Raw genomic sequence first — 270,726 nt, 5'->3', positions numbered from 1 at the left:
AGGAAGACGAAGTGGGGCAGGTCTAGCCAGGGTGCAGCCCAAGGGGAGACAGGAGGGCTGGGAGGCTTTAACCCAGAAACAAGCTTGGTCACAAAACGTCTGAGACCGGTCCTGGTTTTAGCGTAATTTTTATAAGGATGTAAGCTGAGCCACAGGCATGGCCCTCATGTCCTGCACATGAACCAAGAACTTCAGGCTATGTAAGGCTGACACCACGTACTTTTTAGAACCATTAAATTCACTTAAACTGCCCACATTATTTACATTTAATCTTTATTGAGGAAATCTAAAGAGAATTACTAGAAATGGGGATCGGCTTCAGCAAGTGCCAAAATAACAGAACAAAACTCTTTACCACGTTCAGATACTTCGCAAAATTTATACGAGTAATTAAAATGTAAAAGGCAAGAAGAGTTTCAGACAAGAATAACGTTGACATTTTCAGACGCGCAGCCGAAGCGAAGCTCCTCACCTGGCACCGAGCAGGCTGGCTTGCATGATCAGCAGTGAGGGGTGAGCTGTTGAGGACGGCCTGCCAGGCCCCCCCGCCCCACCTGCCAGGCCCCTCCGCTGCAGGCCCGCAGGCAGGCCTTGTCTCCACTCGGGTCGGGTCACCGAAAAGATGCTTCGGCGTGAAATGTCATAGCTGTTTCAGTCATTGAAATGCGAGATAGTTCCCGCTTTTCTTCACAGTGGACATACTAGATAAATCTTTCAGGGCACACTCAGAACCAGTTCAACACCTACATATCATGGTTTAATTTAAGCCCTCTCCTGAAATTTGCTTTTCCCCGGTCTTTCCCCACTACACTCTCCGATACTCCTCACATTCGAGTCACTCCCGAAGGCCCCCACGGTCCTTACTGGTCACAGTTGAAGGTATTAAGGGGCGAGTTAGCATGTGTAGCTCATTAGAAGGTGTTAATTATTTTTAAAAATTTATTTATTTTGGGGCTGTGTTGGGTCTTTGTTGCTGCGCGCGGGCTTCTCATTGTGGTGGCTTCTCTTGTTGTGGAGCACGGGCTCTAGGCACAGGGGCTGCAGTAGTTGTGGCGCGTGGGCTCTAGAGCGCAGGCTTAGTAGCTGTGGTGCATGGGCTTAGTGGCTCTACGGCATGTGGGATCTTCCCGGACCAGGGCTCGAACCCATGTTTCTTTCATTGGCAGGCGGATTTTTAACCACTGCACCACCAGGGAAGTCTCGGTGTTACTTACTTTTCATGCATTCATTGCTACTGGGTATTAAGCAGTCCCCTGTGGGAAGTGACCAGACATGTGATCTTTGTTATTGTTGCTTAAGCTCTTATTTGGAAGTTTTCAAAATACACAAAAGTAGAAAGAATAATACAGTGTGTCCCCCCATGTACCCATCGCTCAAGTTTAACAGTTATTGATATTTATCAGCAGCTATTAATTTTGTTTCATTATCCCCTTACACTTTTTCTCCCCTCTGAGATATTTTATGGCAGACAACTTCAGACTGAATGTGTAGTTTTTATATAGAGGAGTTAAGCAGGTTTCAGAGGATTTCAGAGAATGGGTCCCTGGCTGAGCAGCCAGTCTAGCTGGGGGGTGACACGGGTATATCAACGTGAAGGAGGCATGAGCCCAGGGCTAGGGTAGCAAAAAATCGATGGATGTTTTAAAATATATCTTTTCTGAGAAAGAAACAATTGATCTTGACTGCAAACCAAAAAAACGGTCTTGTTCTTTTAAGGTTTTGTTTCACCTACAGTATAGGAAGATTGTGCTTATATTCACTTCAAGATATTTATTTTAGACGTAACATACTTACAGTTACACTGGGTTTAAACATCCCGTTGTAAGCACGATGGTAGCCCATTGGCTCTCTGTTTTATAGCCTGCTCTTAAAGACCATGACATGATTTCGAAAATTTTAGAAAATACATTAAAAAGTTTCATCATCGCTTACATTCAGGAAAATCATTATTATGGGTTCAGTTCTCTTTGATTATATAGTATATTTCCATCTCTTTTCCTTTGGGAAAGTGGCAGTTAAAGTCTTTGGGGCTGTTGTGTTACTTACGGGAGGCTCTGTTTCCAAATCCTCAGCACGCGTCGTTCAGGATAGTCCCCCGTCTGCCTTTGAATGTGAATGTAACCCGGCGAATGCGTCCCTCTCGCGCGGGCGTGTCCGGCAGAGGGGGTGTGTCCAGCGCCCTGTGTGGCTCAGCCCTCGGTGCAGAAGCGTCCTCCCTGCTGTGGCTCACAGCCCGTCCGCGCCTCCGGCGCCCGCCGCCCCCTGGGGGTTAGTGAGGGCGCGGCCGGGGAGCGCCGACCTCCTCCTGCACCTCGGCGTCCTTAGCCCTCCTTGGCTCGAGCCGGCCTCTCCCGAGGGCGCGGGTGACTGAGGCTGTGGTCGGGATGGCCCAGGACGGGGAGCAGCGGCACGCTGACGACATCAGTTGCTCAGGAAAAAATCCACTGGGCTTTGTTCTCAGGTTACTATTTCCCCTTCATTGTGGTGGCCTCGGCAGTCCAGTAAGGCGAGGCCAGGATTGTGTTCTTAGGGTCTTTTTCTGCTCTTTGAGGGGGACTCAACCCGACCACCTCTGAAGGAGAGGGGAGGAGCGCGCAGGCTTTGTCTTCAGTTAGTACATTCCGGTGCCCAGCTCCAAGCTGCGGCCCGGAGGAAACCCCCCGGGGGGATGCAGGGAGGATACCGGACGAAATGCCGAGCCCACCGTCTGGAAAGCTGCGTTTGTTTCCTCGGGCGGCCATAACAAGCAGCACAGACTGGCTTAAAACAATCGGATTTTTTTTTTGACGGGGGGGGTTGGGGGGGAGGGGGAGGGTACGCTGGGAACACAGTAGGATTTATGCTCTCCAGTTCTGCGGGCTGGAAGCCTGAAGTCCAGATGTCAGCAGAGCCACCCTCCCTCTGAGACGCAGGCGCGCACCCTCCCTTGCCTCTTCCCAACTGCTGCTGGCACGCCGGCAGCCTCTGCCTTCGTGGTCACCTAGCGCTCTCCTCGTGTGTCTCTGGTTTCACAAGGCCATCTTCTTGTAAGGACACCAGTCATGTTGGATTAGGGGCCCACCCTCCTCCGGTACGACCTCATCTGGACAAATGACACCTTTTTTCCAAATAAGCGCACATTCTGAGGTATCAGGGGTTAGGACGTCACCATGTCATTTTAGGGGAAACACATTTCACCCGTAAGAAGAGCACAAGGTGCCGGTACCGACCTGGTGCGAAGGAGGTGCCAGCGGCCTTGGACTAGGCCCGGCAAGCCGGCGGCACGCGGACTAGCCTCGGTATCAGCCGGCTGAGGACCGGAGGCTCTGCCCGACTGCCTAGGCTGTACGCGTCTAGAGACACTCACAAAGCTCAGGACACTTGCACAACCCCACTGCACACCTCCCACGGTAGAGGACTGTGCTAGCGTTTCCGGGGAGGGGGGGACGTGGAGCGCCCTCGAGCGCCGGGGAGCGGGGGGCGGTCCGGACTCTCGCACTGGACGTGCGCGTTCTCAGCGCTCCCCGGGCCGTCCCCACCTCCCGCCACTTCCTGCCACCGCCTGCTTCTCTCCAGGTGCCTCATTGTCTCACTCGCTGTCCACGGTTGCTGCTACTCTCCTTTGATTTTGCCGTTCGAAACTTTTATGGGTTGTGTACACATAGACAAAAAAAACAGAGTCTCTTCCTGGTCAAAGGTGCCACCTCTTCCTGGTCGGCAGGCTTAGTGATAAAACATGTTGCAGTGACGGTTTTTCTTTAATACACCCTATATAAAATGTGTAGGAAAGAGCCCGCTCCCCTGCCAGACGCTATAAGCAGCAGGGGAGGGGTAGAAAAACACTCCTCAGTCAGCCCCTGGGGGTTGAGAATATGGGAGGTTGGATGTTTTTTCTTCCAGTTACAAAAAATCACAGAAATGAGATATCACCGCTCTGACTTTTCCTTAGTTGAAAAACTAATATCTGTCTGCAGTTTTTTAAATCGCATAAATAGCAACCTCCCACTCAGAGACAAACTGGAAACCTCTGTACACTGTTCTCTAATCAAAGCATCTTCACCCCAGTGGCACAGAGGGGGAAAAAATCCAAGAAATAAGGTACATCGGGCAAACTATGAAATCATAAAAATATTATGTAAAAGCATTTTGGTTATATTTGATAATAGAACTAATTTAGCAATAAAATTGCAAAACCACTTGATTTATTGAATACTTTAAAAAAGTTCTCCTTTAAAACAATGGGAAAAAAAAAAAGAAAAAAAAAAGAAGAAGAAAAAAAAATAAAAATAAATAAATAAATAAATAAATAAAACAATGGGAAGGTATGGCTGTAGGAAATTGCCCTGCACCTTCCCTTAGTAGAAATCATTAAGGCGGTTTTAACCATCTGAATGCAGGATCATTTTACAAAGAGGAAGTCTATTTTATAGTTATAAAATTTCACATAGGTAAAATTTGTCTTCAGGGCTGTGCGTGTTTGTGATCCATTGCCTGAATTTCACCTGCAGCAGCCCAGGGAAAATGACTGATTCACCGACTCATTCCTCTAAAGCTTTATCAGCCATAGCCTATTAAAATGTAAACGAGGCCGCTGGGAACCAGAGGACAGATTCTGTTGAACTGGGAGCAGTGCCTTGAGTCTGCTGTCGCAGGTGGACCAGCAAGGCGCAGATGGCATCTCTTGGGAATGGGACTCTGGGTCTGAGGAAGGGTGTGGGTGAAAGTAAGATGCTTATCTTGGAATCACGGCTGTTAGATCCTGACCACAGGCTGTCGATCTCGAAAGTGCTCAGAGCTGGTCTCAGGTGCAGCCTTGTCAGCAGAGGTGCAGAGCCTAGTGAGAGCACGGGCTGAGGTCGCCCTGCTGCTCAGAAGCTCCAGGGCCAGGACTGAGGTGTCCTCACCCCCCAGTCAGTGCTCAGAACCTCCTCCCACCCCGACCCCATTGCCGCTCTTGAAACTAACTTTCAAATGTCACTAACTTAGAAGAGCAGGTTTCCGGTTTGAATTTGTTTTATTGGAGGAGTCTACGGTAGATCGTTAATGTAATACTTTCGTCCACGTTTAGCCATTTCAAAGATTAACACATGGCATAGCTGAAACTGACAGTCAAGCAGATACCTTCTTAACTTTAGAAATGAGTTGCTAACCTCCATTCCAAAATTCTCAGGAAACCTACTTGCTTTCTTAACTGCTTAGAGGACTTTAAAGAGAGGCCCTCAAGCACAGTGTTCTCTGCCTACCTGCCTGAGTCTGCTGTCCTGGCCTTCAGCATCTGGGTGACACTGTCAGCACTTCCGCTGCCCTTTGCAGCAGCAGCGGTGGCTGTCAGCCTGAATTCACCCCCCGCACACCCATCACCCTCAGAAAAGCTGGGAGTGTGTGTCACTCTAAGACCAGGGAGCACAGGCATCGACACTCTAGTGGCCTAGTTACATGTCATTTCCATCTAGTTTATCAGTTACTTCTTGGTTTTAAAAGTATGGATACAAACTAAATTACATTTTGGTAATTGTTTTTTATGAAACCATCCATTTTCCTTTATTTATTTAACTGTCATTACTACTAAGCAAAACAAAAACAAAAAACGCAGTACTCGTTACATTTTGTTAGGTCAAACCAAGTTGTTAACAGGGTGAAGAGTCAGTGTACAGAATATTCAGTGAAAATCACACGAAGCCACTCTAAAAAATGTCATTGCTTTTATGTGGAATCTAGAAAAATGGTACAGATGAACTTATTTGCAAAGCAGAAACAGAGACACAGATGTAGAGAACAAACTTACAGATAGCAAGCAAGGTGGGGGGGGCGGGGGGTAGGATGCACTGGGAGATTGGGACTGACACATATACACTACTATATATAAAATAGACAACTAATGAGAACCTACTGTACAGCACAGGGAACTTTACTCAGTGCTCTGTGGTGACCTAAATGGGAAGGAAATCCAAAATAGAGGGGACGTATGGATACGTAGAGCCGGTCCACTTTGTTATACAGCAGAAGCTAACACACCATTGTAAAGCAACCGTTCTCCAATAAAAATTTTAGAAAATGTCATCGCTGCCAAGCCACGTGTGGTTCGCATTCCTGAGAACAGGTAGCTGGTGAGAGTGGAGGACGAGCCCTCATTCACCCTGGTGATTTTGACGGTGACTGAGCAGTTGCAAACCTTTCCACTCCTCCCTTCGGCCTCTGGGCGGCCATCCCAAGGGAGGAAGGACCGGGACAGGTGAGGGTCGCGGGGTGGCCTGAGACGCTGCGGTGGGGACAGCACGTTCGAGCTTCCCCACGACGGCCGCCCGTCCCGAGGTGGTGACCGTGAGGGTGGACAGACTCTCCGTGGCGCGCGCGCACGGAGGCCCTCGGCCCTCGTGCTCAACGTCCGCGGGAACCTCCACCTCGTCCGCGTCGCAGGTGCCACGCGCTGTCCCGGGCGCAGGCTGGAGGGGGCGGCACGGGTGCCGGACGGTGGGGAGCTCGCCCTGTGGCCCGGCCCGCGGCTGCCTGCCCTCCTTCCCCAGGGGCACCCCAGCTCTCATCGGAAGTCAGAACAGGACCCTGCCCGTGCATGATACACCCGAGACAGCCAAAGCCCACAAGGACCGTTAGCAGATTAAATCGTTTATATTCATACTGATGATGTTCCGGAAGCTCTCTGCCTCAGAGGCGCTTGCAAAGCAGCTGTGACTAAAGGCGAACAGGCGCGACACGTGAGTCCTCCCTCCGGTTCCTGCAGCCAGGAGCCCAGGCTCATCACATCCCTGGGAGATGAGATTTCTGATCGAGGTGGACCGTCTGTCTTAAGGAAATAAGTAACCTCATGTAGAAGGATCGTAGAGCTTGGCACCTGGCTCAGAGAGGGTGAGCGTGGGAGGCACAGGATCTCGGCAGTCTCCCACCCTCCAGCGAGAGGATAAAGGGACACAACCCACCAAAGCAACCTCCCTCCACTCAGCCGTCCTTCCTCAGGGGTCCATGGCCGGGTCAGAGGGCTGACCTCTACCAGGCGGGGAAGACTTGTCCACCAGGAAGCTGCTGGCCTGTCCACATCCCAGGGGGGCTTTCAGACATTTGGCCTGGGTTCTAGTTTACGGATTTTTTCCTGTGATTGTGAAATAGCCCTTTCCAAATGAAAGATTGACATATTTATTTATCTGCAGAACTGATACGAAGAGCGCCTTGCTGTTTCTGCACACGGTTTGGAAACTATGCTTTCACTAGCGTTCGTTAAGATGTTTTGAAGGATCTCAAATTTGAACAGCAAATTACCAGTCCAAACCAGCACATTCATTAACTCCAAGCAGAATTAAATCTCAGTTTGTGAGAGTGGTAACATTAGCTTGAAAACAGGATACGCTAAAATTATAAAAATCAAAATAGACTGTCACTTTTACTTGGTTTGTACACATTTTCTTAAAATTACGAAAAGGAATCCATAGGATAATTCTCTCTACTAGCAATATACATATGTATGCATATGTAATGCTCTCAAGCCAGCTTGGATAGATTTTAAAACGTTGTATATATTCATATATATGTGTGTGTGTGTTACATGTTATTTTCCTAAACCTGAGCAGGGAGTTATTCTTAGAGAATAGGCTGGGGCAGGGAAAGAACAAGACGAGCCTGGAAAATCTACTTTTGTCAGAAAGTAAGGCTGTGTCCAAAGACTAATAAAGAGAAGAACACAGGCGCCAGCTTCGAAACAAAGGTCTCCCGCTGGCCAGATGGAAACATTTTGAGGATAAATGGTGATCCGTGTTATGCTGTGGCAAAATACACTGTTGCCTCGGAGAACTCGGAAGGCAGATGCTGTGTCTCTGGACTTGCGACTTTAGGGGAAGGGATTGGTTAATATTTGCCGCATTTCACAAATTACCACAAAATGGATGGGTTCAGAGACGACTGGCTGCTTCATAAGCAGGAAGAAAAGGGAATAGACAATCCAGAAATTCAGAACTTGTAGCATTGAGAGAGGCAGCTGCTACTCAACTGCAAATAATAAAAGATGAAAATAAGAGAAGTACTAAGTTTGCAGCAAGGATTAGACCAAGGATATGGCTGTCAAACCCATGGTTTACATCTCTAGACGGATAAAATGGCACCCAGTAATTTCTTTCATTTGGAAAGAAGGGCTCAAGAAAAACAGACTGAAGAGAGTGGCTCTCTAGAACTCCCCAGTGTTAACATCGTACCACAGCGACCTTATCATATTCACTCTCTGCTATCTCTCTCTTTCCCCATAAGTGCATGCACACACACGTATCACTATTGCACTTTCTGTACCCTTTGAGAGAGTAAATTGCAGATATGATGCCTGTTATCCCTAATACTTTAGCATTAATCTATGAAAACCCACAGCTAACATCATACTCATGGTCAAAGGCTGAGTGCTTTCCCCCTAAGATCAGGAGTAAGACCAGCATGTCAGCTCTGCCCCTTCTATTCTGCATCGCCCCGGAAGTTCTAGACAGGGCAACTAAGCAAGAAAAAGAGATAAAAGTCATCCAACTTGGAAAGTAAGACAGTTATCTCTGTTTGCTGATGATATGATCATGTACATGGAAAATCTAAAGGAATCTACTAAAAAACGATGAGAACTAATGAACAAGTCCAGCAAGGTTGAAGGCTACAGGATCAAAATACAAAAAACAATTGTATTTTTATGTTAGCAATGAACAAACCAAAGTGACATCAAGGAAACACTTTTATTTACAATAGCATCAAAGAGAAGAGAGTACTTATGAATAAATTTTCGAAAGGAAGTGAAAACTGCTCTGAGAACTGCAAAACATTGTTGATAGAAACTAAGAAAGACGTCAACAAATGGAAAGACATCCCCATTCGTGCACTGGAAGACTTAATGCTTTCAATGTGGCAATACCCCCCAAATTGATCTATAGGTTCAATACAAACTCTCTTAAAATATCATCGGTCTTTTTTTAATAAGTTGACAAGCTGATTGCAAAATCCCAGTGGAAATGCAAGAGACCCAGACAAGCCAAAGCAACTAAAAATAAGACAAAACAAAGTCGGAGGATCCATGCTTCCTGATTTCAAAACTTACTAAAAGCTGCAGTAATCAAGACTGTGGTACTGGCATAAGGATAGACATATAGATCAAAGGGATAGAATTGAGAGTTCAGAAATAATCCTCACATGGTCAACTGATTTCTGACAATGATAGCAAGACAATTCAGTGGAGAAAGAATCATCTTTTCAAGAAGTGGTGCTGGAACAACTGGATATCCACACGCGAAAGAATAAAGTTGTACCTGTTCCTTATAACGTATACAAAAAATTAACTCAAAATTGATCACAGACCTAAATGTAAGAGCTAAAACCATTAAGCTCTTAGAAGAAAGCCTAGGAGTGCATCTTCACGACCTTGGGTTAGGCAATGAATGGTTTCTTAGATATGACACCAAAAGAAAAGCTGGACTTCATCAAAATTTAAAACTTTTGTGTTTCAAAGGAAAACATCGTGAAAGTAAATGACACCCCACAGAATGGGAAAAAATATTCGGAATGCATATATCTGGCAAAGGACTTATGTCCAAAATATATAAAAAACAACTTAACTCAATAATAAAAATACAGGGAGCCCTGGTCCGGGAAGATCGCACATGCTGCGGAGCAACTCAGCCCGTGTGCCGCAACTACTGAGCCTGCGCTCTAGAGCCCGTGAGTCACGACTACTGAGCCCACGTGCCACAACTACTGAAACCCGCACGTGCTCCGCAACGAGAGCCCATGCTCCGCAACGAGAGAAGCCACCACAGTGAGAAGCCCGCGTGCCGCAACAAAGAGTAGCCCCCGCTCGACGCAACTAGAGAAAGCCCACATGCAACAATGAAGACCCGACGCAGCCAAAAATAATAAATAAATCAATTAATTAATTTAAAAAAACTCACCATTAGAAAAATTTACAATAATAATAAAAATACAAATAGGCAAAGGATCTTAATGCACGTTTCTCCAAAGAACATATACAAATGACCGATGAGGATGTGGAGAGATGCTCAACATCATTGACCATTACGGAAATGCAAATCAAAACCACAGTGAGACGCCACTTCGCATATACTGTGATGGCTATAGTAAAAAGTAGATAATAGCAAGTGTTGGAGAGGATGTGGAGAAATTGCAAACCTCATACACTGCTGTAGGAACGTAAAATGGTGGAGCTGCTTTGAAAAAATGTTCCTCAAAATAGTAAACAGTTTAGCATAATTACCGTATGACCCAGCAACTGAAATGAAAGCATGTCACACAAAAACTCTAAATAAATAGCCATAGCAGCGTTCTTCATAACATAATTGTTGTATTTTAGATCTCTGCTAACTAGGCTAGCAAGTGTGGCACTTTGGTGTACTCTTAACTGATTTCTAAGCAGGTAGAGCATTTCTGTGTTTATCACTTTTATTTGTTTTGTTTTGTTTTCTCCATGTCTTTTGCCCAGGCTTTCATTTCATTTCTGTTGAGGTGTCTTTTTCTTATTGATCTGTATGTGAAGCAGATCTTACTAAAAAAATGAGCTGCGTTTGACATGATGGGTGGGGAGGTCTGAGATTCAGGGATCCACTTCAGTACTTGGCCCAGAGTTAATGGTGAAAAATCATGAACAAATGAGGATATCTGCTCTCACCACTTCTATTTAACAATTTAAATAGTGGGCACAACTGCCCCCCAAAGTGGGAGCAACCCAAATGTCCGATTTGATGAATGGATAGATATACTGTGGCATATACAGAAATACTGATACCTGCTACAGCGTGGATGAGTCCTGAAAACACTATCGTACAAGAAAGAAGCCAGTAACAGAAGGTCACGTTGTAGAGTTCCATTTATATGAAATGTCCAGAATAAAATCTACAGAGACAAACATCAGCGTTGAAGGCTAGAAGGGAGATTGGGGTGGTGGGGAGGATGAGGGGTATGTGCTCTTGGGTCTCTTCTTGGGGCGATTGAAAGGTTCTAAGTTGATTCTGATGATGGTGGTACAACTCTGTGACTATACTGAACACCATTTAATTGTTTACGTTAACGGGTAAATTATATGGTCGTGGGTTTTTTAAAAATATGTGTTTATTAAAGTGAAAAAAAAATTTTAACACTGAAATGTCCAACCAATTACAGAGTTTAAGATCTGTTGGCATTTCTTTTTTATTTTTACACTGAGGGTAAAAGACTGTGTTCAAAATTACCTGGATTCATTTATTTTTTTCTCTGAAGTTATGTTTATTTGAAATACAACAAGGTTAATTTGTTTCTGTTTATATTCAATTTTAGAGTTGTATCTGCATCCTTACTGATGTAATTTTAGTTTTGAATATTTAAAACTTCTGTGTTTCCAGAATAAAAACTGTACATGTTATACCCAGAAAAGTGTTGCTCCCTCTCTTATTCTTTCAACTTTGTTCCCACCCAAGTTCCATGTATCATTATGATCAATGTCATTAGTTTCTTGTTATCTTTCCTAAGTTTCTTTTTGGGAGAAGATTTTTGAGAAGCAACGAAGTAAAACACGAAGCAGTAAAAACTGAAAACATAATAAAATTGGATGATAGAACTAAGGTAAAATGGATAGACTCACTTATTAAAGGATAATAATATCAATTTCGAACTTCCCTGGTGGCACAGTGGTTAAGAATCACCTGCCAATGCAGGAACATGGGTTCAAGCCCTGGTCCGGGGAGATCCCACGTGCAGCAGGGAAACTAGGCCCATGCGCCACAACTACTGAGCTTGCACTCTAGAGCCCGTGAGCCACAACTACGGAAGCCTGCACGCCTAGAGCTGGTGCTCCGCAACAAGAGAAGCCACCGCAACGAGAAGCCCGCGCACCGCAACGAAGACCCAAGGCAGCCAAAATTAATAAGTAAATAAATTAAATTTTTAAAAAATCAATTTAGATTACAAAGCAAAACCTGAAACTAAGCACCGAGTAGGACACACACATTAAAAAAGTGACTCAATTTGAAAGTAAAAGAATGGTCAAAGATATATCAAACAAATTCACACAAAAAGAAAATAGAGACCCCAATACTATTATCAGACAAGATCGAATCTATAGAAAAAAACTTTAAACTAGACAAAGAAGGTGACGTTACAATGATAAAAGGGTCCCCTGAAAATGCATGCACATTGGCCCAGCAATTCCGCCTTTATTTAAGATGTATGTAAGGTTATGACTGTGTTATTGTTATAATAGCAAAAGGCTGAATATAGTCCGCTACCCCCAAATTTTGTCATTAGGACTGGTTGAATGAATTGTAGTGTGGAATACTGTGTAGCCCTGGAAGATGATGCCCTGCTAAGTGACAGCCTCCAGGATATGCTGTTAAGTGAAAAACGCAGGACACAGGACAGTGTGTGCAGCTCGCTCGCTCCTGTCTGCGGTCATGGTCTGTGCCTGGACAGCCTCGGCCTGGGCTGCGGGGTGTCTGTCATTTCTCTGCAGAGGAGGAGTGGGGAACGGAGCTCGAGGGGAGGAGGTATTAAAAATGGGGTTTTTTTTCAAATATTGAAATAGGGTAAGAAAATGCAAATGGGCTAAGAAAGTGTACAGGTATACCCATAAATAAGAAGGCATATATACCTTCTTACCATATTTGAATTCTTACCGTATATGCATGTATTGCCTTTTCAATTAAAAATAGCCCATTTTAAAAGGCTTAAAAGGTGAAAATCCCTTCCAGACCCAAAATTCTATTATATCATCATTATACATTACACTGTTCAGTAAAGAATCTTCAGGAATCCACTGTGAATTGAGGTGTGACCATTAGAAAACGGTTGTTCATGTGATTTGAGACTTAGGTACTGCTGCGTATTTTGTAAACCACGTGTTTAATTTCGTCGCCAGAGGTTTGGATGTCAGAATGTACCACAGGGTAAGTCTGGTTATTTCTTTCCAAGATGAAGTGGATTGTCTGCCAAGGCCAGCATCTCGAAGCCCGTGGGAAAGTTTTAGAGGAACGCCCCCTTCCTCCACGCAGGGAAGGCATCGAGGTGGAGTAGAAAGTCCCTTGCTGTGTGTTTCAGGCTGTTTGAATCCTGGCTGACCGCTTCCTTTCCGTGTGTTCTTGAGCAATTCACCTTGTCTCCTGCAATCTAAGATTCCTCCTACGGAATGGGGGGCGGCTACTTCTGCCCCACTGGTCTCCTGGGGGGTTGCAGGGAACCAGTGAGGGATGGATAAGGAGAGACTGATCACGTCTAAGGGGTTATTTATCATGTCACTACTCAGCACCTGGAGGTCACATTGGAAACACCCCCAAAAGGAATAGCCCGATACCCAGCTGTCAGCTTTCTGGAGTCAAGAAGACAGCCACCGTGGACCGGCTGGCTCAGAACACGTGGGGACAGCTGCTCACTGACGTGTGCACGTTGAAACTGTCCTGACACGTGCGAGGCGACTTCAGGGCCACGGGGCAGAAACACTCAGGCTAAGATCGGAGGAACAGAAAGGACGGTGACCTCAGAGACTCACAGCTGTCGTGGCAAACCTCCCATGCCATCTTGCTTTGGGGAAATTGCCATTTCAAAGGCGGGTAAAGACGAGTGGGGATCAAAAGGCAATGTTAATAACTCAGAACCCAGATTAACGGTCGGGAGGGCCCTTTCCACACGTGAGTCCAAAGGAGAGGAATGAAGGGAAGTTTTCCTCCATCAGGTAAGGACTGCGGGTGGATCAGAGTCGGCCCGGCCCAGTTCCGAGGGCCCCGCTCAGAGGCAGGAAGGGGGACACACATGTGCCTTCCTGTGCAGTTGGCAGGTGGGCACTCACACACACACCCGTGTCTCCAAAAAGGACCCAAAGCTGTTATGTATTACTGAGGTATTAGTATGGCAAAAGGTATTGCTTAATAAGTCAGCACATGCATTTAGAACGGTCTAAAAGTCATTTATTGGAAAGGACAAGCCCAGTTTCAAACGGTCATTTTATTACCATTTTATGCCGAAGGTTATCATTTGTCTTTTTTATATTTTCTTTTATATCCAATTTAATATTTTTATGAGACAACTTGAATAATAAATCATAAGATATGTCTTTATTATTATTATTTTTGCGGTACGCGGGCCTCTTACTGCTGTGGCCTCTATCATTGCGGAGCACAGGCTCCGGACGCGCAGGCTCAGCGGCCATGGCTCACGGGCCCAGCCGCTCCTCGGCATGTGGGATCTTCCCGGACCGGGGCACGAACACGCGTCCCCCTGCATCAGCAGGCGGACTCTCAACCACTGCACCCCCAGGGAAGCCCATGTCTTAATTATTTTTGACCTTTCTGAGTTTTCTCACTTCTCTGCTGTTCCTATAACAGAATTTCATCAGCAAGAAGAAATTAAACAGAGGTTTTAAAAGAGATGTTTCTGTGTGATGCAGGCTCAGGAAGACTTACTAGAAAAGGAACTTGTGTTAAAAAGAAAGTGGGGACTGGATATTAGTGGCTGATGAGCTTAGTACGCACCACAGAATGATAGATGCTTAAAAAAAAAAGGCAAAATAAACTTAGGTTCCATTTATGGAAATAAAGCGCTCAGAGCACAGGAAAGTAGCAGTTCTGTTTTCTGCTGATCAAACCACAACCGAGATAAAGAGCTCAATTTGGGGGAACACCATCTAGGAGTGATACGGACGAGGGCCTCCAGAACAGGGAGAATCTGGCAACAGCCACGGGAGGGAACACAGAAGGCACTGGGAGGATTAGCCTGAGAAGAGAACAAGAGAGGGACACAGGACAATAGTCTGAACTTAGACAGGGAGCCACCAAGTGGAAGAAAGTGTAAACTTGGGTTCTGTTCATCCACAGAACTAGGGTCCCTATGCAGAAATCAGAGGGAGGCACGTTAATGGGGTAAATTACCTAAAATTATGTTCTCGCAAGTAGATCTCTCTGAAAATGGAACGTGCTGTCTTGGAGAGTAGATGGTTCCCAACACTGAGGTGCAAGGTGAAGGGACATCTGGGGCTTCCCTGGTGGCACAGTGGTTAAGAATCCGCCTGCCAATGCAGGGGACCCGGGTTTGAGCCTTGGTCCGGGAAGATCCCACATGCCACAGAGCAACTAAGCCCATGCGCCACAACTACTGAGCCTGTGCTCTAGAGCCCGCGAGCCACAACTACTGAGCCCGCGTGCCTAGAGGCCATGCTCCGCAACAAGAGAAGCCACCACAGTGAGAAGCCCATGCACCGCAACGAAGAGTAGCCCCCGCTCGCCACAACTAGAGAAAGCCCGCGCACAGCAACAAAGACCCAACGCAGCCAAAAATAAATAAATTAAAAAAAAAAAAAGATGAAGGACGTCTGTCAGGCGCACGAGGAGACTCGTGCAGGCTGGAAACGTCCTGGTCCATCCTGCCGAGACCCGAGCCCCTACCACAGGGCAAGAGCCCTAGAAACAGACTGGTGGGACTGAGGGACTGAATTATTTTGTTGTAAGTAACTGTAATGTAACAATCCTATGAGGGTAGAGGGGACAACATTGGAAAGTGCAGCCGGAGAGTCTAGAAGAAATCCCTGCGTTGAGCTGGAGTGTGGACTAAACCACCCTAAGGGTTCCAATCTGACCTCCTAATGCTTCCCTCAGCCCACTCCACTAACACGAACTGGCTCGTGTCTCCTTGAACCCGCCGTGCTATTTCATGTTGGTGAAGGTTTTGTCTGCGTGGAACGCCCTCCTCCAGCGAGGCCTGCTTTTCCTCATCCTTCCTCACATTCTCAGTGACTCTTCTTCTGGAAGACCTTTCCCCCTACCCCCAACACCTAACGTCTCCTGTGTCTGGGAAGTGTAACTCTTAGTGAGGGCATCATGCAATGTTCCAACCATCCGTTGACATCTCCCGCTCACCCCCTAGCTTGAGACTCCTAAGGGAAGGGCAGCTTCGTGTCTGCAGCATCTTGGGCTCCCATAGCTATGCTGCTGAGCAGAGACTGTGCGTGAACATGCCTGACACTCCACCAAACACACGTATTTACAAAATGACACCCAGAAATCTCCATATAAGGGGGGATGTTACAACTTATCAATTACAGGTAAGGATAAAGAAGTCGAGTTAGTAAAATAATTTGTCCAAGAGAGAACAAACTGGTGGTTGCCAAGGGGGAGGGGGTGGCGGAGGGATGAAGCAGGAGGCTGGGGTCAGCAGATGTGAGCTTTTATGTATAGAAGGCAACAAGGTCCTACTGTACAGCACAGGGAACTACATTCAATGTCCTATGACAACCCATAATGGAATAGAATGTTTTAAAAAATGTATATATATATGTATAGCTGAATCACTTTGCAGTACAGCAGAAATTAACACAACCTTGTAAATCAACTCTACTTCAAAAAATATTGATCAAATAATATGTCCAATATCATGCAAAGAAAAGTAAGTAGAAGACATTGGCACATGATCGTAGTTTAGCCCTCATCTCACTCCCTCATTCCTGAATATCGCCGTGTCAAGTTAAATACAGTTACTTTGGAAGAATTTTAATTAAAACTCTTAGAGCCACGAGGGATCTCAAAGATAGTTCTTGTCTTTTAGCAGTGAGATCCAAAAAGGCTAAATAAATTTCCCAAGTTTATTCAGCTAGGAAGTGTCAGAATTGGCTTTAAAAGCAGATCTCCTATCTGTTAAGAAGGTATGCCTCTGATATACTAGCTGTTATTTTAAAATTGAATGTGTTCAAATTTTCCTGATTCCAAAAGACTACCTGTTTTTTTACAGAAACATTGGAAAATACAGGGGAAAAAATAGAAAAGTAAGAGAATAATGATCATCTATAATTTCCAAATGCAAAGGTTCAATCATTCCTTCCTTCTGTCAACACCCACCACCAAAGACCACCAGGAACACAGCTGACGTTGAAATAAGTTGAGCTTATGACTCATGGCAGTGAGCGGGGCCATACGCCATGGAGAATCACGGGGTTTCTCAGTAAGAGTGTTAGAGAGAATGTATAGCGCCTTGGTTGAGTGATGCAGGGGACAGTCTAAGGACGGGGAGAAGGGGTTTCGCTCCAGACTGGTTCCTGTCGGAAAGCAAGACAGTTCTGTGATTGGGTATCTCAAGTCTTTATCTATAAGGAGGGCAGGCTAGAAGGAGGATAAAGCTGTAATTTGTAAAGAAGCAGTCACTCACTTTGTCCAAGAGAGGGGCATTTGGGGCAGTCCATTGATCTTGCTTCTGTCTGTCCTTAGACACAACTATGAAGTGGCCTTACTTGTCCCATTTCGTCGTGATGTCAGAGTAAGCTTGCCTGAGGCTGGTGTTCTCTGAGATGCTTTTTGTCTGATTGGAGTATAACACAGCCCAACCCTGTCAGGCGAGCTCTGAATGTCAGGGTGCTGATTTGTGTCTTTCTTTCTCAATTCCACTCTTCATTCAATAGATATTGATTGAGTATTTACTTCTAACTCAGATAAATGAGTCAGAATGTAGAGAATAGAGCCTGGTCCGTGTTCTCCTGGGGATTATATTCTAATGTGGGGACTTAACTAAGCAAACAAATAAATACATAAACCAAGGTCAGGTCGTGCTGACCTTCAGGGTCAAATGCCAGGAAGAAACCTAAAGCAAGGGAGGAAGACCCAGTGGTAGAGGTTCTGTTTTGGGGAAGCCCCACTTTGGGGCTGATCTGAGCAGAGATCTGAATGAAAGGAGGGAGTAAACCCTGAAAGGTCTGAGGGAAAAGAATTCCAAGCAGAAGAGCATCAATTGAAAGTCCCTGGTGGGGAGAGTATGGGTGTTTATGTCTGAAGAACAGCCAGGGGGCCAGCGGGGTGGCAAAGAGTGACGAGGGGTCTGTGGTAGGAGAGAAGGTCCCAAGGAGGGGCCGGGAAGGAGGTCCGATCATGCGGGGCTTTAAAGCAATGATGATGCGTTTGGACATTATTCTAAGTGCGATGGAACTCACTGGAGGGTTCCGGGCAGGCCACGGATGTGACCTTGCTTACATTTTTAAAGGATCGTTCTCGTTGCTGATAAGGGGAGAATACCTGTGGGAGGGCAGCGGAGGAGAGGTGTGATGTAAGCTGGGAGACCAATTAAAATACAACCAGTGCGTCCTGATGGGAGATGACGCACCGGTCAATAGGGCAGCCGCGCGCGTTACATGTAGTGACTGAGCGCCTGAACTGTGGTTGGTCCGAAGTGAGATGTGCTTTAAGCATAAAACACATGCGCGATCTGGAAGACAGCTGAAAAATGATGTAAAGCATCTCTTTTATAATGTTTATGTTTATTACGCGTTGAAATGATAAAAATTTGTATATGTATGGTTAAATAAAATATATAAATAAAATTGATTTCACTCGCTTCTTTTTTTATCGTGTTGATATGTATTGCAAAAATGAGTTTTCTACTTTTTCATTTTTTATTTTTTTATCTTTTAAATTTTTGTCGTCATATAGTTGATTTATAATGTTGTTAGTTTCTGCTGTACAGCAAAGGGACTCAGCCATACATATACATATATCCACCTGTTTCAGATTCTTTTCCATACAGGCCATTACAGAGTATTGAGTAGAGTTCGCTGTGCTATACAGTAGGTCCTTATTAGTTATCTGTTTTATGTATAGCAGTGTGTGTACGTCAATCCCAGTCTCCCAATTTATCCCTTTCCCCTTCCCCCCCTGGTAACCATAAGTTTGTTTTCCACATTTGTGATCACTTGCTGCTTTTTTAGCTTCTTTATATGACTGCTAGGAAATGCAGAAATGTACCTGAGGCTCGCATTATCTTTCTACTGGAGAGCACTGGTCTGGAGTGATGGGGTGAAGGTGCTGAGGAAAGGTCAGATACGTGATGTATTCCCAGGGTAACGTTGGCCTTGTTTGCTGATAAACTGGGTGTGAGAGAAAGAAGGGAATCCAGGATGAGTCCAACGTCTGACCCTGAGCAGCCGGGTGAATGAAGGTGCCACTTACCCATCGAGGGGGTGTTGGAGCACGAGCAGGTTTGGGGGGCAGGAAATCAGGGTTCCACGGTGGACATAACTGAGTTTGAGGCGTCTACTAGAACCCCCAGTGGAGATGTGTAGCAGGCAGTCCAAGGGGAGGATGCAGATGGGGTACAAGCTTGCAAGTCGTAGGCCTAGAGATGCTACTTAAGTCAGGCGCCAGGTGAGGTCACCACAGAAATGAGGATGATGGCGGCAAGGAGCCGTCTAAGGGCTGCGTCTAGAGGATCCGTGGGGAAAAGTCCACGGGAGCCAAGAAGGTGTTTGAAGACAGTGGACGCGATGCGCTCTATCACACGCCGCGGGGAGACTCAGTACGAGGCGGGCTGGCTTCGAACACGTGGAGGAGACCACCGCCAGTTCTTTGGGGGGCGAGTCCGGGCGTGGGCGAGTGCAGAGAGGGTGGCGGTGAGTAGGGGCGCGCGGTGGGGCCAGGACATCATGGAGTTCTGGGCGGAGGAGTTCGCGGCGGCCGGAGGGCGGCCAGGAGGCCGGGAGCGGAGGGTGGGTCCGGCGCCCCGTGCGAAGGCTGCGTTGGGGAGCAGCGTGCTGTCCTTCCTGCCAGCGCCAGGGCGGGCGGAGGGCGCGGCGCCGGGCAGGGGCGCGGGGCAGCGAGAAGCGAGCCATCTGCTGAGCTAACACGGGAGCTGACAGCCCGAGAAACAGTCCTCTCCCTTGGAGAGTGGGAGAGAGATGTTCTGAGGGACACTGTCACGCTGTCCCCAACGAGTCCTTCCACGAAAGGCAGAGACCCCAGCACCCTTCCGAGGCTCTGGCCTCCCGGTCGTTGCTCTCCTCCGGTCCAGCGGTCTTTTCCTCCGCTTTACCCCCTGACACCCCAGACCCTACATACCCCGGGTCGTCATGTACGTGGTAACATTTACATCAAGCTGCCGCGCCGCCGGGACTTCCATTTCAAGCCCTCCACTTTCCAGCCTCCGCCTTCCAGCTTCAGCTCATCTCCGCTCGTGCCCGAGTCCCGGCCGGCCTTCACTCGGCCCCTGCCACCCCTTCACTGGCCCTCACTCCGCTCCTGTGTCAGCCCCCGCCTTTCATTCTCCTTCCCTTCTTTTCTTCCATTATACAATACATGCTGTACTTCCTCCCATCTTAATGAACACCATTTTTTATCCAGCTGCCTCCACTGCTGTGCTTCCTCTCTTTCCCTGTGTAGGAAAAAAAAAAAAAAATCTTAAAAGGGTTGCCCTGCATTCACTGCGGCCAAGTCCTTTGCTCGCATTTTCCCTGGAACGCTCTCTACTCAGTCTTCCCTTACCACCCGCTATAATTCCATCCTGCACCGTCTAATGATTTATTCTCAGTCCCCATTTCACTCCATCTATCGGGGTTTCATCTTATCTCATCCTTGTCTCCACTCGACTTCCAGGACGTTCGAGCTTTCTGATTTTCTTCTATCTCACTGGCCGTTCCTCTGGGCATCAGAGAGCTCAGGCCTTGAACTTCTCCTTTTTAATCTCCACTCATTCCCTCGGTGATCTGATTCAGCCTGGTGGCCTTAAATGCTTCTGACTGCCAGGTTTTGTCTTTGACCCCCAGCTCTGCCTTCTGAATTCCGAGCTTACCTCTAACTTCCTGCCCCACGCCCCGCTGGCGTGTCTGATTGCATCTCGGATGCGGCCCATCCCAGACCATCCAGGCTTCCTCAGCCAGGTTGATGGCAGCTGCACCTTCCCAGCTGTTCAGGCCAGAAGCCTCAAGTCATCCTTGAGTGCTCTAGGTCTCATGTCTCACATCCGATGTGTCAGAAAACCTGCCCATCTCTACCATCCTGGGCCACCCCCCGGTCTTCCCTGACTGCCCCAAAGTGCGTGGCTTCATATCTCGTGCCTTGTTGGTCTGTGATACACTATTGGATAAGCCCTGAAGGTGTGGAGGAAAATAAGGGTGTAAGGGTGTAAGAGAAGCTTTCTAAGCAAAAGAAGATAAAAGTGGGAAAGAATAAAGAGACCTATTTGGAGGACCGCTAGGAGTTCAACACAGCCAGAGCACAGAATGTACAGGACGAGGCTGGAGCAACGCACAGCGGCCAGACCACGGAAGGCCTCCTGTTATTAGCGAGGGAGTGTGACCTGAGTTTTGCAGGCAATGAGGTATCCTTGAAAGATCGTCAGTAAGGGAGACGTAGGCAGATGTGTGTTGGAAAAATCACTCTGACAGCAAAGTGTAAGGTAAGGAAGGCAGGACACACACCTGGAACAGGGGTCGGGCGAAAGGAGGACCAGGGCCCGGAGTAAGGCAGGCCCTGCGAGACAGAGAAAGAGGAGATAAAGCCAAGAAACTGGAGAAGTGCAGCATCAATTAGGTGCAGCGTTGAGCCTGGGGAAAGGGGAGTCCGGGCGAGTCAGTTTCCTGCTGTGGGCGGGTTTGGATGGTGGATGGGGCAGCAGTGGGAAGCGTAGGGCAGGGACGATGAGTTTCTGCCGGGCAGACTGTTCCAGGTGCAGGGACACCCCGCTGAAGACGGCCAGGAAGTTGTGCATTTTATGGGTCAGGAGGGCTGGAGAGAGGCTTGGGCTGAGGTGTGAGCTTAGGAGTTATTTGAACACACACCCCTTTGTTCCGGCCTGAGTGCTGGAATTGCTCAGCAGTAGTGCCTAAGGGAGAAGAAAAACCCTCCCAGGTGATATTAGGGACGTGTGGAGGGAAGGAACCCCTGGGGGGTCAGAGGGCTGGAGGCAAGATGAGAACCTGGGCGGGGTGGTGTCTCGGAAATTAGGGGAGGACCTTCCAGAAGGGGAGTGATCATCAATAAGGCGAGGGTTGTCTCAGTCAGCTCAGGCTGCTGTAACTAACACCACGGACTGGGGGCTTTGTCAACAGACATCTAGTCCTCTCAGTTCTGGAGGCTGGGAAGGCCAAGATCAAGGTGCTGGCGGACTTGGTTCCTGATGAGAGACCTCCTACTGGCCTGCAAACAGCTGCCTTCTCCATTTGTCCTCACATGGCAGAGACAGACAGAGACAGAGTGCAAGCGAGCTCTGGTTTCTCTTCTGCTTCTTAGGAGAACTCTAACCCCATCATCGAAACCCAATCACCTCCCAAAGGCCTCACCTCTGAACACCATCCCATTGGGGGGTGCAGCTCGAACATAAGAATTTGTGGGAGACAACATTCAGTCCATCAGAAAGATTAAAGGGTTTTTTTATGGCAGTCAAGAAGCATTTGGTGGCCTTGGTCGCAACAAACTTTGGTGAAGTTGTGAGTGTAGAAATCTGATGGCAGATCAAGGCAAAGGTCAGAGGACCAAGACACCGATCTCGGTCCAGTGTTCCGGTACCTGCAGAGAAGGAGAAATGTGGGCATGTATTTCTCCACAGAGCTGTCTGGAGATGGGGAGATTTGAGCATGCTCACAGGCATCTAGGAGGTCTCAGCAAAGAACAATATTTAAATTTAAAATATTTAAATTTATTTAAATTTAATTTAAATATTAAAAATTAAATTTAAAAGTGTTGGAGAGAAAGGAGATGCCTAATGGAGAAGGTCTTTCAGTAACAGGAGAGAGGAAGAAGAGCTGGACAGAAAACAGGTTGCTTCTGCTGGGATTAGAGAGGAAGGAAGGCCAGACAGACAGTAGACATGGAGGTGTGAGCACAGCCAGCTTCAGGGGCCTGCGACCTTGCAGTGGCCAGCCTCACTCTCACCAGGAGCCCTAGGCTTGTCCACTTTCACATTCTTATTTTTTTTTCTTTTTTTATGTTTGGAAGAATCATTAATATTCAGATTTTTGAGTTCAAAGCCATTTATAGTGAGAATAGAGAAGAGTTTTTGCTTTTCCAAAGTCAGAAGATTAAACCACATCGTTGATGGATTTATTTATTTATTTTTATGATTAATTTTTACTGGAGTATGGTTGCTTTACAATGTTGTGTTAGTTTCTGCTGTACAACAAAGTGAATCAGCCATACGTATATATGTATCCCCTCTTTTTTCGGATTTCCTTCCCATTTAGGTCACCACAGAGCACTGAGTAGAGTTCCCTGTGCTGTACCGTAGGTTCTCATTAGTCAAATTCTTAATAATGTTCTCTTTGAACTTGCGTCTCGTGCGTGGAGTCCAGCAGGACCGTGAAGCACGCACGTGAACAGAGAAGGTATGCCTGGCGGCCGTGTGCACACACTCAAGTTCAAGCCCACAGACATGGCAGGTAGCAGCAATCCACTGATTTGCATTAAAGCATATTGGGGAGTTATTAGAATATTTCTAAGAGTTCAGAATTTCTGGGTTTGGAAACTACTGCAGCACTGCCAAGCACACTTCCATGGTATACGTTTACATTTACGATTCAATTCAGACTTAACACAGAACTGATTTGTATGCAGGGTTAAAGCTTTTTAGAAAAATTGTCCCACAAGAATCACCAGCTCTAGATGTACTAAAATTTACATTTCAAAATAATTTGTCAGAAATGTATCTCAATGTTGTCATAGCTTAGAAAATACTTTTTTAAATTGAGGTATAGTTGATTTACAATGTTGTGTTAATTACTGCTGTACAGCAAAGTGATTCAGTCATATATATATATATATATATATATATATATATATATATATATATATATATACACACACACACACACACATTCTTTTTTTATATTCTTTTCCATTACGGTTTATCACAGGGTATTGAATAGAGTTCAATACCCTGTGATAAACCTTGTTTTCTATCCATTCTATATATAAAAGCTGTACAGCAAAGTGATTCAGTCATATATATATATATATATATATATATATATATATATATATATATATATATACACACACACACACACACATTCTTTTTTTATATTCTTTTCCATTACGGTTTATCACAGGGTATTGAATAGAGTTCAATACCCTGTGATAAACCTTGTTTTCTATCCATTCTATATATAAAAGCTTACATCTGCTCACCCCAGCCTCCCAATCCATCCGTCCCCCAACGCCCTCCCCATTGCCAACCACAAGTCTGTTCTCTACGTCCATGAGTCTGTTACTGTTTTGTAGATAAGTTTATTTGTGTCATATTTTAGATTCCACATATAAGTGATATCATATGGTATTTGTCTTTCTCTTTCTGACTTACTTCACTTAGTATGATAATCTCTAGGTCCATCCATGTTGCTGCAAATGGCATTATTTCATTCTTTTTTGAGGCTGAGTAGTATTCTGTTGTATATATGTACCACATCTTCTTGTTTCCATGTCTTGGCTATTGTGAATAGTGCTGCTATGAACATAGGGGTGCACGTATCTTTTTGAATTATAGTTTTGTCTGGTTATATGCCCAGGAGTGGGATTGTTGGATCGTATGGTAATTCTGTTTTTAGTTTTCTGAGGAATCTCCATACTGTTCTCCATAGTGACTGTATCAACTTACCTTCCCACCAACAGTGCAAGAGGGTTCCCTTTTCTCCACACCCTCTCCAGCATTTGTTATTTGTAGACTTTTTAATGATGGCCATTCTGACTGGTATGAGGTGGTGCCTCATTGCAGTTTTGCTTTGCATTTCTCTAATAATTAGTGATGTTGAGCATCTTTTCATGTGCCTATTGACCATCTGTTAAAATGCTCTTAAGAGCTAATAGTTGCATCAGCAGAAGGATCCTTCTCAAAATGAAGAATTAGCAAAAATTATTTGCCATCTTGCATTTGAAAAGAGCAACTGATGTTCTTTCAATTATATGAATTGGAAATGAAGCTGCTGAGGGCAGAAACAGAGACACAAACTAGAGAAGAAACGTATGGACACCAAGGGGGGAAAGCAGCGGGGTGGTGGTGGTGGTGGTGGTGGTGGTGGTGGTGGGATGAATTGGGTGAGTGGGATTGACATGTATACACTGATGTGTATAAAATTGATGACTAATAAGAACCTGCTGTATAAAAAATAAATAGAAGAAAATTCAAAAAAAGAAAATGAAGCTGCTGAAAGTAAAAATTGTGCCAGCCTAATAAATGCACTTGTAGAAAAGTGAGCCGGAATAATCTTGTGATTAGAACGTCACGTTAATAAAATATTGTCATGTATTATATACAATTATGATACCAAAGATACTATTTTTTGCAATTTAAGTTTATGTTTTTATTCACCTGTCGCTATTACTCCTAATATATATTGTCATTCATAAAATATTTTTAAAGGAAAAAGCTTTATATTTTAGTGCCTGTAACTGCACTTCTTTCCTTGCTTTCTAAAATTAGGGGCCCTGCATTTTCATTTTGTATTGAATCTTACAAATCATGTTGCTGAACCTGGGTATAAGGATGGGATGATGAGGGGGTCCAGGCCTCATATACTTGGTTTCTTTTTTTCCTTCTGAAAAGTTAGAGGCAAGAAAATGGGGGTCGTGGGGGAATAGAAGCAGGGTGGATTCTGAGTGTTGGCGCCAGGGAGAGTTTTAAAGGTTTAAAATGTCAGGTGGGGAATCAGTAAGTCCAAGGGCTTTAAAATACTTTCAATATGATAATTTCTGTAAGGTGTTTTTTTTTTTTTTTTTTTTTACTACAGCTATACTATTCATTTTACGGCCATCCTATTTCTGCCAAAACATTTGCTGGGTTTCATATCATGTTGTAAAAAGTGGAATACAATTAGCTTGACTCGATATGAAATCCGTGGTATGCTGGGATCTCATCTGCTGTAGATGACAGAGAATCAGTGTAAAAGTGTGCTGTAATCTGTAAAGCCTTTTAGGTACTATACTCATTACATTTAGTTTTAGTAAATGATCTATAAAATGTGAATTTTAAAAATGTAGTTTTGTTTGTAAAAGTAGAATTTTCCAAATTATAAAATTGGCATATGCTCTTTGTTGAAAATTTGAAAATTTTGTCACATAGAGAAAAAGATTACTCAGAGGTCCTTCTTTCAAAGCTTACTACTCTTATCATTTTGATATGTTTTCTTACAGATATTTCCTAGCAAATGAATTAGAATGCAATTGTGATCATATATTTACGTGTTATATGAATTCTTCATAAAAATCATTTTAATATTTATATGACTGCCCCTTGTGTTGCTCTGTCACACATGATTGATCCATTCATCTATTGTGGGCCATTTGGGTTGTTTTCAACTTTGTTTTGTAATTTTATATAACTACCTGAAGATCCCTCATTAAATTTCATTGCAATTAAAATATTTCTAAAATTAAACTAAATTTAATCATATTCCATTTCTCCGCCTGTCGCTCCTTTTTCCCCCTTTTTAACAAGCACAGAAAAATGTGACCCACTGATCTATTTGAATCTTAGTTACTAAGACCATTGTGCGTAAAAAAAGAATTATTCTTGGAAGGTGAAAAAACACTAAGGCTAACCTCACAGGAAATTACCTTTATGAACTTAGTTTCTGTTATACGGCCTCTCAATTGAAATGCCTGAGAATTTCTTAGCAGGGAAGAAAGGCAAAGATTCAGGTATTGCATGATAGATGAATTAATTAATCAGAGGGTCCCTGACAGATATAATAAGCTGTTTCTGTCACCTCCAAACTATTTAAATGTAAGTAGGTTATTTGGAAGCACATTTAGAGTTTCCCAAATGACCACTCTAACTAGGAATGTCTCTGTCTCTGTCTCTGTCTCTGTCTCTCTGTCTCTCTCTCTCTCTCTATTCAGCTCAGTCTAACCATACTGGCTGTTCCAGGAAATTTATTTTGTGGTCAGCAGACTTGAAAGAGTTAAAGCTCTTTGCAAACGCCCTGCTCGTATTTGGGATTCGTTTACTGTACAACAGGTTAGATTAGAGCTGTTAACAGGTTAACAGCTTAACAACAGGTTCATCAGAGCTGAAGCTCTGATTAGAGCTTCAGATCGGTCTGAAGAAAATTCTATGTTGCGTGCATCCCTGAGATGCCTGCTGTCTCACCAGGAGCCCGCGTGAAAATAGCTTGGTGGAGTAAACTTGTTTTTGTCTTTTTCTTGCCATGAGTTTCCCACAGAAGAGCCGGCCTTTTCGAAACTGAGGTCGACTAGCCATTTATGAGATTTGACAAGGGACTAATTGGTACTGTAAGTTGATTGGGAGCGTATCTATTCTTATTTAAAAAATCACCTATCAAGAAGCACTTGTTTGGCGGCTGGCTCGTCAAACGACTTTCCCCAGCCATGGCGTTACCTTGTGGCTGCTGCGTGGGGACACGAGTCTTTATCGCTGCTGGAAATCGGGCCCATCGCCGTCAGTGTCACTCCGCTACATGATCGGACACGGTTTTACAGGCTGAGGCAAGAGAGCACGGAAACCCTGGCCTCTTGTTTTCACAGATGTGCCTTCCTTAATGTTTCAAGTTAGAGGCTAGGACTAAAATGCATTTGCAGGCCTTTCCTTTGAGGGTTGACCACCATGAAGCCAGGAGCCACCTAAGGAGGCTTCATGGGGAAACCCAGGTGAGGATTAGATGTCGCTGTAGGACTGCAGGAGGGGGAGGGGGAGTGTTACAGGCCGAGAGACCAAAACGAACTAACACGTGACAGCTGGAAAGAGCCTGAAAGACGGGTGAAATCAGCCAGACAGAGAAGGCTGGGAGGAGTCTCCGGCAGAGGTCGTGGCAAGAGTGAAGCCCAAGTCGTATCCCGGGTGAGAACTCCTTTAGACTGGCCTTGGTGGGAAAGACGGCATCGTTCTAGGTTCCTCAGGATAATACCGTGAATCTAGCTGCTCAAGGCAGAAATCTCAGTCATTCTCCCCCTCTGCCCAGCTTTGAGATATAATTAACAATTTAAAATTGTATATATTTACGGGTCCAACTAGATGATTTGCTATATGAAATACGCGCCATAATCTCATTAACCTATCCATCGCCTCACGGAGTTCCCAATTTCTCTCTTCCTCTCTTTCGTTTTTGTGCTGATCGCATTTAAGTTCTACCCGCTTAGCAAATTTCAAACAGACAACACAGTATCCTTGGCTAGAATCTCGTTGTTGCATGTTACATCTCCAGAACGTACTCACTTCAGGGTCGTTCCTGATCCCTCCTTCTCCCTTCCTGCCCCTGTTGTGCGTCGCTAGGTCTCATTGATTTCACCTTCTCAATGCTTCTCCAGTCCACCCACCGCTGACCACCTGCGTAACCACCAGTCATCACCACCCCATCCACACCTCTGCCAAGGATGCGGACTGCTGCCCCCGTGCCTCCAGTCTACTCCCTCCCCTGCTGCCAGGAATGGTTGCTTCTCAGACATGAATCCGATCGCGTCAGTCCTGGGTTTGAAACACTCCGATAACTTCCTATAGCTCTTGGGATGAAGACTGAAATGACAGTCGCGGCCAGAAAGGCTGTGTCAATCTGAGCTCTCCAAGAAGCAGCTGCTAAAATGGGATTAGACGTGAAAGACGTTTACTGGGGAGAATGCCTGTGAAGAGTAAAGGGGACGGGGCTTCCCTGGTGGCGCAGTGGTTGAGAGTCCGCCTGCCAATGCAGGGGACACGGGTTCATGCCGCGGAGCGTCTGGGCCCGTGAGCCATGGCCGCTGAGCCTGCGCGTCCGGAGCCTGTGCTCCGCAACGGGAGAGGCCACAGCAGTGAGAGGCCCGCGTACCGCAAAAAAAAAAAAAAAAAAAAAAAAAAGAGTAAAGGGGAGGGTGATAGGGAAGATGGGGTGCGCGGCTAACCCCCCCGACAGAGTGGGGTGAGGGCGCTCACAGTGGCGCCCTCCGCTCCTCTGTCCAGGGCAGCAGCCCGGGGGAAGCCTGGCCTCGGAGACCACAGCGGTGGGTCGGGAACAGCAACGGCTCACTTTGTGAGTCAGCTCTGCTCTCCCGTGGCCGGAGCCCTGAGTCCTGCACTTTCACGACCACCCCCAAGGCTCCCTGGCTGGTTCCCCAGCCTTGCTTGGCACCATGCTGCCACGTATGGTCTCATACTCTCCACATGTCTTTTGTCACTTCCCGGAACAATGGCTGTTACGTGTTTCCAACCCCTCCCCAACACAGACACCCGTCTATGCCTATTAATCTTTTCTAAAAATTTATTTTATTCAAGTAGAGTGGATTTACAATGATCCGCCGATTTCTGCTGCACAGCAAAGTGACTCAGTTATACATGCATACATTCTGTTCTCAAATATTCCTTTCCATTGTGGTTTATCACAGGGCGTTGAATAGAGCTCCCTGTGCTCTACAGCAGGACCTTGCTGTTTGTGCATCCTGTGGATACTAGCTTACATCCGCTCCCCCCAAACTCCCAGGCCCTCCCTCCCCCACCCCCTCCCCCTTGGCAACCGCAAGTCTGTTCTCTAGTCTGTGAGTCTGTTTTCTGCTTCATAGATAAGTTCACTTGTGTCCTGTTTTAGATTCCATGTGTAAGGGACACCGCATGGTGTCTGTCTCTCTCTGTCTGACTTCCTTCGCTGAGTATGATCACCTCTGGGTCCACCCATGTTGCTGCGAATGTGTGCCTGTTAACCTTTTAGTTGTCAGCTCAGTTCTCTCTTTGCTTGGAGATTTCCACGACGGGGGCCAAATCTCCCTTTTTCATGCCCTCACGGCACTATGCTCCTTTCCTTCATAGCATCATTTGTGTCATTATTTGATTATTGTCTGTCCTCTCCACTAGACTGTGAGGTACTTAAGAAGAGAAAGCGTATCTTTTTTACTCGGGGATATGTCTCTAGTGGCTAGCGTATAGTTGATGCTCAAAATAGTTCTGTGGAATGAGTGAATAATGAATGGATGGGTGGAAGAAAGGATGCTCAATATACCTGCTGGTACCTTGGGCACTTTTGGTCTTTAAGGCTACTTTATCTGCCTGGAGCTGATGAAAAGTTGATGACCCTGCTCTTTGATGTGACGTCTACAGAGTCTAAGAAAATGGCCTTGGGTGAATTAGGGTCAGGGAAAGAATGGAAACAAAGAGGCCCATGTGAGTGCGAGGGGCTGATGAACCGAATCACGGGAGACATTTTTAAAAAGAAATGAAGTGCATAGGTCATTCATTGGACATTTCCTTTCCCTGGAATGGATCAAAGGTGACTCTGAGGTCTGAAGTTGGGTGACTGGGCTCATGGAGACACCAGTTCAGAGGCAGGGAGGCGGAAGGCAGGGCCCGAATTTGAAGACACGGATTTCTGCACGCAGCCAGGCTCTCCCAGGGGACGTGCTCAGTGGGCACTTGGAGATGTAGAATGCGGCTGGTGGGAGAGGCCTGAAGCCCACGGAGGGTCCCCTCTTCCGAGAAGCCAGCCAGGGCCGCTGGGTTGCAGAGTCTGGGGGGTCTGGGTTGGGCGAGGGGGTAGGGCAGCTCGCCCACACCTGCACCTGGGGTGGCGGGGAACAGGGAGATGCCCGAGAGGCAGCACCATGGAGAGAAAGAAAGGTTGTTTGGGCGTCTAACGAGCGGAGCAAACAGTCAGAGGAGCTCCCAGTGCAAAGTGGCCAGGCCGAGATGTAAATTCTGGGTGGGAGCTGATTGGCTGGAAGCTAGGGCTCCAGAGGAGATGGAAGGTGTGAAGAGGGTGATGGAAAAGAGACCCTGGAAAATTCTCTGAGCCCCTCAGGAGTGGCTTTCAAGGTCTGTAGCTCTGGCCACGAGCCAGGCTAGGACCTTGTGCTAGTTCCTCAGAGTAGAAGTGCTGAGAGCAGTTTCAAGGAAGGAGAGGGGGAAATTCTCAGCACAGAATCAAGAATAATGGGAACAAATGAAACCAAATTATGCTCCGTATGGTATAAAGTCCCCCAATACCCTTTTTTCAATAGTCTTTCTATTGAGATATAATTTATGTATAATAAAATGTAGAGCTCTTAGGGATATAGTTGAATGAGCGCTGACAACACCTGTGTATATAACTACCTACACCACCACCCTGATTAAGATACAAAACATTTACATCACCCCAGAGACCCCCACCTGTGCACCCCACCCCTGCTCCCTCCCCAGACCACTATGGTTCTGATTTCTATTGCCCTATATTCATTTTGTATACCTATATACATGTATCTTTTCTCTGCCATACACCAAGTGGTCTTTCCTCTCTTTGTGGGTGTCTATGTTGTGTTTATGTGTTGCCGTGTGTGTGCGTGTGCATGTGCGTGTGTGCGTGTGTTCCTCTGGCCTCAGTACACTTGGCCTCTCTTTAACTCTCATCGTTGCTGGATCTAACTTTGTTCTACTGGTTTCCATCCTGGGGGTGGGTAGGGGAGTGTGTTGCACAGCTTATGAAGAGAGCAGGGCCTTAATGCCAGAAAGGACTGGAACACACATGCCAGTTATGCTACTTAATAGCTAGGCGACTTTCAACAAAGTACTCAACATCTCTGAGCCCCATTTTCTGGGCTGGTCGGTGAGAATTCCATTCTTCCTTCTAGGTGCATGGTAGGCTTGCCCTGTTGGTCCCCCTGGGATTAGGAGGGCTCACGCGCTTGTGCTGGCCAGTGAGTTGAGAGTGGGAGCAGACATGTCATTCCTGGGGAGAAGCCTGTAAGACAGTTGCCGTCTTGCCTTTTCCCTGAAAGATGACAGAGTCGTCTGGTCCCTGAGTGAGGAGCACAGTTCCCGCCAACCCGAGTCACACGTGGCATCACCATGTTGTTTGCAGTCATTAGGATTTGGGGGTTATTTATTGCTCGGCGTGAATTCGCCCATCCTGGCTGATGCTTCCCAGTACGCATAGTGAGATGGTAGGATTTACCGCCACGGTTGGTGTGGGGATTATCAGTGCCCAGTGGCTCTTACTACTCTCATCCCGTCCTCACGGCTCATAGCAGACCCTCCACCCGCACCTCACACGCGGCTCCCTCTCGCCCATGGTGCTCCAGCCAGATTCACTTCCCCACCCTGCCACTTTCCCTCTTTTACTGTGGAACACTGGCTCCATGGTGTTCAGACTCTCTAGATTGTTCCGCATTTTTTTCCTCCAACTGGAAACAGAATTTTAGAGCTGAAAGGGACCTCCCTCTAAGTATCTGCAGAAACAAACCTTCACCTCACTCCCCAGCCACCAAGCATCCACAGACACCGTGACGTCCTAGACGCCATCAGTACCAGTTCTGTTCCTCCCTGAGAGCTGTCATAGACACTGTCTCCTCCGGCTGTCAGCGTCCATCTCCTAAGGACGCCTGATCACCTCTGGCCCCAAGGAGCCTGTGGTCACTCGGCTGCCCCCACATTCAGCTCGGACACCTCACTTCCTGCACCCTCCACGGTTCATGCTAGCACTGCTTCCTACCCATGAACCTACATCTTCTTCTCCTTTCTTTTCCCTTCTAACCATCTCCATCCCTACCTCAACAGTTTGTGGAAACACCAGGCAGTCACAGCCCCCTGGGGAGCCTCAGCAGACCACTTGTCTTCTCTTGTTCCTGGCTAACGGCCAGTTATGCAGGAAAACAGTGAACGGTACAGACCTGCGACTCCATGCTGTGTGTGTTGCCTGAAACTGAAATAAGTGACTTTTTCGGAGCAGCTGGCATTCGTGTGCACCCTTACTTCTCAGAAACTCCTCCTCCCATGGCCTCTGGTCCTTCTCCTGGCCGCACTTCACCTCTCTCTTCAACGGTTCACCGTTCTCTGTCCACTCATTTAGCTGGCCATCCCCAGCGTTTTGTCCTTGGGACTCTTTTTTTAAAAAATAAAATTATTATTATTTTTAAATTTATTTTTGGCTGTGTTGGGTCTTCGTTGCTGCACACGGACTTTCTCCAGTTGCAGCGAGCGGGGGCTACTCTTTGTTGCAGTGCGCAGGCTTCTCATTGCGGTGGCTTCTCTTGTTGCAGAGCACGGGCTCTAGGCGTGCGGGCTTCAGTAGTTGTGGCACACGGGCTCAGTAGTTGTGGCTCACGGGCTCCAGAGCGCAGGCTCAGCAGTTGTGGCACATGTGCTTAGTTGCTCCGCGGCATGTGGGATCCTCCTGGGCCAGGGCTCGAACCCACGTCCCCTGCATTGGCAGGCGGACTCTCAACCACTGCGCCACCAGGGAAGCCCTGGCAGGTAGATTCTTAAACACTGCGCCACAAGGGAAGTCCCGGGACTCTTTTGTCTACACTCTTTCTCCCAAGGAATCTCATCTACCCTACGGCTCCTACTACCATTTAAGTACAGATGACACCCAATGACCAGCGCCAGCTTCTCTTTAGACAGAGCTCTAGAAGTAGCTATGCGGAGTCCCATTAGACCTAGGGACACCTTAAACTGAACACAGCCTCAAGCAAATAACTTTTCTCCTCCGACCCCAAATCTGTGCCGTCCCTTCTATTTTGAGCTGGCTTAACGGCACTACCGTGTACCTGTCTCCTGACTTAGAAACCTCAGTGTTTTTCTCACCTGCTTCCTCTCGACCCCTACAAACAGGTGCCAAATGTTGATGCTTCTAATTTTAAAGCAACATTTTATTCTGTCTCTCCCAAACTCTATGCTACTTAAAATAGGCTCAGCATATCTTCTTTGGACTGTTTTTGCAACCCGGTCTGTAATCTGTTGTCCTGATAACATTTTCCCTCATCCACGTTCTCTAGCTTGCTTGCCACTGTCGTTACAGAAAACAAAGCTAGTCAGGTCTCAGTGTAAATGCTTCTGGAGGCTCTGTAAGCCCAGAGGGAAAAATTCCAACTATGTTGTTTGGCTACAAAGCTCTTAACCTCCTGGCCCATCTTCACCTTGATTCGTTTCGTGCATTCACATGCTAGGTTCCTGTCCCTCCCAGGCCCACTGCTTCCAGCACAGACGGTGCACTTTCCATATATATTTTGTTTCGAACTGTCCCCTTTCCTCCTCTCTACGCCTATTCACTTGAAAACTTCCTATAACTGTTAAAACCAAGTTTAAGCATCACGTACTTGGCGAAGCCTTCCCCAATTCTTCCAATTCCTCCACTGCTGTTCTGCTCCTTTGGCTCCCAGGGCACTTTAGATTTGCTGCAGACTACAATGTGCTTCTTCATTCTTCTATTCACATGTTTGTCTCTCACCCTAGATAGACTGTAAGCATCTGATGGTCAGAGAACTGCATAAAAGTTGTTTAATAAATGTTGATATGTGAACGCAAAGTTGTTTTTGGTACCAGTCTCTTCTTTTCTTTTCTGTTCTTCTTACTACATCTGTAAAAGGCAATCAACCTGAAGTTAGATTTTTCATGCCTCTGGGCTCACCGGCTAGAGCAGGGCTGTTCAATCATATAGCCACCAGCCACATGTGGCCACTGAACCCCTGAAGTACAGCTAGTCCAAGTTGAAAGGAGCTGTAAGTGTAGAATACACACTGGATTTTGAAGACAATATGAAAAAGAGAATGTAAAAATATCTCACTAATAATTTTTTAAATTACTCACATGTTGAAATGATAGTATTTTGGATACACTGGAATAGATAAAATGTACTATTAAAGTTAATGTCACCTGTTCCTCTATCTTTAAAGTGGCTACTAGAATATTTGAAAATACATATGTGGCATGCATCATATTTCTATTAGACATTTCTGTACCCCTTCAATCCATCATGTAGATCATTTCTTGGTGGTAAGCCTGTCTTTTTTTTCTTCTTTCTTTTCTGAATCCTTGCAGTGGGGGAATTTTCTGGGGGAAAAGACACTAAAAAATAATGTTTGTTAACTGGTTACTGCTGGACTCACTTTCCCAAAACACCCTCCCCCCTTTTCCTCCATGCTACTCTCCTAGTTGAAGAATCTATAGGTTTTCTATTGTGAGGCCAGATTGCTTTGTCTGGTGTGGTAAGCCTCCTTCAATCCTGCTGCACTTGACTTAGCCGGCCTCATCTCTCACTTATCCTAAGTAGCACCCTGTCCTCGCATCTGTTTTCCAAGCTACTTGAAGTCTTCGTGTTTCTGCGTCTGCTGGTCTTGCACAGAATCTCCCTCCCTGGCCCCCTTCTAAATCAAGCCAGCCTTCAAGACATGGCTCCTAACTTCCACCTCCCACATGAGTGTTTTTCTGTTTATTGGCACTCACCCTGATGTCCTCCTAGTTACTATTTGTTAGAGCCATGCAGTTTAAGCTGTAATTTGTTCATTTACTCGGCATCCGCACTGCCATCACCATTCAATGTAATTCCACAAACATTTTTCTGTGCCAGAAATGGGGCTAGGTGAGCACTGGGGCGGGGTGGGGGGAGGTGGTGTCACCTTTCTGCAGGGCCTGGGCTAGGAATTGGCCCTATAATGCACAGATTCCTGCCCAGGGCCTTTCTTAGCGTCTGCCCCACCACAGGCAAGACCCATGTTTATTCTGATTCCATAAGCCCCATGTTAGAAATTGCTAATAAGCCACAACACGCCAAAACATTCACCCTCCCTCACCCAGGGTCCATATCCCACGGGCCTGAACTGGGCAGCTATGGGCTCCAATCAAGAGTGTCTTCTTTCTCTAGTGTTCTTCTTCTTGCACTAAAGGTCACTGTTGATCCAGCTTCTCCTTAAAGCGACACGGCCCAGGGCCCTTGGTTCCACGGCCACGCTCCCTCCCCTCCTTGTGGGAGGAAGGCCTTACTGCTTTGGGTCTGAACCTCAGCTCCTGCAAGCAGCAGCTGGTAACCTGGCCACGTGCCCTCACTCCTCCGGGCCTCACGGTCCTCCTCTGCACCACGAGGAAAACACTATCAAGAGGGCTGTTAAAAGGATTAGAGGACGTAACAGTTCGCGGTGTGGGACTCGAGGGACATTGTTCCAGCTAATGGTTAAGAACTCTCCAGACAATAGGGGCTTCTTAGACAATGGGTAAATTTCCAGGATGTCCGGCCCCCTTCCGAGAAGGAGGGAAATAAACAAAATGTAAAAAAGGTATCTGTCAAAGAACCAATCAGGAAGCCTGGGACAGGTTCCCTCTCTGGTCCGAACAGAAGCTAAGAACCTATCATTAAAAATCACAATTGAATCCACACTTTGCATAACAGGAAATTGAGACCTATAAAAATGCATGTTCACGCCCTGGGGGAGTTCCTTCTTCGGCCTCCTGCGTGAGGACCAAGGAACCCCGGTGCACCGGCTTTCAATAAACCTCTTGCGTTTTGCATCGGCTTCCGACTCTTGTTGTTTCCTGGGCGAGTCGAAACTCCTAGGAGACCGCGAAGGTCTAACATTGGCACAGAATGATCATCAATCAACGCTGGCCCTCAATACACGTCACATCCCCTACAATGTAAGAGGCGGTTTTGTCTATTTGATTCCATGCGGGTCTCTAGCTTCTAGGCCGGTGCCTGTTTCCAAAGTGCCCGTGAAGAAACGTTGAATGCATGAAAGAATCCACCCGATCACTTATTATTTCTGCCTTTCCAATGTCGTGCCGCAAGAGCAGAGGCAAGGAAGCACATGGAAAGGTCTTCCTTTAGCGGGTCGGACCCGAGGCCCCCAGCGATAACCGTATCTGCAAAGCGGGGAAGCCCATCGCGGGCAGCGCGCCGCGTGTTCCCGGAACAACGTGGGCGCAGGCCCGGAACGAAAGCACCCGTCTGGCCCGTTTCCCGGGAGGCCCGGCGCATGCGCAGAGCGCCGGCGCCCGTTCCTTCCTTCCGGCGGCGCCGCCCGGAAGCCTCGGCCCCGACTCCTCCCCCTCGCCGGCTCGGCTGTGGGTGCGGAGCCGGCCGGGTGAGGAGGCGGGTTAACGTCGGCGCTGTCGCCGCTGCTGCCGCCCCTCCTCCTGTTCCAGCCGCCGCCGCCGCTTCACGGCCGAGTTCTCGCGGCCTCGGCGGCGCCCGGCGTGTCCAGCTGCGCGGCCCGCACCCGCGTCCGACCCGCCGCCGCGATGGCGACTCGCTCGTGCCGGGAGAAGGCGCAGAAGCTGAACGAGCAGCACCAGCTCATCCTGTCCAAGCTGCTGAGGGAGGAAGACAACAAGTACTGCGCCGACTGCGAGGCTAAAGGTAGCGCGGCGTGGCCTTCGGGGCGGGGTCGGGGCCCCTCAGCGACGCCCCGGCGACCCGGGCACGGCCGGAGCGGGCGGCCGGGCAGGTGCCTCCGCGGGTGGGGCCGCCGGGCGGGCCGCGTCCTGCGCTCGGGCTGCGGCGCTGGGCGCCCGGGGCAGGGCTGACGGTGCGGTGGTCGGAGCGCACCGAGTACGGCAGCCTGGGCGGGCGATGAGGGTCGGAATTCATCCGTAGTGTGTTCTAGTCTGGCTTTTAGCCGGAACCAGGAGGAATTTCATTATGTGAGTCTCTTGGACGCTGGGCTTCTGTTCCTGAAGCCTTTAATTCGATTCTCTCCGACCACCTAGCTGGGGGGAGTATATATGTGGACACTGGTTTGTATGCCCCTTAAACGTTAAAGGTGCAGTTTCAAGATGCAGAGACGAGAAGAACCTAATTTTAGTTTGTTCAGTTGGAGGGCTTTTGCCTCAGCCTTTGAAATAGAGGCGCTATTTTTAGCCTGTATGTTTTGGCTTTGGAAATGTGATGTATATTTAATGTCTTATAAGTAATCTCACGGGAAAAATGTTTCAGAGTTTTTTAAAAACAAACCTGTCCTACGGCTTGGCAGTAAAATCTTGCTTATATGTAGGTTTGGTTGGTTTGGTGATAGATCGGGGGTTCTCCAGAGCAGCAGTCAGCCTTTGGGAACGTCATTGAAGATTTCTGCACTGTTTGGCCTAGACCTTTCCTGAAGCTTTCCTGTTCTTCCTCGATAGTGTACAAACAAGTCACGTCTCAGTGGGCAGGTAATGTTTGATGAGACAGCCACACAGCATCGGCAGGTTCCTCTACTACAGCTCCTGGGCTACTGGGAGGTCCCGTGGCCAGACTGCAACTGGACCATTTGATGAGCACTTTTCAATATCCTAGTAGGTCGGTTGGACCAACCTTATATTTACCTTTCAGGTGGTGAGTTGGAAACGCCTGACTATTGCACTAATATTTGTTTACCTGATATTGATTATGTGTGTGGTTTTTGGGGAATACTGTTCGGTACTGAGGCTCAGTTGCTCACTTACCACTGCACTAGTAAAACCCTGGAAAATGGGCCTTCGAAAGGCCCGAAAAAGGAAGGAGCTGAGGTTTTATAGTATGCATTTTGAGTAATAAGTAGGATAGTTAGATAGAGATGCTAGTAAGCATTACATCTCTTCATTAAAAGTTGAATAAGTTTCAGCAGTTACTTTCCTTTATGTATAGAAATCATTCAAAAATAATTTTTGTTCGAGTTTCTTTCCGCCAAAAGGTAGTTTGTAAAATCAGATTTTAACTAATGCTTCCTAAAATAATTTATAGGTTTAAAAAAAGCCATTATTTACCACATGTTGACATTTCCATTTATTCTTTTTGGGGTGGGAGAAGGAGAATCAGGTACTTCTCAAATTAGGACCAAAACGTTACTTCTTCTGACCGGAGGCATAGGGAGCGTTAGTTTTGCTCACTAGTTGGATTGCCACTGAGGTCAGCAGATATGTATTGAATAGATGTCTTTTTTATTTAGTTTTGTTTGGTCTTGTGTTTGTGGGTTTGTTTGTGTTTGAGAAGTGGAGAAGGTGGGAGAGAAGAGAGTAGTACCAAGTGCTCAAGGATGTGCTGTGAAAGGCGTGACCACCACAGTCATGATTTAGAAAGGTTACCACTTTTTCCTGTTGCTGATAAATCTAGAATAGTTTTAAAATGATCTAAATTATTTCACTGTTTTATCTTGATCCTTCAGGGGAAAACATTACGGTTCAAACTACTTGTTGGTTGAATGAGACTTGATTTCATAGTTGTCATAATTGAAAAAAATGACATGATTGGGCAGTTGCTATGAGTAAATGTATTTTGTAAAGTTTTTGAGTCTTTGGTGTGATCCAGCTCCATTAGGGAGCTCTCTTAGTGGAATTCTTGGCTTATTACATGATTTTGGATCCATTACTATGTATGCCAGGTGACACAGTACATGTAGATAGTGGAATTCTGATTATATGTACTATTGTTGTTGTTTTTTTTTTTTTTGCGGTACACGGGCCTCTCACCGTTGTGGCCTCTCCCACTGTGGAGCACAGGCTCTGGACGCGCAGGCTCAGCGGCCACGGCTCATGGGCCCAGCTGCTCTGCGGCATGTGGGATCTTCCCGGACCGGGGCCCGAACCCACGTCCCCTGCATTGGCAGGCGGACTCTCAACCACTGTGCCACCAGGGAAGCCCATATATGTACTTTTAAAAGACATGCTAAAGGTCTTATTTTACAGCTCAGTTATTGTAAAGCAGTTCCATATTGTATATATGAATTGATGTTCTCCTCACTGCCTAATAAACTATATCAAGCTTTTCATATACTTTGAAGCCACTTCCCAGTTAATTCAATTTTCTTTCTTAAAAAGAATGCTTCCTCCACAGTTCTTTGTACCAGAGCTAAAGTTTAGGGCTAGAGATCGCCCTATTCTGTTGCCTTTTACTAACCAGCAGAAGTCTGTCATTTGGGTTGTGGAATTTTCTTACTGAGTCACCAGTGTGTGCTTTGATAGTATTTGGGAGGTAAGGAAGGAGAAAAGGATGGCATAGGTGCCAGTTTCCTGCTCTTGGTCCTACTCTTAGAAAATCTGTTGAGAGACTGGAGAATAGGACAGGTAGATGGTACTGCCCTTCCTCTCCCTGGCCTCGTTTGGGGCTCCGTGGGAGTTTGAAAGCAGTTCTGTTGCTTGCCGGTTGGTGGCGCTTCACGGAGCCGTGAGGATTTGGAGCCAGACCCTTGCCGACTTAAAAGTTTACTTTTCAGCGTTTAAAGTTTCGTTTGTGGTTAATGCTAGCTTTGATTCTGAGCACTTACGGGTTGGCATGAAAATGTGTCTAAGTTTTGGGGGGTCAGAAGCAGAAGGTGTTTGAACCCTAGAGACTGCCTGGTGTGGAGAGGTTAAGCTCTTGGCCCAGATCACCCACTCATTTCTTCACTCCAGACATCTTGACTTGAGGACACACTGCTGCGCGCTGTATTGGATTAGAGGACTGAACATGTTCCTAAGACCTGAAGGAGCTTGTTTAGTAGGGGCTGCATTTTTGCGCATGAATAATTCCAAACCAGTGTGCCCAGTGTTAGAATAGTGGTTGTGAGGAGTGCCGCCCTTGCCACTTTGGGCTGCTCTTCTCCTTGCACCCTGACTTTTGTGCCTTGGTTGTCTTCACAACTCCTAGAATGCTGTGTCAGGGCCTTTGCACATGATGTTTCTTCTGCCTAGGAAGCTCTCTAACAAGTTTTTACCTGGTCAGTTTACCTATCTTCCAGTTTCTGCTTAAGTGTCTCTTTAAGGGAAAGGATTCTCCTTGATCTTCCCAGGTTAGGCGAGCCTTCCGCTTATACATGTGAGACGCACCCTGAGTCCTTTATTACACTTACCACAATTGTAATCAAACATTATTTGGGTAGTTATTGGGAAATGAGGGGTTGGGTTGTAGCTTAAGAGGGAAGAGACCTCGTCTGGCTTGTTTTGCCTTGTAGGCCCAGCCCTTGGCACAGTGGGTGACATATAGTAGTTCATGCGACTCAGCAAATATCATTTGAAAGAGTGGATGTGAATGAGCACGGAGCTGAGGGCAGGCGGCAGGTGTGCGGACGTGAGCGCACATTTGGGCATGAAGACCAACCCGTTGGGAAAGACTCCCAGAAGCAGTCTCCTTTGATCTGGCTCTGAACGTGGGTGGGACTTCATCTACCAGGTGGAGAAGGAATTAAAGGGCACAGTCAGGTATATAAAACCACATGAGAGTTTTCCGTACAACCCTTTTTTAGGTAAAGTGTTTTTAAGTATGCTCAGCTTTGGTGGTGGCAGGTCAGAGGAAGAGCTGGAGTGGTGAGAGTTGGCTGGCAAGTCACCTGGTTGTAACAGTGGTCCCGGCAAGAGTGTAAGAGGACCTGAACTCTCTTAATGTGAATGTACCGTAAGTCAGACCATAGGGCAGGAAACAGAACCACCGTAGCTGTCATATAATTTCTATTAAGAGGCCGCTCACGGCATCGTTGAAAGGGCTGGAGGAACAAAAGTCAGGGAGCCACTACTGGACTTCTGGTTTCAAGGGCACACGCTGTTGCCCCTGCCACCACTGCCGTGCTTCTTCTCCCCACGAACTGATCGGAGAACCGGGACTGAGGCTGCTGCAGCCAGTATCTGTTAGATGTTTTTGTCGGTTGCCCTGACTGTAGAAAGATGGCCTCTGCTGCGCTGTGCCTTCCACGTGCAGACCACTGGCCGACCTCATTGATATCCAGTCCCTTGCCTTCAAGGGAGCCTTTTAGCTTTCTAGCCTCTTCACAAATTAGAAACGTGAAATGGAGATTGTGAGGCCCAGTCCTAGAGTCCACTGTGGGTAGCTGAGGACGGGGAACATTTTTCATTAAGTGTTTGATACTTAAGAGTTCTTATATAAACCTATTTTAAAGCAATTCTCGGGCTTCCCTGGTGGCGCAGTGGTTGAGAGTCTGCCTGCCGATGCAGGGGACACGGGTTCGTGCCCCGGTCCGGGAAGATCCCACATGCCGCGGAGCGGCTGGGCCCGTGAGCCATGGCCGCTGAGCCTGTGCGTCCGGAGGCTGTGCTCCGCAACGGGAGAGGCCACGACAGTGAGAGGCCCGCGTACCGCAAAAAAAAAAAAAAAAAGTAATTCTTATTAAAAAGTAAAGTTCACCTTGAGGTGTTTATGATGATGTTGATGCTTGTAGGATAAATTCATGTAAACAGAAGTCTGTGATTATAATTCATCTAAAGAGACCTGCCAATCTAAAAGTTCCCCCAGAATGCTAAACTTCAGCCTTACGGGTCTGTTCGTTTAATTTTGTGGATCCCGAGGTTTTCCTTGATGATGTGCAGAGTTCTGGTGTTGGAGCTGCGATGGAAACCACGGGTCTCTCTGACTCATCAGTTTATAACTTTGGCTGCATGTGGTCCCCTGCTTTTCTCCTCCCAATACTACTTCTTTGTCTTTTTTAAAGATTAAAATGTTCTTTCACTACTTGATTTCAGTAATTAAGTAAATTTACATCTCCTTAATTCTTGCTGTACAAGATACGTATATTGCCCTTACTGACCTGTACAGACTTGAACCCATGCTTTCTATAAGGCAAAGTCAGATATTTGATATTGTAATTATACATTGACACATTATAAACTCAAGCCTTTTCCTCCTGCTGCTACTGCTAGTGTTTTCCCTGGATAGGATCAACTCATTTTTCTCTCCATTTCTCAATAGGAGAAGATCAAAGAAACTTGGAGGCCATTTTGTTTAATTTGTAGTTATTATCGAAAGTGTTGCCTGCCTTACATTCTGACCACTTTACAGAGTTGATTTAACAGACTTAAATTTTGTTGGTAAGTCAGTATTTTCTGGTCACTGCAAAGATTAAGCATCATGTCAGGTTCTGTCACGCATGCTAAAAGGTTTTGCATGTGGCACACAAAGTAGCTAGGGATCTCAATAGATATGAAACAATGATCAGTTAAATACGAATCTATTTGTAGATTATAGGTTCATTAAAAATTTAATATGGGGAGAACTCACTGTGACTTGGAGAAGGTAAAACTGTAAGGTTGGAAGTTCAAATAAAAACAAATAATATTACATATATACAAATAAATTATATAGTGCTTCCTTCTTGCCAGGTACTGGTGTGATCATATATCTTACACGTATTAATTAACATGTATAATAAATCCTCAAAACAATCTTTTGAGGTAGGTAATATTATTCTGTCTTACAAGTGAGGAAACTGAGGCACACAGAACTTAAGTAACTTTCCCAAGGTCATACAGCTCGGAAGTGGTAGAGCCAGGAAGTTTTTTTTTTTTGGCTGCACCGTGTAGCATGTGGGGTCTTAGTTCCCCGAACAAGGATCAAACCCGTGCCCCCTGCAGTGGAAGCGTGGAGTCCTAATCACTGGACTGCCAGGGAAGTCCCAGGAATTTTTTCATTAAAATTTTTTTGGTGGCTACCATGTATTTCAAGCACTTTTCTAGGAGCTGGGAATGAATCAAAGAGCAGGTAGGTGAGGTCCATTTTAAAGGATCTGTTGGTCTGTTGGAAGCAGGACTGATTGCAAGGCTGGCATCGGGCCGGGGGGTGGGGGGCGTTGGATTTGGGAAGGGTCTCACCACCCTAAGTGATAAGCCAGTCACTGTGGCTAAACTCTTCATACAAATAGTGTGGTTTATGCTGAACACCTGCCTTCCTTTTGGGAGTCTGGAAATGGCATGTGTGGTAGGCAAGCCCCTGGGCAAAATCCCTCGGCATGGAGTCTCTAGTGAGCTTCCCTGGTTGGTGACACTTCACACCTGTTGTGAGAACTCATTGCTGAGAAGCATATTCAGTGCAGCTCCACTGGAAGGGGACACCTGCACGTCTGTGCCCGATTTCTCCGCGACTTCGCTCCTTGTACCTTTTCCTTTTGCCAGCACGCTTGGTGGCCTTCTGCTGTAATAAATCACAGCCATGAATACAACTGTACGTAGAGTCTTGTGAGTCCTCTTAGTGAATTACCAAACCTGAGGGTGGTCTTGGGAACCTCCCAACATAGTTGATAGTGTGTATTTTCCTCCAGTATGTTAAGAGACCATGTCGGTGTCTCAGCTTATCTCAGTTTGGTCTAGAGCCCAGCCTGGGGGTGCAGCCCAGAGGAGCAGGTGTGAGCGTCAGGGGAAATTCCGACTTTACTGGGATGAGATAGAGGTGGGAATCTGGACTGTAGAGTCAAGATTTTGAACCCGGGAGATCTAGCTCCAGAGTGTATGTTGTTAACTGCATGTTCCCTGCTTGAAAGAAAACATATGCTTTTGCAGTTGAAATTCTTGATAGAAGAGGTTATTTTGGGGAAGAGATTACCACCTTCAAGCTGACTTAAGGTATTTCTCAGAGAGATTATTGCCAAATGTATGCAAATGTGGACAGTGTTTAGTAAAGCCAGGTGTGAGTCTTAACAAGCTTTGCCTCTAACTTGCTTGGTGAACCTGTCCTTGTTAAGCCTTACTGCAAAGATTTATTTCATCTCCCTCATGGTCTGTGTTATTTCTTGAATTCCCTACCTGTGGTCACTTCTATGTCAGTATTTACTATTATTGTTAATTTAAAAAAATTATATTATTGAGGGTGTATAATTATTATTGAGGGCATGAAATAGTTTGGGGTCTTATTGAACTTTGGATCATGATCAAACCTTTATACTGTTTAAAAACTTTTCACCGATGACTTAGGTCTTGCTGAGCAAATTTACTTGGTTATTAGTTTTAATTATTTCAAGGCATATCATGTAACTAACAGGAATATTCCTCACTGGTTGAGAGGTCCTGTTGTGTGGAACGTTTTCATTTTAATGCTTTCTTGGAGTAGAATAAAATCAAAGAAATACCCCCTCTTCCAGTCATTTACTAAAGCCAAGACATGCTTTCATTCATCATTTTAAAGAAAAAACCTATAGGTGTATTACATTTTCAATTACTTGTGTACATTTATCAATGTCAGTATTTTTTGCCTAAGGTGTTAGGTGGAGTTTTGTTAACTCTGAATGGCATTTAGCTATAGTATCATATAGAAATGATTTTTTTGAAAATATTTTACTTAAAACAGAGCTTTAGATGAGGTGCTGTTGGAAATATGTGCTATTTCTTGTTCACATGTATTTTGAGTGGTAAACGTGAGGACTCTGAGGGTCCAGAGGGGAGAGAATTATAAGCTTTCTAGTAATCTTCTATTCTCTTCGACATCCTCCTCTCCCCAACAGCTTTTGGTCTTCGTTTTATAAGAGATCCAAGTGATTGCTTCTAAGAGTGATTGATGACAGACTGTCAGATGTCTGCCGTTGATCTTTTGTAAAGAGTGCATTTCAAGGACCAATGATCATCTTGAACTCAAATTTAAAAAGAAAATAAAAGGAATTTTTTAAATTGTGTAGCAGATCGTATTTAGGATAGCTTTATCTTCCAATATAAGAAAATCTATTAAAAAATTGTGGTTTAGTCTGGACTTTTTCTTAAAAAATTGAAGTATAGTTGGTTTACAGTATTGTGTCAGTTTCAGGTGTACAGCAGAGTGATTCAGTTATACATATGTATATTTTTTCAGATTATTTTCCATTATAGGTTATTACAAGGTGTTGAATTTAATTCTTGTGCTACACAGTAAATCCTTGTTTTTTATCCATTTTATATAAAGTGGTTTGTATCTGTTAATCCCATAATTCTAACTTGTCCCTCCCCCACTCTTCAGTGACCATATGCTTGTTTTCTGTGTTTCTGAGTCTGTTTCTGATATAGATTCATTTGTGCTACTTTTTATTTTTTAGTTATTATTTTATTTTTTGGCCGCACCGCACAGCTTGTTGGATCTTAGTTCCCCAACCAGGGATTGAAACTGTGTCCTCGGCACTGAAAGCGCGAGTCCTAACCACTGGACCACCAGGAAATTCCCAATTTGTGTTTTTTATTTTTCAGATTCCCCATATAAGTGATGTTATATATTTGTCCTTGTCTGACTCACTTCACTAAGTGTAATCTCTAGGTCCATCCACGTTGCTGCAAGTGGCAATATTTCATTCTTTTTTTGGCTGAGTAATACGGTCTAGATTTTTTTTTAGTTCATGCATTTCTACTCTTGAAAGTTGCTTTTAGTGTAGGGTGGTGATGGTGCACGGTGCCAAAAAACTAGCAGAAGTGTGTTTATTGAAGTGAAATGATCATTCCTGGTATATTAATTTCCTGTTGCTGATATTAGAAATTATCACAAACTTAGTGTCTTAAAGCAACACAAATTTATCATCTTATAGTTCTGGAGGTTAGAGTCCAGAATGAGTCTTACTGAGCTAAAATTAAAGCTGTTTCTTCTGGAGTTTGTAGGGGAGAATCTGTTTTCCTATCTTTTCCAGCTTCTAGAGGCCACCTGAGATGTTTGCCTCCTCACGCCTTTCCTCCATCTTCAGCGTGTCATCTTCAGATCCTTTCTCTCTGCCTCTCTGCTTCTGTCATTGCTGTGATTACATTGACTTTACCTAGATAATTCAGGAGAACACTATCGCATGACTTTACCTAGATAATTTAGGAGAACACCAGTGTCCTTAATTATTCCTCCAAAGTTTCTTTTGCCGTGGAAGGTGACATATTTACAGATCCAGGTATTGGACATCTTTGGGGCCATTATTCTGCTTACCACAAGTGAATTTGTGATAAACTTGTATATTGAACCTAGATTTTTGTAATAGGTACTGCTCTGGATGTACTTAAGAGGGCATAGGGTGGTGAAGTGAGTACAGTTTAAATTAGCCATTCTCACAGAAATTATTCTTAAACTCTCATATGCACACAAGAGTCATTTAACGAACTCTTTGCAACATGACCATTTATGTAGAAAATCCTTAGAAATTTATAAAAAAGGTATTAGAACCAGTACTTGAGTTTTCAACGTTGCAGGAATCAAGGTGATTATAGAAAAATTAACTATTTCTATATACCAGCAACAAACAGTTGGTAAGTTGAAATAAAACTTACCATTTGCAATTGTAAAAAAATATGAAAACTTAGTGATAAATTTAACAAAATATATGCAAGACTTGTATGCTGAAAACTACCACAGATTGCTGAGAGAAATTAAAGAATACCTAAAGAAATGGAGAGATGTACCATGTTTATGGATTAGAAGACACAGTCTTTTTAAGATTTTAGTTCTCTCCACATTAATCTGTAGATTCAGTATGATCCCAGTAAAAATCTTAGACGGCTTTTTTGGTAGAAATTGATAAGTTGATTCTAAAATTTATAATGAAATGCAAAGGAGACCCCCAAATCTGAACAATTTTGAAAAAGCGAAAGAACATTGGGTTTCTTACACAACCTGTCTTCAACAATTAATATAAAGCTACTGGGCTTCCGTGGTGGCACAGTTGGTAAGAATCTGCCTGCCAATGCAGGGGACACGGGTTCGAGCCCTGGTCTGGGAAGATCCCACATGCCATGGAGCAACTAAGCCCATGCGCCACAACTACTGAGCCTGCGCTCTAGAGCCCGTGAGCCACAACTACTGAACTCACACGCCACAACTACTGAAGCCTGCGCACCTAGAGCCCGTGCTCTGCAACAAGAGAAGCCACTGCAGTGAGAAGCCGGCACACCTCAACGAAGAGTTGCCCCCGCTCGCCGCAACTAGGGAAAGCCCGCACGCAGCAACAAAGACCCAACACAGCCAAAAATAAATAAATAAAATTAAAAAATATATATATAAAACTACTGTAATCAAGACAGTGGTATTGGTCTAAGGAGAGACATAGATCAATGGAACACAATAGTCAAGAAATAGAGTCACATATAAGGTCAGCTGATTTTTAACAGAATTGCCAAGGTAAATTCAGTAGGGAGAGGATAATCTTTTATACAACGACAGAATACTCCTCGACCTTTAACTCATACTGTGCTTGAAAATTAACTTGAAAGGAGTAATAAAAGTTGCTGAGATCTTGGGTTAAGCAAAGATCTCTTGGATAGGATACAAAAGCACAATCCATAAAGATAGAATTGAGAAAATGAACTTCATAAAAATTAAAAACTTTTGCTTTTCAAAGACACTGTTAGGGGCTTCCCTGGTGGCGCAGTGGTTGAGAATCTGCCTGCCAATGCAGGGGACACGGGTTCGAGCCCTGCTCTGGGAAGATCCCACATGCCGCCGAGCGACTAGGCCCGTGAGCCACAGCTACCGAGCCTGCGCGTCTGGAGCCTGTGCTCCGCAACAAGAGAGGCTGCGATAGTGAGAGGCCTGCGTACCACGATGAAGAGTGGCCCCTGCTTGCCGCAACTGGAGAAAGCCCTCGGACAGAAACAAAGACCCAACACAGCCAAAAATAAATAAATAAATAAATAAATAATAAAAATAAAGGAATTCCCTTAAAAAAAAGGACATTTTTAAAATGAAAGAGAAAATCATGAACTGCAGAAAATATTATATCTGATAAGGACTCTTATTTAGAATAAGAAAAAATTTGTACTAGAATGTTAATAGCAGCTTTAATTCATAATAGCCAAACACTGGAAACAATCCAAATGTCCATCAGTTGATAAATGCATAAACATACTATGGTACCTCCATACAATGAAATAATACTTTGCAATATAAAGAAACAAACTAGTGATACAGTCAGTAATGTGGATTGATCTTAAAAACGCTATGCTTAGTGAGGAATCCATACACAAAAGACTCCATGATATATGATTCCAATTATATGGACTTCTAGAAAGGTAAAACTTATAGAAAATAGATCAGGGCTTGCCAGGGATTGGGGGTGAGGGAGGGTAGCTCATTTTACTTTTCAAAAGTAAAATGCTGTACCAGTATGTTGTTTTATTCATTTGGCGGTATAACAATTGCTGTAGATTATATAGCAGATTCTAAATTACTTTAAAAGTCTGTACAACATATACACTCTTGAAGTAATTTTCCTCTTCCATGGTCTGAGTAAAGATTTTGCAAAAGTAGTACTCTTTCTTTTTTTTGCGGTACGTGGGCCTCTCACTGTTGTGGCTTCTCCCATTGCGGAGCACAGGCTCCGTGGCCTTGGCTCACGGCATGTGGGATCTTCCCGGACCGCGGACTCTCAACCACTGCGCCACCAGGGAAGCCCAGTAGTAGTCTTCTTGATCCTGGCTTAAAGGGTAAAGGATCCTTGATTGGTGTCCCTCCCCCTCCCCCTCCCCTCCCCTCCCCCTCCCCCTCCCCTCCCCTCCCCCTCCCCCTCCCCCCCATTTTCAAGTCTATCAGAATACTAATGAGTACTTAAAAATAGTTTGGAAATTATTGGTTTAACCTTTTTTTTCTTGGGAAGTCGTGTTATTCATACAAGGCTCTGAAGTTCCTTATGGCGCCTTTAGAATGTCAGTTTTTTGGTGCCCCTAGGGTGCAGGATTTTCTATTAGGCACTATGATGATCTGTAGGGATGTAATGCAAATACAGTGTATAGATAAGATCGCCATAATATTCACCAAAAGAATGCCACTTAGTACTGTGAACTCTGAGGAGCTCTACGGTGTTTTCATTCTGTGATGTTGGAATTTATCTGTTGTGAGACCAGTGGCCCGCTTCCTAAGACTTGGAAATCATTATTTGAAGGAAATTCAAATCATAATAAGCAACCTGGGACCCTTGGAAGTCTTCAGTTGCTTAGGTTCCCTCCCAGCTTAGTAAAGCACTTGAAGGCAGGTCTATGCCTACGTATCTTTTCCTTCTCCAGAAGGTAGTTAAGTTGGATTGTGTCTTTATTAGTTGTGTGTCTGCTGCAGTTTCTTGAAATTTGTTGAAAAAATTAAAATTTACTTGTTATGTGGTTGTACATATAAGGAATTCCCCTGTCATAGATTCCCTGATTTTAATGGCTTTCTGTTGTACTCTGCAAAGATAAGTTATTGCTCTATTAATATGCCCTTTCAGCATCTAGAGTTTGTAATCACAGAGGGGTTTTCCTTAAGTTTATGGCTTTTCTTAATAATTCTTTGCTGCTGTTGAGTAAAATTCTATTTTTTGGCTCAGTGGAGATAGCGTACTCCACTCCAGTATCGGGGCTCATGATAGTAAGACATAAATTTAAATAGATATCTCCGAACAGAATTGTGCATTACATTTGATGGCAGACCATGGGGCATGACCTTGATAATAGGGAGCTGTACCTGCCAGTCTTAAGAGTGTGAAGAAGTCACGTCTTACATAGGTGGTTAGATTCCAAAATCAGCTTTAACTGTGCTTTACACCCCCTCAAAGAACAGTGCGTATGATTTTATGTCTGTAACCCTGGATAGTTATTCTTATGAAAACTAAAATCTCAGTATGTTAGAAGAGTTAGACTTTCATTAAAGGAAAGAAGAGGGAAAATTTCTGCATTTTAAACTGTTCTACTTAAAGTTAAATATCACGTTCCTAATGGTGAGTGGGGCATAGGTGGATATTCCTCAATTGTTTCTCCTTGATGGTGATGTTTCCTGTATACCATTTTCATATTAAGCTTGTATAATCTTAATAAACATGTTGATAAGTTGATAGGATTATCCATGATGGTTTTTGCATGATATAATGCATATGAAGCATTTATACAGAGTCTGATATATGTAAGTAGTCAGTAAATGTTGGATGTGAATCCACAAACAACCTTGCTTTTTGAACAGCAGAGAAAGGAGTGTGATTGGAGATAAACTGAAATGTGTGTAATTAAAGTCAGGTTCCTGAAATCTCTTAATTCTTAAGAGATTAAGAGATGTGTTGTCTGCCAGAGTGAGTTTTGAAGATAAAGAGAAAGCAGGTGCAGTCCTGTGTACAACTTCACTGAACACTTCAACCACATCCATTTTACTAGGTACTTAAAGAGGAATCAAACACGGTACCTTCTCTCGAGGTGCAAAATTGTGCTGTTACTCTGCTTGACCAGAGCACTTAGCCATGTCAGTTCTCTCTCCCATGAACAGAGTCTTTTCCTGCTTTCATATAAGTACTTTGTGAGATTCCACAGCAATCCCAAGGGCATAAGAATTCCCACATTAGAGATGGGAACCCTGAGACTTTAACTTGGTCAGAGTTGCTTTGGTGCCAGGATTCTGACTGAACTCCGACGATACCCTCCAGGCCATTGTGCTGCTTCTCATGTGAGGTGTTTGTCTTGGTGTGCTGGAGTAGACCATGAGGGACTTTAAGAAACTGCTTTAACCACTTCAGATGCCCTGCTGGAGCACGGCATCTCCATGTCTGCTTCCTGCCGACTTCTTGTGCCCACCTGCTGGATCCTTCCTAGGACCTGCAGGAGGAAGGAAGGTGGGCTAAGCTTCCTTGGAGCCCCCTGAGGCGAGGCTTAAAGGGCTCCTGGTTTCCAGGGGAAGGAGTGTTGGGGGGGGATTGTAATCTAGTGGTAGGAAAGTTGACAATCTGTATTTGTTTTATTTCATATTTTGTTTTATTGTATCTCATTTCATCGTATTTTATTTCATAATTCAGTAAGAAAACTGTACTGATGCTCTCTGTTCCCACCTGGAAGGATTTCAGAGTAATTCAGATGTGGGAATGAAAGCTTGGGTGCCAGAGGGAGACATTTTGCAACACACATTTAAAGACATGGCAATCTTGTTAACATATTGATATAAATGCTGAAGAGATTGTCATAGACGCACAGTTTTAAAGTGCCCTTTATAGCTGAATTATAAAAATAAAGCAAAAAATACTTTTTGCTTTCTTTTTCCTCCCAATTACTTTTTAAGAGAATTGTCCAAGGTTTCAGATGTAAGAAAATTGCTTCTTCCTCCTGATTTTGGCTAAGTTTTATTGTTGTGAAAATTTTCTGAATTGTATTTAACATGTTTATAGATGTAATTGATTATTTCAGAAGGGTTAACTTTTTGATGTGGTTATTATAGGAAGTAAAAGAAAAAGATAAATTCTATTGAAATATTTGATACAGATACTTTCTCTTCTTTGTAACGTGGTTTCCTCTTCTGTTTCCATTAAATTATTATTTTTTATGTAAAGGTCACAAGTCTGTTGCTGCTATTACTTCCCCCGTATTGTCACATTCAAATAAATAATTTTTCCCTGTGGAAATTGTGCTCAACTATTGTACAGAAGCAGTTTTCCCTCTCATTATTGACTGAAAATTAGTTATTTGGAATTTTTTAGTGGAGACAGCGGTTTCACTTCCGTAGATAAGACAAGGCTATCAGGTGGTTGCCTTCTTTATTGGGCTTTTATCTCTTGTCCCACATTTAGGCAGTTACACTTCTGATTGTTTTTAACTTATTTGTTAAAGTATGCCTGTAAACAACAGGAAACAGTGAGTGATTTTTACCTAAAATGTTTTTCTAGTTTTCAAAAAATAGTGGAGGGGACTTCCGGATTTGGATGTGGCTTCGAGACTGGAAGGAGGTTCAGGTGTCGCTCCGTCCTAACAACAAGGAAAAGCTGAGCAGGCTGAACAATCAACAGCTCTTCTTAGGTCTATCAGAAAAATGAGGTCGTAGGGCAAGCTGCTGTCCCCCAGATTGCAGAGACAGGTGAATACAGAGAATCACAACTTCCATCACAACTCTGGGAACCAGTACTGAGCTGGGAAAACGCAAACTGCAATAGATGAATTGCTGGAGGCTCCCCCTGGGGGTACTCAGAAGGGCCAAATATGTCTGTGAGCTCAACCTCAAGGGGCTCAGCGCAGTGCATGCCGGAGAAAAGCTCCTAGTGCTTCTGGCAGGAGGAGGGGAGAAGGAACCATTTTGAAATTCACCACAGCATTCTGTTCTTTTTAGCAAGGTAGGCCCTCGGGAGAAACTATTTAAATAGAGCTTAACTGACCCCGGGAAGGAAGTACCTAACTCCAGGCAGCTCTAGCCTTTCGAGTGATAGAAGGGAAATCCCAACTCCTGCCTAATCTAGCCGTCCTGTCCACCCGAAGGAAGGGGGCGGGGCGGGGGTGGGGGTGGGGGAAGAAACGGAGAAGGTTTGTGACGTTCCCAGTACAGAGGCAGAGACTCACTGGCAAACTGAAACCTAGTCACAGGGCTATATAGCACGCTCCACTCGCCAGCCCCTCACCACCACATTGCTGAGGCCTATTTACAGCAGTTTCTTTTACCCGGGAGGGCATGTCCGGCCGTCAGGTAAAAGCTACAAGGCATACTAGAAGGCAAAAAAATCGTTGAGGTTCTTAAATTTCATAGTGAAACTGTTATCAGGTATTCGAAGTATGGTGATAGTCTGCAGCCCACACCTCGTGAGATATAAATGTAATTGGAAAAACCTGGAAAAATATTTTCATATGTTTAAACGAAGGTATGAAACATGTATATATTACTTAGTATGTAACGGCTAAAGTTACTATATGTTCAGATTGAATAAGCTTATTTATTCACATCAGATCTATACTAAATTCCTTTAGTCTAAAAGTTTTTATAGAGGGAGAGTATCAGTCCCAAACAATACTTACTGATCCGCCATAGCTGAGTAACAGATCTTTAGACCAGTACCACTCAGCTGAGCTTTAATCTTTATGGTACACCTTGAATATTTATTTTCAAGTTACTTTTAGAATTCACACAAAGTAAGGAGCATTATACTGATCAGAAGACATTTCATATATGTATGTGTCCCCTGAAAATACTTAAAGTAGAGGTTGTAATTATTATTTATGTTAAGCCTGGGTTTAACATCTCTTTACCAAGTCAGTGGTAAGGAAAAAGCTGGGAGTGGGGCTCTTCAAAGTTAAAAGGCACTATACTTTTTGAAAAAGTCCTTTACAAAAAAAATTGTTTGGAGGCATATTTTTGGGAAGTAGAATATGTACTGAGTATTAGAGGACATTGAGAACTTACTGTTAATTTGGTAGGTGTGGTAATTGTGGTTATGGGGAAAAACATATTTTTTAAAGCTTCATACTGAAGTATTTAGGGGGGTGATGTCTTTTGCCTGAAATTACTTTAAGAATCTTCAACACACACAAAAGATGAAGATGGCAAAATATTAACAATTATTGACTCTGGGCAGTGGGTATGTGGGTGTTCACTATACTATTCTTTATGTATTTCTGTATTTGAAAAATTTTGATAATAAAAATTAGGAAAAATTTCTAGTTTTTGTGCCTAAGGAATAAACTCAAACAAGCCGTCAGCAAATAAGGAGGACCCTTCTGGACTTAAAAAATGTTCAGTTCACCTTGCTGTGCAATTTTTTTCTCTTCAGTTAGAAGACTACATTAGTCATCTAGTCTTGACTGACAGTATGTGTCTGGACATTTATGTAATCTCATACCGAATGACTGTTTTTCAACATCCTATCAGCTATTCTGAACATGCTGGGAGTCTGTGTAAACATACCAAGAGAACAAAAGAAGTTAAAAAAAACCCTTCAAATAAACTATTATTACAAAGACAGTGATTAGGGAGTAAATAAATTAGCTGTTGGCTCTTTATGGTAGGCCCTACTCATTTAAGGATGCTGGATCAGAAAAAGGATTATCATGGAGCTGTTTGCGTACTGACTAGCTGTTAAGAAAGTGTTTGAAAATGTAGTGATGAGTGTGGTACTAATTTCTCTTCTTCCTTATCCTGTTTTTTAAGAACACAATGAATGGCAACAAACCATGAAAATACACCAGAACCTCTAATGCTGATCCCTAACTTATATTTTATCCAGGGGTTACTTAAAGAAGTATTGGGAAGCAGCCGCATAGCACAGGGAGATCAACTCAGTGCTTTGTGACCACCTAGAGGGGTGGGATAGGGAGGGTGGGAGGGAGACGCAAGAGGGAGGGGATATGGGGATATATGTATGCATATGGCTGGTTCTCTTTGTTGCACAACAGAAACTAACACAGTATTGTGACGCAATTATACTCCAATAGAGATGTATTAAAAAAAGTATTCATTTCACATGTATTTTCTGAGCACCTCTTGTGCTTAAGGCATGGCTGCTCATTGCCATACAAATTGACGTTGTATAAGGCGCTAATGAATCCTGACCCCAGAGCTGTCTGTATTTAAGACTTTCCATCGTAGGGGATAGAAAAGGAACTAGAGTTAACCTAAGTAAATCAGCATTGAGCGTTGTTGTTTGTTTGATCAGAAGAAGAGGGAGGCTTGCCCCCCCCACAGGACTCAGTTCTTGAATCTCTTTGCTTCCGTTTGTATTCTCTTCCTTGCCGGTCTCATACAGTCTCTTGCTTTTAATTATTGACTGTGAGTGGATGACTTCCTGATACATATCTTCAGACTAAAAACTTGATGTCATCCGAGAACTCCATACTCATATATCCAACTGCGTGCGTTGTTCATCCAGCGGCTCGAAATTAACATGGCTTAACTTAATTCTTCATCTTCCTCCTCCAGGCCTGCTCCTCGGACAGTCTTCCCCATCTTACTGTGCCCTTTTGCTCAGCCCCCAAACTTTGGAATTTTCCCCATGTGAACTGCAGTAGTCTCCCAGTTGGTCTCCCAGCTTTATTCTTGCCTCTGTGGCCGGTTCTAACCCAGCTGCCAGAATGATCTTTAAAAAGTCAGGTTAGGTAGTCAGATCATGTCATTGCTGTACCGGAAACCCTCCATTATTTTTGTCTGTCAGAGTGAAAAGCCAAAGCCCTTAGAGCAGTCCACACCGCCCTCCCTGCCCCTGAACTTACTAACCAGGCTTCTGTCGCAGCGCCTTCACACTTGATGTTCTCTCTGCCTGGAGTGTGCTTCCAGATGTGCATATGGCCTGGCCTCCGCTTCTAGGTTAGGTTAGGTCCTCACTCATTGTGTACTTAATTTTGTTTAATATTTGTCTCCCTTTCTAGGGTGTAGGAAGTCAGGGATTTTTGTCGTGCTTGGTAAATATTTGTTGAATGAATAAATGTCCGATGAGGGGGAGAAGCATGTTCGGCACGAGAACGACGTGTGCTGCCAGTTTAAGACGTTATTTATGAAAACTGAATAACCACGATACAAGCAGTATCTGAAAAGCTGATTTATCTCAGTGGTTCTTGGAAGTATTTCATGCAGTATATTAAGTGTTTGATGAGGGTCTCTGTGACTTTGGTGATTCTCTTTCTGGAAAATAAGACCTCACTCAATATTTTTCTTTTTCTAACTTTCTTTTTTAGCTGATGTAAAACTTTGTGTAGTCAGATTTATAAAAGCCACTGTTTTTTTTTTTTTTTTTTTTGTGGTATGCAGGCCTCTCACTGTTGTGGCCTCTCCCGTTGCGGAGCACAGGCTCCGGACGCGCAGGCTCAGCCGCCATGGCTCACGGGCCCAGCCACTCCGCGGCATGTGGGATCTTCCCGGACCGGGGCACGAACCCGTGTCCCCTGCATCGGCAGGCGGACTCTCAACCACTGCGCCACCAGGGAAGCCCAAGCCACTGGTTTTGAATACTAGAATCATATATTCTTTTCGTATGTAAACAAGTTGAGGTTGTTTTAGTAGGGCTTCAGCTCTGAAAACAGAACACTCCGGGTGTGTTGGCAGAAATGCTTTACTATAGGAAATTAGGTGCTTGTGAAAGGCCTAGGAGGGGTGGAAGAGCCAGTCCCAGATCACAGAAGGGCTGACCTGCCAGGGAGCCGCCAGCCCAAAGGCTGTCCCTGGACTGCTCAGTGTGAGAAAGCCCCAAGTTAGCTGTGACCCTGGGACTAGAAAGCTGCAGCTGCCCTGGTACCCCTACAAGCCGTTAGTGGAATGGGGGGTGTTCCCGTCATCCGTCAGAACCGCTGCTTCTCACCCAAGACTCAGCTGGAGACTAGACATTCTACCTTCTGGTTTTCTTGAAAGGCAGAAAGACAGCCAGAAAGGCAGGAAGATAGTCTCTACCTCACTTTTGCTTTCAAGTACTGCATGACTGCATCCAGTTGGTAGAAACTAATTCTCGTTTGGAAGTCTAACTACAAAGGAATCTGAGCAGTAGAGCTTTTTGAGCTTTCCGTCCTCTGGCACCCCAGAAATCGGGAGGGGTTGGGCGGTTGTGTGAACAGATCAATATTGTCCCCATGGCCCTGTCTTAGCTGGTTTCAGAGTGAGCAGAAGAACCTCCACAGCCTGACCTGGGAAGCTAGAAGGTCTCCGGGCAGCCAGTTTTGTGGCTCTGCACCTCTGGGCCCCTGGGGCGTGGCTCCCCTTGCCTGCTTCTGCTTTCCTCACCACTTGCCTGCCTTGCTCGTTTGTTTGCCTGCGCCTCAGCAGCTCCTGAGTCTGTCTGACCTGCCCTTTGGCTTCCTGCAGGCGGTTGTCTCTTTCTTTGGGTCATAAGGGGGGCTGCAGGAACAGCAGGTGGTGTTCCTTCTCCAAGGCCAAGAGCGGGCAAGCTCTCCAAGAAGGAAGCGTGGCGTATATAGTTAACACGTGAACACAAGACTAGTTGCCGACGGGATGTGGTTAGCTCTGGACGGGAGAAGAAGGTCGGGACGGATGTGGAAGGGTTGGGGAGGAGCGAGAGTGAGGGGGTCTGCAGGGTGAGGGGTCAGCTAGGTGAAGTCTCGCCGAGAGTGACGGCGGGGGGTGCTGAAGGAGGTTTGAGGGTGTCCTCCGCACAGAATACTTGCTAATAGTAAGTGTCTTAAGAGTATCGATAATTCAAAAGTAGTTTAAACTGATCTGTTCCCTCAGGGACTGGTACTTACTTTCTAACTCCTGTGGCTGCAGACAGCCCTGCTGCCAGAGAGATCTCGGCTGTGGAAGGCGCCCCTGGGAGCGCTGCAGGGGAAGCCTGCCCGCCAGCGGGCCCCCAGCCTGTCCCTGGGCATTCGTGTTCTTGAGAAGTTTCAGTAAATGGGGTTGATGCAGGCGGTGTCACACTTTTATATTGCATTTTTTGACACTCTTAAATCGAACATTTTTAATACGCTATTGGTCATTTCTAGTCTTTTATGATTTGCTCCTTCATTTGGAGGTGGGGATGGCTGTCATTTTCACATTTTTCTCATGACCAGTTGTTGGGTCATTCCAGGAACATTCATTCCTCTGAGTTTGGTGCCAGCCACACCATTTACCCCTAGATCAGCGGTCCCCAACCTTTTCGGTACCAGGGACCGGTTTCGTGGAAGACAACTTTTCCACTGCCGGTGGCCGGGGGCAGAGGGGAGGGATGGTTCAGGCCGTACTGCGAGCGACGTGGGGAGCGCCGGGGGGAGCGCCGGCGGGGGGGGAAGCGCCGGGGAGCGGCAGGTGAAGCTTCATTTGCCTGCCTGCCGCTCACCTCCTGCTCTGCAGCCCGGTTCCTTAACAGGCTGCGGACCGGTATGGCCTGCGGCCCAGGGGTTGGGGACCCCTGCCCTAGATGCTCTCAGCCTGTGAATAAGTGACAGTCGAGCACTTTGCACGGATTTTCAGTCGCTGAAAAGTCTACTCTTTTTGTAACTATGAAATTGTTAGAAGAAGAGACCTGTCAGGTACCTGGTCTGATCTCCTATTAGAGATTAATTAACTAATTAATAGGTTAAATGCCTTGCTCCAAGCTGTGACAGTGAGAGGATGTGGCAGTGAACCACATTTTCTGCTTTGTGAGGCCAAAGCAGCAGATGGTCTTCCAGACAACTGGAATGTGTTACTACCCTTGACCTTCACAGAAGGTATCGCTCAGCTTTTCAATTTTTAAATTCTCCTTAAATTCAGCCATTGTACAAAATGAGAAGGGAGGTAAATTCTGGGTTTTTGTGCTTAACCAAACTGTATCTGTGTAATGGCAGAATATTAAGAAAAAAATTGAATGAGGAATGATTACATGTTAAGTATTTACTTACCCGTTTATTTAAACATAGATTTGGCAATAGCTGTGATACAAACATGCTTTAAAACTTGGAATGCTGTTTGTTGGTGTCTGCTGTGTTCACCGAAAGCACATGTCATCTCATGAAATAGTGTCAAGAATAGTTTAAAAAAGAGATAGTTGTAAATACTGAATACCTTTCTGCTTGAGAGAGAAATTTTGCAAAGAAAAAGTACTAGAATATTTATTAAAGTAAACAAAATAAAGGAAAACTGTAATATGCTTTCTCAAACTTCTGAACTTTTAAGCTGAATTTCTGAATGATAATCACCTGAACAAAGTGAGAAATAGGTTTGACAAGGCTTAAACTTCAGGACAGTCAGGTGAAACAAAGATCATTGATTCTTAAAATTAAGCTTCATTTTATTTTCTCCTTTTATCTTATATCACCCTGATGACCAGCGGACTCTTAAATGATTACCACAGTTTAACTTCTTTGCCAAAGTAAATCAACATTTGGAAAATGGCACAGGAATGCTGTATTTGTAGATTTTGTTAGTTCTCTAAAGAATCTTCTTAGTTTTATAGAGTCTTTATAGATGTTTTGAATTTATTTACATATTTATTCTTTCTTCCCAAGTTTAAGGAGGTAAATATAATAAAAAATGATGTAGTTATATATTTCATAACTTTTGCTCTGCTGTTACCCTTGAGAGGCATCCTAGTTCAGTAGCTCAAAGCTTGGGCTTTGAAGGCGGAAGCTCTGTGTTGAAATCAGCTCTCCCATTGTTGCCTCTGGAGCTCCTTTTCTTTTTTCTCCCCTCCTCTCCCCTTCCCTTTTCCTCCCTCCCTCCCTCTCTCCCTTCCTCGCCTCTTCCCCTCCCCTTCCTCCTTCCTTCCTTGTGGTGGGAGTGTGGTATTTAAACTTTTAAGCCTCAGTGTCACTACATGTAAAACGGTGATCCCTGTGTCACAGGATTGTGAGGGTTAACTGAGCTGTGAAGTGGTGCCCTGGCACAAAGTAAGGGTTTGATAATTTAGTCAGGTCTTTGTTTTGGTTTTGGTTTTTTAGCACTCATAGTTATTTTACTACTTTGAAGGAAGCATTTGTGAATTATGTTTTGTCTGGTAAACAATGAAATTGAGCAAATCCTGAGATTGCTCCCACTCTAGAGTACTTTATGGAAGGCTCAGGAAAAGAAGGCAGCTACCTCTCTCTCTCTCTCTTTTTTTCCCCCCTTTATCTGCTGGTCCCTTAGAGCAGACAGGAGCTAGAGGCGTAGGACAGAAGCCCTCCTTGCCCTGCCTTGCCCCGCCTTGCCCCGCAGGAGCCTTCGCTCCAAGAGGACAGGCAGGCCGAAAGCACAGCGAGTAGGGCCAGCCTTGCAGGGGGAGCTGGGGAAAGAAGGGGGGAGCAGGCTTGGAGGAGGAGAGCGGCCGTCACTCTGGGGAGGAGGGGCTGGGAGCGGCTCGGGCGTCCACCGAGTGCACCGACCTTTCCCGTTCCAGGCGCCAGGCGGAAGGCTAGGGAGGGGCTCGGGGGTCGTTGGCCCCGGAGGCCTGCCCTGGTGTTCCCGGCCGAGGGCCTTGCATGGCAGAAGCGGGGGCGGGGTCGGGGGCGGGGCCGGAGGGAGGAGGCGGGAGGGAGGTGGAGTCGCCGGGAGCTGGGGGCTGCTCGGGCTGCTGGGAGAAGCCTTGGGAGAGGGGCGGGCCTCGGGTGGTGCGGAGGGGAGGGCGGGGCTGCGAGGGGCCCTGGGCCGGTGGACGGGAAGCCTCTCCGGCTCTCTGCGGGAGTGTGATGGAGCGAAGCCCAGCCGCCCTGGAGTCGGCAGTGACAGGGTGGGTCTCAGCGTGCCGGCGTCTCTCTGGTGGTCCTCATGCACACCTGGGCCGCTTCTTAGCACCTTTGCCAGATGCCATTGTTTGTTTTGTTTTCCGCGTTTAGTTTATTTTTGAATGGAATGCTTTATTTTCCTACGGATTCTGACAGCTTTTACACTGTGAGGAAAATTGTTTAGAATTTATTTTGCAACCCATGGAAAAGTGTTAATATGTAAGTAAATGACCTTGAAATTAAGGCTTGGTTGACATTTTATTTGCCAGGGTTATTTTGTTTTGTTTAAGGAATTACAGTTAACTCTTAAATAAACTGATAAAATTGACAAAACTTTTCTGGGGAGACCTGCTAGTTTATTTTTGAAAAATATACGTTTCTTTTAGCACATTTCCTCTTTTACTTCAGTAGGTACAGTCCCTTTTGTGTAAGTGAATATAGTAGTGTCTTTGGATGCAATACATTTGGACTTCTCAGACATCTGAAATTGGCATATAAAGTGTGGTGTTTGTGACGTCTCTCTGCCCTCTGCTGGTCAAAATGTACTATTGCTCTTAACTCTGTAGCTTCAGTCATTCGTTTGAATGAACTAATACCCTACATCAAGAGTGGCCAAAAAAACAAATTTGCGGGAAAAAAACCTTTATTGTTTGAAAGGACTGTATTCTTCTTAGGGAAATCCTGCACGATGAATTGTTCTTCCCCAGAGGCCGATAGTGCTGTGGGTGAGAAATATGACTGTCTCTACCACACTGATGATCATTTTTATATTGTGTGTGTTCGTATTCTTTTCTGAACTTTTCTGTAAGTTCTAGATCTGCTCTGTCCAGTGTGGTTGGCCACTAGCCATATGCTGTTTAAGCGAACTTAAATATTCACTTCCTTACTCCCACTAGCCACATATCAAGGCCTGAAAGCCACACAAATGGCTAATAGCTACTGTGTTGGACAGTGCAGATTAAAGAATGTTTTCATATCTCAGAAAGTTCAGTTGACAGTGCTGTTCTGAGTTTTAAATAACAAGGATTATCATTGTCATGAAGTAATCATTGTTTTTACATTTACAACGAATTTCTTTCTTTGGCATGTACCCTTTTCATATGAAAACAGTTTTAACTGAGGGAATATGTTTAGTAGGATTTTAGTTTATTAAGATTTTTTTGTACCATGTAATTTACTGCAATTTTTTTTTTTTTTTTTGCGGTACGCGGGCCTCTCACTGTTGTGGCCTCTCCCGTTGCGGGGCACAGGCTCCGGACGTGCAGGCTCAGTGGCCATGGCTCATGGGACCAGCCCTCCGGGGCATGCGGGATCTTCCTGGACTGGGGCACGAACCCGCGTCCCCTGCATCCGCAGGCGGACTCTCAACCACTGCGCCACCAGGGAAGCCCTGTAATTTACTGCTTTTATTGCCAAATGATTACGGTACAGTTTTCTCAATGTAGAGCATTGAGCATTTCTAGTGTTTTCTTTCTCTGTTTTGAAGATTAAAGTTAAAGTTAAAAATATTGGCCATCTTTCTCTGTGCCATTTAATTGAGGTGATAGCTGCTTTCTCCTTTTGGTGTGTGTTTGGGATGGAATGAAAGATATAAATCAGAGCATATGTAGAGAAACTAAGACTTTGTGACATTGTGAATCATACTTAATATATGTTGATTGTTTAAAAAGAATACATTTTACCCAGATTTCTCTAATGGCAACATTTTGCAAAACTACAGTATCACAACTAGGATATTGACATTGATACAATTTCCAATTTTACAGTGATTTCTGCAGTTTTACTTGCATTCGTGTGTGCGTGAGGGCATGTTTTCTGTACAGTTCCAGCACCACCAGGATCTCTCGTGTTGCTCTTTTATAGCCACACACGCCTTCCTCCCATCCCCCGTGCCCCCTCCCATCCCTGCTTCTGGCAACCACGAATCTGTTTTCCATTTGTAAAATTTTCTTTTTTTAATTTCAACTGTTATGAATCTTTAATGATTATAAAAATGGCTTTAATTTTTTTTTGACAAAGGAAGGTACCTTTTTTTTAAACATCTTTTTTGGAGTATAATTGCTTTACAATGGTGTGTTAGTTTCTGCTTTATAACAAAGTGAATCAGCTATACATATACATATATCACCATATCTCCTCCCTCTTGCGTCTCCCTCCCTCCCACCCTCCCTATCCCACCCCTCTAGGTGGTCACAAAGCACTGAGCTGATCTCCCTGTGTTATGTGGCTGCTTCCCACTAGCTGTCTATTTTACATTTGGTTCCACTTGTAAAATTTTGTCATTTAAAAAATGTTATATGAATGGGAATGTCTGATACTTTGGGATTGGCTTTATTTGCTCAGTGTAATTCTTGGGAGATTCACCCAGGTTGTTACATGTATTAATAGTTTTCTGTTTTATTAAGCAGTAGAATTGGGACTTCCTTGGTGGCTCAGTGGTTAAGAGTCCGCCTGCCAATGCAGGGGACACAGGTTTGAGCCCTGGTCCGGGAAGATCCCACATGCCACGGAGTAACTAAGCCCGTGTGCCACAATTACCGAGCCTGCGCTCTAGAGTCCACAAGCCACAACTCCTGAGCCCGCGTGCCTAGAACCCGTGCTCTGCAACAAGAGAAGCCACCGCAATGAGAAGCCCACACACCGCAACGAAGAGTAGCCCCCGCTTGCTGCAACTAGAGAAAGCCTGAGCACAGCAACGAAGACCCAACGCAGCCAAAAATAAACAAATAAATAAAATTTTTAAAAAAGGAGTGGAATCTTATGGTATGTATGTCCTACAGTTTGTATAATCATTCACTCGTTGAAGGAACTCTGGGCTGTTTCTAGTTTTTGACTGTTAGAAATAATGCTGTACATTTGTGTAAGTTTCCGTTTATTTGGTGAGTGCCCAGTAGTGTAGTTGCTTTGTTGTGGTGCAAGGGCTTCTCATTGCGGTGGCTTCTCTTGTTGCAGAGCACGGGCTCTAGGTGCGCGGGCTCAGTAGTCGTGGCTCACAGGCTTAGTTGCTCTGCGGCATGTGGGATCTTCCTGGACCAGGGCTCGAACCTGTGTCCCCTGCATTGGCAGGCGGATTCTTAACCACTGCACCACCAGGGAAGTCCTCTTTAATATATTTTTATGTGTTGTCTAATCTCCTCTTAATTCTCCCCAGTGTGTTTTTTATCTCAGGCATTGTAGTTTGCATCTGTAGTAGTCACAAATACATACGTATACACACATATATATATACACACACACATATATATACATATATATACATTCCCCCCCATCCCATTCCATGCCTCTACTTGTTCAGTCTTTTCTTTCTTTCTTTTTTTATTTATTTTTGCTGTGTTGCGTCTTCGTTTCTGTGCGAGGGCTTTCTCTAGTTGCGGCAGGCGGGGGCCACTCTTCATCGCGGTGCGTGGGCCTCTGACTATGGGGGCCTCTCTTGTTGCGGAGCACAGGCTCCAGACGCGCAGGTTCAGTAGTTGTGGCTCACGGGCCTAGTTGCTCTGCGGCATGTGGGATCCTCCCAGACCACGGCTTGAACCCGTGTCCCCTGCGTTAGCAGGCAGATTCTCAACCACCGTGCCACCAGGGAAGCCCTTGTTCAGTCTTTTCTGTAACTTCTTGGACATATGGAAGTCACAGGTGATAATAATGTCTTTGTCTCCTAATCTTATCATTTATGTTATTTTGGGGCCAGTTTCAATTGATTGACTTTTCTCCTCTCTATAGATAGTATTTTCCCGCTTCTAGCATGCCTGGTAATGTTTTATTGGATGCTAGATATTGTGAATTTTGCTTGTTGGTTCTGGATTTTTTTGTGTTTCTATAAATATGCTTGAGGGTTTTTTTTCTTTTGATGCAGTTATTTGGAAATAGTCTGACCCTTTCAGATCTTGCTTGTAAGCTTTGTTAGGTGAAACTAGAGCAGCATTTACTCTAGAGTTAGTTTTCCCTGCTAATAGGCAAGATTCTTCTGAATTCCCCATCTGATGCTCCATGAGTGATGAGGTTCTCTGGTCTGGCTGATGGGCACAGACATGATCCTTGACTGTTTTGAGCTTTGGATGGTAGTTTCCCTGTCTTCTGTGGGTTCCTCATACTTGCAGATTAGTAGTACTTGGTTGTGTACCTGAAGGTGATCTTTCACAGAACAGGCGTTCTCTGTGTGCCTCCCTCCTCTCCTGTACTCTGCCTTAGGGAATCTAGCCATTTGATCTCTGTGGTCCTGGCTCCATTGTAGGGAGACCACCGGGCTGCTCCTCGATTTATCTTCCCGGTGCATGGCGAGGACTTCCCCCAGGCAGGAAGTGCTTCCTCTTCCGTCTCTTCGTTCCCAGTCTCTTCAGGAATATTGTCTTATATAGTTTGTTTGGTTTTTAAGGTTTTTTAAGTCAATAGGGTAAACTCAGTGTCTGTTCCTTCATGTTGGCTAGAAACCTGGAACTCAGTATAATATTTGAGTAGAAAAGGGGCACAAAAAGAAAATTAATTTTAAAACTTCTGTTTCTTTTTACTGAAACCTTAACTTTCCCTAGGCTCCCTGGAGAGAATAGTTACATTGAATTTTCTCAGAACATTTGTTTTCATGTAATGCTTAGAGCCACTGGCACAACACAGGAGGACGTGGCAGGACTACTGATGCTGCTGCTGCCCTGCCGCCCCATTTCAGTTCCAGGCCTGCCTCTGCCGACTTGCTGGATGCAGCAGGGGCCAGCCACCAAGTCCGTCCTCCCCGTCCTCTACAGGCTGACTTTGTTTGTAGAGGAAGTCTCTTATGATAAGCTCTTCAGATATAAATTTGATGTTACTTTGCTGACTGATGTCACAGAGTTTTTTCAAGTCAAAACATTTGATTATGGTCTGCAGCATATTATTACATATTTCATGTTTCAGAGATCATCGCATTCTTTTTTGTACTATTGAAAACATCTGTTTATGTAATTATAGCTTGCTGTTCTCAAACAGGTACAGAATTTGGCTTAGTCTTTGCACTGAGTCCTCACGCTAAAAATGCAAACAAGACTGGTATGTTCCACAGTGATGTTTGTTGAAGTCGTGATTTATCAGTGTTTCATTGATTTATTACTGATGCCGAAGACATGAAGTGGGCTTAATTATTATCCATTATTCGTGAACGTGAAAGACAAAAAAGTAGTTGAACTTTGTAGCTAATTCAGAATATCATGTTAGCCACAGTTTCTGCTTTCCCCATATCAAGGCTTTTTTTTAAAGCCATAGTTTTAATATATAAAATGTATATGTCAAAAATATAAAGACGCTAATTATTTAAATTCATTTTTTCACTTAATGTTGAAAGTTTGTGTTAATTGAGCCAGCATCTGAAGAAGGCGAAGAAAAAGCAAGTTACTTTTTGTTACTGTGTAGTTAACAGATAATTGTAAACTCTGAATAATCGAGCATTCATTACGCTTTTTCTTAAGCTGTGGTTTCATTCATTTCACTGGCCTGTTCATAACTGTTCAGTGAGTCCTTGTTCCTAATAGCATAAAATCAAATTTGGGAGTCCAGACTCTTTGCAGTGTCTTCCGCCTGTATTTTCACTTATGCTCTTATCCTTCATGTTTTGTTAGAAGCTATTGACCAGAGGTGCTATGTGCCTTCACTCTACGTGTGTGTGTGTGTGTGGTTTTTAATCCTACTGGAATTACCTCAGGGTCTATGTGCTTGTTATTCTCTCCGTCTGGAACCCTTTCCCCAGATATCTGCCTGTTTCCTTGCTTTGGGGCTCTGCTCAAATGCCACTTCATCAGTGTTGTGTTCCCTGACCGTTGTATTTAAAATTGCATCCCAGCTTTTTTTCTAAGCACTTGCTATTCTCCGTACCCACTTAATTTTCTTTTCTCCATAACCCTTATCACAATCTGAGATCCTAAACATTTTATAGCTTGTTTGTGTCTCTCTCTTGCTCCACTGGAACACGTAGCTCATGAGGGCAGGGACTTTCATGTGTTCTATTTCCCTTCTGGATCCCCACCATCTAGAAAGTTCTTGGCACATAATAAGCATTCAGCACATTTTTGATGACGGCGAGTCAATGAATGAGTGAATGAACGATTAACCTTCTAAGTTTTCTCTGCTCATCTGACCCTCATCCGTCTCCCCTGGCCCACTTCAGGTCCCACTGCATTCCAGAAGCTGCCTTTGAATGAAACTGCGTCCTGCTGCTTCAGCTTATCCTGATCTGTTCCTCCTTTGAACTCGTGGCATTTTCATATTAGTATAAGAGAGAATTTTCTGATAGATGTAATTGAGTGTGGTTCGTGTAGGCTGCAAGATGGTAACACTCTATTACTTGAAATGTTTAAGGAGTGACAGGATGGCCTTGTCAGTAAAGGGGACTAGACTTGACATGTATAGTTCCCTCTGTGCTAGGTGCTGTAATTTCAAGGGACCCTAAAAGGTGTAGATGAAGTCGCCCTGTTTGATAGTTTTGGAAACTGACGTTTAGAGGGGTCACATAATTTGTCTGTAGTTCATAGCCGTTTAAGTGTCTTGGCTGTTCAGACGCGGGTCTTTCTCTGTAGAAGAGCTGTTATGCTGCCTTCATTGAGTAACTACTTCATGAACCTAAGGTCCACTACGATTGTGTGAAGTGTGGCAGTTTGGCATGTTTACCAAGGAATGAAGGCCTGAATGGGGACGAGTGGTGACGCTTGGTTAGGGAGAGAAAAAAATTAAAAAGTTTTGGATAATGGTGTAATTAGAAACACCCAAAGGGAAACAGAGGCGCCAAACCTTACCATTCTGTTCAAATCTTGGCCTGGTGATAGATCAAGATTTTGACGGCAAAGTTGGTGGATCTTATTTTGATTTCTTTAAGAAAACATTTACTGTTGGGGTTTATTGCTTTGGTTTTTATCTTTATATGATCCAAGTGATCTTACTTAAAAATTAAAATGAAAAATCTTAACAAGCCAATCTTCAGAGGGGTAATACCTAGCATGCTTAATTGGGTTATATATTAATGAAAAATTAATACTTTTCAAGAGCTTACTTTGTGTCAGATACTGTGTTTCATGAAGATTATCTCATTTGATGTTTTCCACAACCATTATTGTCAGCTTTCTATTTTCAGCACCATTTCACAGATAGGGAAACCAAAGCTTAGGGAGGGGTCCAAACTCACACAATAAAATGGTGGAGTCAGCAGTGGCTCAAATTTTGTCTTGGAGACACATTGAGAAAAAAACATTTCACATGGTGAGTCAGTACATACGTACGTATGACTGAAAGAACTGTTTCGTGGATAGTGACTCTTACTGTAATGTCGCACACTCTGTTCTGTTCTGTATTGTTATGTTTAACCCAGAATAGATATAACACATAATGGGCTGTTACCTGCAGTCTGAAAAATCTGTTCTTCACAACTATGCTGTGTATACTCCCTGACTTTATAAAATAGTAACTCACTTTTATCTTCTTTACTTTGTTCTTTCATGCCTGCACCCTCTTCCTTATAATTACCAACATGTATTCTGGCAGCAGAAACAAAAAAATTAAGTCTTGTAGTACTAAAAAAAAGTATTTTTCCCAAGTGGATTTTTATTTTAAGTTAAAACTAGTGAGCTAATTCCTTGTTTTTAGTGAAGATCATGTTTACTGATAGCACATTTTGAACTTGCCTTTCCTCACGGTTTCACGTGGACCAGGCAGACCATGTTAAACTATTTATTTATTTATAAGTTATTTTATTTTTGGCTGTGTTGGGTCTTCGTTGCTGCGCACGGGCTTTCTCTAGTTGTGTCGAGTGGGGGCTGTTCTTTGTTGCAGTGCGCGGGCTTCTCATTGCGCTGGCTTCTCTTGTCACGGAGCACGGGCTATAGGAGTGTGGGCTTCAGTAGTTGTGGCACTTGGGCTCAGTAGTTGTGACTCGCAGGCTCTAGAGTGCAGGCTCAGTAGTTGCGGCACACGGGCTTAGTTATTCAGCAGCATGTGGGATCTTCCCGGACCAGGGCTCGAACCCGTGTCCCCTGCATTGGTAGGCGGATTCTTAACCATTGCTCCACCAGGGAAGCCCAGGTCATTTCTTTTTTCTGAAAAAAATAAAACAAAAATCCCCCCCCCTTTTAAACTATTTAATGTCAGTCCTGTTTCAGACAAATTTTAGGAGAAGAAATTAACTACCTAAGGTAGAAAGTTGCTGTGAGCTCATTTTTGAGTGTTCACACTCACTTGGCCTATATTAATGCTTCATATTCTAGCCTCCAGAAAATGATTGATTAAAATAGCACGTGGAACCTGTCTTGTAATCAGCATTGTAGTGACTCTTTTTGAATCTTGAAAAGTCGTGCACAAACTGTCAGATGTTATCCCTACTTGTCATGTTGTTGCATTACTGATGCCACTTTACAGAAAAATGTGAATATGAGGTAGATCAACCGTAGACAAGTAGGTCATACCAAAATGTTACTTTCAGATTTTTTAAAAAAGGATATTTTATTTAGTTAGTTTTTAATTTAATTTTTTTTTTTTTGCGCTACGCGGGCCTCTCACCGTTGTGGCCTCTCCCGTTGCGGAGCACAGGCTCCAGATGCACAGGCTCAGCGGCCATGGCTCACGGGCCCAGCCGCTCCGCGGCATGTGGGATCTTCCCGGACCGGGGTACAAACCCGTGTCCCCTGCATCGGCAGGCGGACTCTCAACCACTGCGCCACCAGGGAAGCCCAAAAAAGGATATTTTAAAGAACATTTTATTTCCTTCCTAGTAAAATATTGTATGTTAAAATATTTAGTGTTTTAAAAAATAAACTAAAAAGGAAAACATAGGCAGAACACTCTTTGACATAGATCATGGCAGTATATGTTTTAGATCTGTCTCCTAAAAAAGTAAAGGGAATAAAAGCAAAAATAAACAATTGGGACCTAATTAGAGTTAAAAGCTTTTGCATAGCAAAGGAAACCATCTACAAAAAGAAAAGACAATCTATTGAAAGGGAGAAGATATTTGCAAATGATATGACTGATAAGGGGTTAATATCCAACATATGTAAACAATTCGTACAATTCCACATTAGAAAAACAAACAACCCAATTAGAAAATGGGCAGAAGAACTGAACAGACATTCTTCTAAAGAGGAAATGCAGATGGGACTTCCCTGGTGCAGTGGTTAAGAATCTGCCTGCCAACAAAGGGGACATGGGTTCGATCCTTGGTCCGGGAAGATCCCACATGCCGTAGAGAAACTAAGCCCTTGCGCTACAACTGCTGAGCCTGCGCTCTAGAGCCCGCGAGCCACAACTGCTGAAGCCCGCGCACCCTAGAGCCCATGTGCCACAACTACTGAAGCCTGCATGCCTAGAGCCTGTGCTCCACAAGAGAAGCCACCGCAATGAGAAGCCCGTGCACTGCAATGAAGAGTAGCCCCTGCTCGCTGCAACTAGAGAAAGCCTGCGCGCAGTAACGAAGACCCAAAACAGCCAAAATTAAATAAGTAGATTAATAATAAAAAAAAAAGAAATGCAGATGGCCAGCAGACACATGAAAAGATGCTCAACATCGCTAATCAGCAGAGAAGTGCAAATCAAAACCACAATGAAGTATCACCTCACACCTGTCAGAATGGCCATCATCAAAAAGAACACAAATCACAAATGTTGGTGAGGATGTGGAGAAAAGGGAACCCTTGTGCACTGTTGGCAGGAATGTATTGGGTTGGCCAAAAAGTGCCTTCGGTTTTTAAGTAAAAATAAAAGACACATTTCTCATTTTCACCAAGAATTGTATTGAACAACATATTCACCCATTTTCCACTACCTTCTGTCAGTTTTCAGACAACTTCGTAATTCCATCTTCCCAAAACTTTTTAAATTTTTGAGCAAAGAACTGTTCCAGGTGCCTTTTACAGTCTTCTAGGGAATTGAAAATTTTCCATTAAGAGAATTTTGTAAAGACTGAAATAAATGGAAGTCCAAAGGTGCAATGTCCGGTGACTATGGCAGATGAATCAGAACTTCCCAGCCAAGCTGTAACAGTTTTTGCCTGGTTATCAAAGAAACTTGGAGTCTTGCATTATCCTGATGGAAGATTATGCGTTTTCTGTTGAGTAATTCTGGATGCTTTTTGTCGAGTGCTGCTTTCAGTTGGTCTAATTGGGATCAGTACTTGTTGGAATTAATCATTTGGTTTTCTGAAAGGAGTTCATAATAGGGGACTCCCTTCCAGTTCCACCATATACACAACATCACCTTCTTTGGATGAAGACTGGCCTTTGATGTGGTTGTTGGTGGTTCATTTCCCTTGCCCCATGATCTCTTCCGTTCCACATTGTTGTACAGTATCCACTTTTCATCACCTGTCACAGTTTGTTTTAAAAATGGAACGTTTTCATTACGTTTAAGTAGAGAATTGGACACAGAAATACGGTCATGAAGGTTTTTTACGCTTAACTTACGTGGAACCCAAACATCAAAGCGATTAATATACCCAAGCTGGTGCAAATGATTTTCAGTGCTTGATTTGGATATTTTGAGTATGTCAGCTATCTCCCGCGTGGTATAACGTTCCTTGTTCTCAGTTAATGTCTCCATTTGATTGCTGTCAACTTCAACTGGTCTACCCGACCGTGAAGCATCGTCCAGCGAGAAATCTCCAGCATAAAACTTTGCAGGCCACATTTTTTTTTTTTTTGCGGTACGCGGGCCTCTCACTGTCGTGGCCTCTCCCGCTACGGAGCACAGGCTCCGGATGCGCAGGCTCAGCGGCCATGGCTCACAGGCCTAGCTGCTCCGTGGCATGTGGGATCCTCCTGGACCGGGGCACGAACCCGTGTCCCCTGCGTCGGCAGGTGGACTCTCAACCACTGCGCCACCAGGGAAGCCCCCGCAGGCCACTTTTGACACGTTCAGTCATCATAGCACCTTTTCCATACACTGCACAAATTTTTTTGTGTGTTTTGGTTGCGTTTTTACCTTTCTTGAAATAATAAAGCATAATATGCTGAAAATGTTGCTTTTTTTCTTCCATCTTCAATATTAAAATGGTTCCACAATAATTCACCAACTTTGATAAGTCTTTTTAAATGCACGCTGATATGAAAGCTGTCTCATACAATCTAACAGAATTGTTTCGAATGACGTTAAAGACAACTAAGTGCTACTAGAGCCATCTTATGGAAAAAAATGAACAAAACTTTCGGCCAGCCCAATAAGTTGGTGCAGCCATAGTGGAAAACAGTATGGAGGCTTCTCAAAAAACTAAAAATAGAACTACCATATGACCCAGCAGTTCCACCCTTGGGTATGTATCTAAAAAAACCAAAAACACTAATTTGAAAGGATACGTGCACCCCAGTGTTCATAGCAGCATTATTTACCTTTGCCAAGATGTGGAAGCAACCTGAGTGTCCATTGACAGATGAATGGATAAAGAAGGTGTGGTACATATATACAATGGAATATTACTCAGCCATAAAAAGAATGAAATAGTGCCATTTGCAGCAACATGGATGGACTTGGAGGGTATTACGCTTAGTGAAGTAAGTCAGACAAAGACAAATACTTATATGTGGAATCTAAGAAATACAACAAAGTAGTGAATAAAACAAAAAAGAATGAAGACTCACAGATATAGAGAACAAATTGGTGTTTACCAGTGGGGAGAGGGAAAGGGGGGAGGGGCAAGATAGGGGGAGGGGGAGGTACAAACTATTGGGTGTAAGATGGGCTACAAGGATGTAGTGTACAACATGGGGATTATAGCCAATATTTTGTAATAACTGTAAATGGAGTGCAACCTTTAAAAATTGTATAGAAATAATTTTTTTAAAAAGTGAACTACACATTCTGTTGAGTATGTTTGCTGGAAGAAGCTGTTTGGCACTTTAAAATAACTGCTGTTGAAATAGTGTTAATGGAACTACTGTTTAAACTTATGGGTTTAATTATGAAACCGTTTTAACACGATCTGTGTCCGTGTCTTCCTGGCCGACGCTTCTGTGTATCTGCCAGACCTTACGTCCTGAGATCACCCTGTAACGTCTTCTCAACTTCAGCCTACTGGTTCCCCTACTGGCTGCCATTCTTCCTTTTTTGGTAAATTAAAGAAAAAGTAGTAAAAGGAATGTATGATATTTCATTCCCACATTTAAAGACACGTATAAAGTTGTTTTTTTTTAAGCAGCCTTACTGAGATGATAATTTACATGCTTTAAAATTCACTTCTTTTAAGTGTACACTTCAGTGATTCTTCATGTATTAGCAGAGTTTTGTAACTGGCACCGCTAGCACATTAGCACATTCCTGTCGTTCCAGAAAGATCCTTCATGCTTACCCGCAGGCTTGCGCCCCCCCACCCCTACCTCCACACTGGTTCTTTTGCAGGTTAGTGGTTTAGCTGTTTACATGTGGAAAACATGTCTTATGGGCTGTTGCTGGCTCTCTTGGTCGTCCTTAAGCAGACCTGGCCTGAAACTTAGCCGACTGTGAGCCCTGAAAGGCAGTCAGTGCTCCTGGGTGAGGAATGAAGCGCCTCGTGGCAGCAAAACAAAAAGGCCGTCGTCCTCGGCTCAGCCTTGGCCCTGGCCGCGTTTTGGTGTAGGTGGCTCCTCTTCAGGACCCCTCTACTGCTTGGTGTGTCTCCCTTTCCCTAGAAACCCAGCCACCACTCATAGGGTGCTGCCGTGTGGATTACCTTTCCCGTCCCAGGTGATTTTGCCCTCCTCCCCTCTGTTCCCCTTGGTCAAAATTCTCTATCCTTGGCAATTTCCTTCTCCAACAAATAAAACCAGACCAAATACAGTTCTTACTGCCTCTAATCTTGGGTATTATGAGGAAAGAATTAAATGAACTTATAATAATGTGGGAAGAATTGATACTTCTACAGAGATAAAGAGATTATTTGCATCTTTAAATCTGTATTACTAGCTTCAACAATAAGTGACTTGGCATTTCAAACCAGTCATCCAGTGGAAGGGAATTTTGTTTGGAAGGATGGAATTATCATCGTAGGAGATGCAGCGGATTCACAAGTGCAGTTTGGCATCTGCCCATGGCATTCTCCTAGCTCTCTGTCCCGCTTTCTAGCATTTTTCCTTTGTTTTGGCCCAAAACTTCTCAGTCCTAAAAATGGTGTGGTAATATTATCTACCTCATAGGTTTATTAGGATTAAATCAGGCAGGGTTCCTAGAAATACAATGAATAATGTCTTGCATGTTCAGTAAGATGTTAGTTTCCTCTAAAAATACTTTCCTGCATGTTTTGGCAGCAGTACCTCCGGTGGTACAAGGTCTTAGGTATCATTTGTAAGCTAGAGACTGCCTACGGTTTTGTACCAGACGTTGTGCTGGGTACAGAGCATGCAAAGATCAAAAAAATGAAGTCTCTGTGCTCAAAGAGATCACTGTGTCACAGAAAAGACAGCTAAAACAGTTAACTGTAAATCACTGTGATAAATGTTATGTAAAAAGTTTTAGGGGAATTGGAGAAGGCTTTATGGAAGGATTAAGTCTTGACAGGAAGTTACGTTAGCAGTTAGTGATATGTTCATTGTTCCTCATAAAAAATTCAAAGAAGCTTTTCTGTTTGCTGGTCTGTCATGGTAATCAGAAACTTGAGAAGTTTCTTCTCAGAAGAGCATACGATTTCATCTTATTTCTCAAATGGTATGAGATCTATAAGGAAAGTATAATGAATTCTCAGTAAAATGCCTGTTCTTTTTTTTTAGATATATAGTATGTTTTTACATTATTTAGATATATAATGGTTTCTCATTCAGGAAACCTCAGTCTTTCTACTTTCTGTGCTTTAAAACTGTCTTTAATCTCTATCTGAAAGCTAGTAGTCACTTGTACTATACAAATTTTAGGTGCATATATATATCACAACCTAAAAAAAAATCAAATCAGTATTTAAATAAAGAAACTTAGCAGAAATCGGGTGCTGTGGTATTGTATTTTTTGGCTGCAGCATTACAGCACAGCTGAAGCTCTTCAAGGTGGAAGGGCCACTGTGCATTTTACGTAGAATGTACCTTGTCCTTATACCTTGTCCAGACCTTACCTGCTGTAACTGGACTTACGTTTTAGTGACCACCTGAATTGCCACTGTCTCTGCAAAGGCTGTACTAATATCCCCGCCCTACATTCATCTTTTCCTCTCTTGTGTTTCCACATCCTTTGCACTTACACTGTAACCACTGAATGACTTATTAGAGTGCAAGCTCCCTGAAGGCAGGAACTGTGTTTTGTTTCCTTCATTTAATACTTTGGTGAAACTAGACACTTAGTACATATTTGGTGATTTAAATTGAGTCTAGAAAACTAAGGTTTGATGAAAATGTGCTTTATTATTCGTAAACACCTCTTCTTACAATTTTGGCTCTGAAGTAAGGAATAAATCTCTGGTACGTTCTTATGACTGCTGCCAACATGCAAATATACTGCACATTGAATTAGGTAGATTACAGGCTTAGCTGTTGTAACAAAAAGACCCCCAAATACTGTGGCTTCAACAGGATAGAAGTTTGTTTCTTCACATTAGTCTGGAGATGAGCTAGTAGTTCTGTCCTCTTCACCATGAGGCTTGCATATCTGGATCCAAGGTAGCAGGTTGTTCACTTCTTCCCATCTTCTCAGCACATGGGGAAGGGGAAGAGGCAAGGGGAACAGGCCCAGTATGGATAATGTCAGCACACATCATTTCAGCTCACATTCCACTGGCCAGGACTTGGTCATGGGACCACACTTTGCTGCAGGGGGAGCTGAGAAATGGAGTCTCTGTCTGGGCAGCCATGACTGTAGTTAAAACTTGGGGGCTTTTTTTTTTAATTAAAAGGAAGAATGGCAAAAGGATATTAAAAAGAACAGTTTGTGCCTCATAGGTTTTGCCTGTGCTTCCATTTTTAAATAAACAGATGGATTGCTTCAGGTATTAAAGAACTTGTGTATTTGACCAAGTCATCAGACTTGGCAGAGTTTTTACCGCGCTGCCTGCTGCTTTATCTGGACCTTACGCTAGGTGATGCAGGCCATGGAGAGCCTTCCTGGTGAGAACTTTACCATTTACTCTAGTAGACATGACTAAGTACAAGTGAAGAAACAGCAGGTACTTGCTGTGTATTGTGTGAGAGAAGCTGTCATGGGCTATAGACATTTATAGGAAGGTGGAATGGAGGTATGGAGTCATACGGAAAGGCTTTTTGGAGAATATGGGACTCTGGTTAGGCCTTGAAGATGAGGTAGGATTTGTGTGGTCACAAGCAGAACATCCTAGGCAAGGGAAATGGTGTGCAGGAAAGTTTTAAGACTGGATAACTGAGTTGTATTCTAGGGAAAGCAATGAGTCTTCTGATTTCTGACTAACCAGTTGGCTCCCCGAGTGTGTAATTTGGAGTAGTGCAAAATAAAGTTGATTTATGAAGGATCAAGATTATAGATGTGGTAGAGGTTTGGAGTTGGACACTGAAATGGAGAAAGAGTTTAATTGGGTAATGGGATTCAGATTAGGTAAATTCCTGCCCCCCTCCACCTGGTATTGGAATTCAGAATGAATGAATTCAGTCCCTCTTTCCCTGCCTACTCTCCATGAGGTCACGTATGCCTTCTCAGTTAACACATCCACACATTCTGTCCGGGCTTCCCTGGTGGCACAGTGGTTGAGAATCTGCCTGCCAATGCAGAGGACACGGGTTCGAGCCCTGGTCTGGGAGGATCCCACATGCTGCGGAGCAACTAGGCCCGTGAGCCACAACTGCTGAGCCTGCGCGTCTGGAGCCTGTGCTCCGCAACAAGAGAGGCCCCCATAGTGAGAGGCCCGCACACCGCGATGAAGAGTGGCCCCCACTTGCCACAACTAGAGAAAGCCCTCGTACAGAAACGAAGACCCACACGTTCTGTCCTAGCCCCATTCTTCTGGACTTCTCTGAAATTTTTGACACTTCGACCATCTTTTTTTTAAATTTTAACTCGGGCCTTCTCTGGTTTTGCACTGCTCTTCATTTTCTCCATAAGACTTAGCGTTCTTCTTTTTTTGCTCTTTTTGTTCTTGAGACTGCAGGTGTCCTCTTGAAGGCAGTGCTTTTACACCTCCAGTTTGAGCTTTAGTCTTCTGTTCCTGATTGCTTGCTGGACATTTTCATCTCGATGCGTCACTGTTATTTAAAGCATTCAACAGATTTCCTGCAAAGCTTTGTGACTCTGCAAGGACCTGTATGCTTTAGATCCCTTTATGCTTTAAAGCAGAACTTGCAGGCATCTGGGTCTGTGCCCTCTGCCTGTCACTGTGTCACTAAGTCTTGTCAGTTCTTCCTGGTGATTCTCACGTTCGTTCATTTCCATTCTTACTGTTGCCACGTTTATCAGTCTTTGAACAGGGTGTGTTTGGATTGTGAGTGGTCCTTGAGGATTCACTGATGATGAATATGAATCAAGGTGCCATAACATCAGTGAGGCCAGATAGTACCTTCTGTTCTGTTACTGGAGCTTTGCTTTCGTGTGGTTGAGATTATCAGCTGACTCATATGAGTTGAGTTGGTGCTAGCTTATTTGTGTTGTGTTTAGTGAGATGGTGATATGGATAATTTAATATTACCCAATATTTGAATTCTCAATAAACTTTTGACTTCTTTTCCTCAGCAGATTTGATTCTTAGTTTGTTAAAATAAATTTTCACAGCTTAAGTCACACACTCAATAAGAATAATGAAAGCAGATCAGGAAGTATGCAGAGTGCTTGAGATTAAGACTTTGTCAAGCATAATCTAGAGTCGGAGGGTGAGGTCCGCATCGTGGCAGCATGAGACACCCCCTTTGTCTTCCCCGCTCCGTCTACAACCAGTAAAACGCCTATAACTCAACATAGGTCCACCGCCTAGCACCCCAGATGCGGGGGGTTCCACACATCTGTCCATGTAAAGGCGAGTGGACTGGAACACACAGAGGAGGCTGAACTGGGGAACAGCCGAGGCAGTGCTTGCGAGCCCGGACCTGTAGCCGTGGCGGCTGAGCCTGCAGCCCCAGAGAACCCAGTAGAAGCAGAGAAGGCCGTGCACACGCCTGGCCACTCGGCTGCAGCAGTGCCCATGGTCACAGGGAGCCGGGCAGCAGTGGAGGGGGATTGCGGCCCTGGTCCTCCAGTCATGGTGGCGCCCCTGACTCGGCGGCCTGTGCATACCTGACAACCCCATGGCCCTGGCTGCCCCCTAAACCCTCCCCTGTGGCAGCAGAGCTTGCAAGCCAGGAGACTCTGGACAAGGTGGGGATGCCGCCATCCCAGTGCCGTAGGTGGCAGCCCAGTACAGCAGCACCGGGAGCATGAGGGCACCAGCGACCCTGGAGTCATGAGCAGCGTCACGGAGGGCACCAGGGACACCTCTGACGGGCGTGGTGGAGGGTGGAAAGTGCAGAGCCTCCTATGTGATCAGAGGCAGTGCAGGTAAGAGAAACCAAACACTGGGGCCCTAGCGCCACCTTCTGGAAAACAAAAGAAAGGCCTCTAATTACCAACCAGTTGAATCATTAGAATCAAGTTGGAGAAAAGCTTTACTTAAAGAAGAGAGGTGTTCACTGCTTCAGATGCACTGGCAGAGGAACACCTCATCAGGTGACATGAAAAACCATGGTAACACGGCATCACAAAAAGAAAACGACGGATCTTCAGAAACCAAACTTAAAGTCGTGGAATATTGCAGTCTGACTGATAGAGAATTCAGAATAGCTGTCATGAAGAAACTCAACAAGCTATAAGAAAAGTCAGAAAGGCAGTTCAGTGAGCTCAGGAATAAAATTAATGAACAGAAGGATTACTTTACCGCAGAGAGTGAAACACTAAAAAAAGAACCAAACAGAAATTCTGGAGCTGAAGAGCTCAATAAAGGAGATGAAGAACACATTAGAAGGCACTGGAAACAGAGCAGAGCAGATGGAAGAGAGAATTAGCAAACTCGAAGACAGAGAGATAGAAATGATACAGGTGGAAGAGGACAGAGAAATAAGATCTAAACAAAATGAAGAAATTCTGAGAGTACTGTCCAAGTCATTCAGGAAGGGCAATGTTAGGGTGATGGGTGTCCCAGAGGGAGAGGAGCGGGTGAGGGGAGCAGAGAGCTTATTTAAAGAAATAATAGCTGTGGGGCTTCCCTGGTGGTCTGGTGGCTAAGACTCCGCGCTCCCAGTGCAGGGGACCCAGGTTCGATCCCTGGTCAGGGAACTAGATCCCACACGCCACAACTAAGAGCCCACATGCTGCAACTAAGAGTTCGTATGCCGCAACTAAAAGATCCTGCATGCTGCAACGAAAATCCTATGTGCTGCAACTGGCGCAGCCAAATAAATAAATAAATATATTTTTTTTAAAGAAATAATAGCCGAGAACGTCCCAAACCTGGGGAGGGAACTGGATATACAAGCTCGGAAAGCTAACAGAACCCTAATTGTCTCAATGCAAAAAGACCTTTTCCAAGACACATCATATTAAAACTATCAAAAGTCAATGACAAAGAAAGAATTTTAAAGCAGCCAGGAAAAAAGGATGGTCACCTGTAAAGGAACCCCCATTAGGCTACCAGCAGATTTCTCAGCAGAAACTCTACAGGCCAAGAGAGGGGAGAGATATTTTGAGAACACCGAAAGAGAAGAACTGTCAGCTGAGAATACTCTGCCAAGTAAAGTTCCCCTTCAGATATGAAGGGGAAATAAAGGCTCTGCCAGACAAATAGAAGCTGAGGGAGTTCATCACCACCAGACCTGCCTTACAAGACATGTTCTACCTGAAATGAAAAGGCAAAAGTACACAAACTTTGAGTAAGGTGGTAAATAGAATCAGAAAATTGTGACTGTATCAGAATAGGTTGTTAAACATTTAATTACAGCATAAAGGCTAAAGGAAAAGAAAGCAGTGAAAATAACTATAGCTACTTCAATTTGGTAACAAAATCATAACACAAAAAGGGATAATTTGAGGTAACAAACAACATAAAATGGGAAGAGGAAAAGGACAGAAACCACACAGGCAAATGAAGATAGATGCTGTCAGCAGAAAATGGACTATTTTATCTATGAGACATTTTATACAAAAAGTAATCTGGAATCTTGCTATTCTAAATGTGGTCTGTGATGGCAGCATGGGCATCTTGGGTTGCTTGTCAGGATTGCAGAGTCTCAGGCACCGTCCAGGGCTACCAGATTAGAATCCGCATTTTCATCACATCCCCAGGGATGTGCATGTGCTGGGAGACACCGATCTAGAACTGACCGTGCAGTTCTTTTCTTTTTCTTAGTGGGAGACTTAGCTGCTAAAATAGTTAAACCCTCCAGCTGTTTATCTATTTGTGTTTTTCTGTATTTGTCTTTTTGTTCACCTTAGACTTTTAGGTGAACTTCAGAGGAGTTGTTGTAAGTCTTGTGAACGATGGAGAGTAGCTGGGAGAGGTAGCTGGGGGAGGCAGCTGGAGCTGCAGGGTCACCGAAGTCACCTGGAGGAGGCAGTGTGTGGCCGAGTGAGCCCGGCCTGCCGCGGCCTGGAGAGAACATTCAGAGCGGAGGGGCAACACGTGCAGAGGCAGGAAGGCAGGAAAGGGCATGTGTGAGTGGGAGTGCCGTGGTGAACTTGCAAGAGGACAGCGGGCCTTGCCACGGGGTCTGGGCCTGTCCCTTTGTTGCTGTGTGAGGTGTTCCGCTGTGCTGCCTCCGCTGTCAGCTCCTGAAAGTTTCCTGTTACTCTAATGCCCTGCCCTTCAGCTCTCCCAGACTCCCCTACCATCCTCACCTTGTTTAGCCTTTGCCAAGATGTGTTTTGGTATATTCTGTGCCAGGGGCCTCCTAGACAGCCTTTAAACTTCATTTCAAGCTCTCTGTGAGACCTGCACGCCTTCCAGCAGACTTGTCTCCGTAGCTCGGGTCCTCCTTGCCCCTTACGTATATCTTACATTGTGCTAAAATTGATTACAAACGTAACGTTCAACCATGTTGATGTGTGCAGCCTATTCATTTTCACTGTTGTGTAATATTCCATGTATGGAGATAATCATAGGGTTGAACGTTTTTAAGGTATTGTCAATCTTTTTAGAAATCATGCTGCTAAAAATATTCTGGTTACATGGCTTCTTGAGTATATATATATGAGTGTTTTTTTATAACTTTATTTATTTTTGGCTGTGTTGGGTCTTTGTTGCTGCGCACGGGCTTTCTGTAGTTGTGGCGAGCGGGGGCTACTCTTCAATGTGGTGCGTGGGCTTCTCATTGTGGTGGCTTCCCTTGTTGCAGAGCACAGGCTCTAGGTGCGTGAGTTTCAATAGTTGTAGCACGCGGGCTCAGTAGCAGCACGCGGGCCTCAGAGCATGAGGGCTTCAGTAGTTGCGGCGCGTGGGCTCAGTAGTTGTGGCGCACAGACTCAGTAGTTGTGGCTCGCAGGCTCAGTAGTGTGGCTCGCGGGCTCTAGAGTTGTGGCGCATGGACTTAGTTGCTCCGTGGCATGTGGGATCTTCCCGGACCAGGGCTGAAACCCGTGTTCCCTGCATTGGCAGGTGGATTCTTAACTGCTGTGCCACCAGGGAGGTCCCGAATATATGTATGAGTTTGTTTGTAGTGTTTTCAGTCTTATTTGACTGTGATCCAGAGAAACAACACTTTATAACGTGACCTGATTTCTGTATATATATATATATATATATATGTATGTCAACTGATTTTTTTTAAAAAGTTTAACAAAGTTATATTTACCCTTTGTGTGATGCACTCATATCTTTTTTCCTTTTAAAAGTGAATACTTGTTGAGATTAAATAAATGAATTATGACCGGCTGTTTAAAATACTGCTGTAGGGTGTGTTGTGTATGTGTGAATGTATATGTGTACATAGGTATGTCATATCATGACTATAAATTGATAAACATATATGTATGTGTGTCAGCACGTGTGTGTGTGTATGTGAGAGAGAGAGAGAACAGATCGTCTGGTGGAAGGGTTTATTCATCTAGAACTTGATTACATTTCACCAAATTGTTTTTTAAATGGTTATACCTGTTTATATTGGTGTGGCCTCCCGAGTCTGGGAACTTAGCTTTTTATCATGTGTCCATGGTCTTCTAAAGCATTTACTTGGCACAGAATTGGTAAGTACTCATTGAGTAGTTTGGTGAAAGAAAATGAGGATTTCATACCTGTAACTGCATGACTACCATGTTAAGCAACTACTATTTTATCAAGCCAGCTTTTTAGTTAAGCTCACAAGGCTAATTTTATAGAGTGGATAACCCATTTGTAATTTCGGTTAGGCTTTTAAAAGTCTATTTTTAGGGGTTCTTGACTATATTGTTCAGTTATGATAGTTATGTTCCAAAGAAAGATACATTGACAAAATTACATTATTATTTCAATTGCTAAAAAGTGATTGGGGCTAAAGTTTCCCATAAGTGATAACAAGTTTTTTTTTTTCTCTTGCAGGAATCAATAAAATGGTTTTCATAGCCTTAAATTCGTAAGACCTAAACATCATCTAACATTTCATGATATCTAGCTTTTGCTCAATAGTAATATAGCCATTTAAAAATTTTTGCTAGCGTTATTCTTGTGCCAGGTTTTTTTACATTAAAGTCCCTTTCTTTCGTTGTTATAAAAATGCACCACTGTATTGGGTGCTACAGCTTTTTACCTGCATGGACAGTCATATTCCATTATGCGAGTTTATTCAGCCATAGCCTTCACATCAGCAAAATCGTGCTGTATAGAAACGTCTCCATTTGTATTTGGCTGAGGTTGTAGCAGATTATTCTGAGGGGAATCATTCTATTTTAGTAACAATGAAGCCCCACTTGGAGTGTGTTGAAAATCTTTGTTTTCTCCTCATGCTCTGGACCCACTGCCTGAGAGGGAAAGTTGAGATACAGTTGTTTTACAGACCAATGTAGGAACTTCTCTAGAGAAAGAAAGGTATTGTATTTTGATTATCGAAATTTCTTAACATGACAGTAACTTGCACTTAAGTAGTGCTTTAAAACTTCAAAAATGTTTTCCATACGTGTCTCACCTAAGTACTGAGGGCAGCCATTCTAACTCCATCTAACAGATGGGAACCTGGTAGCTCAGTTTGTTACTAGTCCAGGGTAAGTTATGCAGCTCAGAGGTGGCCGAGTACATGGGCCGTGCTGGTCTGTTGACCACTAACTCATTTTGACACTCTCGACAGTCAAACATATTTAAATAGAGCGTGTCCCAGATGTTTGTCAGCTTATAGGTGTCACTTCTCAAATTTAAAAGCAGGATATTGTGGCATAAATTGTATATGCGTAACCTCCCTCCTAAGGAATTTTGGGGGAATGTGTTTAGTTTTACTGGGTTGAAATTATTGGACTCAGTGGTATTTTGTAGATTCACTCTCACCTTTAGATAAAAAGTATGTACTTAAACAGAAACCTGAATTTTTAAAGAAGCTTGTTTTTTTTTTTTGTTTTTGAATGTATTTATTTATTTATGGCTGTGTTGGGTCTTCGTTTCTGTGCATGGGCTTTCTCTAGTTGTAGCAAGCGGGGGCCACTCTTCATCGCGGTGCGCAGGCCTCTCAATATCGCGGCCTCTGTTGCGGAGCACAGGCTTCAGACGCGCAGGCTCAGTAATTGTGGCTCACAGGCCCAGTTGCTTCGTGGCATGTGGGATCTTCCCAGACCAGGGCTCGAACACGTGTCCCCTGCATTGGCAGGCAGATTCTGAACCACTGCGCCACCAGGGAAGCCCCCAAAAAGCTTGGTTTTTATTGATACCTCTTACTGTATTTTTTTTCATAATCAAGTGATTTATAGAAATCTGTTATATATAAGCTTCTGAATATTTGATATAATTTCCAGATAGTACTTTTATTTTCCATTTTACTTTAATTGTACAAGCAATATGTGAAGATAATCATAAGAGCATTTAAAATTATCAAGAAATAATACATTCAAAGATATGAAGAATAGTACAGCTGAGGCTTGTATTCTTGTATACTTAGGTGAGTTTCCCTACGGTGTTTTTCAGAGTTTTTTGACCATGATCCAAAGAGCTAACATTTTATAACACACCTTAGTTCATCTATAAGTTTTCTTAATCTCAGGGTTCTATCTGAGATTTATTCATGTTGATACAAGGCTTCTTGAGGCAGTCCTTGCTGTTTCTCATCCTACAATTAGTATTAATGGATTAAAAAATCCCCCCCCCCAGTGTGTTGATTGAAAAATGGAAGTTGTTGTAGTTTTCAAGGGCATTTCCTCCTAATTACCAGTGAGGGTTTTTATGTGTTTATTGGCTGTACATTTCTTCTGAATTACTCATTTGTATCTTTTTGTCCATTTTTCTGTTTAGGTTGGTTGTCTGTTTCCTACTAATTTCTGTTTCATTTTTTAAAACCTCTTTGATTTTTACTTGTTGGTAATCTTTTAAGCAATACCCTACACATTTAATAAAGGACTTTTTACTGTGGGATATTACTACTCCTGGTTCAAATATGGTGAGTGAGTAAACTGTTCACATAAAGTAGTTTTAAATTCTTAGACAGATTTGTGGGGAAGCTGTTAGGAAAAGAAAATTAGTAAACTCATTAAGGTTCTTGAAGGTTGATTTATAACCTTTCAGCACAGCCAAGACACACATCTTCTTAGCAAGCTGCTGCTGTGCCATTTGAAAATTTGAACGTGTGAATTCTGTAACCCTCCATTAATTACGATTGTATAAAGAACCAGAATGCTGCTTATATGCTGTTATATTTAATTTAATTTAATTTATTTATTTATTTTTTGCAGTACGCAGGCCTCTCACTGTTGTGGCCTCTCCCGTTGCGGAGCACAGGCTCCGGACACGCAGGCTCAGAGGCCGTGGCTCACGGGCCCAGCCGCTCCGTGGCATGTGGGATCTTCCCGGACTGGGGCACGAACCCGCGTCCCCTGCATCGGCAGCTGGACTTCCAACCACTGCGCCACCAGGGAAGCCCTATTTTATTTTTTAATACTAGCTTTTCTCTGTTTCTTCTCTGTAATTAGGTCCTCGATGGGCTTCCTGGAATATTGGTGTGTTTATTTGCATCAGATGTGCTGGCATCCATAGGAATCTTGGGGTTCATATATCCAGGGTCAAGTCAGTCAACCTAGACCAATGGACACCGGAACAGATCCAGGTAAACATTTCCCTACCGAGAAATTATTGAAAATATTTAAAATGGATTTATAATCTTTAATCCTTCTTGTACCTAAGGATTAACATTGAAAAGTAGTATATTGAAATATGGATATGCCACATACAAAATTCGAGTGTTATCTGAATTGTCAGTTCACAGATGTGTATTTTTTCTTGGTTCTATAGTAAAGTCAGTTTTTAATCTATTTTTACCTAAAATGTTGATTTTGAAGTATTTAAAAAATAAATTTATTTTCCTTGTGCTGATGAAATTTGCAGGTATAATTCCATAGTCTGTTTTGCTTTGCTGTCAGTAGAGGGCGCCTGGGTAAAGACAAAGAACAGACCACCTCTTCCTGAGCGCTAACTGGAAGGCCTTCCCTTCTGTGCAGGGGTGGGTGTTCTCCATAGGCAGATAGGGCCGAGGGGTTGGAAGACAGCCCAGTTAGCAAATGTTCTCGTGACTGATTTGGGCTTGTTTCGAGCGGTTTAGCTTTTTAGAGAGAAATTTGTAATTTTAAGGGCTTGCCCTTTTTCCAGTGTGACAGTATTGAATCCTCAGAATCATACTTGCTAGTTCTTAAGGTTAATTGCTAATGTAAAAATGATTATTTCTACTGGTTTTATTTTATAGTTCACAGTGAAATTACACAACTTTTTCTTACGACCTTTTCAAATTACTTTTAGTCAGCATGAAGCCTAAATATACAGATATATGTAGTTGAACTTCAGTGATACACACACAAACCTCACAATCATAAAAGAAAAGTAACACAAAAATTGGCATGGGTTGGGTGGGGTGGGGTGGGGGTGGAAAGAATAGAATAGAATGCTGGGACGGTGTGGTCATTAAAAAACGATACATAGACTTGGTTAAAGGAAGTGAAATTTCTATATTGAAGACATATTTATGCCAAAGTAAGTTCCAGATGTAGCAAACATTTAAATATTAAAAAAAATTAAACCTCAAAAATACTCAAAGGAAAAAAAATAGAACAGATTTTTCAGGCCATAAAGTCAAGCATAATTTACTTAGTTTAGTCTTAGACTAGTTTTTGAACATTTTGCTGGCTAGAGCATAAAAGGAAATATGAAACCTTGTGTATTTTCGAGATCCTTGAGGAGAAATTTTACTTGTTAATCAAGGAAGCAGAGCTTTTTGAACATTTTATATGAAGCAGTGTTCTTAGTAACATCTCTGTAGTAACTGTGGTGACAGATTTCATGACATTGTTTAAGTTGTTTTTAAGAAAACATGTAGCTTGAAAATGTAGCTTGGTGTTTGTAATGGATTATAGAGGTACAAAACATTCAAGACCCAGTGTATTGCCTTTTTAATGGTTCATTTCAGACTAAGGAGAAAACGTGAAATCCCTGGACAATTAAATTCTCCAGAAATATTATTTTTCTCGATTAGGCTGCTGAAAGGAGTTGAGTAGCAGGTTATTTGAAGTAGGCAGCTGTTCTTTTTTAATAGTTTAGAGCATAACTTCCCAAACAGAGGGCTGTAGTTCACTGGTTTTCTGTGGGATTGGTTATAGGTACAAAGTAAGATCCTATATTATTAAATGTGTAAGGATTTTGAAAGCAATTATTAAGTAACATACAGTCTTTGAAATGGTATTTGAACACATTTGCATGGTTCCAACTGTCAGCTTCTTCAGATAAGAATTACTGTTTTCGAATGCAAGATTTTTGATGAGTACTTCTCACAGAGGATGCTCTGTGGGCTCCGTAAGCTGTGGGGCTGCTCCTGCAGGTGAGGAGGGTAAAGGTAGGTGCACTCCTGCAAAATCAAATTGAGGAGACAATGAAGTTTCACTTTAAAGAAGAGCAGGGAAGCCTAACCACACGGACAAATCTTGTGGGGGCCTTGTCGGCGCTTGCAGGCAAAGCCAGAGTTGTTCTTCGGAAACTGGCCCTGGACTGCTGTGCGGTGAAGAGGAAGAAGTGGTTGGCCAAGACCCCAGGCTCCACACTGCAGAGCACAGGGGTTGTTTTAAGGCCGCTGGTTCTAGAGAGGCCGCAGAGCAAAGTGATTGAGAAAGTTGTCTCTGGAGCCAGATGGCCAGGTAGGCCTGGGCGGTGCTGACAGGACGCCCGAGCGCAGGTGCCTGAGCGCCCTTGTCTGCGAGGTGGGGTGGCAACTGTCCCCCTGCAGGGGCCGTGAGGACCAGCTAAGTTAGCGCAGGTAAAGCATTTACAACGGTGCCTGGCACGCTTTTTATTGAGGTATAGTTGATTTACAGTGTTGTGCTCTTTTTAGACGGGCACGTCTTGAACACTCAGTAACGCCGACTTGTCAGTTACCAGTAGGATTAGGCCATCTGTTCACTGTGCAGACCCTCGCTGTTGCTGCTCTGAGTATCTTTCTGATCTTAAGCTTCCCTAGTGAATCCGCTGTGATGAACTGGTTGCTAAACGTACTACTGAGTAAACAAACAAATGGACCCATTGTGTGGTATTACTGAGTATAGAAGAATTACTTTTTGAGAATATTTGTGAGAAGTAATTCACGTTTAGTGGTATTGGATGGTAAGGCATTCAGAGATGAGTGGTGAGGTAGTGGCATCCATTGTCTGTCGAGGTCACTCCTTATTCAGCTTTAAGCAGATCCTATTTCCTGTGGTGGTAGGTGTGTTCCTTACAATCCAATTCTATCCACCCTTGGCATTATTTATTTATTTACGTAAGAAAAAAAAAGAGGTATAATTACAGAGAGAATCCAGATAAAAGTGAGTTTTACGTACCTTGGCAGATGTCTTTATAGTCGTCCACCTGTATCCTCGGGAGGTTGGTGCCAGGACCCCCACGGACACTGAAATCCGTGGACGCTCAAGTCCTTTACCTGAAATGGAGTTCCTGGACACGGGGCCGCGCATGGGCAGAGCTGACTGTGTGCGTCAGCAGAATCCCGGTACAGATACTCTGAGCGCGTCCATCACTAGGGAGAGGTTCCTTGTGTCCATATCTAGTCAGGACCCCCCCAGGGGCAGCCGCTGCACTGATTTCTGTTCCCTTAGGTTGCTGTGCATTGGAACTTTTGTCTTTTGGAGTCTGTTCTTATTAACTCTGAGTCTAGGTTCAGATTGGGGAAAGTGAAGATCGCAGTGTGATTTAGTGTTCCATATCTTTACGGTGTAAGAATTTATTTAGCATAGAAACTGCTTGGGCGATACTTGCTCACAGAGTAAGAGAAATGCTTTCACTGCGTGTCGTCAGTTCTGCTCTGGGTCTTCCCCACCACCTGGACATGTCATGGGGATCGTGTCTCTCATTTTCAGAGATGATACTCCGTTTTGGTTTTATTTATTTATTTTCTGTATTTTATAAGTAAATGTGGAAACATCTAATCTCTGAGCCCCGTCACCCTGTTGAATAAAAGTGGTTTTTGTTAACATACTAAGTTTTGCCTCAGGACTTCTTATCAACTGATATTATATATACATACATCATATTTATGTCAGTTATTTATATGTTTGTGCGGCAGTCAGTGTTTAGGGCATCTGTCATGTTATAGCTGTGTTAGTATTGCTGTATGCTTACTTTTAAAAGAAAATAATTTATCTACCAAAACTTATTTGTATTTTGATAGAATGGAAATAGAGTTATTCACCTTAAATTTTAATAAAACAGGTTTTTTAATAGTGGTTCATAGATTAAATGTCTTTGATCTTGGGTTTATTGTTGGGTACTTCTCAAATTTTTGGAAAGGATCAATGTTTCAATACTTTTATAAATACTATAGCTTTTCTTTTAAATTTTGTACTGGTTCATCAACTCCACGTCTTGATTACCATTTTTCCCCATTATTTAAAAATTATTATTCATTTTCCAGTGTCTGTATTGAATGAGTTAAAATAAAGAATACAGTAAACAACAAGGTCATACTGCATAGCACAGGGAACTATATTCAATATCCTGCAAGAGACCATAGTGGAAAAGAACATGAAAAAAATTACATATATATATATGTATAACTGAGTCACTCACTTTGCTGTGCTGAGTGACACAACAGTGTAAATCAGCTGTACTTCAATAAAAAAGGTAAATTAAAAAAAAAGAAATGGGGATTAAAAACAATGAAGAGTAAAGTTTCTTAGCTCACTTTGTAGATAGTCGTGTAAATTGTGTTGTCCAATAAAACACCTTAGTGAGACTTTGTCCATAGTGGAAAGTATACTACGTATATTTGGTGTTTAAATTGATAACTTTTGGACCACTTTTAATATTTTATGTATCTATAAATCTTTTAGTAATTGTCTTTCACATGCTCTTTGTTTTACTACTTACTAGTGTCATTTATTGATATGGTACTTGGTATTTGTTTGGAAACACCAAGATAACACAACTAAAATGTATTCATGTATAAAATATATCCAGTCTCCCTAGGCATAGTGGACTTGCCTTCAACATTTTGTAGGCATTTTCCCTTCCGTGTCTTTATAGCTTTACCATTTGTGCTTTAGCTCTGGACTACACTTTGGACTAGAGGGAGGGGTCTTTGAACCCAGCTCACCTCACATCATCGTTTACTGTTACAACAGAAGAACAGAAGCTCTCCTCTCATTTTCTGTCCACCCATCCTCTGAATGTTTCCGATCTGACTTCCAGCTATTTGTTCTCTTGTTCTAGGGGCAGGGTGGAGGAAGGTGGTGGGTGCTGGTTTCCCTGCCTTTATTTTCATTCTCAGCCTTCCTTCCTGCTTTTCCAACTAATTAAAAAAATTATGTTCATTTGGGGACATCTTTTTTTTTTTTTTTTTTTGCAGTACGTGGGCCTCTCACTGTTGTGGCCTCTCCCGTCGCGGAGCACAGGCTCCGGACGCGCAGGATCAGCGGCCATGGCTCACGGGCCCAGCCGCTCTGCGGCATGTGGGATCTTCCCGGACCGGGGCACGAACCCGTGTCCCCTGCATCGGCAGGCGGACTCTCAACCACTGCGCCACCAGGGAAGCCCCTGGAGACATGTTTAAACTCTTTCCTCCTCTTTGAAACATGCTGCCTCACTCCCGCCTTTCATAAAAGTTTCGCCTTGTACCCTCTGACCCCCACAAACAACCCTCAACTCTGTTGTGCTCCTTTACTCGCTGGTTTGCTTGTTCACCAGTTAGCGTTTACCAGGTACTAGCTCTTACCTTCCTTTAGCAGCCGAATTTCTTGAGTAAGGTCTTTACCTGCTATTTCATTTCTTTACCTGACTTTTGCCTCTGCTAGCTCATTTTTATTCCCGTCACTCTGATGAGTTTGCGCTCACAAAGAGCACAGTCACTCCTGTGGCCACGCCCAGCTCTCCGCCCACCTCCGCCTTGGACTCCCTGCTTCCCTGACACTCATTGCTGCCTCCTTGAAGCTTTTTCTTTAAAGTTACTATCCTCATCTTTTGTTTTGTTTTATTATTTAGGCGCTGTATTTTTTTTTCCTGTTTCTTTTTCTGCTTTTCCCTCCTGCTGGAGACTTGATACAGTTTTGTCTTTAGCCTTTTTGCTCTTCTGTCTTTCTCCATGTGGAAAACTCAGTTACTCTCATGGGTTCAGCCGGTATTTTTCAGTGTAGATGATTTTTCCCTCTCTTTCCAGTAGTGACTTCTATAGAGTTTCAGTTCTTCTTTTAGATTGTCTGTTCGACACTTTGGTATTCATGGATTCATCATGCCTTAAGAAACCTTGGATATCCTTGGCATGAAGTAATTGGTAATTTTCCCAAGTGTGTTTGGTAAGGCTGGAGTTAGCCCATTAGGTTGATTCCAAGGCACTGGAATTTCAACATGGTTTTACATTATCTACTCATATTTGTATATTGAAGAACTCTTGTGAAGTAATTAAAAACCTTGTTGCTGTGTGAAAAATGTTTTGCATAAAACATAGAAAGCCGACTGCTAATGCAATGATAGAAGTTAAGAGAAAGGAATAGATGTTACCCGGCATGGATTTTTTTTTTTTTTTTTTGCTAGATAACATGATGCATTTGAGTAGAATAAAGAACAGAATATCAGAATTAACAGCTGCTCTTTAACAATATAAACAGAACCTCTAGCTGTTTCATATGGAAACAGGAAAAAAGGATTTATGAAATTGTTTCAGTGTTTCATTATGGAAAATCTTGCCCACAGTCATAGTAATTAATGTGTATGTTTGTAAATGTTAAGATTGGTAGATGTCTATTTACCTGTAGCTTGGTACATCGAAAATTTAAATAATCATCTGGTTATCCAGACTGGCTTTCTTTTCTGTGCCTTTGTATTCCATCAGTTCTTAATTTTTTCGTTGTTTCTATTGCTTTCCATTTTCCCCCCTTTTCTCCGCATGTTCTAATATACTTGTAAAATTCCAAAAATACGGCAGCCATAGGGAGTCTAACTTAAGCTAGTGTGTGGAAGTTCCAAGGTAACATATGCAGGTACTAGAAGGCAGTGCTTTTCAGCATTTCAAGCCGCCCCAAACTGAAATTGATTGCCTTGGAGAGTAGTCAGTTTACCATCACCGGGTGGTTTGTGCCAAGGCTGGACGAGCACCTGGAGGTGTGTAGCTGGGCTTCAGGCATTGGGTGGCAGGTGGGGAGAAGTTTGGACGACTGAAGTCTCTTCCATGCTTGAGATTCTTTGATTGTATGCCCGGTCCTCTTTGGTTACCACAGCAGTTCAAAATACATTTTCATTATCTGTGTTAGAATAAAGACGGTGAATCACAGTTAGAGATGTGATTCAACTTTTTCCAAAAGTCAAATTCCACCCCAGAGGATAAAAATGTTCTGAACTCTTCGGTAATTCAAAAGAATGTGACAAGATTATTGGGTTAAGTCTGAAAGACGGGTTCTAAAAATGTTTTGGACGAACTTTTTTGCCCTTCATATTTTCTTTCATAAAGAGAAAATCACTAGCTAAATAAATAGGTATAGATTTCTATGATAACCTTGTCATTCCCGGAAAAACCTACTGTAAGGTAACTTGGTGTAGCCTTTAGTTTAATTTGGCAATAGATGTGTCATAGCGTTGACCTGCTTGTCTTAATTTAAACTTTTGATTTTTCTTAGAAAAGGGTTTTTCCTAAGGAAGCTACTAACATCATGGATTTCTGGCTAATCTTCCTCAGTAAGCTTTGCTGTATTCTGTCACCTCAGCTTGAATTCCTGATCAGGCCAAATCAGGGAGGATAGGCAAAAGGGACTTGATAGTTACTTTACTCTGTAGGTAGAAAAGCAACTAAAATGACAGGTACTTTTTATGTTGTGGTCATGTTGTGTGCATCCTCAGTGGTAAAATTTGGGTGTAAAAGATTTAAGAGTTGGGGATGAAAGTGCCTGAATACACTGAAGTTTTCTCCTCTTTCACTTTCTGACATAGTACGTTTTGGATGGAGTTATGATAAACTTTATTCTCTAGAAGCGTATTAATTTTGTGAAATGAAACGACTTGTAGTTGATGTTAAGTTCAGCCTCCTGTGAGCTCCCTCTGCCGTCTTTAAAAAAATGGAAACTGGGAACTAGAGTGTTGTTAGGCGATCAGAACTGAAATTTTCCTCGAATCATGCGGTTGTGCAGGTTTGTTTTACTTGGAGCAGGATCCAAGGATGTATCACATTGATCCTTTCTCCGGGCCTGGTGTTAGCTCTTGGTGAGTAATTAAATTGTCAGTTCCTTGCAAAAAATGGCATTATGGCACCGTCTTAAGTCTTCAGGTGCAGGTGAGATAAGGTATTATGTTTTCCTGGGAGTTCTGCAGAGGAGAAGGATGCATTAAATAAAACATATTATTAACAGTAATCTTACCTGTGTTTTTAAATGAGGCTACTAGCACATGTAAAACACTAACTGGCTCATTATCTTTCTGTTTCCCAGCGGTGGTGTAGATGTGTCGCGGCTGTTATGCGGTCGTCTGGAGCCACTGCAGCCCTCTTTTGCTTGATGTTTGCATGATCTGTCTTCTTTCGTGCTTTTATGTTTGACCTGTCTCAGTCTTGAAATATAAGAGGTTTCTTTTAGACAGGAAATGCCTGTATGTGGTATGCTCTTCCAATATGTAGTTTCAAATTTTTTGTTTCAGTGACTTTTTAAAAACTAGTTTTTTAGTATCGTGTTTCCTTGTTTGAATTTCCTTTTTCAGTGACTCTTACCTGCCTGTTGGGTCTTCATTGCCTGACTCTATTACTTGTCACTTTCTCTTCGATCCTTTTCATTACTTTTTTTTTTTTATTAAAATTTTTTTCTTCTTTTGCTTCTCCAGTTTTCTTAGACCGTTGTTTGCTGTGTTTATTTGTTCTGGTCATCTATTTGATTTCATATTCATTTCTGAAATATTTTTTTCTTTTATTTCTAATTCTTTTCCTGAGTTCTCGTTTTAATTCTGCATGTTTCTAATTTCTGATTTAGTTGTTCTTTCATAACACCACGTCCTTAAACTCATTTTACATATTCTTTCGTATTTTGTATTTATGTCCTTTAGCTTTAGCTTAGAATTAGTAGGCTACCGTTTTGATCTGTTTCCTGGGTGTATTTGTTCTCGTGTGGCTTCACTGTCAGAGACATTGTTCCACGTCTTATTCTTCTTTTCTGATAACTTTAATGAGACTTGACCTTGATTTGTTTTCCGTTGATCATCTTTATATGACATGGGTTTTTCATTACCTTTAAAAGGAACTCATATTCAAGATAGCTTTTCTAACCTCACAGACCTCTCTCCTCTGTTGTTTTCACATGATGTTTAAAAAGTAAAACCACTTGTTTTCTGAGATGATCGCTCTGTTCCCTTCTCCCACTTTTATCTGGACCTTCTCGTCCTTTATCTCCATTATTTCTGTCCTGCTCCGTTTTGAATTACTCAGTGTAGGGCCCTGTCCTGGAAGGGAGATCTGATGGTTCCTCATGGGAGCGCCTCCCCATTCCCAGCTTCTTGCACTTCCTTGCTCTTCGGGTGGGTAAAATCCCTTTCAGCTTCATCTGCTTTCTTCACGTTGGTTCACAGCAGTTTCCAGTTTGTATTTCTCCACTGTCTTAGTGTTCTGTTCTCAGATCCATCTGACACCTCATTAGCTGCAGGCAGGTCTAGTGGTCATTATGCCTCGTCCTTACCTGATGGCATCTCGGGATTTGTGGGGATCCTCCATCACCAAATTTCAGTGTGAATATTGTGCATGGGTTTTGGTGTTTTTAATCTAGTACTTCTTTTTCTTTTTTTTGTAAGAGCTTCAGAAACTGTCACTGCTGTTACAGAAGTGTAATAATAAAACTGTCACTGCTGTTACAGAAGTGTAATAATAATAATGACAAATAATAAATATTATTTGTCATTCCCATGACAAATAATATTTAATAGAATAAAATTGTCATTAAAAAAGCTAATTTGAAGCTCTCCATGATTTAACCACATTTGACCTGTATATGTTAGAACATTGTTTAACCTCTCAAGGTTTTGACCCTTAGATAAATTTACATAGGGCTTTATATAAACAGACACATAATAAACTTTCAGTTCACAATTCTTGGTATACACTTATTCAGGAGACCCCTGGTCAAACAACTTTTTTCTTATTTTGTGGGAGGACTCATTATAATTCCATCAAACTGATGAAATTTCTCAAATTGTGGCCTCATGTACACATTTAACTTTTTTTTTTTAATTGTGTATCCATTTTACAGATTTTCTGCAATGGCCCATATTCTCATTGTATTTTTTAATTTTATTTATTTATTTATTTATACAGCAGGTTCTTATGAGTCATCAGTTGTATACACATCAGTGTATACATGTCAATCACAGTCGCCCAGTTCAGCACACCACCACCCTGCCGCTTTCCCCGCTTAGTGTCCGTACGTTTGTTCTCTACATCTGTGTCTCAGTTTCTGCCCTGCAGACCATTTGACTGAGATTCAACTTATGCCACCTCCTTGCCAGGATCGTTAAATGTGTCTTCAAAGAAGCAGAGTAAGGTGGCAGCACAGTGCTGGGTTTATCTATTACCTGATGTGCAGAGTGAGGTGAAGAAAGAAATGTGATACTGTCTATAGCAAAATTTAATCTGTGAAGTTTAATAGGATGTTTGCATTTTAAACAATCCACTGGGGGAAAGGTCACATTTATTTTGAATCTGAATGTGCACGATTGTGATTTTTCTCTTGATTTTATTGTTTTTGAGGTTAAACTTTTAAAAATATCAGTAATGCTTTTTAGAGTTCCCTTTTCCTAGTGACTGGCTATAGTTCTTGGCTCAAGTCACTCATTAACCCTATTAATTCCGTACTATCTAGGTGGGACTGAGTGTAACCAAAGAAATCACAAGCTACTTGAAGATAAGGGCTTCTATCCCATAGGCAGTGCTCTACTGGGTAGGAAGTTGTTGAGTGGCAGTGAATGTAGAATACCTGTGTGAGTGGATCATGTGGGAACAATTATTGTTAATTTCATTGCACACAGTATTTTAGAGGCGAGGTTGCTTCTCTTCCTGCTTTGTGTGAATGTAAGATGATCGAGAATAGCAGGTGCGGTCAGGGCGCTGGCCTGGGACTCTGTAGACCTGGGCTTGGGGTTAGGCTTTGTTGGCTAAATGACGGGCCATCTTCAGCAAGTTACTTAGTAGTGGCTCCTTTTTTTCCCTTAAAAAAAAAAATACCCTCAGTGTCTAGTGATATCATAAGTTCTAAACATATCTTTTAAATGTCTCATTACCTTTTTGACAGTGACCTTTATGCATTAATTTCTAAAAGCATGCAGCAGTGTGCAGAGGGCCTTCTAGGCAGAAAGATAGAAAACGTGTCATATTTGAGAAAGTAAGGTAGTTATCGGGTGCAGTTGTTGTATGTGCATAGGGGGTGAAGGTGGAAGTTGTAGGCAGGGGCTGGTTTGGCCTTGATCCTGTGAGGGATGGGGGATGGGGAGAGGGACAGCCTACGAGCTCTTAACGTGTTCTCAGTTGAAGAGCGACACCTAACGTTATGTTTCTTTTAAGAACATAAATCCGAGGGGCTTGTTCCTGCAGTGGCCTAGGCAGTGGGTGACTAGATCTTCAGCTGAAGTAGTGGCAATGAGGTTGATTAACGGGATAAATCTACAAAAATATTAAAGTTAGAATCACAAAGACTTCTGACAGAAGGGGCAAGAGTCCAGATGACTCCTGAGCTGGGCCTTAAGCACCTAGGACGAAAGTAGTGGTTTATCCCTGGACTTCAAATCGTATGATTTCATAGTAAGTAGAGATGACAGAAGACTGTAATGTGAAACTTCTCCAGTTTTGTCATAACAATGTTTAATTTTATTGCTTAAAAAAAAATTCATTCTCTGAATTTGTAGCAACTTAGCCAATGCTGCAACTTATGAATCAAGATCTGAGAATATCTAGAAACTGTGAAAAATAGGAAAACTGGTACCTCTGATTCCACATCATCATTTAACAATTTTAATGTTTAAATACGTGTGGTTTACTTACTTTGTTCTTAAAAACAATTAAAACAGAAAGAGATCAACTCCCCTAAAACGCAATTTCATGAAAACTGAAGGAATGGACTCTATTAAATATTTCCAAAGAGCTCCTGAGACCAAAAACAGTGGCCCTTCTTTTCCAGCAGCTGGAACCCAAAAGATCTTGAAACCAGTCCTGAAAAGCTTGCTCCTATGCAAGAAATCCTGGTGGCTTTTGAGAGGAAGATAGAGAACTATTCTGGGAAATTTCAAGTGGTAGTAGAGGTGAGTCACTGACGTGAAGAATTGCCAGGGACTACAATTTCTCTGTTTAATTATGAGGTTTTAAAATATATACATACACACACACACACACACACACACACGCACGCACGCATGCACGCACGTTCAGCTAAGGCAGTTTGAAATGTTAGTCTTTGTGTTCTACAAATTTTAATGAATAGAAAATAGAGCAAGTGGTGCTCCCTCTCCCGCACAAAACCACATACATGGAAATCTTAAGAAGCAAAAACTAATAGTTGAAAGTTTAATGATGTCATCTTCAGCAACAGTAATGAAGGTAATGATACTGGGAAAACACCTGGCATGTAAATGCCATATTTATATTTTGAATGTATTCTGACTGTGAGATATTCTTGGATGGGATTTGTTAAATGTATTAATTTTATTCGATCATAACGTCTCGGATTGTCAGGAGACCCTGTTCTCTTAGTGGAGGTGGAGGGCCCTAGTGAGAGGAGGTCTCCTTGCTCTGAGTCACATGCTGCTTGGATCCCTGGCTAAGCTCCCTCTGGATGTATTTTATTTAGGAACAGTGTAGGATTAATGAAGCCCCCCTCTAACTCTTTTATTGTGTTGGGGAGTGGGAAACATATGGACACGGTACAAACATCAAAGGGTACAGAAGGTGTAAAATGGGTGGTCTCCCTCCCATTTTTGTCCCTCAGTCATCCAGTGTCCCTCTGTAGGAACAAGCCTGTTTTTCAGTTTCTTGTATATTCTTCCTGAGATGTTTTATGCATATATACAGACATACAGGTGATACACATTTTTAGCTATTTTCATATCCTTACACAACAATCTTTTGACCTGGGAGTAAGAGTCTTCTCTCTCCCACCCCCGTCTATTTCTCAGAAAATGGGTAGAAGTGTTTTAATTTACATAGTTTTTTACCTTTTTTTCCTCCAGATTTAGCATAGACCTGTAGCGTATTTCCATGACATGCTAATGTGTAAGATTCTATTGATTATTTTGACGTTTTGCATTTTTGCCATTGGGAATTTAGAAGATCTAATTGCCACATTGTAACCTAGTCATTTGCAAAAAAGCAATTAGTAATCTCAGTCCTTTGTTTTGTAGCTGTTATTCTTTTTTTCCACTTATTCCATTTTTAAAAATAGCCAGTAAACCCCAAAGGGCAAGTCAGTATACACATAAAAATTTATGAAAACTATGCAGATAGCTTCCTGAAACAGTCCATTAATGTGGGTTTCAGTTTGCTCATAAATGGTTGTTGCTGAGAGAGAGAAAGTACAGGAGACGCTCCAGGGACACTTGGGGTAGGTGCTGAGCAAAGGGGAGGGCGCACAAGGTGAAGGAGAGGGGAGGCCCAGGTGCCTGGCTCCTAAACACAGACCCAGGCCCTGGGCTGGACTGCGCTCGGTGTGCGGGCTAGGGCAAATAGGAGCAGCCTGCCCTGGAGTAGTGGCTTCACGTAGTTACATTCCACACCCCAGGAGTTTGGAAGGTTAAAGAAAAGAAAAAATGTGACAGATTTTATTCTCAGGAGAATGAATCATTGAGTTGGAACTTCTGGTGGCCTGTTACTTATCTTGTCTTTTATTATTTCCTGATATTGACAGTGACAAACTTGGGCACACTTTGTTTCTGTATGTTCCTGTTGCCTTTTATCTTTGCATTCATTTCATGGCCCTTTTTGCAGTAAAACTGTTTTTGTGTGCTGCTTAATTACCATGTTTTTCCACTGGAGATGCCCCATTGACATAAAACAATGCCTTTTTTTTTTTTAAACATACACAGTAGTGTTACATAAAAATAAAATTTCCTATTACATTTGTTTGCTTATTGATTATGCCTTTTAAAAATCTATTCCCACTTTTTTTTTTTTTTTTTAGTTTTTGGGTATGTTTATTAAATTACACAATCCAATAACTAAATGCCAATTAAAACTTTAAATTGACAACCTCAGTTCTCTTTAGTCTCTGTAAAACGTTAAAAAGTTTAGAACTCTTTTAGAATATAAGATTTATTGTTTTCTTTGTTTTTTTTTTTTTTTGTGGTATGCGGGCCTCTCACTGTTGTGGCCTCTCCCGTTGCGGAGCATAGGCTCCGGACGCGCAGGCTCAGCAGCCATGGCTCACGGGCCCAGCCGCTCCGCGGCATGTGGGATCTTCCCAGACCGGGTCACGAACCCGTGTCCCCTGCATTGGTAGGCGGACTCTCAACCGCTGCACTACCAGGGAAGCCCAGTTTTATTGTTTTTTAGTGCAAAAACTGAGACTGGGTGATATGTTGTCTACTTAGAAAGTTTCAGAAATAGAAATGCTTCATCTTCATTAGATTGTGATGACAATGTGTTTAGCCCATAGAGGCTTTTCAGCATTTTGATTCAAACAGTATTTTTAAAAATTGAATCTCAAGTGATGTGTGAGGCTTTGGGCAACTGTTGTTCTGTGTACTGGATTGTGGGGGAGAAACTGAAAGCACTCAGATTATGAGGACAAGTGCTTTTAATAGTGGGCTTTGGGATTCTTAAGTGTGTCCTATTATACCATTTCCAGGTGAAGCCTTGCTTTGCGGTTATAATGGTGGTGGTTTTGGATGAAGATCGTTCATTTATATACAATATAAAATTCATCTTTCTAGGACCATATAAAGTATAAAAGGAGGACAGATTGAATTTAATAGGCATAGTAAATAACAATTTTTAAATATGTCCTGCCTAAATGGCATTTATCATAACTGCGGAGTACACATTTCACTTATTCTTCAATATATTAATATATTTTTTCTTAAAGTAAAAATGAATGTTGACTTTGTATTTCATCTATTCTTACAATGGTTTGTCAAGAATATCAATACATTTCTGCTCACTGGGTGCTTGCCTTGTTTTTAAAAAATCAGTTTTGAGATGAAGTATAGTTTACTATGTAAATAAATATCTCTTTTAAAATATTTTTAAAACTCTGTAACTGATTCCTTGAATTACCCAGCAGGGAACCTCTTTGTGCTTGTTTCCTCATCTGTAAAATGAAAACTGAGCCGCTAAAGCAAAGAGCCTGGTGTTCATGAGCCCTGCGTGACATGGTCCCTAGTTCCATTGGCTGCAGCCTGAGGTGTCTAGACTGCCAGTGGCCGATGTTGGTTCTGTCGAGTTTAATTCTAATGGAGACTCCTGGGCCTGTTACTTAACATCTTGCAGCTTCAGTTTCCTTTCCTGTCAAATTAGGGTAATAATACCTAAATCAGGATTTTAAAAACTTTGAAATGGCATATATATAAGCAATTTATGTATTATAATATATATGCAATTTATATATTATATATAATACATCTAATTTATAATACTATATTATTTATATATATTAATAAGATATTGAGGCTAATGCTTGTTATTGTAGCTGTTAGGCTGTTTCATTATTTTCTTCTGCCAATTACCAGAATTTGCTCTTAAGTCCAATAGAAAAAATTTTCACGTGTTCTGTAGGGCCCTTGCCTGTAGTGTCTTGACACTCTGAGGACAGGTAGTTTGTACCACACTCCTATCACCTTCCAGGAATGCCAGCTCCTGTTGTTTTTTTCTCTTCACTCTAACCATCTCCAGTGGCTGAACCAGTTTCATCTCCACTAATCCTTTCATTGCAGACTTTCCTTCCACCCTACTCTGTTCTACTTTTTAGAAACTTAGAAATTATTTGAGCTTACTAGTGTCTTCCTTCTCCTTACAAAATGATCTCTCTACATCCGTGATGTTATTGAATCCTTGTTTCCCCCAGTCCCAGCTAACAGAGACACGCACACACACACGAGCACCTGCGTCAGGTCACTTTTTGGCAGTGGTCTGCTGTAGAAATGGCTCATAATTTCACATCACTTCTCCCTTTCAGATTTTATACCTTTTTTTCCTCCTGTCTAACTGTGATGGATAGCATCCGTAAAACAAAATTAAATAATTTGGTACAATGTACATGTATGCCTTGTTCTTAATTTTTTATTTTGCCAAAATAAAATATTAATGACCTATATTAAAGAGAATATTTATATAAAATGTATAGAGTCATATTTATTGAAATAAAATAATATCACTGATTGTAAGAAACAACTACATTTTATGGACTAATTAGAAAAAAATGATCACTTACAAGACACAATCAGTTGTAAGATGCATTTCTACTTCATGAATGTTATAATATGAAGAAAAATGTAACTTTGGATCAATGAGATATGGCAGGTATAGCAGATACTGTTTTTAGTCTTACTAAATTTTCTGTTAAAATTTTTATGTACTCTTGTTTGTGTGTTAGAAACTTCAGGTTTTCTTATTTTTGTAGTTTCTGTGAGCTGTATCTAAGTTACTTTTTGCTTCATTGCATATATTATGCACACTTTCTCTTGGTCTCGTTCTTTCCAAATATTTGATGCCTTTATGATGACGTGAGTTGGTCGTCTCTACTACTGAATTCCCATGTGCCCCTGCACAAAGAGGCGGCGTCATTGAATGCTTGCGATGGAAAACAGTCTTCCTTTTTTCAGGAAGGGTTAGCAGTCCTGAAAGTCTCTCCGCTCTTCTCCCCACTCAGAGGATTGTTCCCTAGCCCTCCTCACACTGACTGACTCCATGCTACTGTGCCTCATGACACGGGGGAGCCCTTGGCCTACTCTCTTCTCTCCAGAGCTAAATAGCAAAACATTTTCTTGTTTTTCAGCTTACTATCCCTTAATGTTTCCCAGCCCTTTATTACTTCACTTTCTCATCATCTCTAGAGGAATGACTTAGAAATCTCGTTTACCCTGAAAGAATTCTTATGTTGAGGTTGGGTGGTGTAGGTATCCAGAAATGGGTTTACATTAGTAGCTTGCATGACTTAGAACTCTCAGTTGGGAGAAAAGTCACTGTATTTTTTTATCTGAAGGAAGGTGGTTCTGTATCCCCTTGAGGGCTACAACCCAAGGATGACATCTAGTGATCTGTTAAGCCTGGATTGTCTTCTTAGGGACACGAGGTGGGGGGTGTGTGTTTAGGAAATCAGGGGAAAAAGGAATTTTAAAAGCAGATCTTTCAACCAGTTAAAACATTTTAGGGAACTTAAGCTCCCTGAAAATGATGTAAAATAGTGATAGAGTAATGTTTTGTTTGTAAATGTTAGTTCAGTTTCTAATGTAATAGAACATCCTGGAAGTACTCTTTGGTTAGTCCTTACTCATAGGTGATCCAGAAACTTAAGTTAATAATCATTTCAACCAGTTTAATTATCTTATGCCTCCTTAGCAATGTTTCTTACTCTTGGGGTTGATAGATTTTAGGGAGAGTCCTGTGAACTCCTGAACTTGTATGTAAAATTTGGCCATTAGGCACAGTTTTTTGGTAGCGAGAGGAGGATCCATAGCTTTTGGCAGAATCTTAAAGAGATTAATAACCCCAAAGAAGTGAATCCACTTCTGTTGTGTTCTAGGGCGGCCCTATTTCTGCCTCACTGCTCTCCATTGTGGCCTTGGTTGTAAATCATGAAAACCTCAGAGTATTTTGAAGCCTAAAACAAAGAAAATTTGATCTTGACTTATTTGCCTTAGAAATGGCAGTGTTGTTCAAGTGGTACATTTAAAACAATAGTAATACCACGAACTGCCAGGGAATCCACTTTTAGGAAGTAGTGAGTGTAAATGAAGGTGGTATTGTAGTCACGGAAAAAGACATTCAAAAACTGCAGATCCACGTATGTTGAAGACGTGTGAAGGATTAAAACTATGCTTCTGTTTTGAACTTGAGTAATTAATTTCATAGTTGTGATTTAAATTATTTTTCTAAAGGATATGTATTGGAAATGATAAATGTCTGGTGTTTGTATGTATGTGTGTATAGGAATTACTTTTTAATGTTTATATGAGTAATGAAAATATGTGATTTTTTTATTATAGTGCATGCAAGATATGGGAAATACTAAAGCAAGACTACTATATGAAGCCAATCTTCCAGAGAACTTTCGAAGACCACAGACAGATCAGTATCCTTTAACATTTCTTTATTGTGGGGTTTAAAAGAATCAGCTCATTTTTATAGTTCATATTTTAACTTTGTATTGAATATTTAGGAAGATATGACCTTTATCATACTGTTGGTCATGAAAAATAGAAATTGATTTGCCCTGAGCTATGCTTTGTATATGGTAAGTTTTTAATAGGAATCTGGTAATACATGATCTATATAGTATTTTTATGTAATTATTATTAAGTATAAAATATTATAACTGATTCCTCTTTTTTTTTTTTTTTTTTGCGGTATGTGGGCCTCTCACTGTTGTGGCCTCTCCTGTTGCGGAGCACAGGCTCCGGACGTGCAGGCTCAGCGGCCATGGCTCACGGGCCCAGCCGCTCCACGGCATGTGGGATCTTCCCGGACCAGGGCACGAACCCGCGTCCCCTGCATCGGCAGGCGGACTCTCAACCACTGTGCCACCAGGGAAGCCCCAAACTGATTCCTCTTGATTGATCTCCAACTCTTGATTGGAGCATATAGGTTGTTTATTACTTCAGACTATTATTAGAGGTTTGATTTGCGAGCATCTTGAGTACTTTTTGAAAAATCATTTCCAGAGAAGTTTCCTTTGAATATTTATTTATTTATTTGGCTGCATCAGGTCTTGGCTGCATCGGGTCTTCGTTGCGGCACTTGGGCTTCTCTCTAGTTTTGGCATGTGAGCTCTAGAGTGCACAGGCTCAGTAGTTGCAGCGCATGGGCTCTCTAGTTGTGGCGCATGGGCTTAGTGGCCCCATAGCATGTGGGATCTTAGTTCCCCGACCCTGGAGGAAGTCCCTGGAGGAATTTCCTTTGATCACCTTTATGTGGTAATTATGTTTATGTGAAGCAGTTGACAGACAAATCCCATACTTGGTGGACGTGGATGGTGGCAGGGATGTGGGGTCATTGTCACTGCTGACCTTCCGTGGGTCACAGGCTGCATGGCTCTCTCTGCTTTCACATCTGACCTAATGAATGAGGGGAATATTTTCTCACAGGCATTTTAGTGAGGATTTTTTTTTTCACATGTTAAAGAGAAATCGTTTGATTTTATAGAGTTCCTCGAACTCATATTGAAGTTTGAGAAAAAGCTCATCAGAATAAGATTATCTAATTGACTGTAGGTATATGTGATTTTATCCAAAGGTGATTTTTGTGATTTTGGCAATATAATGTAGTTTCTTAAAGATCAGTTGTATACTGGACTCTCCTGGTGATCCAGTGGTTAAGAATCTGCCTTCCAATGCAGGGGACACGGGTTCGATCCCTGGTCGGAGAACCAGGATACCACGTGCCGGGGTGGGGGGGCAACTAGGCCCGCGTGCCGCAACTACCAAGCCCGCGCACCACAACTAGAGAGCCTTGCGCCACAACTACCGAGCCCACGCGCCACAACTAGAGAGCCTGTGCACCACAACTACCAAGCCCGCGCTCCACAACTAGAGAGCCTGTGCGCCACAACTAGAGAGCCTTGCGCCACAAGTACCGAGCCCGTGTGCCACAACTAGAGAGCCCACGCACTATGCAGCTCTCACGCCACAACTAGAGAGCCCGCACACCACAACTACTGAGCCCGTGTGCCACAACTTGATAGAAACCCCCATGCTGCAAGGAAGAGCAGAGCCCATGCACCACAACGAAAGATCCCACATGCCTCAACTAAGACCTGACGCAGTCAAGTAAATAAATATTTAAAAAAAAATTATGTGTAGCTTAAAAAAAACAAAAAAAGAACAGGTACTACCCATGTGTATACTAAAACAGTTTGTGTGACCAAACAATGAAAAAAATTGATCTTTTCTCAGAGATACAGGCCATTATATATATATTTTTTCATATTTGTATAGAAACCTTTTGGGTTATACTCAAGAAGTTAGTATTTGTCCTGTTCTGTTTCTGCTTCCTCCACCTCCTTCCCACACATTTAGCAGTCTGATATCCCAGGCTATTTTTATTATAGCAAGATCCTGGGGTAGGAGTGGGTGGTACATTTCAGGCATAAAAAATTGTGTGAGCAGAAGTATGAAGGTGTGAGGACACTTGACATTTTAAAGTTTTGATATGACAAGATTTAAGTTTCGTGGGCCAGTGGCAGAAGAAGCTCATTTTTCCAGATTGTGAAGGGTTTTCAGTACCATATAGAGCAGCATATAGGTAGCATATAGAGCAGTACCTCATTTCATTGGCCCAAAGGATTGAAGGATTTGAAAAGCCATGAAGAATTTTGAGGCAGGAGAAACATTAGAAATATTAGCTTCTCCCACAAGGAAGATGAGTTGGAGGAGGTCGTGGAGTCACAGAGGGCATGTAGAATACTAGTACAGCCCTGAGGGGAGCAGTGATGAAGAGATGAATTACGTGGGAGACTTGAGAACAGGCAGGAGGGAATTGGGGAGACTGGAAGGGAACTGGGAAGGCAGGGGCAGTTGGATTAGGTTAAGATTGCCTGGGCTTCCCTGGTGGTGCAGTGGTTGAGAGTCCGCCTGCCGATGCAGGGGACGCGGGTTCGTGCCCCAGTCTGGGAAGATCCCACATGCCACGGAGTGGCTGGGCCCGTGAGCCATGGCCGCTGAGCCTGCGCGTCCAGAGCCTGTGCTCCGCAACGGGAGAGGCCACAACAGTGAGAGGCCCGCGTACCGCAAAAAAAAATTTTAAAAAAGAAAAAGATTGCCTTTGTTTCCAGGGAAGACACTGCAAGGACCCCAAGTTTCCTAGCTTGGCTAAGGTTCTGTGAGTGAGGTAAACTTCTTCATCGGGGAAGGAATTCAGTACCAGATGAAGGTGTAAGGGTTACAAATTGAAGACAGTGAGCCATCACTTTGGGCAGGATAAGGTGTCTGTGGGACGCATGCATGGAGATGCCCATCTAGAAGCTGGAAACAGGAGTCTGGACCCTAAAAGAAAGCAGGAAATGCAGTGTAGACAGGAGAGTCACTTAGCACGTAGGTGATAGAAAAATGCTTGCTAAAGTTGTGTTTACCTAGGGCAGTGGTCCTGTATTCTTTTTTAAATAAATATATTTATTTATTTATTTTTGGCCTCGGGTCTTCGTTGCTGCACGCGGGCTTTCTCATTGCGGAGAGAGGGGGCTACTTTCCGCTTCAGTGCGTGGGCACTTTTCTCATTGCGGGGGCTTCTCGTTGCGGAGCACGGGCTCTAGGCGTACGGGCTTCAGTAGTTGTGGCACGCGGGCTCAGGAGTTGGGGCTTGCGGGCTCTGGAGCACAGGCTCAGTAGTTGTGGCGCACGGGCTGAGTTGCTCTGTGGCATGTGGGATCTTCCAGGACTCGGGCTCGAACCAGTGTCCCCTGCATTGGCAGGCAAATTCTTAACCACTGCACCACCAGAGAAGTCCCTGGTCCTGTATTCTTTTTTGCGGTTTTATTGAGACTCTTGGGAATGCTGTTTTCCTTCTCCTCTGGAAAGTGAGGGCATAGGGCAGAATCCTGAGTAAGAGAGCATGGTGGAAGGAGATACCACAGAGCAAATAAACTGTGTTCCAGGTGGTTGTTACCACTGCTTGCAGGTTGTATTAGGTTATTCCTTTCTCTGCTTCTCACCCCCAAGCCTGAGTTAATGTATAAAATCCCTCAAATTGAAGAATCTCCCTTGTCTGGAAGTTTGTGTGTTGTGTGTGTGTGTGTGTTGGGGGTTGGTTTGGTTTGAATTGGGTTTTTGGACTTCTCTTGAACGTTAAGAGGGTAAATTACTTGAGGTTCTTGAGATTTGGGGTAGTGTCCTTTATGTGGTATCTGGTGGATGAATGTGGCTTCCAAGTTACTTAGTTCATCCCCATGATGCCGTGTTGCTTTGACAAAGCCCTGAAGGTATTCAGGGGAGGACAGGACCTCTGTGTCCCCTTACACTGCCCTCTTCTGTGTACCATTTGGTACACATTCGTAGGAATTCTGTTAAGTAATTACTATCCGTTTTATGGTGAACCTAATAGAAGTAAAGGATTAGTGAGATGGTGAGTTCTTTTTTCTGGTGTTTTTTGCTATGTCCTTAAATGTGTGGTCCTTATCTAAACATTTCAGGAGAGATGAGATTTTTGTAGTGAATTGATTGGTGTCTGGCATCAGTAAGTCCTTGACCTTTGACAAAGTGAGGGTGTGGCATTGGAAACAACTGCAGTAGCTTTCCTGCTCAGCGAGGGTTCACTGTGTGCCAAGCCCTGAGTTTGGCACTTTATGTACATTAGCTTTCTAAATTTTCAGAGCAACTCAGATAGAGCATAATATTTTTATCCTTGGCAGGCAAGGGGGTAGGGTTCTCAAAGAGCTGTTAAGAAACTTCCCAAAGCCTCCAGACTTTCCCTCGTGTGTAAGGACACTTGGATATTATTATACTTAATGATGATAGTCTGAGTAAAATCAGTGTTGTCACATTTGAGTCCTGGTGGGTGGCTTTTAAAAATAGATAGGCTTATAGTTTGGGACTCTTTGCAGCTAAGACCATAAGGTCTAGGTGAAAATGTCAGTTTTTGAGTACCTGGTATGATTCAGGTCAGGCTCTTAGATAATGTGTGTCTTTGCTACTGTTAGTTCAAGCATGTGTGTTTGATTTTTCAAACTAAATGTTACTTGTAAAGCATTTGCAAATTATGGTCATGTTCATATGAGGTGTTGACCTCTTGCTGTTTACAGAAAGATAATCTAAGGTTGTCAGAAACTAAAGAGGGATTTTGTCTAAAGACATTTGAGATAGATGACTACTAATGATAAGAGTATAAGATGACATCTCTTGGACCATGAGACCAGCTTCTATATCTAATGTAATACTATAGTCTTCAAAAATGTTTTTTACCAAAAAAACAAATGGTTCTGAAGAACCTAGGGGCAGGACAGGAATAAAGATGCAGACGTGGAGAATGGACTTGAGGACACAGGGAGGGGGAATGGTAAGCTGGGACAAAGTGAGAGAGTGGCATGGACTTACATGTACTACCAAATGTAAAACGGATAGCTAGTGGGAAGCAGCCGCATAACACAGGGAGATCAGCTCAGTGCTTTGTGACCACCTAGAGGGGTGGGATAGGGAGGGTGGGAGGGAGACGCAAGAGGGAGGAGATATGGGGATATATGTATACGTATAGCTGATTCACTTTGTTATACAACAGAAACTTAACACAACATTGTAAAGCAATTATACTCCAACAAAGGTGTTAAAAATGTTTTTTACCTTAGTTATTACAGCTACGTCACTTTTATCCCTTCTTTTAATTATGAAACACTGTGATTTGGAGCTATTATTAGGGAGACGAGTAAAACCAGTCCCCTTTTTTTCTTTATTTCATCAATCATTCTAAAGCTCAGTGCTCTTTGAGAAGCCTAACATCTCTGCACTTTTACTGATTTAAATATAGTTGTCTCATCCTTAGAGGCAAGTAAAACTCACATAATATGGGACCTCACTGCATTCTTAACAAGATTTGTTACTTTTTAAAAGCTTTGCAATTTACAAAAGTTAGGCAGAAGCTGCTGTGAAAGTGTAATTTCTCATGTGGCCTGTGGTTAATTCTACGCGGCATGTACGAGTGCATGACAGGCGATAAAGCTTTACATTAAAGATTTTCATTAGGATCTTTCGTCTTATCTGATAACTTTAATTACCTCAGTTCCATGAGTTCTGGTGTGCACCAGAGCTCATCAGCGGTGATTCTCCGTGGAGCTTTTGAAAATTCTACTGCTATCCGTGTTGTGTGTCTGGAACTGGAACATTTTGTTCTTGGGAATAGATATTAATTTGTATTTTAAGTGACATCTTTAAAGAAAGGAAAAATCTTAAAATACAAATAAATACATGTGAAAAGATAAAACACATAGTGATGTGAACATTTTTCTGGACTTCTGTAGTGCTTGCTGTCTGTTAGTTTTGAGGATTGGGACAGTGAAGGGTGCCGTGCTGAGTGTTTTGTGACCAAAGGCGTGGCGGGTATTCTGGGGTATTTCGTTGTTTGTGTACTAAGTCCCAAATCAGCCACCTAAACTTGCGTTGTCGTTGGTATATTCCTTACCTTGATTTGCTGAAAATATTACTGTTCTATTTCTTTTTGTGGGGGAGGAGTTGTATTATTGATCTCTGTCAGTAATAAGTCCTTTTGTCTCAAATGGCAGCTGGATGCTGGAAAATGAAGATAAGTATTCCCTGATCTTCAAATTTATTGGTTCTTTTGTTGCTGCTTCTCATTTGCTCATCTGTTTAAAGTTGATGATAGGCACGCCATCTTAGCCTTGGCTCAGCAGTTTTCTGTTTCCCCCTCTGCTGTGGGCCCTGTGTTTAAAAGAGCTGCCTGTCAGAGCATGGTGATTGATAATAAGAGCTGAGGGTTAAACAGTAGTCACTCTGTCCCCCACTGCTCTTAGGTCTTTCCACACACTAGCGTGTTTAATCCTGCGAGGTGAGTCTTGGTGTTATCGCCATTTTAAAGGTGAGGAAACTGACACCAAGTTATACAAAAATAAAAGCTAACTTCATTTATGCTTACTGTTTGTTAGGTACTATGCTGAGGGCTTTATCTATATTATCCACAAAACCGTCAACAACTTGGTAAGATATGGAGTATTATTGTCATTTTCACTACTGGTACCAGAAATGAGGGTATGCATTGGAGACCATCTTCCTTGAGAATTAGTGCTATAGTCAGCATATAATGCAAAATTATTGTCAAATTTCCCTTGAAAATCCCTTACATTGTCTACAGTGGCAGTTTGCAGACACAGAGATCCTCTATAAATCCAACTGGGCTGTTCTTGGCCCACTAGAGTTGGAATAGAATTCAAGCATCAGCGACTACAGGCCCATGAGCCAACTCCTGTTTTTGTAAATAAAGTTTTATTAGAACATATCCATACCCATCCATTTATCAGTTTTCTGTGGCTACTTTGGAGCTACAAATGCAGAAGTGAGTAGTTGCAGCATAGACCAACTGACCCACAGAACCTAAAATATTTACTATATGGCCCTTTAAGAAAAAGTTTGCTGACCCCGGGAATAAATCAGCGTTTCTTTAGGTGAATTAACAGTGAAGAATTGGCTTGCTTTTGGGAAGTTTTACAAAAATACATGAGGACCATGTGATACATTCTTGGCCTAAGAGGCCATGTAGGGCCTGAGAGCATCCAAGGATGTGGCATGTGCCCGGAATCACAGTTCTTCTCAGGTGACTCCACTGAGTTTTAAAAGTTCACTTTGTGGTGTGCTTTGTTTTTTAAAAAGCAATGTTTTATGTTAATAATGAGGAATATCCTAGTACATCGTCCTATCTTGATGCTTTAATTTTTTTATGTCCTTGAAAAACAGATCAGCTTTCATCTCACATTAAGTTTTTAAAATTACTTACTGCTTAGATAATTTCTGATAGGGTTTCTTTTTTAATATCATAAACAGTAACCAGACTCAGCTATATTTGAATTATTTATTTAAAATACACTAAGTATAAATTAAGATTTCACGGATATCTGTCATTTCTGAAAATTCACACAACATATCATTTCATCAGATGTTAGTATTGTTTTTCACTACAAAAGATTGTATACTTAAAATGTTTGCCTTTTTCAAATCGATATTTATAAAACCATCATAGTTTTCAATATTTTAGTTTTACAGTGGTTAAATTATTTTATATACTTTATTTTTAATCTTAATGATTAGTTTCCTAAAACTAAATTTTGGTCATAAACAACAATCTTTCCTTTGTCATAAACATTTCATAAATGAGAGTATTAAAATCTTTCCAGGCTTTAATATGTACTACACTTGAGGGACTTCCCTGGTGGTCCAGTGGCTAAGACTCCGTGCTCCCAATGCAGGGGACCCGGGTTCGATCTCTGGTCCGGGAACTGGATCCCACGTGCATGCCGCAACTAAGAGTCCACATGCCACAACTAAGATCCTGCATGCTGCAACTAAGACCCAGTGCAGCCAAAATAAATGAATAAATATTAAAAAAATATGTAGTACACTTTAAACAATATCCAAAATAGACTGTTGTTTCTATCTTTAAGGAGGAAAAATATCAGTGTTGTTCACCTCCCAGATATTTAAACATAAAAATTATACTTTAAGAATTTAGGGGCTTCCCTGCTGGCACAGTGGTTGAGAATCCACCTGCCAATGCAGGGGACACGGGTTTGAGCCCTGGTCCGGGAAGATCCCACATGCTGCGGAGCAAGTAGGCCCGTGAGCCACAACTACTGAGCCTGCGCATCTGGAGCCTGTGCTCCGCAACAAGAGAGGCCGCGATAGTGAGAGGCCTGCACACCGTGATGAAGAGTGGCCCTCACTTGCCACAACTAGAGGAAGCCCTTGTACCGAAATGAAGACCCAACACAGCCAAAAATATATAAATAAATAAATTTAAAAAAATAAAGAATTTAGATTTCCAAAATTTTCTTAGTTAAGAAATAACTATATGCATATTATATGTAATATTTATATCTAGAAATAAATATAATTACTGTTTTTAAAATAGTATACAGTTTTTAAAAACAGTAAACATATTTCCTATCATCTAGAGTGGAAATGACATCAGTCTAAGTAAATTCTATTTTCTCTTCCCTGTTGTGGTGGTAAATAGTTGTCTCTGCAGTGAAAGTTGCTCAATACACCACATTCACACACCTCATCCAAAGGGCCTCTCTTTTTGATTGTTTCGTTTTTTCCTGTTAGAAAACTAGAATAATGTAATATTGAACATGGATTTACAGTCATGTGCGAACTTAACATTTAGCTTATTTACATGTGAAATAGTTGGAATAAATAACATTCTTGCATTTTATGAAAATCTTGGGGTGTTTTGGTAATTTTTTGGTACTGGCTGCCAAAATGTTCACATATCTAAATAAATAATCAGCCTCTGACAGCTCTGGGGCCTTTCACTTGAAAGGGTCTCCAAGGCTACCTTGAAAATAAAAGGCACTCTCCACATTTGACCTTCTTCTCTAGATTTGAAAGCATTTGTTATCATTAGCAGAAATAAATGACTGATTCACAAATGAACTTGTGATGACCAGTAACATTCTGAAAAAAGTGGAAGTCAGACATTCTGGTTTCGAATCATCACAACTCTCCCTTCCTTGTACTGTAGAATCCCAGAGAACTTCTTAAACTTTCTGTGCCTGGTTTTAGTTGTAAAATGGCACCTACCTCATAGTTTACGAGGACAAAAGGAGATAAAGTACCTTTCACATACTCAGTTTATAAAAATCCATCTTTAAAAATGGCTTTCAATTATTCAGCTTACTTAATAAATTGAACGTTTAGATTTTCTGTCTTACTTGCCCTCCCTGGCCCCCTTGGAGTGCTTTCTTTTAATACCCACTGTATAGTTGTCTGTCAACTCTTTCTATTACCTATGGCCTCAACTGTCAATTTAAAGAGCTTTTATTAATTTCTAATAAGGAGCTTTTGACTGAAAATATATTGTTTTACTGCTTCAGGTAACTTCTCTTTGAACAGGATGTCTTAACCTGGGGATCCACAGAGAGATTGTATTTCAGTGTAATTCATTTCCTTTGTAATTCTATGTATTTTATTTTATGCATTTTTTTAAGGTTTTTTTTTTAAGTGCATTCTTTTTAAAAAAATTAATTTATATTTTGGCTGCGTTGGGTCTTCGTTGCTATACGTGAGCTTTCTCTAGTTGTGGCGAGCGGGGGCTACTCTTCGTTGTGGTGTGTGGGCTTCTCATTGCGGTGGCTTCTCTTGTTGCGGAGCATGGGCTCTAGGCGTGCTGGCTTCAGTATTTGTGGCACGTGGGCTCAGTAGTTGTGGCTCAGGGGCTCTAGAGCACAGGCTCAGTAGTTGCGGCACACGGACATAGTTGCTCCGTGGCATGTGGGATCTTCCCGGAGCAGGGCTTGAACCCGTGTCCCCCTGCATTGGCAGGCGGATTCTTAACCACTGCGCCACCAGGGAAGTCCCTTTTTTTAAGGCTTTTGTTTTTATTAAGTCAGTGCCCAATTTACACTATTTTATGCATTTAAAAGCACTATCTCCACAGGCTTTACTGGACTATCAAAGAGGTTCATGGTACTAAAAAATTAAAAAGTTACAAATCCCTGATGGAAGAAGTTCCATTTTAGTAGAATATGGTAAAGACATGGTTGTTGGACTGCTAAGAGAAGTCATCTCTGTAAGATAACTCAGGGCTATTGGATCCCACTAGAAATGACTCATCTATCAACAGGTAGGGCTGGTCCCCCCAACTTCAGAAAATTGAATAGTTCTCACCTTGGTTTTAGCTTCTTGACTTCTCCGTATCTAGAACCTTTGCAGGAAAAAAAATAGCCACCGTTTTTCTAATATACAGAGAATCTTCTCTGATACAATCAGAGGCAGCCATGTATGGTGGAAGGGACATAAGTATTGAAATCACAATTGTTTAGTCTTTCCAAGTTGCTGATTCTTCATCTATGATGTGGAAATTATAATATGCACATTACTGTGTTGAGGAAGGATTAAAGGAAAAAACTATGGACAGGGACTTCCCTGGGCACAGTGGTTAAGAATCCACCTGCCAATGCAGGGGACACGGGTTTGAGCCCTGGTCCGGGAAGATCCCACATGCTGTGGAGCAGTTAAGCCCGTGTGCCACAGCTACTGAAGCCCACGCACCTAGAGCCCGTTTTCCACAATGAAGAGAAACCCCCACTTGCTGCAACTAGAGAAAGCCCGCATGCAGCAACGAAGACCCAACACAGCCAAAAAAAAAAAAAAAAAAAACAGAAAAAAACTATGGACAGCACACAGTGTCTGGTGCGCTGTGGTTGCTGCATGGGCGTTAGTTTCTTTACTTACACTGAGAATCCAAAATGAACATGAAGTGAATTTAGAGCTGAGTCAGGGTAGAGGGCTGTGGAGCGTGATGGAATTGAGAAATGTGGTTACTTTTCTTTTTAGAATCGGGTTGAGTGGGGAAAATTTCCTGAAAGAGATAGACTCTTTGGCAGAAAGAAAAGTAGGTTGCAGAATTTAGTTGCAGAAATAGTGTGTGAGTAAAATACAGCCCGGAGAGTAGGAAAATTGAATTTAAAGTCCAGGCTTTGTGGAGACGAATGAATAAAGGGGAGTGTACATGTCACTGAACTCATGCTTTTCCTTAAGTTATCTGTTTTCAGAGCAGTGGAATTTTTCATCAGAGATAAATATGAAAAGAAGAAATACTACGATAAAAATGCTATAGCTATTACAAATGTAAGTAAAATCTTCATCTCTATTGCCAATTGATGCTTGTTGAGTAGATGTGGAACTTTTAACATACGATACAGCTCTGTTTATTTATTGTGAAAATGTGCTAGTTACATACTTAAAAAATTTGAATATTGGAAGTTTTTGTCATATAATGTTAATGAGCTTTCACAAAGCAGGACCCTTGATTCAGAAAGGAGCGTATTCTATGTAAGAGTCTGATAACTGCTTAAATGGCATTTAATTAATTTTTTTTTTGAAATTTGCAAAAAGATAAAGTCACTAATTGAAAAATGGAGGAGAGAGAATTGTTTTTACTAGATTCGGGAAATGAACAAAAAAGGAAAATCTGTCTTCTTTTAAGGGCTTTGGTGGATCTGTCCAGATATAAGTTTATTAAAACATGGCATTTTCATTGGTTATTATCAAGTATTATCAAGTAATAGTTGAGACCTTACTGTAGTGATCCAAATATGTTATATCACTGATCCTTTTTAAGTTTTTCTTTCTGATTAAATTTTCCTATCCCAGTTAAATGCTGTTTAAGGCTAATTATCTTTAGGGCTGTAGTCATTTTTTAAGTCTTTGATTCCTAGATTAATAATAAAGCTATAAGCCAGTTAATTGTGTGGCTAATTCATCTGTCACGCAATTTAGAGACAATAATTTCCTCTCATTTTGCATATAAGCTGGTTTTCCTTTTCAGTCCGTATGGAGAAGCAGTATACTAAAAAATTCAACCAAATACTAACAAAGTAAGGATATTGTAATACATGGTCTCTGACCATTAAAAAAAATCTTCTAAAACAATGTTTAAAGTATGATTAATGTATATTTTGGAGCAAAGGTACCCTTGATAGAGTTTAGGCTGCATTTACAGTGGGTGTAGGAGAGGAAATCTCTTGAAAAATCAGTAAAAATTGACAATATTGAGAGTGATGCTTATCACATCCATGAAATTAAGTTTACTTACAGCATTGTGGGGAAAAAAGGACAAACTTTAAAGCATAAGTAATATATTTTTATATGGAATTCTAAGAAATCATTTTAAAATACAGGGTGTGTAAACCAGGGGTGGGAATTTTGGTGGCCACCTTAGAATTCTCCCGCCACGGGGACGCAGAATGAGTCTGCCCTCCTTGGTATTCCTTAATGAATGAGTGATAGGGGACATTTGAAAAACTGAGTACAGAAATTGTCCTGTCTGTCCGCCCCTCACTCCCCGTAAGTAGTGGTGCAGCATAGCTGGCAACACTGATCAGGTGAGTTCTTAGGAGATCTAGCAGGTATCGAGCAGATGAGGTTGAGCTCTGCCATGTTGTTTGCCCTTTTCCAGCAGCAACTTTTCTCTGTTCCCCTCTCCCCCCTCGCTCTTCCTCTTCTCCCCTCTCCCCCGCCTCTTCTTTCCCTCCCCACCACCCCCTCGCTTCCCCCACCACATACTTCCATCCTCACGTGATTCATTTGCTATTATAGTCATCAAAAAGAAAATCTGTTGCACCAGGAAAATGTATAGGTAACTCTAACTATTTAATCCTTACCCCTGACTGGCTCAGTTTTGTCTTGGAAAAACAGCTAATAGTTGCTGGGAGTTGGTAGCTTTAAAATGAGCACTCACTTGTTCTTGTTTCAGTTTATCTTACATATTTCTTGCCTCCTTTGCCACTTCTCATCCCTCACAAGTAGCCTCTTGAATGCAGTTAGAGTACATGCTTGAGTTTGCATCACACAAAGGTTTTAATTCTCCAGTCTGAATTTCACATGAAATTACTATTCCAATCAGTTGCCATATAATTGAGTATTATATAAAAGTTTAAAAACAGGAAAACTTTCACTTATTTTGTTTTCTATGTGTGTATCTATATATGTATAAAGACTAGTATTTAGCACAACAAAAGTAAAATTAAATCCGTTATTTCAACTTAGAAATTGTGGAAACAATGTTTCTGTACTGTATTATAATAAAAGAGCTAGCACTAGTAATTTCATTAAGCTCTGTTTACAGTTAACTGGTGATTATATAATTCATTAATATAAATGAGCAATAATTTTAAGACAGTGTGAATTGCAATAAATTTTAAGATGTCCTTCCTGATAGGGATGAGAAACTTAGATGATGAATGATCAGGTGGTGATTTAAGATTACCCTGAAATAGCAGTTTCAAGTTGGGCTTTTGTTGTTGTTGTTACTTCTTCTTGTTACAGTTTTAGTTTCCTCTTCTGTGGAATAGGGATGATCACGGCATCCACTTTTGACAGTATTCTTATGGGAGTTAAATAAGGTAGGGCCCACTGCATTTCTGTTGTGTGCCTGGCACAGGAGCGCTTAACACATCGGAGCTCCTGGGAGGAGCGCCTGGCGGGGAGGGAGGGGGGCAGGAGCAAAGGGGCCCAAGCGCAGGGGCGGGTGGGGCTAGAAACCGCCGGGCTCACACGCTGCCCAGAGGCTGTATCTCATTGGCACCACTGACTTGAGTTCTGTCGGATTAATACTGCCACGTTTCAGTCAGCCCTTTTTAAATTGTGGGCTGCCAGGCGACTGATGTGGCATTTACAGGACTTCTATTTGAAATTTCTCCAGAATTCTGCATTTCTTAGTGACTTATCCAATGATTTTAAAGTTAGCGTATTAAAATTCAGGCTTCCTCTACATATCTGGTGGCTATGGTTACTGAGTTAAGCTTGTCAAAAGTCTTTTAACTCTCCTACTGACGCGTTTAATCGATGGTTTCTTTTGTATGACTTTAGTTCAGTAAATGTATTTTCAGCTTTTGTACCTAACACATACCATGGAAGGTAATTTGCTTTGGAAACTATATTTTTTAAATGATTTCTCAACTCCTGAAAAAGTAAAGCTTCACAGTGTATTGAAAGGTCATGAGACAGCCCATTTGAGAACTGCCGTGATCAAATCTTCACTTGGAAAATATATTCAAGAATTTCCAAAATGGGTTTGAAGTGATGTATTGCTTACAGTTAATCCATAAGGTATTTTTTAGCATTTTGAGGCACCAGATTTTTATTATATAACATTATTCTGTCAAAAAGGGTGAGAGAGTAAGAAGAAAAAATCATCAAGAAAATAATGTGATCTTTTCTTGAAAAGATAGATGAGCATTTTGCCTTACCACCTTCAACTAATTGTACTGGTATTTTTAGAATACTTGATACTTTTTCACCTTATCCTGGAACGTGGTAGTTGGAAACCTGTTTTACCAGGTCAGTTTTCCTTCTGCAGTAGGTGCGTTTGTACACTTGGATTACTCTGGGAGTTTCTTCGGTGGTGGCCTAGAGAAGAACCTCTGGTCTTAAGAATAATTGAAGGGAGGACGTTAGCTCCTATTCCCGAAGGAGATCTTTACTGAGTTCCCACTTCGTGTTCTCTCATGGCTGGGGGTGGGGGAGAGAAGGGTGGGGAATAGAGGGACAGTAAAGCATGACGATTGCCTTTGCCAGCGCCATTTTCAAGGTCAAAGTCTTGTCCCCTCTCTCTATAAAAGTACTGGAATCCAGTGAAATGGAATTATCATCTAGTTACAAAATAAATTCTGAATTTGACAATGAGTGTATTGGGTTGGCCAAAAGTGCCTTCAGTTTTTAAGTAAAAGTAAAAGACACATTTTTCATTTTCACCAAGAACTTTATTGAACAACGTATTCACCCTTCTTTTCCACTACCTTCTGCCATTTTTCAGGCAACTTCATAATTCCATCTTCCCAAAACTTTTTATCTTTTTGAGCAAAGAACTGTTCCAGATGCCTTTTACAGTCTTCCAGGGAATTGATTTTTTCCATTAAGAGGATTTTGTAAAGACTGAAATAAATGGAAATCCGAAGGTTCAATGTCTGGTGAATACAGTGGATGAATCAGAACTTCCCAGCCAAGCTGTAACAGTTTTTGCCTGGTCATCAAAGAGACGTGGTCTTGTGTTATCCTGGTGGAAGATTATGCGTTTTCTGTTGACTAATTCTGGACGCTTTTCATTGAGTGCTGCTTTCAGTTGGTCTCATTCGGAGCCGTTGGAATTAACCTTTTGATTTTCCGGAAGGAGCTCGTAATAGAGGACTCCCTTCCAATCCCACCATATACACAACATCACCTTCTTTGGATGAAGACCGGCCTTTGATGTGGTTGTTGGTGGTTCATTTCCCTTGCCCTACGCTCTCTTCCGTTCCACATTATTGTACAGTATCCACTTTTTATCGCCCATCACAATTTGTTTTAAAAACGGAACATTTTCATTACGTTTCATTAGGGAATGGCACACAGAAATATGGTCAAGAAGGTTTTCTTCCATTAACACGTGGAACCCAAGCATCAAAGCGATGAACATAACCAAGCTGGTGCAGATGATTTTCGACGCTTGATTTGGATATTTTGAGTATGTCGGCTGTCTCCCGCTTGGTGTAATGTTGGTTGTTCTCAATTAATGTCTCGATTTGATTGCTGTCAACTTCAACTGTTCCACCCAACCGTGGAGCATCGTCCAGCGAGAAATCTCCAGCATGAAATTTCACAAACCACTACTGACATGTTCAGTCAGTCACAGCACCTTCTCCATACACTGCACAAATCTTTTTTTGTGTTTCAGTTGCGTTTTCACCTTTCTTGAAATAATAAAGCATAATGTGCCGAAAGGATGCTTTTTTTCTTCCATCTTCAGTATTAAAATGGTTACGCAAAAGTTCACCAATTTTGATGTTTTTTTAAATGCACACTGATGTGACAGCTGTCACAGTACAATCTAACAAAATTGTTTTGAATGAAGTTAAAGACAACTAAGTGCTACTAGAGCCGTCTTGGAGAAAAAACTGAACGAACCTTTTGGCCACCCCAACAGATAACTTGCATAAGATTTCAGAGAAGCGCGTGAGCAAGCCAGTGCCCTTTCAGAGGACAGTGAGAACTGCTGATGTGGGGCCTCCTCTTGCTTGTGCCTCTGAGATGCTCTCATCCTCCTGTTTCCTTTTCGTCAATTAAAAAAAATTTATTGAGACCTGTTGAATGTCACATGCTGGAGATGGTGAACAGAAGAGAAACAACGTCTGTCTCAGAGAACTTCAGATGAACGAAGAATACCGATAACGAATGGCCTCTGTACTGGACATCACATGATCATGTCTGCCAGAGGGAAGCGTTGTAGGAGACTGGAGGATGAAGGGACACTTCCTGGAGGAGGCCATGTCAGGACGGGTGGGACCCGCTGGGAGCATGGGTGCTTCCAGCAGAGGAAGCAGCAGGAGCCGAGACCCCTGGAGGCTGGGGCAGAGACTGGAGCGCTGGCACCAGAGGAGTCGCGTGTGGCTAGATGCCTGGTCGCAGGTCAGGGAAGGCAGGGACAGGCAGAGGACCTGTGGTCTGGTTAAGGGGTTTAGACTCTGGCCTTGTATAATGTGTGTGAACTGTTCAAGCCTCCTAAGTAGGGCTAGGTGCTGATCACCTTTGCACCTGCTATCGTCACAGTTTGTAGAAGAGCAAGACCTGGGCAAGGCGACCCGTGAGGAGTGCTCATCCAGGCGCTGGAGGCCGGCAGGTCCCTGCTGGTGGTCAGTGCAGGGGTGGTGGGCAGCACTTGTAGAGATTTGGAAGGAACACATGAGCGCCTGGTTTTTCTTGCCTCTGCGTTTTTTTCTTTCCTCCCCCCACCTGCCTTTTGCTTCTCCCCCATCTCTCTGTTCTGTCGTGTCTCTTGCTTCCAGCTGAAGCAAGACGTGTAGACTCTAGTTCTTCATTCCTTGCTCGCATGATGGGGCTTACCCCGCTCATCGACTTTTTAAAAAATCAATGTTACTGAGGTAGAATTTACATACAATACAAGGCAGACAGTTTAAGTTATAGTTCAATGAGTTTCGGAAAATAAATACTCTATGTAAGCACGACCACAGTTGATTGGCACGTAGACCCTTTCCTTCACTCCAGAAGGTCGCTTTGTGCCCCTGGCCTCCCACCCCTGGCCCAGGTAGCCACTGGTCTGCTCTTTATCACGGTAGATTGTACCTGTCTCTGCTGGAGCTTCATATGAATGGTATCATACCCTGTTTACTCTTTGATGTCTGGGTTCTTTCAGCATGTTTCTGAAATTCACCCCTGATTTCATGTGTACTATTAGACCATCCCTTTTTTATTGGCTGATAGTAGTTTGATTTATGGGTACACCAGTCTGTTCACATTCACCTGTGGATTTGTCCATTGACTTTTCAGATGTGTACCCTACTGAACAAGCATCTCTGTTTTTTCCTAGCTGGAACGTAGTATTAATGCTTTTTTATTTTTGCATTAAAATGCTTTGTTAAATGACTGATATTTATTGAATAGTCTTATGTTGCTCCTTCTGAATTTTAAAAGTGGCCAAATCAGTTTATCATCCTCTGGAAAGGACAGCAAGCACTTTTACAGTAACACTCGACATATTAAGTGTCCCTATTCCTCTCTTACATTTTTATGTTCAGCTTTTACATGAATTTGGGCAAAACTGGTCTTTATGATACAGGTTATTATCTTAAGTGATTTTATGTGCTTTTTCTAATCTCTTGTTTTCTACATAGCTCTAGCAAGTAAATGTCCAGTGGGATAAACCAGCTTTGAAGCTGCGCTTTAAGGCACAATTTGTCTTTTTTAATATTTTCTTCTACGTGTAATTTCAGTCAGTCGTTACTGAATGGCTAGTTTGCATACTTTTAGCAGAGCTAACAGTGTGCCAGGGGAAAACGCCCCTAAAGATTATGGGCTTGGGTTGTGAGTCAAGAATTGCAGCTGTAACTAACTCAGTAACAAGCAGATTCGAATGAGGACTTGTCATCTCACACTGTTATTTTGACATCATAATGACCTTTCTATAATCGCACCTTTTATTTTTAAAGATTCCTCGTAGGCACTGTTGGTATGGTAGGGCAATATAGAGATGTCAGTTTTATGGCTCCAAAGATCTACTACGTATTTTGTAAACGTATTTCAGTTATATTTTGGCAGTGAAGAGGGCAGGAAGATAACACTTACTTTAAAGCGATGAACCACGCATGTAGGAATTGGGTAGGCAGATGTGTGAAAAGGCTTTTAGACGAAATTGTCTCCATGTATAAATTGCCTTTGCTGCATATGTAACTGTCTCATACATATGAGCTTTGGGGTAATTCAGCCAGGGCAGCCCTGGTGATGGTGTGTGTGTGCACGGAGCTTAAGGAAGTGTAGGAGTGGCTTCACGATAAGTCTTGTCTGCTGCTCAGCTGTTATGCTCCATTAATCCACTGTTTTTTCTCCCATCCTTCTTTCTGTTTTCTTAAACAGTTGATTAAAACTTGAGTTGACTTTTACTGTTTCAGCTCTGTGTTATTTTCCATTCTTGAAGCAGTTACGGTAAGAACGAGAACTCGCTCGTGCTCTCCGGCCACTTGGAACGGTGTGTCTTCGCTTCAGAGCATGAGCACCTTGGCAGTAGCGCTGATGGAAAGGGAACCGCCAGTGACGCTTAGTTGTTCTTCACGTACTTTGCGGGGGGATGATCTTGTCTGAGTGCATTTTATATTTATGTCATAGTGAAATCCATTTTAAATCGTACACTCTTCTGTAGTAAGTACTTTTACTTATAGAAATTCCACATGGAAGCATTTAGAAAGCAAGACTTTTCTCTTGATGCATTATTTTCATTTAACATACCTCTGAGTGCTTCTGTATCTCTGAAATACACGAGTGTGTGTTTCTTTCCTGTGCCTATAATTCTGATTGTCTTCTTTTTGTTTTTTTCTCCTGACTTTCCATCTGCATTCCACAGATTTCCTCCTCTGATGCTCCTCTTCAGCCTTTGGTATCCTCTCCTTCTCTACAAGCTGCTGTTGAGAAGAACAAATTGGAGGTATGGTAGTAGTGTTCTAGCTATAGCCTCATTCCATAGCGCTCGGTGGTAAATGTGCCATCGTTTGGGATGCTGTAATAGTTGTTTATGTCTTGAACGGTCGCCAGTGTTAAAAATGTTAAATACAACAAGAATACTTTTCTATGCCACAGGTAGGATCACAGGGTTTTAATCTGCATTTAATTTCAGAATGACTAATTTATTGTTACCGTAGATATATCTCAGCATTTAATAAGTAATTAGTTTTTTGTTGTTTCCATTACCACTTTATGCTTAAAGGAGCTTTTCTGTAGTTGCTCTTGAATTCTTTGATTTATTTGGAAGGTTTTTGGTTAAAAATGTTTTCTTTCTGTTATTATAAGCACTTGAAGAAAGTTAATGTCAAGTTTCTTTTTTTAAACAATAGTATCCATCACATAGATGAAACGTAGGAGTGTAGAATCATCAGTGATGATTGTTGGAGTGTGTGTGGGATAGGGGTGGTTAGGGTGCACGGTACTACTATTATGGATTTGTAAAGTCATGCCTTCCAATATTTGAAGGTTTTTAATTTTTTTGACTGTGTATCTTTTTGTTGTTCTCATCCTGACCTTAGGGAATTAGTTTGAGACATCCTTTCATCTCACAGTGTTTCTGTGTCTCCTCCTTGATAAATGGTGTGCTTGACACGGGGGATACAAAGGTAAACAAGGTGTGTCTCCCTGCCCTGGAGTAGCTTCCGTCTAACAGAGGAAAACGGAGAACTTTACAGAGGTTTCTAGCGCGGCAGAACGTGTGCTGCGATGGCCGTGCGCTCACGGTGCTGCTCTGAGCGCAGCAGGCGTCCTTCTCATGCGTCTGACACTCTTCATAAACATCAGCTGTGAGGGCTAGGGCACAGTGCAAGCAGAGAAGGCATCTTGTGGAGAAAAGCCCGTGGGCAGGGCGGGATGACTGGGGATTTGCGGGGAGAAGGGCACGGCTGGGACACGCGTGGGCCGGGGAGAGAAGCGGAGAGGCGGCTTCCTGTGAGCCTGCTGGCGTGTTTGGCCTTCGTCCTGAAGGCCCTGGCACTTTGATGAGTTTCAGGGGCAGAAGGAGTATCCAGATCGGATTTTCAGGTCATAGCACTCTGCTTCACTGTCTCCGGAGAGCCAACTTCGTGCGGATGGGTGCGGAAAGGCTTGAGGACCTGTTGCGCTGGTCCATGAATAAATGGTGGGCGGGGTGCTAAAGTGGAGACAGAGGGAGTGAAAGGGCGAGCGCAGCTGTCAGAGGTCTCGAGAAGGTCGAGCCTGTGGGGTTTGTGATCAATGGGCTGGGGAGGCGCTTTGGGAGCCTGGATGGCTCCTGGCTTCGGGCCCGAGCACCTCAGTAGATGACAGCGCTGCCCGGTGAGAAGGGATCCGGGCTGAGCGGGTATGAGGAGAGAGCAGGGAGGGCGGGACTAAACGCTGGGTGTGTTGCGTGTGAGGTGACGGCGGGATGTCTGGGTATCTGGTCAGGGCTTGGATGCACAGGTCCATAGGCCAGAGGAGAGATCCGGGTCGGAGAAGGGGGTAGGGGGCGGCAGCCCGGGGAGAGCCATGAGAGTGGAAAGCTGGGTGCACTGAAGAGTTAGCAGAGCAAGGGGAGGTCCCCGGGACAGTGGGGGACAGTTTGGAGCAAGAAGGGCATGGTTGGAGGTGAACAGGCTTTAGAGGTCAGAGTGTTGTAGGGGTCAGAGGTCAGCAGGCAGGCCCAGGGAAGAAGCACCACAGGAGGGTGGAGGTGGCCACGAGGAGGTGGAAGGATGGCAGCAACACCTGGTCCAGAGGGTGGAAGCCCTCAGTTTCCGTGTCTGTGCTGTGTGGTGCCTGCCGCCAGGTCCTAGAAAGCAGGGGTCTGATCCAGCTGAGCACTAATCATTGTGCCTGATAGCATTTAGACACTGGGGAGCCCCACAGGAGAGTCCACTAGAATGTCTTTTCGTGCTTTCTTTTTCTTACCCTTTTAAAATTTCTATTTTTATGTATGTTTTGTAATGTATAATATAGTGCTATATGTGCTTTATAAATACATACGTACATGTGGTAGAGTATATATGCTCCCAACTTTTTAAGATAAGAGTGCATAAAAAATTTTAGAGACCGTATCTTTAATTAAATCACTCAAGTGTAGTTTGATTATAATGAACCCAAGATGTACTTCTCTCCGTCTTGTAGGACGTGAACATTCATTCCAGTTTTCTTTTGCAGGAGGTCTCCTGTTTCACTATATCATTTGGATATATAGTAACCAAGTTTCAGGAACTACTGTTTTACAGTACCAAACACCACTGTGTTTTATTCTTGATGAGAAAATAGTTTAAAGCAACTTAGCTTCTCACAGTACTCTTTGGTCTTTCAGCAGCTTTTTTTTTTTTTTTTTTTTTTTTTTTGTGGTACACGGGCCTCTCACCACTGTGGCCTCTCCCGTTGCAGAGCACAGGCTCCGGACGCGCAGGCTCAGCGGCCATGGCTCACGGGCCCAGCCGCTCCGCGGCATGTGGGATCTTCCCGGACCAGGGCACGAACCTGTGTCCCTTGCATCGGCAGGCGGACTCTCAACCACTGCGCCACCAGGGAAGCCCTAGAGCCCATGTTTTTAACGTTACTTCAAAGCCTGTGTTCTAAAACCGCTGCTGGCATCAGTAGATTACAGCCATATTTTGACAGCTGAAATTCCAGTGTTCAAGAGCATCTCCCTCTGTTAAACATAGCTAACTAATTTATTTTATTGTTGGTGATTTCAGATGTGCCCACCAATCATAGCGATTAGAAAGACTGGCTTCTCCCCCATCTCATGACGGTGACTTCCTTGAGAAATGACTGAGAGCTCTGAGCAGTTACAGAACCGTTCATCCCTAGCATAGTAGTGAGAATGATCCGCCACATTGCCTTCTTCCCTAAACTTGACTAATATCTGGAAAGCATGTTGCAATATATGAAGGATTTTTGCACATCTTGTTTATTCTTCACTTACACAGTGGCAGTGATACTGCTTACCTCATACGGTTGTTGTGAGGATTTAAATGAGTCATATGGTGTCTGGCACATGGGAAGGGCCCAGTAAGCGTTAGCTGTCCCCATGGGGAAGAAAAACTGCATAGACGGCAGCCCTCCGCTGGGCGGCAGGGAGCACCGACGCTTGACAGTCTGGGCCCCACAGCCCCTCGGCCCTACTACGATTAGCTCTGTGTGTTACTTTCCTGAGATTTTGTTTCTCCATTTGTAAAATGACAATAAAGACTTTTTCCCCAGACATCACTGTAAAAATTAAGTTAGACAATAAGGTGCTTATCACAGTGCCTGGCCCATAGGACCTTTAATAATATCTCTTACATTATGGCCTAGGAATTGCCGGTATTGGCTTTCTTGATTTACAAATAGCAAAAATTCTACTCTTGAGAGAGGTGGTGTCAGACGCCCTTTTAAAGGCACAGGTGCAAATGCGACCTCTAGGCATTTTGACTAAGTTTCATGTGTTTATTATTCTGCCTTTTCTAGGTTCACCAGTTTATCTTTCATGTTTGCTGCCAGGAAACTAGGTCAGCACTCAGCTGCAGTATCACCCAGTTCTAGGTTTCTAGGCATCTTTTCCCTCTACATGCCTTATGAATGCTCTTTGTTTAATCTTTACTTCATTTTCCTTTTTTTGGCATCTTTATGGACCTTAAGTTTTTATTATTATATCCTATTTCAACCTTCTTGGAAATTGTGAACATTATAATACTATTATAGTTTATCTAGACTGGGTTGGATTAAATATGCCAACTAGTTAGCTGGCTCTGGTCCCCAAGCACTATCTCCAACATTCTTTTCATGAGAAAATTATTGTATTTGCACTTTTAAAAATCACAACGCTGTGGTAACAGACTGAAAATGTTTTGTGTTATTTTAAAAAATTAAAGTGTTTTTACCCTTTTCTCCTCATGTTTACATGTTGTAATTGGTCTTCATCTGTGTGATAAAGAATTCTGTTCCATCAGTTAGTTTGCTTTTTCTTTGTATTCAAATTTCAGCTTTATGGTTGCTGTTAGAAAGCCTGACCTTATGTAAAGATGCAGTGAGAATTTATTGAATAGAGGTCTCATTTCTTTAAAACAAACTCTGAAATATCAAAGAAGTTCTAAATTGTCTCACTTCTGTATTTCTTTTTTAGAAAAGTTATTCTTTATTGTGTTATCAACATACTCAATGAGAGTATGAATTTGCTGTGCTTACTTTTACATCTCAGTATCACTGGATGTTGTCATCATTGAATATTTATTTGTACCCTTTTCAAATGATGACTCAAACTAATAAAATAAAAATGTGTTAAGAGCTAACATATTTTAAAAAGTAAACTTATCAAAACTTTCGGCTATGTTTTAGAAAGAAAAAGAAAAAAAAAAGGAAGAGAAAAAGAGAGAAAAGGAGCCAGAAAAGCCTGCAAAACCTCTTACAACTGAAAAGGTAAAATTTCTTCTTCTTTTTTTTAATCTACAAAGATTACGACCTTATTTGTATAGTTATATATGAATGACTTTTGGGATATTCATGATATGCAAATAATCATTCTTTCAACAAGTATTTGTGGCATGAATACTGTGTGCTAAGCATGTCCGTCTGGCTTGTCCTGTATGATTTGTAATCGGCTACATATGTGTGGGTATAGATTCATGTGAGTTCCTCAAGGGCAAGTATTATTCCTGACATAAAGAAGTGGTGGTTTTAGCTTCGTGCACGATCAGACTTCAGCGAAAGTTGAGAGGATGCGGAGACATACCTGCAGGGACCTTCAGAAAAGACTCCATGCTGAAGGTAGCACTTGAGCTGGGTTTTGAAGTGTAGGTAGGAAGGATTAAAGTGTGAGGTAGGAGTGTATCCTGTGGAGAGAACGTTGAGGACATGGAAACTGGAAATAGACAAAGTATGTTTTAGGAAAATAAATGAGTAGTGGAGTTTGAAGAAAGATCTATGTCTGTGTATGGAAAGTAGTGAAAAATAAGACCAGAATGGTAGATTGAGCTCAAATTGTAGGGGACCTTAAGGTCCAGATTGATTCTTTTTTGAAGGAAAGGCTGTGGGCAGCATTTAATTCAGAAGGGTTCTACTGGAAGATTATTTTGCAGTGATAAGCAGGATAGAAGTGATCAGGCCTACTAGAGGTAGAGAGACCATTAGATTTCTGTCAAGCGCTTGGTTAAATAATCATGGTGGCTTGGCTTGAACGCATTTCCTCGTACAAGAATGGAAGCACAGTAAGGGACTTGTCAGTAAAGGGAGCATCCTTGATTTTAACTGTTGAAATTTTAATAATCAACTTTATGGAGGCATCAGTTACATACTACAAAGTGCATCCATTTAAAGTGTGCGAGCCAGTATTTACTGGTTCTTTTCCCATCATGTTGATTAGAACAGTCTCTACCTTCAGAGAGTTATAAACATGCCTTCTGCATTTACGATGTGCTGAGTATCCCAAGGCTCCTTAGTCCTTTATGTAGCAACCAAACACGTCCACCATCTGCCCCTTGACCCCCCTCCTAGCAGTCGCCCCCCGTCCTTCATACCGGGCAGACTTGCGTCTTGCGCCCTGAGCACACTCGCCATCCCTCTGGGCACTGAGCTGCCTGGCCAAGGATGTCCTTTGCTCTCCGCACCTCTTACCTAGGCTTACTCGTTCCTCCTTGTCCATCCAGCCCCTCTAACACCCCAACCTCATAGGCTTTCTCCCTTCCTCAGAGTTCTGGTGACATTGTCCTACATTTGACTTTATTACTTCCTGCCTCATATTATTGTTTAATTGTATTGTTAGATAAATTTCTTTGTCTAACACAGATGCATCCATGTTTATGTTCTGTTTCCTGAGATTAGGTATCAATCAGGTGGGGACTAATAAGTCTTAGGTTTCTTTGTATTTCTGACAGTTTCTTGTGTGTATCAGATGTTTAGGATAAATACATGTACATTGATTTGTTGATGTTTTCCATCTCATAATTCCTGTTAATGTTTTGATCCCAAGGTCATGCAGAACAATAAACTGCAATTTATTTCTGAATAATTTGTTAAATACTGAAGACTTGCTAAGTGGAATTCTTTGAGATATTTTTTGAAGTACTTTTCAGTTAAAGTTAGTTTTTTTGACTATCACTAATTGTTTTAACGATTGTTTACTGAATTAGATTCTTACCTTTCACCAAATTAAATTTAGATGTTAAGTATTATAAAACTTTTTAAAAGGAGTGATTAAGTTGGTAATTATAGCCTGATTACTTAAATAGCTTTAATTCTGCTCTGGAAACTTTCTCTTCAGCATGCATCAGTAAGAAGCTGTAAGTGAAATCTCTTACAATTTCCTATTGGATTACAAAGGAACTTAAAAATCACTAGTAGGTTTTATCTTTTATTTCCAAAAGTTGGAAGTATCAGAGTTTATATAATGCCTTATTGTTGTACTTGGCAAGATGTAAAATTTAACCCCTTTTAAAACATCATATATTTATTTTTTCTCTTAAAAAATATTTACCATCCAAATATAGTGAGCATTTGATGTAGTGACCATGTGTGTTTCATGGTCTTGCATGTAAACACTTGCTTTCTGTTGCCTGCTGTGGAGAGGGGCCGCCAGGGTTACCTGGGAACAGTCTCTGGATTGGGAGCTTGAGAAGAGCAGTTCAGGGCGTGTGAACAGCGAGGAATCCAGCACTTTTCCGTTACCATTTCCCTTTGGTACTTAGGTTTTGTGTGTTTTGTTTTGTTTTGTTTTAAATAAATTTATTTGGTTGCACCGGGTCTTAGTTGTGGCAGGTGGGCTCCTTAGTTGCAGCACACGGACTCAGTTGCTCCGCTGCATGTGGGATCTTCCTAGACCAGGGATTGAACTCATGTTCCCTGCAGGGGAGGGATTCTTTATCCACTGCGCCACCACGGAAGTCCGGTACTTAGGCTTTAAATAAACCCAGTTCACACTTCATCTGTTATTGTTGCTTGCCCTGCAGAGGTCAGGACTCCTGTTGCCAATGGTGGGAACCTTGCGGAAGGAATAACCACCCAGAGGGAAAAGCTTTAGTTCCTGTCAGAATTTCGTGGTCAGGATATTGTAGGTTATGTAAGGAGGAAGATAAATTTACAAGCGTAACAGTGGGGAGACTGAAAGAACAATAGAACAAGCAAGCTTTACTTCATTCACATTAGGCGTTTTTCTTTGTGTTCTCCCTGACCTGATGTTTTCAGGGGGCATGTATAATCTAGAGGAGAAATTAGCAGTAATAGCAGTGAAAATCTTAGCAATAGTAGTCAGAATATCATTCTCGTAAGTAGGTAAGAGTTGGCTGTCTGGTATCTGCCAGGAGCTGGGCTGGTGTACAGCTTGCATGCACACTTGTGCATGTACACTTACATGTGAAGTGACAGCCATGTATTCACCACCTAGTCAGGAAACAGAACATGGCTGCTGCCCAGAAGCTGCCCTCCCCAGCTCTTCCCAATTAAATCACTTCTCGTCTCCCAGAGATAATCATTTCCTTGTATTTTAGAAATAGATTTACCTTCTCTGTGTTTCTAAATAATAGAAATATTACTTAGAAAATACTGTTTTTCTCTATTTTTTGAACATACAAATGAAATGATGCCACAAATATTCTTTTGTGTTTTGCTTTTTTCAGTCAACATTGTTTTTGTAAGGGTTAATCATGTTCTGTATAGATACAGTTTACTCAGTTAATTGTTGTGTAGTATTCCATTATTTATATGTTCCTTACTTTATGCATCCCATCGTTGATAAACACTTGGATTATATCCAGGCTTTAGCTGTTATAAATAGTGCTGCTTTGAACACTTTTGTACATGCACCTAAGTATGTATTTCTTTAGGATGTACTTAGGAGTGGACTTGTTGGGTCACAAAGTATCTGTATCTTGAACTTTACTACATAACGTCAAACTATTTTCCAATGTGTATACCAAATGTATTCTGGTCACACTACATTCTTTACAGCATTTGGTATTGTCAGAGGTATTATTATTTGCAGTCTGATGGGTATATAAGGATATCTCATTGTATTTTACATGTCCATTTCTTATATTACTAATGAGGCCCAGTGCCCGTGTCATACGTTTATTGCACATTTGGAATCCCCCTTTTGGAGTTCTGACTCAGATCTCCTGCCTGTTGTTAAATTGGATGGCTTACCTTTCCCTTACTGATTTGTAACAATCTACACACACACTTACACGCATATATACAGGAAACTAGTCCTTTTCCAGTTCCGGGTTTGCAAATATCTTATCTCTGTGGTTAATTTCATTGCTCTTTTTATTTCTGGTTTGTGAATCAGGGATCGAGGGCATCCTTGTCTTATTCCTGACGTCAGAGGGAAAGCTGTATGTGTTATCTTCATTCCTTACAAAAACTACAGTTATTGTTTAGTTGGAGAATTTATGGAGTCTGGTTTGGAAAAATAGATTTTATTTCTTTTTTAAAGGCTAAACTCCATCTCGTGTCTCTTTATGTGTTTAAAAGAATGATGCTTGATAGGTGTTATTTTTTCCCAGGACACTTGTTCTGAGTCCACTTGCAATTAAAGCCATTAGTATGGTTCTTGACACACAGCAGTGAGTGAATAAATGATTACAAGTATGTTAATTGGGGGGTTGGGAGGAACCTTACCTCTCTTATTTTATAAAAAAGTTAACTAAACCCTAGAAGGACTCTGAGTCACTGAAAAGTGACTTGCTCAGTGCTAACAGTTGGTGACAACTCGGGGGTTTGAACCCATGTCTTCTTCTGATTTAAGTCCCGCGTTGTGTGTATGTGTGTTTTGATTTGACATGTATGTCTTCAGTTTCCTTTCTTGATGCAATTTTTAGTCCTTTTGTACATTCTACATCACTTTATAATGAACAGTCCAGAGCTCTCTAAAAAAGAGCAGTGTGTTTATATACAACGTCATCCCATACTGTCCTAACTAGTGAATTCATAATTTTTACTGATTTGTTAAGCGTCCGGTAGGGACTTCTTCATTCTGTAAATACACTTGTTTTCCCTGAGCAGTCTACCACTTTGCTTAAATTATATTTTGTACCTAGGTCTCCCTAAGGTTTACGTTTTGTGTTGTGTGAGCATCTGTTGCCAGTGGGGTTAGCTGGAACCAGGCTTACTTTATTTTCTGAGAGGAGAAAGGTAAAACCTAAAAATTTAATGAATCAAGTGATTAATAGGGCAGATGCTTTTGACACTTAAATAGATGTCTCTCTGCTGTGCTTTAGATATTCTGCTGGAAAATTGTGTATAAATTTGACTTTTTCTAAAATATTCTGTCACACGTTTGACCTTTCTAATTCACTTAGTTTAGATTTATCTACTAGGCTATCTCCCAAGTAGCCAGTGATCTATAAATATGTTTATGTAGATGAGAAGTACTCTACTAAAGGAATGTACATGAGTTCTCTTTCAGTTTATATGAGCAGATCTTAATTTCTCCTTTGGGAGGTTCTGAGTTTTACAGTTTTTCTTTTCTTAAAGATGTGCATATCAAAACATGGAAAATGGACAAATAGTTTTGGGGATGGGGAAGTTAAACCCTTTTAAGGTAATTTAAGGTAATAACTGCAGTAGTGGTTCTGGTTTTATTGCTATTTATTACAATACGGTTTGTTACAATATTATTATGTTTAAGTTCTGAAACTTCAGAATTATAGCTAAGAAACCTTTAATGTAGGGGTCAGCAAACATTTTTCTGTAAAGAACCAGAGTAAATATTTTAGGCCGTTGGGTGTCTTTCACAACTACTCAGCTCTTTCTTTGTAGCACAAAAGCAGTAAATGAGTGTGTTCCAATGAAATTTTATTTGCAAAAACAGGCAGTCAAGTTTGCTGAGGACTGTCCCCCACTGGTCGCAGTGGAAGAAGGAGGGTCAGGAGGATAGCCAGGTTCAAGCCTTGGTCTGTGTTCACTGTCTTCTTGGCAAAGTCAGTTAACTGCCCAGATCTGCTTTTTCCTCATATATTAAATGACAAGCTTTGCTTAGATGATCTCTAGAGATCCTTATGGTAATAAATAGTTTTAAATTTAGAGTTACTTATTACACCTACTGAATATAGGGACAGATAACTAAAATCATCTGACTGTATCCTTAAAGATGGCTTTTACAACTCCACAGAGTTGGTTTTTATTCAACGAATTCTCTTTATTGTTTCAAACTGGTTTTTCACTCACCTTAGTTGCTATTATATTTTAATCAGCTAGTTTTCCTATTAAAACACAAAGTATAATTTAGGAAAAGAGTATTCAGTTCTTCCTAAGGCAAGCTACTTCTGTATTTACGTAGAACATGTATGTGTGTGTGTGTGTATTCAGAAAAACTGGCTTACTTTAAGGTAGTAGGTATTTCTGTGTAGGTGTCTACCTGTACAGGTGTTACTGCATCATTGGTTTTATATGTAATGGGTGCATTAACGGGATAATTTAGATTATTCTATCAAAGTAATGATTTTATATTTTCATAGACTTTCTTAAAATCTCTCTGAGATAATTATAATGAGAGATTAGGACATAATTATACACCTGTCTTGGAATATTTTTATGAGTTAAAATTCTTCTAATATTGAAACTTTTATTATTTATTTATTAAGTATTACATATTCTGTGTAGGAAAAAATAAAATATACAAACAGGCCAAACATTAAAAAAATATGTAACTTTTCATAATCCCTCTACCTAAGGATGACTGTCTTAAACCTTTTGTGGTATAACTTTCTATGCTTGTGTGCACATGTGTGTATTCTTACCAGTCTCTTACATGTGCCTTGGTGGAATTCTTTAAAGAGATTTCTGTGAATGGCATGTGGTTCCCTAACTATGTGTTGTAATTTTTTTTAATGTAATATTTTTAAAGTGTTTTTTGTGTAGATACTTGCCACTAGCTTCTTGAAGTTTATGAGAGCAAGTCAATTCATGACGTGTATCAGTGTAAAATATAAAATTCCATGAGGGAAAGTGGCGGAGCAGTGATGCTGTGGGAAGGAGACCTCCCCCACTTTGGATCATACTCACTGTTATCGAAAAGTGATCTCAATATATGACAAGTATTCAAATCTTTAAGAAGATGATATAGATAAATAGTGATTGTTTTTAACTAGTTGGGAAAAAAACAAAAACAACCAGCAGAGTTGCTTTTCTGAACAAACCTTTATGTTAATAAAACTTTAAAAAGTACATTTTTACTTGATAAATATAAATGGTCTACCTTCCAGTATAAGCAAAAGGTACAATTGCAAATCTCTTGAATTTGAAATTTCAATATAGCCATGTAAAAGTAAGCAACCAGTTGTAAATCAAATAAATTGTTCTTAGTAAACCATTAAAGTGAAATTAAGTGGCTCATTGCCAGATGCTGAATTGGTAGGTTATGTTGTTTAACAGCCACCAAGCTCTCGGTGTAATTTAGGCTAAATAAACATTTCATGTGATGCGTGTATGCATTTGACAATAAGATATTTCCAGTAATTAATGCTTTTGTAGAAATCATGGAAACACATGGTCTCGGTGAGTAGGCAGGTCAGATGTCTTACAGAGCATTTTTGTAAGTGGGTTTGGCAGATTCTTTGTATTTTCCACAAATCATTTCATTTCTAGCTAAAAACCTGACACTGGAGATTAGTTTGGTAATTCTCTTTGTAGATTAAAAGTAATATAGTTAACGTTACTGTGCTTTAGGCTTAGCAAGCATTTTGGTCCTGCTTCTCTGTGGTCCACGTTTTATTAGGGCATAGATTGCTAGCTCCTGTTGACGGCTTTCTTTCTTTAGCTGTTAGGTTTCTTTTTTTAAGTAAATCCTTTCTCTCTGAGAAAGAAAAGATCACAGTGCTGCTCCTAAGTAAAAAGAAATCATATGTCCTGTCTAGTAAATTTATAGTTTTTCATTCTTTAACCAGGAGACTGAGTACATAGAGACCTCGTGGATTTTTTAGTAGCATCTCGCTTCTACAACCCGTAACGCCCAAACCATGTCTCTTTTAAGAAGTTAAAAAACATGCATAAGGAAAGAAAAAAAATCACCGTAGATCTAACGACTTAGAAAAATTATCACTAACTTTTTTTTTAAAAATAAATTTATTTATTTATCTTTGGCTGCATTGGGTCTTCGTTGCTGCGCACGGGCTTTCCCCAGTTGCAGTGAGCAGGGGCCACTCCTCCTTGCGGTGCACGGGCTTCTCACTGCATGGCCCCTCCGTTGCGGAACACAGGCTGTAGGCGCACGGGCTTCAGTAGTTGTGGCTTGTGGGCTCCAGAGCACAGGCTCAGCAGTTGGGGTGCACGGGTCCAGTCGTTCCACGGCATGTGGGATCCTCCGGGACCAGTGCTCGAACCTGTGTCCCCTGCATTGGCAGGCGGACTCTCAACCACTGTGCCACCAGGGAAGCCCTCGCTAACGTTTTGATGTTCATCCTTCTAGATTGTTTCCCGTGGAAGTATATGTATCCACACGGGATCATCCTACACATATTATTTTGTAACCTACTCTGCTCCTCTGTCATATAACAGTATATCTTGAATATCCTTTCTTGTTGATAAATATGCATATGCTTTTCTATCTTTAATAACATTCCACTGAATGGGTGTATCATAATTTATCTTCCTCTGAATAAAGAGAGATTCTTCTTAAAATCTGTACAGATAATCAGTGTACAGCTCTGTGATCACTGATTAGGATGGGCTTTTAAAACTGGAATCGCTGAGTCAAGGGATCTGGACTTTTAAAAAGTCTTTTGAAAAATACTAACGAGCTACTGGACGATAAAGCTGGCAGAGCCTGGACTTGGTAAGAAGACTTTAATTCCATTCTCTGCTGTTTACTAAATACTTGACCGCTCTGAACCTCAGTTTCCTCATATGTAAAACTGTTAATTCAACGGGCATTTTTGTACCCACCACGTGCCGAGCATTACTTTAAATACTAGGAATAGCGTGGCAGGGGCATGTCTGTGTCTCGCAGGATGTTTAGCGTCATCCTGCCAGTCTTGGCAATCAAAAATGTCTTCAGACGTTGCTGCGTGTGCCCTGAGGGCAAAATTGCTCCTGGCTTCAGAATCGCGGATTCACATTCCAGGTCCATGAAACTGATCTCAGTGGAAGAATGAAAGCCTGCCTGTTGTTGAGATCAAGGCTCTTTCGGATATCGACACAAATCTTTTTCTCAGCAGATTTACTCAGATGCTGAAAGGAAATAATATAGTTATACGTATGAAAAAAAGTTTATAACAATGCCATTAAGTGGGAGGTAAAATATAAGCGCATTTGAAACTGAAATGGGCGTTTTCTTAATTAGAAGTTACTCAGAGTCAAGTTTATCCTTTAAAATCAGACATCGTTCCATCCAATTCCCATCTTATTAGAATCATCTGCATTTTGGATATAGAGAACAAACTAGTGGGCGGGGCAATACAGGGGTGGGAAGTGGACGCAGAAACTATTGGTGGTAAGGTAGGCTCAAGGGTGTATTGTGCAACTTGGGGAATATAGCCAATATTTTGTAATAATTATTGTAAATGGAAAGTAGCCTTGAAAATTGTATAAAATTTTTTTTAAATTAAAAGAAAAGGAGAGAATCATCTGCATTTTGGAGGTAAAAACAGAACAGCGTGTTAGGATAAAAATCAGATTAGATACATGGTCTTGGGCCATAGATAGCATTTAGCCCTGGAGCCATAAACTTTGTTGCTATTCCCCTTCTGGAAGATTACTTTTGTGGTACTTGCAGTTATTTGTCTGGATTACTGCATTTATTTCAGAGCATTGCCTTGCCGGAAAAACTGGGTGCAGAAAAGAAAGAATTCCAGCTTCATCAGGACTTGGTGGGGGCCCGAACACTGGGAAAGATTAACAGATAACTGACCCTAATTGCTTATAGAATAAAGTACCTGAGCCCTTCAAAGTCTAGCTCCTCCTAAATCTTTATCATTGTGGTAATGATATCAGCCATATTTCTTTTTATAGCCATTTTCCCCTTATTATACAAACCATGGAAAATATAAGAAAAAACTGTCAACGAAAGCCTGTCATCTTACTATCCAGAGTCTCATCACCTTTAACCTTTTAGATTTTACTTTCAGTTTTTTTTCTATGTAGACTATTTTTTAAAATATTTTTCTTCCCTCATCCCTCACTTAATATTATATAATGAGTGTTTTCTTATCCAATATTTGTATTACCATGAATTTTAGTGTATGGACTACATTAATAAGATTTTGTATCTTCTAAATTTCTAGCTTACTTTATGGCATTCTTATATATAAGTAGAAATGAAAACTTTTATAGGATTTTAAAAGGGTACTTTATATCTTACACCCATTAGGATGACTGCTGTCAGAAAACCCAGAAAATAACAAGTGTCGGTGAGGCTGTGCAGAAATTGGAACCCTGTGCCCTGTTGGTGGGAATGTAAACTAGTGTGGCCATTGTGAAAAGCAGTTTGGTAATCCTTCAAAAAACTAAACATGGAGTTACCATTTGATCCAGCAGTTCTACTTCTGGGTATATACCCAAAAGAATTGAAACCAAGGACTCAAACAGATATTTGTATGTCCGTGTTCATAGCAGCATTATTCATAATAGCCAAAATGTAGAAACAGCTTAAATGTCCATTAGTGGATAAATGGATAAACAAAATGTGGTGTGTATGTACAATGGAATATTATTCAGCCTATAAAGGAAGGAAATTCTGACACAGGTGACAACATGGATGATCCTTGAGGACATTATACTAAGTGAAATAAAGACGAAAGGACAAATACTGTGTGATTCTACTTCTAGGTACCTCATGCAGGTACCCAGAATAGTCAGATTCATCGAGATAGAAGGTAGAATGGCGGTTGCCAGGGTACGGGTGGGATGGGGGGAAGGAAAGTAATTGTTTCATGGGTACAGAGTGTCAGTTGTGCAAGATGGAAAGAGTTCTGGAGATGGATGGCTTTGGTGGTTGCCCAGCAGTGTGAATGTTTAATGCCCCTGAACTCTGTGCTTAGAAATGGCTGTTACCACAATTTAAAAGTTAGTAAATAAAACTTTAAAGGTACTTTGTAAATATATACAGCTTTTCCTTTATAATCCAATTTTAATGAATTTTATGGTATAAAAATTTCATGTTGGGCTTCCCTGGTGGCGCGGTGGTTGAGAGTCCGCCTGCCGATGCAGGGGACACGGGTTCGTGCCCCGGTCCGGGAAGATCCCACATGCCGCGGAGCGGCTGGGCCCGTGAGCCATGGCCGCTGAGCCTGTGCGTCCGGAGCCTGTGCTCCGCAACGGGAGAGGCCACAACAGTGAGAGGCCCGCGTATCGCAAAAAAAAAATTTATGTTATCGTGTTTTTCTTTTGAATACATATTCAGACTCACGAATTACGGCATTTATTTTGGCTACCTTTCAGAGGAATATTCTGTTTATCTGAGTTACAACCTTTTCTTTTGTAACCATGGTGTTTCAAAAATTTTTTTAAAATATGACGTTTAAACTTTGACAACAAGGCATAACTGATTGGCCCTGTGTGGTGCTGTGTGTGCTCCCTGTGTTGGTGTGGGGAAGGAGTCCAGGCATCCAGAGGATCCAGGGAAGGGTCTGTCTGTCCACCCGAGCAGTGACCACCTGCCATGTAACAGATGTGGATAAGGGCAGTTTACCTTCCTGTTTATTATGCCATCCTTACCAGTGAGAACGATAATGAACTGAAAATAAACTAGGGTTACGTTATACAGATTTGTGCGTAACCTATTTAATGAGATGAGTGCATCTCGTGCTCTGAGCTGCTTCTCGCCACTAGCCATTTACACACTGTGACACACTGCTCAGAAGGATTAAAGCTTAATGTTATGTTTTCTTCATTACGTAAAACTCTAAACAGAAAAACCTGATGTATCATTTTTTACCTTTTGTTTTCCTATTTCCCCTCCTGCCCCTGCCAAAAAAAAACTGTTGGGGAAGGACTTATACTTGTCCTAAACTTACAGGGCTCTGGCTATATTAACACATGCTTTCCCTAGTAATTACTTGTTTTTTTAAAAAAATTAAATTTTTTTTCCTAAACATACAAAAACTTCAAGAAAAGTTTCAAAACCTGTTTCCTATTGAACTTGAAGATATTTTCTTTATGTTCTTTGTCCCTTAATTTGACAGGTGGCATTTGACTTAAAAGCAATAATATCTGACCAGAAAGTAAAAAATGCACAGTGATGAGAGGCTGGGGTGCTTCTTCATTCACGTGGAGGCATCCCCGCTCTGTTTTTAAAAAGTACCCACCTGAGACTTCCCTGGGGGCGCAGTGGTTGAGAATCCGCCTGCCAATGCAGGGGACACAGGTTCGAGACCTGATCCAGGAAGATCCCACATGCCATAGAGCAGCTAAGCCTGTGTGCCACAACTACTGAGCCTGTGCTCTAGAGCCCGCGAACCACAACTACTGAGCCCATGCACCACAACTGCTGAGCCTGCGCTCTAGAGCCCACGAGCCGCAACTACTGAGCCTGTGTGCCACAACTACTGAACCCGCGCACCTATAGCCCGTGCTCTGCAACAAGGGAAGACGCCACAATGAGAAGCCTGCGTACCGCAACAAGGAGTAGCCCCAGCTCGCCGCAACTAGAGAAAGCCCGCGTGCAGCAACAAAGACTGAGTGCAGCCCAAAATGAATAAATAAATGAATACATTTATTTATTAAAAAAAAAAAAAAGTACCCACCTGTGCGGAGCACAGGAAGCCCTGGCCCCGGGGTTATGATTCTCTCTGCCTTGCTGCCTTCCGATGAGGGCCACTCACTGGCTCTCCCAGGCCTCTCTTGTTTGGGCTCATGGCCTCCTGCAGTCAGCCTGGCCGGGTTATTACCACTGCGTTTCACCTTCTTAGCTGCGCCTCTGGAGAGATAGACAGACACTCTCTTTTCTGGTGGACATGGTAGGCAGTCTTGAGGCACTGTTTTTATGTGTGGATCATGAGAACAAGTTTCACCACTGAGCAGCTGGTGAGAACATCCCTAGAGTCTGGTGCGGACACTGGAAGCAGTGAATGAAGAGCCTTAGCGAGACCACGGTGCAGCCTCTGTGCCCAGGGCTCTCCAGGCCTTTCGTCACTGGATGCTTTTCCTTGGAGCTTCACGGGCTGCACAGCTCCCGTGTGCCTGTATCTTACATCTGTGGCCACGGTTCACCTGAATGCAGTTCCCTGAGTCCCCGACTGACCTCTTCACCCCCACCCAGACTCAGCCCTCCTCTCTCGACTGTGTGAAGTGTGCTCTAGGACCAGTGGGCGCTGCTGTGCCGGCTCCTGTGGGATTCTGTGTGGTGTGAGTGCAAGGCTGATACAAGTAACCATAAGAGGGAGTTGATCTGACAGCTTGGTTGCCTTTCAGTAGATTAAATGCTACTGACGTTCTGTATCCAGGGGAGAGGTATGGTGAAAGATCTCTGGGAGGAAATATTTGGATTGGTTGTAGCTACTGTTGGGGTGCCTGCAGTGTACAAGGCAGCTAAAGGGTTGGAAGCAACTTAAAAACGAAGACAGAGCTTACCCTCAAGACTCTTAAAACTCGGAAAGACCAAGTGATTGAAAGGGGATGACAGGAAAAATCACTTTAGCAAAGGCTGTTACAGGGCAGCTGGGGAGGTACAGAGGGTGGAGGCTCAGAGAAGTGAAAGCGAACACGCGGGGTTATTAAGAAAGTCTTCATGGAGGTGCTTACACTTGGCGTGAGCTTTGAAAGACTGTCAGGAAGGAGCACAGCACAGTAGGCAGAGGGATGGCGTGAGCAGGTGGCTGACGTTGGGAAGCGTAGTTTGGCAGTAATGCCTAGTTCAGTTTCGTTAGAGTGGAGCACAGTGCTGGGGGATAAGACAGCAGAGATGATACTGAGAGAACCGTAAGTTTCCTGATAAACGCTAGATCGCTGGTTTTGAGTAGGGAAGTACATTGATTTGAACGATGGTTTGGTAGGACGGTGCCTGGTCGCAGGAGATGTATTGATGGGAGGAGAGGCCGTAACCTGTAGTCCAGGCAGTCCAGCGCGGGCCTGACGTAGACTGCTGGCTGGAGGTTGTCGCCATCTGCTTCCTGAGGAAGAACGATTGACAGACTGTTTAGCTGTAATGCATTTTACTCGGCTTTTTAATGAATAGCCTTGTCAGACTCTAACGGGTTGTTGTCTCAGAGTCATTCAACAAATATTTATTAAGCAATCACTGTATACACAGTACCAGGGATACAGTAATAAACAAAACCAGAATTCCTGCCTTCATATTAGAATGTATACAGAATCGTTTCACGTGCATGTAAGGTTCTTTACCAATACAATATATTGGTGTGCTGTTTGGTAATTCCCACCACCACCTTTACGTTAGCCAAATGCCTAAAAAGACATTATGATGCCAGCTCTATTTTTATCTCCTGAAAGGTAGACTTTAAACTTACAGCATTGGTAAAGACTTTAATGATCTAGTCATTTGATTTTAATGATGAATATGCATTTACTTATTTTTCAAGGAGTTTTAGCAGATGTCTCTTTCAGATACATTGGTGATTTACAGACATTGCATTGAGTATAACAGATCCTCCCAATTCCATCTCTCCCCCCAGCCAATAACTGGGTGTTAGTGACAGGACCTCCGAAGCAGTAGTTCCAACACTGTGAGACTCCTTCCACCCCAAGTTATTGTGACTCAGCAGATCCGGTGGCCCCGCATGTTGTGTGTTAACACACAGATTCTAATGGAGGTGAAAGGCAGCGGGAAGAGGCGGTAGGTAGCGTTTACTCTGCTTCTCAACCGCCCATCCTGCCGAAGCCAAACTTCTGTGACTGCTGAGTGGAGGAGACTAGTCCAGGGTCCCTGTTTTTCTTACTACACCGTAGGTTCTTGTTTCTGTGGCGTTGTAAACTTTAAATGTGTGGAACTGATAGAAGGGGAAGCACTCCTTTCTTCATCACTGATTTGAAAACATCTGGGGAAAAATCTACTTGGTTTCTGCTCATCTTCTGATCCCTAGAGCCATCAGCAGGGGCCTGAGGTGCAGAAAGCCACACTCACAACAAAGTAAGGGTCCACGCAGGCGCCAGGCAAGGGCGTGGGAGACCAGCCTCAGGGCCGCTTCCGCTTGGGCTTTGAGTTGGGGGTGTTTTTAAAGCGGAAGAACAAAGAGGCTGGGATTGACCGTCATCTTGTGATTTTGCTTAATCACAGTTTTGAGGGTCAGGGTGTCTGGTTTATGATTCTCTGGCCAGGTGGTCCATGGCTTGCTTGGGGGCCTGTTAGTGCATCTTGCCTTGGAGAAACAGCCTGAGTTTGTATGTTAAGGACAAGCTCCACAATAGCAATGTTAGTCCTTAACGGTGTTATTGTCGACTGAAGAAAACGCACAACCTGAGAGCTGTGAATTATTTGGGGCAAAATGCGGACTATAGCCCTGGAGACAGCCTCTCGGGTAGCTCTGAGGAACCGCTCGCAGGAGCTGGGGGGAAGGGCGGTATTCTATACGATGTCAGTGAAGGGGGCACGTGCAGTCAAGCACACACTGAGGCAGAGGCTGGCTGTTGGTCCTGAGGAGCAGACGTCACCAGTGATGATGTTAGTGCTTTTCTAGATACCAGCAGATGCAGGAATCGGGCTCATACAATCTTCTCCAGAAAATATCTAACTATATGAAGGTCTGTTCTGCCGTTTTTCCCAGAGCACAGAGGGCCTCACTCCTGATCTCCACCTTGAACTCCTTTCAGGGGGTTGAAGGTCAGTGACTGCAGTGGCTCATGACCTTTTAAATGACAAACAGTCTAGGTGCTTGACTTACTGAGAGCGTTCGTTGTTTCTTCTTTGTTCTTTTTTATTATTCCCTTTGTAACGGTTGTATTTCTAATTTCTCAAAGTTGTTCACAAAGTGTTTTTTTTTAATTTTTATTTTATATTGGAGTATAGTTGATTAGCTGTTCACGAAGTTTAAAACCTCTTTGACACCATCTCTTTGTTGATTTGTAAAGAGAGGTCACAAAATGAATTGAATATTTATTTTTCGCTGCCTGGCTACTTTGAGTTCCCTGAAAACCAAGTAGAAGCCAATAAGATCCATAAGGGAGTAAAGTGTTCCCTTGAAACCCATTTTGGAAGACCCAGGGATGTTGAGAATTGTCTTTGAAGCAAAAGTGTTTGTAATTACATTATAAAATCTGAAAAAACAAATTGCCGGGGTAAATTGTTATAATTTAGGCATAAATTATATAGGCATTTAAGCATAAAATTGCCTTTATTACAAGATCATAAATCTTTGGGATTTGTTTCTCAAAGTGTACATTATCTGTAAGTGTAAATTTATTCCAGATATTTAAAGTTTCATCTTATGAAACTTTACTTGGAAAATGTCAAATGTATACACACCTGTTACTCAGCTTCAACAGTTATCAAATCATACCTACCTAATCTTGTGTCAGCTATACCTTTACTCTTTCTACCCTTATTATTTTGGGGAATTTTTTTTTTTTATTGAAGTAGAGTTGATTCACATTGTTGTGTTAGTTTCCGCTGTACAACAAAGTGACTCAGTTGCACATATATATATATATATACACACACACATTCTTTTTCATATTCTTTTCCATTATAGTTTATCTCGGGGTATTGAATGTAGTTCCCTGTGCTGTACAGTAGGACCTTGTTGTTTAGCCATCCTGTGTGTAATAGTTTGCATCTGCTCACCCCAAACTCCCACTCCACCCCTCCCCCACGCCCCTCCCCTTGGCAACCACAGGTCTGTTCTCTAGTCTGTGAGTCTGTTCTATTTGTGTCATATTTTAGATTCCACCTGTAAGTGATATCACATAATATTCGTCTTTCTCTGTCTGACTTACTTCACTTAATATGATAATCCCTAAGTCCATCCTTGTTGCTATAATGGCATTATTTCATTTTTTTAATGGCTGAGTCATATTCCATTGTATATATGTACCACATCTCCTTTATCCATTCATCTGTCAATGGACGTTTAGGTTGCTTCCATGTCTTGGCTATTGTGAATAGTGCTACTATGAACATAGGGGTGCATGTATCTTTTTGAATTATAGTTTTGTCTGGATATATGCCCAGGAGTGGGATTGCTGGATCATATTGTAACTCTATTTTTAGTTTCTTGAGGAACCTCCATACTGTTCTCCATAGTGGCTGCACCAGATTACTTTCCCACCAACAGTGTAGGAGGGTTCCCTTTTCTCCACACCCTCTCCAGCATTTATTGTTTGTAGACTTTGTAATGATGGCTATTCTGACCAGTGTGAAGTGGTACCTCATTTCTACCCTTACTATTTTGAAATAAGTCCCAGAAATTGTCATTTCATCCATAAATATTTCATTATATATCTCTAAAAGACAGGGTCTCTTAAAAAGAATAAAAGGCCATTATCCATGTATACTAAAACAAAAAATACAGCGATTCATTATTCCTCATCAAATACCCTATAAAGGATTCATATTTCCGGTTATCTTACATGAATCATGAGTTTTCCCCCAGTTTGTTAGTTTGCGGCAAGCTACAGATCGGGTTGGCTTGTCATTTAAGCCTCTTAGCCTAGCAGTCCTTCCCTCACCTCTGTTTTCCTGTAACTCACTTGTTGAGGGAGGGGGTCTTCTCCTTCCCACAGTCTGAGTTTTGTTGATCGGCCTCCCTGTTGTCCCTTTGTCCTTCGGATTTCCATTTGATTTATTGTTTCATTTTACGTAGACTGTGGTGTTATTATTTCTCCGTCAAGAGGCACATAACGTCTGGTGTTTCTTATTCTATTAGCCCATTCACCTCAGTACCTGTTTTTTTTTTTTTTAACATCTTTATTGGAGTATAATTGCTTTACAGTAGTGTGTTAGTTTCTGCTGTGTAACAAAGTGAATCAGTTATACATATATCCCCATATCTCCTCCCTCTTGTGTCTCCCTCCCTCCCACCCTCCCTATCCCACCCCTGTAGGTGGTCACAGAGCCGGGAGCTGATCTCCCTGTGCTATGCGGCTGCTTCCCACTAGCTATCTATTTTACGTTTGGCAGTGTATGTAAGTCCATGCCACGCTCTCCCTTCGCCCCAGCGTCCCCTTCCCCCTCCCCGTGCCCTCAAGTCCATTCTCTGCGTCTGCGTCTGCGTCTGTGTTCCTGCCCTGCCCCTGGGTGCTTCAGAGCCATTTTTGTTTCTTAGATTCCATATGTATGTGTTAGCATTGTTAGCATATGGTATTTGTTTTTCTCTTTCTGTCAGTACGGTTTCTAGCAAGTCGTCAGGCCCTGCAAAATGGTGATTTCCTAATTCTGTTATTTCTTTTTTAGTAGTTGAAATATTTCTACTAGTTTGGGTTACATGGTAGTTCATATAGGAGAGGCAGCTTGATTCTTTCCCTAATCGACCAGTTTTCAAAATAATAAGTTGATTCGTTAGCATCCTCTTGTTGGGTCCAGTTAGGGTTTGGGGGGGGTCTCACTGTATATTCATGGATTTAAACAGGTATAGTATGTTTGCAACCATCCATTGCAGTTATTATCCTTTGATGGAAAACCTCTTCATATTGGCTCCTGTATCTGTGATACAACTGTAGTCGTATGACAATGTCCTTGATACTTGGTATGGTAATTGTTTTAAGCTCAACTTCTACGTTGCCTGCCCCGGACCTGTGTCCATTTTACTAGGGAGCCCTGGTGCCTTTGAATGGAAAAGGATGTTTTATTACAGTACAGGCCCTGAGGATGCTCAGTGTCACTCCAGATATAACATAGTTTCTCAGATTTAAGTTGTTTACTCCCTGCACCTGTCATTTTATAGAAAAAAGTTGCTAATAGTGGTAGCCAATCAAGAACAGATTGTGGGTTTGAGTTTACTGTGCTCTTAGTTGAAAAGATGTGTCTCCCTCAACTGGACGGCCAGCGGTGACCCGGCTGCACTGTGACCTGGCTCCTCAAGAGCCCGGCAGCCGGTGCTTCCCTGCGTCCCATTTCTCACTTGTTTTCACTACCCCCGTCGCTAAATCCTATTTTTAAATATGCTAGTACATTAAAAATGGGGAGGGTACCTGCAAATCTTGCTTACAATGAAAGCCCATTGCTGTGGTTTTCATGTTATCCCTTTTGCCACGTGCAAATGTATTTGCAAACAAAACAATAGAGGAATTTTATAATAGGGATTCTTTTTAGGACTTGGCATCCAGGGGTTGGTCTTGGCGGTGGGGGTAGGGTGCTGAGGTGGAGTCTGTTTAGACCTACTTCCCTCAGTCCTCTTGTGTCCTTCCCGGCTTCCTAACCGTCTGTCTTTCTTTCAGAGGGGCAGGAGCAATAGCAAGATGACAGCAACCTTATTTTGTTAAATGCCCTTGAGCCTAAAGGAAAAAGGAACCCGCCGAAGTTGTAGTAGTTTTTTAATACTTACTCATTATTAAAGTAACTGGGATGATAAAGAGTGTATAGATGGTGGCAGAAAATCATATTTCAGGTTCTATTACAGGCTTAGAGTAGATTGGAAACAATCTTCTTTGCTTCATGGAATTTCTCAAATGATTTTGCAATCATTTAAAGCTTTATTGCAAGTGAGGCAATAAAAAGGGAAGAAATCCAATTTATGTGCAAAGCGTTCATTTCCTGTTTAATGAAAGAAAGGAAAACTCTGGTCAGTAAGTATGTATTCGTTGCAGTCCCTCACAGTAAATGAAAAGTGTCCTTAAATAGGAAATAAGAGAAATATTTCCTCAATAAGTGCTCTGATGAAGGGTAGACTTACTAAGTTAAAGCCTGTGCTTAAGAATGTTGCAGCCAAGGTGGAAGGGTCAGCAGTTAGGTTTGATGGGTCATTGCAGGCAATCAAGAGTCCGTGCTTCCTGAGGGCTTAACTCTGCCAGCCTTGTTCTGAGCCCTCAGTGTGTGTTAGTTCACAGTCCTCAGAGCAGCTCCATGAGCTTGACACCATTCTTATCCTCCTTTACTGCTGAGCACCTGAGAGAGGCAGCTTTGGTAATTTATTCACGGTCACACAGCTATTGAGTAGCCAGGCTGAGATTTGAGTCTGAACGTCCTGCCTTCAGAGTATTTGCTCTTAACTACTGCCCCTCAGTGTGTTACTGTTACAACCAAAAGCGGAGAAAGAAAGGAGGGTAGTCAAGGGATTAACTGAGCGTCTACTAAGTGCTTTGCGTCGTGCAGCATCTTATGTGTGCTAATTAATTCTCACAGAAACCCGACATAGTCGTCATGCAGTCATCACACTAGGAGAAACGTAAGATTCAGAGAGTGAGATTTACCCAGGGTCCCACAGTGGTCGAGCAGGTCTTTCTAAAAAGGAGGCCACTGATAGGGAGTTACTGTCTTCCTGTGAACGTCTGCTGTAGGTTAACTTAAACAACTGTTAATACCCATCAGGGAGTAGCGAGCTGTTTCTATCTGAGGCCCACAGCTTCTAATGCGAGTGTTCCTGGAGTGATTCAGCATTCCATCTCTGCTAAATAATGGCAGTATGGTACCTGAAAAGAATATGGACTTTAGAGTCAGAAAGACCTCAGTGTTTATGATTAAAATTTAAGTTTAAAATGGTAATTAGAAATCACAGTTGATAAATATTTTTGGATGGGCCACTCACCTGCCCAATTCCAGAGATGCACCCAAATCATTCAGCAGATGCATAAGGGGTGCCTGCACTGTGATGGACACGGGGGTGCGGTCTTGGGGGCGACAGTGAACAAATCAGACAAAAATCCCTGCCCTTTAGAGCTTACAGTCTAGTCAAGTGTATTTAGTTGCTTTTCTGATCTTTACATGGGCACTGCCTTCCTGTCATTCAGATTTTACTTTAAACAACACCTTAGTCAGAGGGCTACCCTGAACGCCTAATTCAAAGTAGTCCTGAGTCATTCTTGATTATGATGCCCTTTTTTACCTTACCCTATGGCACTTAACACCATCTGCTGTTTTATTTGAGGTCGTTGGTTTTATTGTCTGTTTCTCCCCTCTGCACCTCCTCCCCCCATCCCCAAAATGCAAACTGTAGAATGTCAGTGCCTTGGACACTGCCAAGCATGTATGTGTTGGCTTAATTATCGAAAATGACTCTCAGTGGAGTCAGCGTTCTTTGTGGAAAGTGATGGTGGCAGAAATGATCCTCTTTATGATGTGCTGGTGGGAAGGTTGCACGTGAAGCTGACACAGTTTAGGGGAGTAGAGAGAACTGAGGGAAGGGTCATTGCAACTTCAGACCAGAGAAGAGTTTAGTTCCTGGCTGTTGACTTTGCCTGTAATGCAGACGGCTCACTGTCAGGTCACTTTACTAGACAGGGTGAGTGTTGAACGAACAGAGGCGACACATGTGGTTAAACACGTAACACAACCACTGAGCCTGCAGGGGGTATATAAACAGCTTAGTGTTCAGGGTACTTTTCTCTCCAACTGATACTTTTAATAACCCACCGTAGGGAAGTTTTTTTTTAAATAGGGAAAAAAGATAAAACCACCTTTATAATACTGGAAAGTACTTAGCCAAACTGTAGAAGGTATTTTTAAACAGTAGTATCTGTAGCTGTTATCGCAAAAAGTTCCTAGCAAATGAATTATCAATAAGTCTTTGCAGTTCTAAGAGGATTGGTTAATATGGTGCTGATAGCTAAGCTAATTTATGTCTTCTAATGATACATCTTAGAATAGCTAATATATGGGCGTTGTCGTTTAAAAAGGTGTTTTGCTGCTCTGGAGATTCTGGTGCAGTAGCTGGTAGGCTGTATGGAAATGTATGCACTAGCCCTTGGGAAGGCCCAGCGGTGCCCACACCCACACAGGAGTTCTGTAGAGACGAGATATTTGTTTGTGTTAGAGCTGGTAAGGGCATAAGCAGCTGCGAGCTGAGTGCCATGAGACCATCTGTAAGTGGTGCCGGGGTGAAGCCCCACGGCTCCCGACCAGAAGCTCTGCCAGGTGTAAGGTGTTGGGAGCGGCTGTCTTTAATCGGGAACAGTGCACCTGGAACTCACGGTGAGTGTGCACACCCAGCGCTGCAGGCAGCCTTCTCTATCCATTACCTAGACCTGCAGGAAATACTTTGCAGCTTTTGTTTTTGTCTCTGACTTTGGAACTGGAGCAGTAGTTTTTCATACACAGTAGTCTGTTCATTGGTTGTTGGTAAAACACCTGATAACTTGTACACTCTGTTTGGTAGCCATGAAAGTTTTTTCTCACATCCTTCCCCGCGTAGCCTCCCTAAGCTGAGGGCCCACATTTCTCCGGCAGACCATGAGACAGGAGCTTTTGGTTACCTACCTTTGCCCTGGTTTAAGAAGATATAAAGCTGGAAGTGAAGTGTTGAAAGACAGCATCATATATTCTGAAGCAGCCACAGGCAAGCGCCAAGGATAGAGGATATCAGGAGAGAAGGAAAATAGGCCAGGTTGGATTGGACGGTAATGGGCGGGGGGTTGCAGCAGAAGGGGAGAGGCAATCGGAGTGGTGTTTGTAGTAGAGAGGCGAGAGTGCTTTTAGTGACTGTAGTGGCAAGACAGCATTTCAGCTCACTGTGCCTTGTCTGAATGAGCACAGTCTCCAAACCCTTACACATCAAGGTGATTCTTAGATTCTGCCATTAACTAATAAAAGTAAAAAAATTAGAACATGGGTTTACTGCATAAATGGCAGTTGTTAATTGGGGTTGTGTTGGTTGTGCTAACATTAAATTATATCTTTGGATGGATTTCTTACCCAATTACTAGAATACTTGTAACATGAGTTAGACATACGAAGTATCAAATAATGTTATCTCCTAATAATATATAAATAACATTCTGAAATAAAGTAACTATAAAGTATCAGTTCTGTTCTTTGCTAACAATGTTTTCACTTTATTAACAGATATTTTACTTTATCAAAACCAAGAACTTTAAATAGACAGACACCCTCTGTGTTTGAGAATTGAGTGAGTGGTTTCTGACGCTCAATTTCAGTTTCCGCTGTAGACTTAATGCATCATCTTAAGGCAGACAATGAAAGGATGAAAACCTCTAGGTTTCTTGTGATTTAGTCATAAATTGCTGTAATTTCTAGAGAGTTCCCAACCTGGCTATGAAGGAAATCTTGAAATAGTGTAAGGTATCTGATAAAGCAGGCTGACGTTCACGTGGTACCACTCAAGTGTGTTTGGTAACACTGTGTTCTCTCCTAGTACCTTACGGTGCGATGAAACGTAAAACTACCAGCTTCCGAGATATTAGTAAAGAAAAAGAGTAGGAAGAGTCAGGTTATAATAGTAACATTAAAATCTCAAATGTTGGGCTTCCCTGGTGGCGCAGTGGTTGAGAGTCCGCCTGCCGATGCAGGGGACACGGGTTCGTGCCCCGGTCCGGGAAGATCCCACATGCCGCGGAGCGGCTGGGCCCGTAAGCCATGGCCGCTGAGCCTGCGAGTCTGGAGCCTGTGCTCCGCAACGGGAGAGGCCACAACAGTGAGAGGCCCGCGTACCGCAAAGAAAAAAAAAAACTCAAATGTTTATATTTTTTTATTTTTACAGTTTACAAAGCACTGTTGTAATACTTACCTTATTACCCTCACTTATTCATCCTCTAATGTTCTTCCGTTCTTCAGCCACGTTCAGTCTGCTGATGAGCCCATCACAGGCATTCTTCATTTCTGTTGCATGTTTTTGATGTGTACCATTGTTTTATTCTTTCTTGAAATTTCCATTTGTCTATTTACGTTACCCGTCTGTTCTTGCATTCCGTCTACTTTTTCCATTAGAGCCCTTAGCATATTAAACATAGTTCTTTTCAATTCAGTCTGATAATTCCCACATCCCTGCTATATCGGAATCTGGTTCTGATGCTCATTGTCTCTTCAAACTGTGTTTTCTGCCTTTTGGTACACCTTGAAATTTTCTGTTGAGGCTGAACATAATGTACTGGCAAAGGAACTCCAGTAAATAAGCCTGTAGTAACGTGGCAGTGGGGTGTGAGGGCGGGGCAGTGTTCGGGAGTCCTGTGATTAGGTCTTGTCTTTTGCTGAGACTGTGTCCCTGGGCTGTGAGCTCTACAAGTGCCTCTGCCCGTCCCCACCATGGGTGGGACAGGATGGCCTGGGTGGGCGGGGGCGGTGTGCTGAAGTTGGCTATTTCCCTTCCCCAAGTAACAAAGTTTGTTTATGCAGCTGTCTTAGCCGTGAATTGCCTAAATGGTGAAAGCAGTCCTTTCTTTCCTCCTGGTGTAGGGAGGATGCCTCCACGTGGGAGATTTATTTCCCGCTTAAGGCGGACAGAGGAGGGTCAGAGTGTTTCGGGCTTTTTCTTAATATCTTTTAAGAAACTATCATTTTTTTTCCCAATTAATATCTTTTTTTTTTCCTCAGGCAGCTTTGATTTAGAATAATCAATATGTCACTGAGGCATATTTTCGGGTAGCCTGTCCTGGGCCCCAGCACTACCCTGGTGTTGGTTTCTGCTCTAGTGAGTTATAATTCTCTGTATTCTCCTGTCTTCTCCAGTTTGGGGCAAGGCTTGGGGAGCGGCTGTGGTTTGCCCGTGACATTACTTCTCTAATGGATCTAAGAAGATTTGATTTTTCAGTTTTTTACTTGTTGTTAGGATGGAGTGATGACTTTCCAGCTGCTCACATGCTAGACCAAAAACTAGCCTGGGTATATTTATCTTAGTTATTGTTTTAGTAGTCATAAGGTCAATATGACAATTATTCCTTTTTTACTAACCAAAAATTGAGGCCCAGGGACAAGGCCAGCTACATAATTTGCAGGGCCACTGCAAACTGAAAATTAGAGGCCCCTTGTTCAAAAACAAGAAAAAAGTACCATTAAAGGTACTAAAATATAAAGCTCTTTTTTTTTTTTTTGATGTGGACCATTTTTAAAGTCTTTATTGAATTTGTTGCAATATTGCTCTGTTTTATGTTTTGGTTTTTTGGCCACGAGGCATGTAGGATCTTAGCTCCCTGACCAGGGATCGAACCTGCATTCCCTGCATTGGAAGGTGAAGTCTTAACCACTGGACCGCCAGGGAGTCCCTATAAAGCCTTTTTGTTCTTCTGCAGTCTCTCCACTTGTCTCTCAAAGTTGATTTGCTTTTAATGGTAGAAAAATTAACATCATTAACATGAATTTTATTACTCATTTTTATATTCTACAGTGAAAGTCTTCATTGCAAACACAAGAGCACATAGATGTGGAATCATCTAAATTACACAATTTGTGTTTCTTAGCGTGTACATGCCCATGAATTTTGCTCTTAGGCGGGAACGGTGGGCACTGGTTCCCTAGGCCAGGGATTGTGGGTCCTTGGACTCTTTAATCAATAGAAATTGATAAGAAGCCAGACGAACGATTCAGGCAAGGCTTTACTGGGAGCCCAGGGAGCAGAACCAGGAAGCAGGTGCCCTGGCTCGTGCCCTGAGGGGTGGCGAGCGGGTCCCTTAAATGGGGCGAGGGTAGGGGTGGGTCAGTGGGTCGGGCAGGAGCGGGGGCTCAGGCGGTCTGCCCACCCCTAGTGGCGCTGTGTGCAGGGCTCACGCGCAGGACCTGCTCTTGCTCCCAGCTCCTCAGAAATGGCGTTGCTTTGTGGCCTCTTTGTATCTTACTGGTCGTAACTGCCCCAGCTGCACATGCACACAGTTATTTTTAGTCCCGTGCTGTCATGTCTTCCCTGTAAGTGGTCTGCTGAGTACGAGGCGAGGAAGGTGTTCTGGGTCTTTCCTGGGCCTTAGGATCATGCCCCTGCTGCCTTGTGTGTTGGGAAGAGAAGGCGTGGCCCGCTAGGGCGTCAGCCCCACCTCGCAGTGTACCTCTTGCCCTCGTCCCGCACCGGGGTCTGTGCTCACGGAGCATCGTGGGCCCTGGTCCACTGGATGAAGCGGGCAGCGAGGCACCAACCGAGGGGACACACGCAGCTTCTCTGGAGCGTCAGCTTACCTTCCCTTGGCCCTTTGCATTTACAAGGTCAAGTTCAAAGATAAAATGAAGAATTTCCAGATGTAATTGCAGAGTATTAAACCTCTGTGGGCTCTGGGGGCTGTGCAGCCTATGCCTGTGAAGTGACCCTTATCAGAGGTGTCAAGTGACCTGTTGAAGCTTCCCATACAGACTAGGTTTAAAATTGGGCTGTTTTTCCTTTCCTCCCTCCCTCCCTCCCTCCCTCCCTCCCTCCCTCTCTCCCTCCCTCCCTCCCTCTCTCCGTCCCTCCCTCCCTCTCTCCCTCCCTCCCTCTCTCCCTCCCTCCCTCTCTCCCGCCCGCCCTCCCTCCCTCCCTCTCTCCCTCCCTCCCTCCCTCTCTCCCTCTCTCCCTCCCTCCCTCCCTCTCTCCCTCTCTCCGTCCCTCCCTCCCTCCCTCCCTCCCTCCCTCTCTCCCTCGGGCTGGCATTCAGCAGGTCACAGTGAGGGAGAGCCCGACCCAGAAGCAGGCCAGCCGAACGCTTTAGCACCAGGTCCTGGGAATGTGCGTGTGTGACGGGCAGGCAGTGGCCCCCTCTCAGCGGTGCCCCATTTAATTGTTTTCTTTCTTTCATACTTTTACTAACAAGTAAGTGGTGAATTATAAAAAAACTGCCTTCTTTTTCCTTCTCTGCAAACCTCCAGACTACTGTGTAGACAAGGGTAAGAAATTGGGGTGGGTATTCGCAACTGGGTCCTCCTAAGAGTGAAACCGGAAGTTGGAATCACAAGCACTGAGTGGGGTTGTCCCGAGCAGACTGGGGCGTCCGGCCGCCCTGCCACCCTAGGGCCATGCGTCTCAGAGGACACCTCTCAGACGCGTGCGGAGCCCCGGCCTGCTGCTCCTCTGAGCTTTTACTCCATTACTGCGCCGCTCCACAGGGAACTGGAATTATGTTTGTGTCCGTTTGCTTGACCAGAATATACGCCTCTTAAGCTTAGCAACCACGTCCTAACTCATCCTTGTGTCTCTAGTGCTTACATTTCTGGCGCGTATTTATGAAAGGCACCCTCACAACCACCAGCAGCTGCCGGTTTGGAAGCACCGGTTATGTGCCAGCCGCTGTGAGAAGGACTCTGTATATTATTTTAACCCTCACAAAAATTCTGCACAGTATTCTTTTAAGGGAGCTTGCCCATGTAGGCACTCGATGTTTGTGCTGAGCGGTGAGAAACTTTGCAGGCCCGATGTGTGAAGCATGTAGGCCACTCTTTGAGAAGCTGTCCCTAAGTCAGGACCCAGGAGTTTAGAGAGAGGCAAATGTCCAGATCTTCAGAAGGAAAATGTAAGTGGGTCATGAATGCTTGTATCATTGTCTTGGCATGAATTCTATGCAGAACTCAAATGGAATTTTCTTTCTAATGACTTAGTCTTTTTTTCAAAGTGTTAGCAACATTCATTAGTCCCTGCATGGGTTCCCTAAGAACAGTTCCTGTCAGACTAAGCTTAGGTTCCCAGATCTCCTTCTGGTCCAGAGGTAGGCAGCTGGGCCTGGTGAGCAGGCTGTGGGTGGACTGAACGCCGGATGGACAGCTGTGCCCGGAGAAGTGCAGGGAGCAGAAGTGAAGTCAGTGTCGAGGGAGCTTGCTGCGTTCCGCAGGGCTCAATCCTGGACTTCGCTCTCTTCTGCGTTTTTATTCACTCAGCGTATCATTGTCATATTGTTTGCATTTTCAGATGACCAGGCAACAAAGGTTAGTTAAGCCATTGCACGATAGAATTTAGTCCCTCGGAAACTCTTAGATACAAAATACTGACAAATTGGGTAACAGTAAGATTCTGAAGTAAAGGCACCGGCACCTCAACTGCCCTGAATATGATAGCACAGAAGAAAACGTCAGGGACTTTTAGATGGCGGAGGGCCTGGTGTGAGCGCGTGGTCTGCTGTGGCTGCTGGGAGTTGGTGCCCCATCTGTTCACTCCTCATTTCTCTGCTGCATGGCGGTGTCCAGAGACTAGGTAAGCGGGTAGATGTTACAGGCTGCCTGAGGAGGAAACTTTCTCATCTTCAGATTGTCTGAATATACAGTGTGCTGTGTCATCATGTCCAGTGATTCCATAACGCCGGGGGATTTTCTTACCCAGAGTGGCCCTGTATGTGACATGTCCCAGTGGTGCTTCACGCGCCATGTAATGAGTTGAGTAAATGTCATCTGAGGCTCCTTTGTGTTCTCAAATTTATATAAATCTTTGCTGCTTCTCCAGCCCAGGGACATACTGTTTGGGGTTGTAGTGTCCCTAGACCATGAGAGCCATTTACTGAAAGATGTCCATGTGGCTGGGGAAATCAAATGTAGATTACAGTTCGAAATCGAACTCTAAAAATACGACTTAAGAAAGAATATTAAATTCAAAACCAGTGTAATGAGAGGTTTAATGGAGAAAAGATCCATATGTATATTATAAAGAATGGTTAAAAAGAAAAAGGGAAACTTTAACAAGATTCTAAATAAGTAAAACAGGAAGATTTGGGGAATAACCAAGAGTTGCGTGCAAGATTAATTCTCAGGTTGTATATAATTTGGTTGTGAAAGCACACGCATACAAACATGGTAATTATAACTATCAAAATATAGTAGGAATGTGGGACTTCCCTGGCCGTCCATGCTTCCACTGCAGGGGCCGCGGGTTCGATCACTGGGCGGGGAGCTAAGATCCCGCGTGCTGTGTGGTGCTGCCAAAAAAAAAGATAGCAACTTGAACACCTGTATTTAGCTCAGCTCTTTCCCCAAACCTCTTAAATCTACAGTAAAGGAATTTTTAAAAATATTAGGAACGTAAGACAGTGATTTGTATTAATTATTGATATGCCATTGAACGGCTTCAATGGGTGAACAACATGGATGACACAGTCTGACTTCTGTTTCTACTTTAGAGTAGAATATATGATGATGTACAACCCAACACCTTTGAGTAACTCGTCATTCATAAAGTTTTACTAAAATCTGTAGTAAAGGTGAAATCCCACCATTAGTATTTCAGAAGGCACCCGGACGAGGTAGTATTCTGGGAACTGTGTGTTGTTGAGTAGCTGTTAGAGAATGTTTCAGGTTTCAGGCTGTGATGGGGCGGCGGGTTCGTGTTCATTTTCCTGGGCGTTGCTCTGCTCGTGTCGTGGCCGCACACCCTGCCCCGCAGTGGCAGTGGTCATCTCCTTTCTCAGGGCTGTTCCTGCGCACTGCCCCGTGAGGAGTAGCTTTGTTTTTGCAACCTGCCTTGAAAATTCGTCCAATTCCTAGCTCTGGTGGGCCGTTTGGGTCCTTGTGTAACGTGGCTCAGCTTACTTTTTCAGCTTTACCTTTTATTCCTGACACTAGACCTCCAGATTAGGCAGGTGGGTCCGCCGTCTTTTCCACACTCGGTTTTCTTCCCAGGGTGCCTTTACCAGCTCCTACCTTTTAGACTCCTTCCTGTCTTCCCTGCAGACCTCCCTGCCTTTGTATCACTTTAATATCCTTAACTTTAAAATGAGAGAATTAAACAATATGTTTTGTCTCATCTAGTTGTATGAGTCTATGAATGTTAAAGGAAACTGATTATAGACAAACTAGTTAAGGCATAATTTATGATGTAGTCAGTTTTTAAAGAAAAATTCTAATAATTACGTCTAGACTTTAAAAAGTTGTCTTACATATTAACACTATTATTTACGTTAATTGGTCAACTGAAGAATAGTGAATCACATTCTAGAGGCTCAGCTGTTATTTCTGTTGTTTAAAGGCTTAGGAAATGCTGGTTAATGTAGGAGTTGGAAACTAAGTGTTTTTGATTCAGTTACATTCTGTGATGTAGTTTTATGAGTTACAAAAGGATTGGCCAGTGAAGTTTCTGCTAATACAGGTTTTAATAATTTGAATGAGACATTTGCTCGGTATGAATCTAAGGAAATTACATCTTTATAAAATTGCTTTATCTAAGCAGACCTGGGTTCTTGCTTGTTAGGAAAGTTTGTTTAATAAATTATAAATTGCCTAATTTTACCCATTGACAGCTGGCTGCATTCTTCACTTATTAAAAGGCAAATTCCATATGTGATGTTTTCAGTAGCAGGAGAATTTGAAGTGGAATGATTCTGTACATACTGCTTGAATATCAAAAGGGTGACAGTTACATGAGGGAAAATGTGCCTCTCAAGGTCTTGACTTACTGTTCTGACACCGTGTTCTGTGTCTGCCCCAAAACCTAACAAGACAATAGCATTTTCATTCTTAAGTCTTCTAAAATTTGGCTTTATATGATAGCTGTATTTCAAATATCTCAATTTTATCTTTATTCTTTGCAAAGTACAATGGAATTGGTACACTATAGAGCAGAAGGTCAAATTAATAGTTTGTGTATTAATATTTTTGCTTGAGGTTTACTGTTTTTATATCCTGAAAATATGTGATAAATAGGACTGCTTGTGTTACAAGCAAGTCTGGTAGAAATCAGGTGTGTTCATTTCAAAAGAGCTTGCTCAGGAAGGCATAACCTGTTACACACCTGTTTGTTTATTACACAATGTGTTTAACTGGAATACATTGTGGGAATCTACTTGTAGTTCTTCTCTGACATTAACCTGGTTCCATATGTGTATATTCTTACATACATAAAGATAGGGAGTGACAACTATGTTTAGCTGTAGAAACTAAGTAGACTTCAGAGTAGTCATTAGACAGGGTTTCCAGGATGAACTCAGGGCACATCTCTTTTCTTGATAAATCCAGGCTGTTTAAAGACTGTCACAGGCGGATTTAGAGGATTTTATTTTAGAGTTTTTTTGAACCTCCATAATGGTAATATATAAACACAGATTTTTTTGAATTTCCTGGCTCTATATTTTTAGATATTATTACTCAACTAAGGCTAGGAAGGCTATTCCTGTCATGTTACACAAAGATCTATGAAAATAATTATAAATATGGCTGAGAATTAAATTTCAGTTATTGGAAAGTCACTCAAAGAAATTGAATAGAAAATTAAAATCTTTTTATGGATATTTAACTCTAAAAGGTATTATTATAAGCATTATTCTGACTAGAATTTCAGGAAGATGCCTTACCTATGTAGTTTAGTGCCGTGGTACATGTCCTTCAATTTTTTAATATGTTTTAAAATACAAACAATGAGGTTACTTTCTTATGTTCACATTGACGGGCAAAGAAGAGTGTCATCTGAATTCAGTCTTTGTGGTTCTCACCAATGCATATAAGGCAGTACTTGGATTACTGTGCAGTTACAGAACGATCTCTAAAATGATCTCCGCCACACACCGATGTGTTCACGATGCTGCCTCAGCAGGATTTGAGGTTGAAGGGATACAAAACAGTTTTTTTTTTTTTTTTTTTTTTACAAAACAGTTTTTAAAGTGATCAACTATTTTGCCATTTTGATTTGTGGGACAGCCTATGAGATGCCAGCTGTAAGGGTCACTCGTGTCTGAATTATTGAAATCCATGTAGAGCAGCTCTATTTGGAGTGGTCGGTAAGGTTTAGGGCATAGACGTTGCTCACTCAAGTGAGCTGACCCACTGTAGCAGCAAAGGAGCAGACCATCTCTAGAACAGTGTTTCTCAGCCCATGACTCTGGTAAGAAATTTGTTTTACATTATGGTCCAGCTTTCATGTGCTCACATATGTGCACAAATGTGCAAAACAGTTCATGAGTGCTTACCTTTACTTTGTGCAGTGTGCTCTGTTTTATGTTCTATTTCATTTTTTTAATACCAAAAAAAAAAATCTAGTTGTTATACATAAAAGGGGCTTCAAGAACCCACTGGCAGGCCGCATCTGTGGTTTGATGAACTCTGTGTCGGACGTTTCCTTATTCTCGCCTCCATGTTTCTCTTTACCCTGCTCACCTACACACCTGCTCTCTGTTATGCAGTTTCCTGTGGAAATGGTTGACATACACCCGTTTAAAACTATGATGCAGTCGAAATCCAAGGCAGAAGAGAAACTCTTGGGATGCGTGTAGGTGTGTGATGTCTGGAAGGAAAGATACTTTCCAGATTGTTTGCAGCGGCGCTGAGGGTGGGAGCCCAGCTTATGAGCGGGCCTCAGTGTTACTTGATTTGGCGTTTTCTCCCCTTTCCAAACGTTGGGGGGCGGGTAAGTTCATACTCAGTAACGTTTTCAAAGGTAGTTCTCTAATTGAGTGGGAGGATAACTCATAACCAGAATTTGAATTTTTAAAAAGAAATCATTTTAGCCTGAAGAGGTTCTGGATTCTTAGACTGTAGAAAGTGAGTAGGAAGGAATCCGTCTCAGGTTTGTTCTGTGCTTCTTTGCATGGAAGAAGATTCAGTAAAATATTATACCAAAGAAATCAATCTGAATTGAGGGACAGAAAATAAATTTTAGTTACTCTGTCCCCATTTGGCATATAATATCTGACCTCAGTTAATAATGCAGAATGAATGTGTTTGCCCATATGATCTAAGTTTATTTTCAACTTTAAGGCTTTCTGATTTTAAGTTAAGTCAGGGATTAGATTTTTAAGTGCCAACTAAACATGTGACACTTGCATATATAATATACAGAGTACTGCAAGGAGTGTGACCAGGGAAGGCCTGCCCTGGGAGGGTTTTAAGTTTGTGCGCTCTCTCGTGGCCATTTAATCCCCCATTTCTCTTGCAGATTTAAGTGTTTAGAGTAACATAGGTTGTCCAGTTTAAAAAAAAAAAAGGAAGGAAGGAAGGTCTAGCAGTTTAAGTATTCAGTTGAAAAGATTGCTTACTTTGTTACTACAAACTGTGCTTTCTTTGAAATTATTTTGCTAAAAAGCAAGATAAGTCTTACCTCTGTTGGAGGTAAGAGAATGCAAAATGAATTATGTTAAACTTCTGAGAATTATATAGTTACAGGCTGATAATTGTGTATTTGAGAAGGTTACTAGAGAATTGATATCTAGGGCTTCCCTAGTGGCTCAGTGGTTGAGAGTCCACCTGCTGATGCAGGGGACAGGGGTTCGTGCCCCGGTCCGGGAAGATCCCACATGCCGCAGTGTGGCTGGGCCCGTGAGCCATGGCCGCTGAGCCTGCATGTCCGGAGCCTGTGCTCCGCAATGGGAGAGGCCACAACAGTGAGAGGCCCGCATACTGCCCAAAAAAAAAAAAGAATTGATATCTATAATGATTGGTAGGCTAATTAGTTAAAAAGCTGACTCTGAGCAGGAGACAGTAAGTGACCAGAAACAAGTAAGGGGAGATATATATATATGTTCTTAGAAATTTATGCATTTGTACAGCTAACAAAAAATGAACTCATGTAACAGCTGAGCTATGAGTTCTTTAGGTAGTTGAGGAAATGATCTTGTGGGAGTGGTTTGAGAAATAAATGAGCAAATGAATGAATGTTTTATTTTCTTGGCATAAGAGAGGTGGGCTACATATTCAGTGGAATATTACTCAGCCATACCTTAATTTAAAAATACTGTATTGCCGAAAGAAAGCTAACCATCATCTGGGCCTTCAGCAGGCCGTAGTCTTTTTGCAGGTGGAGGGTCCTGCCTCTGTGCTGGTGGCTGCTGGCAGATCAGGGTGCTGGCTGCCGAAGGTGGGGCGGCTGCAGCAGTTTCTTAAAGTGAGGCAGTGATGATGTTTGCCATGTGGATTGACGCTTCCTTTCAGGAACGGTTTCTCTGTTGCATATGATGCTGTTCGATAGCATTTTACCCACGGTAGAATTTTTTCAAAATTGGAGTTGTTCCTCTCAGACCCTTGTGCTGCTTTATCAACTAAGTTCATGTCATATTCTAAATCCTTTGTTGTCATCCAGCAATCTTCACAGCATCCTCACCAGGAGTAGATTCCATCCCAAGAAACACTTTTCTTTGCTTGTCCGTAAGAAGCAACTCCTCATCTGTGAGAGTTTTATCCTGAGACTGCAGCAGTTTAGTTATTGGGTTGGCCAAAAAGTGCCTTCGGTTTTTAAGTAAAAATAAAGGGCACATTTTTCATTTTCACCAAGACTTTATTGAACAGTATAGTCACCTCTTTTTCCCACTACCTTCTGTCATTTTTCAGGCAACTTCCTAATTCCATCTTCCCAAAACTTTTTATCTTTTTGAGCAAAGGACTGTTCCAGATGCCTTTTACAGTCTTCCAGGGAATTGAAATTTTTTCCATTAAGAGAATTTTGTAAAGACCGAAATAACTGGAAATCCAAAGGTGCAATGTCTGGTGACTACCGCGGTGGAATCAGAACTTCCCAGCCAAGCTGTAACAGTTTTTGCCTGGTCATCAAAGAAATATGTGGTCTTGTATTATCCTGATAGAAAACTGTGCATTTTCTGTTGACTAAATCTGGGTGCTTTTTGTCGAGTGCTGCTTTCAGTTGGTCTAATTGGGAGCAGTACTTGTTGGAATTAATCGTTTGGTTTTCCGGAAGGAGCTCGTAATAGAGGACTCCTTTCCAATCCCACCATATACACAGCATCACCGTCTTTGGATGAAGACTGACCTTTGATGTGGTTGGTGGTGGTTCATTTCCCTTGCCCCACGATCTCTTCCGTTCCACATCGTCGTGCAGTGTCCACTTTTCATCTCCGGTCACAGTTTGTTTTAAAATCGGAACATTTTCATTACGTTTCAGTAGGGAATGGCATGCGGAAATACAGTCATGAAGGTTTTTTTCACTTAACTTACATGGAACCCAAACGTCAAAGTGATGAACATTACCAAGCTGGTGCAGATGATTTTCAGTGCTTGATTTGGATATTTTGAGTATGTCAGCTATCTCCCGCGTGGTATAACGTTGATTGTTCTCAATTAATGTCTCAATTTGATCGCTATCAACTTCAACTGGTCTACCCGACCATGGAGCATCGTCTAGCGAGAAATCTCCAGCACGAAACTTCGCAAACCAGTTTTGACACGTTGGATCAGTCACAGCACCTTCTCCATACACTGCACAAATCTTTTATTGTGTTTCATTTACATTTTTACCTCTCTTGAAATAATAAAGCATAATTTAGAATTTGACATCTTTGATGTCTTTGTTTTAAAAGCACGCTGATATGACAGCTGTCACATACAAGCTAACAAAATTGTTTCGAATGAAGTTAAAGACAACTAAGTGCTACTAGAGACATCTTACAGAAAAAACTGAGTGAACCTTTTGTCCAACACCATGCATCTTCAGGCTCCACTTCTAATTTTAGTTCTCATGCTGTTTTCACCACATCTGCAGTTCCTTCCTCCATGAAGTCTTAAACCCCCCTCCAAGTCATCCATGAGGGTTGGAATCAACTTCTTCCAAACTCCTGTTAATGTTGATGTTTGGACCTCTTCCCATGAATCACGAATGTTCTTAATGGCATCTAGAATGATGAATCCTTTCCCGGTTTTCAAATGACTTTGCTCAGATCCATCAGAGGAATCACTGTCTGTGGCAGCTGTCTCCTTAAAAAATGTATTTCTTAAAGAATAAAACTTGAAAGTCAAAGTGACTCCTTGATCCGTGGGCGGCAGAATAGACGTTATATTACCAGGCGTGAAAACAACATGAATCTCGTTGTCCGTCTCCACCCAAGCTCTGGGGTGACCAGGTGCATTGTCAACGAGCAGTCACATTTTGAAAGGAACCTTGTTTTCTGAGCAGTACATGGCTTAAAACATTCAGTAAACCATGTTGTAAACAGATGTGCTGTCATGCAGGCTTTCTGTTCCATTTAGAGAGCACAGGCAGCACAGATTGAGGATAATTCTTAAGGGCCCTAGGATTTTTGGAACGGTAGATGAGCATCGGCTTCCACCTAAAGTCGCCAGCTGCATTAGCTCCTAATGGGAGAGTCAGCCTGCCCTTTGAAGCTTCACAGCCTGGCAGTGACTTCTCCTCTCCAGCTATGAAAGTCCTAGATGGCATCTTCTTCCAATAGAAGGCTGTTTCGTCTACCTTGAAAATCTGTTCACCTTCATGAATTATCTCAGCCAGATCTTCTGGATAACTTGCTGCAGCTTCTGCATCAGCACGTGCTGCTTCCCCTTGCACTTCGTTGTTATGGAGACGGCTCCTTTCCTTCAGCCTCATGGACCAGCCTCTGCTGGCTTCAGACTTTGCTTCTGCAGCTTCCTCATTTCTCTCAGCCTTTAGGGAGTTAAAGGGAGTTAGAGCCTTGCTCTGGATTAGGCTTTGGCTTAAGGGAATGTTGTGGCTGGTTTGATCTTCTCTCCAGACCATTGAAACTTTCTCCACATCAGACTAAGACTATTCGATTTTAACTTCCTTCAAGAACTTTTGTTCCGCATTCACAACTTGGCTGTTTGGTGCAGAAAGCCTACTTGTGGCCAGTCTGGGCTTTTAACGTGGCTTCCTCGCTAAGCTTAATCATTTCTAGCTTTTGATTTAAAGTGAGAGATATGCGACTGTTCCTTTTCTTGAACACTTGGAGACCCCTGTAGGGTTACTCATTGGCCTAATTTCTGTATTGTGTTTCAGGGACTAGGGAGGTCCAAGGAGAGGGAGGAAGATGGAGAACCACTGGTGGGTAGAGCAGTCAGAACACACACAATGTTTATTGATTAAGTTTGCAGTCTTATATGGGTGTGGTTCGTGGCTCCCCCATAACAATTACTGAGTAACATCAAAGATCACTGATCACAGAGCACCGTAGCAAATACGAAAAGTTTGAAATATTGTGAGAATTGCCAAAATGTGACACAGAAACACAAAGTGAGCAAATGCTGTTGGAAGAATGCTCCACGCAGGTCGCCACAGAGTTTCAGTTTGTAAGCAGCGTGATATCTGTGAAGCACAGTAAAGGGAAGAGCGGTAAAACGAGGTCTGCCTGCACATCAGATCAGGTTCCATTAGTGCTGGTGGCCTCTGCTCTGCTCGCGAGGACCCGGGGCCTGCCCGGCAGCAGCAGCGAGCAAGTATAATACACTATTATAATACTATAATAGTGTGGAATGTTCACGTGAAGGAGTTAAATGCTTAGGAACAAGCATTAAGATTAAATTTCTACATTCACTGTTTTGGGGTCCTCGTGTCCGGTTTATCAGTTCAAGTTCAATGATTGTGTTTAAGTTTATGGTAATGAATGCTGTGAGCTTTATCACACTATGCTTCTTCATAGGCTACATTACACTAACTTTATCAAAACTATGCCCAATTGGGGCTTAAAAGTCTTGTTCAGTTTATTTGAAAAAAAATAATAAATCTGATTATTTACTTTAAAGCTGCAGAAGAAAGAAGATCAGCAATTGGAGCCTAAAAAAAGTACCAGCCCTAAAAAAGCTGCAGAGCCCACTGTTGATCTGTTAGGACTCGGTAAGTAGTAAAAAAATACAAGTCATCATTAATTAGAGTTACAAAACAATTGAAACATTTACTTGAAACGAATATAATAGCTTTATCATCAGTGTGCCAAAAGATACCTGTTAATTGAATTTGAAAATGGTATGATTAGATTTTTGAGTTCCCACCAAAAGGGAAATCTTTAATAAGGGAGTTGGTGTCTGTCAGCAGTGCCTTCATGGAAATACAAGTAATGAGTTCCTTGGGGAGAGAGGATAACAAAGTACTCTTCAAAGGCTTGGTGGACTGTGACGTCTCAGCATTTGAAATGTTTTCTCCCCCCACCCCACCCCGCCTTCTCTTCATTTAGTTTTGTTGGAGGGGAGGTCCCTTAGCAAAATAATTACGGTGTAGCCTTATTATAACATGTGCTATTTTAAAGGACACTTTAATTTCGGTTAGCTGAAGCAACATGCTTTATACCTAGATCTAGTGGCTAGATTCATTTTATGTGTCTGATGACAATAAGAATGTCTGTGCTCATTTTAATGTCATATTTATTCTTATGGCCGACAGATAGATGTTGTCTGCCTGGTGAGTAAACAGACTTCCATTCAAGGAGTGCTTGTACTGTCCTTATCTACAAATACTGTCAGCTCTTTTTACATTTTTCTCCTCTTCCTTTTAAAATAGCTTGATAAATGGTTATTTTTAGTAATATCTGAGCCTTCAGCAGTAATTAATTTAGAAATTTCTTTTAGTTTAGGGAAAGATTAATAACAGGAAAACAGTGAAAGATAGTTGGAAGGTAGAGTCGACCTTCATACACTGCTTTTCTAAAAATTGATCTTTGTTCTATTGAGAAAATTGTTTTCTGTCTTAAGAATTACAACTGAATGTTTTTGTCTTACTTAGGAAACTGGTGTATCATGCAGATATACCCCCTACAGATAAACATCTTCTATGGTGGTGAAAATAAGTGGTATATCAGAAATATAAAAATAGGGCTTAGTCCAGGGGCTCTAAATATAATTGTGTTGAATACTAGTTCTCATAATTTCTGTATTTTATTTCCTTTGCTATAAATGAGAAAAAAGACTTACTGCCACAGTACGGAAAGATCCTACTAGGACTCCACGCGCCTTTGTCTCGGCGGCAGCATTTCCTTCCCGGCCGTGAGTGCCTGGTTATCGGTCCATAACTTAGAAACATAAGAGCTGAGCCAGGCCTGGCCCTTACCCTACAGACTCGCTCACTGACCTCGCACCTCCTCCTGAAGTGTCTGCCGTGTGTCTGGGCGCTGTCGTAGGCACTGGGGAGAGAGCTGTGAGGGAAGACAGATGAAAGTACCTGACCCCTGTCTGGGGAAACAGTGAAGAGATAGTTAAGTAAGATACGTCATGGTCATGTTTGCTAAGTGCTGTAGCTAAAAGAGAACGAAAGCAGTGGTGTGATTTTAAGCAGGGTTCAGGGGGTGGGTGTTGGGGGCCCCCTGAGATACCGTTGGAGGGAAGACCTGAGGAGGCTGGGGCTCCCTGGCCGTGCGCGGTGAGGCCAGGGCGGGTGCAGTGGCCCTGGGCATCCCCGCCGGGAGCGGGCAGGGCCAGAAGGAGGGCCCTGGCGTGGCTGCTGGCGAGTGACCCTGGGACCTGACTAAGGCTGCTACTCTGAGTGTCCTGGAAATGCATTGGAGGATTCAAGCAAAGAAGTACCTCATCCGACTTGGGTTTTTTAGGAGCCCTTACGGCTACCCTGTTGAGAATAGCGTAGCAAGGCGAGGCTGCAGGCTGGTGAGACAGGTGGAAGGGGGTGGTGGCCACGGGAGCTGCGAGAAGTAGCCAGTTCTGGGCCTGCTTTGAGAGAGAGCGCCAGTGGGGTTTGCTGCTGGGTGGAAGTTGTAGGATGTTTCCCTTGGGGAGTGACCCTGTGGGACAGGCGGGCCTGCTAGGTGGTCCCCAGGAGCCGCACGGGCTGGGGCCCGGGGGACAGGTGGCGGAACTGGTCTCAGGTGCCCAGCCCTTGGCGCGGTGCTGCTGCGTAGTTGCGAGCCTGGAGCTCGACCCCTGACCTCGGCAAACGCTTGTTCCTCTCGCTCTCAGTGCTTGGGTCAGCGCGGGCGTCTCTGCCTTCCAGCCGTTCACTGTCACACGGTATCTCCGTTTGTCGAGCTCCTGTCCGCGTGTCCCTGCCTTCCACCACCCAGTCTCAGAGTCCCTGGGTTTTAGGGTTTGGGGACGGCAGCACCCCTCTTCTGGTGTCAGTGTCTGGGAGAGTCAGCCGCGCTGGCAGCGGTTCCGCTTCTCTCACTCACGGGCCTGTGATCGGGAAGGCTGCTGTCTTTTTAGACGGGGGAGAGCGTCAGGAACCCATGTCCTTAGGGGAGAACCGAGGTCCGCTTAGGGCAGGAAGGAGCGGCAGATTAAGGGCATAGAGAGGGCTTTGTGGGCGATGGGCGATTCTGGATCATGAGCTGGAACAGCTCCAGAGGTGGCAGGGTGGGCGCTAGGGTCAGAAAGAGGGATTGGGGGTCTTGCTGAGGGAGTGTTAGCAGCAGGAGACCGAGAGCCCTACCCAGAGCACATTGCAGCGCTTCCCTCCTGCTGCTTCTCAGTAACCTGAAAGGCACTTCCAGACTTTCAGAGAACAGCACTCCCAAACCGGATCGATAGTTGCTGTCGCCCTTGAGCAGCAGACTGTTTTTCTGCTGCCCAAGGTGAGCGTGGCGCTCTGGTTTTCCCCTGTAAAGTGAGACACGGTGGGGAGGAGGGGCAGGTGCCTGGCAGTCTGATTTATGGTCGTGCAGAAAAGATGGCATATCCCCATGTGAATGAGACCAGAACAGGCGTAAACTGAAAACATTTGCAGAAAATACAGAGAAAATTCCCACAGGGTTAGTTCAGTTACACAGCCATGGCGGGCCAGGATCCCAGGGTTACTGTGCGCTCAGGATCACGTTCAGTGGACTCCTATAGTGTGAGAGTCAAGATCATGTTTTAGAAATTCGAACTTCCCTTTAAACGGCCTTTTGGCAAGTCTTTTTTTTAACCTGTTTTCTTCGGCTCACTTTTCCAGATCTACTCCCCATCCCAAGGTCAAATATAAAATGCTGTCTGTATACTTTCTAGCAGCAAGGGTCAGCAAATTCTTTTCTGAAAAGGGCCAAAGGTTTTTAGCTTTGCAGGCCTTACTCAGCTGTGCCCTGTGATGGGCACGAAGCGTACACGAGTGTGTGGGTGGTGACTGAGGCTGAGCTCTGCTGGACTTGAGGATGTGCTCGATCGTACCTGCAAGGGTGACTTCGCCTTTGGGTGTTAACTCACGTTGGAAGCTTGTAGAAATACTATTTATTCAGTGCTTTACTGTCTGGTATCAGAAGTGGGGTCATCGACTTGGTTATTACCTGCCCTTTGATCTTGGAAATAACCAAGATCTTAGGGCCCCTCTCGACTGAGGCCCAGAATGAACAAGCCCTGGATGCTCCAGACACAGACCCGCTTGCCTAGAATGTGTCCCCCGCTGTGTGAGAAGAGAATTGAAACTGGCTTCCAGGGCCTGTGCTCGCCACGCCCCTACACTGTATGCTCCTGTCTGTCCTCACATGATGAAAACTGACAGACTGCTCAGCAGTTGGTTAGGATAATCCCCCAGGCTTTTTTCTTTCTTTCTTTTTCTAGAAGATCCCATCTGAGATTAGAGTCTTCAGGGGTGAGCACCGGCTCTCAGTGGAAGGCTTGAGCAGCATCGTAAACTGCAGGCTTCAGCTCAGTCTCCCCAGAGGCGGGGAGCCCTCCGCGGGTGTCTGTTCTGTGTGCGCACCGCTGCCGCCTGCTCCCTGCTCAGGAGGCTTTGACCGCAGGCCCATTGGGCACGGGGCGGGGTGTGTGTGTGTGTGACTCGGGGACCTCGAAAGAGCTCACAGAGAATCGACTGTGAGCTTGGTGATGAAAATCATACTGAACTATAGAGATGTATTTAGATAGAGGCTTCCTCAGTTTTTTCTTAATTGAAAAGCTCAAAGGAACATACAGTACAGCTTTGGGCAAGTTTTAAAGTCTTCGCTTCATGCCTCTGTTTCAGGAAATAAAAGCATTAGCTTATCACAGTAGCCAAGTTCAGGTGGGTTGACAATGCTAGTTAAACGTGGTTTTTAGTAAATAACCAGCTTAATTATCTAGTAATATGTATTCCAGTTTTATATAATGAGAGGTGAATATATTACTTTTTTTCCTTAAATTTTTTTGTTTTTATAAGATTTTCTGGACAGAAAACAAACTAAAGGATGAAACACCCACAGAAAACACTCTAGTTACCTTTAAAGCAGAAAACTCCTGCAGGGAGATTTCTGTTTCTCAAAGGCCATACGCTGTCAAGTGAAGCAAGCTAGTGACTGGGCGGACTGAGAGAATGCCAGCCGCGGCCCAGCCCTGGACCCGCCTGCGGCCCGGAGCTGTACACTCGGCGGATCCGGGGCTTGGGGTAGTTGTGTGCCACCCCTGTTTTCCAGGGAGGGAGGAAAAGGGCCGCTCTGTCTAGCGTGAGTGCCCGAAGTAATTTTGTAGTCTGTTACGCTTTTCAGCTATGGCTTAAAACCCAATAAAAATGTTTATTTTTTCTGCTGCCAAGAGTATGGTCCGCAAACGATTATAGACTGTTATTACCCTTTCAAAAAGGAGGTCTCGGGAATTGGTGGTAGTTCTGTGTGATCACACCTGTGGAGGGAGAGCAGGCAGGTGGGGGCCCGCGTCGCTGGGGGAGACCCGGCTGCTGGCAGCTCCCCGCGTGGCCCCGAGTCCGGGCTGGGAGGCAGCCGAGGGCGACAGGCGGGCCAGTGGGAGAACCAGCACGGCAACCCGGGGACGAGGGCGCAGCCCAGCCAGACCTGGGCCGAGAGCAGGAGGGCATCTTCACGGGCCTCCGGGGACCGTGCCGGCCACAGGAAGCAGGCAGGCGACGCTCAGGTGTTGAAGGAGCGAACACGGCTGTGGATGAGGCGCCTCGTGACTGCAGGTGGCTGAGCGTCTGAGCGTGGCTGAGATGGGTGGCGTCTGACAATCGTAGCGGGCGAGCAGTTTGGGGGGCGGCGCGGGGGGCGGTGAGGTCGGGAGCCGGGCTCCTCTTTCCTGCCCACTGTCCCGTCCCCCTCGGAGCCCTGGCCCTAAGCTCAGGCCCCAGCCCCCCGGCCTCAGGACCACGTCCAAACTTCGGTGCAGCAGTTGCTTTTCTCAGGAGGGAAAACTTCTCCCAGAAGGTCCCCCAGTAGAGTTCTCAGGGACCCGCCGGGCCAGAATTGCATCCCGTGGCCTCTCTCCAGGGCGGGCGAGGCCTCTGCGGTGGAGACGGCTCTGCAGGCAGGAAGCCTCTGCGCAGCCCCTGGCCCAGGTGCGTGTCAGCCTGCGACGGCCCTTCAGCGGGGAGCATACTGTACACACACACATCTTTGCCCCTTTTCCTTCTTCCCCCCACTTTTTTTTTTTTTTAAATAGACAAGGACACTGAAGCTGACAGAAGTTGGCTTCCAAGGCGCGGCTTCTGGACGACAGAACTGGGTTCAAACCCGGTTCTCCCTGACTTCACAGTCCAGTCTCGGCTCGTAGATGAACCGCAGCAAGATGTTTGACTCAAGTAGTAATTAAATTGTCATCTTGTTACTTTAAGAAACACTGAGATAGTGCCTGCCGAGTGCCAGCCACTGTTTTGAGTGTTTACAGACATTTATTTGTTGGATCTTTGCAACAGCCCTGAAATCGGTGAACTACCGTTGTTTTCATTTTACAAATGAAGAAACTGAGGTGCAGAGAGGTTAAGTAAGTTGCCCAAAGTCACACCATAGGTAGATTACAGAGTCTGACCCGTGTTCTTAACTGTTAACACTGTGTTGAGCTCTGATAGGAAATTAAATTCCGAGACTGCCAGCTGACACTGTGTCACGTAAGACAGACATTAGGCCCATTTGTCCAGGGGACAGCTGGCAGCATCGTGGCACGGGGGAGCCCTGGAGTTAGAGGCGGTACCCTGGGCTCTGGCGTCTTCACCAGGAAGTGAACGCAAGAGCCTGTCCGTGGTTGTTGGCCAGAGCGTAAACGATGGATAGTGTGACATAGGCAGCACAGTACTGTGCACAGAGTGGGGAGCACGTGTCTCTGTGGGGACTTGTCGGGGGCGGGGGTGCCCGGGGCTCCTGCGGGAGGTGCCGGGGAGAGCGGTGGCTGCAGAGAGAGCTGACCTGTCCTATACAGTCTGGCTTCATACTTGCAGAGTTCTTGTCTCTTGAGGCTGTAAAGTGGTACAGAAGTGTTTGAGATATATATCTTATATACATATGAAAGCTGTATATTTATATAGTTTTTAAAGAGCAATCAGTTCTACGACGTTTACTTCTGAAACCGCTTCTCAGCAGTTTCAGACACTCTCGGTCCGTGTGTGTGTCCCCTGAGAGGTGGCGGCACTGCAGACCCCTCTCAGCGCTGTCGTACCCGTCCACAGGGCACCCCCTGCCCCAAAGTCCCCCAGCTTGCGGGGACCTGTGGCAGGAGGGGCTTGGAAAGGAAGGGGTAAACAGAGCAGGAGGTTCACAGCAAATGTTAAGGCCACTCAGTCATTTCAGTAGATAAGCCTAAAGGCCATCTACTTAGCAGTAAGAAAAGTTAACTAAAAATTAAAAATAAATAATTCCACTTGACTCTCAGCCGTCTTTTTTTAAGCTTTTGAAAACAGTTTGAAGCTTGAAAATTTTAATACGCTTCAAATGAATGTCTGTGACTTGAGTTTACAAGGTAACACACGTGGGAGTTTATTTCATTTCATAAGGCAAGTGTGTGTTTTAATATAAAGGAATTCCAAGTAACATTTTTATTAAGGAAAAGGCTTTAAATGGTTTCTTGAGTAGAAAATGAAAAGGGCTCTTTGAGTAACATGAAAACATACAAAGTTTTAAGAAGAAGGAGTTTTGCCGTTAAGGAGAGCATCACTGCATCTCATGGAAGCAGGCTTCTTTCTTTGATCGGTGCTGTTTCCACTTCAGATTCGCTCCTTCTCAGGATGACGCCTCACTAGTTACAGGTGAAGAATTAGACTCGGCACCTTTCATTGCAGCCAGGGTGTGCTCAAGGCTGAGTGTTCACGGTCAGTCAAGAACAATAATGAAAAACATAACTTCCACTACTTACCATGTTCCTCTCTGCCTTACGCTAGACTAGTAATACACAAAATCTCATGCTGCTCTTTGAGATTTTTTATCATTTCTGCAAATAGATTATGACCAGCTAATGCCTCTGACATTCAAGTAAAGGATGAATTCATTAATATTTACTGAGCACCAGCCAAGTTCACGGGACTCTGGTAAATACGGGAGAGCACATCTCCGTTTGTGTCTAGTAGTACAAGTGGGGATGCATCCACGTGCAGTCTGGAGATGAGAAGACAGAGGACTGTTGCTCAGGGAAGAGTGGGATTGTGGAAGAGAGATATTTGTGAAAATTCAGCGTGAAACCTGGCACAGTGCCAAGATTCACAATTTGCATTTTATTTTCCTCCACTCAGAGGTTACTTTTCTTGCTGCTGCTAGTCAGAGGAGGAGCAGATGAATTTTTCATGCTGTGCAAACTGACGTCAGGCAAACTCTCATGTGTCCTGGGGGTCATCTTTAGCGTGAGTGGGCTCCGGGAAGGGCGAGCGAGCCCCCAGATACACGAGCTCCTCGCGCCTCCCCTTTGTAGAGTATCTTGTGATTTAAAGCCCGTCTGCTTCTTGTTGAGCAGACAGCTTCGCATGACCGACGGGTCAGGGCTGTGATGGCGCTTGGAGCAGAGCTGTGGAGAGGGGAGTAGGGAGGAGGCCGACCCAGGCGTGGGCCGTCGTGTGTGTGTGTGTTATGTGTGTGGTGTGGTATGTGTGTGTGGTGTGTGTGGTATGTGTGTATGGTGTGTGTGGTGTGGTGTGTGTGTGTGGTATGTGTGTGGTGTGGTATGTGTGTGTGGTGTGTGTGGTATGTGTGTATGGTGTGTGATGTGTGTGTGGTGTGTGTGTGTGTGTGTGTGTGTGTGTGTGTGTGTGTGGCTGTGGCTGTGGCTGTGGCTGTGGCTGCAGCGATGCTCCCAGCTGTGGACAGAGTGATGCTGGAGGACAGGGTTCTGATTGAGAGAGAACTGCAGCCTCACTGCCATGGTGGCCTGGAGTAGGGATTCCAGCTGGGATGCAGTCGCGGTACCGAGGTGGCGGGTCGTGTGGCGCTGAGGCCGTGAGACCAGGAAGGGGGACGGCAGGGGTACCGGCAGCAGTGGCTGCAGGGTCTTCCAGGAGAACGTGGACTCAGAGGAGGAGGCTTCCCGGGAGGAAGGCTCAGCGAGGGCCAGATGTGGGGGAGTGCAGAGGGCAGAGACCAAGAGGGGTTTGTAACCAGACCACTGGTTCTTTTCAGAATGAGTGTCATTATTTCCCTTCTTCTCCCAACAGAAGCAGGATCACCTGCCCCCTGACTGTCGTTTTTCCCCACGGCTCTGCTGTCCCCGAGAAACCCTCTGGTGATCTGTGTTTGGAAAGCATTTCAATTCACCAGTATTTGTGGAGCTTTTGCTCTGTGCCAACGCTGATTGAGGAGACAGCTGCACCCTCTTTCTGACAGAGGATGGGGGGACAGGGCCTAGGCAGTCAGTGTGGTGCAAGTGTGAGCATGTGGGGAGTGCCCGTCACACTCAGTGTGTTCACACGCCGACAAAAACCAAAAATGACATTACTTATATTAAGGCACCTGGGAAGGCTGCTGCTTTGCAGCCCCTGGATTTGGGGGGAGGAGTTGGGAGGCTGCCTGGCCAGCGGGGGGGTGGGGCGCAGGCTGGGGGGGCCCGGGGGCGGGGCCGCGGGGGTCACAGGGCCGGGGGCGGGGCCTCGTGCGCTCAGCGGGGAGCTGGGGCCCAGGACGGCGCCCCCGACTGGGCGGTGAGGCCAGCCCCACCCTCTGTGCCCTCTTCTCGGGAGGTGGGGCAGCTGCCCCGGGAACTGTTTTAACCTTGGACGCGGTAGGGGCACTGCTTCTGTTTGGGGGAACCAGGAAAGGCTGCTCAAAAGGATATAGCAGTTGAGTTTTCCAGCTGTACCACCATATTTCTGTTGAAATCCTCGTCTTATTGTGTCAGAATCTCTGGAGGTGATGGGGGCATTAAACTGAGACACTTTATATAGAGCTTGATCAGAGTACCTGGCAACAGAACTTAAAAATGTTAGTATTAATAGTGGGTTATTAAAAATCCAAACTGTTCTATTCTTATTTCCTTTTAGTTTATACATGGTGTCATTCAAAAGCATTTGGAATGGGCCAAGAAGAAGACACTAAATATTGTTTTAAGTACTTTGTTTACCTTTACTCATTTGGATTTTTGCTGTCAGGGGAGTTCTGGTATAGCCACGATTAATAGAATCGACAGCTACATGGAAGGTTTCTAGATGATAGAAATGGCCTTCATGACGTTGTGATATTTGAAATGCTGCCTTCTTTCTAAGCATCTACCAGTGTGATGATGTGAAGTAGGCCAGTAACTGCACGCTGGGCAGGCCTTCTGTTCGTGTGAGATGTAGCACTGATTTTTAACAACTTTCTTTCTTTGGCTCAAAACGTTTAAGCTTTTCTTGTGAATTTCTGGTATGTGTGCAGTATAAAACAGTCGTCTACCAACTCGTTTTCAGATCAAACATTAGTCTGAAATCTTAAGGTAACTAGAAAGAAAATAGTTGCCCGCAGGCAGCTAATTGTAGGCTTGATGCCTTGCCTTTAAAATGGAAATTCCTTCCCTGTTTCACTGCACTGTCCTCATTTCTTGTTTGCTCATTTCCTCTTCGAGGGGTCCCTTGTGCTTCATTATCCTTCTTTCTGGTGGTGTTCCAGCTAAGTTTCTGCCATTTGCCTCAGGCTGTTCTTGTACTCTGGCGCTCCCATTCTGTTTGCTGTCCACCGGCTACTGTTTCTGCATGTTGATGAAGGGGCCTGCTCCCCCCCCACCCCTGCAGCCGAGCAAGGAGCCTGTGCGCACGGGGAGGTGCTGTGCGTGCAGGTCCTGATGCGCTATCTGCACAGACGGCCACTCCCGTCCTGGAGGCGCTGCGTGGCCTGGCCCTGGGCTCCCCAACCCCTGGAGGGGGAGGTTTCCACTGGTCTGGGTGTGTGTGCACATGTGCCCATGTGTCTGTACACTCAAAATGTAGCCCATGTGGATTTAATTATTTTTCTTACATTACAGTGCTAATGTAAACATTTACACTGTTTAAACCATTTAATTTGAATAAGACTTACTCTTTCTAAATTTTTAAATGTTTATCTGAAAAACTGCTTTTAACATCTTGGTATTCTATGGCTTTTGTGGCCTCTGAGCTTCTGTTTGATCAGCGAGGACTGTGCCGCTGGTGAACCCTTGATGGAGAGGCCGCGTTGAGCTGCAGTGGTTGTGACGGGGCTGCCCGTGCGGCCCAGGTGCCCCTCCATGGCTGCACCGGCCGGGCCCCTCACTGTACCCTGAGGATGCCGGGCCTGGCCGGAGGATGGGGGCGGTGGTGTGTGTGTGTGTGGAGACAGGCTGGCGCGGAGTGGGTTCTGAACTGTTGATGCCGCTGCTTCTCTAACTTTGTACTAATAATTATTAACTATGTAAGGGTTGGTTTTTAATGTTCAGACTTTTAAGTGATTTCTTTATCTACAGCTGTAACTACATGACTTTTGTGTAATGTGGCTTAAAGAAAGGAGCACACACTGGTCCAGGGCTCAGAAGACTTCGTTCTAGTACAAGTTTTGCTGCTTCACTAGGGAAGCGACATTGAGTCTTGAATCTCTCTGTGCCCCGGTTTCTGTAACTGGGGGTGATGGAAGGAGATGCCTTCTCATCCTCCATGGAGACAGAAATGATAACATGGAAACGTTCTTTTAGAAAGTCCAGGAAGCAGGTGATGTTTATAGTGATGGTAATGATTACTAGCCTTCCCCTGTCCTTTTTAAATTCTGAAAATAAAAAACACAAGTTTTGAAACAAATTGAAACAGTCCTTGGTAGAGAATGTGTTTTAGCAAGCCAAATGTAGTAAGTCAACTTAGCAGACACTGAAATCCAGTGGGAAAACTCGTTGGGAATTTGTGTACTGATTTTGCAAGGGCGAGATGTTTTCATGTAAGTTAAGGATTTGTTCTTCGACAATTCTGTGAATGCTTAGCTTTTTTAGTAACAAGGAGAATTGATGGGAGTTTCAATCCGTCATATTAGGGGACTGTGTGGGGAGAAGACTGGAGGACTTTGAACAGACTTAAAAGACTGTACTACTTTGAACAGACTTAAAATTTCTGAAACATGTTCAGTTTCTAAAGTAATGCAAACATTATTTGCCTGTAGTCGCTGAGCCTCTTGGTTCTCACACAGCGCATCCTGAGCTCACTGATGTTGTACAAGCCAATTGACATGTCCTGGGGCAAAAAATAGATTGATACCTTTTTCCCCAATTCACCAAAAATAATAATAGTGGTAATAATAATAAGTTAATGATAGCATTTTCTCATGTTTAAAGTTTTTTTTAATATAAATTTATCCTAATTGTTAGTGTTTGCTATTACTTGAAACAGCAAAAAGTTTTAACTGAAAAACTGGAAATAGTTACTTATGCTCATTTTTACTTTTGTTCCTCTTGGTTGTGGTTTATTTTGGAGGACATGTGCTTCTGTTTGGGAGTTTAAGTTGCATGAAATACAGTCATATTTTCTGCTAATAAAGTGCTTCCATGTTCATGTGATAGAATGAACGTGTCTGTTTGATGAGGTTGCTCCCCTGTCCTCAGCTCTGTAGCTTAGGGGTTCAAGCACCACTGACTCACATGGCAGTGTTATTTGAGTTTCTTTACTGAGTTGTGGATAGCACAGAGATGTTCCTTTAGTTGTGTTTTTAATCTAGAATACCCTGTCCTTCTAAAATATTTTATTTCTGGTTCATATTACCTGAGGTACTACACATCAGGTAAATGGAATGTGGAATGGGCTGGAAAACATAAAATAGCACCTGAAAGAAGTCTAACTTCAGAATGAATGTTGCCACTTTGAATGAGTTAGAAACGGAAAAAATTACTTTCATGTATGAGTCATATTTGAATTCTTTTATGTCATGGTTGTGTGTTAGCTTAAAATTCTGTATATTATAAATTAGTAATAATCTACACATTGTTTTATTGCTTCACCTTTAAATTGTCCGAAGTGCTTATAGAGATATAACATGTGTAACGCATAAACATATGTGCTGAGTATATATTTTTTATGGCTCTGATAATGTGATATCATGGAAAATTATTGAAAAATATTTGCAGTTGGTTTCTTCCAAACTAACCTTTCATGGGTTTCACACACACTTTTATAAATTAAGTAGTAAAGAATATTTTACTGTGACCATTTATTCATTGCAATTAATGATAATTTGTTTCACTGAAGCTTAAACAGGGAAATAAAAGATACTAATTTCTATAGTTACACCTCAAAAAAAGAAGAAATCTGTGAGTTTCTGTGGGTTGTGTTAGAAATACCTAGTAGGAGGTAGATCTTGCGTTAAATCTGTTCAGTATCCAAGGATCTACTCTGTGCAAGACGTCCATCCCCCTCCTTGTCGAAGGCGTCTTAGAAGATGCCTCATTTGCCTTCGAGGAGTGTGTGGTTCAGCAGAGGGATCAAGTGAGGTTGTAAGCTGTAAAGTGGGAGCTCGATTAGGATGTAAGTCCTCGGAGATTGGAATTGTGATGTTCTGAACTGCTCCTTGGGTCGTGACCACGGAACACTGAGCTGTGTGAGCTGTCCTGCTCCCTGAAACCCCGTGCTTGCAAGCTCTCTGCACCGCCCCCCACCCGACACTTGTGAGTTCTGGACTGACGTCAGGGGTGTCGGTGCCGCCCGGCGGCTCAGTGCACCCAACACTGAGGGTGGCCGCGCTTGAGTACAGAAAGGGTCTGTTTCAGTGTTTTGTGGATACTTCCTACGGAATCAGTGTATAGTGTATGTTTGTTTTCTTTCTGTCCAGTTTTTTTCCTTATGTAACTTTAAAATTTAACATTCCAGACATTTTAAACCATTAAAATTTATTTCCAAGGTAGGTAAACGTGATATGAAGTAATATTGGAAACACACACACACACACACACACACACACGTGTGTGTGCGCACACACACACATGCATATTTATGGAGAGGTAGCCTTCGTAGGAACATGGTATCGTATCCCAGCTTAGCCAGTGACCACAAAAGTAGTGCCAGGGCTTCCTTGGTGGCGCAGTGGCTGAGAGTCCGCCTGCCGATGCAGGGGACACGAGTTTGTGCCCCGGTCCAGGAAGATCCCACATGCCGCGGAGCGGCTGGGTCCATGAGCCATGGCCGCTGAGCCTGCGTGTCCGCAACGGGAGAGGCCCGTGTACTGCAAAAAAAAAAAAAAAAAAAAAGTAGTGCCAGTTTCATAAGGTTATGGGATTAAATGAGTTAATATATGTAAAGTACTCAGAACAGTACCTTACATGTAAGGAAGCATCAGGACACAGAATAATGTCAATAGTATAATACCATTTGTTAAAAAGGGGTTTGCATATATACTTAGAAACTGGTGGGTAAAGAATATTTCTTTGAGAACAAACAAAACTGGAAATGGTTTCTTTGGGAGAGAGGAGAGAGCCTGGGGTAGAAGGAGGGCATACATTTTGTTGTTAACTTTTTGAACTTTTAACCATATATTTTTAGAATAAAGCCATGTTTCAAGTAATTTAAGAGATTCTAGAATCTTTTAAGACAAGAATCTACGTTCTTTTCAGACGGCCCTGCCGAGGTGCCAGTGACTAATGGGAACACAGCCACGGGGCAGGCCTTGAACGATGATCTGGACATCTTTGGACCGATGATTTCTAATCCCTTACCTGCAACTGTCCTGCCACCAGCTCAGGTATGTGTTAAGAGTATGGTTTTACACTGTGTATTTTCTTTTTGGAAAGTTTCAATTTTGAATTGTTTCTTACTTGAAAGCCTCTAGATCTTCAGGCCAGGAGTTGGCTAACTAAGCCTGCAGCTTGTTTTTGCAAATAAAGTGTGATTGGAGACGGCCACTCCGTTTACTTACATGCTGTCTGTGGCTGCTTTCACACTGCAAAAGCAAGTTGAGTAGTTGCTGCAGATATTCTATGACCCACAAAGCCTAAGAGTCACTGTCTAAAGTTTGCTAACTCTTGCTCTAGGCAAACAGTGTTTAAAATGAGTAAGTGGGAAAACTCGGACTGTTTCAGCCTTGCCTGCGATCCACAAGGTTACTTACTTCAGAGGGTTTTGAACTGTTTGGCGTGTGAACATGGACTAGAAGCCCGTAGTTCTTTTCTTGTGCTCTGTCGGGCCAGCCCAGGACAGTGTTTCCTTCCGGGTGCAGGGAAACTGAGAACAAGAAATTCTAGCAAACTCAGTACCCATATGCTTTTTTATGAAGACACGTTATTTCTTAGCCTTAAAATCTGCCTTTTTTTATTTTAATGATTTTTTAAAAAATTATTTAGAACGTAATATTAACAATAAAGATTTTTAAAAAGTATCAGTGGTAAAGAAATTTTGACTTGCCTTCTTAACTTTACATGGAATTTCTTTTTTGCCTTTATTCTTTTTTTTTTTAATTGAAGTCTTGTTGATTTACAGTGCTGTGTTAGGTTCAGGTGTACAGCAAAGTGATTCTGTTATACATATATGTTCTTTTTCAGATTCATTTCCCCTATAGGTTATTACAAAATATTGAGTACAGTTTCCTGTGCTATATAGTAGGTCCTTGTTGGTTAACTGTTTTATATATAGTAGTGTGTATATGTTAATCCCAAACTGATTTATCCCTCCCCTCCTTTCCCCTTTGGTAACCATAACTTTGTTTTCTATGTCTGTGAGTCTATTTCTGTTTTGTAAGTAAGTTCATTTGTGTCGTATTTTATTGATTGATTGATTGATTGATTGCCACACCACGCAGCATGTGTGGGACCTTACAGGTATCAAACCCGTGCCCCCCGCCCCCTGCAGTGGAAGCGAGGAGTCTTAACCACTGGAATGCCAGGGAAGTCCCTGTGTCGTATTTTAGATTCCACATACAAGTGATATCATATCATATTTGTCTTTCTCTGACTTCACTCAGTATGATAATCCCTAGGTCCATCCATGTTGCTGCAAATGGCATTGTTTCATTCTTTTTATGGCTGAGTAATATTCCATTGTATATACGTACCACATCTTCTTTATTCATACCTCTGTTGATGGACGTTTAGGTTGCTTCCATGTCCTGGCTATTGTAAACAGTGCTGCTGTGAACATTGGGGTACATGTGTCTTTTTGAATTACGGTTTTCTCTGGGTATATGCCCAGTAGTGGGATTGCTGGGTCGTATGGTAGTTCTATTTTTAGTTTTTTAGGGAACCTCCATACTGTTCTCCATAGTGGCTGCACCAATTTACATTCCCACCAGCAGTGCAAGAGGGTTCCCTTTTCTCCACACCCTTTCCAGCATTTATTGTTTGTAGATTTTTATGATGATGGCCATTTTGACCAGTGTGAGGTGGTACCTCATTGTAGTTTTGATTTGCATTTCTCTAATAATTAGAGATGTTGAGCATCTTTTCATGTGCTTTTTAGCCATCTGTATGTCTTTGGAGAAATGTCTATTTAGGTCTTCTGCCCATTTTTGGATTGGGTTGTTTGGTTTTTTTGATATTGAGCTGCATGAGCTGTTTGTATATTTTGGAGATTAATCCCTTGTCGGTCACATCTTTTTTTTGTTGTTAAATATTTCAAATATTTTTTCAGCTTTATTGAGGTATAATTGAAAAATAAAATTATATGTTTAAAATGTATAACGTAATGTGTTGATATATATATTCGTTGTGAAGATTCCTACCACCAAGTTAATTAACATATATTATCTCACAAATTTACCTTTTTTGTGTGTGAGAATGCTTAAAATCTACTCTCATTGAATTGCATTTATACAATACAGTATAATCAACTATAGCTACTATGTTATGCATTAGATCCTCAGATCTCACATCTTATAACTGAAAATGTGTACCTGCCTCCCAGCCCTTGGCAAACACCATTCTGCTCTGTTTCTATGGGTTTGCCTTTTTTTAAGATTTCACATATAAGTGATACCGTGCAGTATTTGTCTTTAAGGTGAGATATTAATATATAACTTTCAGGGACATAGGTTACTCTTAAGCCCACAACTTAGGATTCTGTTTTGGGTTTTTTTTTGTTTGTTTGTTTGTTTGTGGGGTTTTTTTGCGGTACGGGGGCCTCTCACCGTTGTGGCCTCTCCCACGGTGGAGAACACACTCCGGACGCGCAGGCTCAGCGGCCATGGCTCACAGGCCCAGCCGCTCCGTGGCACGTGGGATCCTCCCGGACCGGCGCACGAACCCGTGTCCCTTGCATCGGCAGGCGGACTCCCAACCACTGCGCTACCAGGGAAGCCCGAGATTCTGTTTTAAATTTACAAATAAGCAACTAGTTTTTTGTAGTAAAGTATAATTTTTGAGGTAAAATATTTCTCTGTCTCTAGAAAACCTGAGCCAAATGGGAATTGTTTGGATGGAAAGTTTTAATAAGAAAGAACCAATGTCTTATTAGGAAGACGAATTACGTATATTTTTATTATATATATTTATTGTCATTATGATAGTCGTTGTATAATTAACGCTGGAATTGAGCAGATAGATTTCTGAGGAATCATTAGTTTAAGTGGAGCTTCATCTGCAGCATCGCTGTTTATTTTCAGAGAAAATAGCTTTATTTTATGGCTTTGCCTCTTCTCCTCCTTCCCCCAACACGTAAAAAGAGGAACTAAGTATTGCTATTATCGTTTCAGTTAACATTAATTACCTTGTGAATGTGTGCAGCCGTGGGTATGCGTGTGGTAGTAAAAGAAGAAGTCTCACGCTAACATTTTGGGTGTGGAAAGAAGTATTTGGGATACTTGACAGTCCGAGCATGCAAAGCAGCTTCTTTTGGTCTAGCGTTCTAGCGGGCCGTTCGGCCGGCCCGCCTTCCTTAGACTCCACTGCGGGGCGGGAACCGCTCTGCAGCTGCTTGCGCGTTAGACCCCAGGCCAGCCGAGGCCCCGTGGGTTCTGTGCAGGGAGAGCAGCGAGCCGGACAGTGCGGACCTCAGCCCCCCTCAGTGTGCGTACAGCTCCTCCTCGTGCCCCCAGGGCCGCCCTGGCCTTCGTGCTGGGCCTCTGTACCTGAGAGGAGACAGGGCAGGTCTTCAAAATCACACCTCATTCTTTTTCTGAATGTTTTTGGACCAAAATGGTGTCAGTTTTATGGAGCCCTCTAAAATAATCTGGTGAACAGAATTATCTTCCCTCCAAACTACATGTAAAGACCCTAATCCAGACATTTTGTCAAAATAATGTCTTTGAAAATTGGGGGAGGGAGAGAGAAGGTGGGTTAAAGCACACATTTTACACACACACATTGTACATAGTTTACTGATTTGGTGGCTTTTTATGCTGTGAAATTGAATTGGACCTCACTAGGAATTACTCTGAACCCTGCTTCTTTCAGTCCTGATTTTCTGAGTGTGGTGCAAATTCTGGTTGGAGATTTCCCCTCACATGAATGTGAGCTGGATTGATGTGACCGTCTGCTTTCCTGTCTGGCTGTGCAGTCTTCCCTGAGGGGCTGGGAACGCTCCGCCGACCCGCGAGGACGCGTGTACTGGGGGTTGAGGGGTGTCGTTCCAGTGTCCCCCAGGGTGACACGTAGAAGCCCTCCCTTTCCTGTTCTGTCCATAATATCCACATCCCCACAGCATCTAGACTCACACAGGTGCTGTGGCCTGTCGTCGGTTTGGCCCCGGATCCCAGACGGCCAGAGAGCCTTTGCCTGGGGATCCTGCGGCCTCCGGAAAGTGCGCGCGTACCGGCAGCAGTGGCTCTCCTTTTACCTTGGAGTGGTCCTGCCGGCACGTGGGGCGCCCCCATCACCCGCCCCGTAAATGGCCGTTCGAGCACCTGCTAGCCATGCTGCCTGGCGTGGCTGTGCTTAGACTGTGTCCCTGTGGAGGCAGGCGTTCATCGGAAGAAACACACGCGTCTGGAGCACGGGGCTGCTCTAGCCTGAGGTGGAATAATAGTAGCTTTCCCAAGCACTTCAGGTTTTCTCACACGTCTGTGTCCTCCTCAGGGAACAGACCCCAGGGTTTTGAGCAGGTTTTTAGACTGAACAGAAACTAAACGTGCTGGAGGATCATTTAGTGAGGTGTGGCTGCTTTGTCACCTAGCAACACTAACAGCCAATGCTGGCGTCTGCCAAGCACTCCCTGTGGCCGTGGGGCGTGGCGGTAAGGCAGCTCCTCCCTGGGCCCAGAGGGAAGGCGGAGTGGCAGGTCCGAGGGCACTGGGGCGAGCCTGCAGGCTGGCTGCAGGGCCCACGCTCTCGGCCTCTGCCTTCTGCTTCATTGCTACGTCAGATGTATTTGATTCAAGCCTACTGTTGTATTTGAATTCCATCATGTCCGGTTTCTTACACATTTCAGATCTTTTGCAAAATTATGTGGCTTTTTTTCCTGTCTTAAAATTCTTGCTTGATATCATAATAGATTCAAAATATTGTTCTGCTTAAGTTCGTTTGTGAGCATAATGCTTGGAGGCTAATTTATTGAAAGGTTTTTTAGCCAAGGCATTAAATGTTTGATTTTTTAAAAATTCAAGCCAGATCATGCACACTATGATTTAACTCTACTTGCTGCTCACCTCATTCTGTAGTTTGAGAAGACTCTTATCCAGTTTTTACTAGTCTTCATAGACTTCTCTGAAACTCTTCATATCTAAGTCAATTCCCTATACGCAAATGTGATTGAATATTTAGTGACCGCAGAGATCATTAAAGTGAGGTGTCAGTTGTGACTGTGTAATACTATCTGTGTGCAAGATACAGGAGATGAAGTGAAATTTTTTGTTTTGTATTACAATATCCACATGCTCATTTGTATTCGTGTTCTTACCCCTGTCTACAAGCGGAATGCAAGGTGTAGGGGAGAGTGCAGTGGTCGCAGTTTTGCTGGACCTCATATCTGGGTAGACTGGAAGCATTCTAATGTTGCGGTAAAAACGGATTAGATTCGGTTCATAAAAATATCATGATGTTGCTTTTGAAAATCAAAACTTTTTTCCCCCCCCAAAGAAGACAAAATCAGCCATTGCAGGACCCTCCTGCAGTCTGCTGTAGTTGTAGAAATGTTCTTCACTCCAAGGGATGCCAGTTCTTGGCAGCAGTGATTGTGCGAACAATCAGGAGATGTGCGAACATCTCCCAGGAATGCTGGTCCTTAAGCGGCACCACATGCCTGTTGTTGAAGCCACTGTGGTCAGGATGTGGTGGGCAGAACTCAGCATCAGAGAGGTTCTATCTACTCCTTTTACATTAACAGATTCAAAATAGGAAATGTTCCTCTATCCTGCATGTAGGTTTTGCATGGGCTTTGTCAGCGATTCCCTTTAGTGTCACCATGTTACCTTCTACAGTTGTTTAGTTTCTAATTTCATAACTTCATTTGGATTTCAAGGAATGGATGAGCTGTGTTTTATTATGCAGAATTCGACAGCTTGTTTTGGTATCTGTCTCAGGGGACGTCCTCTGTACCAGCAGTTGCCGCTCTGTCTGCAGTGACATCTGGGGATCTGGATCTATTCACTGAGCAAACTACTAAGTCAGAAGAGGTGGCCAAGAAACAGCTCTCCAAAGACTCCATCTTGTCTCTGTATGGCACGGGGACCACCCAGCAGCAGAGTGCTCCTGGTAATGCATTTGAAATCTGCTTTCCGTGAATTGCAGTGACATCACTAGACGTGTATTCTTTGTGCTTATGTAATGTCAATTACATTTCTTCCTTGTTTTTTCTGTGTAGTGAGTGCTTTTGTTGTTGCGGTTTACACAACTACAAAACTGAAATGAAAGAAGCATTAGGATTAGAATGCACAAAACTTTATTCATTTAGGATTAACAAGCTGGTCGCACGTCACTTAATGTTTCACAAGCCTTATAGGACAGGGATTATCTTTGAAGAATTATTTAAATTTGATTTGCCTGAAGTTTATAACTCTGTACAGTATGGTATTCTTTCTGCACGTAAACAGTAAGTCTGAAATATCACATGAAATCAAAAAAAGCTTTGAGGTTTTTTTTTAATATATCAAAAAGAAATACTAGCACGGTAAAGATTTATGTTTACACAGTTTTAATCTGTCATTTCCTCTAAAATAATGGGCTGCATTTCACATAAGAGCTGAAATTATATGACGTCTCAGCTGCTTCCATTAAAGCCAGCGACAGTCCACTCTGACTTGTTTACTTGGTAGTGAGAGACCAGTGGTGCAAATCAGCAGAAACACAGTCTCATGCTATATAGTTTGGTCTTCACAATGGATGTTTTATGTAGCTGTTGCACAGGATTTATTTACCCTAGTTAAATTTGCTCAGGCTCCTAACTGATTTGTCTGCTTCCTGGAAGTAACCAGCCCTGAGGGTGCAGGTGTGAGCTGCTCTGAGCAACAGGAGCCAGACCAGAAGGAAAGCCTTTGCCGTGGGTAGTTCAGCAAGACGGGCTCCTGTTTCTGTGCTGACAGAGGCGAGTGCAGCGCTATGCGGTAACCCTGTTCTCTTCGTTTGTTTTCTCTGCTCGGTTCTTCTGCTGCAGGTGTGTTTATGGGACCCACAAATATACCGTTTCCCTCACAAGCACCGGCTGCATTTCAAGGCTTCCCGTCCATGGGCGGGCCTGTGCCTGCAGCTCCTGGCCTTGCGGGAAGCGTGATGGGGCCGAGCGCGGGCGTGATGGTGGGCGTGCCCCTGCCCAACGGCTTCATGGGAAACGCACAGACTGGGGTGATGCCACTTCCGCAGAGTGTGGTCGGCCCCCCAGGAGGGATGGTGGGACACGCGGGTGCAGCCCAGAGTAAGTTTGGCCTGCCGCCAGCTCAGCAGCCCCCATGGAACCTCTCCCAGGTAGGGTCCTTTCTCTCCAATTTCTCCAAAATCAGAGAAACCAGATCTTGTTTTCTAAATGGTTTTATTTGTTTTTAAATCTAACAATCTGGCAGAAAGAATTGAGTAGGGATAATGTTATAAAAGGTAAAAACTGTTTAATCAAATAGACAAATGAGCTGTCATTGTTCCTATATTTAGAATATTCTGTAGAGAATGTTAAGCATTTTTTCATTTCTGATTATAACACAGCTGTAATGGTGAATGTCCCTCATTTGTTTGTAACAGCTAGAAATTATCTTGGGCATCTTTTGAAATTAGCACCAAGCTTTAAACCCAGCCCCCTGGTGGGTTGTTTGTATAGACCACCTAGACCAACCTATTTTCACTAATAATTTTGGGGGCTCTTGGTAACTTTCACAAATTAGAAAACAACCCAGCCTCATATTCTCAGAGCACTGTTTTTGAGAGATCTAGGCTGTGCGTGGATTTATAAAAAATCTTTTTGTTCAAATACATTTCTAAAGTTGTATTTTCTTCTTACTTATAGTCACATTTATGTTTAAAAAAAATATACACTAGTTCAAGAATTCCCGTAAGATATGAACCAGTCCATATTTGTGTCTTACATCCCCTCATATTACAAAATCCTATTTCTGCCTAAGTTAGTTTAGAGCCAGGAGATGACATTTTAGTATTACCTCTTTGAAATCCATTCTGACTTTCCTCTGGCTTCACAGACAGAGGCCTCAGACCTAGGTTCGTGGTCCCACTCTTCTTCCTTGTACACTTCCTTATTTGATGTTCCTCTGGTATTTTGATGCCCTTGACTTCTGTTCTCGTCAGCATTCAGGGAATAGTATATAGCAATTTCTAACCGACATTATTAGCAAAATCACTATATATCCCATGAATGTTCCAAGTTATTTTTTACTGTCACTATTTAAAGGAATATCTATATGACATTGGTCTGTGCACTCTGGGAATCTTAAAAATCGTTGAGTGTCAAATGTCAGTAATAGCTTTTGTGCAGCCGGAATGCTGAAGCAGACCCAGCCCAGGTTAGGGTGCCTGCTGAACCAGTAAGGACTTACCCCACCTTACTTCCGGGCCCGCCGAAGGGGGTGCTCTTCTCCAGCTCTCTCTTGGTGGGGTCTGCTGGCCATGACAGGTACTAAACATCCTTCAGTACCTAGGAAGAAGCGACCTGCCCCTCCAGACACTGTGCCTCCCTCATCAGTGATGTGGTTAGTATTAGGGTTTTTGAAGAACTAAGAACTGCAGACGGTTGAACTTTATTAATACAATCCAACCCTGAGCATAGATTTTTTTTTTTAATCTTTTTTTTTTTTCTTTTTTGCGGTACGAGGGCCTCTCACTGTTGGGGCCTCTCCCGTTGCGGAGCACAGGCTCCGGACGCGCAGGCTCAGCGGCCATGGCTCACGGGCCCAGCCGCTCCGTGGCATGTGGGATCTTCCTGGACCGGGGCACGAACCCACGTCCCCTGCATCGGCAGGCGGACTCTCAACCACTGCGCCACCAGGGAAGCCCTGAGCATAGGTTTTGAATCCACTCTACTTAGTAGTAAATCTTGCCTTTCCTTCACTTACCATCAGTCTTAGAAGTGAGAGCACCACAGGGGAGGGTTAGGAGGCTTATGTACACACGACTCCAGTCTGGAAGAAAAGTACATGTAATCTTACACCTTTAGGACTCCAGTCTGGAAGGAAAGTACATGTAATCTTACACCTTTTGTCATACAATAGGCGTGTTTATATGGTTGGCTATAGCAAAAGAAAAATATGTTTTATGACCTTTTTAAATATTTATAAAGTATACAGAGCTATTTAAGACTTGAATAAAGACAGAACAATTGCCATCATATACAGTTCATAATTTTGGAGTAGTTTACTTTCAGACATTTCCTTAGTCCTTAGTAGTTAAGCTATAGTTGAAGGCATATCCTAGAAAGTATATGGTTGAAAGTACTGCTAGTATAGTCGAAAGTTCGAATAGCAGACTCATGGCACATCCAGATATGAATTCAGCGATTGCTTTGGTACTTTTTCCAGTTGTGGTTAATCTTTGGGGGACAAGAAATTGAGTCCAGAAAATGAATAAATATAAAATGACTTGAGACCACTTTATAGACAGGGTTGAAAAGCAGAAGGAAATAGCAACCAAGAAGGGAACACGGTAGCTATTTGCTTTCTGTGGAGAAAGCATCGTGTGGTCGGCTGCTTTTACTCCAGGGCTCCGACAGCTGTTCACATGGATGAAAAATACTTCGAGTTGCTATTAAGTGTCCGTGTCTCTCTGAGTAAATCAACTTCGAGTAAAGGCCCACTTCTACTAAAATAGGCTGGCCATTAGAAATGTCTAGCAGTGGCTGAAGAAACCAGGCCTGCAAAGTGAAGGATGCCTTTTGTGTGTTCACAGGTGAACCAGCAGATGGCTGGCCTGAGCCTGGGCGGCGCAAGCCCCGCGGCAGGCTTCAGCCAGCCCCCCAGCACCACGGCGGGGGCAGCGGGGTGGTCGGGGGCCTCGTCAGGTCAGACGCTCAGCACGCAGCTGTGGAAGTGACCCTGCAGCACGGCCCACCGCGCTCCCCCCTGACATTCCTGCGGAGATGCAGCCGGGTTCCCCTGTTCATTCGTGTACATAATATTTTTTTCTTTTCTCCCCATTTGTTCATATTAAGCATTATCTGATTGATTGACCGTGTTGGTCTGTACTGATGGATTAAATTTGCTGTGGTGAAAAGCAGGCTGAGAAACCATTTCATGTCGAGGGCAGCTTTTGCTCACATTTCCCAGGATTTCATAGACACCGTATCTGGGACGCTGCTCGGTCAACGTGCATGATCAGTTTCCCTCTCGAGGAAATTGTAGCTCTCATGTTTGCATATAAGGGAAGTAGCTATCATGTTTGTTAGTAATACCTCTAACAGTATGACCCCACCCCCAGATTAGCCAGTAATCCCGTAGGAAGGTACTGTATGATCAAATGTTTAATCATATAAATAGAATGTCAATGTATCACTGAGCACTGTTTTCTAGTGTATCCAGATTCTTTTATGTCATCATTCACGTCACTGTGCTGTTGCTATGATGTGCTTAACCGGGAACGTGGTTAGAGAAAGGAAGATAAACCTGGATGTTACTACGAAGTTAGTTGTTTAACGAATGTTTGAAGAAGTCAGATTTTACCTGCCTCCCTTGTAATTGGGATCTCTTCCTATGTACACGTAGCGCTAACAAACACGAGACCTTTCTCTGCACGAGATGCAAACAGGGTAACTAAACAAGCCACTTCAACCCTCGAAGGCGTATCCAGGTTTATGACAGTAATTGTGTTTACATTTTATGGTGCCTAGTACTGACAGATGTCATATCCCTGTATTAAACAGATGAATCCATAGACCTTTTTTGTGGGTTTTATTTCCTATGATGTATACTGCCACCAGTCTTACAAAAGTTACTTCACGTTGCAGAGTCACAAATTGGGAATGTGCTGTTGACAGAACACTTGTCATCTGTTTGTTTTGTTCAGTTCTACCAATTAATTATAAGGCCAAATGGGAAAAAAAAGTATGTAAGAAGATTCTGGGAATGGTACTAGCCTGCGTGCCATTAGCTGTGCTGTACAGAGACCCTCCGGGTTGCTTGTAAGGGAGCATGCAGAACAAACGGAGACAAGAGCGGCTGTCTCTACCCGTGCTCAGCTTCCGGACACAACCACCCTGTAAGCAGGTGCCCGTCGGGAGGAGAGCAGAGGAAACGGCCCCCGGGTGCCCGCAGCCCTACCCCGCACGCCCGCCAGAGCACCAGCTGCGGCTCTGTCACACCTCGATCGTCACCGTGTCCAGGTGGTACTTGGGCTCGTTGGCTAGGTTCACCTTCTCTGTCCGAGTGTGCCACACGAGGACCTGCGGGGAGGAGACCTGATGGGTAGCCACGCTCTCAAGGGACACACAGCAAAGTCAAGAGGCACGAGTGCAATGAATACCTTGGTGCAGTTACTTGCTTTCGGTTCCAGTTCTTCGACGGTCGTGATCTGCTTTAGAAAGTCAGATTCCTGCATCCCAGGCTGGGACCCACGACGCTTAAATACAGCTTTGGGGTTGGACAAGATGACTTGAAGGCTTACAGCAAATCCTTTGTGAAAGTTAAAAAAAAAAAGTCTTTAAAGTAAAATACTGGTGTACGGTGTACTTCTGTTTTTTTCTATATAATCTTGGTCACATCAAAACCCGTTTTTTTCAGTATCTACCGTGGGCCAAGTCTTGGTTCACAGAGTTGAGCAGGAGTGTTACCTGCATCATCACAGTCTCAGAAGGACAGCCCGCCTTTACAATAGAGCACGTCTGCCGCCCTGATCGAGGCTGTGTGTGGAGGGGTGGCTTCTGGACACTACGTAGCCTGTTGATGACAAAGGGTGCACGGCGCAGAGGCCGTCACAGCCCCCGCACGTTTGGCCTCTGGGAGTAACTAGAACTCAGTACACCTGAAATGCACACAGTCTCGCCCTGCCTGTCCCCGGGGAGGAGGCCGCCCCGCTTTCCTGCCTGTCCTCTGACATCTCCATGTGTTCCTACCAAAGCCAGCACTGCTCTGATGGACCCTGAGGTTAGAAGACGGAGGAATACAAGTCCGGTCAGTTAGCTGGGAAATGAATACTCTATAGTCATTTGGTATAAATTTCCAATTTGATTCAATCTGAAGAGCGGGGCGTGGGGGGCTGGAAATCAGTACAGGAGATGATATCAGGCCATTTGGCAAATTTGGTTTTTGTAGTTCATTTTTCAAGGAAACAGATGAGTGTCAATTTCCTTAAATGGTTTGGTGTTACGAAAAATCATTACTCTTTAGTCTGTAGTTTAACAAACTGTGTTACAGGCTTAGCCATTAAGCGCTCCACAAGCCGTCTCTGGAAGCAGCTGTCACAGCCGTCCTAATTGTTGTGAAAGTCTGCACCCCGACCTCTGCTCTTCACGACTAAGCTGACACTGTAAAGTCAGGCGCCCTTCCAGAGTTAGGAGGATCAGTCTCCAGGAACGTTTTCTTAGCAGCTTTTTGCCCTTCCCTACATTAACTGAGCTGATTTATGCCGCTTTATGCAAACGCATAGTTAGCAAAGTTAGTATCAAATGATTCCAGTCAGTCGCGGGGGAGCTGTGAGCAGAGCACAGCCAGCATCCTCTTAACCTCTCCAGATGCGGGACTGCAGACCCGCGCTCCCGACCCCGCCGCCCCCGTGGGAGAACGCACCGCGAAGCTGCCTACAGACACAGGCGGGTACCGCAGGTGCTGAGCGAGCCCGAACACGGAGACAGGTGCTGCGAGCGTTGTCCCGAGGCCTGGCCCGGGATCTCCACCAATCCTGGCGGGGCAGCAAGTCCCGGCAGAATTCGGAGTTAGCACCTCCGTTTTCTCATGGGTCCTTGCAGCTGAGAACCGGCCAAGTCACTCAGTCTCTCTCGATTCTGAAACTCCCCCGTTTCCTCACCCGCAAGGGTGGCGTGACACCCCCTCCCCTCACGTCTGATGTGAAATTAGTGAACAGAAAGCCTTCACTAACTGCAAAGCTCTGTTCAGAGGACCCTAAGATAGATAAATGCCGATACCATTGTAAATACTATCATGAGGGGAGGTGGATTAGCCACCGCCTATGGCTGGAGAACAGTGTTGACGGCAAGAGGCGCAGGAAAGTTCCAGGCCACCTGCGCTTCACCCCACTTGGCTAACAAGTCTGAAGCCTTCCTCGGATGTGGCTTCAACAGCCCCGGGCCCCAACAGGAAGTCAAAGGTTCAAATTAACACAAAAAAGTCACTTCTACTAGTCACTAGGTCAACTCAGATCTTAGGATGAAAAGATTTCTGGGGTTGTTTTCATGTGCTTTAAGTAAGCTTCATCCTTTTTTTTTCCTAGCTCAGAGTCTGCCCTTTTTAACCATACTGAAGCTCCTGGTATATTTCTCACATGGCCTCAAGGTACTGATTTTATTTCCCCATTCTCATTAAAAAAAAAACAGGATCCGAGTTGCGCAGAAGTCATTGTGAAAATTATATGAAGCCACTTGGATCTGACTTTCCCCATTTTCCCTCAGGCTAACACATTCATCGTCGTGACCACTGAAGGATTCAGATTAAGAGCGTCTTCTTGCTTTCTGCAGCTCAGGAATATCCTGCGAGCTCCTAAAGCAGTCATATGGCAAAGTCTACCATATAGACAGGCAGAGCTGATGGCCAGCTGTGAAACTACTCCCTGCTCTGCTGCAAGGCCCTTTCCTGGTCCCACTGCAGAATGGGGTGCAGGCTGGCAGCCCGGGGAGAGAATTGGAGGGCAGCTGGCTCACCACCGCGGCAAAGTGGTTTTCTATTTAATACAAAAGGGGGGCGGCATTCAGACACCTCCCCCTCCGCCCCCTCCACTGTCTTCACCAGGCCCTGCTCAGTGAGCTCTTCAAGGGAAGCAGGTCATAGCAGCACCGGGAACCACTCGAGAACTAGGCCAAGCCCTGGGCTGCCTTCTGGGGAACCGTCTGACCTGCTGTGAACCTGGGAGTTAGAATCCTCCCTCTGAAAGTCAGACAAGGAGTTTTTCGCTCCTAAACCATTGCTTCCAACCCAAGATAGGTACCTTGAGTTTTCTTCATTTCCAAGCACTTACGCCTCAAGTATCGTATGTACCCTTCCCTTTTGTCAGTGAAGTTAATTTAGTTTTAAAGGTGTTCTCAGAAGCCTTTGGGATACTAGGAGCTTTATAACAATCGTGGAAGTAGGAGTCTCTGTCCTGGTCAGTTGTGTAAAGAAGTGCAAATGAACACTGGTTATTCACAGTGAAAGCAGGATTTCCTGGCTTCTTCAAGTGGACAGGGTGGGTGGTGGGGACCCAGTCCCTCCCAGTCAGAAGGACCGCCCTGCTCAGTGTATGTTTACCAATGAACAGATGCAGCTCCAAGTCCATCAGGCCATTTCCACTTACTTATGGACAAGATGGCCGAAGCAACAAGGACGGGGTTTTTCCTACTGTCTTAAATAGCTAAAAACCAGACAAAACATTTGAAAAACTAGTTTCTAGCACTGGGGAAAAGGCACACAGGACAGAGATCTCTGAAAAGAAGAGACAAATGTGAGCCCTACAGTTGCCCCAGCTTCCCGCCTGAAGGCTACACCCCTGGGAGGGGAACACACACAGCTCTGCCATCTCCTTGAGCTGAGGAAACAGAATGGAGAACTCGGGGAGGCTAAGACAGCTGGAATTCAGGGGGCGTCACCCCGAGAGCAGAGGGTGCGACTGTCTGCAGAGGGCTTGCCTCAAGTCCCACTGAGTCTGGTCAGTAGATGCTGGTGAGACTCCCTGAGTTCAAGAAAGGAGCCACTGGAAGGAAACAGGTGAATGGATCAATCCCTAGAGGCCACTCAGGGCTGGGACAGGCCATGTGCCCCATGGCCAGGGCACAACGGGCGACAGCTGGGATGCTCGGAAGAGTGCTTGCACGGCCACTGGTCCACTGTGAGGCCAAACTAGCCCGAAAATGAAGGCTTAGCTGGTTTGCCCAACACTTAAAAGTAAGCCAGGAAAGGATCAAAATGTTTCTAAGTAACTTAATTATAGCCCAGAAAAAAGCTAAAAGTAAATAAATACATATATAACATGCAAACATATAATCATATACACACCCACATGTATATGTGTGTGTATATATGTAGAATAAACGTATGTTACACATTTCATATATACATATACAATGAAATATAAGGAACTAGACACATTTTTTCCCCTAGAACCTAGCAACATAAAATTTTTAATGCCTGAGATACAAAAATGACCAGATGTGCAAAGAAGCAGGAAATTACAATCCCATAATGAAAACTCAGCAATCCCACTCCTGGGCATATATCTGGAAAAAACTATAATTTGAAAAGATACACGCCTCTCAATGTTCACAGCAGCACCATTTACAATAGCCCAGACATGGACGCAACCCAAGTGCCCATCAACAGATGAATGGATAAGAAGATGTGGTATACATACACAATGGGATACTACCCAGCCATAAAAAAGAATGAAATAATGCCATTTGCAGCAACATGGATGGACTTGGAGATTATCATATTGAGTGAAGTAAGTCAGACAAGGACAAATAACCATATGATACCACTTGTATGTGGAATCTAAAAGATGATACAAATGAACTTACTTACAAAACAGAAATAGACTCACAGACATAGAAAACAAACTTACGGTTACCGAAGGGGAGGGGAGGGGAGGGATAAATTAGGAGTTTGGGATTAAGATATACACACATGCAGTAGATATAAAATAGATAAACAAGGAACTGCTGTACAGCACAGGGAACTATACTCGGTAGCTTGTAATAACCTATAATGGAAGAGAATGTAAAGAAGAATATATAAATATATAACTGAATCACTAAAAAAATGATATAAATTTCATGTGTACAACATTACAGTGTGCTCATCACCAAAAGCTGACCCTCTCTACCCATTTGGCCTTCCCTCTACCTACTTTCCCCTCTGGTAACCACTACTCTGTTCTATATATCTGTGTGTTGGTTTGGTTTGGTTTGGTTCATTTGTTTGTTTTTAGATCCCACACATGAATGAAGTCATACCATATTTGTCTTTCTCTGACTTATTTCACTTAGCGTAATAGCCCTCAAGGTCCATCCCATGTTTTCACAAATGGCAGGATTTCGTCTTTTTTTGTTTGTTTTTCTTACGTCTGAGTCCACTGTATATACACACCACATCTTCTTTATCCATTCCTCCACTGAGGGGCACTTAGGCTACTCCTGTATCTTGCCTATTGTAAGTAATGCTGCAATGAACATAAGGGTGCACGTACCTTTTCAAATTAGGGTTTTCATATTCCTTGGATAAATGTTCAGAAGTAGAATAGCTAGAAAATTAATTATTCTTAAAATTTTTTTAGGAATCTCCATACCATTTTCCATAGTGGCTGCACCAATTTACATTCCCACCAACAGTGGAGGAGGGTTCCCCTTTCTCCACATCCTCTCCATCACTTGTTTTTCTTGCCCTTTTGATGGTAGCCATTCTAATGGACGTGAGGTGATATCTCATTGTGGATTTGATTTGCATTTCCCTAATAATTAGTGACGTTGAACATCTTTTCATGTGCCTGTTGGCCATCTGTATGTCTACTCTGGAAAAGTATTCAGGATGTTTGGTTTTTTGTTCTTGAGTTGTATGAGTTCTTTATATATTTTGGATATTAGTGCCTTATCAGATGTATGATTTACAAATAGCATCTCCCATTTGGTGGGTAGTCTTTTGGTTTTGTTGATAGTTTCCTTCACTGTGCAGAAGCTTTCTAGTTTGATGTAGTCCCTATTGTTTATTTGTGCTTTTGTTTCCCTTGCCTGAGGACACACATCCAGTAAGATATTGCTGAGGTTGATGAAAAAATATACTGCCTATGGTTTCACCTAAAAGTTTTGTAGTTTCAGATCTTACATTCAAGTCTTTAATCCATTTTGGGTTAATTTTGTGTATGATGTAAGATAATGGTCTAGTTTCATTCTTTTGCATGTGACTGTCTAGTTTTCCCAACACCATTTATTGAGGAGACTATCCTTTCTCCATTGCATGTTCTTTGCTCCTTTGTCATATATTAACTGTCCTTATACATGTGGGGTTATTTCTGGGGTCTCATTTCTGTGCCATTTATCTGTGTGTCTGTTTTTCTGCCAATACTATGTTGTTTGGATTACTATAGCTTTGTAGTATAATAATTTGAAATCAGGGAGTGTGATACCTCCAGCTCCATTCTTTTTTTTAATCACTATTTTTTTTTTTTTTGGCTATTCGGGGTCTTTTGTATATCCATATAAATTTTAGAATTTTTAGTTCTATTTCTGTGAAAAATGTCATTGGGATTTTGATAGGGATTGCATTGAATAGACTGCACTAGGTGATATGGACATTTTAACAATGTTAATTTTTCCAATCCATGAGCATGGATTAACTCCACTTCTTTGCATCTTCTTCGATTTCTTTCATCAATGTCTTATAGTTTTCAGTATACAGGTCTTTCACCTCCTTGGTTAAATTTATTCCTAGGTATTTTATTCTTTTTGTTAAAATTATAAATGGCATTTCTTAATTTCTCTTCCTGATAATTCACTGTTAGTGTATGGAAACACAACAGATTTCTGTACACTAATTTTGTACCCTGCAGCTTTACTGTATTCATTTATTACTGTTTTTTGGTGGAGACCTTAGGGTTTTTATGTATAATATGTCATCTGTAAATAGTGACCGTTTTACTTCTTCCTTTCCAATTTGCATGCCTTTTGTATATTTCTCTTGACTGCTCTGGCCAGGACTTCCAATACTAATAAGAGTGGTGAGAGTGGGCATCCTTATCTTGTCTTGATCTTAGAGTGATAGCTTTCAGTTTTTCACGGTTGAATGTGATGTTAGCTGTGGGTTTGTAATGTATAGCCTTTATTATGTTGATATATGTTCCTTCTGTACCCATTTTATTGAGTTTTTTCCATGAATGGGTGTTGAATTTTGTCAAATGCTTTTTCTGCATCTATTGAGGTGATCATATTTTATTTTTCATTTTGTTAATGTGGTGTATCACGTTGATTGATTTGCAGGTGTTGAACCATCCTTGCATCCCTGGAATAAATCCCACTTGATCATGATGTGTGATCCTTTTAATGTATTGTATTCAGTTTGCTAATATTTTGTTGAGGATTTTTGCATCTATGTTCATCAGAGATACAGGCCTGTAATTTTCTTTTTTGTGTGTTTCCTTGTCTGGTTTGGTATCAGGGTAATGTTGGCTTCATTATTATTAAGTTATGAAGCATTCCTTCCTCTTCAAGTTTTTTGGGAAGAATTTGAGAAGCATAGGTATTAAATATTCTTCAAAATTTTGGTAGAATTTCTTCTTCTTTTTAGATTTAGTTGTCTGTCCTCTTCCACCTGTTATCATTTCTATTTTTCTGTCTGCGAGCTTGTTAATTCTCTCTTCCATCCGATCTGCTCTGTTTCCATTGCCTTCTAATGTGTTCTCTTCATCTCCTTTATTGGGTTCTTCAGCTCCAGAATTTTTGTTTTGTTCTTTTTTAAGTTTCAATCTCTTTGGTAAATTATTCCTTCTGTTCGTTCATTTTATTCCTGAGCTCAGTAAACTGCCTTTCTGAGTTTTCTTGCCACTCACTGACATGACAGCTCATGACAGCTGTTTTGAATTCTCTATCAGTTAGATGGCAGTATTCCGTGACTTTAAATTTGGTTTCCGGAGATTTGTCGTTTTCTTTTTGTGATGCTGAGTTACCACGGTTTTTTTACGGTACTTGACGAGTTGTTCCTTTGCTGGTGCATTTAAAGTAGCAAACACCTTTCTTATTTAGGTAAAGCTTTAAAAAACTTGATTCTAACAATTCAACAGGATAGAAATTAGAGGCTTTTCTTTTGTTGTTCAGTAAACGGCGCTACAGCACAAGTTTCTGGTTTCTCTTACTTAGGCTGCCTCTGGCTATATTTGAGAGTCAGCACTTTACCCCCTCCACAGCCCCTGCCAGAGGTGTCACCTGGTGCCCTTGCTGTTGCTGCCTCTGTCTCTGGGGTTGCTGGCGCCTTGCTGTTGCCAGTATCACTGCTGTCACTGGCATCACAGCTTGGGGCCCTGGGATGGTGGGTGCCTGCACTTTGTCCAGAGTTGCTGGGGTCAGGGGCTCTACAGCCATGAGGGGAGCTAGCGGGTGGTGGGGCAGCTGGGGCTGTGGGTGCCTCTGCCACATAAGGGGTTGTTGGGCTGCTCCTGCTGCAGGTGGGGGAGTCACACGTGCCTCCATGGCGGGGGTCAGGGTCACAGGCCCTGCTGCACCAGGAATCTGGATTCGTATGCACAGCCTCCCCTGCTGCTACCGGGTTCTCTGGGGCTGCAGGCTCACCTGCCACGCCCCCAGGGTCAGGATCACAGGCTCTGCCTTGGCCGTCTGCTCCAGGCCACCCACCTTTAGATGTACAGATGTGTGGAGATCGCTGGCATCCTGGCACGTTGGTCAGAGGAAACCTTGTAGATTGAAGGGAGAGACAAAGGGAGCATCTCATGCTGCCATGATGCTGACATCAAGCACTAAACACTTCTATTAGGTAAGAAGAAAGGTCTCAGCTCAATGAACTAATCACTCACCTTTGTACACTAGAAAAAGAAGAGTAAATACAAGCCGAAAGTGAATAGAAAAAAGGTACTGATAAATACAATCTGAAATAGAAGTAGAAAACAATAGAGAAATCAGTGAAATCAGAACTGTGTCCTTTGTGGGGGGGGGAAGTGAATAAAATTGATCGATATCTACTTTTACTTATCAGGAAAAGAGAAAACACAGATTACCAGGAATGAAAGAGGAGTATCAATACAGATTCTACAAACATTAAAATGATAACAAAAGCATATTATGAACAACTTGATGGAAATAAATTTCATACCTTAGAGAAAAATGGACAAATTCCTTAAAAGATACAGGCCATCAAGCTCGCTCATGAAAATTAGATAATCTGAATAGCCCTGGATCAATGAAAGAAATTAAGTTTATAGTTAAAATCTTCCCACCAAAACAAACAAAAAACAAAGGTAAAAAAAGACCTTCCAGGCCTAGAGAGCTTCATTGGTGATTTCTAACAAATGTTTAAGTAAGAAAGAATCTAACTTTTCCAGAGTACAGAAAAGGTAGGAATACCTTTCAAATTCTCTGAGGCCAGTAGTGCCCTGATGCCAAAAGCAAACAGAAACATTACAAGAAAACTACAGACCAGCAACCCGCATGAACACAAACAGAAAAATTCTTAAAGTTCTAACAAATTGAATCCAAAAATTAAAAAGACAACAAATCATGACCAAGTGAGGCTCATTTCGTGACTGCAGTGTTGGCTTAACCTTTCAGAATCAATCAATGTAATTCACCAAATTAAGAGGCTTTTAAAAAAGAAAGAAAAAACCCCACACCTGATTATCTCAATAGGTGAAGAAAATGCACTTGACAAAATCTAACATCTAAACATGATTTTAGGAAAGCCTGTCAGGTCTTCTCTGGTGGTGCAGTGGTAAAGAATCCGCCTGCCAATGCAGGGGACACGGGTTTGATCCCTGGTCCCGGAAGATCCCACATGCCGCAGAGCAACTAAGCCCACGCGCCACAACTACTGAGCCTGCGCTCTAGAGCCCGCGAGCCACAACTACTGAGCCTGTGTGCCACAACTACTGAAGCCCAGGCGCCTAGAGCCCGTGCTCCACAAGAGAAGCCATTGCAATGAGAAGCCTGCGCACCACAACAAAGAGTGGCCCCCACTCGCCGCAACTAGAGAAAGCCCGTGGGCAGAACTGAAGACCCAACACAGCCAAAAATAAATAAATAAATAAATTAATTAATTAATTAAAAATAAAAAGAAAAGCCTCTCAGCAAACTAAGAATAGAAGTGAACTTCCTCAACTTGATAAAGTGCATCTACAAAAAACCTGCTGCCAACAGTATACTTAATGGTGAAATATTGGGTGTTAATTAAACCACTGAAGATTGAATGAAGCAAGATGTCTGCTCTCAACCTTTATTCAACAATGTACTGGAGGTCCTAGCCTTTGCAATAAGGCATAAAAAGTAAAGAAAGAAAGAAAAGGCAAACAAATTGGAAAGGAAAAAGCAAAGTCCAGTAAACCTCTTCTTCCCCATTCAGCCACGTTAACAGCATCAGTAGTGCTTATCATTTCCTTCTACTGTGTATCAACTTAGTCTCCCCTGCATATACTTGTCTCACTAGCACATGCTCTCTTTTCTAACTACACATAATCTAATTTCAGCAAGGTTCTTACAGATAAAAACTATTTCCGTTTCCCAAAAGGTAGTTTTTGGCAACAGTTCCTTTATTGTCTGGTCACAAGAAAGAGACTAATGGCTTTTTTACTCGAACAGTCACTCGGACTAGTTGTACTAGAACACTGGGCGGCTGACACACTTCTGCTGTTGCCAGTAAGTATCAAGTACTTTCAAAAGTCTCTCTCTCTCTCCACTTTAAACAAGAAGAAGAAAAGATTCCAAGTTCCCAATTAAAATGTATACACACAATAGTCTTGGGGAACTTGTTGGAGAAAGGTATGTGTCCAACACCTCCTCTCCTCTCTTCTCTAATTTTTCTGTGGTCGACTCTCCTGTCATCTCTCTTCCCAGCAAAGCATACACTGCCTTTTGGAGTGCCATGTGGGCATGTGTGTGTGTGAGAATCTTCCCCACCCTCCTTTATTGAGATATAATTCATCTATTGAAAAATGCCTTTTTTAAAGGATATGAATTAAGTGGCTTTCGGTATAACTCTGGGCACCATTTTTGGTAAAGACTATTCTTTCTCTACTGAATGGTCTTGGCACCCATGGCAAAAACCCTTCACCATAAATGAAGGGTTTCTTTCTGGACAAGCAATTCTATTCCATTGATTCATATGCTTATCTTTATGCAGTACCACACTGTCTGTTACTTCAGCTTTATAGTAAGTTTTCAAATCAGGAAGTGTAAGTCTTCCAACTTTGTTCTTTTTCAAGATCATTTTGGCCATTGAATCCCTTGCTTTCCCATATGAATTTTAAGATCACCATGTAAATTTGGCTGCAAATAGGGCAGCCAGAATTTTGATAGGAATTGCATTGAATCTGTAGATTGGGGAACATTTGGGGAACATTGCCATTTTGGTAATATTAATAAATCTTCCCCATAACGTTAAGTCTTCTAATCCATGAACGTAATGTGTCTCTCCGCTTATTTTGTTCTTCATTAATTTCTCTCAGTAATGTTCTACAGTTTCCAGTGTACAAGTCTAATACTTTCTCTATTAAATTTATTACTATTTTATTATTTATGACACTGTTGTGAATGAAATTGTTTTTAAATTTCATTTTCAGATTGTTCATTGCTGATGTACAGAAATAAAACTGATGTACATATATTGATCTTGCATCCTGCAAACTTGATAAATTCATTTATAGCACTATTGGTTGTGTGTGTGTATGCATGCACATGTGTGTATTTCTGAGGATTTACCATGTAAGAGACCATTTTACTGTGTAAATGATCTTCCTTTCTAACTCAGATGCCTTGTATTCATTTTTTTCACTTAATTTCCCTGTAATTTATAGTAAAATGGAGAATATACAAGTGTCAAGAGGGGTCATCCTTGTCCTATTCTTCATTTGAGGGGAAAAAACTTTAAGTTTTCAACTCTTAAGTATGATGTTAGCTGTGGGTTTCTCGTAGATGCTGTTTATCAAGTTGAGAAAGTTCCTTTCCATTCCCCAGTATTGATCTTTTAGTGTTTTTTTGTTTGTTTGTTTGTTTTTGCGGTACGCGGACCTCTCACTGTTGTGGCCTCTCCCGTTGCGGAGCACAGGCTCCGGACGCGCAGGCTCAGTGGCCATGGCTCACGGGCCCAGCCGCTCCGTGGCATGTGGGATCTTCCCGGACTGGGGCACGAACCCATGTCCCCTGCATCGGCAGGCGGACTCTCAACCACTGCGCCACCAGGGAAGCCCTCTTCTAGTGTTTTGATAATGAAAGAATGTTGAATTTTGTCAGATGATTTTTCTGCATCTATTGATTTATGTGGCTTTTGTGCTTTATTCTACTGACATATTAAATTTATTGACTTTTGTATGTGAACTAACCTTACACTCCAGGGATAAATTCCATCTGGTCATGGTGTACAATTCTTTTTTATATGTTGCTGGATTAACTTTACTAGTACTTTGTTTAGGAATTTTGCATCCATATTCATAAGGGATATTAGTCTATAGGTTTTTTCCTTTGTGCTGCCTGGTTTTTGAATCAGGGTAACACTGGCCTCATAGAATGACTTCAAATGTGTTCCTGCCCTTCTATCTTTTTGGAAGTGTTTGTAAAGGAATTTTCTTAAATCCTCTTTAAATGTTTGGTAGAATTTACCAGTGAAGCCATCTAGAACTGGGCTTTTCTCTGTGTGAAGTTTTGATTACCAATTCAGTGTATTTCTTATAGGCTTATCCAGATTTTCTATTTCATTTTGAGTCAGTTTTAATTGCCTTTTGATGAACTTGTCCATGTCTTCAAGGTTATCTAATTTGTTTGCATACAATTTTTCATGGTTTTCTCATAATAAAAAACAAAAGTCTGTTCCTGTTTTCATCCCTGAATCTTGTATTAATATGAGGCTTCTCTTCTATTTCTTGGGCAGTCTAACTAAAGATTTGTTAATTTTGTTGATGCTTTTAAGGAACAAACTTTTGGTTTCTTTGATATGCTCACTTGTTCTTCTATTCTCTATATCAGTTATTTTTTCTCTAATTTTATTTCCTTCCTGCTGCTTATTTGGGGTTTAGTTTGCTCTTCTGTCTCTAGTTTCTTATGGTAAATGATTAGGTAATTTGTTTGAGATCTTTCTTCTTTTTAATAGAGGCATTTGGAGCTATAAATTTTCCTGTAAGCACTCCATAGGTTTTAGTATGTTTGTTTACATTTTCATTCATCTCAAAGTATTTTCCAATTTCCCTTGTGATTTCTTGGTATTTAGGAGTATGCTGTTTAATTTCCACATACTTGGGAATTCCACAGACTCCTTTCTGGTATTGATTTCTGACTTCACTCCAGTGTGGCCCAAGAACATACTTTGAACACTTTCAATTATTTTAAATTTATTAAGACTTGTTTTATGGCTTAACATAATACTTATTTTATGGTCTCTCCTAGAGAATGTTCAATTGTGCATTTGAAAAGAATGTGTAATCTGCTGTTGTTGGGTGAAGTGTTCTATAGATGTCTTAGGTCTAGTAAGTTTATAGTGCTTTTCAAGTCTTCTATCCCAGTTGACCTTCTATCTAGTTGTTCTATTACTGAAAGTGGAATGTTGATGTTTACAACTATTATCTTTGAATGTCTATTTCTCCCTTCAGTTCTGTTGTTTTAGCTTTATGTATTTTGGGTCTCTGTTTTAAAATGTGTGCACATTTATAATTGTTTTATCTTCTTGATAGATTGACCCTTTTTTTTTTTTAAAGGCTGTGTTGGATCTTTGTTGCTGCATGTGGGCTTTGTCTAGTTGCGGCAAGTGGGGGCTACTCCTCGTTGCGGCGCACAGGCTTCTCATTGCGGTGGCTTCTCTTATTGTGGAGCAAGGGCTCTACGTATGGGGGCTTTAGTAGTTGTGGCACATGGGCTCAGTAGTTGTGGGTCTCAGGCTCTACAGTGTAGGCTCAGTAGTTGTGGTGCACAGGCTTAGTTGCTCTGCGGGATGTGGGATCTTCCTGGACCAGGGGTCAAACCTGTGTCCCCTGCATTGGCAGGCAGATTCTTAACCACTGAACCACCAGGGAAGTCCCTATTGACACTTTTATCATTATAAAACAACCTTTTTAGTGTTTGGTAACAACTTTTGTCTTAAAGTCTATCTTTTCTGGTATTCATATAGCCACTCCAACTGTTTTTTTTTTTTTCTTTTTGGTTTCTGTTTAAATGTCTTCTTCCATTCCTTTGCTTTCAACCTACTTGTGTCTTTTAATCTAAAATGTTTGCCTTGTATATAGGATATAGCTGGATCATATTTTTCTACACATCTGTCCATCTGCTTTTTGATTGGATTGGTTAATCCATTCACGTGTAATGTAATTACTGATAAATTAAGATTTACATCTTCCAGTTTACGATTTGTTTTCTATGTGTCTAATATATTTTCATTCCTCTATTTCTCCATTACCATCTTCCGCTGCATTAAATAGGTATTTCCTAGTATACAATTTTGCTATCTACCATATCTACCCCTCCTCCTTTGTGCTGTTGTCATACAAATTACATCCATAAACGTTGTGTGTCTCTCAACCCAGATTTCTAATTATCATTTTATGCAGTTTCCTTTTAAATCAGAGAAAGAAAAAAAAGTTACAGGTAAAAATTATACTGTCTTTTGAATTTATAGATAGAGTAACTTTTACTGGTTCTTTTATTTGTTCATGTGGATTAGAGTTACTGTCTAATGTCCTTTCATTTTGGCCTAAAAGACTCCCTTTAGTATTTCTTGTAGGTCATCTTTGCTAGCAGTGAATTTTCATGGCATTTGTATGTTGGGAATATCTTAATTTCTCCTTCAATTTTGAGGGATAATTTTGCTAGATATAGAATTCTCCCTCCAGTATTTTGAATATGTCAAACCTGCCTTCTGGCTTCCATGGTTCCCATGAGAAATCAGCTGTTAATCTTTATTGAAGATCCTTTACACATGATAGGTCACTTCACTTTTGCTGCTGTCAGGATTCTCTTCAGCATTGTCTTTCGATAGTTTGATTATGATGTATGATGTACTCTTTGAGTTTATCTTACTTAGAGTCCATTAAGGTTCTTGGATGTGTACATTAATGCTTTTCATACAAATTTGGGAAGACCATTTTTTCTTCACATGTTCTTCTAGTCCTTTCCTTCTCTTTCTCTCAGACTTGTGGCATGCATATATTTGTACCCTTGACCCATAGGTCTCTGAGGCTGTGTTCATTTTTCTTCATTCTTTTCTCTTCTTCAATCATCCCAATTGACCTATCTTTAGAATACACTGATTCTTTGGTCTGCTCAAATCTTCTCTGACCCTCCTAGGGAATTTTTCATCTCTGTTATTGAACTTTTCAACTCTGGCATTTCTACTTGGTGTTCTTTTTAATTTTTTAAATTTAATTAATTTAATTTTTACTTCATTATACCCCCTATTTGATGAGACAGCATTCTCATATTTTCCTTTAGTTATTTAGACATGGTTTCCTTTGGTTGATTGGATATATCTAAAACAGCTGCTTTAAAGTCTTTGTCTAGTAAGTCCAATGTCTGGACTTTCTCAGAGACACTTTCTATTACTTGTGTATTGGCCATGCTTGTTTCTTGGCATGTCTTGTAACTTCTTGTTGAAAATTGAACATTTTACATAATAGAATGTGGCAACTCTGGACATCAGATATTCTCACCCCTCTACTACAGGTGTTGCTCTATGTTGTTGTTGCTTGTTGTTACTGTTACTGTTTGTGACTTTCTTGAACTAACTCTGTAAAGTCTGTGTTATTTGCTGTGTGTAGCCACTGAAATCTCTGCTCAGTCAGCTTACAGGTCAGTTAAATATTGGACATATGTTTCTTTAAATTCCTGGAACCAAAGAGGCTCTCAGTCTTGGCCAAGGGGCTCTGTGTGCCTGTTGGGCCTGTGTTCAACACTCAGCCAGGCAGTTTACAACTCTGCCTTAACCTTCACCACTTCCTACTTGCACAGAGGCTTGATCAGCTGGAGAGAACTCAGGGCCTTGAAACATTTTTCTTAAGCACATGCACAGCTCTGGACATGCACACAGACCTAAGCATACACATGGCCTTCTAGAATTCCAATAATATGTCAGAGCTTTTCAAAGCCGCTTATGGAATAAAATATCCCCCCAACTTTTTCTTTTAAATATTTTGCTCAGCTTAATGTTTGCCACAACTATAATCACTGCCTCATGGAGCTGTGATGGTAAACAATATTTTTTTTATTTCTGTTTTTTGTTTATTTTGGTTTTTTGGTTTTGTTTTTTGGGATTTTTGTGTTTGTTTTTTGACTTTGAAAAAATGTCCCCAGAGAAAAGGCTGTTTGCCCTGGGTGAGCTCTGAGTGAGGTCAGAAAAAGACAAGCTTTGTGAAAGGAATTTTCTAGAGAACTGTTATGTCAAATAATGGTAATTTTCTTAGAGCAGAGCTATGAATGAGTTCCAACCTTTTTCTTTCCTCCCAGTGAATGCTAGGGTCGGTAGCTGTTGATTGTCGCCATGACTGTGGGGCTCTTCTTTGTCAAGGCTACCATGGAACTGGGAAGAATGGGTGGGAATAGGGAAAGTTGAAACAATGCAATACTCACTGTTTTACAAAGGTAATAGCCATTTTTCTTGAATAAACACTCTCCAGATTGATGTACACCTTGGGTTAGTTTCCATGGTCCTGAAAAAGTTGATTTTGACAATTCTTGCAGTATTCTCATTGCTTTTATATAGAACAGGCTCTTCAAAGATCCTTACTCTGCCAATACCAATGAGGGCACTGCCTTTCTTTTTACAAACCCCCAGTCCCATTATAATCCTTTGATGTGGATAAGCATGGAAGAAGAAGCTACAGTTACATAGGGCATGAAGGTTAAAAATGAACAACTGCTGAGGAATCAAAAAATACCTTGAGACAAATGAAAATGGAAATACAACATACCAAAATTTATGAGATATAGCAGAAGAAGTCCTAAGAGGGAAGTTCATAGATATAATTACCTACACCAAGAAATTAAAAAGATCTCAAACAATCTAACTTTATACTTCAAGAGAATAGAAAAAGTACAGATAAAGCCAAAAATTAGTAGATGGAAGGAAATAACAAAGATCAAAGCAAAAATCAATGAAGCAGAGACTTAAAAAAAATGAAACGAAGACCTGGTTTTTTGAAAAGATAAACATAATTGACAAACCTTTATAGCTAGACTCACCAAGGAAAAAAAGAGAAAGGACTCAAATAAAATCAGAAATGAAAGAGGAGATATTACAACTGATAACACAGAAATACAAAGGATCATAAGAGACTACTGTGAATATATACACCAACAAATTGGACAACCTAGAAGAAATGGATAAATTCCTAAAAACATACAATCTACTACAACTGAATCATGAAGAAATAGAAAACATGAACAGACCAATTTCTAGTAGAAGATTGAATCAGTAATCAAACACCTCCCAACAAACAAAAGTCCAGGACCAGAGAGTTTCACTGGTGACTTCTAGAAAACATTTCCAAAGAATTAATACCAATCCTTCTCAAGCTCTTCCAAAAACAATAGAAGAGGGACCACTTCCAAACTTATTTTCTGAGGCCAATATTACCCTGATACCATAACCAGACAAGGATACCATAAGAAATGAAAATTATAGGCCAATATCCCTGATGACATAGATGCAAAAATCCTCAACAAAATATTAGCAAATTGAATTCAACAATACATTAAATGAATTATACACCATGATCTAGTGGGATTTATTCTGAGGATGCAAGGATGGTTCAGTATCTGAAAATCAATCAGTGTGATCCACCAAATTAACAAAATGAAAGACAAAAATCATGTGATCATCACAGTAGATGCCGAAAAGGCTTTTTAACAAAATTCAACATCCATTTATGATAAAAAGTCTCAACAAAGTATATATAGACAGAATGTACATCAACATAATAAAGGCTATATATGACAAGCCCACAACTAATATCATACTCAATGGTGAAAAGTTGAAAGTTTTCCTCTAAGATCAGGAACAAGACAAGGCTGCCACTTTTATTCAATATAGCATTGGAAGTCCTAGCCAGAGCAATCAGGCAAGAAAAAGAAATAAAAGGCATGCAAATTGTAAAGGAAGAAGTAAAACTGTCACTATTTGCAGATGACATGGTATTACAGATAGAAAACCCTAAAGACACCACCAAAAAATTGTTAGAATAAAAAAATTCAATAAATTGCAGGATACAAAATCAATCCACAGAAATCTGTTGCATTTCTATATACTAATGACAAACTATCAGAAGTAGAAATTAAGAAAACAATCCCATTTACAATTGCATCAAAGAGAATAAAATACCGAGGAAGAAACTTAACAAAGAAAGTGGGGGGTGGGGAGGGATAAATTAGGAGTTTGGGATTAACATATACACACTACTATATATAAAATAGACAACCAACAAGGACCTACTGTATAGCACAGGGAACTATACTCAATATTTTTTAATAGCCTATAAAGGAAAAGAATCTAAAAAAATATAATAGATATATGTGTATGTATAATAATCACTTTGCTGTACACCCGAAACTAACACAACATTGTAAGTCGGCTATACATCAATTAAAAAAAAAAAAAGAAACTTAACCAAGAAGGTAAAATATACCCTGAAAACTATAAGACATTGATGAAAGAAACTGAAAACAACACAAATGGAAAGATATTTCATGCTTATGAATTAGAAGAGTTAACGTTGTTAAAATTTCCATTCTACCCAAAGCAATCTATAGAGTCAATACAATCCCTATCAAAATTACGAAGTCATTTTTCTCAGAAACAGAACAACAATCCTAAAATTTGTATAAAACCACATGACCCTAAACAGCCAAAACAATCTTGAGAAAGAAGAACAAAGCAGGAGGCATTACACTCCCTGATTTCAAACTATATTACAAAGATATAGTAATCAAAACAGTATGGTATTGGCATAAAAACACACAGATCAATGAAAAAGATCAGAGAGCGCCGAAATAAATCCACACATATATGGTCAATTAATTTACGACAAAGGAGCCAAGAATATACAATGAGAAGAGGACAGTCTCTTCAATAAATTGTGCCAGCAAAATGGACAGCCACAGGCAAAAGAATGAAACTGGACATTCTCTTACATCATACACAAAAATTAACTCAAAATTGATTAAAGATTCGAACATAAGGCCTGAAACCATAAAACTCCTAGTGATCATAAACATAGGTGGTAAGCTCCTTGACATCAGTCTTGGCAATGATATTTTAGATCTGACACCAAAAGCAAAGGCAACAAAAGAAAAAATAAACAAGTGGGACTACATCAAACTAATAAACTTCTGCACAGCAAAAGAAACCATCAGCAAAATGAAAAGGCAAATCATATATCCTATAAAGGGTTAATATCCAAAATATATAAAGAACTGAAAGCAAAAAGCAATCTGATTTTTAAAACGAGCAGAGGATCTGAATAGATATTTTTCCCAAGAATACATACAGATGGCCAACAGGTACATGAATAGGTGTTCAATATCACTGATCATCAGGGAAATGCAAATTGAAACCACAATGAGATACCACCTCACACCTGTTACAATGTCTATTATCAAAAAGACAAGAAATAACAAGTATTGATGAGAATGTGGAGAAAAGGGAACCCTTGTGCACTGCTGCTGGGAATGTAAATTGGTGCAGCCAGTATGGAAAATGGTATGAAGGTTCCTCAAAAATTTAAAAATAAAACTAACATATAATCTAGCAATTCCGCTTCTGGGTGTTTATCATGATAAAATGCGAACATTAATTCACAAAGATTCATGCAGCCCAATGTTCACAGCAGCACTATTTACAACAGTTAAGATGTAAGATGTGGTGTATGTATATACACATAATGGAATATCATTCAACCCCTACAAAGAAGGAAACTTGCTCTTTGTGACAACATGGATGGACATTGAGGGCATTACGCTTAGTGTAACAAGTCTGGGAAAGACAAATACTATATAATCTCAGGATTCTTATATATGTGAATTCTAAAAAAAACCCAAGAAACAAAAAACCCAAAATCAAACGCATAGAAACAGAGAACACATTTGTGGTTCAGAAGTTGGGGATGGAGGGTGGCTAAATGGGTAAAGGTGGTCAAAAGGTATAAACTTCCAGGCTTCCCTGGTGGTGCAGTGGTTGAGAGTCCGCCTGCCGATGCAGGGGACACGGGTTCGTGCCCCGGTCCAGGAAGATCCCACATGCACCTGGGCCCATGATCCATGGCCACTAAGCCTGCGCGTCCGGAGCCTGTGCTCCGCAACGGGAGAGGCCACGACAGTGAGAGGCCCGCGTACCAAAAAAAAAAAAAAGTATAAACTTCCAGTTACAAAATAAGCCCTGATGAGGTAATGTACAGCATGATGACTATAGTTAATAATACTCTATTATATATTTGAAAGTTGCTAAGAGAGTACCACCTTAATCTTAAAAGTTCTCATCACAAGAAGAAAATAAATTTGTAGCTATGTGTGGTGATGGAAGTTAACTAGACTCATTCTGGTGGTCATTTTGTAATATATATAAATAAAATCATTATGTTGTACACCTGACAATAATATAATGTCATATGTCAATCATATCTCTATTAAAAAATGGAAAATGATACTTAAGTACATTTTTTCATAATCTTATTCCTTCCAGTCTTAGCATCTGCTAACAATTCAACTGAAAAAAACAAATATGTTAACAGTAGTGCTTCAAGAATCATTTTCACTAGACTTAAATCAGATACAGAAAGCAAAAAAAAGGGCTGTCTAATAGGAATGTGTCCTTTATCTATTTACTATCATTTCTAAATTGCCACTGTTTCATGCAAATGTTCAGCTACAGATTTTCATGGTTCTAAGAGTGAATGCTTACATGTCAGGCTGTGCTCTTTAATGACCATGATAATGATTCCTTCCTAATCTCCTGCTTCCTAAGGGGCAGACAGAACTACAGCTTTCCACACTTACTTCCAATTATACTTTAGGGTGATTTTCCTCTAGCACAGAATAGGAATGAAAAAGCATGGCCTGGCCGTTAAATAGGTCTGTTAATCTGCTCCAGAATACTGCCTGAAGCTGTATGATTGCTTCAGGGTAAACTGTTGTTTTGTTTTGTTTTGTCTTTATTACCATCCAAGGCTTCTCAAAAGCCTTTTAGCAGCCATTGTTTTTGTGGGGGGAAAAATTCTTTATTTCTAAGAAGTGTTCTTTATTTAATCTATAAGCAATTCATTTAAATCTCTACTCTGGAAACAATAAACCATCATAGAAAACTAAATCTGCCGAGGAAACAATCAGGATGCTGAACAAGGATGGAAAACTTGATCCACAGAATAAAAGATAAATTCAGGGGGTTTAATTAACTGAATACTAAAAATATGCACGAATGATTTCCTAGTAGGTTGGTGGCAAAGAACTGAGGCATACTAACATCGAAGGCTCTGTAGAGGGGAAGGTAGTTCTATCGGCTCAACAAAGGACAAACATTGTATAAGTCCACTTATATGAGGAACATAGAATTGTCCAATTCACAGTGATAAGAAGGTAGAACAGTGCTTACCAGGGACTTGGAGGAGTGAGTGGGAAGTTACTGTTTAGTGTGTGGACAAAAGAAAAAAAAACGTCACCTGCCAAATCAGTAAACAACAAATGTTGCAGCCATGAAGCCATCAGCCACTACGGTTGCCCTGACACATACCCTGACGAAATTCAGGGTGGAGAAATTCTTTGTGGGAATTCTCTTCTGCAAAGCCATAGGGCCAGGGCCTTGTCCCTGGCCACTGGTCTAGTGGCTGGGATTTGGTGCTCTCACTGCCGCGGCCTGACCTCAATCTCTGGCCGGGAACCGAAACCCTGCTTCAAGCTGCTGCAGGCGGAGGCCATCCGAGATTAGCATGGAAGGGATCCAGCCTACAGAATGGACTAGAATGAACCAGAGGAGGGAACATGCAGCTTCTGACCACCTACACCAGCCGTTCTGGTCTCTGGCTGCACTTTATAATCCCCTCAAGACTTAAAATAAATATACACACTCCCCAACACCAGGCCTACATCCAGTGGTGATGGTTTAATGGATCAGCAATGGAGCCCAGGTTTCGGTATTTTTTCAAAGCTCCCTGGGTCATTCTGAGGTGTAGCCAGGCTGAGAACCACTGAAGGAGACCCTGTTTAGGGAGCTGTCTGGAATATAGCTAATTATCCTCCCCTTAAAAAAAAAATCACAAGAGATAAGGGCAATGTGGTCTCAGAGGAACAAGAAACTTGTAAAACTTGGAATTTTGATAATCCTTAAACTAGAAAAGGAAGACGAGTAAACATGAATTCAGCAGACATTATTCCAGCTACAACGTCAGGGACGGTGCCAGGCCTGGAGAGGCAGGGGGAGACCCGTGCCCCCTCCTCTGGCGGAGGGGGCGGTGCAGCAGGAGTCCCACGCGAGCGCCACCTTGAGGAGGAGCGCCTAAGTGCAGGGCTGGGGGAGCACGCGGGATGCACCTCTACACTGGAGGGAAAATCAGGAAGAACTTCCCAGAGAAAGTGATGCTGGCGCCATGAACGGGTCTTGAGGGGTGACAAGAAGCTAGCCAGGCAAACGTGAGAAGACAGAGACGATCTGTATTCCGGGCTGCGGGGTGGTACCAGCTTAGGGCGAAGCTCCGTGGATTTGAGATAAGGTGGGCTGAGGGCAGAGGGTCTGGGGTGGAGGGAGAACCTAGCTGACTTTACCCTCTGAAGCCAGTCTCAGAAGCAGCCCCAGGTTAGCAGGGCAGAGCAACAGTCCTTAATTCTCATCATTTCCACCAACAGACTGCCTCTTTAACAGATTCCATGTGAAAATCACATCTACGGATGCTCTCAGGAAGGTCACAGTGGTAGAAAGGACATTCCCGCGCCCCCGCTGTGACCTGATTAGAAAACGTGAGAATCATCTTGTAAACCTTCCCCTGGAGCCATCGCAGAGAACAACGCTCCCTCTTCGCAGCGGGGGGGGGGGGGGGGGGGGGGGGGGGACAGAGGCCACACCCAACACCTTGCAAATCTATCATATATGCCACAAATGGCATTTTCTTTTGAAAGCTCAACTGCTTTTTGTTTGTTTAGTTTTTCAGCTGGGGAATTACAAAAATGAGTACGTATCTGTTTCTAAATTCTTTTTTTTTTTTTTTTTTTTGCGGTACGCGGGCCTCTCGCCGTTGTGGCCTCTCCCGTTGCGGAGCACAGGCTCCAGATGCGCAGGCTCAGCGGCCATGGCTCACGGGCCCAGCCGCTCCATGGCATGTGGGATCCTCCCGGACCGGGGCACGAACCCGTGTCCCCTGCATCGGCAGGCGAACTCTCAACCACAGCGCCACCAGGGAAGCCCCTAAATTCTTAAACGATCTTTCTAGGCTTGTTTTTCTCTCTCTGGGGGATATTTTCTCTAAAGTTAGGGCCAGTGTTTATCTCCACATGCCGTCCTGCACGCTGAGCCAATTCGCGGAATGAAAACGAAGGCAGGTCCACCAGCCAGGGGAGAAAAGCTCACGAAGAGCCCTGAGCAAGGAGTCCGCATGGTCTTCAGTATTAACCTTCCAGGCGGATCTGAAACAGACGCGCGAGTGCAGATTCAAACCTTCACGGAACAGCAGGAACTTCGCAGGTATCTCTTCTCCTTTCTGCCTCACCACAGCCCTCAGGGCAGCCGGTCTGATCCCTAATCCACAGGTGAGGAAACCAAGAAGTACAGCCTGCTGTGCCCAAGGGGGGCTCCGGAGTCAGAGTCAGCGCCCCGCCCGCACAGATGCGACCCCACCATGAGCGGAGCGGTCCCACACCCACGGCGCTAAGCGCATCCTGCTTCCTGGCCACCAGACATCCCGGTCGGCAGGTGTCTACAGTGTTGTAGCCTGTGCTCCGTGTGTGCTGTCTCATTCTGTGAAGAACCCCACGGACTCTGACCTGAGGAGGCAGAGGACAGCTGCTCAGATCGAGGGTCCAGTCCCTTGGCTGTAAGTGGGTGGGATGGGATTCAAAGCCGGGTGGCAGGGCCATCTCCGGACCTGAGTCTGAACCCCGGTTCTACCGTTTAATCACTGAGCGGCCTCGGAAAAGTTACTCGGCCTGTCTGGGCCTCCATTTCCTTATATTTAAACAAGGATAATGACGCGAGCCGCGTGGAGTGAGGGTTCGATAAGCAAAGCACCGAGAGCGCCTGAGGACGCCTGCCGCCGGGTGAAGCCTCAGTAAACAGTAATTACCGAGTCCGCCGACTACGCTGCCATCAGGGAAACCTTGTGGTTTTCAAAAGTCCTACAGGAACTAGGTCTTATTCCGCTGAGATTTTGAAGGAAGTTACAATGTGCTCTGTTTGAAGTGAGATGGGGCGCCGGCATCCCTCCCCCCTGCAACCCCTCACCCTCGTCCAGCCCCAGTACGGCTGCCCCGTCCGCAGCTACCCCAGGAAAGGACCCTGATTACGCGCACACAGATGCCCCTTACCCCGCACGCCCACCTCTACCCGGCACGGTCATGCTGCCTGTGGACAGCGCTGAACAAGCCGCCGCAGTCAGCGAGTGCCTGCAAGTCTCCAGGATACGCATCTCGCTCTGGGGATGGATAAGAAAAGGGCGCCAGGCTTCCCGCTGCCGTAACCTCCGCCACCATTCCTGTGGTTCTGCCTGCTGTCAGGACCAGGCGCTGCAGGGAGAGCCACACTGCACTGACCTAGGGGCAGAGTCCCGCCTCGGTCTCCAGATCCTGCACTGAAAGGTACCACGTGGACCCACCAAGTCACTCTACTGAGAACATTGAGTGACGCGCTAAAAACCACACACAAATTACAAATGGCTCCCAAGTGGCAAGAAGGTCACTCTCCCCATTTTCTTGCTTATATATTTCGTGCTTATATTCACAGAGCAAGGTCGAACTTTGTCAGTTTTGGCTAAGCTCATTTGGCTTTGATCATCACCTGATCTGGGCTGGGCCAACGTTTATTATTGCATCATCTATACCAAGTAAATTAACCCGGGCTAATGTCCTTGTCAACAAGTGCCAAGAGAAAGAAGGCCCTGCACGACGATTCCCTCCACCAAGCCCCCCGAGAGAGCTTCAGTGGCCCTCCTGTCATTCCTCGGCCCTCATCAGGGGAACAGTCATCACTTATAATCACTTTTTAAAATAAAGGGTCTGCCTGCTAAGCTGGCGGTGGGGCAGAGACCCTGGTGCAGGGCAGTTCCTCGCCCACTGCAGGCTGGGGCAGGGCACACAGGACCCCAAACTGAGGACGGAGCAGAGGCCGGGACACGGAGGCTTCTGCCCCTGCAGAGGCTGTGGTCAAGAGGCACAGTTACAGAGGTACCCCCGGTGCGGAAAGCACTGTGGGGCAGAAGAGCAGAAGTTTCCAGGAGTGAATGACTGGCTAGGGGGCCATCTTCATCTGGGTGCCGGCAAAGCCTCCGCTGAAAGAGGGACCTGGGAGGTGGGGGGCAGTGGGGAGCAGTGTGGCCCCAGGAAGCCCAGGCAGGGCTGGGTCTCCCCTGCATCTGCAGGCCTGCAGGACAGCACACCCACAAACTTCAGTCCAGGGATGTGACCTTTTTCCCCCCTAATATGCAGTTTTCTATTTCAAAACAACTACTCTTCTGGTCAACAGAATATTCTAATTACCCAAGATGACCATATCTTCTGCTCCTAAGTTACAACTCAAAGGTAACACAACAGATCACACCAATTAAATCGACCCCAACTTAAAGGGACTATATCTGCTGTCCCCATACCACTCAAGTGTTAAAAAGACCTAAATTTCTGCTGACTTGTGAGCAGAATCTGAAATGGCTCGTTACAATTTCTAAGTCCCCGACAGCTGTCCCATAAGAGCTGCCTTGGCCTTCCGCTCCCTCACCTCGGCCTCAGCATCCTGCCCCTGGATCCCAGCGGCCTCCAGGCCCCCCTCTGCCACGGTCCAGGCCCTACTCAGAACATTCCAGACTCCCCAAGGCCACAGAGATGAGGGCAGAGGTCTCCACCGCCCCCCCCCAGTCGGGCCTCACAGCCCGACCCCAGCTCCCTCTCTTTAGAGCCATGGGCTCGCGGTCCTCCACTCCCACCCCGCTGCCCCGCCCTGGCCCGCGTGGAAGGTGCCCCTTAGATGTAAACCCAAAGCATCCACCTGCACCTCATCTTGTGCCTCGTGGGGAGCCGGTCATGCACTGTCGCCCCGTTCCCTCTGCTGGGCGCGCGCTGGGTGGAGCGGGCCCTGCACCCCTGATGGCCCTCTGCCCAGCAGCCTCCGGGGAACTCAGTGTCTTGTCACCTCTGCTCCGTGGACCCTGCAGACGTCCGGCCCCCAGCGCACAGTCCTTCACCTTCCTGGGTCTTGTTTCCTCATCCAACTTGGCCCCTCAGGTGGAGGAAGGGGAGGATCTGCCCAGGTGAACGCGTCCATCTAAAGTCCCGAGTCCTCCTTGTTTCCTCTCCTTTGGGACCTTCAACACGTACCTCTTTTGCCTCAAAAATGGCACCCCTCCGGCCTCTCACGGATCAAACTGCCCACCCTCTCTGTTCTGTTGGAAACCTGACGTTGCTCGGACGACCCTGCTGAACTTTCACTCCCCTTGCTGTCGGGCCTTTGTCCTCCCATGTCCCCCCTTCCAGGGAACAGTCTCCCAGCCGTCCGGCACTCTCCCCTCTCACCAGCTTGTCCACATCCGAGACACGAGACGCCTGACAGCCGAATTCACGACTCTCCACCTCTTCTCCAGGGACTGTGGTCACCCCTCCCCCCACTCCTTCCTGTTGGGCCCCGCCCCCTTTCGGGGCTCCTCCCCCTGCGGCCCCACTCCGGGGCTGCTCCCAGGACGCACTCTGAGGCCACCCCCGGTCTCCCCGTGGGAGTGCATCCCTCCCCCCCCCCCCCACCCCTCGTGGGAGCCACTCCATCCCCAGGGCTGCAACACGCCAACCACAGGACACCAAGACCCTTGCTCCGTTCTGTAAGCTGCACGTGAGAAATAGTTTTATCGCTGTATAGTCATGTCTCATCAGCCATGACAAAGTGACCCCAGGACACCCCTTAACTCACCCTTTGCTTTTGAGGGTGAGAGTGCTAGTAATGTGGAGATGGGGGCACTCTTCTTTATGACATCAAAGTGATCCTTTACTGAGCCTGGTAATAAAAAACTGTGTGTGGTTTTCGTGCCAGGTTCTTGGCAAGGAGCTTGTAAAACCCTTAAAACTTCCTGAGTGACAGGGGTGACTCTGCTATGCTAATGAGGTGGCTCGAGGTGGACCCTCCATGGCTTCAGGATGGGGCTGGGTACCCGAAGGACCAGCTGCGTGGTTAAAGGGTTGGAGGCCTGCACCATCCCAATCTCTGGGGAGGGACTGAATCCAAGCACGTGGCTCAATCACGCCTACGGGACGAAACCCCCATAAAAACTCTGAACACGAGAATCTGGTGGAGCTTCCTGGGTTCTGAACACACGAATGTGCTGGGAGGGTGATGCATCCTGATTCCACGAGGAAAAGGCACAGAAGCTCTTCCTTCTCTCCCAGACCTCACCCTGTGTGTTGCTTCACCAGCTGATGCTAATTTGTATCTTTTAAAATAACAAGTTGAAGGCTATCCTGAGTTCTGTGAGTCCCTCTATTAAATGATCAAACCTGAGAGGAAAACATCAAATTTATAGCCCGTTCATCAGAAGTGCAGATGGCCCGGGGACACCCGAAGCGGAGCTGGTGTCTGAAGGAAGGGGACCACACCCTCTAACTTGTGGGGTCTGGGCTACCTCTGGGTGGTTAGGGCCAGAGCTGAACTGTAGCACACCCGGCTGGATTTTTACCAGAATAAAGTCCCTGCAGTGTGCTGGGGACTCAACTGGAAATGGTAGGTCCTTCACGTAGGGAGCACAGTGCCCTGCCTGCCACGCCCCCAGAGCTAAGAATACGGTGCATGCAAATGCTGAAAACTCAAAATAAGTATCTCAGCCTTAAGTTCCGAATTGTATCAAATCTACACCTCCACGTGAGGCAGAAGATTAAGCTTGGTTCTTTTGAGCAATGGTCCTTATTGACACCTCACTGGAAGCAGCCAAAGTGACTCTTTCACTTGAAAGCAGCTCCCTAAAAACTAAAACTAAAAACTTTGTGTGGGGCTTCCCTGGTGGCGCAGTGGTTGAGAGTCTGCCTGCCGATGCAGGGGACACGGGTTCGTGCCCCGGTCCGGGAAGATCCCACATGCCGCGGAGCGGCTGGGCCCGTGAGCCATGGCCGCTGAGCCTGCGCGTCCGGAGCCTGTGCTCCGTGACGGGAGAGGCCACAACAGTGAGAGGCCCGCGTACCGCAAAAAAAAAAAAAAAAAAAAATTTGTGTGCACTGCCTTGCTTTCAGGCACTGAGAACTAGCCAGTGGCCAGATGCCTGGGGTGCTGGAATTAAAGTCTGAGGCACAGGCCAGTGTAGACAGTCCCAGAGTGGGGTGGCCACTGACCAACTGCTGAAGCCAACTGCACGCCACAGCCAGGGCCAGGGCTGCCTCTGAGGCGGTCTTTCTATCCTGTGGGTGAGTATCTTAGTTCTTGCTTCAGTAGGAATCATTAGAATTTTAAAAATTATGTCCCCACGCAAGAGGGATAATCATGACTTCTGCCACTACCACTGTGCGTACAAGAAAACTTCAGGACCAGGTTTTCTCATCTCAGAGCAAAATTCACATCTGTGGTGTTCAGTGTGGCAAAAGAAAGACAGACACGGAGTCAAGCTCCACAAACGACATGAAACATTCCAGTTCCGATGCCTGATATGCAAATCAGCTTCTGGTGGAGGCTAGGCTGTGGCTTCACAGAAGTACAAACAGGACAGACCCCGAGGGGCTTCTGCTGAATGTATGTTCAACCCCTCAGAGCAAGACAGCTGTGGAAATGCTATGCGTGGGCTCTTTAAGTTCACATTTCTTTTCTTTTTTTTAAAGGAATATGTATGATTTTATTTATCTTTTTGTTTAAGAAATATTTTCTTTTTTTATTGAACTATAGTTGATGGATAGTATTATGTTAGTTTCAGGCATACTACAAAACGATTTGATATCTGCATAACTTGTGAAATGATCACCACGATAAACCTAATAATCATCTGTCCTCCAAGTAATTACAATATTACTGACAATAGTCCTTATGCTGTATATTATATCCCCATGGCTTATTCATTCTATAACTAGAGAACCTCTTAATCCCCTTCACCTGTTTTGCCCACCTCCCACCTCCTCCCTTCTGGCAACTACCTGTATGTTCCTTGTATCTATTAGGATGTTTTCATTTCGTTCTGTTTTGTTTAGATTCCACATATAAGTGAGGTCATATGGTATGACTATCTCTAACTTATTTCACTCAGACTTATAACCTCTATATCCATACATGTTGTCACAAAGGCAAGATTTCATTTTTGATGGCATCTTTAGGATTTTCTATATATAGTATCATGTCATCTGCAAACAGTGACAGTTTTACTTCTCCCTTTCCAGTTTGGATTCCCTTTATTTCTTTTTCTTGTCTAACTGCTGTGGCTAGGACTTCCAATACTATGTTGATGAGTATGGCCATTCTTGTCTTACTCCTGATCTTAGAGGAAATGCTTTAAGCTTTTCACCATTGAGTATTATTGCTGTGCTTTTGTTGTATGTGGCCTTTATTATATTGAGGTACACTCCCTCATTACCAACTTTGTTGAGAGTTTTTATCATAAGTGAATGTTGAATTTTGTCAAAAGCTTTTTCTGCATCTATTGAGATGATGTGATTTTTATTCTTCAGTTTGTTAATGTGGTGTATCACATTGATTGATTTGTGGCTATTGAACCATCCTTGCATCACTGGGAAAAATCCCATTTGATCATGGAGTGTGATCATTTTAATATATTGTTGAATTCAGTTTGCTGATATTTTGTTGATATTTCTGCATCTATGTCCACCAGTAATATCGGCCTGTAAATTTCTTTCCCCTTCCTTCCTCTCTCCCTCCCTCCCTTCTTTCCTTCCTTCCTTCCTCTCTTTCTTGTGTCGGTGGTGTCTTTGTCTGGTATCAGAATGATGCTGGTCTCACAGAATAAGTTTGGAAGCATTCCTTCCTCTTCATAATTTTGGAATAGTGTGAGAAGAATAGGTATTAACTCCTCTTTAAATTTTTGGTAGAATTCACCTATGAAGCTGTTTGGTCATGGACTTTTGCTTGTTGGGAGTTTTTAACTTACTGATTCAAGTTTATTAGTAGGAATTTGTCCACTATATTTTCTATTTCTTCCTGATTCAGTCTTGAGAGATTGTACATTTTTAGGAATTTATCCGTTTCTTCTAGGTTGTCCATTTTATTGGCATATAATTTTTTGTAGTAATGTTTTATAACCCTTTGTATTTCTGTGGTGCTCATTGTAAGGTCTCCTTTTTCAGTTATGATTTTATTTATTTGGGCCGCCTCTTTTTTTCTTGATGAGTCTGGCTAAAGCTTTATCAATTTTTTTATCTTTTCAAAATACCATTCTTAGTTTCATTGATCTTCTCTATATTTTTTTCCTAGTCTCTTTTTCATTTATTTCTACCCTGATCTTTATGATTTCTTCAACTAACTTTTGGTTTTGTTTGTTCTTTTTCTAGTTCCTTTAGGTGAAATGTTAGATTGTTTATGTGGGATTTTTCTTGTTTCCTGAGGTGGCCTGTATCCCTATAATCTTCCCTCTTAGAATTGCTTTTGTTATGTCCCATAGATTTTGGTACTTTATGTTTCCATTTTCATTTGTCTCCAGGTATTTTTTGATTTCCTCTGTGATTTCTTCAAGACCCATTGGTTGCTTAGTAGCATGTTGGTTAGTTTCCACATGTTTGTGTTTCTTGCATTTTTTTCCTGTACTTGATTTCTAGTCTCATAGTGTGTGGTCAGAAAAGACGCTTGATATGATTTCAATTTTATTACATCTATTGAGACTTGTTTTGTAGCTATCATGTTATCTATCCTGGAGAATGTTCCATGTGCACTTGAAAAAAATGTGTATTTTGCTGTTCTTGAATGAAATGTTCTCCATATATCTATTAATTCTATCTGCTTTAATGTGTCATTTAAAGCCATTTTTCATTATTGATTTTCTGTCTAGATGATCTGCCCACGGATGTAAATAGGGCATTAAAGTTTCTACTAACATTACTTTCATTTTTCTCCCTTCATGTTTATTAATATCTGCTTCATGTATTTAGGTACTTATAATGGGTGCATATATATTTACAATTGTTGTTGGATTCATCAATTCTTGTTGGATTGATCCCTTTATCTATATCTATAATATTCTTCTTTGTCTCTTGTTACTTCTTTGTTTTAAAGTCTTCCATCTGATGTAAGCATTGCTATCCCTGCTTTTCATTTCCATTTACATGAAATACCTTTTCCGTCCCCTCACATTCAGTCTTCATGTGTCTCTAGATCTGAAGTGAATTTCTTGTAGGTAGCATATATATGGGTCTTGTTTTTTACCCATTTGGCTCCTCTCTGTCCTTTGATTGGAGCATGCAGTCCATTTACATTTAGTGTAATTATTTCACATATTTTGTTTGTGTATTTCTTAACTACTTTGGTGGATACAGATGATTCTATACTTTCGTCTTTTAACCTTCCTACTAGCTTTATAAGTGGCTGACCTACTACATTTACCATGTTTGCTTTTACCAGGGAGATTTTTCCTTCCATAATTTTCATATTTCTAGCTGTGGTCTTTTCTTTTCTGTTTAAAGAAGTCCCTTTAACATATCTTGTAAATCTAGTTAGTAGTGCTGAACTCCTTTAGCTTTTGCCTACCTTTAAAACTCCATCTTTTCAAATCTGAATGATAACCTTGCCAGGTAGAGTATTCCTGGTTGGAGGTTTTTTCCTTTCATCACTTTGCATATGTACTGCTACTCCCTATTGGCCATCAAAGTTTCTTCTAAAAAGACAGCTGATTGTCTTATTCCCTTGCATGTAACTAGTTGCTTTTGCTGCTTTTAATATTCTCTCTTTAATAATTGCCATTTTAATTATAAGGTGTCTTGGTGTGGACCTCATTGGGTTCACCTCTTTTGGGACTCTCTGTGATTCCTGGACTTGGATATCTGTTTCCTTCCCCCAGGTTAGGAAAGTTTTCAGCTATCTTTTTGTCCAAATAAGTTATCTGCCCCTTTCTCTCTCTCTTCTCCTTCTGGGACCCCTATAATGAAAATGTTAGTACACTTGATGTTGTTCCAGAGATCTCTTAAACTATCCTAATTTTGTTTGTTTGTTTGTTTGTTTGTTTTTTGCGGTACGCGGGCCTCTCACTGTTGTGGCCTCTCCCGTTGCGGAGCACAGGCTCTGGACGCGCAGGCTCAGCGGCCATGGCTCACGGGCCCAGCCGCTCCGCGGTATGTGGGATCCTCCTGGACCGGGGCACGAACCCGTGTCCCCTGCATCGGCAGGTGGACTCTCAACCACTGCACCACCAGGGAAGCCCTATCCTAATTTTTAAAATTCTTTTTCCTTTTCTCTATTCAGCTTGGTTGATTTCCACTACTCTGTCTTCCAGATCACTGACCTGTTCCTCTATATCATCTAATCTACTGTTGGATTCCTCCTAGTGTATTTTTTATCTCAGTTATGTATTCTTAAATTCTGTTTCATTCTTATTTATATTTTCTAGCTCATTGTTGAAATTCTCACCATGTTCATTCATTCTTCTCCTAAGTCTGGTGAGCATGTTTATAATTATCACCTTGAACTTTTTATCAGGTAAATTGCTTATCTCCACTTTGTTTAGTTCTTTTTCTGAGGTTATCTTGTTCCTTCATTTGGAACATATTCCTCTGTCTCCTCATTTTGCCCAATTTTGTTTGCTCTATGTGTGAGGTGGGTCAGTTACATTTCCCAATCTTGGGGACGTGGCCTCATGCAGAAGATGTCCTATGAAGCCCAGCAGCCCCTTCCCCTCTCATCTCCAGAGCTACATGCTTTAGGGGTGCCCCCTCTGTGGCTGCATGCATCCTTCTGCTGTGGCCGGGATGGCTACTGTGGGTGCGATGGTAGCGGGCCTGGGCCCTGGCCTGGCTGGCTGTGAGGCCGTTCCTTTCGCAGGGATGCAGGCCTGCTGGAGGGCGGGGAAGCATTCTCACATGGTTGGCTGCACATTCCGTGTGGGCCTCCAGGCTGGTGCTTGCCCACTGGAGGGCAGAGCTAGGTCCCCATGAGGCTGTCAGTTTCATGGTTTTTAATCAGTTTGTGGCAGTCCAAGCGAGACGCAGGCTCCAACGCAGTCCCCTCACTCATCCATCAGAACGACTTTTAAAGCAGTGATCCTCAGGCTTTCCTGGGTACAGCAGGGAAGCGGGCTTCCAGCTTTCTACTCTCTAGAGATTGTGTCTGTGTGTGTCTCTTGAAAATGAGGTGGGAAGTACCATTTGTACATGAACATCCAAAAGCCCTGTTCTCTCTTCCCACTAAGAGTAAATGAATCATATGGAATCTAAACAAAGCTATAAAATTGCAAGTTTTAGAATGAGAACAAACGGCTCAAAGTCAGAGCTTTATCTCATCAACCAAATCCCTCTCACTTAAAGGTTTCCAAAAATATCAATAATTCACTGAAAACTAATTTGCAAAGCAAATTCGCATGTGAAGAAACTAATTTACTGTTTCAAAAGTTGTTTTCTTTGAGACAGAAATTTTATTCCGATTTTAAAATAAGGATAATTAATAAAAACAAGCAAATCATTCATATTTTACAATAGGTCTTATATTATGCTTTGAAAATCTATTAAAGTGCTTTTAAAAATCCAAACACCAGTCACGTCATGGAGAAGTTTCCCAGAGATTCTGGCAGTGACAGAGTGTGAAATGTCTTGTCACCAGTCAGGCCTAATTCACAAAACCCACGTGCCCTTCTTGAATTTTAGATATATCTATTTGGATCCAAATTCCGGGGGGAACAATGCAAAATACTTGATGGGTTTACTGGATACTTGATCATCTACATAAAGTTCTTACAGCAAAATCCAGGAAGACGTATCTATGTCACCCTCACCTTGAAGTTAGCTTGAAGGGTGATGGGCAGAGAACCCATGTGGGAGACTTGAACTCCTGGGGACCAGAAGGACCAAACATCTGCCAGCCGGCTGCGTCAGCAGCCACACCCTCACTTAGAATCCAGGGACCTGGACTCTTCTTTGAGCTTCCCAAGATAGGAAGCCAGGGAAAGGGAGAACTCGTTAGCAAGGACCTCAGTGGTCATTCACACTACTGCCTCATTCTACATGAGGAAACTAAGTCCCAGAGAAGCACAAGATTTTGCCTAATGTTCCTCAAGATTTCTGCTCAAATTTAACACTTCTGAGCAGCAGAAAACTTGATTTTCAAGACACGTTATGGTCGGCCTTATCGTTTCAGACTTGATTGAGGCGACACCCCTTTTGATAATCCTCGTCACCTTCCAAATACAGCTGACCTGCCTGTCTGTCTGCCTTCAGGAAGATTCTTTGGTTGAGATGCCAGCTCAGCTCTGCGGCTGCAAGAACTGGGGACCGAGGAATAAGGCTTGGGTTGGAAGAGGGACAGAGGGGTCGGGACGCAGGGAGGGGGCCTGGGAGGGGGGAGGGGTCAGGGAAGGGTCAGAGGTCTGGACCACCCTTGGGTCAGAGACCATGACACACAATCCCACAAAGCTGGCCCGCAGGAAACGCTGTTAAACGTTGAGTTAAAATACCCTAGTTTGTCTTCTCCCATGAAGCAGGGCAGCAGGCCGGCCATCCCCAGCGCTTTTCCACAGCAGCTTTTATTCCTAGCGCTCTTCATAACCTCGCTCCCTCAAATTTATAGTATTTTCAGAATAAAATTCATGAAGCCAGTCAGAACACAGCCTCCATCCCATCACAATTCTGAGCAGTGATTCTGACTACAGCTGGGAAATAGCACACAAAAAGATCGGCCAAGCACAGGCTGACAGACAGACAGACAGAGCTCTGTTTTGGCGCTGAGATGGATGAGATCAATTTTGAAGCTTCTCTGCCTTCATATTCTAGGTTACAGACATCAGTGATTTTAGCGATTTTTCTTCTCTTTTGCCTCCAAAGCCTCATGTTTCAAACTGCATCGTTCCACAGTTATCACAGGCATCATGTTATATAACCCCAAGAGAATGAGTCACTTTATGATAAAGCAGCATTTTAGAATTTGTGGTCTACAGTAGGTTTTATTCAATTTAGTTGGTTGGTCAGAGAGTAAAAACTTTGAAAGACAGTTATACTCAACATTAGTACCTGTTTGAAAAACCAGTAATCCAGTTTTATATTTTCACTCTTAAATGTGTCAATAAGGACTCAATGTCTCAATCAACAAGCATCAAAATGGTTAGCTTGCCTATACCATATCACTGTTAAATTTATCAGTACGCATGGGATATATTACAACCAGTCGGACTTGCAGAGTGAGGCACGGACAGGTACAGGCTGTAGACCCCTGTGAGGCCGGGGCCAGGTCTGTCTCTCACTGCCCATCTCCCCGCCGCCCAGCCCAGCACCTGGATGAAGGGATGGCTGCGTGGACAGGTGACAAATGGAATGGCATGAGTGTTTCCTAATCACTCCCCGGATCAATCACCCCTTGAATCACCCAACCAGCCTGCTCTGAAGGTTTCAACATTCATCTGCTGAACATAACACAACGTAGGGTTTAAGCAAAGCGGTCTTTCAAAGCGTCCTGCCTTCGGTACAGTTACACACGGGGGTGGGGGGGCGGGCGGGAACAACCCGGCGGGAACAAACCCCGCGATCTACGCGCTCACCTGCCATATCGATGGCAAAGGGCCTGTCTGCTCTCCAGCCGGTGTACCAGCCGACGACCTTCCCGTTTTCCACCAACGGACGTTCATAGCGCCGCCCGCCAACCAGGCCCACTGGCCACACGGAGACCTTGCGCGTCGTTCGCATCTACAAAAGGGGAAAGAGATGCAGTTGAAGCTTCCTTGGGGGAAGGAACCTGTGAGCCACAGAAGAAACGGGGCGAGTGGAGATTTCCGAACGGTGAAGGTTTTCGAGCGGAACCAGAACCCTCCTGCGGGCAGACTGTTCCCCGGTTCCCTGCCGTGTGGCTGCCTGGTGCCACTGCCCTGTGCTGTCACGGACTCAGCCAGGGGCTCAGGGCTGAGAAATAAAGTGGGTCCATGTCTGAACATCGCTCATCGGAAGCTGTGACCATCAAATACTGGTCTATTTGTCTCAAAGCTGGATCTTCAACTATGCTTGGTCCCCCCGCAAGTGCAAGTTCCCGACTGCCCCTTAGGCAACCTTATTACTCAGCAACAGCAGCAATTCCTCTCAGAGGAGCCACAGGGGTTGCCTGTCTCCGATTTCTGTTTTACTGTTACAGACACAGAGACATCTTGTCTGGGGACATTCATAACGGGATCCAGATACAGAACAGACACCAGGCACCCTCCAGACAGAAAGAAAATTGTCCCCTAAATTCGCCTGCCTTTCAAAGGCGATCAGGCCAAATGAGAGAGGAAAGGCCCGCACGGGCTGCTGGAATCTCTGGTCCTCTCCAGGTACACGCTCTTAAAGACAGCCCTCAACTGGAAGTTATCTCCTGGATTTCTTTAAGGGGAAAGACGTGTTGATACACAACACTGTAAAGCAACTATACTCCAATACAAATTAGAAAATAAAAAAGCAAAAACAAACAAAGACATGTTGATAACAAAGCTGGCCTCTAGCAGGTAGCACTTTGGGGGAAAACCATCACTGTCACCACCACCTCCTTCTGGAACACGTGCTGGGGCCAAGTCAGCCCATGTGGCGCCTTTCTGCAAACTAGAAAGAGCTGCCCCTTTCTCAGGTGGACACACCCATGCCGGGGCCCCTGGCTTGGCCATCAGAGCACAGGCTGGATTTCAGCAGTGCCTACTCTCCCAGCTGGGCGTGCCACACCGCTGCACCAGGCGGACCCGTTGTTGGGATCGTTATAATTTCAACACCAATGCTTGACCTTTTATTTGCTATAGAACTGGGTCATGGTCCGTTAACCAGTGATTAAAATAGAGATTATCAATCAAGGAATTATTTAATGAAAGGAAGAAAAATTATATTCTTGGCAAAGATTTTCAAGTACAATTCAAATTAAAAGTTAGACTACTGTATTAATGAAAATATAACTCGAAGCTCCCGTTTAGCAAATATCCCAACTTTACTTATTTATTAATATCCCACTTCACTCCAAAGAGCAGATTCTAGAGCATGAAGCAATCCAGGTAACGAAGATCCCATTCTATTGGTCTTCCACAAATCTGGAGTGACTGCTTTTTATAGTCTATCACTTTTTCAGTAAATTAATCACCATTGCCTTGTGCTAGTTCATACTAACTTAATTTTTTTTAAATAAAGTGCTACTGAAAAAACAAAAGAGTGCTACTGAGGTATAACTGACTATAGGAAAGAATTAACAGTCCTGAGACTATGACTTTCAGAAAAGCCTGCTTATAAGCTGGCCCTTGGCTGGCACCTGGGAATCTGGCTTTTGAAGCATTCCTACGCTGATAAGGTTGTTTTGCCCGCCTGCACCACTGAACACGTTTTCTTTTTGGGCATCTGAGATACTGGTGGGCAGAGGTGCCTATGTGACCAGCCCCCAGTCAAAACCCTGAACCTGAAATGGGTTTCAGTGGGCATAACCACTGTACCTCCGTAGTTACAGCTTTGCTGCTGGAGGGAAGGTGTGCTCTGCGGTCCCTCATGGGGGGCAGAGGACACAGGAAGTGGCACACGGATTCCTCCAGACCTTCCTCACGTCTTTCCCTCACTGATGTGCCTACGGATCCTACTGCGTCCAGGTGACACGTCTTATCCACAAGCACAATACATGCTGGGTGCTAGGGGTCCCAGTAAATCCCCAAGCATGTGGGCAGGCTTAGGGACCCCTGAAAAGATAAAATGCATGTTTTGAAGAGTAAAATTTGATACACTTTGGCCTATGTAAGTGGCCATGAACACATGGCCAAAATGAAGATAATAAACATATCCATCACCCCCAAGTTTCCTTGTACTGTTTTTTTTTTGTGGTACGCGGGCCTCTCACTGTTGTGGCCTCTCCCGTTGTGGAGCACAGGCTCCGGACGCGCAGGCTCAGCGGCCATGGCTCACGGGCCCAGCCGCTCTGCAGCATGTGGGATCTTCCCGGACCGGGGCACGAACCCGTGTCCCCTGCATCGGCAGGCGGACTCTCAACCACTGCGCCACCAGGGAAGCCCCCTCGTGCTGTTTTTTAAAGCCATCCCTCTTTACGCTCTCCACATCCCCTAACCCCAGGCAACCGCTGATCTCCACAGAATTCTATATGAATGGAAGCATATGGTATATACTGGTTTTTTTTTAATTGGGCTTTTCACTTAGAATAAGGATATGGAGATTCAGCCAGGCTACGACGTGTATCAACAGCTCAATCCTTCCCATTGTTGCACAGTATTCTACCGTGTGGATGTATGGGTGTGCCACAGTTTTGTTTTGTTTTTTTAAATTTACCTGTTGATGGACTTCTGGGTGTTTTCAAGCCCCTGGATATTACAGATGAAGCTCTTATGAACATCGGTGTATGAGTCTCTGCAGACTTCATTATATTTGGATAAATACCTAAGAGTGGAACGCCTAGATCACACGGTACGTGTACATTTAACTTTTTAAGAAAATGCCAAATTACTTTCCAAAGTGGTTGCGCCGTTTTACAATCCCGCCAGCAGTTCCAATCATTCCACATCCTCAACGAGACTTGGTGTGTTTGGTGTTCCATTCTAGTCATTCTAATAGGTATTAGTAGTATGTCACTGTGGTTTTAATTTGCATTTTTCTAATGACTGATTATGTTGAGTATCTTTTCATGTGCTTATAAGCCATATGGCATTGCTTCTTTGGTGAAGCATTTGTTCCAATCTTTTGCCTACTTTTAAAATGGCTTATTTCTTTCCTATTGTGTTTTGAGAGGTATTTATATAGTCTGCATACAAGTCCTTTCCTTAGATATGTGACATAAATAATTTCTCCTTGTCTGTGGCTCATCTCTTCTTTTCTTTCTTTTCTTAATTGGGGTATAGTTACTTTACAATGTTGTGTTGATTTCTGCTGTACAACGAAGTGAATCAGCTCTATGTATATCTCTATCTCCTCCCTCTTGGGAGAGATGGCTCATCTTTGGAAGGACAGACAGTTTTAATGTTGACGAAGTCCAGTGCATGCATTTGTCCTTCATGAAGAATGCTGTTGGTGTCATAGCTGAGATAGTGTTGCCTAACCCGCAGTTTTCTCCTCCTTTCTACAAGTTATCATGGATTTAGGTCTTATATTTAATTATGATCTATTTTGAGTTAATTTTGTGTATGTGATGCGAGGGACTGAAATTCTTCTCCTTTTTCTTTTTTTGCGTGTGGATATCCAATTGTTCCAACTGTATCTAATTGTCGCAGAACTACAGAACAGCCTTTGTACTCTTGTCAAAAGTCAGTGGCCACCTACGTGTGAGTTTCCTTCTGGACGTTCTCCCTGACCCATTGGTCCACTTGGCGATCTAATGCTACTACCACACTGTCTTGATGTACTGTGGTTTTATGACAACCGCCGTGACCAGGTGGTGTGGGTTCCCCATCTCTGTTCTTCTTCAGCAGAGTTGTTCTGACTATTTCCATACGAGTTTCAGAGTCAGTCTGTAAATTCTGACAAATTTTGATCAGGACTGCGTCAAATCTATATATCAATTCACTGAGAACCGACAACGTAGCAATACGGAGTCTTCGAATCCATGAACATGGTCTCTCTCTCTCCAGTTATTTAGACCTTTCATTTCTCTCAGCAAGGTTTTGGAGATTTAATTTTGAATCAGTATTAACATTTAATGCTTTTGTGTCCTAGATCTTTGCCATAGGTGGGAAAAAAGCCAGAAATTTTATTAAAAATTTCCCAAAAATACGGCCCTCTCCTCAACTCACTCCACCCCTGTTCCCTCACACACTGCAGAAAATGAAAAATTTCCATTTTTTTAATTTGATATCTCAAATATGCCAAACATACTGAGAAATCAAGTTAAATCTAGTACATGTTTTTCTTACAGTGACAGAATGGCCTTGTATCTAACAAGGTACTGAAAATAGTGCTGTGTCCTTTTTTTGATATTTCCTTAAAATGCCTATGATTTTTTAGCTCCTAAACTGCTTTTTCCTGGAGCACTAAATTTTCAAATCTGAAAAGCCGGTAAGCGGACCTCGTCCCAGACCTGGGTATCCTCTTGAATGCATAGGTTGCGCCTGCATACAGCAGGTGCCAAAACATTCTTGATAAGTGTGTAAGCACCATGTGGTACCTGAGACCTGAGCCGTATGTAGCAAGCAATCAGGATGCTGTGTTGTGAAGGGGCACCTCACAGGCAAGAGGAGGACAGACAGGAAAAGAACAGAAGGAAAGGGGAAACAGGAAAAGAGAAATTCCCTTACAGAGGAGAACACACGGAACTGTGGGAGCGCTCCTACCGGGACAAGCGAACACGGCCAGACGTGTTGGGCGCCTGGCTTTTCACTTAAGTAGGGCTGTGAAAGACACGTAGGATTTTCCCCACAGACTACAGAATGGACTAGGGTTCCGGGTAATGAGACGAATCAAAGAAGGAACCCTTCGCACTTCTGTGCCAGTTTCATGCTAGAACATGTAGGTTTTATTTAGCATGCTCCAAATTTCTGAGAGCAGCTCAGAGCGAACATTTGTCCATGTTTTATTTTTTCAGAGGGTCGGGTGCTAAAGGAAATGCGAGGGCTATTTGAATGCAGGTGATGTGGCAGGATTACGTTTCCAAGCATGCGACATTTTTAAAAGTCTGTCATTTAAATACAGGCAGCCCGTCACATCCGCGGGTTCCACATCCTTTACACTATCCGCGGTTGTTGGATCTGCAGATGCCGAACCTGCGGATACAGAGGGCCCGGGATGGGACTCGGGCAGGTACCAAAATCCGATGGGACTTGGATTTTGGTACCCACAGCGGGTCCTGGAACCAATTCCGTGGATACCTAGGGACGACTGTCGTTTACAACTTCAGAAAGATCCAGATGCCCTTGACGTGTACGCACGGCTCCGAGATTCAGTGTGGAATCCTTCATTCCAGGGTTAGACACACAGCCCCTCAGCACACGACCACTACACTGCACAGGGTGCACCGGCATTTCAAAGGAAAATAGCACAGCTATTTACAGGACTTCTGCTCGGCACCCCTGGGATCCATCCTTTGTTGTGTGCCCTTTTCTCTCCACCTATGCTCTTTAAGGATTCCTAAGCAGCCTCCTCCTTTTCTGAGAGGGGGAAATGTAACAATGACTGTTCCTATTAAAAGTAAAAGCACTTTCCTATAACTAAAATAGTCTCCATATTTAGAAGCTCTGTTACTTGCTTAGCACAAAATAGCAGTTACGTCACAGGCACGTCTTCCGGTGCCCGGTGTGAGCTCCAGTCTGAAACTGAGGAGTAAAGCACTGGATGTTAAGATGAAGAGGAAGCAGTTCACGTATTGATAGGACAATATTATGACCAGTTCCGGCCCCCAAAGGCATTCTCTTCCTATTTATTCCACGCTAGAGTCATACTCTGTCGCTTACTCCTCCCGCCGTGACCCCCAGTGAAGTGGATAGGACCCGCAAGCCCAAATCACGGGCAGATCCAATGGCTAAAAGGACCACGAGATGCATGTGGGACATTTGCATGCTCCTCCGGGCCACGTGCCTTTTGAACTCCCCCAGGGCAGGTGGTGCCGGTTCTTCTGCACCTTCTCCAGGAAAGCAGGGCGGCAGGGAACTGCCGTGCACTCCTGGGTCTGGTGACTCTTACCAACAACCCGCTCCTGTTTCTTTAGCCAACGTTTTTTCCTGCAGCTTTAAGCTGCATGGCTTTGGCCCCTCTCTGGGAGATGGCTAGCGGCCAGCGTTCCAGGACTGGGACGCTTCAGAAGATCACACATATGTGATCATCAGAATGTCCTTAGAGTAAAACAGAAAAAGTTAAACAAATGCCCTTTAGCTTCCTTTAAGACCTGCCAGTAGGCGAAATCTTGTTTTATTTTTTCCAAAGGGAAATGAACAAAATCCTTGATCTTATGAAATATAAAATGCCACAGGCAACTTCAAGAAGCAGCATTACAAGAAAGAAGTTTACGTTTGGTATCCTCCTTTTCAAACTAATAATTTCAGTGGCAGAAAAACACCCCAAACCCAAAACAACAAAAGTCACCCTAAATGGGGCAGGATCCAGTGGGCTAAAGACAGAAAGGAAAGAGCACAGAGTGAGGACCTGAGCCCAGGGTCTTTTCCAATATTATTGTGCATAAACATCTGGTATTTTCCAACACAGAAGCTAGCTACGTTTATATGATCCAACACACCCGTACATTTTCTGTGAAACAAGGCTGCAAATTAACATCATGCCTGCTTTGTCTCTTGCGTCTGATTCAGCATCCATTTCCCTCAACTAATTGTTACTTGGCTCAGGGCTATTCACTCAACACAGTGTCCTTCACGTAACTGTACATTGCCCTGGATTTTTTTTTTTTTTTTGATTTCCATACACAACCATTTCCAGAGCATGAACTGCTGAGGGGCAGAAGCTAATTACTTAAAGGAGCTAAGAATTCGAGAAGCAGAAACGTCCCTAATGTTATATTCTCAACCCTTCTCCTGTGTCATCGGGTAGAAGACCCAGAAGACCACGCCTCACATTTCTTCCATACCTCTTGTATCTTTTCACTAAATACTGGTCACATACCTAACGTGTGTCCAGTGCTAGCCCCTGAGCAACTCACACGAGGTCCTTGCCTACGAAGCCAACGTTCCGGAAAAGAAAAAGCAGTAACACAACCAACTGCAAGATGAGCTACTTAAGTTCGATGCTGGTGAGGGCTGTAAGGGAAGCAGATGGTACCCTGAGGCGTATTGCAGAGACTCTGACCTGATCTGGGACCTGCTGAGGCTTCCCTGAGCTAAGTCTAAAGCATGGGGAGCGCTGACCACTGCGGAGAGGAAGAACAAAGACTTTGCAGGAAGAAAGCAACTCAAGTGCTCCAGGCCCTGGACAGGAGCGATCTAATGAGAACAGATCCACTCTGGACAGTGGCTTCTGGGAGCCAGGTTTCTCACCACTGGAGTGAGAACTTACAGATAAGCAACAGAGAAGGCTAGCACGACCCATGTGGTTACGGATGAGTGTTGGAGACATCAGTGTGAACTCATGTTTAGCTTGATATAGATACGTGTGCATACACACGTTGGTCAGTACACACACCTATTCCCTTGCTCTGTCAGCTGAGGGGGCCTCGAAGCGGTGACACTCCAGCAGCAATGAGCCCACCTGGCCCCAGATCTCGGTTCCTAACACTGGGCTCTAATAAAGGGAACCAGAGGTACTCAGAGAAGCAGTTGACTCCAGGGCTGGGGCAGAAAATATACAAGATGATCCCGGGGTAGCTTTAGAGCCAGAAAGTAAGGAAGCACTCAAAAACACACACCAAAAAACACACACTGACGGGGGCACACAAACAGGCCCACGGGAGCCTACCAAATGGCCAAAGCTGGAACAGTTTAAGCAGCAAAATTAGATGACAAACTAAAGCAGAAAATAAACACCGAACACCAATACGATTGAAGTATATACACAAATGCTTGAAGAAATAAGCCAATGGGGAATACACAAACTTCCCATGCAAGAAGAATTCCAAATAATGAATGTAGGTAACCCTCCTTCCACCCAAGGAGGTAGAGCTAACTCCCCACTCCTTGGGTATGGGCTGCATAGTCATTTCATTCTAGAGACAACAGTATGGAAGAAACTTTACAGCGGAGGAGCCTCAAAGTTACGACCCACGGTTTTAAGTCATGTTGACAGTACGCACCCTTGATGTGCTGTGCTGAAAATGGCACTCTCCCTCTGTGGTCTTTTCTAACCTGTGTGGTTCTTCCCTCCCCTCCCCTCCCCTCCCCTCCCCTTCCCTCCTCCCCTCCCCTCCCCTTCCCCTTCCCTTCTCCCCTTCCCTCCTTCCCTTCCCTCCTTCCCTTCCCTCCTCCCCTTCCCCCCTCCCCTTCCTTTCTTCCCTTCCCTTCTTCCCTTCCCTCCTTCCCTTCCCTCCTTCCCTTCCCTCCTTCCCTTCCCTCCTTCCCTTCCCTTCTCCCCTTCCCTCCTTCCCTTCCCCCCTTCCCTTCCTTTCTTCCCTTCCCTTCTTCCCTTCCCTCCTTCCCTTCCCTCCTTCCCTTCCCTCCTTCCCTTCCCTTCTTCCCTTCCCTCCCTCCCTTCCCTCCTTCCCTTCCCTTCCCTTTCCTTCCTTTCGTTCTTTCCTTTTCTTAAAATTAATTTTTATTGAGGTATGGTTGCTTTAGGTTCTTTCTCATAAAAGGAACCAGGGCTCCTTAGAGAAATGGCCGATGCTAGGACAGAAATGGAAACTGAACAATAGGAGCTTAAATCATCCCGTAGTGCCAGAAAGCAAGGAGGGGTTTGTGAAATAAACAAAGACCTCACACAAACCCACACTGACGAGGGTCTGCGAGAAGAACACAGCCAACTGAAAGAGCTGCCAGCGGCCAGAGCTGGAACAACGTGAGCTGTAAACTAAGGCTGACAGTACGTACCCTGGACCTGATACTATGCAAATGGCGCTTTTCTTCCCCCAAACCCATAACCACATTCTAGTCATGAGCAAAACCTCAGAAAAACTCCAACAGTGCGGCATGCTACGATATACGTGACCAGGACTCTTCCAGATTGCCACGGTCATCAAAAATAAGGAAAATCGGAGAAACTGTCACAGTCAGAGAGGAACCTATAGAGACATGACGACTGAACGTAACGTGGTGCCCAGAATAGGATCCCGGAACAGAAAAAGGACACCAGGTAGTCAACACTAAGGACACGTGAATAAAGAGCTGACTTTAGCTAATACTGATTCATTCATTATAACGCATGTAACATATAAATATCAATGTATAATGTTAACAGTGGAAACTGGGTGTGAGGTGTACGGGAACTCACTAGTATTTTCTCAGTTCTTCTGTAAATTTAAAACTGTATTAAAAATAGAGGGGCTTCCGTGGTGGTGCAGTGGTTAAGAAACTGCCTGCCAATGCAGGGGACACAGGTTCGAGCCCTGGTCTGGGAAGATCCCACGTGCCGTGGAGCAACTAAGCCCGTGTGCCACAACTACTGAGCCTGCAAGCCACAACTACTGAAGCCCAGGCGCTCTAGGGCCCACACGCCACAACTACTGAGCCTGTGTGCTGCAACTACTGAAGCCCGCACACCTAGAGCCTGTGCTCTGCAAAAAGAGAAGCCACCCCAGTGAGAAGCCCACGCACCCCAAGGAAGAGTAGCCCCTGCTCTCCACAACTAGAGAGAGCCCACGTGCAGCAACAAAGACCCAATGCAAAACAACAACAACAAAAGTTTATTATTTAAAAAAATCCCTTTTCAAAGCACCTAAGGTGACTATTCCTTCTCTGTTCAGCCCTGTCAGGTATGATGCAGACTTAATCTCTAGCCTGGGGTCAAGTTTTCACTCACTTTCTCTGCCCTTATTTACTGTGCAGACCAAAAGTCACAGCTGGAGCATCTGGCCATACGTGGCCCTAGAGGAAAGGTTGGTTTGGCCTGCAAAAGTTTTTGCATTTTAAACAGAGATGTGTTAAAACCCAAAGATGTCCGGCCTCTTTGAAGATGTGGTACACTGGGCTGGATTCCTTTATGGGGACAATGGCGGCAAGGGCTGTGTCCCTTCCAGCAGCGCCAGTGCCCCCCCATCCCTATCGCAGCCCCAAAGCCGAGTCTACCAGTCTGTGCTGTCATGGGGGATGGTCCTCTCTCCAAAGTGGGCAACTGGAAAACAGACCGAATGGGCCTGGCATTCAAGTACACAGGTCTAGAGCACTGTTATATGGATGGGAACAAGGACTGTTCCTGTATATATACTTTTTTTTTTTTTTTGCGGTACACGGGCCTCTCACTGTTGTGGCCTCTCCCGTTGCGGAGCACAGGCTCCGGACGCGCAGGCTCAGCGGCCATGGCTCACGGGCCCAGCCGCTCCGCGGCATGTGGGATCTTCCCGGACCAGGGCACGAACCCGTGTCCCCTGCATCGGCAGGCGGACTCTCAACCACTGCGCCACCAGGGAAGCCCTGTTCCTGTATACTTAATATGCAAAGCATGTGTACAGAAGATGCCGTTAGAAATAATAACAACCATGAGAAATATACGGGAAAGGGACGTAATTAAAAACCTTAGTAAATGAAAATAAATCAGGCTGAAGTTTTAGTCCTTTAAGTTTTAATACAAGAAAAGCAATACTGCTCACACCTGGCCAGCTTCACTCAATTATGTCACTTGTTTGAAGGCACATGACTGTGAATCCTGGTACAGAACGTCTGGGAGGAGCTGGCCGGGCTCTGCCTATCGTACAGCTACAGTAATCAAGACACTGTGGTGTCAACGTAAAGACAGACACTTCGGTAAACAGAAGAGATTCGACAGTTCAAAAACAATTCTTCCCACCGATGCCTGGCTGATTTTTTTTTTTTTTTTTTATTAAGATGCCAAGAAAACTCAACGGGGGAAAGGATAGTCTTTAACACATTGTGCTGGAACAAAAGGACAACTATGGTCGGGGGAGGGGGGGGGCGGGGGAAGGGAAATAACCTCCTTCCCTGTATCTCACAATAGTCATAGAAGTTAACTCAAAATGGAATCATGGACATAAACACAAAAGCTTAAGTTATAGAACTTGTAGAAGAAAATATAAAAGAAGCTCTTTGTGGAGGGGTGGGGGAAGGATGGACCGGGCGTTTGGGATTATCAGATGCAAACTATAATATACAGACTGGATAAACAACAAGGTCCTACTGTACAGCACAGGGAACTATATTCAATGTCCTGTGATAAACCATAAAATGGAAAAGAATATAAAATAGAAAGTATATATATATGTATAACTGAGTCATTTTGCTGTACAGCAGTAATTAACACAACATTGTAAATCAACTATACTCCAGTCAAATACATTTAAAATAAAAAGAAACTCTTTGTGGTCTCAGGGTAGGCAAAGATTCCTTAGACATGTCCTGAAAATATGAACCCTAAACAATTCACAAATTGGACTTAATCAAAATCAAAATTTTCTACTCTCCAAAAGATACTGTTTAAAAAGTTTTAAACTAAGTCACCAAGTGGGAGAAAATATCCCAATACGTGACCGAAGGCTTGTATTGAGAACACACAGGACTCTTACAGCTCAATGAAAAAGCCTAAGGCATAACCTCTACGGACAATTTAAAAACTGGCCGAAGATTTGAACAGACATTTAATGAAAGAAAAATGAAAGATCATTTAGCACATGAAAAGGTGTTCTCTATCCTCAGTCATTACAGAAATCAAAGCCGCAATAACATACCATCGCACACCCACTACAATGGCAACAATTAAAAGACTGCCGACACCAAGTGTGAATGCAGCTGTGGAATCACATTCCCGGTGGAAGTATAAAAGGGTACAACCACTTTGGAAAACAACTGGGCAGTTTCTTATACACTTAACAAATATACTGATCACATGACTCAGTCATTCCATTTCTAAGTATTCACCCAAGAGAGACGAAAGCACAGGCCACACAAAAACCTATACCTAAATGTTCATGACAGTTTAATTCATCACAGCCACGAGCTGGAGAAAGCCCAAATGCACATCAGCTTGTAAAGAGATAAATAAACTGCGATATATCCAAACAATGGATTACTAGTCGGCAATAAAAGGCAATGAACTATTGATATGCATAACAACGTGAATGGATCTCAAAAACACAATGTTGAGTGAAAGGAATCCGAGAGAAGGCTGCATGTTGCATTCTTTCTCTTCTACAAAACTCCAGAACGGGCAGAGTCATCTCCAGCAGAACGCAGATTAGAGCCACACGTGGTGACAACTGCCAGCAAACAGCTAAGTCGGGGGATGCACGCAAGCGTGCGAGGGGCTAACATGCGCCAAACCCTACAGTTAAAATGAATACATTCTATTCTCGGTAAATTACACCACAGTGAAGCTGATTTAAAATAAAAACAAAGTAGCTAGGAGGTCTTAATACAAACTCATGACTACAGGGCTCAGAAATATTAACAGCCCAGTTGCAATAAACACAGTGAACACCGAAATCTTGGTCTGTAAACACCACCCTCCACTAAAGGGAAGCAGGGCTCCTTGGAGAAGTGGCCGATTCCAGGTCCGGTGTGGGGAAAGGATGAGCTGAAAATGTTTTGCACCAAAGAAGCAAAGAAGTGCTCAAAGACAGACAATAAAGACAGAAGCCGGTCGGCCAGATGGCTGGCCAAGCTGTAAACAATTTGAGCGTCAGAAAGAATGACATTGATAGATTAAAACACATTGAGGGGGAGGGGAATTCCCTGGAGGTCCAGTGGTGAAGACGCGGCGCTTTCCCTGCTGGGCACAGGTTCGATTCCTGGCCGGGGAGCTCAGATCCTGCAAGCCACGCAGTGCGGCCAGATAAAAAAAACCTGAGGGGTAAAAAGGACCCTAAAATCTATGGTTATAGGTTGGGGGTGGGCTGTGTGAGAAACTGTCCTTTAAGAAGAATGCCAGCTAACAAGTGCAGAAGGAAGGACACAAAGAGAAAAGCACCACTGGGTGCCCCCAAAGTACGGCAATAACTAATTCAAGTAAGAATCATCCCCGGATGCTTGAACTGTTGGGTAAAAGTTGTTGGGAAAGAAGATACTCACACTGGCTCAGAAGATCAATCTATGGGTTACTCATCAATTACAGAAGAAAAATGTGCCTTTACCATGGAGAGATTTGGTGGTCGCTCCCTCAACCAAGTGGCCAAGCCTGGCATCACCATCCATGAGGTGACCTACAACGTCACTGGATGCAGGAGGATGACAACGGCGTCTCTGTGGTGTCCTTGCTGAAAAGGTATGGCCTGAATATATTTATGAGCAAACGGATGACCGTGAGGGAGACCAAACAGTCAAATGCAATTTTTTTTGTCTGTGTGGACTTATTGCAGCCCAATCCAGGACTATTTAAATGTCTACTTTCCTCAAGGCTTCTAGGAGAGTAGGCACTGTTGCAGAAAAGAATTCCCGCCTGAGGGTATAATGCTATCGTGACAAGGCCGGACAGGACGTGAGAAAAGGCCTCCACTTTGGCCGTCCCCCCACCCACATGCGCCCATCCCCTCTCCTGCCAACAAGGTTGAGATATGTTCTTTCTAAAAAAATCGAAATAAGCTTCATCTATTCCACTATTCCTTGTATAGATCTATACACTTTAGTAAGATTTGATGTTTATTGAAAATATAAACGTAATTCATTGCCAGCAACCCTGATAATACTTATTTGGATACCAAAAAGGAAAACTTTACATCAAATCAAACGTATAAGATGTGGCGGCATCCTCAGTGGCCATCAGCACACGAATGGATAAAGATGAGGTACATATACACAACGGAATACTACTCAGCCAGAAAAAAAAGAATGAAATTTTGCCATTTGCAGGAACACGGATGGACCTGGAAGGCATTGCACTAAGTGAGATAAGTCAGACGGAGAAAGACAAATACTGCATGATATCACTTATACGTGGAATCTAAGAAATACAACCAACTAGTGAGCATAACAAAAAAGAAGCAGACTCACAGGTATAGAGACCAAACTAGTGGTTACCAGTGGGGAGGGGGAAGGAGGGGAGAGAAAACGGGGGCGGGGGAGGAGGTACAAACTCTTGGGTGTAAGATGGGCTACAAGGATACAACACGGGGAACATGGCCAATATTTTAGAATAACTGTAGATGGAGTGTAACCTTTAAAAATTGTATAAACATTTTTTTAAAAGGCAATAGTAACTGAAAAAAGGGGAAAAAAATCAAATGTCTAGTTAGGTTTGCAGAAAACTTCCACAAATCAGCATGCTACCATTAGTTCAATACTCTCAGTAGTTTCCCCCTTTAAAATCCGCTTCTTCGGCTCACACATTGCCCACCATGTTTCAAGAGTCCTGAGTATTTAATGGCAGACAGCGCCTCACTCCCCTCTGCGGCCGTGCGTCCAGCCCGTAAAGGAGCTTGTACAGCACTCAGTTCGGGCATCTGGAGCTCCAAACCACATCTGGTGGCTGGTCTCTTCCTCCACCAACCTTCCATGTATCAGACAGACTCAGATACAAAGAAGCTAAACTACACTTCGAAAAAAGTTATAAATGAATACTTCTGATTAAAAGCTTTAAAGAAACGACTATGGTCTCAGAATTACAGTGCTGTGTGTGTCTGTGCCTGTATGTGTAGGGCGGGGATACTGGGGGCATCTACTGGATTTCCCAACCCCTTCCCATCAATCACTGCATGGGAGGTGGCAGAGTTCCCTAAGGCTGTGGCCTTGACCGCGTTCAATACATTTTCCTAAATGAGTACTGACCCTAAAGGCCTCTGCTCTGGTTTGCTCAGTACTATGAGTAGGTGAGGAAATTAAAATTCTCTCATTTCTGTTTCTGAATTTCTCCGTATGAAAACTAACTATACCCATCTCCCATTCTTCCCAGAGAGAACAGTGGGGAAAGGAGGTCCCTAAAACACCCAGATATTCTTAAAAGATGTTGTTTATTCATCAGGTATAATATTCTGGGACATTAAAGAGATCACACCTCCCTGTCACACACAGCAGTGTCTTAGAGCAAGTTCTGAAAAAGACAATCCCACTTTCCCCTCAGGCAATGAGATGTAAACTGTCTTTGGAGACTAAATAAGGCATGACATATAAAGAGTATGGGAACCCAGGAGACTATTTTCACAGCAGAGCAAAAGTTCTGTGGATCTCAACGCCGCCAAAGGTGGGAAATACAGATACAGGAGGGAACCCGGAAAAAACAGCAGCGGCGACAAAAAAACTCTCTTTTCATACAACTGGAGTATAATAAAATATTCTCTGCTTCTTACCCTTCAGCACTGTCCCCTGCTGCATTTAAGATCCTTACACCTCTGGGTTTCTTTCCCAGTATTTAATTAACATCTAATGTTACTCCAAAAAGGATATAAGGAAACTTACAGAGATACAAGAAAATTGAACAGAGGTGACTGATAACTGATAGCTTCCCTATACACCAGCAAATACCGTGGAAAATAGCATTATTGTAGCAAGAACAAGTAGGAAACGCTAGGCATAAACTCACTGAGCACAGTGCGAGAACCAAGTGCAGAAAATCACAACCCTCACTAAGGGTAGGAAATGATGTGAAAGAAGGCAGAGACTGCCTGCCGCGGACACTGCTGGCTGCCTGCTCAACACTGCCTCCCGCCTCTTCCTTACTGGATGAGCTTCAGTTTAGCTCAGTGGTGACCAGCCTTCTCCACCCCCTCCCCAAAACATGACCGAGGAGAGGGTGGCCCTCTCTCAAGGTCAGAGGTAAATCCTGACTTGTCAGTGATGACGTTGAACGTTGGCAGCTCTGGTCGTCAGAGGAAATGCGCTGGGCTGCTTCTGGGAAAGGTTTCCCCACTCCTAAGGAACTCAGCACATAGCCATGTCTGGATATGATGGCTGGAACTGCAGCAGCCATTTTGTAACTGGGAGGAAAAGAGTGGAAACACAAAGCTGACATTCTGAGGGTGGCAACACGCAGACAGATGGGACTAGGTCAGCCAGCCCTGAACCCTGCTCTCCATCTGGGCTTCCTGATATGGGAATGTGGCTCCTCGTTCACTACAGATCCTCCTCCTGGCCTCCCAGGAAGACTCCATGTCTTCGCATCCCTTGCAGTTAGGATGGAGCCATGTGACTGACTCTGGTCCTTACAAACAACTGGTGCAATCCACCAGCCCTCCTCTCTTACCAGGTGATCACCGTATTACAGACGGTGCAGTGACAAGATGGAAGCACTGGGGTGTCTGCATCACCAACTTGACCCAGGAGAGTCGCCAACCCCCAGCGAACTTTGCGGGACCATCAATAAGCTTCTACTGTATCAAGCTTCTCAGAGGTCCGGGTTTGCTGCTGCGGTGGCCAGTGATTAATTATTCTGCTAATAAAAGGAGACTATGTACGTGCTCATTGTTTAAGCCAACTTTTTGTCGTTTCAGTTGGGGTTTGTAACTTGTAGCCAAAAGTTTCCTGTTTCTTACACTCCCCATGTTCTTGGACCAGAAGTCTCAAGAAATATATAGGATTCTTCACACTCGTGCCCAAAGTGACATTCCCTGACAATAGCTCCCTAGATGTAGCTATTTGGGGCTGTTATTTTGGTCCAGCGTTATAAAAGCTTTAACTGTGGAACCAGAGAAAAGTATGGTATGATTTTATGAAGAGAAACCTAAGGCTTCCAACAGAGATGTGAACGGGACTGGAGGAGGCCAAGGTGTCAGGGGCATCTGCCCCAGGGAGCTAGTCCCTGGGCTGGAGGTACAGGTCATCTCTGCAATGTTCACCGAATTCACAAGAAAGTGGGAACTTTTCACTGGGTAGCGTCTTTGACTAAATTAGTCTCTTAGCAGCAGGTCTGGAGTTTTTCACCAATTAATAAAGCACTAGAGTGCTATGATGATCAATACAGCAGAGTACCTCATGACAAACTCTAATTTCCCAAGTAAACAGAGCATTTATGAGAATTCCAATAAAAAAAAAGCGTCACAGAAGCCGAGGATTAGAGATGCATACTGCAATAAAAATACATCTTTTAAAACATGGTACAGCAGGGAAAAATAGAAAAAATATAGTCCATAATGCCACTTATATACATCTGAAATACGGCACACACAACACTCTAGTTTTCAACAGGACACATACAAATGAAGCAATCCGCAGCATGTGGATTAGAAGAGATGCCTGAAATAAGGATAAGAGGAAACAAACAATAGAACAAGGGAGGAAACGTGAGCAGGACGATGCTGAGAGCAGCTTAGAACTGGGAAGTAAGATCAACTCTACCTGTACCTGAAAACCAAGGAAGAGAAAAAAATTTTCAGGTTCTCCTGGTAGAAAACATATTCAGAACACGTGATAAATGAATAAAAGAGGCACAGGGAGCGAAGCCTCTAAGGTTATAGAAGTTATTAAGCACTCCCAGAAAATACAGAAAAGGAAGAATTCTATAGGACATTCCCTAGAACGGTAAGTTACACTCTTTGTAGCCTCAGTAAAAGGTCATTTTACAAAGACCGTTGGTTAGCATGACCAATCTTTACTTTGGTCAAAAGTAAAGATATAGGTGAGTCTTGAAAGGAAACCTAATTTAGAAAGTCCAACTTACAACAAAATACAGAGGCTCCTTACTCACACAAGAGTCACAGCAGGGGTTATTTAAATAAGGCTTCGTTTACGAACTGCTAGGTCTTTTTTTTTTTTTTTTTTTCGGTACGCGGGCCTCTCACTGTTGTGGCCTCTCTCATTGTGGAGCACAGGCTCCGGACGCACAGGCTCAGCAGGCCCATGGCTCATGGGCCCAGCCGCTCCGCGGCATGTGGGATCCTCCAGGACTGGGGCATGAACCCGTGTCCCCTGCATCGGCAGGCGGACTCTCAACCACTGTGCCACCAGGGAAGCCCCACGCTAGGTCTTTTTAAAATAAATTTATTTATTTTATTTATTTATTTTTGGCTGCGTAGGGTCTTTGTTGCTGCGAGCGGGCTTTCTCTAGTTGCGGTGAGCGGGGGCTACTCTTCGTTGCGGTGCACGGGCTTCTCATCGCGGTGGCTTCTCTCGTTGCAGAGCACGGGCTTCTCTTGTTGTGGAGCGCGGGCTTCATTACTTGTAGCACGTGTGTTAGGTCTTTAACTTGGGAGAAGAGTAACAGAAAAGCAAAATGGATAAAGAACCAACATTATGCTATTTACAAGAGACACACTTTAAAAGAACAGAGATAGGATGAAATTAAAGGATGGACAAAGGAATACCATGCAGACAGCATGCATATGAAAGCTACCGTGGTTATATTAGTATCAGATAAAGCAGCTTTCAAGACAAAGAGATTACCAGAGATAATGAGGGTCATTTCATAATGGTGAAAGCATCCATTCATCAAGAAAAAAATAACAAATCTAAAGGCATGTGCACCAAACAACGTAGCTTCAAAATACATGCAGAAGAAAATAAGTTGAAAAGGAGAAAGAAAACTTCACTATCATAGTGAGAAATTTGAACACAGTTCACTTTGTGTTTGACAGAGAAAGCTCCCTAAGTATCAGTAGGGATACAGAGAATTTAAGCAGCATTCAACGAACTGACATCTATAAAACGCTATGCTCAACAACAGCAGAATACACATTCTTCTGAGGCACACATGGAACAGGCCCCCCAGACAGCCATATGCTGGAATATAAAGCAAATCTCAATTGAGTGAAACTAGACTACGTTTTCAGACCACAAAGCATTGAACTATAAAAAAACTAAGACATAAAGACAATAAAAAACCAAGTATTCAGAAATTAAGTAACATACTTTGAATGACTTAATAAAATTATAGAAAGGTATGAAAAATAAATCAGTAGAAACTAGAAACTATTTGAAATGAACAATACGAAAGCACAGAGTCAAAATTTGTGGGATGCAGTGTTTAGAGTGGACTGTACAGCTTTATGCATATATTAGAAAAGAAGATAGAAAAATTAAAGATCTAACTTTTCATTTCAATAAATTTTTTAAAAGAAGAAAAATTAAATCAAAAATAAAGGAAGTGGGCTTCCCTGGTGGCGCAGTGGTTGAGAGTCCGCCTGCCGATGCAGGGGACACAGGTTCGTGCCCCGGTCCAGGAGGATCCCACATGCCGCGGAGCGGCTGGGCCCGTGAGCCATGGCTGCTGAGCCTGCGCGTCCGGAGCCTGTGCTCCGCAACGGGAGAGGCGACAGCAGTGACAGGCCCGCGCATCGCAAAAACAAACAAACAAACAAAAACCCAAAAAATAAAAATAAAGGAAGGGAGGAAATAAAAGGGCAAAACGAAACAAACAAAAAATAAGTGAATTAGAGACAGGCAACAGAGAAAAAGCAAAGTGAAAAGCTCGAGCTGTAACCCCCTGCCCTCAGCATTCAAATCTCAGTTTCACCACTAATTAGCTGTGTGGTAGCAGACACGTGAGTAGGGCTCTTTGTGTCTGTTTCCATATATAGAAGTGGGTATGATTACATTTTAGCAACATCTCATAGGGCTGTTTGTAAGAGTAAATGAGTTAAAAGTGTAAAGCTCTTATGACTGTGGTACATAGATAAGTGCTGTACTGGTGTCTGCTGTCACTGTCATCATCACCATCATCACATGTTGCTCAGGGGCAGAGATTCACCAACCTTGGCTTAGAGACTGGGACCTGTCACCAGGGAAACCCTTTTCCTACATGTTTAAAAAACAAAAGACACCTATTTTCTAGGAAAAACTGAACCAAGTAAATTCCACAAATCCAGGCCTGGACTAAAGGCTGCCCTTCCTTCTGTGTTTCAGGATTTACAAGTTTAATCTCTGATGCATGTTTCAGGTCACCCCTGAATATGAATATGAACAAGAATCACGTCGTTTAAAATCATGCCTAGAAATGTCTCACCAGATACCACTGTTCCACGGAACACAACTCAGAAAATCTGGAATTATTTTATTTTTGTGTGTCCTCATGAAATGAGTAATACTTTGTGCGCTGTATTTTAAATATACATTAAAAATAGCATTGTGGAATAGATTTTTTAAACCATTTTTTCTATGCTGTACCATAATTTTAAGATCTACTTATGTGGCTCTGTGCACCTTAAGTTTCCCTCAGTCCTGGATTTTCTAGTTCTATTAGTAGCGTATGATAATATTTTTCAGATATAGGACAGAGACCAAAACTAACTTATTAAAACCCCTAAAAGGCAACATCAAAAAGAACAAAATAATTAAGAATAATCCTGAGACGAGGGGAAGATGGCGGAAGAGTAAGACGCGGAGATCACCTTCCTCCCCACAGATACACCAGAAATACATCTACACGTGGAACAACTCCTACAGAACACCTACTGAAGGCTGGCAGAAGACCTCAGACCTCCCAAAAGGCAAGAAACTCCCCACGTACCTGGGTAGGGCAAAAGAAAAAAGAATAAACAGAGACAAAAGAATAGGGACGGGACCTGCACCAGTGGGAGGGAGCCGTGAAGGAGGAAAGGTTTCCACACACTAGGAGTCCCTTTGCAGGCGGAGACTGCGGGTGGCGGGAGGGGGGAGCTTCGGGGCCACGGAGAAGAGCACAGCAACAGGGGTGCAGAGGGCAAAGCGGAGAGATTCCCACACAGAGGATCGGTGCCAACCGGCACTCACAGCCCGAGAGGCTTGTCTGCTCACCCGCCGGGGCGGGCGGGGCTGGGAGCTGAGGCTCGGGCTTCGGTCGAAGTGCAGGGAGAGGACTGGGGCTGGCAGTGTGAACACAGCCTGCAGGGGGTTAGTGCGCCACGGCTAGCCGGGAGGGAGTCCGCGTGAAAGTCTGGACCTGCCGAAGAGGCAAGAGACTTTTTCTTCCCTCTTTGTTTCCTGGTGCGCGAGGAGAGGGGATTAAGAGCGCTGCTTAAAGGAGCTCCAGAGATGGGCGCGAGCCGCGGCTAAAAGCACGGACCCCAGAGACGGGCATGAGACGCTAAGGCTGTTGCTGCCGCCACCAAGAAGCCTGTGTGCGAGCACAGGTCACTATCCACACCTCCCCTCCCGGGAGTCTGTACAGCCTGCCACTGCCAGGGTCCCGGGATCCAGGGACAACTCCCCCGGGAGAACGCACGGCGCGCCTCAGGCTGGTGCAACATCCCACCGGCCTCTGCTGCAGCAGGCTCCCCCGCACTCCGTGCCCCTCCCTCCCCCCTGGCCTGAGTGAGCCAGAGTCCCCGCATCAGCGGCGCCTTTAACCCCGTCCTGTCTGAGCGAAGAACAGACGCCCTCCGCCGACCTACACGCAGAGGCGGGGTCAAATCCAAAGTTGAACCCCGGGAGCTGTGTGAACAAAGAAGACAAAGGGAAATCTCTCCCAGCAGCCTCAGGAGCAGCGGATTAAAGCTCCACAATCAACTTGATGTACCTGCATCTCTGGAATACCTGAATAGACAGCGAATCATCCCAAATTGAGGAGGGGGACTTTGAGAGCAAGATCTATGATTTTTTCCCCTTTTCCTCTTTCTGTGAGTGTGTATGTGTATGCTTCTGTGTGAGATTTTGTCCGTATAGCTTTGCTTCCACCATTTGTCCTAGGGTTCTATCCGTCTGTTTTTTCTTTAAAAAAATTTTTTTTCTTAAAAATTATTTTTTATTTTAATAACTATTTTATTTTATCTTACTTTATTTTATCTTCTTTCTTTCCTTCCCTCCTTCCTTCCTGCCCCCTCCCTCCCTCCCTCACTCCTTTCTTTCGTTCTTTCTCTCTTTCTTTCTACTTTTTCTCCCTTTTATTCTGAGCTGTGTGGATAAAAGGCTCTTGGTACTGCAGCCAGGACTCAGTGCTGTGCCTCTGAGGTGGGAGAGCCAACTCCAGGACACTGGTCCACAAGAGACCTCCCAGCTCCATGTAATATCAAACGGTGAAAATCTCCCAGAGATCTCCATCTCAACGCCAGCACCCAGCTTCATTCAACAACCAGCAAGCTACAGTGCTGGACACCCTATGCCAAACAACTAGCAAGACAGGAACACAACCCCACCCATTAGCAGAGAGGCTGCGTAAAATCATAATAAGGCCATAGACACCCCAAAACACACCACCAGATGTGGACCTGCCCACCAGAAAGACAAGATCCAGCCCCACCCACCAGAACACAGGCACTAGTCCCCTCCACCAGGAAGCCTACACAACGCACTGAACCAACCTTAGCCACTGGGGACAGACACCAAAAACAACAGGAACTACGAACCTGCAGCCTGCAAAAAGGAGACCCCAAACACAGTAAGATAAGCAAAATGAGAAGACATAAAAACACACAGCAGATGAAGGAGCAAGATAAAAACCCACCAGACCTAACAAATGAAGAGGAAGTAGGCAGTCTACCTGAAAAAGAATTCAGAATAATGACAGTAAAGATGATCCAAAATCTTGGAAATAGAATAGACAAAATGCAAGAAACATTTAACAAGGACCTAGAAGAACTAAAGATGAAACAAGCAACAATGAACAACACAACAAATGAAATTAAAAATACTCTAGATGGGATCAATAGCAGAATAACTGAGGCAGAAGAATGGATAAGTGACCTGGGAGATAAAATAGTGGAAATAACTACTGCAGAGCAGAATAAACAAAAAAGAATGAAAAGAACTGAGGACAGTCTCAGAGACCTCTGGGACAACATTAAACACACCAACATTCGAATTATAGGGGTTCCGGAAGAAGAAGAGAAAAAGAAAATATTTGAAGAACATATTTGAGAAAATATTTGAAGAGATTATAGTTGAAAACTTCCCTAATATGGGAAAGGAAATAGTTAATCAAGTCCAGGAAGCACAGAGAGTCCTATATAGGGTAAATCCAAGGACAAATACACCAAGACACATATTAATCAAACTGTCAAAAATTAAATACAAAGAAAACATATTAAAAGCAGCAAGAGAAAAACAACAAATAACACACAAGGGAATCCCCATAAGGTTAACAGCTGATCTTTCAGCAGAAACTCTTTAAATCAGAAGGGAGTGGCAGGACATATTTAAAGTGATGAAGGAGAAAAACCTGCAACCAAGATTACTCTACCCAGCAAGGATCTCATTCAGATTTGATGGAGAAAGTAAAACCTTTACAGACAAGCAAAAGCTGAGAGAGTTCAGCACCACCAAACCAGCTTTACAACAAATGCTAAAGGAACTTCTCTAGGCAAGAAACACAAGAGAAGGAAAAGACCTACAATAACGAACCCAAAACAATTAAGAAAATGGGAATGGGAACATACATATTGATAATTACCTTAAATGTAAATGGACTAAATGCTCCCACCAAAAGACACAGATTGGCTGAATGGATACAAAAACAAGACCCTTATATATGCTGTCTATAAGAGACCCACTTCAGACCTAGAGACACATACAGACTGAGAGTGAGGGGATGGAAAAAGATATTCCATGCAAATGGAAGCCAAAAGAAATCTGGAGTAGCAATTCTCATATCAAACAAAATAGACTTTAAAATAAAGACTACTAGAAGTGACAAAGAAGGACACTACATAATGATCAAGGGATCGATCCAAGAAGAAGATATAACAATTGTAAATATTTATGCACCCGACATAGGAGCACCTCGATACATAAAGCAAATACTAACAGCCATAAAAGGGGAAATCGACAGTAACACATTCATAGTAGGGGACTTTAACACCCCAATTTCACCAATGAACAGATTATCCAAAATGAAAATAAATAAGGAAACACAAGCTTTAAAGGATACATCAAACAAGATGGACTTAATTGATATTTATAGGACATTCCATCCAAAAACAACAGAATACACATTTTTCTCAAGTTTTCATGCAACATTCTCCAGGATAGATCATATCTTGGGTCACAAATCAAGCCTTGGTAAATTTAAGAAAATTGAAATTGTATCAAGTATCTTTTCTGACCACAATGCTATGAGACTAGATATCAATTACAGGAAAAGATCTGTAAAAAATACAAACACACGGAGGCTAAACAATACACTACTTAATAACGAAGTGATCACTGAAGAAATCAAAGAGGAAATTAAAAAATAACTAGACACAAATGACAATGTAGACATGATGACCAAAAACCTATGGGATGCAGCAAAAGCAGTTCTAAGAGGGAATTTTATAGCAATACAATCCTACCTTAAGAAATAGGAAACACCTCGAATAAACAACCTAACCTTGCACCTAAAGCAATTAGAGAAAGAAGAACTAAAAAATCCCAAAGTTAGCAGAAGGAAAGAAATCATAAAAATCAGATCAGAAATATATGAAGGAAATGATAGCAAAGATCAATAAAACTAAAAGCTGGTTCTTTGAGAAGATAAACAAAATTGATAAACCATTAGCCAGACTCAAGAAAAAAAGGGAGAAGACTCAAATCAATAGAATTAGAAATGAAAAAGAAGTAACAACTGACACTGCAGAAATACAAAAGATCATGACAGATTACTACAAGCAACTCTATGCCAATAAAATGGACAACCTGGAAGAAATGGACACATTCTTAGAATGCACAACCTGCCAAGCCTGAATCAGGAAGAAACAGAAAATATGAACAGACCAATCACAAGCACTGAAATTGAAACTGTGATTAAAAATCTTCCAACAAACAAAAGCCCAGGACCAGATGGCTTCACAGGTGAATTCTATCAAACATTTAGAGGAGAGCTAACACCTACCTTCTCAAACTCTTCCAAAATATAGCAGAGGGAGGAACACTTGCAAACTCATTCTCTGAGGCCACTATCACCCTGACACCAAAACCAGACAAGGATGTTACAAAGAAAGAAAACTACAGGCCAATATCACTGATGAACAGAGACGCAAAAATCCTCAACAAAATACTAGCAAACAGAATCCAACAGCACATTAAAAGGATCATACACCATGATCAAGTGGGGTTTATTCCAGGAATGCAAGGATTCTTCAATATATGCAAATCAATCAATGTGATACACCATATTAACAAACTGAAGGAGAAAAAATATATGATCATCTCAATAGATGCAGAAAAAGCTTTTGACAAAATTCAATACCCATTTATGATAAAAAACCCTGCAGAAAGTAGGCATAGAGGGAACTTACCTCAACATAATAAAGGCCATATATGACAAACCCACAGCCAACATCGTCCTTAATGGTGAAAAACTGAAACCATTTCCACTAAGGTCAGGAACAAGACAAGGTTGCCCACTCTCACCACTCTTATTCAACATAGTTTTGGAAGTTTTAGCCACAGCAATCAGAGAAGAAAAGGAAATAAAAGGAATCCAAATCGGAAAAGAAGAAGTAAAGCTGTCACTGTTTGCAGATGACATAATACTATACATAGAGAGTCCTAAAGATGCTACCAGAATACTACTAGTGCTAATCAATGAATTTGGCAAAGTAGCAGGATACAAAATTAATGCACAGAAATCTCTGGCATTTCTATACACTAATGATGAAAAATCTGAAAGTGAAATCAAGAAAACACTCCCATTTACCATGGAAACAAAAAGAATAAAGTATCTAGGAATAAACCTACCTAAGGAGACAAAAGACCTGTATGCAGAAAATTATAAGACACTGATGAAAGAAATTAAAGATGATACAAATAGATGGAGAGAGGGCTTCCCTGGTGGCGCAGTGGTTGAGAGTCCGCCTGCCGATGCAGGGGATGTGGGTTCGTGCCCCGGTCTGGGAGGAGCCCACATGCCGCGGAGCGGCTGGGCCCGTGAGTCATGGCCACTGAGATTGCGCGTCTGGAGCCTGTGCTCTGCAACGGGAGAGGCCACAACAGTGAGAGGCCCGTGTACCGCAAAAAAAAAAAAAAAAAAGATGGAGAGATATACCATGTTCTTGGATTGGAAGAATCAACATTGTGAAAATGACTCTGCTACCCAAAGCAATCTACAGATTCAATGCAATCCCTATTAAACTACCACTGGCATTTTTCACAGAACTAGAACAAAAAATTTCACAATTTGTATGGAAACACAAATGACCCCGAATAGCCAAAGGAATCTTGAGAACGAAAAACGGAGTTGGAGGAATCAGGCTCCCTGACTTCAGACTATACTACAAAGCTACAGTAATCAAGACAGTATGGTACTGGCACAAAAACAGAAAAAGAAATCAATGGAACAGGATAGAAAGCCCAGAGATAAACCCACGCACATATGGTCGCCTTATCTTTGATAAAGGAGGCAGGAATGTACAGTGGAGAAAGGACAGTATTTCAATATGTGATGCTGGGAAAACTGGACATGTACATGTAAAAGTATGAGATTAGATCACTCCCTAACACCATACACAAAAATAAGCTCAAAATGGATTAAAGACCTAAATGTAAGGCCAGACGCTATCAAATTCTTAGAGGAAAACATAGGCAGAACAGTCTATGACATAAATCACAGCAAGATCCTTTTTGACCCACCTCCTAGAGAAATGGAAACTAAAATAAAAAGAAACAAATGGGACCTAATGAAACTTCAAAGCTTTTGCACAGTAAAGGAAACTATAAACAAGACCAAAAGACAACCCTCAGAATGAGAGAAAATATTTGCAAATGAAGCAACTGACAAAGGATTAATCTCCAAAATTTATAAGCAACTCATGCAGCTCAATAACAAAAAAACAAACAACCCAATCCAAAACTGGGCAGAAGACCTAAATAGACATTTCTCCAAAGAAGATATACAGACTGCCTGCAAACACGTGAAAGAATGCCCAACATCATTAATCATTAGAGAAAGGCAAATCAAAACTACGAGGTATCACCTCATACCAGTCAGAATGGCCATTATCTAAAAATCTAGAAACAATAAATGCTGGAGAGGGTGTGGAGAAAAGGGAACACTCTTGCACTGCTGGTGGGAATGTGAAGTGGTACAGCCACTATGGAGAACAGTATGGAGGTTCCTTAAAAAACTACAAATAGAACTACCATATGACCCAGCAATCCCACTACTGGGCATATACCCTGAGAAAACCATAATTCAAAAAGAGTAATGTACCAAAATGTTCACTGCAGCTCTATTTACAATAGCCCGGAGATAGGAACAACCTAAGTGACCATCATCAGATGAATGGATAAAGAAAATGTGGCACATATATACAATGGAATATTACTCAGCCATAAAAAGAAACGAAATTGAGGTATCTGTAATGAGGTGGATGGACCTAGAGTCTGTCATACAGAGTGAAGTAAGTCAGAAAGAGAAAGACAAATACCGTATCCTAACACATATATATGGAATTTAAGAAAAGAAAATGTCATGAAGAGCCTAGGGGTAAGACAGGAATAAAGATACAGACCTACTAGAGAACAGACTTGAGGATATGGGGAGGGGGAAGGGTAAGCTGTGACAAAGTGAGAGAGTGGCATGGACATATATACACTACCAATCGTAAAACAGATAGCTAGTGGGAAGCAGCCGCATAGCACAGGGAGATCAGCTAGGTGGTTTGTGACCACCTAGAGGGGTGGGATAGGGAGGGTGGGAGGGAGGGAGATGCAAGAGGGAAGAGATATGGGAACATACGTATATGTATAACTGATTCACTTTGTTATAAAGCAGAAACTAACACACCATTGTAAAGCAATTATACTCCAATAAAGATGTAAAAAAAAAAAAAAAAGAAGAAGAATCCTAACCAAGGAAGCAAAATATTTGTACACTGAAAACTATAAAACACTGCTGCAAGAAATTAGAGAAGGCATAAATAACTGGAATGATGTCTCATGTTCATGGACTCACAGACTTAATATTGTCAAGATACCAATACTACCCAAAGCAATGTGCACATTTAATGCAATCCCTCAAAACTCCGGTGATTTTTGCAGAAATAGAAAAATCCACCCCACAATCAAATGGAATCGTAAGGGACCCCAAATAGTCCAAAAAATCTTGAAAAAGAAAGCTGAAGGACCCATACTTCCTGATTTTAAAACTTACTTGAAATCAACAGTAACCGAAACAGTATGGAACTGGCATAAAGACAGACATGTCGACTAGTGGAGTAGAATAAAGGGCTTAGAAATAAACGGTCACATATATACGGTCAAATGACTTTTAGCAAGGGTGCCAATACCATTCAATGGGGAAAGGACAGTCCTTTCAACAAATGGGGCTGGGAAAAACTAGATATCCACATGCAAAAGATACCATGTAATATTTTGTACAAAAATTAACTCCAAATGAATCAATATTAATTACCTAATCAAAAGAGCTAAAATTCTGCAACTATTAGAAGAAAACACAGGGGGAAGGCTTCATGACATTGAATTTGGCAACAATTTTTTTGGTCATGATACCAAAAGCACAGGCAACAAAAGAAAAAAATAGATAAGCTGAACTCCATCAAAATTTAAAACTTTAAGACACTATCAACAGAATAAAAAAGCACCTCTCAGAATGGGAGAACATATTTGCAAATCACGTATCTGATATAGGACTAATATCCAGAATATATAAAGAACTCCTAAAACTCAACAAAAACAAACAAACCTAATTCCAAAATGGGCAAAGGACACGAATAGACATTTCTCCAGAAAAGATATACAAATAGTACAAGTGCAAGAAAAAAATGGTCAGCATCACTAACCACTAGGGAAATATAAATCAAAACCATGAGATATCACCTCACATCCCTTAGGTTGTCTATTATAAAAAATAAACAACAGTTGGAAAAACAGTATGGCAGTTCCTCAAAAATTTAGACGCAGAATTACCATATTTTCCACTTCTGAATATGTACACATAGAAGCATTGAAAGCAGACACTCAAACACATATTTGTATACCAACGTTCAAAGATGCATTCGCAACAACCGAAAGGTGGAAACAACCCGGCATCCGTTGGTCGTTGAATGGATAAACAAAATATCGTCCGTACATACGACGGAATAGTTTTCAACCTTAAAAAGGAATGGAATTTTGATACGTGCTACGATGTGGATCAACTGTGAAGACATTACATAAAGTAAAATAAGCCAGACCCCAAGGGACAGATATTGCATGATTCTACCTCATAGGAGGTACCTGGGATAGCCCAATTCATAGAGACAGAAAGTAGATTATAGGTTATGAGGGGCTGGAAGGGAGGGCCATTGGGGAGTTATTGTTTAAAGGGTACAGAGTTTCAGTTTGGATGACGAAAAAGTTCTGGAGATGGACAGAGGTGATGACTGCACAACAGAGTGGATGTACTCAAACGCCACGGATCTGCACGCTTAAAAACGGTTAAAATGGTAAACTTCATGTTACACATATTTTACCATAATAAAAATTCTAAAACGCATACTCAACTTTTGTTTCTGCCCCACGGCCCTTGCCAAGGAGGGAAGAGAGACATAACAAGAAACAGAGAATAGGCGTTTGCTTTTAAATGTCACCGGATTTCCAAGAGCAACCAAATGAATGCCTATATTTTAATCTACAGGACCATCAACTGGTTTTCAGAGGAAACTCCGGAGTGCCGTAAAGCCACAAATCATCACCCACAGACACCACAAGCACTGTCAACACGACTTTATATTAACGCTTTGGGGGTTTTAAAAAAATTATTTAAGATGACTTTTTCTTGGAGTATTGTTGATGTACAGTGTTGTGCTAGTTTCAGGCGTACAGCAAAGTGAACCAGTTATACATGTACATATATCCACTCTTTCTTAGATTCTGTTTCCATACAGGCCATGTCAGAGTGTTGAGTAGAGTTCCCTGTGTCATACAGCAGGTTCTTATTATGTTTCTGTTTTTAAATCTTTTTAAAATCCCTAAACAGAGGGGAAAGGCAAGACCAGAACAGGTAAAGAGCATAAAACCTGTCTTTTGAGTATGCCCGGCAGGGATCAAAGGCAATTAGCAAGAGCCCCACGCCCCAGCTCTCTGCAAAGTGGGAGCCCGAGCTTCTCTGCAAAGCGAGGCTGCAGCTCCCCTGGCAGAGAGACTTCCCAAGGACGCCTCGAGCACTTTCGCCAGCGTGAACAGATGCAGTGGAGGAACTTTTCAAAGTTACAAAAATATCCCCAAACTGTCACTTGACCTTTAAGAAGGACACGCATTTTAGTCTTGCAACGTCGAGTTTCTCTAGATGATAACGTGTCCACACGTGGACCCCGTCGGCCGACTGCTGGGGCTGTGCAGGCACGGCAGCAGGGGGCGCTGGGGCATCGTGTCTTCTGCAGCCTCTCCCCAGCTCCTGGGGCCAGACCCCCGGGACAGCGGATGTCCAGGTGGGTGGGGAAGCTGCCCTTCTGACCCACGTGACACATGTATCCCCTCACGGAGTCCCTACAACTGTACACGTTACCCCCAGGCCTGTGGGGAAGCTGAATAGTAGGGCTTCTCTTCATTTGTAAAAAGGACACCCTGGTTCCCGCCTGAGACACACGAGGAGAATTAAACATCTCAGCGCCTAACATGGGGCCTAGCACACAGCAAAGGGTCAACACCCCTGCGGTCACGAGGGCTGAGGCTCGGCCGGGCCTGGATCCCACAGTTTCCAGTTCCTAACTTAATGCTCCTTCTACCAAAACAGCAGTTTTCAGGCTGGGGGTGCCTGGGCCTCGGGCATCTACGAAGACTCTCCTGGACCATGTGAGCGCAGATACCTTTAAGGGGACACGTTCTCAACCCCTGGGCCACCCTGCATATGCTCCCCTAAATCTGCTCCTCGGATGGAGGGGCAGGTCCTGCCTTTCACCCATCCTTGTCCCAGTTGGCCTGCTCCAGCTTCATATCCATCCTGGATCATATTGAATGTGCTCTAGGACCAGACAAAGGCAGTTAGAAATACTGCTGTCTTATTAAGAAAACTAACCTCTCTAATGAATGGGTAATAAGTCCTTTTAGAAGACAGAAGGTTTCGACATGATTTTTTTCAGCAAAATTGAATGAATGTCATCCATAGATTATTAAAATCATTTTTGCTAAGAGATCAACATAGGACTTTCGGCTTAGAACTTGAGGGTTCAAAAACGTGAAGAACTCTGCTAGAAGAAAATGCTTTCCACCTTATTCTTCATCTAAACAAGGGTGACCCAATGGCAACCAAACTTCTGCTAAACCCCACCTCCTTCTAGTAATAAGTAACACTCAACAATGATACAAAGTATGTATCAACAGCAACAACATGCTTCATCTATTCCAGTAAGAAATCAAGTTCCAAGAAATGTAGCTTTTATACTTAATTAATTCTACAACTCTGTAACATTTACGTTGTTTTGATGACTTGTTTACACCTCCTAATTATACTGTTAACCCAAACCTACAGAGACCTTTTTTTATTGAAGTATAGTTGATTTGCAATATTATATTAGTTTCAGATGTACAACAGAGTGATTCACTATAATACCCTGGAAATCACGTGCTTTGCAGCTATTTTAAATGATTTTAAAAATGTAGACATCAATTTGAAAATATCCTAGAGGGAATGTAATTTTACCGAATTCTTTTAGGAGTTACATGAACAGAAAATATCAAAGACCCCTGGGTGTGATCACACTTCTGGTCAGAGACTAACCTGCATGGCACAGACTCTGTGAAGAAAGAACAGGGAGAGGAGAGAGCCATCTGCACCCATACAGCCCAGAAGGTACCCAGGGACCTGCGGACGGACAGATGGGGCCACACGCACGCACGCAGCCCCCACTCCAATGGCTACATCTTCCCCAGGATGGCAGGAAATGGGCTAAAAAATGTTTTTATTGATGAAAATTTAAGCAACATTTGAAAAACCAGAAAGCAGCTCGGGGTGAACCTCCCCATAAGTGCCAGGCATCGGATGCCCCTCAGTGTTCCAGCCAAGGCTGGAGGGGCCTGGGCACAGGGAAAGCCTGTCCAGTCGATCCTCCCTGCTTCCTCTGTCAATAGGTGCTGGGGAGCCCGATACAGCTAACCTTCCCACCCAGCAGACGACCCTTAAAAAATCAAGCTACTGCTTCTAATCATGTGCCTGAAAAGTGGATTCATTTCATTCCTATTAAGCTGCGCCCTCCTTTGTAACATGTTGCCTCTTTGATTCGTCCATTCATGGCAGAAAGAACCTATCATGTAAAACACCCTAGGTCCACGCCAGAGGCTGGGGCCCCAACCGTAACTAACACGCACGCCCAGGAGCTGCAGGAAGTTGCGTGTATGCCCTGCTCTGAGACCCAGGCACGCCAACCTGCGACCTTGCACACACTCCCCAGCCAGCCCCACACCTCCTGACCCGCAGGAGGACATCCTTCTACATCCTCCCAGCCTAAAACCTCCTTAAGCTGCTTTCTACTCTCTCCCATCTCACCTCCTCCAGGACCCTTTATCGACAAGCCCTCTTTAACTCCTGTCTCGCTAATCACCGTCCTAACCCAGCGGTGTAATTCAGATCCCCAATTTCCCAGTTCCCCCAGATACAGACTAACTTGGGAAAATCAAGCACTTCAGACCCTCCTCCCCTCCAGGCCTCCAGAAACTCCGTCCAGATTTCAGGAGCAGAGGACTCAGAGGCAGTTACCCAAGTGGGACAGCACAGCTCTGTGGGAGACCCGTCACCCGGGCAGCCACCACAGGGAAGCAGGGGAAAAGAATGTTTATGGAAGCACCCTAAGTGCCCATCATTGGATAAATGGATAAAGAAGATGTGGCACATATATACAATGGAATATTACTCAGCCATAAAAAGAAACGAAGTTGAGTTATTTGTAGTGAGGTGGTTGGACCTAGAGTCTGTCATTCAGAGTGAAGTAAGTCAGAAGGAGAAAGACAAATACCGTATGCTAACACATATATATGGAATCTAAGAAAAAAAAGAAAAGGTCATGAAGAACCTAGGGGTAAGATGGGAATAAAGACACAGACCTACTAGAGAATGGACTCAAGGATATGGGGAGGGGGAAGGGTGAGCTGTGACAAAGTGAGAGAGAGGCATGGACATATATACACTACCAAACGTAAGGTAGATAGCTAGTGGGAAGCAGCCACGTAGCACAGGGAGATCAGCTCGGTGCTTTGTGACCACCTAGAGGGGTGGGATAGGGAGGGTGGGAGGGAGGGAGATGCAAGAGGGAAGAGATATGGGAACATATGTATATGTATAACTGATTCACTTTGTTATAAAGCAGAAACTAACACACCATTGTAAAGCAATTATACTCCAATAAAGATGTTAAAAAAAAACAAACGTTTATAAGGCACCTCTGTTCAGTACTGGGGGCCATCATAGGAGGGCAGGCAACCCTCGCCGATGTCCCACGACCACTGGGAGGTGAGGCTGGACTTGAACGTGGGGCTGTTTAACCCCCAAGCTCCCGCTCGAGTCCCCCACCAGCCTCCAGCCTCACACGTGGGAAGCGGACACACCCCCCGCGGGCTCCACACCCCTCCCCTCGCCCTCAAGGCATCCACAGGGACGCCTGGCTACACACTAATGTTCACGGGTCTCTCTCCCCCTCTCCTTAGCACTGAAAGCTCTCAGAGTCAGAGCAGGGACCAATTTTTCTTCCAGTTACTACTTAAAGGGCTCAGTGTAACCCTAGCCCCACACACAGACTTTAAGGCTGTGATCTGACTGACAGTCTCTGTGCGGGGGCCCCTTTCCAGGAACAGCCTCCTTCGGGAGGGAACAGAGTCCCTCAGCTCCAAAGCTTCCTACAATCCACTCATTCTTTCCACAGGTTTTGAGTGAGCATTTACTAAATGCCAGACACTAGAGACACAGCAGTGAACAGAAGAAAATTCCTACCCTCACGGAGTTTATATTCTAGCGGGAGAGACGGTGAACTGCAACACACATGCTGCACTCTGTTACATAAAGTGATGTTAGCTGCCACAATGAATCACAACTGTCTACATTAACAATTCGTTAATACATAACGAATTAACAATTCCTTGGTACAACTAGATGGACAAATATATATATCTACATTTTTTCTATTAATTTACTACCCACCTAATCCAAGTTCTAATTAAGAACGTAAAGGTCAAAGCTTTGCCTGATGGGGCATCTGAAAAGTAGATGTAAAAAAGTAAAGGCATGTCCCTCACACTGCTGTGTCCACACTTTCCAAATTCACAGACTGTTGGCGAGCATGGCTTTCTCTGCTGGAGGGCTCTTTCCTCCCTGCCCCATGCCCCACCCAGCCCTCCTCCTTTAGGTGTCAGCTCACATGTCACTCCCTCCTACAACTCACAGCTCCATCGGGGCCTCTGCTTTACCCACCCAGGCACCTGCGTTTCTCTCAACAGGCACTGATCTTAGTGTGCAGATGTGGTCCAGATGCTCAATCTGAGAGGGCGGGGACGCTCTGCGTTCACAGCGCTGTTCCGCCCTGCAGTAACTAACACAGCGCCCGGCACATAGTAGGTGCTCAATTAACATCTGGAGGAGGATACGAATTCATTACGTTCAAATATCTTCTGAACATGGTCATGTTTAATTAAGCCCAAGTAGGCACAAGGAATCTGGCACAGTGATACCCTATTACTGCTAGAATACACTTAGATCAGGGAAAACCCAGTTAATGGCAAACACTCAGCATTTAGCACATGCAGCTTTCATTAGAGAGATGAAGAGACAATCGACAAATACCTACTATTTGGGCGGCAGGAACGACGTTCTTAGATCCTGCACGTAACTCACATACTGTCTAAAGTTCTCTTTCCACTGATGGAGGAGATGGGGGGGGGGGGCAAAAACAACTGAGTTTTTAGTTATTTGGGGAAAAAGACCAAATAATCTGACTTTTGGTAAAGAACAGCCATCCTCAAGGTTTTCCTAGGATGCAAAAAGACCCACCTCAGGATTTACTAATTTTGTTTTTAATCCAGGGAAATTTCTAGTACCAGAAGAATCAGACCATTAACAAACCTCCTACCCACAAGGGAGTCGTCTGGTGAATCTGTGAGTGCGGGCCAGCAGTGGTCAGTGTAATGACCACCTCAAAGGTTCCTACAAGCTCATCTTGTGCTCCGGGGGTGGGGGGGGGGCTGCCCCAGCGCCCATGGGAGGAAGCAACTGGCAGGGGTGTGTCACCCACACCAGCTGCAGCTCAGACTGGCTGAGGTCCCCAGCCCCGCTCCTCTGTCCTGATGGTAAACCACTGAGCCCACCTGGAACAATCCAGCGTCACCCCCCATCATCATTCTATCCTGAAAATTATTCTTCCCTTCCATCTGTCTGCCCTGACAGGGTACACGCCCAGCAGATACCGTTGCTGATGTACACATATCAACTGAGGAAAAAAAAATTAATGTTTCATCTTCTTGCAGAAATTAATTCTTACCTGTTCCCAGGAATATACAGTTCAAGAACATATAAGACTACAGGGCACGCACTAACTTGGCAGTTTTCACCTGACTTGAAAACATAATCTAAAAATCAAACGGTCTCTTGGTGAGACAGGGAGGAGGCAAAATTTCCATAAGATCCAATTACATCAGGAAGAAAAGGTCAAGAGAGAACATGAGAAGTTGACAACAGCCCAGAAGACAGACCCGTATCTAACACTGCATCACTTTGCTGCACACCTGAGATGAACACAACATTGTAAATCAACTAGATCTCAATACAAAACAATTAATATAAATGCTTAGAAAAGAAGACAGACCCGAGTTCAAGGACGGCAGAAGCTAGAATGGTATCAGAGGACTCCGGCCGATCGGAGTCACAATGACACGCGCCCACCTGACTATACACGATAGTGGGATGGGTTGCAGGGCGTCAGAGGGCAGGCTCCAGAACCGGGGCACTGGGCCCCCCATCCTGTCTCGGAACAGCTCCATGACCTTGTAAGCCACTTCCTGCTACTTCAGCTCTTCTGGAAACGGGGGACGCTGATTTTAGCGATCCGGGTAACGACTATATTAGATCCAGGCTGTATTTTTAAAAGTCCCTGCACTCACCAGAGAACTGTGTTCATGCCTAAACATTAGCATTAGGACGGTGGAGAATGGGGGCCATACTAGACCCTACCTCAGGGGCTGATGTGAGGATCAAATGAGCTAATACACGTAAAACCCGAAATATGGTTCGTGGCCCACAGTAAGTGCTCATTTTGCTTGTATCCATGGTAAAGGGTATCTTACACATTTATTTAAAGTTGTCCCCAAAAATGACCTGGTACGAACAATGGATTATCTTAGTTTATTTCTATGAACTGGAAATCTAAACCTGCCTACTTAGCGGCCTACCTACCTACCTACCTAGGGATTGGTATGACGATTTTATTTGTGTTTCAGGGGAGAATTTGATAACTACGCAAAACCTAAATGGCATGCTTCAACAGCACTGCAAATCAAAGATAAATAATGTTATCTTAATTTATGCAGACCAAGCAAATATTTCATCAGAGTCCAAGAGGTCTGAATAGATATCTCTGAAGATTATTGAATTCTGTACCAAAAAACCCCCACTACTTGAGTAGCACCTGGGATAGTTAATAAATAAGGCCGTCGACTTCGGTTCTTCTATTCTGCTTCTGTAGCATGCCTTAAAAGCAATTACTATTCCACTACTGTTCACACGAGAAAATTTACAAGCCTGCAATCCAGAGGCAAGTGGGGTAGATGGAAGAAAATGGAGTCGCCCACTAGTTTCCAAGAAGCTTCAGACAAAGTCTAAATGCTTAAAAGACACACATTCATTGTAGCCGACAACAGCCCGGACATGCCTTCATGTCTATTCATGAGACAGAATAATCGGTGAAAAGTAGGTTGGAGGACGAAGAATGGGAAAAAGACAATAGGAAGAGGCAGAAGAGAGAAGGCCTTTTAAACCCAGAGTTATTTCTGGCCCATTAAAATATCAAAATCCAAATGAAAACTGCTGGTGTCCAAGGAGAACCCTGTCCAAAAGGAACCACAGCTCAAGTACTGTCCACCCAGCGGGAGTAAAGAAAACGTACAGATTTAACACTGATAGCCTAAGAAAGCTGCCCGTAGTTTTATAAATCCAGTTTACACAGTTCTCACATTTGATCAGACTTATGGTGTGGCTATTAACATGCTTTTAGGTGGGAAGAAAGAAAACACAAGGGGAGCATTTCAGGTAAAATCGTCGTTGGATGCTACCCCCTAAGAGAATCTTTGAGGTTTCTTCACTTTGAAAAGATAAACATCCCACACCAAGTAACTGCGTCAGGGGAAAAAGGAAAGGGAGATCTCCTGTCTCCTTTCAGGAAATACATCCAGAATCTACTATTTAGGGGGAAAGTGCCGAACACTGTAAATCTGAACATCCTTTGGATTAGGGGCTCCAGTGAGCTGCATGTAAAGGGAGGAACATATGTATAAATGATCAGAAAAGAGCAGGACAAACTCGCCCTCACCACTCCCGGCACACAAACCGCTTCACTGCACCCAACACAGCATCCAACAAAGGGCCTCTCTAGTTCACTGCTTGCCAGAAACGTCTTCCAAAGCTGGTCTCATTAACTGAGCCCTTTCCTGAGCCCCTAAGGTGTTTTCAGAGTCAGCTTGTCTTTCAGCCTCACCTCGCTCAATTTAAAGTTTTAAAAGTTTCATTTTCTTGCTTGGAAAGTGCCCTTTTTTAACCTCTCAACTCAACGGGTTTCCCAAGGTGAAAGTAACTTCACCTGAAAGGCGGCTGCTTTGAACTCGAGAGAGCTTGGAAGGTTTTCTAGCAAAGGACACAAACCTGATCAATAGCGTTATTGAAAACGTGACCAGCTACAGTCCCGTTGGTCTGTGGCTGCCATTTTTACGAAAGCCGTGTACATCCTTTGCGAATCAGCGCTTCCGGAGAGCTATGTCGATGGGGTGTGCAGGCGGCGGGCAGCAGGGTTACCCGGGAGCCACGGTGCCAAACCCCATCAAGGCCACAGGAAGAGGCCATGCTGAGTTACTGGCAACGTGGAAAACTCCAGGCACCTCCTTCTCCAATGGACAGCCCAGCTTCTGCGGCTACAATTCACACAGCTTCATTTGCAAATGATTTGGCTACTAAGCATAGGATTGTTCGATGCAAATATTTCTTTCCTGGTGGCACAGCTCAGTTGAAAGGGGAGCCTGAGAATTAGCTAGCTGGATGGGAGAAGAAGGCTCCATTCCAGTTACCAGGGAGGAATAATTGGACACAGGGAGCCTACTGCACCTTTCATTTAATTTGGAGACCTTTCAGCTTTTACTTGCCTTCATTTGCAGCCAATGCTTAGTGAGCTCATTTGTACCTGGTTCATTTTCCTCCTTTTATCTTATCTGTGTTAACATCAACCGTGGAAATGAGGGGCACCATGAATAAAAGATGAAGGTTAACTCAGGACACTCTTTCCTAAGGTACTGTGAATTACTTAAAAATGAATTTGTGTGTGCACCACAGAAAGGGCTTAGATATACGCCTGGCCCTACAGCATCCCTGATCAGCACCTGCCCTCCCACCCAAGGAGCTGTAGTTTTTAGATGTTTTAACTGGTCCTACCTTTTCTCCAAGAGAGCACTGTCTAGACTGCAATCCGCATGGAATCATTATTCCCAGAACTGGTGGAGAGTAGGCCAGCTCATTAATGCACAAGACTAAGGATGCATAAACTCCACTAATCTGACTTTTTAGAGAGTGCAATCCTGCTTGCCGTGAAAAGAATGTGCTGTAAAAGAAGACTGCATGTCTCAACATAGATGCCTGGTGAACACAGAGATGCCTGCTTTGTCCAAAAACACTGTGCTGGGGGAGGGACGGTGGGTGAGAAGGGGATTAGTCCCAAAATGCCTGTCTGGGAGGAACCTCCAGGAGCTACAGAACTTAAATTCTAAGTGTATCATGCATGTTATGCTTTTTAAAAAATCCCTTCTCTTGTTTATTTCGTATATGTGGCACCGCTCCTTAATTAACAGTTGCACATGCTCTTAAGTTGATTTTGAATATTTCATTACTTCCAACTGTACAAAACGTTAGTGTCTTGAAAGTTTTGCATTTCTTTCCTATATAGTTTCCTCTCAGCCAAAGCTATTGTTTTCTCCTTACCCTCGCCTCTTTCTTTTATCTTCTCTCTCTCTTTTCTCCCCCGTGGACCAATAAAAAAAAACCCTGCTGCATTCTTCTGCTGCTTCATATCCACCACCACCAAGCCTTCCTTTCAGTTTGGGAAGCATCAAAGGAAGACTGTGTTCTGAGCCGTTTCTCTGCCCGTCTGTGCTAACTCTGTGCCAATTCAATCCAATACCTCACACCAACTGGCTAGAAGCTGGAAGAAACTGAAACTCACGGCTCTTCATAGCCCGTCCCCTTAAAAGGTTAATTAATAATAATGCTCAGTATTTTGCTTACATAAGACCACACATTTTCACAGGTAGGGCAACTTCCAAGTTGTAGAAGAAGGAAAAAAGACTTTGGGGTTTACGATAGCTAGTGGGAAGCAGCCACATAGCACAGGGAGATCTGCTAGGTGCTTTGTGACCACCTAGAGGGGGTGGGGGGTGAGTGGGTGGGGATAATGAAGGTGGGAGGGAGGGAGACGCAGGAGGGAAGAGATATGGGGATATAATGTATATGTATAGCTGATTCACTTTGTTATAAAGCAGAAACTAACACACTCCGTAAAGCAATTATACTCCAATAAAGATGTTTAAAAAAAAAACTAAACCTAAGATCCCACTAGAATATGATAAGCAATAAATAAATATTATTTTTTAAAAAGACTTTGGGGTTTAAAATGATGGTGTACTGAAATGTAAGGGTCTTTGCTTCAGAATACAAACCACGTCTTTTGGGGGCAAGAGTACGCAAACAGGATCACAATAAGAACCCAACTTAAAACATCAGATGATATCTCTAATCTTGGTTATAATGAAGACCATACTATAGATGACAAGCTTATTGATTTCTTCGGGGGGGACGGAACATGTGAAGAAAGCCCTTCATCGCGAAAGCATGAAAAGAAAAGATGGGAGCAATGACTGGTCCTTTTATTCATGAAGCAGGAGAGGATGAATAGAAATGAAGGCAGCGGGCTTCCCTGGCGGCGCAGTGGTTGGGAGTCCGCCTGTCGATGCAGGGGACACGGGTTCGTGCCCCGGTCCGGGAAGATCCCACATGCCGCGGAGCGGCTGGGCCCGTGAGCCATGGCCGCTGGGGCTGCGCGTCCGGAGCCTGTGCTCCGCAACGGGAGAGGCCACAACAGTGAAAGGCCCGCGTACCGCAAAAAAAAAAAAAAAAAGAAAAGAAAAAAAAAAGAAATGAAGGTAGCAATTGCCCTTAAGAAATGGATTTTTAAAGCGACACAGGCAGAAAAATTAAGCTGGAGAGGTACAGAATAGCTCCGTCCTGAGGTTATGAAAGCCAAACTGAGATATCTGGATGAAAGCATGGGACGTTTGTGATTTCTAGACGTACAGATTGTCCAGTTTACTTGGCGGAAGAGGAGGGATGATGGCGTCTCGGAGGCAGGATGTCAGGAATTTGGGGGAGAGGAAGGCAACAGTCCCACGATATATCAAAAAGCCCAAGATTTTTTTTTCCGCTATATTTGTGGAAGAGGAACAAGAAAAGTGAAAAACTACGCAATCCAGCCTCATTTGCAGAACGCCCGCGCATGCGCACACACTCAGGCGGCAATATACCAGCCTCAAGAACTAACACCTGTTCTAACCGGGTGCCTGATGGCTTTGTGCACCTGTAGCCGCCAAGGGAAACTGTGCCATCGCAGCAGCAGCAGGCCGGGCTGCGCCGAGGACCTCATGGCGGGCACCAGGATGCAATGGTCCGGTGCCAGAGTGTCCAAAGAGGGTCCTAGAGAAGGGTAAGGAAAAGGAAACGGGCAGTCTAGCTAATACCTCGGACTGCAGAAAGACAGAACCACAGGGCAGGGCAGTCTCGACTCAGTTACCAGAGGGCTTCCTCTTAAAGGGGGTCATCTTTAGAGTCTGAAAGGGCCTTTGCGGGGTGCGGGAAGAGATGGAAGGAGGACCCCTTATAAGTCAGGGTTTTCTCTAGTAACCATTTCCGTGCCAGCGGACTGTACGAGAGAAATGTGTCTCTGGGCTGATTTTTAGTTTCCTTCTCCACCGTCCTCCCGATATGGTTCTAGACTCAGAATCACACCTGTGTGCGCAGAAGGGCCTCGGAGACCACCGAGCCCGCCCCCAGTGCGCTGGGTCCCTCCCCGGTCTCTCCCGCAGCCCGGCCCCACGGAGCTCCATCCTCAGGTCGGACAGAGCCCAGCTCCTAGAAATCATCCCCGCGCCTCACACCTACGCCACCGCCTCGGCCCAATCGTGGGGCCGGTGTGTGTGTGTCGGGGCGGGGGAGCAGCAAAGCCCCCGCCAGACTCCCTCCCCGAGTCACAGTGATCCTCCCACCCCCTCCACCCCCGGGGCCAGCGGGGAGCTGCGGAGCTCTGCGCCCCGAGTCCCGAGTGCGCGCCCGGGTAGGTGAGCACTGCCCAGCGCAGCGGCGTCAGGACCGGCACGCGGGGGCCCCTCCCGCCCGCCTGCCCCACCCCCCCGGCGGGGCGCGCCGGCCGCTACCTCCTGGAAGAGCTCGAGACTGTAGGTGTTGTCGTCGTCGGCGAAGAAGAGCACGCCGGGCTGCGCGCGCTGGTGCCCGTGCCTCTGGCGCAACCAGGCCAAGCCGGCGTTGCGCTGCTCGGTGGCGCGCGGCAGCCCGGGCCGCTTGTAGCGCCGCGGCGTGGGCACGTGCAGGTGCGTGCTGGGCAGCCCAGCGCGCGCCAGGAAGCGGCTCACCAGCTCGCTGCGCGCAGCCGCGTCCTCCACCAGGATCCAGTGCAGCTGCGCCACCTGGCGGAACGTGTTAGCCAGGCGTGTCAGCTCGGCCTTCTGCACCGGGCGGCTGTAGGTGGGCGTGATGGCATAGATGGTGGGCAGCGGCGGCTCGGGCGGCAGTGGCGGCGGCGGCCGCGACTCGTTGCGCTGCTCCCGGCCGCGCCCCGGGCCGCCCCGGCGGAGCGGGAGGCGGGCGCCCCCGCGGCCCCCGGCGTAGGGCGAGAAGTAGGGGCGCGGGGTGAGCGGGGGCGCGGGCCTACGCGTGTCCACGTCGAGCATGATGATGACGATCAGCATCCAGGGCAGGAGGATGAAGAAGCGGCTGAAGAGCACTGACTTCATGGTGCGCTCTCCCCCGGCCTCTCGGACGCCCCGGACCGGGGCGAGCCGGGGGACCCCAGCGCGCAGTTTGGACGGCGGCGGCGCCCGCGCTCAGTAAGCCGCGGTCCGCGCGCTCTCCACGGGGTGGGTAGCGGGGCGCTGCGGGGGTGTGGAGCCGGGCCTGGGGGATCCGCGCAGGTGCCGAGGAGCTCGGGCTGCAGGGCGGGCGGCGATGCCCCTACTCCGGGGAGTCGGCGGGAAGCGGGACGCGGTCCAGCCGCGCGCTGCCGGCCCCGGAGTTACGCCGAGCGCCGGGAAGGCGGCGATCCCACCGCGCTCTTTCCGAAGAGTGGGACCTGGGAGCCGTCCCGCGGCGCTGCGGGAAAAGGGACTCCAGCCGCGGGCCCCCGATGCGCTGCCGGGGGCACCTTCGAGGGCGGGGGGCAGGCGCCGAGGGCTCTCCTTCGTCACATCCCAGCCCCGGCGGCGAGGACCGAGGGCGACGCCGGGGATGCCGTGCGCCCAGCTCTGCTCGCGCGCCGCAGCGGAAGCCTGCACTCCGATGCCTCGCTCCGCTCTGCTCTTCGGAGAACCGCTCCCGGCTCCGGCAGCAAGATCCCAAAGCCAGGAAAGAAAGAAAAAGCGAGGGGCGGGGGCGCTGCGGACTCCAGCGTCCTCCCAGTGCTCCTGTGGGGAGACAGCAGCGCTGCTACTGGCGGAGAGGGGCCGCGAGGGGGAGGCGGGGAGGGGGCCCGGCCAGCCGGCTCCGGAGGCTGCTGCTGCACCGCCGGCGGGGAGCGAGAGGATGGTCCCCCCCCACCCCGGGCGCCACGGCCTCGGGCAGGGGCTGGATGCTCACTCGCCCGTCTCCACGCGCTCTTAGCTGTCTGAAACGCTACAGGGTCTTTGGAGACCAGCCAGGAAAACCCAGGCACGTGCGGAAAACTCGGGAGACCTCGGGTGGAGAGTGAGAGGAGAGGGGAGACGGGAGAGGGCGAAGGATGCCTTCTCTGGCGCCTGGCCGCGGGGTTCGTGTGCTGGGGGTGGACGGCACAGCGCCGACAAAAAGCGCTTTCACCCAAAGGCAGAGCTCAACAGAAGCCCCGGGAGACGGAGGGGTCCCTACACGGGTGTTTGGCTTGTGAGATAGCCCGGAAGAAAGAATCAATCCGAACGTTTGCTGCCTGACTGCAGTTAGATCATTGCGGGGAAATTCCTAAAACTCCAGCCGAGGACGTGGAACTTATTTTCCTTTCTTAATTTGGAGTCCGATTTCCTCACAGTTGGCTGCCGTCAGAATTATTCCTTTCGACCCGCCCAACGATCCTTTCGAGAAGGCCTGGGGAGTGGAATCACCTCGTTTTCTGGATGAGGAAGCTCCGAGGCTGGTGGCGTTGGCCCAGAGGAAACGGGACGCGGATGCCCCGAGTCCAGCCAGTGGCTTCTTCTCTGCGCGGCCTGCAGAAGCCTCTCCCGACACAGCCCCGCCGGGCGGGCCGGCCCCCCCTAGATGTAAGCATGGTGCGCTCGAAACCAAACGGAGCGCACGGCGACGTGTGGGAACCATGACAGTGCCTGGAAGGCACGAGTAAACGTAGGCGCTTGGTCTGGATTTTTTCTATCTAGCGTACCCACTGGCTAAGTCCCTGGCTGTCTGTGATGGACGGGGATGAAAGAAGAAGGACCTTGCTTCGTAGTCACGTCCCGGGGAGGTGCTCGCACGCAGAGCAGCAGGAAAGCCTGTCCCCCCAGACTATGATAAATAATTTCTGAGCCTGTCTTCCCCTGGCTGTCTGTCTTCCTCAGGCTCGTTCACAAGTAAATCCCTGCGATCGCGCTCCGAGTGTGCGCGCGGGGAGCGCCCTGGGGCGGAGGCCCCTCTGTCCGGCGGTTCTGCCGCTCCTGGTTTTCTCAGGACCCGGAATCTGGTTCTGCCCAGCCCGGGATGCTGTGGTTGCTCCCACCCGTCCTCAGGCCCTGGCGCGTCCGTGAATTTCCCCAACTTCCCGCCCAGAGTCTGAAGCCTGAGAGTGAAATTTATAGATCTAACCCCGCCCGCCATCCTCGCAAGGGCTAACCTTCTCTCCCACTTCCCAGTATCACCTACAGCTCATACTTCACATCGGCGGATCACTGCCTCCAAGACATAGGACACAATGAGTCCATCGGACCCCTTCCCATGTTCGCGGATAGCTTAACGGGCCGGTGAAAATAGCACAACCTCGGGAAAACGCGTCCCGGTCAGGCCCCGGGCTTTCAAGGTCAGCATCCTGGGGGAGGCGGACGGACGAGGGTGGGGGAGGGGATTCAGTGGAGGCTTTTCTCAAATACTGGAAAGAGCACACACACCTGCCCACCCTGCAAAGGTTACTGAAGTCTCTTTCGGTCTGCTGGAATTTTTTTTAATGTAGTTGAAGAGAAATGTCTTGTGTGTTACCTGTAGTGAAGTCGGAGTGGGTACAGAATTGTTCTTAAAAGCGTCACTAACCTTCGTTAGTAGGAACCTCTTGGTTATTCCCTGTGTACCATAAAACATATACCCTAATTGCCTCTTTTCCAGCAACCAGGACTGTTCAGGGGTGAGACACTTAGCAAAATCAATCAAATTTTGGAATTTATTTTGGGATTTTGACTGCTGCCCAGGATTCACAGGCGTCATACAACACAACACTTCACCAGCACACGCACATCCAGGAGGTCCGTGCATCTTTTCTATTACCCTTAGTCAGCATTTGCACCCAGGTTCATCTCATCCAGTCATCTGCTGGGAGCATCATGTTTCTTGGAGTCAGGTGGAACGGGGTTTGATCCCCAGCTGGGCTGCTTGGGCAACTTTAGAAAGTCAATGAGCTTTTCAAAGCCTGTTTCCTCATCTGGAAAATGAACTTGATAAACCATACTCCATCGAAATCTTGTAAGGATTAAATAGGATACGTTAGGTAAAGTGTTTTGCAGAGGAGCTGATGGTATTTAAACACAGGTTAACACTTCCTCAAAGGAACGTCTCACCCCAGGGGATCTGTGTGATCCTCCTGACAGTGCCTCGAAATAGGACCCGCACCTGTGGAGAAGGTGTTGGGGTGTGTGGTGGAGTCTTCCGGAGGTGGGGTAGGGACCGGAAGAAAGAGGAAATCAACTTTCCCCAAATACAAGGTACCCCTTGTCACACAATAAGGGTGACATGATTCCAAGTGACATTTATTTCAAACAACTGAATATGCCACATTGTTCTACATTCAGTGACTCAGAAATGTGGACCCATATATTTCATGATCAAATCTGAGCAAAGATATAAAGCTATAAAAATTATTAAGAATGTCCATCTGAAGCCCCAAACCAGGGTAAAACATTTTCGAGTGCAAAAATGTATCATGCTTTAAAAATCTTGAGAGAATTATCAGGTGCTAGAATGGAAACAGCTTCTTTACATGGAAGCATGAAGAAAGTGTCACTTTTCTGAAGCATAATCACGGGTAGCTGTAGTACATTTCCATATCTGTTTACAATCTTCTTACACGAAACAATTTAAACGTGATCTGCAGCTGATAATGAAGGTTGTTGAAAGTCACTAGAGTAATTAAAATGATTACCTAACTTCAGAGCTTCTGTATATCCTCTTGGTGTTTATTTTCATCTAATCTCTCTAATTATTTGTGTAACAAAGTGAGCATTGCTTCTTCTGTACTAGTGAAGCCTTGGATTGCTGGCATCGGCTACTGTGTTTCAGCATTCAGCTGCTGTTCTCAAATAAACAGAGGTTAAAAAAAAAAATACCTCATCTGGGGAGTTAACAAACAACATAATCAGTAACCATTTGCATTTTGCCTTGGTGAGTAATATGCAACTGTTACTTCGGCAGCAAAAAGATTGCAGCCCAGTTAGTGCTCTGTATAGAACTGATCCCATGTGACATTTGAGCCTGGGGTTCTGCTAGTGTGACTAAATCAACCTTCACGTGAGCATTTTGGAACTTCTTTGACATTCTTAGTCAAGTGAGAAGGAGATCAAGAAAAAAAGCTATACACAATTAGGTATTTGTAAATATTTGTATAATATTATGGGAATGCAAATCAGGTTGTAAGAGGAATCAACTAACTCATGTGGGAATAATAATGTAATGGGGACAGTATTGATCATCAATACCCACCTGTGTGTGAACATAAATATTTTCTAATATCAGATACAATTATGTGAAAGAATGACGTCAAAATAAATAATTCAAATAGTCCCAAATTCCAGGGATACATGACAATTTCATTGATCACTGTCAGAAAAATGACATCCAACCCACAGATTAAATGGCTCATTTGGTTAATTTATTTTCATCCATCTGGATCCTTTTCAAATATCAACTTTGGCCTAGAATTGTTCTAAATTTTAATGCTTCCTTAAAATTGTAGACATTTGCAGCTGTTATGTACAAAATGTGACATTAGAAGTAGTTTGTCAGTAAAACTATTTTTGTAGGATGGGTTGGGATCAAGTTTATTCAGCAAAAGTGGTTTTCTCAAAAATTAGAAATTGGCAGTTTATCCTAATAATTTTATTGAAAAATAATTTCATTTAGTTTGAATAATAGCAGAAGATAAAACATGCCAGCGTTCCTCCTTTTCTCTTTATTAATGAATTAGGATGCACAAAAGAACAATAAAACATGCATAAGGCATATTAGCATCCTTTATATCTTTTCCCCTCACTATCTTAGGTATTGGCATTTACGTTAAAATGGTAATTTGTTAGAAATAGGATTTTTCCGTAAAACTACATAATCTACCTTTCACAGTTGTCATGAGAATCAATAGAAATAATGCAGGTGAAAATATGTTAAATACTGTAAAGTCATTTATACATGCAAAATACAATGAAACAGGATTGGCCATGAGTTGATAATTGTTGAAGCCAGGATATTACACATGGCGGTTCCAATATTATTGGACCTATTTATACATGTTTCAAATTTTCCATAATTAAAGGTTAAACTACATAAGTGATTATGTACTACTGTTTGTTTACCAAGATGGGACTGCTGGACCCAGAAGCTGGGTGGGTAGAGGATCCCATATCTCATGGAATCAGTCTCTTGGTCCAGAGACTAGGTTAGTCAGTTAAACAGTTATGTCCTATTTCGGGAGGCAATGGTGTAGGTGGAAATTGTGAGGTGGGGATATCTAAATTAGGCCTTAATATAGTACGAGTAACAGTTATTTAATAAGGGGCATGTCTATGGAAATAAAAGAAAAAGGTTAATGATTAGAACAAATTATAAACTGAATTTTTGAGTCCAGAGGGCAGTCAGTCGAGATTTTTAGAGGTTGGGCTTGAAGCATCTTTAGATGGTAGACGGAGGATAGGTAGTGCCAATCTAATATATATATATATTTATTTATTTTTTGGTAATTTGACTATCTCTGGTGATGGCATCAGGTGATACGTATCATGGTGAAATTTCTGAGGGGCCTACAGCCAGCATGAAGGTTGTCTATACATGATCTGTTGTGATTTCCTTGGTTTCTTCTTTTTTGTATCAAGTCGTCCAACTTCAGTTTGCTGGGATTCAGAAAAAGGGCAGCTTTAGTTTTCAGTGACGTTAGGTCAAGAGGGTGGGAGAAAAATTGGAAATATTAATTATTGACGAAATGCACAAAATGGCAGGAACGAGATTACGAAGAGGAGAAGAAGCCCAGTCAGTAAACATGGCACGGTTCAAAAGCCACGCGGGTGTGTCACAGCTTTCACTGATGCAGAATTTTCCCCAGTCACCCCCATTTTTACCAAAGATAATCGAAGGAAGATGAATTTGTTTGTAAAACAAGTCTACTCTCAAGAAAATTGGCTTGATTATTTACATAAGTACAACAAGAATAGTGATTTATCATATAGGCCCTTTTAAAGTCTGTTTTGCTGTAACTTTTAAGAAGGAGTCTCAGGAGAGTGGCAGAGATGGTGGAGTAGAAAGACCCTGAGCTCACCTCCTCTCAGGAGCACAGCAAAATCGCAACTGTCTGTAGAACAACCATCAGTGAAAAAGACTGGATGGAATCTACCAGAAAAGATCTTCTACAACTTAATACAGAAAGAAGGAAACACAACGAGGCAGGTAGGAGGGGGCGGACTCACAATATAATCAAGTCCCATACCCCCAGGTGGGTGACCCACAAACTGGAGAATAATTATATTGCAGAGCTTCTCCCACAGGAGTGAGAATTGTGAGCCTCCCGTCGGGCTCCCCAGCCCAGGGGTCCAGAGCCGGGAAGAGGAGCCGCCAGCGGAACTTAGTTTTGGAAGCCCCACCGGCCTGGGGGGAAATAGACTTCACTCTTTTTTTTTTTTTTTTTTTTTTTTTTGCGCTATGCCGGCCTCTCACTGCTGTGGCCTCTCCCGTTGCCGAGCACAGGCTCTGGACCCTCAGGCTCAGCAGCCATGGCTCACAGGCCCAGCCGCTCCGCGGCATGTGGGATCCTCCCGGACCGGGGCATGAACCCGTGTCCCCTGCATCGGCAGGCAGACTCTCAACCACTGTGCCACCAGGGAAGCCCCTAGACTTCACTCTTAAGTGCCACACACATCTCACACGCACCAAGACCCAGGGCAAAAGCAGTAATTCAACAGGAGCCTGGGCCAGATCTACCTGCTAGTCTTGGAGAATCTCCTGGAGAGGCAGGGGGTGGCTGTAGCTCACCCTGGGGACACAGACCCTGGTGGGAGCCATACTGGGGAACATTCTACTGCACGAACACTACTGCTGGCAGCCGTCATCTTGGCTCATTATTGCCAAGGCTTAACCCCACCTAACAGCCTGTAAGCTCCAGTGCTGGGATGCCTCAGGCCAAACAACTATCTGGGCAGGGACACAGCCCCACTCTTCAGATGCCTAAATACTTCC

General features: G+C 43.6%; 2 protein-coding genes across 6 annotated transcripts; one reads left to right on the top strand and one right to left on the bottom strand.

Moving 5' to 3' along the window:
- Positions 1-36,423: 36,423 nt before the first annotated feature.
- Positions 36,424-186,158, top strand: SMAP1 (small ArfGAP 1). Of its 4 annotated transcripts, none has more exons than XM_060030389.1 (11): positions 36,424-36,739; positions 83,770-83,903; positions 101,468-101,553; positions 112,687-112,762; positions 120,525-120,605; positions 124,979-125,059; positions 161,691-161,781; positions 175,551-175,678; positions 181,382-181,553; positions 182,452-182,759; positions 185,178-186,158. In XM_060030389.1, the coding sequence occupies exons 1-11, from the start codon at positions 36,622-36,624 to the stop codon at positions 185,319-185,321; spliced, it is 1,419 nt and encodes a 472-aa protein (XP_059886372.1). In that variant the 5' UTR covers positions 36,424-36,621; the 3' UTR covers positions 185,322-186,158. The 4 variants fall into 4 exon arrangements, with proteins under 4 accessions (XP_059886372.1, XP_059886373.1, XP_059886374.1 ...); XM_060030391.1 differs by lacking the exon at positions 36,424-36,739 and adding an exon at positions 95,455-95,575 and having other exon boundaries at positions 83,768-83,903; XM_060030392.1 differs by lacking the exon at positions 36,424-36,739 and adding an exon at positions 95,458-95,575 and having other exon boundaries at positions 83,809-83,903.
- Positions 186,159-186,271: 113 nt separating this feature from the next.
- B3GAT2 (beta-1,3-glucuronyltransferase 2) lies at positions 186,272-264,424 on the bottom strand. 2 transcript variants are annotated; one of them, XM_060030395.2, is made up of 4 exons: positions 263,268-264,424; positions 221,928-222,072; positions 186,747-186,895; positions 186,272-186,666 (listed from the first exon to the last, which is right to left on the bottom strand). In XM_060030395.2, the coding sequence occupies exons 1-4, from the start codon at positions 263,862-263,864 to the stop codon at positions 186,580-186,582; spliced, it is 978 nt and encodes a 325-aa protein (XP_059886378.1). In that variant the 5' UTR covers positions 263,865-264,424; the 3' UTR covers positions 186,272-186,579. The 2 variants fall into 2 exon arrangements, with proteins under 2 accessions (XP_059886378.1, XP_059886376.1); XM_060030393.2 differs by having other exon boundaries at positions 186,272-186,895.
- Positions 264,425-270,726: the final 6,302 nt, after the last annotated feature.

This window comes from Delphinus delphis, chromosome 14 (genome assembly GCF_949987515.2).
Source record: "Delphinus delphis chromosome 14, mDelDel1.2, whole genome shotgun sequence".
In the NCBI taxonomy this organism is placed as follows: Eukaryota; Metazoa; Chordata; class Mammalia; order Artiodactyla; family Delphinidae; genus Delphinus; species Delphinus delphis.
The sequence above is the reverse complement of the archived record's forward strand: the minus strand, read 5'-3'. Positions and strand labels throughout refer to the sequence as shown.

What these genes read in the sequence shown, in the direction of transcription:
- SMAP1 (XM_060030389.1), top strand. Translation starts at nt 36,622, where the DNA reads ATGGCGACTCGCTCGTGCCGGGAGAAGGCGCAGAAGCTGAACGAGCAG. An exon ending in GGACACCGGAACAGATCCAG is followed by an intron (nt 83,904 to 101,467) that starts GTAAACATTTCC and finishes TTTTTATTATAG; the next exon opens with TGCATGCAAGATATGGGAAA. An exon ending in ATGCTATAGCTATTACAAAT is followed by an intron (nt 112,763 to 120,524) that starts GTAAGTAAAATC and finishes TGCATTCCACAG; the next exon opens with ATTTCCTCCTCTGATGCTCC.
- B3GAT2 (XM_060030393.2), bottom strand. Translation starts at nt 263,864, where the DNA reads ATGAAGTCAGTGCTCTTCAGCCGCTTCTTCATCCTCCTGCCCTGGATG. An exon ending in GTCTCGAGCTCTTCCAGGAG is followed by an intron (nt 222,073 to 263,267) that starts GTAGCGGCCGGC and finishes CCCCTTTTGTAG; the next exon opens with ATGCGAACGACGCGCAAGGT. An exon ending in CTTTGCCATCGATATGGCAG is followed by an intron (nt 186,896 to 221,927) that starts GTGAGCGCGTAG and finishes ACTTTCACAAAG; the next exon opens with GATTTGCTGTAAGCCTTCAA.